Source organism: Cryptomeria japonica, chromosome 2 (genome assembly GCF_030272615.1).
Source record: "Cryptomeria japonica chromosome 2, Sugi_1.0, whole genome shotgun sequence".
In the NCBI taxonomy this organism is placed as follows: Eukaryota; Viridiplantae; Streptophyta; class Pinopsida; order Cupressales; family Cupressaceae; genus Cryptomeria; species Cryptomeria japonica.
In genome coordinates this window covers 155766989-156055346 of record NC_081406.1, presented here as the reverse complement: position 1 = coordinate 156055346, position 288358 = coordinate 155766989, and the positions used below count along the sequence as shown (strand labels likewise).

The following is a 288358-nucleotide window of genomic DNA, read 5'->3' as shown; positions in this document are numbered from 1 at the left end:
TCCCTAGGTTTATTAACAACTCATCTAGCATCCAACCGCATAGATCTAATTTTACATTCTCTCTCATCATTTTGTATGTAGCCAAAATGCATGAACTGGAAACACAATTCAGTCGGTTTGACTGAGGTACCTTATACCTGATAATCATGCTACGAAATTTGATGTCTATGTCAGTGATAGTGCTCACTTTCATGGATATTTTGTCAGATGTTGTGTCGGTGATCTTTTTCATGAAATCATTTGAAACCTTCTTGTCTGGATGTTGCCCAACCGATGGTAAACCAGTGATTGCCTAGATGGCTTCCTTGGTGATTTTGTAAGGTTTGTTTAACCATATAAATTCCCCATGTACTCTACTCAAGACATATCTGATTATCTCATCTTCAAATTCTGGAATATCCAGAATGTCGGTAAACCCTAGGTCTTCAATATGCTTGAATGTCGGTTTGATCTTTCTAGATTCTCCCATCAACTCACTCATATGCATGCCCTTAATTTCAGAAGTTCCCAAGTCCTCAATGTGACGGTGAATATATGCCCTAACGTCTTCTACATAGACAACTTCCTCTGGAATGTGATAAAATGCTCCAACCGAATCTTCCAGGGTAGCCACAAGTGGATACCGCTTGAAAATTGGCATGGGGCAGTCCTTGACCTCTACCACAGTCGGGTTTGCAACAAAAATAGGAATAGATAATGATCCTACTATCGCTCTCGGTGAAAACCTCCAACAAATTCTTCCAGACGTCGGTAAAATCGCTCAAGAAGAAATCTGATTGCTCTAAATTGCCTTTGATCGCACTTAGTCACTCTGAATCACTCTAAAATCACTCTGAATGCAAGGTGATCAACAATGAAGTCAATTCAACCTTTTAACCTTCGAGAAAAACCCTAATCTTCCATTGATATAAATGACTGTCGATGAAAGATACCGGATCTCGCTCAGAACATATCCATGCCGGATAATCATCTCTAATATCTAGAACATCTTCCAGAACCTCTTCCTGGGGCATATGCAACATCTTCATGAATTTTTCCAACCCCCAAGGCATCTGCCTTAGTTACCGGATGAGCTACCTGCCGGTGCAAGAGCAACCTCTTCTACTGGATAAGTAACCAGGACATTCCCATCTGATGATTGTTCTTCAGCCTTTCCTAACCCATCTCTAAGTATGATCTTGTTGGATTTCATTGACTTTCTCTTTTCCTTTCTCATTTGATACTCCATTACCAACCGGTGGATTTATGCTTCCGCAAAATTTAGCAATATGTCCAACCTCATTACATGCATAACATGTAACATTGTTCCTTTGAATTGCTTTGCTAAAACCAGTGAAATTGCTTGACCTGCAATGATTAGCCATATGTCCAAATTTTCCACATGCATAGCATTTAACATTCATTATGCAATCTTATGTTTTATGACCATACTTATTGCATTTAAAACATTTACTGGGAGCAGAATCAGGGTTCTAATTTTCTCTATTTCTATATTGCCTAGCCATGTGACCAAATATATTGCAAACAAAATATCTACCATTGAATTTATAAGCATTAAATTGTCTTACCGGTGCCTTATGATTTTGATCTTCATTAGCAGTACCGAAACTTTGTCCTTGCTCAAATCCAAGTCCACTAGAATCACCAATCTGCCTTTGTCTCTTCAATAACTCATCTAGCTGTGTTGAGCTAATCTTAAATTTTTCTTTATACTCACTTGCAGTAGTTAAATCTTCTCTTGGAACTATCATTTGTCTCTCAAGCTCTTGTTCATTGCTCTGGGATTGTACCAAATCAATTCTCAACATATCATTCTCATGAACCAACCTACCACATTCTTCAAATTTGTTCTTCAGGGATACAACAAGATTTGCTTCCTTCTTCTTTCTATCCTCAATCTCCTTAGACATCCTCATATTTATAACCTACATTTCATTTTTCATAACCATTTTCTCTTCACTCAATTTCTGACATTGTTCCTTAAGTGCATTTTTCTCTTCATCATCCTGACTTTGCAAAAGTTCCTTCCTCCTATCTTGAATAGGTGATAGCCTCTCTTGAAGGACAAGAATGAATTCCTTAGCAGAATTCAATTCATCTTGTAGCTTTAAGTTCTTCAACCTTTCAGCATCATAATCTTCAAGTGTCATCTCAAGTTGCTTCTCTAAAGCCATATCCATGGTTTCTGGTTTCAAGATCTTCCTCAAGTTGTTAAACTTCCTCTGAGGAACAAGGCTTTGATACCAATTGTTGGAATCCAATAACACTCAGAGGGGGGGTGAATCAATGTTATACCGGAATGATTAATTTTAGCCTTATTAAAACATGCATACACCAACCGGTATACCGGTACATACAGAATTGAAAGAAGTAAAGCAACCAATAAGCCAATCACATAAATGAGAACCATAACACACAGATTTATAAGTGGAAAACCTCAAAGAGGAAAAACCATGATGGGATTTGTGACCCACAATATCAATCCACTGGCCATATGAAGAGATATTACAAAATATGAGGGGCCTGCACTTGCAGGAAGGCTTACAGCCTAGAGCACACTACTCAATCACAAAAGGAGCCTCACTAACTACATAAAATTCCAGACTACAATCTGGAGAAGTGTGAACTGCTAAGATAGCATCTTCTATGCCAGAATATAGTTCTGGTTTATGCCCTATCTGTTCTGGTCTGAAACCTTAAACCCTTTACTAGAACAACCCTTACATGAATTTCCTCACATACATGATCTCTTTGATATATTTTGCATCATATTACATTCCCATATCCATAATCCTATCTCATGTCTATATGTCAAAATGATCTATCAAAATGACTTATATACCCTATACAAATTTACATGCCTTATGTTGGCTTACAAATATATATACAATATCAAATTACATATCGGCCAGATTACATAAATGTATAAACATTAAAACTAATTCCCAATGCTAGATCCAAGATATGTCAGCCTCCAATACCAATAACCTTTACTAAACCATGTTGGCCTGCATTGTCGGTGACCAAAGAAATCCTTTTGTCCTACCGATGTTGGTGTCGGTGCTGGTGTAGTATCTGTGAAGTTCTTGTCGGTACACAACTAAACCAAAGTATGAAGCCAAAACACAATACCATGTTCCCATCAATGACAACATAGTGAAACCAACAAATTGAGTGTCAATTGCCAACAAAAATTGCCTTATCTTATAAGCTTTGTGTGCATGATCTCAGGGGAGATTGTTGGTGTTGATTTCTTTCTTTGCATTGATTGTTTTTCACATCCATATGTTGCTATCAATGCCAAAGGGGGAGATTGTTGGATATTGTTGCTACTAGGATATGTTGTTATCATTGATGTCAACATATTCCTTTGTTTTGGTGTTTCAGTGATTGCTGAGAGTTGATCTGGTCGGTTTATCTATTTGATATGCTAAATCAACTAGAGATACTTTATTCAATGTTGATTTCATGATGTTATGTAATGATTTGATCAAATTATGGATTCTGGTATGAGGATTGGTCTTTCAGTGTTCAATGTTGCAGTGTTCTGGTATTTGATTTGTTGTGCTTTGGAACGATTATATCTTGAGTTGTAGATTTGGGATGTTCATGTGTATCTTCTATTCAGATGGTTCATGATTTGGTGCTCCGCAAGTTATCTTTCTAGTCCCAGTTGCTTTTGTTGAGTGTTCTTGAGTATTAGCATGTTGATTGATGAAGATTTGATTAAGTGGTGTTGGTGCAGCTATTACGAATGGTTCTAACGTGCTTTTTGGTGCTTCCTAATCATGTCCTATTTTTTTTTGTTGGTCTGAATTGATCATTGTGCGTGTTATTGAGGATATTATGGGTTCGGTGATGTTCTTCATGTTATGTGACATTTTTGGTGGTGTAGCATGTTACGGATGATCTTGGCGAGATTTATGGTGGTGTTGTGTGTTCGAGGATTTGATTTGGGTCCATGCTATGTCATCTTGGCATTGTATTGGTCCAGTGGTTAATTTATGTAATGTATGATGTAATTTTGTAATTAGGTCTTAAGGGTTGAGTCGACCTTGTAGTCAAGGTTGATGATTTGTATAAATAGGTGTCATCTTCATGTAATTTGGTGATGGGTGTTATGCTTACATTATCAGAGAGTGGTGTATGTGTGGATAAGTGAATTCATCTTTCAGTGAGAAGTGTAGAGCAGAGAGTGTTGTAGAAAAGACAAATATGCTTAACCAGAACTATCATCAGGAATTTGGAGATGTTATTCCTTTAATTTATCTAATTCGTATTGTTGTCCGAATCTTTGTAAGGCAGTGAGCATTCCCTAAGGGTTGTAGCCTTTCAGGGGTTCCTTATTTTGAGCAGTGAGCTCTAGGCAGTGTACCTAAATGCATGTGCATTCCCCATTGTAATATTTACACATACTATTGTAGAGTATCATCTTATTGTGGGTAGGTTCCCACCATGGTTTTTCTCTTACCCAAGTTTACCACGTCAAAAATCTTTGTGCTATGTGTGTTGTTGTTATTGTGTTTATCTTTGTTCTTGTTGCAATTGATCAGATTTGAATTTATGCTTAAATTGTTTAATCTAGTGAAAATTGATTCACCTCCCCTCTTATTTTTCCTTCATTGTTGTTGCCAACAGGCGGAGGGTACAAACAACAAAGAAAAAGCCTAGGCAACTCTATTGGTAGTTAAAATGACAAACAAATTAGCAATTTCAAATATCCATTTGGAAGGTGACTCTGAAATAGTTGTAAATGCTATTATGAAAGGTACTTCAATTGCATGAAAAATTAATAAAATTATTAAAACTATTAGAAATTACTTGGCAAATTTTAAAAATTTCCAAGTCACCCATACTTTGAGAGGGGGGGCGGACAAGTTGTCTAAGGTGGTAGTGGCATTTAATGAGGGACAATCAAGGGAGATGTGGGAAGATATTCAATGTGTAAAGCTCAATTTTTAAGGGTTGTCAACATGGGTGATCTAATTAGTTATGGATATCATATGCCACCAAAAATTGATGACAATTATGGCAAGGTATGTGTAATATTTTTATTTTTTTTAGCAAGGTGGCAATGTCACTTAATATATTTTATTAATAATAAATAATTTTTATGATATATTTAAAAACTGGTTCAAACTAAGCTCCCAGAGAAAAGAACCAGCAAGAAAAACTCTGGTCATTGCTCATCAACATGATTATAGAAGAGAAGTAGTGAACAATCCTCTAGCCAGAGCTAGTTACAAAATAGAGATCAGCAAAGGAGCATGCAGGCTCTTTTACACATAGGAGCATGCAAGCTCATTTTATAGAATAGGAGCATGCAAGCTTATTTACAAAATAAGTTCCTGGGATATCTTGAATGCCCTGCAACAAAGAACTCCTACAATCAAAATTGACATGCGCCTGCACCAAAAAACAACTGCAACCAAAAAATATATATACTACAGAACACAGAGAATTTACAAGAAACGCAAGGTTCCAAAACATGACTGACACCAATGACATGAGATCTCTGGTCTGCCATTATAGACAAATGCCAAAGGAGAAGAGGTGAATGCATAAATGCTAGAGATAAATGAAGCCCAATTTTAATGTCATAAATGAAAAGAAAGAGGAGATATATCATAAAAAACTGACAAACCAAAAGAAGCAGCGTACAGAGATAATCATGAAAACAACGCTACGTCAAACTTTAAATGACATATGAAGGATAGATTCCCAATGTGAAAATAAATATCTCCAAATTTCGCACCAGAAGAGAGTAACAAACACACGAACAACATCAATAACAACCAACTTGTCATTAATGAATGCCAAGTGATGATCAAGTAAAGAAAAGTACCTTAAATCAAAACCAAATGGAATTATGAAAAGAAATACCTCACCAAGAGAAGAGAATATCAACTCGTATAAATGAGAAATCATATAATAAGAAAGATTAAATCCTCAACTCTCTACAGGCTATAATTAATAGGTTTGGGAAGCTCATCAAATCACCCCCCGATCGAGAGGAATCAATAACAGTTTTGTCACAACCCATATTAGTGAGGAAATCAGCCAATGCATTACCTTCACGATAAACATGTGAGATGATGAGGTGCTCAAACGTATCAAGAAGAGTCCATATTTGTTCAAGAATATACCAGAAATGCCAATTATCAGCTTTTCTTGCCTTGCAAGCATTAATGACAATAGCTGAATCACCTTCAATATGAAGGTATTTGAAATTCAAATCCTTAGCCATAACAAGATCTTCTAAAAGAGCACAAGTCTTGGCCATATTATTTGTGCCAGGAGAAATTGGCATAGCTTTTAATGCTAATAAAGAACCCAAATGATCACGAAAAACTATCCCTATTCTTGAATCACCAGGATTTCCACGAGAGGATCCATCAAAATTCAATTTACAAAAAGGGGCATTAGGAGGATGCCATTTTATGGAATTTCTGTCTACAAGTGTTTTCCGAATCCTTGGAAAGGCGGGTGATACAGGAATAATGATACTTTTCCAAGAAGAGATCATAAAATTGTCCCAAGAAGAGAACTCTGAATTCATGTTAAAATATTTATGGACATGAGCATTAACTTGCTCAATAATACTTCTTTCCAAAATCCCAAGAACAACCGATAAATCCGATGAGTCACATCTAAAAATGCGCTTGTTTCTTTCCCACAAAATGGCCCATATGACTGAAGAGGGAATTATAAACCACAAACAAGCAAATAGAGAAGATGAATACAAAACTGGCCAAGACTGAAACATGTCCCATAAAGATAAAGGTAAAGGGAATGAAAGAGATAGCTTTTGTAGGACAAAATGCCAACAACTACTCGCAAACTCACAATGAAGAAAAAGATGATTGACATCTTCAAGAGCTTTACCACATAAGACACAAGAAAAAGAGGCTACAATATTAAATTTGACTAAATGATCACTAGTCAAAATTCTATTTTGTAGCCTGAGCCAAAAAAAAACACCAACTTTAGGTAATACCGAGTTATTCCAACAGAACAAAAAGGCACAATGAGGAGCATTTTGATTGGCCATTTGTTGAACATCAAAATATCCTTCTTTACCAGAATAGTTTCCCGATTTAGAAGGGCACCAAATAAGTTGATCTTTGATGTTAGAAAGGAAAGCCACTCGGTCTTGCAAAATAGATTTAAAATTTTGAATTTCCTGCAAAGACAATGGCAGAGTAGAGGGATCCTTCCATGAGACCTTGTGAGAAAATAGATCAACACTATCTACATAATCTACCAATCTAACTCCCCATGATTGAGAAAGAACAACTGAAACAAAAGCAAGAGAACCATGTTGCGAAAGAGGGGGAAAGCCATTTCAGGAGTCTTTCCAAAAAAGAATATTCTCCCCCGAATGGACCTGCCAAGAGAGAAAATTAGAGACCACTTCCCTACATTAGATTATAAAGTTCCAAATAGCAGACCCCTATGGAGGATTAGAAATTGGGAAGATCCTAGTAGGGTTCTGGGAATCCAAATACTTAGCCTGCATAATTTGGCACGACAAAGATTGGGGCTTAGTATACATAGACCAAACTAGTTTGCCCACAAAAGCCCTATTTCTTTTAGATAAGTCATGAATCCCAGCACCACCAACTTGCTTGGAAAGAGACATCTTGGTCAAAGAAATCAGTGGAATCTTTTTATCTTCTGTCATGTTGTTTTTCCAAAGAAAAGATCGAATAATCTTTTCAATTTGGGAGATGACTTATCTGGGAGCTTGAAGAACTGAGATATAGTAATTGGGAATGGCAGATATGACCATTTTAATGAGAAGTATCCCACCTGAAAGAGACAACCACCTAGCCTTCCAAGCAGAAATACGAGATTTAAGTCTCTCAATAACTGAATTCCAAATAGAAGACTTAGCAGATCCCATAAAGAAAGGAATCTCCAAATAGGTAGAAGCAAGAGAATCTACTGGGAAACCTAAGATATTCACAAGTCTATTAGCCACCAACTGAGGAGTATTAAAAATGAAGATCTTGGATTTATGGGGGCTAATCTGTTGGCCAGATCCAGAAGTATAAGTATCCAGAATAAATTTAATATGAGTAGCCTCTTGAATAGAAGAAGACCCAAATAAAAGTGTATCATCGGCAAAAAGGTTATGAGTGATTGACATATCAGAGTTAGGAATTAATACCCCTTGCCAAAAGCCTAGATCCCTTTGCTTAATAACCAATCGACTAAAAGCTTCTGCCATAATGATAAATAAGAAAGGAGATAAAGGATCTCCTTATCTAACACCCTGGGTTGAAGAAAAGTATCCAGAGGGAGCTCCATTAATGATGATAGAATATGAAGCAGTAGAAATACAACTCTTGATCCATTTACACAAGCTTTCAGAGAAACCAAATTTTCTCAAAACTTTGAGCAAAAAAGGCCAGCAAACTTTATCATAAGCCTTCATCATATCAAGTTTGACCACAAAAGCTGGGATATTGGACAAATTTAAGGAAAGTAAAGTTCCATGAGCAACAATTGCTCCCTCATGAGTTTCCCGACCCAGAACAAAACCTCCTTGTTGAGGAGATATGATATGAGGAAGGAGAATTTTAAATCTTAAATAAATAGCCTTGGTGAAGATTTTGTAAATAGAGTTGCACAAAGAAATGGGTCTAAATTCAGCAAAAGTTTGGGGATTCTTAGATTTTGGGATAAGGGCAATATAAGTGATGTTAAAAATTTTAAGGATATACCCACCCCTCCTAGACTCTTCCAAAGCCATTAATAAGTCAAAACCAATAAAATCCCAACATTTCTGAAAGAACAAGATAGTAAACCCATCGGGACCTGGAGCTTTGTCAGGGGCCATGGAAAAAACAACAGAATGAAGCTCATCTAAAGAAAAAGGCCTCATAAGAAAGTCATTATCCTCATGGGAAACAAGGGAGGGGATAGAGTCTAAAAGAAAATCCACATGAGGATCCATGGAGGAAGAAGAAAAAGGAGATAACAATTCCTTAAAAAAAGACACCCCCTCCTCTCTAATCTGCTGATCTGAATTAAGGACATAACCAGACTTAGAATCCTTAATACTAAAAATTGTAGAAGCAGCTCTTTTAATCTTGGCTTCAGCTTGAAAGAAGGCAGTATTCCTATCACCTTCTTTAAGCAAAACCTCACGAGACTTTTGCTACCAATAGATTTCAACCCGGGAGCAAAGGATCTCCCAGTAAGCTTGCAATTTCTTTTGAGCATCATTAGTGGAGGAATTAGTGCCATGTCTAATAATCTCCTCATTAACAACCTTCAAATCATTGGCAGCTACCTCTTTTTCATGAAAAATATTCTTAAAGACCAATTTATTCCAAGCCAGAATTTGAGATTTCACGAATTTCAATTTGGAATAAAACTGGAACATCTTAGTCCCTTTGCAAAATGGAGCACTTATCCACCATTTATTTAATAAAGAAAGAAAATGAGGATGAGTGAACCACATTTTCTCAAACTTAAAAGAAGGTCTAACAGCGGGAACATGATCCAATTTATCAAAATTGAGCGAAATTGGGAAATGGTTAGAATCTGAGGAGGTAAGAATCTCAGAAGAAAAGGAAAAGTTGCTCAAACATAGGTTTAGGGAAATAAGAAATCTGTCAAGGCGAGAGGCAATCTGGCATTTAGATCTCCTATTTAGTCCAAGTGAAAGAACCATTAGAAGGGAAAATATCTAATAACGCATTATTTTGTACAAAGGAAGAAAAGTCATTAATAACCTTCCAAGCCGTAGGATTACCCCCTCTTTTTTCATTCGAGGAAAGGAGAGCATTAAAATCACCCCCAAGCACAATAAAAAAATCATCATATCGTAAAAACAATTCAGATAAGGAATCCCATAAGTCAGTTTTATTTGAAGGAGAATTCGGACCATAAATATTAAACAGAACAAAAGAGACTTCAAACCAGTCAACCTTTAACAACTGCCAATGAGAAGCAAAAGATAACATCTCAACTTTGACTGATTTAGGATTCCATAAAGTCATAAGACCACTAGAAGCACCCAATGAAGGAACATGAACAACTTTCCAAAGGGACCATTTGGAAATTATATTATCAAAAGAATCCTGAGAAAGTTTAGACTCTTGTAATAAGATGATGTCCACTTTTGAAGAATCAAGAAATTTCTTGATCCTTCCCCTTTTGTCACGAGCATTTAAGCCCCTAACATTCCAAGATAAAATCCTCATTTATCACAAGGAGAGCAACATGCCCTCCTTGTTTTGACATGGGAAGAAAATTTCTCTACAATAGTGGATTGAATACTAGCCGCAACTCCTCCTTGATTTTAGCCAATTTTGGTTTTCGACCCCTCTTCTTAGGAGTTTTAACAATAGGGGGGAAACAGAAGGAGATTGCTTCAAGGCTAGCTTCTGAGAGAAATCAAATCCATACACATTAGAAATAGTTGAAGAAGGACTATCAAAAAGATTTGCATCCACACCTTCAACTGAATTCGGCTGAGAAGAGGAAACATGACAACCATCATGGACAGGCCCCAAAGAGGTAGAAGCAGAAGAAAAAGAAAATTCAGGAAATTCCTTTGCAACAATCTCATCAAATAGATCAGAAAAAAATTGAAAAATAAAATATCTGAAGCAATAAGTTGAATCTTCTCTTCAGAAATGGAAGAGAAGAAGGAGACCTTGGAATGGGCAAAAAGGAATCACTATCAAAAATCAAACTATGAACAATTTTGGTATCATCCGCCAGACCCACAAAAGAAGAACGAGGAGAAGAATTAACAGAACAATGGTTTGTGCAACCATTCAAAGGTAACAACAATTTTGGAAATGGAACCGAAAGATAAGAAATTTGAAAAAAACTCACAGAGGAGAATAGAAAAGGTTCAAAACAAAATTCAGAAGACCAATAATCCTTGAAAGGACTAGGAAAAAACTTAACAGAACAAAACTGATGAATGGCAAACATAATAGAGAAGAACACGGCCAGAGAGCAAAGAAAAGTAAAATCCATCAGAGGCACATCACATACTATATATCCAAAAAAAGGAACAAGAGATGTAACATAAAGAGGTAAAGGAGAAGAATCCTTAACATTATGATCCTTTAAAGACTGATGTTTCTTACTTTTAAAAAGGGAACATTGGCGAAAATCAGATGAAAGATCTGAACAAACTTGTAAAGGTGCATCGGAATCACCACAACATTGAGAGGTGAAATGGCCAAGTAACGGAGCACAAGAATGAATAGCGATCAAATCTTGAATCACCACAAGCTAAATCCATGCACCATATTTGGAGCAAATAGTAATCTCAGAGGGAATGGGTTTAGACAGATTTAATAACAAGCAAACCCTAACCGGAAGATGAGGTCATTCGAAAGGAACTAAATCATGATTAATAAAAATGCCCAATTTGTTTGCCAAGATTTCAACCATATACATATCACGATACTCCAAAGGAAGACCTGGGAAAGTTACCCAGAAGGGCATAAACTGTGGCTTCGCCGATTGAATATCAAAATGAGGAGACCAAGCATAGGTAAAAATTCCTATCCCAAAACAAAACCACCCTTTAAATTTATGCACACAATCCCTATACTTTTTAGAATTGAAAATAATAGTGAAATATAGAGAATCTTTATCAAACAGAAATAAATCCTTCATACCATCCCAATTAGACTTTGCCCATGTTAACAGTTTACCAAAAGAAACTGAAGAAAGAAGCTTACCAATGAGGGTAGTAGAATGCAATAACTTCACAGAGTCCTGAATCATGTAATCGGGGAATATAACCTTATACTACATAGAAGAATGTGGATTACCCCTTATTGAATTGGAAAATGCAAAGGGAGAGTTATGGGGAAGTGGATTTGGATGGAAGGGAGCTTGTTTAGCAACATGAATATCATTTGGGGAAGAAAAGAAGTGAGGGTTTGAAACCAAAGTGTTATTTGGCCAGGTGACATAAGATGGGAGGGAAGGATTACAATCCTGGTAGGGAGATCCAGAAGAAGCTAATGGGGAAAAACCATCAGGACATAGGGAGCCATCACAGATGTTGAATGGCGGTTGAGGCAAAACATATCTATGCTTCCTAGGTTTTTTAGAACCAAAAAAGGAATGAAATGCTTAAAAGTAGTCTTTGGGTGATCAACAGGATGAGGACCCAGAATGCCCTGAAATATTAATGCCTTGGGAACAAAAGATTTATAATAAGAATGTGAAGGTTTTGGAACAGAATTACCTATAAATTTGAGAAAATATGATGAAGCCGACAGGAGTTTGTCATAAGCCAAGTCACGCCAGCGACCATCCTTGACAACCCATTGAGGAGAATGATTAGAAGTTTATAATTGAGCCAAATCATGATCGTCAAATGGAACATCTACCCATCACATCTACCTGTTCGCCATTCCTAGAGGTTTCTTCGAATATCCTTGGATGCCATCACCATCCGCCATCCTCTGTGTGTCCTTGTGATCCAGATCTTTTATTTTGAAAGCAAAGATGCAGCCGACCTCAACTATTGCCTAAAGGTCAAATATTGGCGAAGGAAGTTCCCAAAATCTCTAGATCTCTGTGGTTCTGTTGCTACTTCCTTCCCTTTCCCTATTCAACCTGTGAGACGTAGAATACATGCAGCAACTGCTCAGCTTCCAAACTCACGCTTGAGAGATGCCCCCACATCCGTGCCTTAGGCCGATTTAGAAAATCTCCTGCCAACTAAAAATTGAATTCTTTTTTGTTATGAATGCAGAGAAGATGTTGGAGAAGACAAAGAACAGTGCAGGGAAATGCAAAGAAGCCAAAATCATCCTCTATTCGAAGCTCACATTAGCAAATGGATTGAAAAACAATGATTTACTTTTTCACAAAATACCCTGTAGTAGGTTTCCAGAACAAAATGCAGACATCGGGCTCCTGCTACAAATCATCACCTGCTTAAGATTCTTCTTCTGACCTGCGGTTTCCGCAATTTCAAATCATTTTTTTTGCGTGCATTGTAACGTTTTGTTCAAACTGCAAATTACCAGCACCTTAATCTTTATTCCTCATGCTTTATCTTAGCGCCTCCTGGTTTTAGCCTGCAGCCAAGTATGTGTAATAATTACACATAGCCAGGAGATATTATTTATGGCCAAATACAGAGCATCTTTCATTTCACAAAAAGAGATTGAGTGATTTGTGAGAAGGTGACAGGTGGAAGTGGTGTGTGAAAGATGGAGGCTAATTAATCTCTGATAAACCCTAAAAAATATTCATATTTCATGGGCCAGGTGTCAGAGGAAAAGCAAATGTGAAGTGTTTTTAAGTATGAGGAGCTCATTTCAATGCAGATTATGGACATACTCCTCAGTGAGGAGTTCATGAGTGTCACACATCATTACATAACCAAAATAGACATTGTGTCCATGTTCATGTCATGGGGTATAGAATTGGACAACAAAGAGGATGTCGGTTGGGTGATGCAATAGTGTGTTGGTGAGGAGTGGTTTTATGGGATGAATGTGTTACTTGAAATGGTGCACCTTGGGGTTGGGTTTTTGGCTTGTAACGGTGAGTGGGTACAAATTGGTGACTTGGAACCTCCAATGTGTCATTTTATTAGGTTGATCACTATATCTGACAAGGATGAGTGACAAGCAGAAGCACATATTCGATGGGAGGTGCCAAAAGATTTATTGAGGGAGAAAGAGTTGGATCAAAATGAGGCTACAGAAGGAGTGGTGAGGAAAAAAAGAAACACCTCCAATTTGCACTAGAGGATCATTGGGTGAATGGACCTTTGAAGCTAGCAAGGAAAGAACTGAGTCAACACTCTCTAGGTTTCATTTTTTGTAAAATTTTGTATTAATATTTCAAGGTAGTTTGCAATTTTTCCATTAGTTTTTGTTATTAAGTATACTTGGTAGTAGTTGAATTTTTTATATGGTGTATAGAGTACAGTTTGATACGATAATGTAAATTTTGTATAGATATAGTTATGGAGGGTGTATTTAGGGATTCTTGGGTGTATGGGTTGGTTCTCAAATATGGTTAGAAGTTGGTCTAGTTTCTCTATGAAAATGTACCTTTCTATATTTACTATTAATAAAATTATCATCTATTACCGATCAAAAAAAATAAGGTGACCTTGCCCTATAGGAATGACTAAAAATCTAGATAAAAACCTAGGAAAAACTAAGATCATGACAAGTGTCTTAACTTATGATATGAGAAGCAAAACTGAAATAACCTAAGAAAGATTAAGTAAATAGGTCCTAAAATGAAACTAATTACGTAATATACCATGTTAACACCAACACAAACTAGGGTTGTGACTATATGTATAGAAATCAAGATGGTATGTGCACCATAAGGAGATCACATGCTAATAAGCACTACATGTGTAGGATACATGATATTAAAGTATAATGCAAAGTTAGATATCTATACAATTGTAGCATAAGAATTTGAAGATAATACTTCCATATCACCAAGTCAAAATAAAGAGTTAAATTTTGATTCGTGACTCATTCTCCATGTGGTGAATTCTCATAATAATATTGTGATGATGACTAATAGAATCCCAGTGATTAAATTGCATCAAAATATATAGATACTTCATGTGTTAAAGGCTAAACATGGAGGATACAATAACACTTGGCAATAAAATTATAAACTAGTGACATTGTAGGTATGAGATAGTAAACACTTACCTCCGCTATATTTTAGGTTCTACTAGTATTACAATTGGAGAGTTTTCCTATAAGTCTCTTCTTCTTATACTATTTTTTGAGGTTCCTTTCTTTCTCTTAGTTGATATTGTAGCTTGTCAAAGCTCTTTTAAGCTTAGCATTGTAACTCATTTGATTTAGATTTTTATGTCATTGTTAGAAATCTTTTGATTAATAAAAATCAAGTCGTTTGGCCTTCTAAGAGCTATGTTATTGTGCAAATGTTTTGGAATGATGGATGCAATAATGTGATGATGTATCTTCTCCTTGATTTCTATCTCATTTCTACTGCCTTCATGCATAAATTTGTATACTTTGCATGTTATTGCTTGTGTTTATTAGCTAGGGAATAGAGATTAGGATGTGAAGACTTTTACAACTCCTTCCTAATGTTGTCCTTAGTGTTTAAAACCTAGTTTTAAATCATTTATGCAAAATACATCTGAAATTCTAAGTTGTGTATGTTTTGACTTGATAAGTTTGATCATTTTTGTGTGTCAAGAACAGTGGTATAATTCTGAAAACACATTTGGTGCATCACCTCCTCCTAGGATAGGTTTCAAATTCAAGCAATCCTCTTATCCCTTCTCTCAAGTAAAATTCATTAGTTTTAAGATATCAAAAGGGGATTCAGCCCATAACCTAGAGATTCACCTTCAATTTGACCAACCCACAGGCTTGAAGGTGTTTCCATGTTTCATGGGATTGCTAAAACTTAGTGCCACACTTGTTAAGAGTTCACCCTATTAGAGAAATCTATCCATAGTTAGGTGTTGGGCTAGGAAATGTGCCACATGATCATGATGTAGGATAAAGTGGTGGATAAAAGATAAAAAGTATGGTTGAGAAAAGACAATAAGTAGAGAGTTGATACACATAATAATTTAGAGTTAAGTGAGGATAAAGTGGGAATCATAAGTTTATATAATGGTGGAAAAGCTAGAAATAGTCAAAGACCAAAAGGGAAAGCACATTGAATTCCCAAAAAAGATACACATAAATAAAAGTGTGTTTCACCATACTATGAGGTTCTCTTAGGATATTTTAGATGATATTAAAAGGGCACATAAATGAACACAAAAGTACCACAACATGAATTACCATATGAAAAATATACCATTGACACGAATTATGAGGACAACAAACATAAAGAAGGAAGAGATGAAGATGAATAAAGCCACATAAGAAGCACATGTGAAAGGTGAAGGGACAACATGCATTAACTAAATCAACACCATCTTGGAATTGATAATGAACTTCACTTGAGCATATAGTTTTAGAAAAGGTATACACTAGCCCCTTATATATTTCAACCATGCCACTGCCAAATAATTGTTGAAAACACTCGAAGACTGAGGGGGGATGGTGAATTAATATTGACATTAATTATTTCACTTATAATAATTATTCATTCAACACCTATGATTAAAAAACAAGGAAAGAGAGAATCCAAAGTACATAACCATGACACCATATTTACATGGAAAACCCCATAGGAGAAAAAACACAATGAGAAAAGCTACTTGGACCTAATGTCCAAATTAAACCTCACAAATAGAAACAATATTACAATATTGATTTAGGTCCACAACCCAATGATGCAACAAATCCCTAAAGATTACAATTTGAAAACTAGAAATGACTATAATTGATAGCTTAACTCCATTGATCAATCAACAATAATTCCTTTTTTGCACCATTAATTGCTTCTAGCTTACTGCCTCTAGCATCGACACGTATTCTCTTGCACCATACATTTCCAAATGATTTTATCTTCTATATATATCCTCTACAACATATGAAATCATCAACTAGGTCGACTGTAAGGTGCTCTTTGGATTTAACGTGTGATACCACACAAATCAACATTAAAAAATATGAACCAAAGAAAACAGGTCACAAAAAAACATGTAAAGGGCTTAACTTACCCCAAAACCATCTTATCATGTTGAAACGAGTCACACTTCTTAACGCAAGGTCCATTCATCATCCGCAAACCCAACTATAAAGCTAAGTTGGCCCTTTACACACATATCACTGCAAACAATTGATTTTGATACTGAGGGAGCAAAAATAATACTATATGGATCATGATATGAGTGTTATGGTACTTGCTAAACCCACCTCTAGTCTTCCCTTTTACCATTCTATATTTTTTAAGCTGACATCTATTGTCACTAAGGATTGTGCCCAAATGCAAAAAAAAAATCTAGCAATCTTGTGCAACATGGGAACACTCTTAGGCCTATGAGAAACCTATGAGTTAGAGTGAAACTCCAAATAAAGGGTTGGTTCCCTTTGAAATCTTCTAGAAACTACTGACCTTCAAGAGGATAAAGGATAAAAAAATGATGACAAACTAGAACTATTACTACTATACGGTGATGCACCGAGATTTGATTATATTAACTTGACTCACAATATGGTTTTAACAAAAGCTATTATTTTCACAACTCAATCCATAATGTAAAAGTACATAAACATTTCATATGAAGGCATTGTTTTCAATGTTTTATATGAAGGAGACTGAGTCTCGCCACTTCAAAATTTTGATAAAACAACAATGCACAATATATAACCTATACTATTTAAACAATTTCTTGTCATACATTGCTTGAAATGAAGTTGAAAGTAAAGGATTCAATGAAAATCACAATAACTAACTTAAGATCATTCATTCATAACAAAGAACAAAATGATTGGGAAGGACAATCTATTGCTTTTCATTAAAATCGGAAGGAGAACTAATTACAATTGCTTGAAAAAATGGATTACAAACTTAGAAAGTTAAGTTACAAGTACTCTTATTTTGTTGTGTGTAAAAGAAGTGAACAAGAATTAGTATGGAGAAAAGAAACAAAGCCATCTTTCATTGAGAAAAGGATCTTGATTTCAAATTTAATTTTTTGGATCTAATATCTTAGTTGTCTTTTCTAACTAAATATGACTAGATGAGTGAACTTTGAGAAGAGATGAGGTGGATCCAAGCTCTCCTTCAAATTAGGTTTTTAACTAAAACACTCTCCTTAAAATCAGGGCCAAGTGTTATAGATGCACACTTCTCTTTTGTCATTCAAAAATGACTCTCTTGGGTTGAGCAATCTTGAAAATCCCATAAAAAGGGGTTGGAACTGAAGATATAATGTTGATTATGATCTCTAAACTACCCTTGATATATGTCCAACCCATGTGGGATACTAGACTGAAGGTTGAACTACCGAATAAGCTCTAGAATCCCATTTTTTCAGGTCTCTAATTGGTGACATTTTAAAATTTTGAATTTCAAACTTGAATTCCCAAGATCAATGACTTAATTACCAATCCATTGCCTTCTTCATGAGTGTTGACCCACTGTCATTGCTATGCTGACCTAGTGTTTTCTTGGTGCTAACCTTCTATGACAGTGAAAAGGGGTTGCTTCATATCTATGTTTTTTGTTAAAATGTTTCACTACAACCCTCTTATGAATAAGTGTTCTCTTGAGAACTATATCTTGAGAATCCTATATCATTGTCCTTGTGTTTGCAAAGAGACATCTAATTTATGATGACAACCCCTTCTATATTCATTGTTCTCACTATAATGATTAAGGCCATATTCTAAGAATGCTTCTTTGAATATACTACCTTTTAACATAGTCATCATGCTATTGACTGCCCTTTTTAGTATAAGGGTTTTGATCTATTTTGTTGTTATGATTTGGTTAGAGACACAAAAGGTTACTGCTCTTTTCCTTTCTTATATGAATCTATTTTTTGGCTCAAATTTGTGATTGTGTTTTCTTTTTTCTTACTGTCCAAAGGATTTTTTAGGCTACTCTCTTATGGTTGATCTATCCTATGTCTCTTCATTTTCATGATATGACTTACTCTGTTGCTTTATGATTCACAAGAGCCACTAATATTGTCTTTGCACTTTGTGGCTTTGTTGTGAAGAAAATAAATTTCCTTTGTTGTATCACTAACCCAAAGTGTTTCTTTGTTTTTGTAGAACATTATGATATCACTATTTTATCTTTAAGACGATGACCTTTATTTCTACAATTGTCCCTTTATAGATCCTTTGAAAGTAATGGTTTGTTACTCTTCAATCACATTGTTGTTGTTGTGTTCTCTTTATAATGGGAATCAACATTTTGACCTTATTTCTATTCATTGTGTATGGTCTTGGCTCTTGACCAAAAAATGATAACCCCTTAAGGTTTGTGACTGAGATTTTGGAGCACTATTCATACATTTTTTACTTGAGTCCTTTTGATGGATAGGCTACCTATTGGCAAGAGACATTGTATCGGTGAAGATTCATGCATGGAAATTGCTTAGGTTTGTCATTGATGGAAACTCAGTCAATAAATCCTATCCGATGTATGCAGATTTGAGTTACTGGAAAACTTAAGGAGTCTTGGTTATTCATTAGGCGTAAGTCTGGATGGTGGAACACAATGCAGATTCATTGAGTATAACTCATTTCCAATTGTATAGTGTTGGTTGTAGTATTAGATATAGATGATTGGATGTTTGAGGCAACTTACTTTGTATTCTTGACCTCTGATGTTAATTCATGAACGAGATTAAAGGTCTGGTATCCGGTGATTCTGGAAGAACAGAGTTATCTTTGGGTTTGATGATGTAACGTGGGATCTGAAATACATGGGATGATTTCAATGGTTGTTGTCAAGTTTGAGATGATTGCATCAATGTGTATGAAGCTTGTTTCCATATTTTTTAGTCAGCATAATTATTTGTGGATAGATTGAGCCGACAAGTCACTACACCTTTTATATTTTGCAGTTTTGTGAAGCAAACTTGGTTGAGATCTATTTTGTTGGTGTGGATATATAATGTCGATACAAATGATAATTTTGATGAATATACATGGTGTGGAATATGTGAATGTGGATGTGTGGTATGCGAATGAGCATCAAAATGTAGAATTGGTACTCTGGTAGATGATTGTGTAGTAGAATAGGGAAAAAAGGCATAGTAGCACTTGATAGTCAAATTGTGCTTAACCAAAACTGATTTTTGGCATTTGTATATGCTATATTCCAGTTTAGACATTGCAATTACTCTTGTATCTCATTTGTAGGATAGTGAGTCCTCCATGGTTGTTGCCCTCTTATGTAATTGAGCATTGAGTAGTGAGATCTAGGCAGTGTGTTTGAATAAAGTGCATTCCATTTTGTAATATAATCATACTCCTAATCAAAGTATAATAATATTGTGGGTACTCAATCCCACCATGGTTTTTCCCTTTCTGGGTTTCCATGTAAAAATTCCAGTGTTATGGTTTTGTGGATGATTAGTTTATGTTTTTGTACTTTGCTTTCATTTATTTTTGTTTGGTGGCTGAAGAATCAGTTTAATAAAATTGTTAACTGCAGAACACTAATTCACCCCCTCCCCCCACTCTCAGTGTTCATTGATTCCACTTATTGGTATCAGATCTTAGTTCCTCGGAAGAAGACTAATAGCTTGAGGAAGATCCAAAAGATTGAATCAATGGATTCTGGTTTGCAGAAGCAACTCACTATGGTACTTGAAGATCTTGATGCAGCTATGAAAGAGAAGAGTATCCTAAGGAGAAATCTAGAAGCATTTGAAAATTTCATTGAGTCTCTAAAGGAACAAGTCAACACATCAAGAAAGAAGAGAAAGGAACTGATGGAAAAACTGTAGGAGAAAGAAGAACAAAGCATTGCCAATCAAGTCCTACAAGAAAAGACAGATGAATGTGAGAAGCTTGCTAGAGAGAATGCGGTCCTAAAGAACGAGATGCAATCCATTGTCATGAAGCTGACAACATAAATTGAAGACCAGAAGAAAAATGAAGGAACCCTGACTTAGTCACTGAAGGAGAGATATGATGAATGTTGCAAATTGAACTATGAGAATGATTAGTTGAATATTGAATTGGTGCAAACAAAGAATGATGGACAATAACTTGAAAGGCAGATAATAATTATGAGAGATGAGTTTTCCACTGCTAATGAGTACAAGGAGAAATTCAAAGCTAGCTTAGAAAGGCTTGATGAGATGCTAGAAATTCAAAGAAGTGGAAAAGACATAGGAGGACTTGGATATGAAAAGGGAGAATCCTTCGAATCTAGACAAAGCAATCATCAGAAGAACAAGAAACCTCCTGTAAGACAAACTAATGCTTATAAATTCAATGGTAAATGTTTTGTTTGTGGAAAATTCGGTCATATGGCAAGTCAATACAGAAATAAGATGAATAATGGAATGACGAATAATGTGATGAATAATGGTCCTGTCTTTACTGGACAATGTTTCATATGCAACAATTTTGGTCATAAGTCAAACATGTGAAGAATAGTGATGAATAATTTTCAGAATAAGAGATGCTATGCTTGTGGAATATTTGGACATATCTCTAATCAATTCATGATGAGACCAAATCAGATGAATTTCAGGCCTATGCAAAGAAATATTATTTGTCGTGCATGCAACAAATCTGGTCACATAGCAAAATTCAACAGAAGTAAAAACATGAGAAACAATGGTCCGGTGAACAATAAAAAATAAGATGAAAAGGGCAAAGCTAAGGTGGAAGAGATCAAAGATCAACATAAGAAGATGTGGGTTAAGAAGGAAGATTCGAATGTGCAGAATAGCTCCACACTTGAATTCAGTGTTGGAACCTCATCCGGTAACTAAGGCACTTTGGACTTAGGGGGAAGTTCATCATGAAGATCATTAGAACCCCCTCTCGGAGACCTGTAACTAGTTGTGGAAGGTTGCAGAAGATCAAGATCAATTATACAAATGATATCCGAAAGAATTCATGGCAATTTGAGATTTCGGTGAATGAATTCATGAAAAACAAGGTATCCAGAAAGCTTTTAGGGTTATGCATTTATTGCGATTAAAAGTTAGGTTTTTAGAAGATAAAAAGGCATTCTTATATTAATTCTTCACAATGCGAACAAAGAGAGAGAGTAGAGCAACAAAGCGACTAAGATCTTGCATAGAAATCAAAGCCTAAGAGCAATTCGATAGTGACTTCTTGCATCCAATTGAGATTGAAAAGGTATTTACCTATTCTCGAGCTATTTGTTCATACCCTACTTTCTGAAACGACATCATCTTCTGGTATTGCAACTTCACTTGTTGTTGAAATCACTGAGAGAGCAAGGCTCATTTTTAAGAAACACTCGTTTAAGTCAGTTGAAGACGATCCAAACAGAGCATTTTCCTCTGTACCCTATGATGTATTGTATAATGAAGATGTTAGGGCATACATACGTTACAACATTAAGGAATTGATTAATTAAGATATGTTATCACTGTACATTAAACACATGAAGGATGATTTTGGAAATTTGAAATATGACTTCAAGGCATTGCAAGATAAGGGTTTTATCCAATTTGTTCATTTCCCAGTATTTGATTATCTCATCAATTATCTCATTCAATTATCTCATTGCAAGATAAGGGTTTTATCCAGTTTGTGCCCCTGAAATCATTGAATGAGATAATTGATGATGTTGTAAAGGAAGGAAATCTCAAGAATATCCCTGTATATTATGAAAATTGTGATGATAAAGATAAAAGAGCAATTAAGGAAGTTGTTGTATAGTACATGAATGTATATAGTAAAGCTCTGTTAGAACTATCATCTATGATTCTAAAGGAATTATATGACATTTTGGATGCACAGAGACACACAACCAGTCTAGAGGATGACAGATTAAAAGAATATACCTTAGTAAACCTATGTCATGTTACATCAAAGGATGAAATAAAAACAATTTTGGGGCTTGCAAAGCAAATATTCCAGAGCAAACATAAAGTGAATAAAATAATGTTTGAAAAAGTTGATGAAGTCATTAAGGAAACATAGGGTATACTAAAGAAATTTTTGAAGGAAAATCATTATCAGATCAATCCAGAGAAGGATTATCCCCAACCAGAAGAGAAATCAAGAAAAGATGCTTCTATTCCAACAATTCAAGTTCAGACAAAGGTTCCTCATGAGCAAAAAAATCAGACAACTGAACAGGATGATATGGTAGGAACACATGAGCAAGTAGTTGCAGATGAAACCACTGATAACCAGGTAATTGGAGACTTTGACGTTGTACAATATCCTTCAATATTAGAAGTTCATTCTGAGCATGCAACTGAGGAGTTTGGAGATGCTAGTGTAGAGAAGGAGAAAGGAGAAGAGAAGGTTTATGAGGCTCCAATAACAATGGCAAGAGCCACTATATCCGATAAGGGGAAGCAGATTGCTACAAATGAAGATGACTTCTCTCATGGGCCGATTGATTTAAGCTCTTTATCTCCCATCCAAGGACCAAATTTAGCCTCCCTTGCACAAGCTAAGGCAAGTGAGGATTTTCTCAAGTCCCACTTAGAAGACAAGGAGATGATAACTCTTGCTACTGGTGTTTTAGAGAAGATGTTGCCCACACTCAAGCGGGATACAATAGATACATCCTCTAGTAAGCTTAGGAATATGCTACATGTAGTTGATTCTCATTTTGTGTCTTTGAAGAAAGCATCAGATAAAATAGTTTTGAACAAATTTAATCCAATGAGATTGAAATCCTTTTTTTAAATGGTTGAGGAAGATAGGGATGTTTTGCAAATTGCAGTGAAGATTATTGAGGATGATTTAGATGAAGGTGGTAAGATATATAAGTCATGTCTTATTTTGTCAAAATTTACTTTAGACATTGACAAGAAGATTAAGGAATATGAAGGGAAGTTAGCTGCAATTTCACAATCTTTTGCCCCTCATTCAGTTTTTATCAGTAGTCTTGAAGCTCAAGTTATGGACCTAACTGACAAAATCAAGAGCTTGTATTACGAAAGAGACCGGATTATAAGAAGAGTGGGTTATTTGAGGATACTTATCACTCCCCAATTAGACACTTTACTCAACAACCAACAAGATGCAGTGAGTGCTCTGGATAAGGTTGTACCCTTAGATCTCAAAGGCGTAGAAATACATGCCTACATGTTTAGCATTTTGATAAATGTTTTGGATTGTTTTCTAAGAGGATAGAATGAGTATTTGAAGTCTTCGAAGACAACTTATGCGGACAATTTCAAATCTTTGTAAGTCATTGTACATATCCTTCATAAGTTTTGGCAAATTCCTACCTTTTCCATTGATGTCAAAGGGGGAGAGAGTGTGGTGAAAAATTATGCATACTCTTAGGGGGGAGCTAGTTGTACAGATCCTGCAATTATTTTTGTAGTTTTGTAGTTTTGAGTTCTTGAATTTCTTAAGTTCATTTTTCACAATGTTGCCATCAATGCCAAAGGGGGAGATTGTTGGCAAGAGACATTGTACTGGTGAAGATTCATGCATGGATATTTCTTAGGGGTTGTCATTGATGGAAACTCAGTCAATAAATCCTATCCGATGTATGCAGATTTGAGTTACTGAAAGACTTAAGGAGTTTTGATTATTCATTAGGCATATGTCTGGACAGTGGAACATTGTATGCAGATTCATTGAGTATAACTCATTTTCAGTTGTAAAGTTCTGGTTGTGGTATTAAAGATAGATATGATTGGATGTTTGAGGTATCTTACTTCGTATTCTTGACCTCTGGTGTTGATTCATGAGCGAGATTAAAGGTCCAGTATTTGGTGATTCCAAAAGAACGGAGCTATCTTTGGGTTTGATGGTGTAATGTGTGATCCAGAATACATGGGATGATTTCGATGGTTGTTGTCAAGTTTTAGATGATTGTACCAACATGTATGAAGCTTGTTTCCATATTATTTAGGTCAACATATACATTTGTGGATAGATTGAGTCGACAAGTCACTACACGTTTCATATTTTGCAGTTTTGTGAAGCCGACTTGGTTGAGATCTATTTTCTTGGTGCGGATATATAATATCAATCCACATGATCATTTTGATGGATATACATGGTGTGGAATATGTGAATCTAGATGTGTGGTATGCAAATGAGCATCAAAATGCATAATTGGTGCTTTGGTAGATGACTGTGCAGCAGAATGGGGCAGAAAGGCAAACTAGCATTTGACAATCAAATTGTGCTTAACCGAAACTAATTTTTGGCATTTGTAGATGCTATATTCTAGTTCAGACATTGTAATTACTCTTGTATCTCATTTGTAGGACAATGAGTCCTCTAAGGTTGTTGCCCTGTTATGTAATTGAGCAGTGAGCTCTAGGTAGTGTGCCTAAATGCAAGTGCATTTCATTTTGTAATATTATCATACTCCTGATCAAAGTATAATAATATTGTGGGTACTCAATCCCACCATGGTTTTTCCCTTTCCAGGTTTCTACATAAAAATTTCTATGTTATGGTTTTGTGGTTGATTAGTTTATGTTTCTGCACTTTGCTTTCATTTATTTTTGTCTGGTGGTTGAAGAATTGGTTTAATAAGCTTGTTAACCGCAAAACATTGATTCACCCCCCTCTCAATGTTCATTGATTCCAGCACTACCATGAGTGATTTCTATCGTTACTTTCTTGTCTTGAAAACTATCTCATAAATGTTGCTTAGAGACTTTGTCTAACTGTGAAGGTCACAAAATTTTCAACCTTTTGTATTGTTTGAGCAAGATCTTAAGCCCTCTCGTAAGCATTGTCTTTCTCTTTGCATCAAGTTTTAATAAGGCTATTGTTCTAGTGTGGGCAGTGACTACAAATTGGTCTCCTTACTACTACTGTGAAGAATCATTACTGCTCCATCTTCATGTTTTTTACTAGGACAAGTCTGAACCATTGACTGCTTTAAATATAAAAAAATTGGCTAGAATATTTCATTGTTGTCATTCATTATGTAGAAGGTTTGCATCGTTATAATTTGTTGTTCATCTTTCATTCTTTTAAGAGTCTTCCAATAGTAGCCTACTTGGTCTAGATGCCTTTCACCCTATGACTGTGCAATGAAGATGTCAATGATCCCTTCATTTTTATGGTTGTTGCTTTGTATCTTATTATCAATGTTCATCTTTGACTTTTGACAGTAAACTCATCATTGTATCTGCCCTTTTAGTGCTGCAACAACATAGCTTATGATTGAGACAAAATTTCCCATGTAATGACCCTCATTTTCTAGTGTTAACTTCACTATTAAAACAATAATTGGGAATACATTTAGACTACAACTTCCTGCTAGTCTGATGACTACTCTTTAAAGGATGTTGCTACCTATGCATTGGGATTGGGAATGATCCCATGCCTCCCATGTTGTTCATTGTGCCATCCATATTCTTGATCATGTACACCTTGTGCTTTGATTGCTTATAACTCTTCTGGGCATTTGCCACTATGATTTGGTCTATCATTTATGCTAGATTGACCTTGCATGGATTTTCTTTGCAATCTTATGAGGATTGTCTTTTCATACTTTATTGTTATTATTAGACAGATCTGATATCGGGAGTAAACTGAGAGGGGGGGTGAATCAGTTTACCATCAAATTGTTGGAAAATGCACACTCCAATGAGATATTGTAGGTGATTGAAGGTATTGTCATTGATGGCAACCTTGCAATCATGTGATACCGACAGGTAGACACCGGCACTGACAGACTCTACACCAGCATACAGAACACCGCCATCGAAAAGAACACCAGCACCCTGGCCGACAACAATTTTGTGTTAATGTATTTTGTAATTAATTGTAAAATCTTTTGTAAGCCGACATGGCGGATTGTAATATGACTCATATATGTATAATATCATTGTAGATTATTTTGTAAGAGCTATGATGCAAAATATGATGTAAAGGTACCAGACCTAATATGTGAATTATTGGATAAGGGTTTATGTATGTAGCAGAGCTTAAACCGGTACTGAATCTGGCATAGAAAATGCTAATCTGAAGTAGTACAAGACATTGGATTAATATAATCCATTTTTGTAAGTCAGTGTGACTTCTTTTGTAATTGAGCAGTGAGCTCTAGGCACTTGGCCTTCCTGCATGTGCAGGCCCCTATTGTAGTAGTAATATTCTCTTATTGGCCAGCAAGTGAATATTGTGGGTCACAAATCCCACTGAGGTTTTTCCCACACCAGGTTTCCTCGTTAAAACATCGTGTTATGGTGTGTTTTTCATGTTGTGATTGTTATTCTTATTTGTTGCATTATTTCTGGTTTACCAGTACATAGTTTTAATATGCTTTTCATGTTATAAGTTAAGAAAATATTATTACCAGTCAGATACTGATTCACCCCCCCCCCCTCTTAGTATCTTTGGGAATCCTAACAATTGGTATCAAAGCCTGGTCCTCTATTTTTAGAAGCCTAACAACTTGAGGAAGATCTTGACACTGATAGAGATGGAAAACTTGAGAAAGCAATTGGAAACAACTCTTTTAGACTATGATGTAGAGAAGGTGAAGAATATCAAACTTAAGGATGATTTGAAGGCTGCTCAGGATATCATTCAAGCACTTCAAGAAAATTACACTATAGCAAGGAATAAAAGAAGAGAACTTTGTGAGAAGATGCAGAAAGAGGAAGATAAAAAGGAAACTCTTAATGATCTGATAAACAAGCTAAGACAAGAAATCAGTAAAACAAAGAATAAGATGCAAGATATGACTATGATATTTTGTAAAGAAATTGAAGACAGAAAGAAGAATGAAGAAGACTTGATTAGAAGACTAAATGATGTTGGAAATGAAAACACAAGACTCAGTCATGAAAATGAAATGTTGAAGACAAATCTAATGCACACACAAAATGACAGAACTGAACTCATGAGACAGAAAGGAATCTTGGAAGATGAACTGACTACTGCAAATCAACACAAGGAGAAATTCAAGAAAAGTACAGAACAACTTGTTGACATGCTGAAGAATCAGAAACCTAATGGTGATACAAATGGCCTTGGCTTTGAAACTGGTAAAAGCTCCAGTACTGCAAACAATCATGATCATAGCAAACCGGTAAGACAACCTAATGCTTACAAATTCAATGGGAAATGCTTTAACTGTAACAAGTATGGTCATAGAGAAAATCAATGTAGATCTAGAAATTATTAGAACACTAATACAACCATCGGTCAATGTTCTAAATGCAACAAAGTTGGTCATAACTCTGAATTACAGAATGAATGTAAGATATTATGTTTGTGGAAGATTTGGACACTTATCTAATCAATGCAGAACACATACCGGCATAGGATATGGGAAAGCTATTCAGAAAAACAATGTGACTTGTTATGCTTGTAACAAAATTGGACATATTGCAAAATTTTGTAGAAGTAAGTCATACTTCTGATACTTAATATAAGTACAAATCCAATAGCCAACAAGATGAGAGGGGGGGGTGAATCATACAAACTTAATCATTCATAAAAACATCAGATTCAACCTCGGTAACATATATTTCAATAATATAACCAAAACTATTAACCATGCAAACTCAAAAGCATATGAACAATATAAACCTCATAACACCAGATTTAACGTGGAAACCCAAATAGGGAAAAACCACATGGCATTTCGGACCCACTAAAAAATATACTCTTCTAGAGTATGCTTGGTTAAAAGCAAATCCTGTTAAAGATTACAAACACATTGCTAGATGTGACCCGGTTAAGGGATTTCCCTCAAATCTGTTAGGATCTTCACTTTGTTAGAAGTGACCTTGTTAAAGGATTTCAAACACTCAATCAGAATGTCACCTTGCTAGAGGGTTTACATATAAGACTGTTAAGTCCACTTGGTTAAGAGATTTTCTGTCACTTTCACAAAATAACAGTAATAAAATCTATTTGTAACTTCACATCTAAAATGCTAAAGCAGATTCCTATTTGTTCAATACAATCTAGACATAGAACTAATCTTGTCTATCTGTTGGGCTTCTATACTCTGTTATTCTAATAGGTCTTCAAGCTTTTGTGCTCAGTAATCACTATGTAGCATCCCTATGCATACACTTGCCCGCATACATTGTTTATCAACAGTTTCCTATTTATAAACAATTAGGTAACCGCTTAATCTCCTTGATCACATTTCCCATGATCAATCATAGCCATCAGATCTTCAATCTTGTCCAAGTTCAATGCATCTTTCGATCTGAAAATGTTTTACCCCACCTTGGAACTTGCATAATAGTCTTGGAACTTGTGCCAGGGTATTGCAGTTCAATCTGAGCTATAGATCTTCACGCTGACTTTTCATTGCCTTAGATTTATTAACAAACTTCATTCATGGCCTACCAATCATTTAATCCACTCCAGCTCATCAGCTTCCTTCATTAAATACTGCATGTAAACATTTAATGCATTTTGTTATAGCTCAGTTACAACTCGGTAACAACTCGGTAAATACTAAACTTTCACTCAATAGACATTCCGCCTTCATTAACCGATAGTGATAACCTTAGGGTTTACCGACTAGGTTCTTTGCTTAATAACATAGTATAGTATTAACCTTTACAATTTACAACATATGTATGATGTTAAAACAATATAAACATCATGATCTCATCATTGTCTGACTCGGTAGTAGTTGCCCATTGAATACCTTATTCATCATATTCTTTCCTATGTCTTTTACCGACATCTTTATAATCTTCATATCATACTTCTCAAGATATGGCAACATCATACTGAATTAGAAAATCAATTTCTTGACATCAATGACAAAATAATAATATCAAGACAGTAAAACATCCTTAATCAGTTATATCCATAATCATCAACAACCTTCTCAATATCCTTATGAAATGCCAACAATCTTTCATTGTCTGTTATAATGCAATATTGCCAACAATCTCCCCCTTTGGCATTGATGGCAAAACCAATTGATTTGACCTTAATAGATTCAAATTGTTGTGATTCTGAAATGCTGAAATGCTCTCCCCCATACATTAGGCTTCTCCTCATTTCTTCAGTCTACTTTCCAATCTGTAGTCTGCTCAGTTTGTTCTTAGTCTTCTCCCCTGATAGGTCTTCTCTCAATCATCTCTCCTTTATAGTAGTCTTCTCCCCCTTTGTAGGTCTTCTCCCCCTTTGACAACAATGCCAAAAAGAAAAGAACTAAAACATAATTTCTTTCTGTAAGAAGTGATTTCCTGCTATTGTGTATCAACTGAGTCTCGGTCAGAGCATTTGTCTTCAATTCCTATTCCCTGTAATATTTCATGTATTAATTCCAGTACACTTTTAGAAAACATCCTAAAGTGTATAACTCAGCATCAACTCCCAAATGATATTCATTAGAGTCATCGGATTGATGCTTTCACCGAACTTGGTCAGTGAGTAGAAGATAGGGGTAGGACCCCTAACTTACTTCTGAGATATTCAAAAGTGTCCCTTGGTAGTGGTTTGGTGAAGATATCTGCTATTTGCTCCTCTGTGCTAACATACTCCAACACCACTTTCTTCTCTTGAGCTTCTTCTATAAGATAATGATATTTGATAGATATGTGCTTTGTCTTAGAGTGCATAACAAGATTCTTTGAGATATTAATGGCACTAGTATTGTCACAGAATATAGTTACTAGCTTGGTAACTTTCTCATTTATACCTTCCAACAGTTGTTTGATCCATGCAATGTTGGTACAATTCAATGTTGCAGCAACGTATTCAGCTTCTGTTGTTGACTGTGAAACACATCCTTGTTTCTTGCTAAGCCAACTCACTAGTCTTTCTCCTAAAAAGAAAGCTCCTCCACTTGTGCTTTTCCTGTCATCAATGTTGCCTACCCAATCAGCATCAGTATAAACTTTTAAATCAAAATCATTTCCTTTCTGATATACTAAGCCATAATCCTCTATGCCTTTCAAGTATCTAAAAATTCTTTTGATTGTTGTCATGTGTGTTTCCTTAGGATCTACGGAGAATCTTGCAACTATACCTACTGCATGTGCTATGTCTGGTTTGTTGTGAACAACATATTGTAGTTTTCCAATCATGGATCGGTATAGTGTCTCATCAACAGATGCAGATTCATCATTCTTTGATAATTTGTAGTTGGTAGTCATAGGAGTACTTACTAGTTTTGAATCATCCATTCCAAATTTCTTCAAGATTTCCTTTATGTACTTGGATTAAGTAATGAAAATCTCATTTTTCATTTGCAGTATCTGTAAACCTATAAAATACTTTATCTCACCGATTAATGACATCTCAAATCCTTTGCTCGTTTCATTTCCAAAGTTCTTGCATAAAGAGTCATTTCCACAAAATATAATATCATCAACAAATATGGCTGAGATCAGTATTCCATTTTCATCATTCTTCATGTATATGTTGTTGTTCTCGCTTGTCCTTTTAAAACCAATATTAATCAAATAAGAGTGCAATCTTTCATACCATGCTCTTGGTGCTTGTTTCAAACCATATAAAGCTTTGTTCAATTTACATACCTGATCTTTATTATTGTCTTCAACAAATCCTTCAGGTTGTTCAATGAAAACTTCTTCTTCTACTATTCCATTCAGAAATACAGATTTGACATCCATTTGATATATCTTGAAATTTTTGAAAGCGGCATAGGCCAACAATGTTCTAACTCCTTCAAGTCTAGCAACAGGTGCAAAAGTTTCACCATAATCAATTCCTTCTTCTTGAGCATAACCTTTGCAAACTAGTCTTGCTTTGTTTCGAATGACTTCACCTTTTTCATTTAGCTTGTTTCTGAAAATCCACTTTGTACCGATTACATTTTTGTCCTTCGGTCTTGGGATTAGTGTCCATGTGTCATTCTTCTTGATTTGATCAATCTCTTATGTCATAGCATTTACCCAATCTTCACTGTTAAATGCCTCTTTTACTATTCTCAGTTCAAACTCAGATATCAAGCACGTGTTCTGTCTCAGTTTGTTCCTTGTCATCACTGGATCATCCTTATCTCCTATAATTTGACTTGGTGCATGATGTCTTCTAACATACTTGGCTAATATAGGCTCGGTAAGCTTTGTATGATCTTCTTCATCACTCGGTAACTGGATATTCTCTTCATTTTCTTCAATAGTCTTCTCGGTAGGACTTCTCGATTGAACATAGACAAATTCATCATAGTCTTTTGGTTCCTTGGAATTTCCTTCATCATTTCTTTCTACAAATTCATCAATTTTCACATTTGCACTTTCTATTATTTTTTTAGATGATTTGATCAGACATTTAAATGCTTTGCTTCTAGAAGAGTAACCTAGAAACATTCCTTCTTCACTTTTCTGATCAAACTTGCCATTTCTATCATCTTTATGAACATAGCATCTACTTCCAAAGATTTTAAAATAAATTACATTAGGTTTCTTATCATACCAGATTTCATATGGTGTCTTCAAAGTACCTTTCTTCAATTGAACTCGGTTCAAGGTGTAAACAACTGTGCTTATTGCTTCTCTCTAAAATGTTTGTGGCGCCTTCTTTTCAATCATCAGTGTTCTAGCACAATCCACAATAGATCTGTTTCTTCTTTCAACTATTCCATTCTGTTGTGGAGTTCTCGGTGCAGAGACTTGTCTTTTAATACCAGGATCATTGCAAAATAAGTTGAACTCATCATATGTGAACTCTCCTCCTCTATCTGATCTAAGACATTTCAGTTGTCTTCCTGTTTCATTTTCAAATCTTGCCTTGTACCATTTAAACATTTGAAAAGCTTCTGATTTTTCCTTTAAAAACATTATTGACATCATCCTTGAATAGTCATCCACAAATAATATGAATTATTTGTCACCATAATTCCCTTAGAAGTGTAAGACTTACTTGTAAAGCTTGATCTTGTCATCTTACCCATCTGGCATCCTTGGCACATAGCATTCTCAGGTTTTTCAAGACTCAGTAGACCTCTTACTCTATGCTTCTTACTTATTTTGATCAGATTATCAAAATTGACATGACAAAACCTTTTATGCCATAACCAGGTATCATCAATCTTTGCATGCAAACACTTATTCCGAGTTGAGTCAAGGTGAAATGTATTACCTTTTGTTTGTGTCTCGGTAGCAGCTAACTTTCCATTTTTGTCATGAACTTTGACAATTCCTTTCTGAAATTCTATTCGGTAACCTGTGTTGTTTAGCTATGCTACACTCAACAAATTGTATTTCAGACCTTCAACCCAATAAACATCATTACATCTTGCATTATCAAGAAGTGTTATAGATCCTTTACCTCTTACTGGACATGGTGCATCATTACCAAATCTAACATAGCCTCCATCATAATCATCTAATATAACAAACTTGTGTTTATCTCCTATCATATGATGTGAGCATCCACTATCTATAATCCAAGAATCATTAGTGTTTATGTGAGATATTAGTGCTTTTTCTTCATACCTTTCTTCATCTGAGCCATCCTTGATAGCCACATAAACTACTTCCTCTGTATCAGTCTCATCTGATTTATCATCGTTAGATTCCTCATCAGCTATTAAGCATGTCTTTCTATCTCTTCTTCTGAAGTCTCGATGTCCTTTGTAATGATTATCTTTTTGTCTATTATCCTGGTAATCTCTCTTTTCAGTAAAATCTTTGTCAGGACAGTTAGAAGCCATCTGTCCTATCTGATCACAATTGAAACATTTCAAAGGTAGTTTTCCTTTATACTTACCTTTACCTCTCGGTAACCTTTTGGCTAATAGTGCTTCAAACTCTTCTTGCTTTCTGATTTCTTCATACAGTTTGTGTACTTCTTCCATGTTCTTCCAAAATCTTTCACTTGCTCCACTATGATCTCCTTCAGAGTAATTATACTTTCTTTCATTGAAATTATTAGATTCATCAAGATGAAAAGAACTAAATGCATATTCAACTTTATTTACCGAAGATCCACTGTTATAAAAATTACTTAACTCAAATGCATGTAGCTTACCAATAGTAGCATCTAAAGAGACTATAATATTAGGTACAGATCTCAATTCATTGATTGCAGAGACTCAGATTGCATAAGTTGGTAGAAGGGTTCTCAACAACTTACTTGTTATATCCTTTTCTTCAATAGTTCCACCTACTCCTTTGATTTGATTGACAATCTCCTTTAGTCTTGTACTGTACTGAGTTATGTTCTCACCTTCATTCATCCTCATAGATTCAAGTTGTCCTCTCAGACTATCTACTTTTGCTCTTTGAACATGTTCATCTCCTCCATATACTGATATGAGCTTATCCCACATTGCCTTTGCATCATTGCAGCCTTCTAGATCATTGAACTCTGAATCAGTCAATGTAGATGTTATTTCAATCATTGCTTGAATATGTTCTTGCTTTGCCTTTATCTCTTCCATAGTCAATGGATAGGTGCTCCGTGCAACAAAATCATTCTCTAGATAGTATACAACATATTCTCCAACTCCTGATAGATGTAGCTTCATCCTTTTCTGCCATGTAGAGAAACTTGACTTGTTCAACTTCGGTGCATCGCTCTTATACATCTTTGGATCTTTAACTCAAGTGCCTTTAAACTTTCCTTCCGGAGTCCAAAGCTTTGATACCAATTGATAGTTCTGATACTTAATATAAGTACAGATCCAATAGCCAACAAAATGAGAGGGGGGGGGGGTGAATCATACAAACTTAATCATCCATAAAAACATCAGATTCAACCTCGATAACATATATTTCAGTAATATAACCAAAATTGTTAACCATGCAAACTCAAAAGCATATGAACAATATAAACCTCATAACACCAGATTTAACGTGGAAACCCAAATAGGGAAAAACCACTATGGGATTTCGGACCCACTAATAAATATACTCTTCTAGAGTATGCTCGGTTAAAAGCAAATCCTATTAAAGATTACAAACACATTGCTAGATGTGACCCGGTTAAGGGATTTCCCTCAGATTTGTTAGGATCTTCACTTTGTTAGAAGTGACCTTGTTAAAGGATTTCAAACACTCAATCAGAATGTCACCTTGCTAGAGGGTTTACATATAAGACTGTTAAGTCCACTCGGTTAAGAGATTTTCTATCACTTTCACAAAATAACAGTAATAAAATCTATCTGCAACTTCACATCTAAAATGCTAAAGCAGATTCCTATTTGTTCAATACAATCTAGACATAGAACTAATCTTGTCTATCTGTTGGGCTTCTATACTCTGTTATTCTAATAGGTCTTCAAGCTTTTGTGCTCGGTAATCACTATGTAGCATCCTTGTGCATACACTTGCCCGCATACATTGTTTATCAACAATTTCCTATTTATAAACAATTAGGTAACCGCTTAATCTCCTTGATCACATTTCCCATGATCAATCATAGCCATCAGATCTTCAATCTTGTCCAAGTTCAATGCATCTTTCGATCTGAAAATGTATTACCTCACCTTGGAACTTGCATAATAGTCTTGGAACTTGTGCCGGGGTATTGCGGTTCAATCTGAGCTGTAGATCTTCATGCCGACTTTTCATTGCCTTAGATTTATTAACAAATTTCATTCACGGCTTACCAATCATTTAATCTGCTCCAGCTCATCAACTTCCTTCATTAAATACCGCATGTAAACATTTAATGCATTCTGTTATAGCTCAGTTACAACTCGATAACAACTCGATGAATACTAAACTTTCACTCGGTAGACATTCCGCCTTCATTAACCGATAGCGATAACCTTAGGGTTTACGGACTAGGTTCTTTGCTTGATAAAATAGTATAGTATTAACCTTTACAATTTACAACATATGTATGATGTTAAAACAATCTAAACATCATGATCTCATCATTGTCAGACTCGGTAGTAGTTGCCCATTGAATACCTTATTCATCATATTCTATCCTGTGTCTTTTACCGACATCTTTATAATCTTCATATCATACTTCTCAAGATATGGCAACATCATACTGAATTAGAAAATCAATTTCTTGACATCAATGACAAAATAATAATATCAAGACAGTAAAACATCCTTAATCAGTTATATCCATAATCATCAACAACCTTCTCAATATCCTTATGAAATGCCAACAATCTTTCATTGTCTGTTATAATGCAATATTGCCAACAGTAAGTCCCCATTGGCAAATATCAAAGGTCCTAGTTTGAAAGGTAAAGAAAAGGTTGAAGGGGTAAAGCAATAATTCTCAAAACAATGGATCAGAAAGTCAGATCAGAATGTTGACGGGAATACCCCTCCACCAGTAGAATAGAGTATCACTCCACCAGCAGAATAGAGTATCACTCCACCGGCAGGAGACTCTTCATCTAACTGAAGGAAAATTCTTTGGGGGTTTAGCAACAAAATGAAAATATGCTATTATTCCCTCGGTTGATGGTGAGAAGTTTAAATTACTTCTATATCGACAGATGAGTTAAGTTGTGACTTAACCGGCGAGCATTAAATGTGGTAGTTGGAGAAAATAACATTATAAAGAAAGTGTTTTTGCTCCTTTTTCATTCACCAAGCATTCAAACCTTCGAGAGCGCGAAAATTCCCGAGTGAAGGAATCCTTAGCGAAAAAGTGAAGCAGTTCATCAAAGCATCCTTCCTAAAGGTAGATTGAGGTATTTATAATCATGGCATCTTCATCCACTCCTGAATTTATTGTAAACCCTACTGTTGTTGAAGTAATTAAGCGCCCTAGACCCATTTTCAAACTGGTTCCTGAAATAGCAAAGAAAGATGATAGCATAGGTGCATTTTCTCAAATTCCTAAGGGAGTAGTATATGTTGAAGACCCTAGGATGTATATACATTATCATATAGAGGAATTAGGTGATTATGAGATCAAAAACATGTATAGCACTGTGATTTGTGATGAATCTGAAAATATCAAACTGGAACATAAGATAGTGGAAACCCTAGGTTTTACTGAAATCCTTAGTGTCCTGGATTTTTCCAAGGATATTATAAGGATTGTGTTAAGTGGAGTTCATGGTGAATTCTTCTAGTTGGATACAATTCATAAAATCACAAAGGAAGTCGTTAAGGTAGTAACAATGTTACCCTCCACCAATAGCAGACTAGACAAAATGAAGAGAGTCTCGAATGACACAGTGATGGATTCAACATGTGCAACATTCGACAAAAGGTCTCTAAGGGTAAGCGATGTAAAGGACATAAATGTGAGATTTATCAATATGATCTTAGGTTATAAAGCTACACATGCAAATAGGTTGAACTTAGTTTCTAGCCTATGTATCAAAAGTGCATATGACATGGTCAACGACAATGCTAGATTAGATGTATGTGAATGGCTCAAAGATGAATTGATAGACAATCTAGGGAAGATTAAAGGAGATAAGAAAGCAACATTTAGATTTGGAAATCTACTTGTTTGTCTAATATTGTACATAACTATACAAGTACCAGATATTGGTGCAAGAGATTTTGGTTTTGACATTCCGGTAGGAAAACAACTGTTGGATCTATTGAACAATATGGGAGAAAACCGGGAGAAAAACTTAAATGAATACTTTCAAGCATTAAAGGCTTGAATGAAAACCAGAATAAGACTGTCACAAGCTGTTGTGGACAAGTATTAGAAAGAAATCTGTTTTGTAATAAAAAAGGATGAAATCTGGATGGAGGCAGTTGTCCCTAGAACTATTTGGGTAATTGAAATGGGCTATGAGACAGATGACAATATTATTGAAACTTATGCAAAAGCCCTCCTTGAAGCACCCAAGGAACCTACTAAGAAAGTTTTTGGAAATGCTGAAACAATAGAAAGTGGAATTCAGTCCAGGAAAAGGGTTAAGAAAGTTGAAGCAACAGTAAGAAAAGGAACCCGACAGGCTAAAGCAATTAAAGAAGATGTTTTGAAGCAAACTGGTATAAGTGAAAGTGAGTTGGAAACACTTCAACCAGAAGCTCATCTTTCATCGGTTGGAACCTCCTCTGAGAGTGATATGCCTGCAGTATTTAAAAGGGTAGAAAGGAAAAGAAAACCCTCACCGGTACCCTCACCTACACCCAGGAGAACCAGACAAAAACAACAGGCAGTTAGGCCTCTAGTAAAGAAAATGACTCCTAAGAAAAAGAAGGTAAAACAAGATATTGCTCCATTTGATAAACTCTTGAGTGAAATCACTGAGGATGGTAAATTGAAGAACATTAGCAAATTATACAACACATTATCAACAAATGACAAGGAAAGCATAGAAAACAGTGTAATCTTACACTTGGATATTTATAAGAAATTTTTTATGCAAATTGTTGATGAAATACCAAATGATCTATGTAGGAGATTAGAAGCTAGAAGGTTAGCAATCGTTGAGCTGGACAAGAAAATCAAGATTGAAAAATTACTTGTAGTACATCTAGTCAACTCACCTGATGAAATAGATAAACTTATCAGTGAAGCAAACCGGACATTATTCTCCACTGCTCATCGGCATGTAGCACTGATGGAAGGTAGAGTAAATGAAGTCTCTAAGGAAACAATAGATGCATGTGATATATTCTTTGTGGAAAAATAAAAATAGGAAGAATTACTTAGACCAAAGACTATTAAAGTATATCAAAAGGACAAGGATAAGGGGAAAGTAAGGTAGGTGGTCCTCCAAGCCTAAAAATAACTAATAATGTACCCCCATCTCCTTTAGATACTCCACCAGTAGATACTACTGACAGTCAACCGGCTACAGAGAGTATGGAGACTCCACTAGAGGATACTAATCTCGAGTCTGAAGTTTTGTATACTGTAAATATAGACACTCAAGAAGTAAATGTTGTGGTTGATAGAGAAACCACTGAGGACAAGAGGACAGATGTGACTACTGAGTCACCGACTGCAGAAGTTGAGATAAGCATAGAAAACCTACTCAAACAGAGCAACCGACAGAGGATACCACTGAGAAACCGGTAGATACAACTGAAAAACCATCAGAAGAACCAACTAAGGAAAGTATAGAGGTACAAACTGAGAGTACATCTGAGAAACCGACAATTGAAAGCTCAAAGAAACCTTCTAAGATACAGATAGAGAAACCAAAACAGGTATAGGTTGAAGCACATGTTCGGACATAAATAGTGTCATCAGCCAAAACTGAAAAGCCTAAACCTTTGTTTGTAGAAGTGCAAACACAGACTGACCTACCAGAGGTCGAATCAAGTAAGGTGATTACCACAACCGATAGCATGGCTATTGTAAAGGCAGTTGGACAAACAGCTGGTACTTCTATGGCAAAATTCAGACCTACAAATGTAACAAAGGTCTTATTGGATTCAATAAAGAAGATCACAGAGTGCAATGCACAAGCCTATAAGGCTATTGATGATACAATTCCCATTCTTAAACTGATAGCACCAAAGTGTATTGTAGATAACAAAGATTCTTTAAGTCAACTAGACACATTGTCTAAGTTCATCACCGGCAACATATTAACTATTGATCAAATAAACGAGGATACATTTAAGGAGAGAATGATTAAGGAAAAAGAGAAATTCTTTGAGGAAATTGTGAAGAAAAATAAGGAGAAAATAGAAACATTATTACTGGAACTTGGAGAGATAATTATTGACTTCAAGAAACTGTACAGAGACACTTGTAAAACAAACATTCTAACAGAGGATCTAGACAAGGAAATCAACAAAGCACAATATAAGATTAACAATATTGCTAACAATATGATAGGTACATCGGATTATTTTTGGAGATAGAGAAGAAGATTGCAGAGCAAGAAGAGAAAATCAAACAGTTAGAGAAGGACAAAGAAAGAATAAAGGATAAAGAAAAGGACTTGAAATGTAGACTTGGTCCCAAACTAGATTACCTCATTTCTTTGAAGAAAGAAATATTTGAGGTTCTAGTTCCTATACTTAAGACACCGGAAGAGCAAATGCATATACTCACTGGTATAGTGCAAAGAACTCAAGAGGCAATAAAAGACAGCAAAACATTCAGTAATGGTTTAAATCTAATTTTGACAGATATTTTCAGATTGTAACCCACCGGTTACAAGAATCCAGGCATGACTCCTCTGATAGTGAATGACAACCTTTGTCATTGATGTCAAAGGGGGAGTAGTGTGATGAGAAAAATGGTCAGACGGAGGTAGAGATTATCTGCTCAGGGGGAGCACACATTTTTGGACATACAATTTTTGGCAAGATTTTTTTTGGACTTCAATTTTTGATACATTCTTGAATTTTTCTCATGAGTGTTGTCATCAATGCCAGAGGGGGAGATCGTTGGAAAATGCACACTCCAATGAGATATTGTAGGTGATTAAAGGTATTATCATTGATGACAACCTTGCAATCATGTGATACCGACAGGCAGCCACCGACACTGACAGACTCTACACCGGCATACAAAACACCGGCATCGAAAAGAACACCGACACCCTGGCCGACAACAATTTTGTGTTAATGTGTTTTGTAATTAATTGTAAAATCTTTTGTAAGCTAACATGGCGGATTGTAATATGACGCATATATGTATGAGATCATTGTAGATTATTTTGTAAGAGGTACGATGCGAAATATGATGTAAAGGTAGCAGACCTAATATGCGAATTATTGGATAAGGGTTTATGTATGTAGCAGAGCTTAAACTGGTACTGAATCTGGCATAGCAGATGCTAATCTGAAGCAGTACAAGATATTGGATTAGTATAATCCATTTTTGTAAGTCAGTGTGACTTTTTTTGTAACTGAGCAGTGAGCTCTAGGCACTTGGCCTTCCTGCATGTGCAGGCCCCTATTGTAGCAGTAATATTCTCTTATTGGCCAGTAAGTGAATATTGCGGGTCACAAATCCCATCAAGGTTTTTCTCACACTGGGTTTCCTTGTTAAAACATCGTGTTATGGTGTGTTTTTCATGTTGTGGTTGTTATTCTTATTTGCTACATTATTTTTGGTTTACAGGTACATAGTTTTAATATGTTTTTCATGTTATAAGTTAAGAAAATATTATTACCGGTCAGATACTGATTCACCCCCCCCCCCCCCCACCTCTCAGTATCTTTGGGAATCCTAACACAAATATTAGAAATAATGCATATTAAAACCATTAAATTGGAGCATAAAGAAACCATCACAATGAAGGATAGAACATGAAATCACGGTACACACAACACCAATATTTTGACGTGGAAAACCTGGTAAAGGGAAAAACCATGATGGCAAACCCTACCCACAATCAGATAATACTTCTGCAGCAGTATGTGAAATTACAGTGGGGATTGCACTTGCAATCAGGCCAACCACCTAAAGCTCACTGCTCATCACAAAAAGAAGTCTCGCTGACTTAAAAAAACATCTAAATACAATCTGGAAAGAATGAATTGTGAAAGTAGCATCTCCTAATGCTTGATACAGTTCCGGTTAAGCACAGATGTCTGCCCTATAATACAAAAACCTTCACTGAATGATATATCACTTATTCGCACATAAACCTTCCTCTGATAATGCAGACATAACCATCAATCACATCCATGTATCGATATCTAAATTACATGAATAAGTCGCCTATAAATACAGATCATCAACCTTATTAACAAGGTCGGCTAAAACCTAAACCCATAATAACAAAAATTACATTACACGGTATCATTGGACCAATATTATGATTTACATTACATAGCATGGACCTAAATTAAGTAACCAAATAATTCCATCCGTCAGAAATTCCGCTAAGACCAAAATCCAACACGCTTCACCAACCGATAGAAACCCTTCGTGAAGTAACACATAAAGTCTAACCGGATCCAAATGGGACCACCATAACAGTACGCCAGCCAATGCAATGTCACTAAATACTTAGAATATGATCAAGAAGCACCTTCAATGTGATAGAAATCGATTCCAAAAGCCGGACCAAAATCGTCTGACCAAAACACCAAATATCACTTACCGATAAAGCTAACCAATACTGAGAAATACCAACTGGGAACATAAGTGATAGTTACCAGAGCACCAAAACATGAACCAATAGAATATGGCAAACAAATAACCATCCAGAGTAAGCATCCAAAACTGATTCTAGAGATCTGATCATACTAGATCAGAATCATAGCCAAAACCAAGTTGATCACCAAGGCTAACCGGGATAGGTCCAACTGGGATAGTCTCCAACTGGGATACAACGTTGACATCAATGACAACACTTAACTAAATCCAACATATTGCCAATAGTTATACCTCTTCATCCCATTAATGGATGTCCTTAATAAGCTTGTCTTTTGCCCTTTAGTCTCTTATTTGGTAGTGAATGAATGCTCTTTCTCTCTATTCTCGGTGATCATGAATGGCAATAAAAGTTTATTTCATGTTTTCACCTTCAAGACATGTTTACTAAATTTTCTATCTTTGCTCCCTATCCATTTACAAAGTGGTTGGGTATTTTCTTTCTTTTGAAACATGCCCATGAAATCTAGAACATAGCAATCTTTTGCATAGTCATCCATAAGGATTGTGTAGGTGATAACCTCAGGTTTATGGGTTATTCTTGCTTTTCTCATTATAGATTTGCTAGTGTGACAATTTACAGTGACTCACTGTGGAATCTATATGTTTTCATGGTGTCTTTCTTCTTCCTCCATTTCTATGCCTTTGCTTGGCATCCAACAAGTAAATGATGTAAGATAAAGAGATATCTATAAAAATATCATATAATATACACAATAGGAAATTCCTTCCACAATAAGATGGGATTTTAATGCAAGATCATAGACCTAGCATGCAAGGGACCTGACAATGCATTTGAAGACTCCTTCCATATTTTCTCACGCATGCTCAAGCTCTCAAAAAATCATCTTCCAAAACTCTTTGATAGCTACCTTTGATGAATGAAAAAGTGGCTTTCTCTCGCTGCTTTGTTCCTTGAAATGAATGAAACTACTCTTTAATATTTATCAAAATTACACTTTCTACCTTTAAAATTGCTTGTCAATCTTGAAGATCATGGTGCAAAATTTTTAGAACTTTTATTATTTCATGAATACATACATTTTTCCCTCCTTGAAACAGTTGTTCTCATGAAGCATTCATTATTCTTGGTGGTCACTATTGTGCAAAGAATGAAACTAGGGTTCTTTTTGAAGCTTGAATAGTAATTAACCTTTCCTTTGACCACAAGTTAGGGCTTCAAGCAAAAAGTTCTGAACAAAAGAAAACTTGAAATTCCCTCCTAAAAGAAGGATCACGTGATTTTCACATTCTCTTGCTTTTAAGAAAATCTTTTTTTAAGGAATAAATTACAATGAAGGCCTTTTGACATTTCAAATAGATCTAAAGGCTTTCACATAAAAAATAATCTTTTCAAGACCAACAAAAATAAATCCTAATGAAAACAAAAAATTTGCTTGACCTAGAGACCTAAAAATTAAAACTAAAACTTTTAACACAATTTAGACCAAAAGGTTAAATTGGATAACATTTTGGCAACATTTCAAGGGTTTTTACTTGCTAAACACTTTAAGACCAGTAGCCTTTGTGATATCCATTGGGTACTTGAGACTTGGGAGGTTCAAGAACAACTTAGGACAGATTTGTAACCATGTTGTTAAAAGAAATAACAACTAACCTACAAACTAGACTGAAAGACATGTGCTCAGGCACTTGGACGAACATAAACATGACTGAAAACAACACCTAAACTCTAAAGCAGTGATGCTACAACACCTTATTGAAAAGGAAAATATACTCTAATATGTACAAGAGTTTGATAATCACCTCAATAGCAGAGCTTGAGGTGAATCCCATTGACTAGGATTGGAAGCTCTTCTCCATTGAGCTTAGATGGCTAATAAGCATTGTGCATTTTACAACTTATGATCACATAAGAACCATCCTAAATTGCATCAAATTTAGCATGCTTTCCTGGTTTTCTCTTCAACTCATCCCAATTGAAAACCAAGTCACCTTCTTTGGACAATCTTGGGACTACATTCTTATCAAAATCTCTCTTCATTTAGGCATGGCGATTCTCAAGGTTTATGAGTGTTTTTCTTCTTTTCTCTTCCAACTCCATCAACTCAACATGTTTTATTTGCATTAGCTCTTCTTCCATCATCCCCAACTATTCAATCAAGCTTAATATTGGTAGCTCCACTGAGGTTAGTAATCTTACTTCTTTGCCATAAACAAGAACATATGGAGAATTACCAGTTGAACTCTTAAGAGTGATTCTATCAACCCTTAAGGCTAACTGCATCTTGTTGTGCCAACTCCTTTGATTGTCCTCCACTATCCTCTTGATGATTCTTATCAGATTATTATAATAGATTCAACTTGTCCATTACCCTGGGGGTAGTAATTGGATGAAGTATTCGAATATGTGTCATTTTCAACAGCCCATTAGTCACTTTCAGACCAACAAAAGCTAATGCATTATCATAAATAATTGTGTTTGGAACACCAAACCTTGCAACCAAGTCTTGATATAAGTTTAGGACAACTGTAATAACCCACCATAATTAACTTAACAAAATTGACCATTATGTTTTTTTTGTTTAATTTAATCATTTGTGTTTGATTCAATCGCATACTCTGGGCATCCATCCATTAGGATTAGGCATTCATCCATCTGGGATGAGCATCTAACCATACAGGTTAGGCATCTGTCTATACGAGACATAAGATTTCATCTATCCAATGTGGGATAGGCATCTATCCATACGAGGTAGGCATCTATCCAATCGGGATAGGAGGTGCTCTGGCCAGAGACTTAGACTCATCGGGACCATTCAGGTCCTGAGCCACTCACTAAGTACTACACTCTTCTAACAGAAGTGTACCTAGGTCATCGTCCTTATGAGTAATTGAATAACATAATACAAGCTTGAATTCCGCCTTAGAATTTGGCTTAAAGCCTCGAGAAGTCAAGCGAATCCATACGAGATTCCTTCCGAGTATGCATTGAATTACTTTTTCCAATTTTAATTATCTCACCTTTCAAAATAGGATTCTTACTCAATCTTTCTTTTACCAAGCCTAGACCCCACCCACGAATGCCTGAGTATGAGGGACAACTCCGTCCCAAGACTGCCTACATACCTGCTTTGGCACGGGATCAAGGCGTAAAGTATGTAGTTCTATTTTCTACTCTATGGTTTGATGTAGACTGATTAGTGGGTATGCAACCCTTTCTAGGGTCAATGTCCCAGATAGTTTCTCTACGGTTGCTACCCACGATGGTAGCACTTAAGCAAAGGCTCAAGATGGCCTATTGCTTGTGGCCTAGAACAACTAGATCCTAATTCTTATCATGAGCGTCACCCTTGACCAATTGTCAATCGACAACAATTCTTCGAGATTAAATCAATTTTATAAAAGCATTTCACTCATCATCCCTATAGGGGTTTACTATAGTTTAACTCAGTGGATGAAAGATCATTTTAGAGTTATCTTATTAATTTATCGATCCAAGGGGGATTACCCGCCCCTTGGATTTTAACTTCCAAGTGTCCCTTATTACTCCCCGACAATTTATAGGGATGATGCCACAAACGTCGTTGATGTAGCTTTATTAGGCGTTAAGTGCAGTAGTTCAACACGACGACATTACCCGTAAGCGTGACCCAGAGGCATTGTATATACCGAACGCTACTTGGTTTTGGTTTTCCAACTTCCTTTATTTAATTTTTCTTCTAACTAATGATAACATCATGTTTGGAAAATAATTATGAATTGAACGCGTATATTTAGACATTGCAAAGCTCAATTAATTGAAATAACTACTTGATGAATGAAAAGGAATAAAAACCATAACTAGAATTATTTATTATTCAAAACTTGAATATAACTTGCATAATAATGATAGCTAGGTAACTTGCATACTAACAATTAAACGTATAATTTGCATGAAGAAGGGAACACCAATAATTGAAATCAATGTAAAGACATTTGCATGAAGCGAAGGTAGGGTAAGTTGCATGCAATAATATCGCTTATAAAACCACTAATCCCAACATAGAATTTGGCTTCAAGTCATTTAATTGCTAAGTGGGTCTTAAAAGGATCTAGGTTTCATTTAATATAAATTGGTTAAAACTAGTTATAAATCTAAAAATTACCTAAGTTTAAAAAAAAAATTATTAACTAAAATTTATATATAAATACATAGAAGAAGGAATTTAAATAAACTAAAATTTTAAACATACATAAAAAAAAGAATTTCCTTTTTTTTTTTTAAATAAAAATAAAATAAAATTAACATTGCCATCGAAGTGTGTTTGGTTGGCATTAATTAAAGGTGAATGGGAGTGGGACCCCATGGGTCCCCTCCACTACCCTGCGGCCACTGTCGCAGTAGTGACCGCAGGCTAGTGGGGGGTACCGTTACGGTACCACTCCCTGCGGAGCATTAACTCCTACCCGCAAGCCAGTACGCACATGCACTGTATCGTGCAGACATAAATATTAAACACTTTGTATAATCACCTAAATTTATTAATCACTTCGCATTATATATATATATATATATATATATATATATATATATATATATATATATATAGTTCAATCCAGAATATTAATTTGTAAAAAAAGAGAATACATAAATAGGTATGTATTCATAAGAAAATATTAATGCAAGGGAGAATGTCATATTAATCACAGGGACGAAATATAATAGAGAAATAAAATAACCAGAGAAGGATTTATTTATTCATTCACGGAGAGAGTTATTTCTTTACACAGGGAGATTTATTCACAGAGAAAGATTAATTTATTCATTCATAGAGAGATTTGTTCCTTCACACAGAGAGATTTATTCACAGAGGAAGAAAGATTAATTTATTCATTCACACAGAGAGATTTATTCACAGAGAAAGAAAGATTAATTTATTCATTCACACAGAGAGATTTATTCATAGAGAAAGAAAGATTAATTTATTCATTCACACAGAGAGATTTATTCATAGAGAAGGATTAATTTATTCATTCATAGAGAGATTTATTCCTTAACACAGAGAGATTTATTCATAGAGAAAGAAATATTAATTTATTCATTCACAGGAGAGATTTATTCATAGAGAAAGAAATATTAATTTATTCATTCACAGAGAGGTTTATTTCTTCACATAGAGAGATTAATTTATTTTTATATTCAATATCATCTAAGAGAAAACAAAAAAGCAAAAATCTAATTCTCTACCTTTTAAATAGATTAAATAAGATATGCAAGAGAATTCTGCATTTGTATTTAAAAGAGAAGGGATTATAACACTGTATTTCTTTAAAGGAAACAGAAATAGATTTTTCTTCTTATCTAGCAATTGAGAAAGAATACTATATGCAACCAAAGAATCTAGAAACTATATATTTTGATAAATACAAATTCCTCATAAGATAAAGGGAGAGAACCTGGTTTACTGAAGGTTGATGTTGAATCCTCTAGCTATCCTTTGATCTTTCCTTGCAGCTTGAGAGATATCCTTCAACCAACAACTTAAAAATCCTGCAACAAAAATGAGACTACAAAAAAAAACTTGGGAAATTTCCTTCAAAGCATAATCAACTCCCTTCTTTGAAACTTGCCTAAAATTTTATAAGAAAATTCCCTCCATTCCACTATCTAGAAAATTTAATTAAAAGGGAGATTCTTTCCCAATTTTGGACTTCATGCAATTGATTAAACTTAGTGGGGGAGTTACATGCAAGGTGGCGGAGAATCCTCTAGAAACTTCTTATTCTTCCTACAACATGTGCCATAATTGGATGTGGAAAATAAATAAAATAAAAATAATGTATATTTTCCATGTGTGTGTGTGTGTTATTATTATTTTATCTTTTTATAATATTCATTCAATCATTTAAATAGCTTATCCAAAAATATAATAGAGTTGTATTTTAAATCCAAAAGTGATAAAGGAGGGTTGTGACAACAACACCTCCATTGGCTTCTTTCAAAGCTACACCTTCTGTCCACTTGGTAAAATAATCAGTTGCTGTCAATATCCATTTGTGACCAGCACTTGAAGATGGGTTGATAATATTAATGAAATCAAGACCCCACTTTATAAAGGGTTGTTCGACTTGTATTGGTTGAAATGGGAGGGCTACTAACCTTTTCTTTCCTACAAACAAAGAAAATTTCTTGTACTTTCTCACACATTCATGTGCACCCTTAAACAAATTGGGCCAAAATAACCAACTCTCATGATATTAAGAGCTATTGTTCTAGGTGCAAAATGACCATTGATCGATCCATCATAAAACTCTTAAAGAACTATACTTGTTTGATTAGATTCAACACCTCTTAGTTGTTGGAATCCAACAATGATCTATTAATGGGTATGCAACTTCAACTCGGGGATAAGATATCCTTACTAAGTATATATCATTCTCATCATTAGAGCTCATTTATATGTCAACTTGGGGGCATATAACTTGAAATGGGTCAGCACGGTCTATGCACTAAGAGATATTTAGAGTTGCACTTAATACACATTAATCTAAGGAAGATGCTACACTTAAATATATTGTTGAAAAGGAAATAGATCCTCAAAAACACTAAACATGTTCTAATAGCTGAAACACAAATGAAACAATACATAATGAAAGAGTTTCTAGCAAGTAGAAAATAATTACTATGTTCTGTATTGGCTATAGGAACAATTTCAAATATATTTTTGTGGTTGCAGGAATAGTCAGTGGTCAGAACTGCAACTACTAACCCAATGAAACCTACTTGCTAGCAAAATAGACAAAATCCTCACCAAGTGGCCCCCCTTGGGTGAGTCTCCCGGTACTTAATCGAACATAGAGAATTGATATATCATTTCACTCATCATTCATTCTCACAAAATAATAGTTATGCAGAAGAGTAAATTGTATTCAGGGAAATTGTATAACAGAAAGACAATAGTTACATATATGTTGTTCCAACCTTCTTGTAAGAGGAAGGACTGATGCATTTATAGATAAGAAACTAACTACCCTAACTACTTAGCCAACCCACTCCCAACAACTAGGAGGATGACTTTTATTGAAAGCATACAATAAGGAAAGGAAATTGTGTTTGAACAAGACATTCCATTTTCAGTGAATCTAGAACACCAACCTATCCTATATTTACTCTATCATCGAGCATGATATTTATGAGGCAAGCATATGTCTCCTAACATAATTGGAAGTCTTCCATTTTTTGAACAAATAGTTGACTCCTTCAAGGAACCACTTCATGAATGCTCGATGTACTGGCATGAGCTCCTTCCTTTGGACCCAGACTCCTTCAAGAAACTGCTCCATGAATTCTTGGTGTGTTAGCATGAGCTCCTTCCTTTGGACTTAGACTCCTTCATTATGGTTGCATCCGCAAGGTTAACATGCACAAGACCTTGCATAGTTACAACTACTCCAATATAACCATAATGCAACCATTAATATACATATCACATAGCATTTGTTGGCAGATTAAGGTGTCACAAGCAAGTTCATGATTCATAGGTTTCAAGCAAGCTTAAGATTAAAACATAAAGTGACTGTAGGCATTTAAAAATGGTCAACGCTTGCATCACTGCATGTTAACATGTTTGTGTTACCTTCTTTTAAGATTTTTGTACTTACTAACACTTCCTCTATGTTACACATTTGATCGTTATCATCTGTTAATATTGTGCCACTCTTTTGCAATTCTTTTCCTATTCTATCTCATTTTCTCGAATTTGAATTAGGTCTTCTTGATGTCAATCTCAATTGTTGTTTCATGATCATGATCAACATTTAATATTAATAACATTTTAACCCTAGAATCGATGTCAATTAGGGTTGTTTTCAATCATTTTCAATATTAATATTCTTCTAATCAGTTATCAATCAATTTGGATCAATTTGTACCATTTTCAATCATTATCAATTTCTATCAATCTTGATCGATTTATCATCGATCCCTATCAATCATCAATCATCATTTATCATTATCAATCCTTGTCAATTTCCATCAATCCTCGTCAATTTTGATTGATTTATCATCGGTCCCTGTCATTATAGATTTGGTTCATTTTCAGTCCTTATCAAGCGTTTTGTTGATCATGTTCATCATCGTCGCTGTTAATCATGTCGATCTTATCATGACATTGTTTGACCTAATTCATTTTTCTCTCTTTCTATCTAGGGTTTTAATAATTCTTTATTTATTCATCCTTTATTAACATCTTTTTTCCTCTTATTTCATCTCAATTCATTTCATTTCATTTCCTAATTGACCTTGGTTGTCTCATTTCACATCATTTGGACCCTAATTATCTCATTTTATCTCATTTTGGTTCTATTTTGCATTGTCAATCAGTTTCAATCAATTTCTAGTATTATCAAATCATTGTCAATCAATTTCATTTAATTCATCTCAATCTTGATTATCATCAATTCCAAGTCAAACATTTTTTAAAGGGTCTTAATTGAGATCCATTCATCCTGATTTTGTCTCAATGTCACTCATTGTGTCTCTATTTCAAATTAATTATGACATTGACGACGTTAATTTATTAACATTTCCTCTTAGGATAAATATAATTATATTTATTAACTCCTTTCCAAAGTCACAATTAATATTTTATTAATTTGCTAATTTGCATGAATTAATAAATCTCAATTTATTAATTCATTTCCACTAATTTCATTGTTTCCACTAATTCCCCCTATTTTCTCTCCATTTGTCATAGCTTGTCATCAACTTTTTATGACACTAATTTATTATTCTCCTTCACTTAATTATCTTTCTCCCACTAATTTAGCTTCTTCTTCCTTTTAATTTTGGATAGATATTTGGTCTCCATGATTTGCTCAATCAAGAAGCCTTAATTGTGCTTCATGGCTTTAATCCTCAATCATTGATTTGAATTGATCTCGATCGTTCGATCTTACACATTGAAGTCTCTAAATTACGCTCATTTGTTGGATTTGGGGGGATTTTTAAAAGGTGAAGTTATGCTGCTTAAATCCATGCTCTTCATATCGTTTGTGCAATCATTGTGAATCCTACTTCTAGTATCCTTGTCTATACTTGCTTTCAATCACGCTTATGCACTTTAATTGAGAGCCACACACCATTTGAATTAGAGGAAAAAGAAGGATGATGGAGTGGAGTGAAGGACGCACATGAACATTAGTTTGCAATTTGCATATGTTTGTTTGTGTTTTTTTTTTTTCATATATTATTCATTGCTTGCAATTAGGCTTAGTTTTAATTTATGCTTTTTGTCACTTTTCCTAACCCATAGTGACGTGTCCTTAAACCATAACAAGAGTCTTAATAATGACAAAAGTTTGTATGAAAAGAGATAATAATGGAGCTCAACATTAGTAACATTCCATGATACTCTTTTCTAAACAAAATTCCATCAATGATGGCATAAGGAATGGCTTGAAGTTTGAAATACCTTATTTTTGCATTGCTCAAACCACTAGGACACTCATTAGTCTGAAGATAATGTACCATTTTTTGAATCCAACTTGTAGTAGGTGTTTCTACAACAATCCATTCATCATTATTAAGCACTAAGATAGTCTAATTTTCAACTTCTATCCTATCCTCTACATCTCCAACTAGTTGTTCACATAGTCCCTTACCTCTAACCAACTTTGTAACTTTGATGCCAACATCATATTCCATTACTCTTGTTATCCAACGAACCCTCTTATCATTCAAGTCCTTACTTAACAAAAACTCTTTCACAAAAGGGTGAGAAACCAACAAATGAATCTTATTATTTGATAGCATATATCTGAACTTCTTAAGACTTCTAATCACAACTAACATATGCTTTTCAACAAATGAATACATTAGCTCATAATCTAACAATACTTGGCTAAAAAAAGCTTTTGGCTACTCCAGACCTTCCTGATATTGTTGAACTAGCATTGTTGAGATTGTCTCAACACTCCCAAATGCATACAATATGAAATCTTTAGAGTAATCAAGATTAATGAGTGTTGGGGTTGATGTTATCGCTTCTTTTATTTCCTCAAGTATCCTTTTTCCTTCCTTAGTCCAATTGAAAGTCTTATTTTTCTCGAGCATATAAGTTATGGGTTTTAAAAGCATAGCAGTGTTTGGAATAAACTTCCTTAAAAAAATTATTCTTCTTAGAAAGTTTTGAAGATCTTTCTTACGTGCTGGTAATGGTAAAGCAAAAAAGACACTTACTCTTTCTGGATCTTTTGAAATGCCATGTTCTGAGACAATGTGACCAAGAAGTTTACCTTCATGAACAACAAAGATACACTGTTTTGGATTCAATGAAACACCGTACTCTCTGCATCTTTCAAAAATCTGCCTTAAATACATAAAATTATCTTTAGCATCCTTTGAAAAAATAGTGATGTCATCAAGATAAACAAGCACAAAGTTATTTATAATACCTTCAAAAGCCATGTCCATAGCTCCTTGGAAAGTAGACCCTTCATTAGACAATCCAAAAGGCATCTTCCTATAAGCCATGGTTCCCCATTTTGTAGTAATGGTTTTCTTGATCCGATCTTCCTTCTTCACCAAAATTTGATTGTAGCCTGAAAAACCATTTAATAAAGAGAATCTTTCAAAAACTGATACAACTTGCAAAATTTTCTCCATTGAGGGCAACGTATAATGTTCCTTAAGAGAGGCTTGATTGACATCTCTAAAGTCTACGAAGATTCTAATTTCACCATTCTTTTTTCTCACAGGTACTAGATTTGGCGCCCAAGATGTATGCTTAATGGGAAAAATGATGCTACCCTGGATCAACTTGTTTAACTCAGTCTTCATTAGATGCTCTAACTTAGGATTTAAGGAGCTTTGTCTCTATCTAACAAGCTTGGTATTGGATTCCAACTCTATAGTATGTTGAGCTAAGTTAGGATCAAACCCTTTCAAATCCTTGTACTCCCAAGCAAAAATATCATCAAATTCTTGACAAAGTAAAACAAAAGCTCATTGCTCTTCCTTAGTACATACCTTGCCAAGATTTAAAAGCTTCTAACCTTTGAAGATATCAATGGGCTCAAAGTGTTCTTCCTTCATTGTGATGTTTGTGTTGTCTTTTCTAACTTGATCATTAGTGTTAAAAATGGATTCAAGGGTGACCAAACCCTTTGGTAGCTTATTTGACCTCAACTGAATAATCCGATCATCATATTGTTGTTGCAAAGAAATCTCAAACATGGCAATCTTTTGCACGGTCATCCATAAGGATTGTGCAAGTGACAACCTCACGTTTGTGGGTTTCTCTTTCTTTTCTCATTAGATATTTGCTACTATGACAATTTTCAGTGGGTCATTGCAACATCTATATGTTTTCATGGTGCCTTTCTTCTTCCTCTACTTCTATGCCTTGGCTTGCCATCAAACGAGTAAATGATATAAGATAAAGAGATATCTGAAAAAATATCACATACTATACACAATAAGAGGGGATTTTAATGCAAGATCACAAAATTGTCATGTAAGGGACATGACTATGCATATGAAGACTACTTCCTTATTTTCTCACGTATGCTCAAGCTCTCAAAAAGTACTCTTCCAGAACTCCCTAATATTTGCCTTTGATGACTGAAAATGTGGTTTTCTCTCATTGCTTTGTTCCTTGAAATGAATGAAACTGCTCTTTAATCTTCATCAAAAATGCACTCTATACCTTTGAAACTACTTGTCAATCTTGAAGATCATGGTGCAAAATTTTCAGAATTGTTGTTCTTTCATGAATACCTACATTTTTCCCTCCTCGAAACTATTGTTCTCATGAAGCATTCATTATTCTTGGTGGCCATTATTGTGTAAAGCATGAAACTAGGGTTCCTTTTGAAGCTTATAGAGTCCTTAACATTTCCTTTGACCATGACTTAGGGCTTAGAGCAAAAAGTTTTGAACAAAAGAAAACTTTTAATTCCATCCTAAAAGAAGGATCACGTGATATTCACATTCTCTTACTTTTAAGAAAAGTTTTTTTTAAAGAATAAAGCACAATGAAGGCCTTTTGACATTTGAAATAGACTTACAAGATTTGACATAACAAATAAGCTTGTTAAGACCAACAAAAATAAATCCTAATGAAAACAAAAAAGTGCTTCACTTAGAGACTTGAAAACTGAAATTGAAACTTTTAACACAATTTAGACCAAAGGGTTGAATTGGATAACAAGTTACCAACATCAAGTCACTTGCACAAATGAGAAATAGAGCACATCAATTTATTGTATTAATTTAGCACCTTTGAAACAAAACCTATAGAACTCCAAAACAACTAAAACTCTAGAATAACATCCTTTGGTCATCAAAGAATATATACTCAAAATTGTATGAACAAATATTTTTATATGATGAGATGAAGAGCATCTCGACTTGCCCTGTTAACCAATTTGCACTGTCTACTCATTGTTCAATACTCAATCATTTTTGACTTTTTGTGCAGAGGGAGTTACCACTCAAGACTTCAAATATACCTATTTTCCAACTCAACCAACTTATCTTCAGAACCGCAAGATGATATCATGCAATGCGAAGGAATGTGGATCCAAACATTGTTTCCCAGTCTTAGAATATATGTAGTGTCTACCTTGCTCAACTTTTTAGATTGTATCATAAAATGAAGTACATAAGACTGACGAGATGTTATTGTGAACTACTTCAAATCATACCCGATCATATGTTCCCATCTCCACATCATACTTTTGACACTCACCAAACATGTTGAATCAATCAATGCATCTGCACCAACACATCTCACTATATCTACATCTGCATCAATCCATCTCTTAGTTATATTACAATTTGATAACAATGACAATATACTACAACAATCTCTCCCTTAGACATACAAGTGTGTTAGTATAGCACGGTTGACATCAATAACAACATATTGCATCCTATCTACAACAATCATTTACACAAAGAGTAAATGGGAGGGGTATAACTAAGCATATCAAGGTAGATGGGATAAAAATATATGTTATTATATGAGAAAAAACAAGACTAGGTGATTTTTCATTAATGTGGTTGCATGAAATAATGGTCTCATTAAAGAGTAATTTCTACCTTAGTAACCACATAGGTACAAGGATGAGGTAGATTAGGTAGCATAATTACTACAAAAATAAGAAAATAATGAATATGGTGAAAGTCAAGCAACTTCAAAAGATCTTATATGATGATTAATACGAAAATTTTTGTATAAAAAAATTATTGTCATAATCTTATAGTTTTGATGGGGATGCACTAGAGTTTAGTCTTATTTGGAAGAATAAATTGATTTAGTTGAATTAATACTAATAAGTTCTTAACTTCCAACTTACCTCATGTGCATAGTTAGATAAAACGAATCATATAGAGGCAAATATTGAGAAAATAGAGAAACTAGAAACACGGATGGAAGAAACTACATGAGACATTAGATGGTTCAAAAAAAGAAAGAATCGAGCTAAGAAAGATTAAGTTGTACTAGAATAGTTTGTGGAATCATTTGTATATACATCTTTACTCTTGCACATAAATGGTAAATTATATTTATTAGATATAGTGTAAGTGGGATAATGCGTGATTTGTGCCTCTTTGTGTCAAATTGTAAATATAATAATAATAGTCTATTGGAATTGTTTCTATTACCAAGGAATTTAATGGGTATATTGAAGGGTTGATCTAATGCATCACACACTATCACAATATTGATATTGATATGTTAAAGCCATTTAGCAAAACTGCGTGTCTCAAGGAAAGATAGTTATATGATGATGTTAATGACCTTAAGGATGCAACAATGGAGTATAAGAAAGATTGTTTGAGTTGAACATCAAAGAGATAAACCAACTCGGTAAAGCTACTCCTACCATTGCATAATTGAAAGCAAGTACTTTAGTAGGCATTATACAATGGGATGAGTTTGTGCAACTATGGATTACATTAACAATTAAAATTGAACCAAAAGGATGAAGCACACGATGATTACATGCATGACTTGCAATAACAAGTTGATGTGTTAATTTAGGTTTTTATTTCTAGATGTCATTATTATTTTTAGAGGATGGAATATATCGTGTTAGGAGGATTTTGAGACCTAAATTATGATATTACGATGTTTAATTCTAATTATAATGCATAACATTGCATCTCCAACTTCCTTGGAATGGGCACTTATATGTACATCTAGTTGTGAGATATTATTATTTAATTATTATTCTCTCAATTGAATTAGAATATTAGTTTGTAAATGGCATTCAAGAAGAAAGGTAGAGTATGATGTGACAATTAAAAATCAAATAGATCTCATTTGTGTTATTTTTATATTCCTAAGTGTCAAATGGGGAAGTTGAACATCTTATTCATTATTGGGTGGGTCTCAGATGTGTAGTGTTCTATTAGAGCATTATTTTAGGGGAGTGCACCCATGAATTGGATTGGTCAAAGAGGTTGAAAGTTACATTTACTCTTTATCGATGTATTAATTTATTAGATGGGGTCATTGGGTCTTTCCATGCTACGATTTTGAGTGATCTTGGTTTCAAGAATCAACTCGTGGTTTTCTCCCAACTCTTCTCTATAAATCATATGCACCAAATAGATATTTAATGGACTATAAAAATGTTTCCAAAATACTTTCATACTAGAGGGAAAATGGTGTTGATTATGTACTCTCGATTTAAATATTAATACAAACGTATGCTTTCTTTGGTGGTGGAGTTTTTCAAAGGAATTTTCGATATACGCTCGGTGTCATGTGTTTAAATCTTGTGGTTTGTTGATTTAAAATTACACACATTAATTTTATGGCTAATCAAATTATTGTATAATTGTAATTCTAGATTCACATACTTTGTTAACAAGTTTAGTAGTTTCCCTCGTTTTATGATATTTGGTATCACTACTTTAGTTTTGTTGAGAAGGGCATACCTTTCTTGTAGCATTGTGTTTTTTTATTCTTTATTGGTATCTTTTGAGTTGAGTCTAGTTTTGCATATTTTTAAATGATCAAAATCACAACATCTATGTCTCTTCAAATATTAACAAACTTAATGGTACTATTCAAATGAGTTGTGGAAGCTAAAGATAATAGAGGGTTTAGTGGAAAATTGTTGTCAACGAAGAAAATCTCGAAGGAATGTTTGATGAATATTGGAAAACGTTGGAAAAGAATGCACGAGGAACCATTCAATTGTGCCTTTCAATGTTCATCCGTTCGAATATCTCAAATGGGATCACTGCATTTGCACAATAAAAGATGATAGGTGATATCCACCAAACTAAAATTCTAATAATTAAATTATTAAAAAATATTTATTTTATTTGAAAATAAAATGGGAGATTTGACATTTGTGTAAATACGATAAGTGTCTAAATGAGTTATATACTATAATATTTATTTTTTATTTAAACATATATTAAAAAACAAGTTTTTGAGCATCTATAACATCCCTCTTAAAGATCATCATCATTTTTTTTTTGAGCTATATTATTTCTTTAATTGTTTGACTTTAGGATCTAGAAAAATGATTCTATTTTGTCAAAACTACCTAAAGACCAACTAAGCTCCAATTGTAACCAATAAGAATTAAATTAGTGTAGACTATTTTATTTACAATTTTCTCACTTAAAAACTCAATCAAACCCCATTTGAAACCAATAAAAATTGAATGAAACTAAATTTTTTATTTACACCTAACCAAATCCCAAGTATAACCAATACATATTGATGAAAAACTCTTTTGTTAACAACTTTTATCACCAAGTGATCTTGAATAATGTAGGCAATATCACCCTTCTTAATCACATAACCAATTCCAAACAAATACCACCTATAACTAATAAACATTGAAGAGATACACTTTTGTTTATAAATTTAATCTCCAAGTGATCTTGAATAGTGTAGAAAAGAAAAGTATTCCTCCCATAATTCACACATCAATTAAGCCATTTTCAATGGAAGATATCAAACAAGATATAAAAAATTTAGCTAGTGGTAAATCTCAATACATTGATGTGTTGCATGCAAAAAATTTAAAATGGGAGAGTTGAGTTACTTGCTTTGAACATCAATAGAAATTTTAATAGTGTTTTTAATAGTGTCACACAAAGCAACTTTTTTATTGAGTGGATAACTAGTGACCATTGTCTCACTTTACAAAAGTGGACATTCAATCATCATACTATTATAATCAATCTTCTTCTTAAAAAACTTTTTAGGAGCATGATAGAATGTAGAATCAACATGTGAGTAGAAAAGAGGGAAAAAGAGCAAAAAGACAACTGGCTTTAGGCCAAGGCACTCTACCATTAATCACTACATCACGCTTAGACACTTCATTGAAAAGGTTTGGGACACTCATGATTTAAAAAAATTCTTTGAAATTATTCATAGAGACAAAATTTGGAGCAAAATGGAGGAACTTGGGATTCCTAATGAGTATAAAGCGATAATTTATAAGCTTTATGAGTAGGTTAGAAAAAAAATAGAACTAAAGAGGGTATGTCTAAATGCTTCGGTAGCGACATTGGAGTTGAAAAAGTGTTCCCTCTACCCCCACGCTGTTTGATTTATATACTGGTAAACTTGAAAAATGGTTAAGCAAAACATTTGGAGAGGGGATCCAACTGGTAGGTTAGCATGTAGATGATCTTATTCTTATAGCAAAATTTGCCCATGGTTTGAGAGAGCATTTGAAACCTTTCTAACTCTTTTGTTGAGAGATTGGAATGAAAGTGAGCATCAACAAGACCAAGTCACGAGTTTCTCTTTAAAAAGGAAGAATCAACAATTTAACTTTATCTTTAAGGGAAGCTCATTGGAGATAGTGGAATAATACAAGAACCTAGGAATTGATTTTCACAAGACTCAATTATGAGACTTGTGGAATAAAGAGGATACAAGGAGGATTGGGAGCTCTTACTTACTTCAATATAGGTGTAGGAAAGTGGAGTAATGGGATTAGAAAACCAAGAAAACCCTTTTGATTTGTTGGTTGTGCCGATTGTCCTCTATGGTTGTGAGGTTTGGAGGAGTAACATGTCAAACCAAGTTTGCAAACAATTAGAAAGAATCCAAAAACATTTAATCACATGTAGTATCAAAGTCAAATCAACAATCCCCTTTTGGTTGAGGCGGGAATGTTTTTGATGGAAGCATCAAGGATAATTCATTTGCTAAGCTACTTAAAAAAGGTTGAAAATATGGATAAATATTGTTGACCCAAAATGGTTGTTGAGGAGGAATTAGATTATAGACAAAAGACTTGGATGAAGCAGAAGAACAAGTGGATGAACAAACAAGACATTAATTTGTAGGAATATCCTAACATTGATGAAGAGATAAAAAGGTTTGCGTTAGAAAAATACAAGATTGCAATATGGGCAAAATAGACTAACCCCATGTGGGAGCATGATGTAAAAGCTTATTTGAGGACTGCAATTCAGGGAAAGGCCAACATTTTAGTTGCACATTTAAGGATTGATTTTCATCATCTTAGACATGAGACCGACAGATGGATGGTTCCCAAGGAAGAGTGGGAAGTAAAAGCTCACATTTTCTGCAACAAAGGGGTGGTTGAAACTAAATGACATTTCATTATTGAATGTTCAACATATGAGATATTTGTATTTAGTTCGAAAACAATTTGAAGGTAGGTAGTTTGAATGAGCTATTTAAAATAATTGCTAATCAAAACATCAATTTTTTAATATCAATTTTTTAAAAAAATATATTATATTGTGTATTTGATCCCTTAGACCACTTCGTCACATGGATGTTGTTGAAATTCCTTCATTCAAAATCATTTACCGGGAAAATAACGGGAACAAAAAAAAGCCGATCCCCTTGTTATTAGTTTTCCCTATCATACGACAAAATTCAAAAGCAACGGTGCGCCTAAGCTAGGGTTCAAATACATTTGGCGCGTAAGCGGCCAAAAGCCATAAACCTTTCAAAGCATTCGTTCTCTTAAAAATGGGCTTCGATTTGGATTCAGAGAAAGCTCGACTGTTAAGCTTAGCTTCAGAATTTGGCTTCGACGAACAAACTGCGCACACTTGTTTGGATCAGCTAGTCCGTCTTTATGGTATCTTTTCCCTCTTTTTTCTTCTCTTATTTAAGGCAAATATGTATAAATAACCAGTTGTATTTTATGCAATGAGATAGAAAAGAATGAAACGATTAATCCATCAGAAATTCCAATGGCTAACTACTAATGCTATAGCCGTTTTCCATAAAAATTCTTATTATACAATTCTTTCTCCTCCCTTTTAAAGATAAATTCTTCTCTCCATAAAACCCCTGTTTGATTTTCACATTGTTTGCTTTATTTGATATAAATTGTTACCGTTTTGTCTCATTAACTGCAAGGTGTCTAGCAATTAGGAAGATTTAGTGGACATATAGCAGTAAAACATTAATATTATCATATGATCTCCGGGTGTAAGTGGATTGGCGTGGTACAGTTTACTTCTGAGCTTGGTCACGAGTTTAAAACCCAGGATTATATAGCTTGAGTTGTATATAAGGTAAATGGAGCTGAAATCCCCTTCGTCTTTTAAGCTTTTGCTCATGAAGAAGGTCCTCACGGCAAACTCTTGCTGCTCTTCACATATGTTCAAGTGAAAGTTTAAGTTTAAATGGTGATGTTGTAGATTGTGAAACAATAACACAAGTTCTTGTGAACACATTCATCAATATTGGGAACAAACGACAATGATATTGAATCAAATATGCAGCACCGGATAGTCAAGCTACAGTCCCTTGCATTTAGAAGATAAGCATCGTGCATTCAAAGGAGTAGCACAACACACTAGAAGAAGAAGCCCTCTGGAGTTGCTCTGCATTATAGAAATAGAACAATGGTGCCTCATGCTTAGGAGGGCAGTGGTGCCATTACAAAGCTGGCACCTTACAATAATGGTGCCTTTCAAGAACAAGTGATGCCGAATAAAAAAAAAAATTAACAACACCTTTTTTGAAAAGAGTAGCATTTTGCATTTAGAAAGCTTGTTAGTTCGATTTTTATCATGAGTTTTAAAACTTTTACATTAAACACATGGACTTTAAATTGAATTTTGTTTGCGTTTGGTTTTACTATTTTCATACTTCTTCATTGTGTTATGATCACTTGTGCATTATATAGTTTCCAAAAATCGCCCTTCTTTGGTTTTTTCCCCTTTTTGGAGCTTTCTTTCATTAAAAATTAATGTTCTAAACCTATCAAGACCTTTTCTTTGCATTTCCAATTACAATTGTTGCTCTTTGGGTGTTGTTGGTATCGGGTCCTATTTTGGAAACCAATCCGTGTTCTGCAAATTGGTAAATGATGAAATATTTAAAATGAAGCCTAAACCTTTACGCATGCTCAATAAAGGAGACAATATTGGGATATCAGTTTGTGCTATGTTGATGTAGGGATTTGGTCAAAAGAATTACCTCAAAACAGTCGAGAGATCCCCTTGTCATTTCTAGTCTAGTTGTTTTGTCACACCTTCTTAAGCACAATCACATGCTTGGACTTGGTACATGAATGCGCAAAGCACTATGATTCACAGATTTGCAGTGTTAAGATTGTTAATGGGCATAAAATTGCTAATCTCAATGTGGAGTTTTTCAAAGTAATGCTATCAATTTCTAAATCAATTTTTTTAGCAAGCATCCAAGAAATTTTGAACGCCTTCTATAACAAGTGTGAAGAATGTAGGTAGCTCATTAAAACTTGACTATCGATGGAAATAATGAATTGCACTAAGATTGAGTACGCTAAGTGGGTGGAATTCACAGATGAATACAAACATTTCATTCTCTTGATTAGGATGGATAGAGAACTTGTTGACATGTTTATCATTCGGAGGTTCTTTTTCATGAAATGTCTTATGGAAGCATAGATGTTTTGGATGGGCAAAGACATTTTGTGATTCAATTCATTGTTAATTTGTTTAAGTTCTCAATGTGATTTTTTTGGACATGGTTTCTATCTGTATGCTTTCCTATGTACTATTATAGACTATTTTATCTTGGTATCAAGTTGTTGAAGCTAAATGTGCCTATTTTCAAGTGTTTCAAGATAAGTCCTTATGTTAAAAGTTGTGTTTAGGGGTTGTAGTGATTATACATCTAAAGCCTCCAACCATAGAACATCAAATACAAAACAAAGAGGGTCTTATCATCACAATTGGATTGTTTTGAAGAAACTATCCAACATGATTGGTAAAGGTATTGGTGATGGCGACGATGATGAGCCAAATAAGAGAAGATAGGAGACTTCTTTCTAGTCCATCGAGAGCCTCAAAGAAGGGCAATAAAGACGATAAAAATAAAGGTGTTCTAGTTGTGATCAACACTTTGAAGCCCCTACATGATTGTCTTCAAATCCAAAAGTACTTAGTGCCTTAGTTCCTAGTGATGTATCAGATGCACAATATTATTCTAGCTATAGGTAAGGACTTTCAATCAGCATCCTTGTAAAAGGAGAAAAAGTTTCAAAATTTACTCTTTATCTCTTGAATTCAATGAATATGATGTACAAGCCTTAGAAAGCTAAGACTTGATGTGTCTATGGATAGGATGATGGTTGGCACCGACATCCCAAGGGAGATGTGCCTATGAATGATATTAGACTAGAGGATTTTCATTAGCATATTTTCATGGAGATCAACAAACATGACATTGCCATTGTTGGTGCTTAGAGTTGTATGTCCTAGAATCCCTAAAGGGAAGCTTTTCCTAAGCGCCAGGGGTGTCAAACTCAAGGCAAAAGACTCCACACCTATATTTACAACTGTCCACCAATTTTCTAAGGTACATAGAAAGTCTGTTTGTCTTCTAGAGCATGTTTCATAGGTTTCTATGTTGTTTATTTACAAACATTATATTTCTAACAAATATTATTGCTTTTTTGCAGTTTTGTGAATTAATCCACATTGTGTATTTATGAATATGCATTCGTAAATGATGGTGTATGATAAATGATAAAATGAGGCAAATGATATGGTATTTAAATCTCTTTTGCAGTATTATGTATTTCCTTTAAATATTTTGCTTGTTAGGATGCTCTATTTTTTCATGAATATAAACATGCACTTATGTACAATAGTTAACTAATATCATATTTAAACAGATTGTTGAATACCTTCTGGTGCATATGAGCCTATACCTACTTGTGGGCTCTTTTTTGCATTTTGCCAAATACTTCCACATTTTGTGTATGCACGTATCATTATAAGCATGCTAAATATAACAACATAAAAAAAGAGTAGATCGAAGAGTTCATATAGACTAAGCAAATAATTAAATTGTTGACTCAATAGTTGGCTTTGTGATATATAAGCATCACATATATCCTATGATACAGGTATTCGTGATCTTGTTTTATCATGGCGTTATGATTTATCTGGTTCTTGTATTTTGTTATAAGACTGTTAAGAGGTGTTTTCTCTCAGTATTTTTTTGTTTCTTGGTATTGTGAGCTGTTCTTAATGCGGTGTGGGGATGCTTGAGCCAAATTCTTAGGATATGCAAACACAGATCATGCTTGAATGCACCCCATAATTATTGCACCAGAACCTTGAAACTTGTATGCTAGAGTTAATTATCTCACTCTAATGAACACCTCTCATTGCCATCATATCACAGCTGTTTCGAATGTTCTTTTAATCTTGTTGTCTCTTTCTGTAGTATTTTGATTATTCATGGGCTGACTATATATATATATGAGATAAGAATATGGAATATTTGAAAAATGCTCCATTTGAGATTTTGTTTATGTTAACAACTATTTGTGTATTGCTTTCTTGTATAATTTCCTTTGATATGCTGTTTTGGCATTTATTTATATTGTTTTGAGGACTCTAAATGGCATATTTCTGTTACTATGTCACAAGGCTTTCGCTCAATACCGGTTTTAGTTATTTTGCAAATTTTAAGTTACATAGTGAAAGATAAATTTTATTTATCACATCCTTTCTTTTTCTTTTAGGGGATGATGGACAAGATTTCATTTCGGTGGAACACTGCGGCGATGACTTCCTTGCAATGCTGGCAGACTGTACACAACTTAATGAAGACTGGGATGTTTTGGCAGGTTCTGAGTATGATTCTTGTGCACTTGAAAACAATAATTCTGATAGAGATTTTGAACATCAAGATAATGACCTTCATGATGCCAAACATAATTCAATGGATGAAGAAACTATACCAGACAGTGATGAGGAATATATTCCTAATGATGATAAGACTGTAAGCAGTGGATCAGATCAGGAAAGCACAAAGACAGAGGCTGATTCCAGTGATGATGATATTATGATAATTGAAAACCCAACAAAATGCAACCATTATTCTAATAATGAGGTTCCTATTTCAGCTAATAGCAATGATGTTAACTTTGCTACTAAAAGTTCAAGCTCGGAGTGTGCAAAGGTCATGGTTGGTAAATTTTATCCTTGCAGATTTGTGCGGTACAAATTTTCTTTATTTTTTTCATATTAAATTTCATGGCTATATTCAAATTACTTTACAATACAAAGAACTAAATAATGCACTAAACCAAATGCTTTATTGAATTTTATTCTATGTAATACCCAAAGGTGTGATCAACTACTGTGCGATGGTCTTAAATTAGGAGATAATTGTTGTGCTAAAGCTGCAAACAATGACTATTGCTATGTTTCACAAAGTTCAGGTACAAATTTTGGGGCTGTGGGAATGCAAAAGCAAATATATTTATTTTAGGGATGTCTAGAAAGGGTTTTCTGAATTTCAGCAGATGGAGGAGGGGATGCAGCACTAAAAATATATGTAAAATATATTTATTTTATACAGAATTGTTTCTAAACTCAATCAATGAATATTTTCTCCAACTTTTTGAGACAAGGGACGTAGACACAAATTTTCCAAATTTTTTGGGATGGAGAGGTATGGTGAGGGGACAGCAAAAATAATGTTAAATATTTAACATAATTTACACAAAAATATACAAAATTAAATAAAATTTACAAAATTGAGAATATAATACAACAATTGATTAATGATAATTCAAATTGATATGTGAACCATGCCAATTCTCAAATCATACAGCAAATGACAAATTGTAATAATTTGAATATCAATAATTATATAGTTAAAATTCAAAATCCATTACAAATAATTGATAAGCTGAAAATTCAAATTACCAACTAGAGTCTCAGTCTACACATGACAAGCATCAAAATAACAATTTAATTTCCAAAAAAGATATTCTAGCTGTTTTTGTCTGAGCAATAAGCTTAAAAATCAGAGCCATCATCATTTTCAACTGCATATCTAGGAAACTCGTGATCACCGAAAGTGTTGGAAGGAAATGTATTATGCAATCTCATCTCCTCATTATGGTCATCATCAATTTGTGTGATTCCATGGGCTCTACGTTTCACTATTTTGATGGGATTACCTATGCTTTGGTGTCTTGCCGTCAATTAGATGGAAGGCACCATGCACTACAACAAGCTTTTCTGATCATGTAGAGGTAAGTTTGTTCCTCTTTAAAGAGTGGATAAAGCTAGATGTGGATCTGCTCCTCTTAGTAGTAAAGGAATTAAAAAACTATAAGGCAAGATGAATGGCAAGAGTGCACAATAGACTTGGAGGTCCATAGATTGGCCACCAATTGGCTTGGTTTGTACCAAAGTGTGCTTGTCAATCCTTGCCAAAGTCTTGTACTCATCTAGTTTTGTAAACTTAATCCACTCTAATCAGTGAATCTTCCTTTGGAGTGTACACTTTTTTAAGGACCTTCCTGAGGCCATTTCTCACCTTGTGGTCGTTGATAGGAAAAGTTCTACTAGGTCTTTTTGTGTACCATTCTGGATTCAAAGCATATATAGCTACATGTAAAGGGGTGTTTAACTTTTCTAACTTTTGTTTGGATGATTGGGTGAATCTGCTTATTAAACAATTGTAGGGTAGGGTCTTGTTGATGTGTTTTTTAGGCACATGCAAACACATAATAAAATACCCAAAAGTATATTATCCGCTCTTGAACAAAGCTTCTCAAATGTTGAAGATTAGCTTAAGGATCACTTGAGATAACTCAAAGGTTTTGGTATGTCAGGTCACGACGTGTAGATAAGCACAGTTGGTTGATGTGATTGCTGGTATCACAAGGGGACTTACGTTGAATTGTCGAATGCTTGAGTCGTTGGAACTTGATCATCTGATATTGCAATCTTGTGATGCCTTTTTTATTCTAAACTAGCTTGAGTTGAAAACAAGGACAAAAGGAAAGGGTTTAAGAAGCCTATTCTAATCCTAAGAATGCAAGAAATTGGGTGAATGATTCAATGGAATCCTCCTGGGCGAAGTCTCACTATCAAACTGAACAATTTGACACAAGCTCAGTGCAATCTTCTAAGGACATTTCAAAGATGTTCAAATTATTACCATCAAACATTGATCACCATTCAAGTTAATGCATAAACAATTTGAAGTTAAGCTCATATCATTCCTGTTGACCACGCAAGGCACATTTACAATCAGCAAGAGGCTAGTGGTATGGACTAAACGGATTCCACACAAATGCATTCAACAAATTCTTTCATTCAATCTAATCAACATGAAAACAAATTGAGAAGTAAAGATCATGCAAGTTGTTGAAACAACAAATCAAGTTTACAATAACTTCAATGAAATCAATTGCTCTTAACAACAAGGTTTGGCAACCATCTTTTCCTTCTTCTACTCTAACTTCTATTCTATTACTATTCTCCTAACTATCTATTCTTCAAAAACTACCTATTATTTTTTTACAAATGAAGAGCTTGAGCGTTTTTTAATGCTCTCAATACAATTCAATGGTTCATATCAATTTAAGTTCAATGGCCGATATTTTACAATGAAAACCCTAATTAGGGTTTGTTACAACAAACTCAATTTTGACTAATGAAATAATTACAACATTTCGGCACGACCAATAGATAACAAGGGTAGGTGCCTCAGAGTTTGTGCCATCATGGATGAGTCAAGTTCATTGCATCTAGACGTTCTGAGGTGGAACTTCTTTGATTGGTGGAGGTAGTGATTGGGATGATGACTAGGAAGCTACTTCAACTTGCACTTGTAAACTTGGTTCATCACCATAAAGGGATGTTGAGAAATATCTCTTGATATTCAACCTTTCAAGCTTGCTCAAAATAGTGGTGATGGGAAACATTGAGGTAGCTAAGTCCTTCATCCTCACTCGCTTGCCTTGGGGTGATTGTATAACTTCTCCTTCGCACTCCTTTGATCTCTATATGTCTCCATAGTGTGGTGAGAGTTGAGTTTCTTCCTTGCTTGATACCCTTGTGCTTGCTGATGAAGTTTTCTTCTTGAACTTGCATGATGGTGTAGATCTTGCAATCTCCATTCTCCTATTTCTTCAAGGTGCTGCTTTACAATTTGCATCATCTTCTTTTCATATCTGCAAAACAAAACAAGTATGGCATCAAACATTTATGACATATAGCTTTTATGCACCTTAATACAATTTCTGATTTTTTATGTGTTGCTGGTCTGATAAGAGGATTTAGATAAAATCTGCTCTCATGAAGGAGCACTTGAAGTCTGCTCCTGCCTTGATGCTCATGAAGTTACCCTTAAACTTGTCTTTTATCATCTCAAATTCAAAATCACTCCTTCCAAGCATTAAATTGGTTGAAAGCAATGTTCTCATAAACAATCTTGCAAATTCTTGGTCACATACACATGAAGTTCACTCCCCTCTCTTAGTTCATGAAGTTCGCTCCCTTGGGCTTGGAGATGAAGTTCGCTCCCCTACCTCAGTTCATGAAGTTTGCTCCCTTGGGCTTGAAGATGAAGTTTGCTCTCCTCTCTCAATTCATGAAGTTCGCTCCCCTCTCTCAATTCATGAAGTTCGCTCCCCTCTCTCAATTCATGAAGTTTGCTCTTGGGGGCTTGAAGATGAAGTCCGCTTTCAACTCAAAATCACTATTTCTAGAGATCAAATTGGTTCAAGGAAAATACTCTCATTTAAGAGTACATGAAGTAAAATTCACTCCATAACCTTAGTTCATGAAGTTTACTCCCCCTTGGCCTGAACATGAAATTCGCTCTCCTTGCCTTGAACATGAAGTTCGCTCTCCCTGCCTTGAACATGATTTGAATTTCAAACAAACTAACTTTCCTTCAATCACTTCATTGTTTCATCAATTCAATCCTTAGGTTTTTCAAGTCTTCATCTACAGAAACATGTCAAACTTTTCCCTATGAAGGCCTAAAATGCAAATTTTGCTCCTATCAAAGAGCACATGAAGTAGACTTTGCTCTAAAGGAGTACTTGAGGTGATCTCAAATCAAAATCATGCTCACTATCTTCATTCAAATGCTCTAATTTACACTCAAACAAGGCTTTTAAGGGGAATTCGCTCCAAGAGTTATGGTCATGAAGTTTTTTCACCTTCAACCTTAAGCACTTAGAAGTGAAATTCGCTTTGGGAGAGGGGCACTTGAAGTTTTCCTATCTAGCAGCCTCCCACACTCTTTGGTTGAACTCATGATGGACTTAACTTCTCATGTGATCTGGATGTTACTGAAGGCTAACAAACTCACTCATTCCACACCTCACACAAGGCCATCCACCCGACTCCTGGCTTCCTGACCATCTATACTTCTTCAAAGCAAAGGCTAATAGCTAAGGACTCTACTACCCTAGAAAGCAGGAAAAAAGTGGGGGTCCTCATTTGCAATGGGGCGATGTGTGAATACCTCACAACATGTCTCTCTAACAAATGGCAATCTTCATTTGGCTAGGTGTGCTATCAATGCACTTGTGAATCTCCCCAAGTAGGAATCCCAAAGTCTGATGATGGTAAAAAAACAGTTGTATAAAAGATGTAATGTATTAGCATTTAACCCAAAAATATCATTGATCATAATCTCGTGCATCGTCTTCCCCTGCTTAGTTATTGACTCCTTCCTCTTGTTTTGATCCTATGTCACAATCATAAGTTGAAACATCTCTTGCAAGTAAAACATCTTTTTAGTAGAATGAAATAGGAAACAGATCAAGTCTCAATTGGCTTGAGGAATTCTTTCTTTGCAAAGGTTTGAAACAATGCCAATAAGGTCTGGTGGTTGCAAATCAACAGTTGCACCTCCCTTGCATTGTAATGTCCCCTTTTGGGATTTGCTGTAATTTAGTCCTTGATAGATTATCTGATTTGGGATATATGTTTCTATATTGTAGACCTCATCTTAAATCATCTTATTGATGTCTCACAGTTAGTGGAAAACGGATAAAAACATCAATAAGTTTTCCAAACAAAAAAAATCTTCAATCTTCAACATATTGTTAACCTTTTGGTAATGCTGATTGTCCAAATCACAAACAATAATCTCCAGATTCCTTGTAAAAACTTAAGTGGGACTGAAGAAAAAACACAACTAATAAAGTCTTCCAAATGGTTGCCATTTCATTAAGTGGAGTTGCTGCAAAAACACAATAAAATTGTGGAGTCTCCAAAAACTTTTCCAAAATGCTGCAGTCACTGTTTGAGGCTTCTTTTAACAAGTATTCAGCTGTTGATTGTTTGGGGCCCACAAAGCACTTGTGGCAATCTTATTTAATACTAATAAATCTTAAGTTTTAGTGAAGTCCTCTTACTTCAGTTCTGATATTTATGTCAGATTAAATAGTATTGGTAATTCTTCGAATATTATCCTCCCTTCGGTTTATCTTGCTGGATTATTAACAGTTCATAGTTATTTCATGATTATACGTTCCATCTCAGAAATACCATACGCAGATTTATTACAGATATATGCTGAACTTTAATGTGATTCATGACTTATTATTTTTATGCTTAGTATCTGACTTATCCATGCTAGTGTTTTACCCATGCCAGTATCTGACTTATCCTTACAGAGTCACGTTCCTGTTCCCCTGGTAATTTCCCCCTAGAATGGAATGGATCTTAATACATACCTTACAAGGTGGAACGATGAGTTACTCTTCAAAAAAGTCATGTCCCACGGCTATTCATCATCAACTTCCTTCCTTCACTAATCGCCGCCTCTATACAACTCGATGTTGACCTTTGATAACTTAATTATCTCATAACAACCGCCTTCCATAATATGGGTTATTATTAATTTATTAGTCCTTTCCAATTATTGGTCGGCTAATCATACGATTATTGTTTTAATCTTTCACTTTTAATTGATGCTTGAATGCCATAATCGATAGTATACTTGTAATTGTATTTGATCTGCATAAGACTAATACATTGGTTCCTTTGATCGAGCAATCCAACAACATTATTAACGTAATTACTGCTCAGTCATATGTTGATTGCCATCATCTTAATTACTGTTTCTCGTTTATATTTATCGATGCTTGTCAATATATTAATCGCTTACTGGTCTGCATATCATGCGGTTACATATTAATCGTTGACTATCATATGTTTGATCGATATTCATGACCATCGATTTCCTATAGCTGGGCTTTCGTTCTTCATAGGAACTATCGTTCCTATTGACACTAAGGATATATTCATTACCGATTCTGTTTCCATTATTGTCTCCAATCTGCAATCCGTATCATTCCCCCTTCTTACGATGCTGCAAGGTCCTTATACGAATTATTTGGTCACTTGATGGATCCAATATTTTTCTACGATGATGGTCAATCTGAATATACTGTTGTTGACTCCTGATTTTATTGCCTCCTAGACTAAGTCAAATTTGATTAGTTTGGATTATATTACTGAATATCACTGTCTACTGTGAGGGGACAACCTCTGACACCAGCAGTTTAATTATATTTAATTTAATAATTAACTTTATTTGGGATGGTTTAATAATACAGTATTTATATTATTTTTGCAATAATGTATTATTATAATTTGTTATTTTGTCAGTCATATAATATTATAAATTTTTTATCATTATTTGAAAAATATGAAATTAATATAGTTCATTCTATTCATTTATTTGGATATATATATATATATATATATATATATTTTAATTATATTACTATTTATTATTTTAAATTCTATTTTAGAGCTGGACCGTATTATCATGTTTTGATTGTTGAGATGGGGACATCACATGCATCCACAACCACCTTTTTCATCCACTCTATCTTTCTAGTGTTGCTGAGTGTATTTTTCATAGCATGCACACAAGGGTCCAACAAATGTTTTGTATATTGATTGAATCAATTACCTGTATCCTTGCAAACATCTGCTGCTTTAATAATCACATGCACTACATTTTGAGGACTGATCTCATCAATGGCTTTTCTCAGAAGTTGAAGTTGAAAACCAACATCGTTGTCTTTTCTTGAGAAATCAATTGACCTCAAGAAGTAAGGTCCATCAATGCATTAAACTATGATGAGTTACAATGTCTAATATTTGTCCACTCATCCATGATTAAGCTAGAACTATGTGTTATCCATTTAGCCTTCCTCTCCTTCATCAACAAGTTAACCTTGGAATAAATTTTTTCCAAGAGAGTGGTTCTCAATCTAATCTCGCTGACCAACTTTCCCTCCCTTGTTGAGCATTTCTATGTAAAAAATTAGATTAACATAGAAAGGATTCCCATTACCGAAATAGAATTTGGCAATAACCTCATCAACAACCACCCTCCTTGGTGAAGAAAACAACTTCACCTTCATGGCCTTGTAAATTATAACTTGTTCATAGTTATATCTCTAAGGCCTTCCTCAGGAATCATCCTCTTTATGCATTTGTTGAGGCCATCCATAATCTCCTCATCAACCTTGTAGTAATTAGAATTTTCCTTTTTTTTTGGGTTCAAGTAATAAGCAATATCATGAATTTGTTAGTGAAGTAGTTTGTTCCACCTTTGATCAACAATGCACCAAATGGGTTCATATTTTCTTTTTTTTGACCTATTCAAATGTTGGATGGCCTCCTTGGCTTTGTAAATGGCCTTATATAAACAATTTATCAGTGTTCCACGGATGGTGGGGACGGGGAGACGGGGGGACGCGGGGACGAGCTTCGGGGACGGGGGGACAAAGGGAAAAAGTTTCGGGGACGGGTTTCGGGGACAGGGGGACTTGGGCCTGGGAGGGGGAAACGCGTTTCCGTGGAACACTGCAATTTATGGTGTTTTTTTCTCACGTGCCAAATATAGAACTCTAACTAAAGGTTCTAAGACTTAAAACAAAATCTTATATAAAAAATAATAGAAATTTGATTTTGAATAAAAAAAATTAAGCAGCAAAACTAATCATATAATAACAAGTTGATTATTTCCCAAGTTAGAAAATGTAAAGTTTAACTTTTAAAGTTTTCTTTATGATCTCATCCTTGTTCTTGGCAAACAGATTATCAATAAAGGTTTTCATGACCCTTCCTCTTCAACCTTTAACTTATAAGGAGAGTTTACCCACCCAACACCCACGAATTGTATAACCGCCTCTTAGTTTCCACAATTTTTTTCCCCCAAACAAGTACTAACTTGATCAATCGAACATCTTCCATCTGTTGTTATGTAGCTAGGTTGGATCCCTTCTAGGGCCGACCTAGTTCACCTAAGTGCTAAGTGGCCTTTGGCCTTAGCAATTTGGCATATGTTTAACTGGGCCTATTTGGGCGATTGTGTAATATATTATAATAGGGCAGGCCCTATTTGGGCACACCTAATATGTAACTTGCAAAGTGTTATTGGTCAGGTCCTAACCAATGTAACTTGTGATATTGGTCTGACCCTATAATCTAACTTGTGAATTTGTAATTTGGTGCCAAAGCCGACCTAGGCATAAGGGTTAAGGGCATGTATATAAAAGAAAGGTGACTTGTAGTCACAAGTGCATTAAGTTGTAAGGAAAATTCAGCTCTGATACCATGTTGATTTTAGCAATTAGATTAGCAGTAATTAACAAAAAATAAGAATGCAAGGTAAAGTAAACACATAACACGATGATACCCTGGGAAAACCTCCCTCTTGGAGGAAAAACCCAACAACAAGGAATCTCAGATTTGATTAGAATAAGGTAGAGACAGATTACAACCTTGCCCAACTAGGGCACAAAACATAAGCACTGAAACCCTACTTATCTGAACCTTGATTCTGATCTCAGTCCGATAATGATGCCCAGGATATGATTTGCTGATGGATTGAGCTTGCACTTGGAAGATGTCGCACAACTAACTCAAGGATTCAATGTCCTGCAACAAATTCGGTAGCCTATAGCAGGTTAGGCAGCTTAGAATGACTTCAGTTGACCTAGCAAGATATTCGTTGCGTGGCCTTTGGCCCTCGCCATCACTCAGAATCCATTCTCATCCATAAGCACTTCATAAATACCCTCGCCATCACTTAGAATCCATTCTCATCCGTAAGCACTTCATAAATACCCTCGCCACAGGAGTGTGATCTAAGTGGATGGCTATGTTGGAAACTAACTTATAAGAGAAGTATTTTTTGAATTTTTCATGTTGTTATCAATTCATTGGATAGTGAATCATGTATGATAGTCTTGAACTATTAGTAACCTCTCTTAAATGTTTTTAGGACGGACTGAGGAGCATAAAGATGACGATTGTATTCAAGAGAGGAAGGTTTTGAGACATCCGGTGAGGAAGCATCACAGGTTGAAGACTAAGAGACATAGCTTAGTTGGTGATACTGCGATCAGGTTCAACTTCAGAGGGAGCTTGTTGTTTTCAGCTTCAGAGGGAGCTTGTTTGTTGTTTCAGCTTCAGAGGAAGCCATATCCTTGGTTAAGGCAATCTTCCGGGAGAAGATTGAGGTGAAAGCCCTCGGTTAAGACAATCTTCCGGGAGAAGATTGAGGTGAAAGCCCTCGGTTAAGGCAATCTTTCGGGAGAAGGTTGAGGTGAAAGCCCTCGTTCCACCCTCTGCAAGTAGGCATGGTGGTATTGCATTCTTCTCTGGGAGAAGTCTGAGGTTAGAGCCCTCATTCCGCCCTCTGCGAGTAGGCATGATGGGTATCATTGTGTACTTGTTCACCGTCTGCGAGTAGGCATGGTGAGCCCACCCTCTGCGAGTAGGTATGGTGGGTATCATGGAAGACGTTCCATGATGAGTTTGTTCACCCTCTGGGAGTAGCTATGGTGTGTCTCATCCATGGGAGTAGCCATTGCAGTAGTCACTATGTGACTTCGTCATTTAGAAGGAATCCTCCCTAGCTAAGAGGGAGTGTTGTTATGTAGCTAGGTCGGATCCCTTCTAGGGCCGACCTAGTTCACCTAAGTGCTAAGTGGCTTTTGGCCTTAGCAATTTGGCATATGTTTAACTGGGCCTATTTGAGCGATTGTGTAATATATTATAATAGGGCATGCCCTATTTGGGCACACCTAATATGTCACTTGTAAAGTGTTATTGGTCAGGTCCTAACCGATGTAACTTGTGATATTGGTCTGACCCTATAATGTAACTTGTGAATTTGTTTGGTGCCAAAGCTGACCTAGGCATAAGGGTTAAGGGCATGTATATAAAAGAAAGGTGACTGGTAGTCACAAGTGCATTAAGTTGTAAGGAAAATTCATCTCTGATTTTGCGAGTTCCTCCAACAGCGTTTAACATCTGCAAGTCATCTCTAAGGCAGCGAATTAGATCTTCCAGTCAGCGAACTGTTTCCAGGCTGGGCGGATATCTTGCTAGGTCAGTTGAAGTCATTCTAGGCTGCCTAACCTGCTATAGGCTACTGAATCTGCTCCAGGACATTGAATCCTTGAGTTAGTTGTGCGACATCTTCCAAGTGCAAGCTCAATCCATTAGCAAATCATATTCTGGGCATCATTATCGGACTTGTGATGTTTTCACACATTGCCCCATTGCAAATGGAGACCCCCTACCTTTTAGGCCCTTTTGGTCGTTTGGCTTTGTTTTTTTTTGGTCTTTTTTCGCAGCAGTCTCTCCGCTTTGCAGGTGTTCGGGGGCCATTTTGATTTAATCTGCTTTTCGTTTGAGCGAGTTTGGTGAAGTCTAGGGCCTGTTTTGTCTTTTTTAGGGTTTTTGCCTTTTGTCCTAGATTTTAGGGGTTTTTGTTAGGGTTTTGGAAAAACTGAACATACGACTGGAATTAGGACTCTTCAAGGAAACTCCCAGTAAAATTTGAGCCAAAACGAAACAACTTTCTATTTTGAGAAAGTTCCTATTTTTTAGGGATTTTACTGAGTCTCGGAATGTCGTCATTTTGCCAAAAATCAAACTTACTATTTTTTAGTAATTTCTATTTTTAGTAAGTTTCTATTTATAGTAAGTCATTCATGTGTCCTGTCTAGGGATCTAATGCTGACATATTAAAGGTTTCTATTTTTGGAAAGTTTGTTCTGATAGGACCATTCAGGCAAGGTGACAAAGATCAGGCATTTGCAGCTACTTCTAATTCATGAAAGTCAAAAGCAGACAGGGAGGGCCAGAGAATGGTTAAGTGTTGGAAGCCCATTCCTAAAATGGAAAGCTCGAGAAATTTGTAAGTCTGGAAAAATCATCCCAAATTCTTACAGGCGCCAAAATCAAGAAGGCATGGCGGATTCACAAATTTCATTGAATCCTCTGCCATTGCAAAATTCCGCCCAAGATGAAGGACAGGCACCAAAATCAAGGAGGCATGGAGGATTCACAAATTTCATTGAATCCTCCGCCAGTGCAAAATTCCGCCCAAGATGAAGGATAGGCGTTAAAATCAAGGAGGCATGGAGGATTCACAAATTTCATTGAATCCTCTGCCAGTGCAAAATCCCGCCCAAGATGAAGGACATGCGCCAAAATCAAGGAGGCATGGAGGATTCACAAATTTCATTGAATCCTCCGCCAGTGTGAAATTCCGCCCAAGATGGACAAGCGCCAATTTCAATGAGGCATGGAGGATTCACAAATTTCATTACTCCGGCAGTGCAAAATTCCACCCAAGATGAAGGACATGCGCCAAAATCAAGGAGGCATGGAGGATTCACAAATTTCATTGAATCCTTCGCTAGTGCAAAATTCCGCCCAAGATGAAGGACAAGCGCCAAAACACACAAGGTGTGGAAGATGGAGAAAATTCAAGATTCGAGGGAATGGAGGGATCAACGCCTTGGCCAAGGAAAGGATGTTGAAATGGCTAAGTCAGGAAAAAAAAATCAAGGATGAAATGATGAATTGCACCATGAAGAGTGAATTCCACGCCTAAGTTGGAAAACTGAAAATTTGTCTGAGGCACGTGAAAAATCCAGGTATCAAGGAAGGAAATGGGAAGGATGAATTTCCTCTATCAAAGTCAAAATTCCAGGCCCAGTTAGGAAGTTGAAAATTTTCTAAGGCATGGAAATAATGAAATTCCTTCACGAAGTTGAATTCCACGTTCCACGCCTAAGTTTGAAAGTCCGGGATGGAAATTTCCAAGGCAAAGGAGAATTTCAAGGGTCAAGGAGGAATGGAAATGCAGGAAATCCCCTTGGGAATAATTTTGAAAAATCCTATTTTTAGAAACCAAATCACATCCAAATTTCAAAATTTTCATAGATTTGGATTTGTAGGAGAATTCTCTCCCTCCTGGACTTGAAACCCTAATTTGGAAATTTTCCTAAAAATAGGAGATGGTGAAAATTGATGGAAAACCTTCTTCAAGCAAGGAAAGTTGAGTAGACTTCAAGAAAATTCTTCCTGAATCGAATTTTCCCTCTCCAACAATTCCAAATATGCAGGAGCGGATATACGACGACAGGGTCCACTTGCATGGCGAGGATCTATTGAACACGTGGCAGTAGAGTGGCGCATTCATTACCAAAATATTTGACCAAATGGCGACCCGGTCATTGCATGTTGAATTTATGGCAGATTCCTTCTGCATGCAACCGTCACGTTCAGGAGATGATGGTGCATTTATGGCATCATGGGCGATTTTTGCATGAGGGTACATTCATTGCATAGTGGGCACTTTTTAAGTGTAATGGTTAAATAATGCTTTATGGGTGCCATTTTCGGCAGGATTGTAATTAATTGTATATGGGCTTTATGGGGTATTTATTGGTGATTCCCACCTTGTTGCATCTTGAGTGGGGAATCTTCTAGGGTGAAACCCTAATTAGGGTTTTGCATGTAATCATGGCCCGAGGCCTATTTAAAGGGGTGACCCCCCTCATTTGTAAAGGGAGGGAGACTTGTATGAAATTGTTGCGATAAGTTTTGAGATAATAACAGTGAAACATTGTTCTCTGATGGTGTCCACTTAAGTTATTTTTTCAAGACTTGCATGGTTTCACCTTCCTCGCTTAGAGTAGTAGTATAGTGCTTTGATTTCAATGGAGAATGTAATGGTGTTTGATGAATTTCCATGGTTCATACTTTTTGCATCTTGCTGATTGTAAGTTGCAGTGTAAAGTTAGTCTGAACCCCCTAAATTTATGCTAAGTTCGATTGTGGATGGTCGTTTGGATTACGCCATTTTTGGGTATTCAAATGTACTTTCTCGATTTGAAAATCCTCTAGCATCCTGTTGTGACCATTTCACACATCGCCCCATTTAAAATGGGGACCCCCTCTTTTTGCTCGTTTTTGCTCGCCTTTCGCTTTGCTTTTTAGGGTTTTGGTAGTTTGTCAGTTGTCTGGATTTAGGGTCAAGCCTTAGGGTTTCCTTTTCGATCTTTTCAGACCAGAGTCCAGTCAGTCTTGAGAGCTTTTGAGCTTCCTTTTGTAGGATGCAAATTTTGAATGAAATGAATTCGCCAGAGTGGTCTATTTTCAATTGACATTTTGAGTGCAGAGTCTTAAATTTGTCTAAGTGTTGATGATGAAATGTGAATTTTGTCCAATTGAGTAATTTTGACCAAATTTTGACCTTTTTGATATTTGATCCCGGGCATTGGAAATGATTTGTTTTTGCCTTGTGAAGTGATTAAATTTGTGAAATCTTGATATTTTGGCCTGTAGGAGCAAAATCGCTCCTGTCCCTCAGTGAAGGACCGGAGCTCGTTTTCAAAAATCTCACTGTCTTTGCAAGGTCAAGATGAATTTCGAAATGGAAGTGATAGAGAAAGGCGTGATCTCTCCGTTGAATATAAATTGAAGAATTTCACGAGCACGGAAATGCCTCAGGGAAGAAAATCGCTCCTGTCCCTCAGTGAAGGATCGGAGCTTAAAATCAAATATTGTTTTGTCCTTGCAGGATTTTAACGACTTGATGATTTGAAGAGGTCCAAGGAGAGATGTTTTATCAAATGAATATAACTTTAAGTGCCGTAGTGAAGGAGAATGACCCAAATATGCAAAATCGCTCCTGTCCCTCAGTCAGGGACCAGGGCGAAAACCATTGTAGCTCCCGTCCCTCTCCCAGGGACCAGAGCGAAATCCTTCATAGGGCATGTTCTGGGCGAAAATCAAGCAAGTTTTAAGTTTGAAGGCAAGAAAGGAGGCCAATTGAACCCATTGAAGATAAATTGAAGATTATGAAACATCAACAAGGGACCCAAATGCCCAAGTTCGCTCCTGTCCCTCAGGCAGGGACCAGAGCGATTTTTGTTTTAGACAAATTTCTTGCCAAGTTACAATGGATTCCAAGGCATGGATGAGTCGAAAGGTACATTACGAATCCGTTGAAGATAAATTTTGAAGGTGACAAGGCGAGATGAAGCCTACAAGAGCAAGATTGCTCCTGTCCCTCAGGAAGGGACCAGAGCGAAATTCTCATAAAGGCCTAGATTTTCAAAAGTTAGACAAGTATCAAGTGATTAAGAAGGATCAAGGGACTTCATCTCACATTATGAAAGCGATGGCAAGTTGATGGAAGCAAGGACAAACCTAAAATCTTAAAGTTCGCTCCTGTCCCTCTCCAAGGGACCAGAGCGATGTTCATCATATTGGCCAAATCTCTCAAAAATCACGTTAAGTCCAGATTTTACAAGGTGGTAAAAGGTCCAAGGCATGATTAGGAGATGATATACAAAGGCTTCAAACGTTAAAAGATCATCAAATCGAACAAAGAGGCTATATCGCTCCTGTCCCTCTCCAAGGGACCAGGGCGATTTGCATAGGATCCTTCATTTTCCTTCAAATGCATGTCAAAGCAAGTTCACATAAGATCAAGGACGTCCTTTAAGAGGCAATGAACAAGAAACAAAGATCAAAAGTTTGCCAATTTGAGCCAGGACATAAGGATCGCTCCGGTCCCTCCCCAAGGGACCAGGGCGATATTTGCCGAAACACTTGTTATCCTTTAAAGATCACGTCGAAGCAAAGTTGCACAAGGTTTAAAACATCATTTGGAAGGCGATACAAAGGAGGTGGACGTTAAAATGTTACTAATTTGAGCTTGAAATGGAGAAAACATCTAGATCGCTCTTGTCCCTCTCCAAGGGACCAGGGCGATAATGGTCATAAAGGGCACTAGTTCACACAAGCAAGACACTTTAGCTCGAAATCCCTAGCGAAAATGCCAAGTTCAACGTGGAGATGAAGACTTTGAACGTCAAAAATGCAAGAATCAAGACCAAGATGATGGATCGCTCCTGTCCCTCAGTCAAGGACCAGGGCGATGAGGTTTGTAATTTTCCACTCTCCAAATTTTGGCGCTCAAAACATTTTTGAATTTATTTAAATGCTAGAAAATTCGATAATTTGAAAATTTAATTAAAAAATGGCATTTAAAATTTGCGCTTGATCTTTAATTAATTATTATTTTGCCTTGTCAAAAAAATCGAATTTATTAATTTAAAAATAAAGGCATTTAATAATTAATTATTAATTAATTTAAAAAATTAAAATGGAGCGCTTGGATTTGGCTTATTTTATCAAAGTCAGCCTTCTATTTTATTTAAAAATTGTTTTAAATTGCCTTATTAATTACCAAGTCGGCCTTAAGGTGAATATGAGGTGAGCGCTATAAAGGGAGGTGGGAATTGTCATTTTCACATCATCATTTATCATCTCTTACATGCGATCTTGAAGGAGAAGTGCGAGTTGTATTTGGAAGTGCGAATTTATATTCAAAGGTGGTGCGAATTTCATCAAAGGAAGACGTGAGCATCAATCAAAGGTGGTGCGAACCTAAAGCTTCATTTTGTGCAAGCTTGTCCAAGGCATTGGAGATCACATCAAGGACATATCAAAGGTGGTGAAGTTCCTAATTTGAAGAAGAGATCACGTTGAAGATTGTCTAATATCAATTTTGCCTAGGCGATTTTATTCATTTTGCATTCTAGAGTTAGTTCTCTAGTGAGGTATGGCGATATGGTTTTTTTTTTGTTTTAATTTTAAGTTTTGATCGTCATAGCCTAAATTTTGAAATTTTGAATTTTGAATTCCTAGCTCAATCGTTTTTTTTTTAGGAAATGATAACTCTAAGACTTATCATGAGGTTTCCTAAAATTTATTCTCTAATCTACGTTATTCATTGCAAAATCTAGTTTCTCATTATGAAATGTTGTGTAGGTATGGCGACCCCGAAGGTGGGAGCATCCACCAGTCGTTCAGCTCTTATGAAAGAAGATCAAAAGACTGAAGAAGTGGAGACCAAGATCGTGTCGAAGTGGAGCAACATTGGAGATACCAACTTGGGTAACTTTAGCACGAAGAAATTTCAAGAGGTCCCTTACATTGGCAAGCCATCACCTGTCGCCCGGAGAATAATCGAGAGTGGCATCATTAAGGCGGCCGGCTTTCCTCCAGCTGTTCAGTGCCATGAGTTGATGATCGAGTGTGCTCGTCATTATGATCCTCAGTCCAGAACGATCGTGTCCAATGAGGGAAACACTTTGGCGTACCTTTCAGAGGAAGCCATAAGTGAAGCTTTCCATCTTCCAGAACACAAGGACATGATATACAAGAGCATAGAGGGAGCCAGGTCAATGTACGAAGATGATCCAGATGCTTGCCTAAGCATCATTAACAAGAACTGGTTACTCAAGAGTCGTCCTCGCCTGAGCAAGGTACCAAACACACCACACAGGATTGATTTCCAGGAGGAGTACAGAGATTTGATTACAATGCTCAACCGAGTCACAGGAGCCCCTCAGGCCTTCTACTTTGAGAAGTGGATGTTCTACTTCATCGAGGTGATAGTTCAGGGTAAAGGAACAATTCATTGGGCTAGAATGATTAGCCATTGCTTAGACGTACAGTTGAGGAGACTCAAGGCTACCAAGTCCTTCCACATGAGTTCATACGTCATCTATGCATTGATCAGGAGTTTTGAGTACGCAGGACTACCTCATAGAGGAGTGATTGGAAGAGGACCCGGCGAGGTCAGAGCTTGTGATTCCTATGCCTACTTGCATCATCCGCCAGGGAGCAGCTACAAGCTAGTTAATGATACCTTCACGATGAACATCACAAGGACGTTGCAAGGTGGGATTCACAACAGATTATCTCAGGATGCACAAGAATTGGTGAAGAGGTACGGTGCTTGGTTTGTCCAATTTCCGAAGTTTACTTATATCAGAGTTCATGGATGTCCTTTACCTCCATACATGTTGCCGAGATATCCGACAGACAGAATTGTGTTACTTGAAGTAACAAGACAGTTGGCAGCGTATGCGAAGGCATTCAGACACAGACATGGGAATGGAGTTCCAGTACCTATCATTTTGGGCAATTCAGTTGAGGTATGTCCTAATGCTTTAGCCATGGATGACGCAGAGAAGGAGTTAGCCTTGTATTCTTTTTCAACCTTTGCTTTGAGGGAAAGCTTTGATCCACATGGACATTTAGAGGAGACAGTCGGTAGGAAGTTTAAGCATGAGTACCAAATAGAAGATTTTATGATGAATCTCTTAGATGATCTTGAAGTGAAACGAAAAATGCATTCTAGATTGCCTTTGGATTTCATCAGGAAATGCAGGATTTACAGAGTGGCCGACCAAGCTCAGGACAGTGGCAGACATATCCAGTCATCCTATGATCGAGAAAGTAAAACAATAAGGTTGGATTGGAATGAGCCTGAGGTCATGGATCTAGATACTTTGATGGCTCCAGTTTTGTCTTGTACTCGCAGATGGGTTGACGTACAGCATCAGAAGTTGAGAGAGCAAGGCATAGCTATGACTTTCACTTTGGAAGAGAAACCAGCCGAAGGTGGAGCTAGTGTAAGTGAAGGCAATCCTAATCCTAGAAATTCAGGTGAAGGTAACCTTCGATGTGCCAGTGAGGGTAATCTCCATCCAAGAGGTTCGAAGAGGAAAGAGAGACCTGGAAAGAGAGAATCTTCCAAGAAGAAACAAGAAGCCAACCGAGATCGTTCATCCGGCACATCTTCTCGACAGGAGAAAAGGACACTTCAAGTGGAAGAATCCATGGAGTCGATGGTACAGAATGATAGGCAGGAAGAAGGACAGGCACAACAAGGGTCACCAGATGGATCTCTCCAAGATTATGAGTTGGATGAAGATAAAGAAGACAATGAAATAACATCTCCTCCCAGACAAGAAGAAGTAGTGCATAAAGAAATACAAGTTCAAGAGACAAGATCGGCTATCCCAGATTGGTTGAAGGAAAGATTAACCAAGGTGATCGTAGTAGAGGACGAGGACCATGCAATTGATTTAGAGAGCCTTGTTGGACGCTCACACGAAGTACCAGAGAAGAGGAAGGCTACCATGATGTCCAAGATGATTCGAGATGAGACTGGATCCAGAAAACTGCAGATAGCTACACCGGCAGTAGACAAATATGAAGGTGAGATCCTAGCAGAGGAATATGATTTACAGACTTTTGAGCTAGGACCATCCACAGCAGAGCAGACATTGGATGATGCCACCGATTCATTTGAGGCATTGAAAGACAAGCTTAGAGAAGAAATGGAGAAGAATAGAAAGCTTGAGAGAGAGGTCGGTGCATGGAGGACATACTTCAGTCATCTCAATGAACCTTTGGGACGTCAAGATCCAGCTAGATCACCAGTGCAGACACTTCCACTTCAATCAATCAATGAGGCGGAAAGATTCAGGAATATGGTCCAGCGTACAAGTACTTGGATGGATAAATCTCATATAGTTGCCGTAGAGTTTGTTACAAGGATGATGAAGATTATTCATCAAGCTATCCAGGTTCTTGAGATAATCCACAATTTGATGATAACAGTAGCCGCATTTGCCCATACCAAAGATGTTATCGTTCCTGTCTTGAAAGTAATTAGACACACATCAAGGAAGGTCTTAGCACAAGAGAAGATCATGGATGGAGGACCTCACAGTTTGCTTCAGTGGTCAACCTTACTCCATATGAAAAGTGTTCTCTTCGAGGACATCAGTACTAAATGTAGCCAAGTTGAGGAGGTGATCAATCCGATCCAGGACAGAGTATTTGAGGTACTTCGTACCATTCTTGGCAGGAGGATTGAGGTCGAGACAGATGTGGATATGCAGGAATTAGAGGATAGAATCAAGGTCATCTTTTGCAAGGACGCTAATGTTACGGACGAGCAATATGATCAGATGTTTGCCACTATGCTCTTGATTGAAAGAACAAAGGAACTTGAAACTTCATGGGACGCAGCTCTTCTAGATGCATTCGATCAAGTCATCCACTTGGAAGAAAGTATGAAGAATCTTCCTGAGATTCCAATTGCAGAGATCGAAGGAATCGTATCAAGATTCATTACGTATGCTAAAAAAGAGAATTGGAAAGGGAACAAGATTCTAGATGAGAGGTTGTTATAGATGACATGGCATCTTAATTGTCATTGGTTTATGTCTCCTAGGTTTTTGTGCCAAATTTAATATTTGGCTATGCATTTAATATTGTTCATTAAAAAGGAGGCCATTTGTAACAAACCCTAATTAGGGTTTAGGTGTCATGATCTTGACCGTTGATCTACTTTCAATCTGGACCTTTCATTGTAATTGAGGATGCTATTTATACCCTCATTTTTCATTTCCTTTGTAATAGTTAGATATCAGAGAGTTTGTTGTATTAGAGAGATTAGAGTTAGAAGCAATTTTATTTTTGTAGCAAGATTGAGTTTTGAGGAAAAGGAATTCAAGCAATTGTTGTACATGATGACTTGGAAATCAATGAAATATTGAAGTTATGGTGTTTTGTTGTAATTTCTTGGTTATCTTCATGGTTGTTCAATTTACTTGAATCATACTCAATCAAAGTAGTGTGTTAATTTGAAGGACATAGTGTGAGACTTGATCTTTGGTGGGATTCGTAATCCAAACCACTAGCTTCTTGCTGATTGTAGGAACGCCTTGCGTGGTCAACTGGAGATATTTGAATCATTTAACCTTCAAACATTATTGTATCTTGGATATGTACCTTCGTGGTAGTATCTTTGATCTTTGATGCGTTGAAAATCATTTGTTACCTTAGAAGATCGCATCAATTTCAATTAAGTTGTTATCTTATGGCAAAATTGAAGTTGGTTGAATCTTACCAAGTCTTGTTCACACGAAGTCACTCTTAGGGTTAGACTAGATTAAACTTCTTCCAAAACCCTATCCTTTTGTTATTTTTTGAAAAGCTTCTTAGTTTAGTAAAATTTAGGCTTTCGGAAGCGTAAGACCCCTTGAGGATACAACAAATCACATCATACCACGGCGAGCTTGTCCACACGTAGAGACCTTACTAACCAGAACATTGGAGTCATCCTAACTGATCCTTCATGCGAATCTTCAGCAGTTAGAGACTTTATTCAAGAGAGGATAAGATGCCTTTAGGTATTTTATTCTGTGTATGATGGTGTACAAAATACACGTCAACACATCCCCAGAAGATTGCACCGGTTCTTGCGGAGTTGTAGTTGATCTTGGCGAAGCAGAGCTTGGTTTATTTGGAATTTGTCCACCAAAGCATTAATTGTTGATATCACTGCCCTTAGGAGTAGATTTAGATCCTTCTAACCCTTTCCCCTTTACTTTCAGTTCATTTTATTCTGTTCGAAGCAAAAGCATCACATAATTGCCATATCTTATGATGGAGTTACAGCCACAACAAAGAAGTGAAAGAATGATGTAAACTTAAGGCCCCTTGGATTACTAGCAAACACATCAGCCAACCGAGTCACATCCGTAGCATAATGAACCTTGGAGTCGATTGTTTGAACTTTCTGCAATCTTAGCATGCAATCGTACTTTGATCAAGAGAGAGTGAAGTGACCATTAGGCAACTTAAAAAACACGTCAACAGGACTGAGATCAGAATCAAGGTCCAGATAAGTAGGGTTTTGGTGCTTATGTTTTGTGCCCTAGTTGGGCAAGGTTGTAATCTGTCGATACCTTATTCTAATCAAATCGAGATTCCTTCTTGTTGGGTTTTTCCTCCAAAAGGGAGGTTTTCCCAAGGTATCATCACATTCTTATTTTCTGTTAATTACTGCTAATCTGATTGCTAAAATCAACACCATCTAATTTAGAAGTGCCAATTTCAAACCCTCTCCAACATTGTCATGGCGACAACTCTATGCAATCACTTGAGTACTCACACTAGAATGTGGTAAACTCGCAATGTTGTAATGTCCCCTACTAGTAATAACATGATTTAGACTATAAGTATACTAATTTCTTATGTATTATGAATATATATATGAAATTAAGTATGACTCTCATACATATTGCAGTCCATATTAATATTACTATTAATTCTGCATAGGAACATTATCAGGCTTCATATATTAAGCATACTTTTTAAACACATCCCCATGCATACCACTAAGAACAAGGATCTTACTGCCTGTAACTTAATAACAATTCTGTTCTGATCTGATCTGATCTGATCTGATCGATGGTGATATCATTGGATGCTTTTGATTCCTTTCCTTTATATCTCTCAGTGTGATTGAGAGATGACACCTCTTCATCATGTATGCCCTTTGGCAATAGACACACCCTTTGAAAGAGTGCAACTCTTCATTATTTCTGCCCTTTGAAAGGGACACAACCTTTCACAATCAGATCTGCACTTCTTATTTAAATCAGATCTGCATTTCTTCTTTTCCAAATTCTGCCCCCCTCAAATGAGGTTTTCTTCTCCCTTTTATATCTCTCATTCGAGGGAGTCGCAACTTATTATTTTATGCCTTTTGACCATTCATTAACTTTAATCAAATTTTAATTATATTCTTTTATATTTATATTTATATTTTTATTCTTTTGTACTTTAATTTTATTATCATCATTTATTATTAAATCATATTTCAAAGTGGGGACATTACAAATGTCAAGGTCATCCCTTGACCCAAACCTAATCCTTGAGGGTTTGATCGTGATGACCTTGCCTACATATCACTTTTGGGAATTAAAGGTTTCTTAGTTTGTGCACAAAAAATAGAAAATTGATCTTGTCCTCTTGTATGAAATGTTTGATTTTGCTTCTAATTCACAACTATTCATTAAGCCTTCGATTTCGACTTAATCCATCTACAATAGAATGTTAATGGACACATTCCAATCAATTTTTGGTTCTATGCAATTCATTAGTGTATGAACATAAACACAAAACCACATAGGAACCCTATCATTCAAATGGCTTATGTTCACATAGTGATTGGCTCAAACATACATCATTTATACATATTGTGCCTAGCTCTTGCTTGTAACACACACATAGATGGTTAGCTCATATACACCTCATAAGTACACTTAGGGATTAGCTTAGGCATATGTCACCTCTGCTCAAGGTGACTAGCCCATACATAGTAAGGGTTATCCACACCATTAAATCATAATGGCTGAAGTTGACATCATTATTAAATGTAAGTTAGTAGGTTTATATAACTCATTCGTAGCCAAGTTATGGCCAAGTTTGTAACAACCTACCCTACTTTTTTTTATTTTGAATTTTTGCACTATAAAGATGTAATGCAATGTCTTTAACACTTTTAGATCACCAAGATCCCAGAGTGGGCAAGGTGAGATGAAATGTCCACCCCTTATTTTTTTGTGTTTTGTCATAGAAAGAGATGATATTGAAGAAGCGTTTTGTATTTCATTTTTCTTTCATCATGATGTTGCATATATGGAAACTAACATTGCATAGGAAGAGTTTATACACATACTTTCTTTCAGATCAACTTGGAAAACCAATACAAATCAGAAAGCAACAACAGTAATCAGAAATCAGACTTATTGAAACAATTGCAGACCTGGTATTCATGACAAGAAGTGTATTTTTTCAGTTCTTCATGAAATCAACAACCTCTCCAAACTTCTTCAAATATCATGGAAACAACTAGTGATCATATGCAGATTTTAAAATCAGAAATACCAATTTCAAGAGCAGTTTGAATCTCTAGCAGGCAGATTACAACATTCACCAAAATCCACGTGCTATGCAAGAATAGGCACCCAATACATAGGGGCGATTTTGTCTTATTAAATCAATGCTCCCTCAAATGATGCAAATAACCTATCACAATACCCATAAGCCAAAAAGTCTTCCTCTGTGAGATATGATCAAAACTGTGATATTCAGTAATTCTTAAATAGCACACCAAAACTCAGAAAAGCTCCAAAACTATAATGTCCCCTCTCGAATGATTAGACTTGAAGACAAAATTTTGTAGCCTTTTCATTCCCAAGGGTTAGTGTTGATGTGTTTTTTATGCACAGTCTAACACATAATAAAATACTCAAAAGTATCTTATCCTCTCTTGAACAAAGTCTCTCAAATGCTGAAGATTAGCTTAAGGATCACTTGAGACAACCCCAAGGTTCATAAATGTCGGGTCACGACGTGTGGATAAGCTCAATGGTTTGATGTGATTATCTTGGAATCACAAAGGGGACTTACATTCGAACACTTGAACGCTTGAATTGCTAGAACTTAGATTCTATCTACTCGCTTGGAGAATAAAGAAAGAGCAAAAGGCATGGGGTATAGGGAGTCTATTCTAATTCTAAGAATGCAAGAGAAGAGTGAATGATTCGATGGAATCCTACTGAGCAAGGTCTCACCATCAAACTGAACAATTTGACACAAGCTTAGTGCAATCTTCTAAGGTGCAATTCAAAGATGTTCAAATCATTATCATCAAACTTTGATTACCATTCAAGTTAATGCATAAATAATGGATATATAACAATGTGAAGTTAAGCTCATATCATTCCAGTTGACCATGCAAGGCACACTTACAATCAGCAAGAGGCTAGTGGTATGGACTAAATGGATTCCATGCAAATGCATTCGACAATTTCCTCCATTCAATCCAATCAACATGAAAGCAAATGAATTGAGAAGTAGAGATCATGCAACTTGGTGAAATGACACATTAATTCACCATAACTTCAATGAAATCATATGTTCTTTACAACAAGGTTTTGGCAACAATCTTTGCCTTCTCCTAATCTAACTTCTACTCTAATTGCTATCTGCTATTGAACTATTCTCTATTCTATTCTTCTATTCCATTAACCCTTTACAAATGAAGAGCTTGAGCTTTATATAGAGAGCTCAGTTTACAATGAATATCTTGGATTGATTTGAGATCAATGGCCGAGATTTTACAATGAAAACCCTAATTAGGGTTTGTTACAACAAACTTTATTCTGGCTAATGAAATAATCACAATGCTTAGACACGTGTGATCTCTAGACTATTCAACCAATAGATAGTTTGGGTAGGTACATCGGAGTTTGTGCCCCCATGGGTGAGCTTGGTTCATTGAATCCAGACATGTTGATGTGGAACCTTTTGATTGTTGGAATGGTGACTAGGACGCCACCTCAATCTACTTGTAGACTTGATAGATCATCATGAAGGGATGTTGAGAGATACCTCTTGATACTTAGCATTAGTCACTTGCTCAAAGCTTGATGTGATGATGGTGGGAAGTTTGACCTTCTTCCCTTGCTCGCCTATCTTGCCTTGGTGTATGACTTCTCCTTTGCACTCCTTTGATCTCTTCATATCTCCATGATAGAATGAGAACTTAGATGGCATCATACTCCATTTGTTGTTACACTTGCTTCATGTTGTAGTTGTTGAAATGTTTGAAGTCCTTCATCCTAATAGCATTTCAAGTCTTCTTCCGTGTTTTTGAAGTGTTCTTGATGTTGCTTCCAGTCCACCTCTCTATCCCTTTCATTAGTTATTCCTACAAAATAAACAAAAGATGGTTGTTGTGAGGTATTCACACATCGCCCCATTGCAAATGGGGACCTCCACTCTTTTCTGCTTTCTAGGATAGTGTTAGAATCCTTTGCTATTAGCCTTTACGTTGAAAGGGCATAGTTGGTCGAGAAGCCAGGAGTCAGGTGGATACTCTTGTGTGAGGTGTGGAATGAGTGAGTTTGCTAGCCTTCAGTAACGTCTAGATCACATTAGAAGTTAAGCCCATCATGAGTTCAACTGTAGAATGAATGAGAGACTGCTAGTTAGGGATACTTCAAGTGCCCCTCTTCCAGAGCGAATTTCACTCTTATTGCCTTAGGTTGAAGGTGAAATCATATTCAAGGTGAGTTTTGAGGTCTTATAGTATATAGAGGCATAAACTAAGGCGTAAAGTAATAAGGTTCAACCCAAAGTGTGTTTTCAAGCTGCTTCAAGTGCTCCTCTTGAGGAGCGAAATTCACTTCAAATGCCCTTGGTTGAGAGCACAAATGTTCCTAGAATGCCTTATGAGCCTAGTTTCAACAAGCTTGAATGAATGAAGTGAGGTGAGCGAGCAAACACTAAGTGTTGAATTTCAATCCACTTCATGTGCACAACATTTGGAGCGAACTTTATGTGTACCTCTTGTGGAGCGAACTTCATGTGCCTCTCCCTCAGAGCGAAATTCTTCTTAAGACTTCATGATGAGCATGGCATCACCTATTAGAGTTGAGAGAGTAAGTGAAAGAGAGCGAAGGAGAGTTAGAGTCTTGATTTGAAATTCACTTCATGTGCATAGTCTTAGGAGCGAACTTCATGAGCATCACTTTTGGAGCGAATTTGTCTTAGAAACCTTGTTTGAGTGAAGATAGTGAGCATGATTTTGATTTGAAGATCACTTCAAGTGCTCTTTCTTTGGAGCGAGGTTCACTTCATGTGCTCTTTGATAGGAGCAAATTTTCCTTTTAGGTCTCCATGAGGCAAGTTCGACATGTTTTAGTGAATGAGGGTTTGAAAAACCCAAGGATTGAATTGATGAAACAATGAAGTGATTGAGAGCAAGTTCAATTTGACTTGAAATTCACTTCAAGTGTATCCATCTTGGAGTGAACTTCATGTGCTTGCCTCCAAGAGCGAACTTCATGTGCTTGGGATCAAGAGCGAACTTCAAGTGCAAAGGTAATGGAGCGAACTTCAAGTGCAAAGGTAATGGAGCGCACTTTACTTCATGTGCTCCTAATTGAGAGCGAATTTGCAAGATTGCTTATAAGACCACTACCTTAAGCCGATTTGATGCTTGGAAAGTATGATTTTGAGTCAAAGCGAAGATGAAAGGTGAAATTTAAAAGTAACTTCATGTGCATGAGAAGTGAAGCAAACTTCATGAGCAATGGTTTAGAAGCGAACTTCATGTGCACATCATTAGGAGCAAACTTCATGTGCACCCAAATTGGAGCGAACTTCATGTGCATGGGTTTAGGAGCGAACTTCATGTGCACATCATTAGGAGTGAACTTCATGTGATCCTTGTTGAGAGTGAAATCCCTTATGGTTGAATGCACTTTCAAAGACTAATCAAACACATTTAGTGCCAAAAACAATTCAAATTCAAAAGGGTAAAATATTTTTAATAAGTGGTGAGTCGGCCTCCTTAAGGGAGAAAATTCAATTTTATTTGCTCAAAGGATACATCTCCTCATTAAGACACCTATATAAAGGAACTCCAAGCATTCATTTGAACATCATCTCAAAGCAATTCATTCCTCTTACCAGCGAATTTGATCAGCAGAGCAGCGATTTCAATCAAGCATTGGCAGCAAAATTCATCAAATTCAATTCAGAGGGCAACAAAATTCATCAAGAAGAGGTCGAATTAACTCAGCAAGGAAGCATATTGAGCAAATTTCATCATAAAGATAGCAAATTCAGTCATCAAAAGGAGTGATCTCCCCTAGATACACCTATCAGACCTGCAACACATGAAAAATCAGAGATTATATTAAGGTGTGTAAAAGCTTTATGTCATGAGTGTTTGGTACCATACTTGTTTTGGTTTGAAGATATGAAAGGAAGATGATGCAAATTGCAAAGCAGCACCTTGAAGAAATGAGAGAGGGAAGATTGCAAGACTCCGCCACCATGCAATTTCAAGAAGAAAACTTCGTCAGCAAGCACAAGGGTATCAAGGAAGGAAGAATCTCAAGTACTTTCACCGCATCAAGATGACATGAAAAGGTCAAGACCTTGAAGTATACAGAGATATCACACAACTATCTCAAGGCAGGATAAGCAAGCAAGGATGGATGAATGATGCTTCCTATAATCACATCAAGCATTGAGCAAGCTTGTAATGTTGAGTATCAAGAGATATTTCTCAACATCCCTTCATGACGACGAATCAATTCCACAAGTGCAAAGTCGAGGTGGCATCCCAGTCACCACTCCACCAATCAAAAAAGTCCCACACCAGCATGTCTAGATTCAATGAACCAGGCTCATCATATGAAGGCACAAACTATGAGGCACCTACCCCTATTATCTATTGGTCGCATATTCCAGATATGACGTGTCAAAATGTTGTAATTATTTCATTGGCCAAAATTGATTTTATTGTAACAAACCCTAATTAGGGTTTTTATCGTAAAATCTTGGCCATTGGTCTCAAATTGTTCGAAGCCATTGAATTGTATTGAGAACATTATAAAAGGCTCAGGCTCTTCATTTGTAAAGGTTAATAGATCGTTTTAGAAGAATAGAATAGAGAATAGTTCAATAGCAGATAGCAATTAGAGTAGAAATTAGATTAGGAGAAGGCAAAGATTGTTGCCAAACCTTGTTGTAAAGAGCAATTGATTTCATTGAAGTTATGGTGAATTTGATTTGTTACTTCAACAATTTGCATGGTCTTTACTTCTCATTTTACTTTCATGTTGATTAGATTGAATGGAAGAATTTGTTGAATGCATTTGTGTGGAATCCGTTTAGTCCATACCACTAGCCTCTTGCTGATTGTAAGTATGCCTTGCGTGGTCAACTGGCATTGAATGAGATTAACTTCAATTGTTATACGTCCATTGTTTATGCATTAACTTGAATAGTAATCAATGTTTGATGGTAATGATTTGAACATCTTTGAAATATCCCTTAGAAGATTGCATTGAGCTTGTGTCAAGTTGTTCAAGTTGATGGTGAGACCTTATTCAGTAGGATTCCATCTTATCATTCACCCATCTTCTTACATTCTAGGTCTTAGAATAGACTCTCTCAACCCTTTCCTTTTGCCCTTTTTTTAAAACTCAAGCTAGTTTAGGATAAAAAGCATCACAAGATTGCAATATCAGATGATCAAGTCCCAGCGATTCAAGCATTCAACAATTCAACGTAAGTCCCTTTGTGATCCTAGCATAATCACATCAAACCAATGAGCTTATCCACACGTCGTGACCCAACATACCAGAACCTTGGAGTTATCTCAAGTGATTCTTAAGCTAATCTTCAACATTTGAGTAACTTTGTTCAAGAGAGGATAAGATACTTTTGGGTATTTTATTCTGTGTTCGCATGTGCATGAAAAACACATCAATGGTATTAAGCACACATGATATATAACTTATACAATCTCTTAATTTGACATAATCTCTGATTTTATGTGATTTGCAGGTTTGATAAGTGCATCAGAAGAGATCGCTCCTTGGTTTGAGCAAATTTGTTGTCTCCTTGATGAATTTGCTTCTTCCTTTGTCAATTTTGCTGTCACTATTGATTGGAGTCGCTGCTTGTGGATCGGATTTGATGTTGATGCTGACTGAATTCGCTGTTGATGTAATCAAATTCGCTGATGATATGCTTCTTGGATCAGATTTGCTGTTGATATTGATTGGATTCCTTGCCTTGCTGATCAAATTCACTAGTGAAGTTGATGGGGATTGGTGATCTGCTGATTAAGTTCGCTCTAGGAGAAAGGATTGTTTTGAATTGGTGACTAAATGATTGCTTCAAGTCTCCTTATATAGGTGTCTTAATGAGGAGATGTGTCCTTTTAGGGTGAGGCCAACTTGATCTTGAGCAAATAAAATTGACTTTTCTCCCTAAAGAAGGCTGACTCCCCACTTATTAAAAATATTGTTTTTGGTGCCAAATGTGTTTGGATTGTGCTTGCAAAGGTCAAAAGAGGGAATTTGCTCCCAAAAGGGGGCAAAGGAAGGACTTTTCGCTCGTACAGTTTAGCAAAGGAAGTAACCATTTAGTCAAAATTTCATTCAATATCTCCACCTTATCAACTCAAACTCTAGGTTCTAGTCATCCATGGGTGAAAATACCTCAAAATAACCTCAAGAATTGTCTTGAAATCAACTTCGCTCCTATTCATGAGCAAAGGAAGAGCATTTCGCTCTCAAAAGGAGGCAATGGAACAAGAATTTGCTCCTAATGAGGAGCAATGGAAATTTTTTGATACTTAACCAAATTCTTGTTCTTCATTCATCAACTCATCTCTTGAATTTAAGTCCTCATATGCAAGAGTTGTCAAATTCTCTTCACCAAATGTCTTGAAGATGATTTCACTATGAGATTGGAGCAATAGAAGTGAAATTCGCTCCCAATGAGGAGCAATGGAAGCGGTAAGAAACTCGACTTTCTTAGGTAAATTTCACCAATTTCACATTCTTATGTCTCAAAATCGCCATCTCTCCCATATGAAATGCTCAAAATTGTCATCAAAATGCTTAAAGGAGGTTTTCGCTTTCAAGGAGGAGCAAAGGAAGGTAATTTCGCTCCACTCAAGGAGCAATGGAAGTATAATTCGCTCCTCGAGAGGAGCAAAGGAAATTTTAGCATACAGTCAAATTTTCATCCTCTTTCTTCATTTCATCAATTCATTTCCTTAAGTTCTTTAATCCTCATGTGCTAAATTTATCAAATCACCTTCATTCAATGCTTTGAGGATAATTTCACTCCTAGATTGGGGCAATAGAAGTGAAATTCGCTCCTAATGAGGAGCAATGGAAGGACCTTTTGCTCCTAGAGAGGAGCAATGGAAATTCTCTCACACTTAATCAAATTTCGCCCTTCATCGACTCATGCTTGGGTAATTTGTCATCTATGCAAGTGGAGGCATCAAATCAACTTAGAGGAAGGCTCTATAAGCAATTTCGCTCCTAACCTTAGGCAAAGGAACACAAATTGGCTCCCAACAAGAAGCAATGGAAGGGATTTTTGCTCTTGTCAAAGAGCAAAGGAAGTAGGCCTCAAACTCACCTTTTAGCTAGGTTTTATCAATTCCTTGCCTTTGCATCAACTTAGACCTTGTGATTTTGCCTTCCTAGTGTGTAGGTGTGTCAAATTAGCCTTAAAGAGAATTTCGCTCCTATCTAAGGGCAATGGAAGTGAAATTTGCTCCCACTGAGGAGTAATGGAAATGGCCTCCAATTTGAAGCTTAACACTTTCTCACTGACTTTCCTTTGTTCTATCAACTCAAGTGTGTCAAATTATGCTCAATGTGAGGTCTAGAGGCAAATTCGCTCTCAACTAGGGGCAAAAAAAAAAAAAAAAGGAAGAGGATTTCGCTCCAAAAGAGGAGCAATGGAAATGATTTTCAAATTCACCTTCTAGCTTGGTCTTACTAACTTGCACCCTAGGGTTTAGCTTTCATGCATCAAAAGACCTCAATGAATGCCCTAAATATGATTTTGCTCTACTCCAAAGGCAATGGAAAGGAAATTTGCTCTCAAAGGAGAGCAATGGAAGTAAATTTCGCTCCTGGGGAGGAGCAATGGAAATGACTCAAATCTGCCTTCTTCCCTCCATTAGTCAAAATCCTGATGCATTTGATGAATTTGTATGGTCAAAGCGATTGTGGAGGCAGTAGACTAGGTCAACATCCTCAAATATGCCTAAGAAGTTCAAATTGCTCCAAAGGGGAGGCAATGGAAGAGGATTTCGCTCCTGAGGAGCTAAGGAAGTTATCCCCATACTTGCCCTAATCCAAGACCTTTGATCAAAGATCGAATCCTTTACTCATTTTAAGGCATCTCATGATAGCTAGGGGCAATTTTAGGTGATTTGAAGGGCTAGAGAGGGATTTTACTCCTAAAGAGGAGCAATGGAAGTAAAATTTGCTCCTAGGAGGGAGCAATGGAAATTTTAGCATACTTGGTCAAATTTTGCTCCTAGATCTCACCTCTCACTGAAACACATTTGAGTCACTTGGATGATGAAGGAAACACTGCAATGTTGACTAGGCTTGATATAAAGGGCTCCTCCATCCAACTTCCATGCTCAACTTGACCTATCTTAGTCATTCATTCCAATCATAGCTCTATAAGAAGAAGATGAGTCATCCATTCCAAAAGCCTTTATAATTGACTGTCTTCATTAAAACCTAAGGAGACAAACTTGACTTGATGAACACTCTGGCTACTTAAGAAACTATACCCCTTCAATGCAAAGGCTAGTAGCAAAGGACTCTAACACTATCCTAGAAAGAGGAAAAAAGTGGGGTCCTCATTTGCAATGGGGCGATGTGTGAAAACGTCACAAGAGTTAGGAGAAATTAAAGAAATAAAGGCAATAAGTGCTTAATTGAATATAAGCCCAAAAAGCTATGGTTACACTCATTAAATATAAGGGAGTATTTAATTATTCTCAATAAATCACAAAAGAAAGTGGGGGCCACTTAAGTAATAATTCATTCATTCCTAGGTGGCTTCTTACGGTGGACAATTATTACAGGCACATTTCATTTAAGGCCTAAGTCACCAAAATAATGAATTAAAGGAAAAATTGTGAATTTTTGGCTAAAGAGGAATTATATAAAGGCATCGACTTCAATATGGGGATTATTATTGCCCATTATTATAATTACTTTTCTCTGCAAATTTCAATACCCAAAAAGCATTCTTCCAGGATGTAACCTGTTGTGACGTTTTCACACATCGCCCCATTGCAAATGGGGACCCCTTACTTTTTAGGCCCTCTTGTTTTTTGACTTTTGTTTGTTGGGTCTTTTCGCGGCAGTCTCTCGTCAATCTCCTCAACTTGTAAGTGAGTGGGGTCAATTTGATCAAGTCTGCTTTTCGTTTGAAAAAAATTGGCTAAGTCTAGGGCTCCTTTTGTCAATTTTAGGGTTTCTGCCTTTAGTCCTAGTTTTTAGGGGTTTCTTTTAGCGTTTTGGGAAAACTAAACATAGAACTGGAATTAGGACCCTTCAAGGAACCTCCCAGTAAAATTTGAGTGAAATCGGTAAAAGTTCCTATTTTTTAGGGATTTTACTGCATCCAGGAATGTATTCATTTTGCCAAAAATCAAACTTACTATTTTTAATAATTTCTATTTTTAGTTTCAATTTATAGTAAGTCATCCTGCATCCTGTTTTGGGCTCTAACTTTGACATTTGAAGTGTGTTCTGTTTTTGGAAAGTCAATTTATGGCGGGATCCTTACAAGCAGGCATTGAAGACTGAGCTTTCACTATCATTTCTAAATCCGGAAGAGTCAGGAAAGGTGGGCAGACTAATCAAAATTTGGCCATGTGTGGGAATTAGTCCAAGAATGGAAAGTGTCAAAATCTCCTAAGGCATAGAAGAACTCTTCAAATTCCCTGAAGTGGCAACCTAGATCTAAAATCTCCAATTTGTCTGAGTCTGGCAAGGGAGGATAATGAAGTTCCATCATCCTGTGAAATCCACACCCAAGGATGAAATAGGGCTCCAAATCAAAGTGCTCATCGAAATCAAGAAACTTAATGAATCCTTGACCAAGTGAAAAATCCGCCCTAGGTAGTCAGATGGGCGCTAAAATGAAGCATCCATGGAAAACCAAGAGAACACAAAATTCCATGAAGGGGTGAAAATGGCGCCCAGTCAAAGGGTAAGGCGCTAAATCCATAGAGCCAAGGAGAAATGGAAAATTATGGAATTCCTCCTAAGTGCCAAAACAACGCCCAATATGCAGGAAGGGTGCCAAAGTCAAGAGGTCATGGAGAACTTGGAAAATGAAATTTTCTTGCCTTGATGAAAATGCCGCCCAATAGAGATATAAGGTGCCAAAACCACTTTGTCTTGGAAAATCCAAGAGCAACAAATTTCCTATCTCAGCATGAAAATACGCCCAGGGTGTGAGAGGGGGGTCAAACAAGGGTTGCCATGGAATGAATGAAAGACATGAATTCCTTCGCTGCATACAAATTCTGCCCAAGCTTGACCATGAGTACCAAAGTGAAAGACTTCAAGGAAAACTAGAAGGTGATGGATTCCTCGACGACATCAAAATGATCAAGTTCCTTTATCAAAGAAAATTCCAAGTCCAAGGTCGAGAATGAAGGTTTTTTCCAAGACAAAGATGAAAATCCAAGGGTCAGGAAAGGGAAGGAAAAGCATAAATCCCCTCAGTAAAAATTTTGAAAAATCTATTTTTAGCCACCAAATCTCGTCGAAATTCGATTTTTTTTGCGGATTTGGACTCGTGAGAGATTTTTCCCTCTCGTGGACCCAGGTCCTAAATTTTAGGAAAGTTCTTAAAAAGTAGGAGATAATGGAAAAGTGTTGAAAATGTCCTCCAAGGTGTGGAAAGTTCAAAAGATTCAAGAAAATTCTTCCCGAATCAAATTTTCTCTCCAATTCCAGATGTGCAAGAGCGAATATATGACGACGGGGTCCACTTGCATGGCGAGGATCTATTGAACACATGGCAGTATGGTGGCGCATTCATTATCGGAATATTTGACCAAATGGCGACCCGACCAATGCATGTTGAATTTATGGAACATCCTTTTGCATGTAGGTGTCACATTCAAGGCATTATGACAGATTCTTGCCTCATGTAGCCGTCACATGGAGAATGATGGGCATTTATGTCTACATGAGGAATATTCATGGTATTTCAGGCAAATTTGATGTAATGGAGTGCATTTAATGCACAAATGGATGCCATATTGGGATTGTTTGAATTAATTGTATATAGGTGTGATGGGTCATTAATTGCTGATTCCCACCTTATTGCATCATGTGTGGGGAATCTTTTTGGGATACCCCTAATTAGGGTTTGCATGTGTCCTCAAGATATGAAGCCTATATAAAGGGGTGACCCCCCTCATTTGTGAGGGGGGAGACTTGTATGAAATTGTTGCGATAAGTTTTGAGATAATAACAGTGAAACATTGTTCTTTGATGGTGTCCACTTAAGTTATTTTTTCAAAGCTTGCATGGTTTCATCTTCCTCACTTAGAGTAGAAGTAGTATAGTGCTTTGATTTTAATGGAGAATGTAATGGTGTTCGATAAATTTCCATGGTTCATACTTTTTGCATCTTGCTGATTGTAAGTTGCCGTTTAAAGTTAGTATGAGCCTCTAAATTTGTGCTAAGTTCGATTGTGAATAGTTGTTTGGATTGCGCCGTTTTGGGTATTCAAATGCACTTTCTTGATTTGAAAATCCTCTAACATCCTCAAAAGATTGCATCGGTTCTTGCAGAGTTGTAGTTAATCTTGGCGAAGCAGAGCTTGGTTTATTTGGAATTTGTCCACCAGAGCAATATTCATTGATATCATTGCCCTTAGAGTAGATTTAGATCCTTCTAAACCCTTTCCCTTTTATTTTCAGTTCATTTTAGTTCGTTCGAAGCAACATCACAAAATTGCCATATCCGATGATGAAATTCCAGCCAAAATGAAGAAGTGAAAGAACGATCCAAATGTAAGGCCCCTTGGATTACCAACAATCACATCCACCAACTGAGTCACGTTTGTTGCATGATGGAACCTTGGAGTTAGCCGTTTGAACTTTCCACAATCTTAGCATACAGTTAAACTTTGATCAAGAGAGAGTGAAGTGAGCATTGGTAACTTTATTTTGTATTCGATGCTGTCATAAAAAAACACGTCAACACAACCCCTGTGAAGCTTTTTTTTCTGGACGAAACCCCAGAAGCCTATGGCAAATCCATTACTAGCAATGAAGACATCTAATACATCTAGCGCTGTTACCTGGAGGTGATTTTCCTTGTATTTGGAGACATCTACGTTCAACTTGAAGCAGTCAATTTGGGCTTTCAGCACATTAATATCTCCAACAAATCAATCCGTGGCTTGGACTCATTTAGACTGCAGCCTGTAGCTGATAATCACAGCCAATGGAAGGTTTCTTATTTGCTGACAGAGCTTGATAATATCGGATTGGGACAGCGACATAAGAGGGCAGCAATCATACCTTTCATTGCAATGTTCATAGCTGTATAAGGTGCGAGTTATCTATTGAGTTATTGTAGCATTTTAAAATCTGATATGGATTGAAGTAATATAGAGAAGCACAATAAACATTTTGGGAAAATTCCATGAATTATTTCTCTTTGCAAATTATCTTGTTGCATGTTGTCAATACTCATGTTATAAAACGAAACCCAAGCACACATTCAAGAAAATTGCAAAAATTCCACAAAAATCAGAAGAGAGAATATTTCAGTGGTATAAGACCGCCTTCAGTTGCCATTATGGGCATTTTGAGTTCCTGGTTATGCCATTTGGACTCACAAATGCGCCGACAACATTTCAGTCCTGCATGAATCACGTGTTTCGTGTTCAGTTGAGAAAATATGTTCTGGTTTTCTTCGATGATATCTTGATCTACAATAGGACCTGGAGTGATCATCTACAACATTTGGGTGTGGTCTTGAGTATCATGGAGGCTCAGTCACTCTATGCGAAAGTTTCCAAGTGTAAGTTTGGGATGACAAAGATATTATATCTCGGACATGTTATTGGGGCAGATGGTGTGGAAGTGCATCAAGAGAAAATTCAGGAATCATAGATTGGCCGCCACCCAAAAATATGATAGAGTTACGAGGCTTCTTGGGGTTGTGCTCTTACTACAGGAGGTTTGTGAGAGGTTTTCCATAGTTGGTGTCCCCATGGACAGACTTGACTAAGAAGGGTGCATTTTTGTGGTTTGAGGAGGTGCAGGTAACTTTTGATAAGCTCAAGGAAGCCATGAGTTCGTGTCCAGTGTTAGCATTACCAGACTTCACACAACCATTTGTCTTGGAATGTGATGTGCCGGGTTAGGGGATAGGTGCAGTGTTGATGCAGAATCAACACTCGATTGTATATGAGAGCAAGAAATTGAGAGACTTTGAGAGATTGTATTTTGTATACAATAAGGAGATGCTAGCGATTATGCATGTACTAGTTAAGTTCAGATAGTACCTAGTGGGAACCAAATTTGTGGTTGGGACAGATCACAACAGTCTCAAGTACTTTTTGGAACAAAAGGACTTGAATGAGTGGCAACGGAAGTGGGTAAGCAAAATTCAGGCTTACGACTTTGATGTTGAGTATGTGAAGGGCAAGAAAAATGTTGTCACTGATGCCTTACAAAAGACTTGCACTCTGCTCTTGTACTGAGATTTCAGCCGACTGGAAATCTCAACTGTTGACAGAATATGCGAAGAGTTCATTTGCTGCTAATTTGATTGGTGGTAAGGTACAAGATGATAGGTATTCAGTGATGGACGGTCTTATTTGTTACAAAAACAAGGTTTATCTTGTACCAAATTCCAGGTTGAAGGCCAAGATTTTGAGAGCATTGCATGATGCACCTATGGCAAGACAACCTATTGCTAGATTTGTGAGAGGTTTACCTGGAAGGGATTGAAGGATGATGTCCTCTAGCATGTTAGAGAGTGCCCGACTTGCCAACAACACAAGTCAGAACACACATTCCCTGCAGGCGTTCTACAACCACTATCGATACCTGAACAAAAATGGGAGGGGCTATCTACGGATTTTATTACAGGACTTCCTCATTTTCAGGGGAAAGATTGCATAGTTGTTGTTGTTGATAAACTCACAAAATATGCACACTTTATGCTGTTCCTATAGACTTCTTAGCCTAGCATATTGCAGAGTTGTTCTTCAGAGAGGTCTTCAGATTGCACGAGCTACCCAAAACAATTGTGAGTGACAGAGATAGCCGGTTTTTGAGCATGTTTTGGCAAGAGTTATTTAGATGGGTGGGAACAAAATTGACACCAAGCATGAGCTACCATCTCCAAATGGATGGGTAGACAAAAATAGTGAATAAGTGGATCCAAGGCTACCTGCAAAACTATGTTTTTAGGGCAACAACATGCTTGGGTAAGATGGCTTTATCTAGGTGAGTATTGTTACAATACCACCTATCACATGTCCATTGGCATGTCTCTTTCAGAGCACTCTATGGATATGATGTGTTATCATTCATGGACTTTGCATTTGATGATAGCAAGGTTCCACGAGCTAAGGAGACAATGTAGAGCTACTAGGATGTTCTCTGGGCACTAAAAGACAATCTTTAACACGTGCAAAACCAGCAAAAGTTGTATGAAGACAGACACTGTGTTGAGAGGTCTTTTGAAGTTGGAGACTTAGTTTTCTTGTGTCTACAACCATACAGGCAAACCATAGTGAAGACAAGTGGCGCAGAAAAATTAAAACCACGTTTCTATGGGCCTTACAAGATACTGAGGAGAGTTGGAGAGGTGGCATATGAGATGGAGTTGCCAAAAGGCAGCAAAATACATAATGTGTTTCACGTTTCATGCCTCAAGAAGGCGTTGGGCCATCACATAGTTGCATCACCAGAGCTACCACCATTAGATGAGGAAGGGAAATTGATATTAGTTCCCGAAGGCATTGCTAATTGGAGAGAAAGGAAGCTGAAAAACAAAATGGTTTGGGAATATTTGATAAAATGGAAGGATTTACCAATTGAGGATACCACTTGGGAAGGGTAGGAAATCCTATGGCATCCCAATTTGCAATTGCTGGAGGACTAACAATTCCAGGAAGGTAGGACCTGTAATAACCCCTGCCTATTCTGCCTTAAATTTTCAATTTCAACCCACTAGCATTTTGTCAAACAGTTTGTGTGCAAAGTCTAATTTTGTTTTCTGAGTTCTGATTTGTGGTTTGTGTGCTTATGTTTCGATGCCAAATGTTGATATGAGCATACAAATGAAAGAGCAATAATGCATAAACATGAACAACAACTTATATTAGTGAAAGACCATTTGATTACTTCTAATCAGGCTGGAGTACATTCATTTCCAGGTCTGATATAAACATTTTGGGACTGAAATAACATAGGAAATTACATTACATGCACACAACTGTAACTACATATTTTATCCTTCAATACAATTGCATATAACAATTTACAAGGCACGTAATGAGAATTCTTGACCTCTTAAGGCAGCTAATACACAAGCAATATGTTAACTTGTTAATCATTTCCCATGGTAATTATGTCAAACACTTGGCACACTATCCAATTAGTCTCAATTTGCTAATATATATAAATCATACAACTTGAATATCAAGAGAAGGCAAACACAGATTAGAAGTTATAACAATAATAGCTGCTACCACTAACCAAATTTACTTCTTCCACTAAAGCTCATTGAATACATGCATTCCTCATCATAAACGGTCTATACAGAGATATAAAGTGGCACAAATTAACAATGATTAGAATGATAATATTTGCACTTGGTAAGCTCATCTATCTCCTCTTGGCTGATCAATATTAGTCTTCTCTCTTGTAGAGACCCCTGCTCACAAAATCCTTGAGATGTCTAAATAATGCAAAGCCACATTCCATGTCGTGGTAGCTGAATGATAATGCCACCTTTGCCATTAACTCTTCTCTTGATGTATGCCAGGTTGTGATGACATAACTCATCTTGTAGCTTTTAAAACAACTTAACAATGGTTGTATATGCACACGCACAAATACCAATACTCATCAATGTAACTGTTGTCATTTTATGACACTCTTGGTCCATCAGTGAGAACCGATCAGAGATATGTTCCATGGACCAGCGCGGCCCCAGTTGATCAAGGAGAGAAGAATCATGAAGTATGAGGTGTTGCCTTGATCGGAGGTAGTTCCTCCCTTGGCCTTTTCTTCTTCCTTGGAACTCCGAAACCCTGAGGTTCCAAAGTTCTTTGCCTTAGCCGCTTTCTTCCCTTCTCCGGAACTTCGGAACCTCGAGGTTCCGAAGTTCTTTCCCTAGCTTAGCCCCTCCTCTCCTTAGCCTTTCTCTCTTTTCCCTCGGAACTCCGGAACCTTTCCTTGCCCCTTTTCTCCTTCCCTCTTTGGAACTCCGAAACCCCGAGGTTCCGAAGTTCCTAGCCTTCCTTTCCTTCGCCTCTTCTCTTAGGTTTCTCCTTTGCCCGGAACTCTGGAACCCCGAGGTTCCAAAGTTCCCCTCCTCTTTAGTCTTTCTTCTATCCTTGCTCGGAACTCCGGAACCCCGAGGTTCTGAAGTTCCTTTGTGTAGTTCCCTGGAACTCCGAAACCTCGAGATTCCGAAGTTCCCTTCCCTTGCCTTCCCCGGAACTGAGGAACCCTGAGGTTTCGAAGTTCCCTCCTAGCCCTCCTTCCTTCTTTTCTCCAGAACTTCGGAACCCCGAGGTTCCGAAGTTCTCCCCCTTTTGCCTTCTCTCTCTAGTTCTCGAAACTCCAGAACCCCAAGGTTTCGAAGTTCTTTCCTTAGCTTTTTTAAAGTTCCTTGCCCCTTCCCTTGTCTTCCTCACTTCGGGAGTTCGAGCTTCCGAAGTCTCCGGGATTCCTTCTGACTGGCAACACTTTCGGATGGCGTGATCGACACTCAAGGCTTTTAATGCTCCGACAACTTTGGTGACTTGTGCACTTTCTTTTGTGGAGCCATAAGGGTGCATTAAATGTTTTGGCAGGGTTTCCATCAAGGAGGTACGAGGCCATGCTTAGTGACTTATGTCATGTTTGACTTTGGAGGGTTAGTCAGTCCACCTTCCTCAGAGTTGCCTTTGGTGGTATGGCTAGGTTGCTTGCATGTACAAGCCAAGTGCATGCACTTCCCTGCACTTCCGGATTGACATGTAGGGGTCATGATCACATTGTAACCCTTTTTTCTATATAAAGGTTGTTAAGCGTCATTGTAAAGGGTTCTCTCCCTATTGCTTTGAGCTTTCCTATGCTCTTTCTCTTCTCTTAAAGACTTGTAATCTTTTTTGCATTTTTGCAACTGTAAGATTGGCTTTTGGCCTTATGATTAATTGAAAATCACCATTCTTGCCTCCTTCTAGCCTATGTATGTTGTGTATGCTTTTCTTACCTTCATCATGGGTGTATGTCTTGTGGCTTTTCTCTCCATATATGCTGTGTTAACTTGTTTTCTGAGTGAGACTTGTGGGAATCCTTCTCCCCTCTTGATACTTAGCAAACTCTAACCTCCATACATGCGTTTGGGTCACTTATGCAATTGAAGTTGTGCATCTTGGGTTTTTTAGTTGGTTCCTTGTGCCATTTCGGTAGGGAGAGAAACAATCTCTTCTTGGTGCATCACCTCCTTTTATTTCAAGCATTCTCTCTTCCCTTTACCTCTGCAAGTTGTTTAGGTAGGCTTAGGAATTAGTTTTGAAGTGTTGAGTTGGTTCAACACCTGCACCTATTTGAAGAAGGAAGCCGACCTTCTCCGGAGATTCAACCCCATGCGCAAGTTCCCACACTTCGGGGTTGTTTCCATGTTTCACAAGGTTGCTGAGTTGATAGCTTAGCAAGGGTGCAAGCTTTTGTGATAACAGTAACCTACAATGAGCCTTCTCTCTTGCACGCTTCCTTCATTGTAGATTCTTCAATGCAACACCTAGATACCAATCCACATACATCCCCATTTATTGAATTCCAAACATTTGCAAATAAGCACACTAGCGAACTCTGAGTGAATCCGTCTCCCAAAGAAGTAGTTTGGGTTTCTGTCCAACCTTTGTGTTCCTAAGGGATTTTGCCCTAGGGTTAGAAGAAATACGCAAACAACGCTCTAGGAGTAGTCTCTGTAAAAAAGAAAATAATGTGAATGAATACTCTTTTCTCAACCTCAACTTCATATATATTTTGCCTTTTCTTTCATCGAACCACTTAATGTAATAATAATATTTCATGGGTGATAAAGTTGTTCCATTCATATAATTGGACTTTATAAACAATTCTTGACTCTGCCATGCCACCTTAAACAAAGTCGGGTTTCCAAATGCTTTTCATAAACGCGCGAAAAATATTATATCGTCTTCCTAAGAAAGCCGCTCAAGTCACATTAATACTTTAACTTCGACATTTTTTAAAGTGTCGCTCGATATTAATATTTCCACCGCCATTAATAAATCAACCCAAGGCACCATACATTACCTTAGGTTTATAATGTTTCACGTGTCCAAACACTTGGCCGCCTCCAATATTGATAAATATTTCAACTAAAGTCTTCATATAAATAAATCGCCGAAGACTTTGACGTTCCCCTCAATAATCAAATATGAATAAATTAATAATAGAGCCATTTGGCCTTTCATATATAATTATCACCTCATAGTGTAGCTCCTCTAACAAGCTGGGAAACCTATAATTTAAGTTACTTATTTTATTGAAGTCACTTTTAATTAAATCAATTAAAATAAAGTCATCCTTTTTAATATTTAATTCATTTGGACAACTTTCAAATAATTAATTTAACTAATTTATTTGTCCAAAATTTGGGGACATAGCAAAAATTCTACCAAATTTGAACAACACTTCAAAAATCTCACCACTCACCAAAATCACAATACCCATGTCAAAATACTTATTATATCTTGGATATCTTCAAACCCATCAAACCAAACCAAGCCGAAATCACTTTGAAACCAAAACCAAGAGTAGCAACCAGCTAGGGTGGATGCTTCACCATTGAAACTAGCAAACAAGAAGAGGATTTTTGTCCTCAACCAGAAAAAGTACTCCCTTATAGAAGAAAACCATGGTAATATAGCTTCCTTATATATAAAAAACTTCTTTTACAAATTCATAGGTATCAACCCACTAGAGGCACCAACCCCTCATTTTGTTTGCAAGACACTTTCGCAATAGAGGCGCCAACCCCTCATTCAATTCGTGAGTGCTTTACCCACTAGAGGCACCAACCCCTCATTCAAATTTCCACCTTTTAATGGATGACATGGATGATCCTATTCTTCACAAGTTTGCCATGGCTTATTTCTTCAAACTGTCATTATCTCCTTCTCAAATCTACTATAACTTGGTCATAAATCTGCGACAAAAATGGTCACAATCTTCACTTCAAAATTTGCTATGAAATGACAATAAGATTGCCACAAAACTGATCTCAATCCCTCATGAAACTCATTATAAATTTGCTATAGAGTGTTGAGTGTTCACAAACTTTACTTGAAAACCTGCTACAATCTTCTTATTAAAATAGCAAATGATTTCTCTTCACAAATCTGATGTATTGTCTTTGCAACATACAACTCTTATCACATTCATTGAATCATTATTTTCCTCTTTTCATGTTTTATTCACCAAATCTGCTTATGCACTTCTATTACTCATACATTCTTCTTTGCACCAAATCAATGCTGGTGTATAATAATATTCTTCTTTATTTCACTCATTCACACTACTCAACCTTACCTTTATTTCAATCTTTATTTATATCTTCTCTTTTTAAGAGTCCTACCCTCTTAGAGGAAAGAGACATGTCTTATTGTTTTTATTAATTGCTGCTTTTCACCCTTTACAAATCACACCCATACTAAATTACTCCCTTTTGTTAATGCTTTATTTTATTGATTGAATCACACTGCTTGGTAATGAATCACACCTTATATAAATTTGCATTAATCTGTATTGCACCTCTTTGCAAATAAAACATACCTCTTCTTTTCATTAACTAAATTGCACTATACCTTAATCGCTGCTTCTCCATTTTTTGTCTTATTAGAATGATCTTTAGTAAATCGCACCTTTTTGGAGAGTTTCCTTTGACCGCTGCTTTTGTGCAAATCAGATAAATAGAAATTTTGAGTTTTGGCTCTTCTAGTTTTGTCTTATTCTGTTTTTGTCTTCTAATGCCACCTTTTCATAAAGTGATATGAATCGCCGACTTCAACTTCTGATCTGTCTTTTGCCAACATAAACTAATTATGTAATCGCTGTTAATAAATAACATTTTCCTTTGTAAATTACTGCTCAATGTTGTTCATAATGCCGATTCAAACTAGCGTTGTGCATTCATTTATGATCAGCTTTAAGCATATGTTGCTGTGTATGTCTCTAATTCACTATCACCCTTCGTGGTTTATGAATGATTACTCATATATGTCTTCGCTGTTCTTTGTAAATAAGGTGCTTGCCATTCTTCATAAACAAACAAGTTGTTGTTCTTTCCTTATTAACTAGGTTGCCGGTTCGGGTTCGGGCACGGGTTCGGGTTCGAAGAACCCGGTACGTCGGTACGACAAAATTTTGAAAAGGGGTTTGGGTTCGTTAGTACAAAAACATGTAAATTTTTTATATATATATATATTTTTTGATATTTGTGAAGCCTATAAGCATGAATTAAAATTTGCATGTCACATAGCATCATATAAACAACAAAACAAACATAAACTTGTAATCATAGCATCATGATCATACCATAATAGCATCATATACATCAAGTTTAATATCAAAATGACAAAATATTCAAGTATCATTGTTTCAACTTTCAACAATATAAACTTAAAGTTTAATCATCAAATGGATCATCTAATTCATCCTCCTCCTCCTCCTCCTCCTCCTCCTCCTCCTCCTCATTGACATTGACATTAGATGAGCCAATGCCACTTGCACTTGCACTATAAGTTGGCTCAATTTCCGAGTCATCAAGTGTCAATGCAAGAAGCTGAGAAGCAGGAGCATCCAAATCAGTATGCTCTGGTTCTATATCCCACATCTTTGTTTCCCCTTGTGTGTAGTCATGTTGTTTGTGTGAAAGAAGACGTAGGTTGGAATGCACATATACTAAATTCTCCGCTCTTTTTGATAGCAGCCTATTGCGCTTTACAGAGTGGATGAAAGAGTATGTGCTCCAATTTCTTTCTGAAGCAGATGAACTAGCAACCTATGAAGACAAAGTAAACAATTAAAGTTATACATTAATAAAAATAAAATTACTAGCAACCAATGAAGACAAAGTAAATATAAATAAACTAAAACTTGTAAATTTAAAATTTTAATTAATTAAACTTACTTGTGATAAAACTTTTATAGCGAGGGGTTGTAGGTGTTGGAAGCATGTGCTATGGAAGTACCACCAGCTATGAGCATCCTTCTTGGATCTATGACGAAGTGCATCAACACTTAGACCATTCCCATTTGCGAATTCTATGAACTCATTTGTAACAACGTTTCGCAAATCATCATCGGGATATAGTCTAAGAAATGCTGCCTTGTACCCATCAGATACTTCTAGATCTCTCCATGGTGGAATCCTTCCTGGTTTATCAAGAAACTGATTGCTATAGCACTTAGGTGTCAAGGCATAGGCAAGAAGGTGCAAAGGAGTGGTCATCTTATTCCACCTTTCTACAATAATTACTTCCAGTTCTTTGAAGAATTTCTCCCGAGGATCATTCTCTTTTTCATTTATAGTGACTTTTATTTTTTCAAGCATTGAGTCAATGCCATCATAAATCTCACCTATGCAAGGCCTATCCATGTCTGTATAGCGAATCATGCTCATGATGGGCTCACTGATATTTAGGAGATATGTAACAAGATCCCACCATTTCTCACTCAATATTCTATCCCTAATTTTTTCTGCCCTCTCAGTGCTACTTTGCTTCCATACAGTCCAATTGGTGCTGATCACCATATTGCATAGTGCCACTCTAACTTTCACAAGTCGTTTTAAGACGATTGTGTTTGATGCAAAACGGGTCTCAGCAACCTATAACACAAATTAATGCCAAATGATTAAAAAATAAAGCCAAACTTTAAAGAAGAATACACAATATAACTTACACAATGATATTATGAACATTGAAAATTAAAAAAAATCAGAAAATGTAAAATTAAATTACTATTTCACTTACCTTCAATAGCTCCAAATTCGAATAGGTTCTAAAAATCCTTTGAGATGTGGTGGTTTGTGATGAACATTTGGATGTCCTCAGCCTCTGCATACACATCTCTGATCCATTTTATTTTTTGCCCAATCCTTTGTAGCATAAGATTGAGTGAATGTACCGCACAAGGTGTCCAAAATATGTGATCATAGCGTTGCTCAACCAACAAACCAGCAGCTCTACAATTTTTTGCATTGTCCGTTATGACTTGGACAACATTGCGGGATCCCACAGACTCAATGGCAGAGATGAGAATTTCTGCAATAAATTGGCCATCTTTTATTTGGCCCTCACAATCCACAGCTCTCAAAAACATTGCCCCTTTAGGGGACACTGCTATGACATTGATCAAGGGACGGTTTTTAGCATCTTTCCACCCATCTGAAACAATTGTTACACCTGTCTCAACCCATGAATCCCTTATGGGTTTCAATGCATCTTCAACCCTCTTCACCTCTTTCTCCAATAATGTTCCATGTACCTTCTCATAACCGGGGCCCTTATACCCTTTTGGAGCCTCATTAACACTTTTTATCATTTGCTTCCAATATGGGGAGCGAACAACATTGAATGACAACCCATTTGCATAAATGCACCTTACTATATCTTCGTCAGCATTGTCTCTACTCTCATTTTGGAATGCGGTTTCTAAAGGCCCCTTTGTTCTTTTACGTGTCAAGGGTGGTTCACTTTGAGGTTCATTTGTGGCAAAGAAGGGGTGGTCTTCTACTACAATAGTGGGATTAGAAGGGCCTTGCATTCCCTTTGTTTTCTTTGATGCGGTTTGGTTCAATCTACGAGCTTCCCTCTCTTCTGCCGCCTCATGCTCCCTAATATATTTCATCATTGTCTCATCTGGTATAGGTTTACCATTTTTTCCAGGGCATTTTTTGATGCCTCTTCCTTTTATTCCATACAAATGGCCTACCACCCGATAATATGAACTATTACATTCAATATTACATCCATGGCATTTCCAACGGAATCCCCCACCTCCCGGAAGTTGTTTTATAATGTCCACATATTTCCATAAGGGATAATTTGGATCATTTCTTTGTTTTGCAATTATTTGTTCATTGCCAATGGAGGAAGATGTAGATGCCATTCTAGTTCCTATGGCAAGAAATAATATAAACATATTCAAAAACAAAAACGAAATAATGAAAAAAAATTCAAGTTTCATGTTTGACAATTTGTGAAACAAAAATAGTTGGAAAAAAATGTTTAAAAACCTACCTCTTGCAGCCAATGGAAGTTTGAAAATGTATGGAAATGATGCTGCAACACTTGTTGAAGCTTCAAAAATCAGTCTTCAACTCCTCTTTGATCTTGGAGGCCAAATTTTGTTCACTCTTTCTTCAACTTGCTCTCATAAAACTTTTGTTTGCAACACAAATGAGGTGAAATGAGTCAATAAAATGTTTTAGAAGTCAATTTTAGGTTATAACATTCACTTTTTACAAGGCGGAATTGAAAAAAAATTAAATTTGCATTGTTTTTTGACTTTGCGAGCCACCCAGCCGCTCGGGTTCGACAGGGTCCGCCCAGGTTCAATTGGGTTCGACCAGGGTCGAACCCACTCTGGGTTTTTCGAACCCTAGTCGAACTGGTCGAACCCACTGTGGGTTTTTCGAACCCTGGTCGAACCCAGGTTGAACCGGACCCGTACCACGGACCCGGTCGAACCCAGACCCGTACCAGGGGGGCCCAAAGGCGAACCCCGTAACCTAGCTTATTAACTCTGTCAAATAAGTCGAGACCAATTTCATACATAGTGCCCGATTTCCTTTGACAAGGTCATCCACAGTATTATCGTCCACCCAACATGTATAAGGTATTTGATTACTTATATTCTTATGTACAATATGGTGGCTATGGTTGCATCTTCTATTTCCAGCAACCTTTAAGTCTGTGATAATGTTTGTATTGTCTTCAACCGGCTCTCTCTTGTAGAATATGATGTGTAATTTACTGTGCTCTGTTTCTTGACATGTTGCCATTAAGATCTGTTCAATACTTCTTATGAGCTCAACCATTATGACATTGATGTTTTATTAAACATCAAACAAATGAATCTTCTTTGTCATTCATCGCTGCTCCACTACAATGACTTATAACGTTCATGTATTACTTTTCAATTCTCTATCTTCTCTTTGCACTATCATCTATGTTACTCATGCATAACTGACATCAATCATGCCTTTATACAATAACAAACAAGGAACATGTTCATTCTTCCTCATATGCCCTGTCCCCTTTATTTTGACATCAATGACAACATTTCCAACTCTATTTGGATTGTGTATTAAGCTCTTTGATATAAATCACAGCTATCCAATTCCTTAACAACTAATGACATTCTCACCTTTGATATCAATGACAACATTCTAACAATTATATATATATATATATATATACATATATATATATATATATATAAATATATATATATGTATATATATATATATATATATATATATATATATATATATACCCACACCTGTACCTGAATCAGTAACTTAGGAAACTTGAAACCTTGGCAAAAAGGGAGAAACAAAAAAGTATAAACATTGCACAATGTAAACCCTAGATCCTAGTGAAGGAAATAATATTAAAAAGTCTACAAAGAGTGAAAGAATAGGATCCTATAATGAATGAAAAACAAAAAACTGAAAATAAAATAAAGAGTTAGGTACCTTTCAAATGTTGTCGATATATTTGCTAAATCGGTCCACAATCACTTGAATCAGTAATCACCCTAAAATGAACACAATCTGGTCAAAGTGTTGATTTGGTCAAAAACATGAAGGAGAAAATGCAAAACATGAGGGTTTTTTTTTTGTTTTCTCTGCTGTTGACTATCATTAGGTGCTGTTAGCCAAGTTTTTGGCTTGGAGTAAGTTTTGTGAATTTTCTGACAAGTCACTCATCAAAAACTTGGCTCCAACTTGCTGGTATGTTTTCCAGCAAGTGACTCACTGGCCTGATTTGCCTTGTCAGAGTCAGTGAGTAGCTTGCCGAGTTGTTAAATAATAAATACTCACATAGAGGTTAGAATAAGGTGAGAGGTGAGTGCTTGACGATATGGGTTGTTGTAATGTCCCCATTTTTGGAGAGGAATTAATTAATTAATTAATTTAATTAGTTAAGTTGTCCAAATTATTATTATTTTTCATGGATAGCTTAATTAATTATTTTAATTAATAATATTAAGTTAATAATTTATAAAGTTATCAAATAAATTAAAAATTAAAAGACGACTTTATATTTAATTAATTTAATAAAGTGAATTAAAAATTATATCATAAAGTCACTTAAGTGAAATAATAATATTTTAACAATAATATTATTTCTAGAAGCTTCTAGAGATGAGCTGAAAAAGCATAAAGGGAGATCTAGTTGAGCTTCAAGGAAGCCTGGAATTGATATTTTGAATTGGTTGAGTCTTGTGGAGCCAAGTGGTTTCTGCAGAATATTGTCTTTGGGAACGAAAACTCCCATTGATAAGCATAATTGAGGGAGTGAAAGATCTTCCGAGGGGTTGTAGCTGAGAATGGGAGATAATTCAGTCTTCCATATTGTGCATAATGAGTTTTGTTGCATTTTTTTGGTAATTGGGTTCATGGTGTATTCAGCTTATCATATTGGATGTCCTGAGTGCACCGATTTTTATTGGAGAAGGAAGGCGATTCCATTGAAGGTCAATTGAAGGTGAAAATGGGATATTGTTATAATACAGGTCTGAAGACAAATCGGGTTTCACCCTCTAAACCCACGATCTTGTTCTTATTTCATTATTGGAGCAACACACCATAGTTTGGAGGACAGCGATTGCATTGAGGACTTTAGGCGATTCTTAATGATGCCTTTGGAAGGAGAAAAGGGAAGGATTCGGTGGCTAAATCAGATCTGAAGAACAAGTCATTTCAGACTGCTAAGCCCCCACGATTTTGCTCCTAGACTTTCATCTTGGCATTAAACTTGTCATTGAGTAATGGCGATTTGATTGGGATAAGGCAGCGATCTTTTTAGGAGTGGAAAGGAGGAGTTTGATGCTGGTAATTGACAGTTATCAGACCTTATATCAGCAGCAGGGGCGATTCTGAAAAATACTTCGATTGGGCATATGTGTAGGCACCAAAGCTTGGATATTGATTGCTTCTTCAGTCACAAGGCAAGGCGTTTATATCAGGTTCCTTTTGGCATCATTCTCCTTGTAATTTCTTGTTGTATGCAGACCTCCATGGCTGCCATGTGTATTCAGAATTTCTGAGTATTCAGTGATTGGTTGCTAGGATTTTGGATACATGTTAAGAGCATTGTAATGAATGTATTGCCTCATGAATAAAAGGAGTAATAAGGTGCTTCTCATTTGTACTTTGTCGCAAGGTTTCATGCCAACTGTTTGCTTAAATTACAGTCAGATGTATGTGTGTGATTCTTGCACTTAATCTTTATTATTGCATTGGTAAACACAAATACAACTTGCACCATCACCCTAGAGGCTTATAGTGTTGATTGGTAGTCATCCTTTGTTGTGGTCTATGCTTCCAAACTCAAGTCTGAAAACTTGCAACAGATTAAACAGCATAACACGCAAGCTATATTGCAGTTTAGAAACCGCATAACACGCAGGTTATACAGACTGAGACTTGGAACAGCAGGCTGCCAGCTAAGTGTTTGACGATATACCTTGCATTTTTATGTCCTATAACCGCAGGGGATATTTCAGTTGTATCTTGAGAAATTTGATTACAACAAATCGAAACATTGCATGAATATCTCTTGAAGTTGCAATGTGCATAATATATATGGATTATTATGTGATTGGCAACATGTTGTATTGGATCAATCTCTTATTTTATGCAGCATGAATGGTATAACTTAAGAGTCAGGAAAAATAGTAAAAGTAACCTAAGTTATCATTTTTTTGTTTTAGATAAATTGTCGGAATACTTATCATAGTGAAGTTTTATTTCTGAAGAGTGATACGAAATAGAAGTGACCTGTGGAAATAAAATATATCGGGTTGGTGAATTGTGGAAGGAATATTCAAGGATATCTGGTGAAGGATTGCAGATGAGTGAAGAGGCAGGTTGCTGAAGGCATACGTAGATCACTGAAACAGATATTTTAAAGTATTAACTCATCAAGATTTTAAAGAAACCCATAACATAAGCAGACTAGACAAGAGGGATAGCTTGCAAAATATTATCTCTGGTAATTGCAGTGTATATTATCCATGATGCTTTTGACATCTTATGCATTGTGTATATCTATCTCCTTTGATTTTCATTCTGGTATTATAGCTGCTGTGGTACCTGGGAAGGACAGAAAATTTACAGGGTTAAATGGCATAATGTGAGCAGACTGAATAACCTCACATCTTTTTGCAGAAGACTTGAAAAAAAATCAGTTGTAATTCTCTTTAAATCTTTCATATAAATTAAATAATAGTAATGCATACGGATGAGCAAAATAAGAGATAATAAGTTCAATCTTTTAGTTTCCTTTTTTCTTTGATATTCCATCTTTTTATATGCTTGTGATGGTTTTTCTAACATTTTGTTATATTTGGCAATGTTTTAAAAATCAGTTCTAATCTCAATTAGTATTCTTTTATTCTCTAGTTACAAATTATTGATTTTCTGATAATTAAGTCTAAATGCTGGACTAATGTAGGGTGATGGAAGCAAGAAAAAAGGGGGCCTCATTTCGTCATACTTTCAAATAAATGAAGCTTCTGAAGTACCCAGTGGTAAGGTAGAAACACCAACAATTGCACATAGGGGAAAGAGAAAATGCTTAACCTATGAACAATTACAGCATCTGGATGATTTTGAACTTGCAAATGTTGTAGTCTTTGGTCATGAAGAATTTCGACCAATGCAACGTCGAGCATGTGAGGTAGCTATGGCTGGAAAAGATTGCTTTATTCTTATGCCTACTGGTGGTGGGAAAAGCTTATGCTATCAGGTATTAGATTGCATTTTCCTTTAACATTCTGTTATCATTAATGCAGTGCAGCTTGATATTATATGTTTGCTAAATAGAAGATTGGGAAGTGTCATATATAGTTCATGTTTAGGTAGTGATTCCTAGTACTAAACGGAGATAAACTTGTATCTTATATTAAATAAGTGAATTCACAATCTAGAGGAAGGGTGTCCACTCTAGCTACTATGGTGAGTTTGGATTCATAGCGATGATAATTATTTTGAATGCCTGTTTTAAATGTTCTTGTATACAAATGGAATTCAGAAGTAGGGCAAAGTATCATATATTCTAATGCATGTTTATTTTATGTTTTTGGTGTCTTGATTGTATCTTGTGTAATTTATTCTTTCTTGTGAATAGCTACCTGCAGTGCTCTCTCCAGGCGTGACAATTGTAATATCACCCCTGCTGTCTCTTATTCAGGACCAAATTATTACATTGGTTACTAAGCTTGGCATACCAGCAACATTTTTGAACTCTCAACAAACCAGTTCCCAAACTGTGGCAATAATGAAAGAACTAAGGTAAGGCAGGTTTAAGTGTAATGCTCATCATGTGATACAGCCTTTGTTTTTTCCGAAAATGTAAGTTATGTTTGCATAACCTAATCCAGGGAAGCTGTTTTATAGTTGTTCACAACATTAAAAAAGGATAGTAATTGTCTCATCTCAAAATTAAACTTCTGTTAGCTCTGATTCCACGATAGATTTCTATTTTCAGTTATTCTATGATTTCCTGAGTTGGCTTGGAAGCAGAATGAAATTCATTATTTAACAGATGTAAATATTAATCTACTATGCTCAATACCAATCTCATTTTTTTTTTGTATTATCGGGCAACTGTGTTGCACATAGATCGTAAGTTTTTGTTTTTATGTTGAAAACAAATTCAAAATAATATATTATTTATTCTATTGCAATCGTGTTGCCCATGGATTGCAAATTATTGTTTTTTATTGAAAATAATTATAAAATAATGCATCCTTATTTGCAAAAATTCTTTTATTTTGGAATTATTTTCTTTTATCAAAAAAATACATTATTTACAAAATGTTGTGTCCTTTAATTTCAACATCAAATATCATAATGCAAATCATACCCTTATACTTTTCTTGACACATTCTTGGGTTGAAGTACATGCATTTGAAATACCCATTTTTGACTGTGGTGTAGTTTGCAGTTCTTCAACAAACCATTGAATAACAATATATAAGTGATCTTTTGGTAACATATTACAGAATTTTAGGGACTTTAGTAGTGGTCTTTGATGTGTCAGAGAGGATACTTGCAACTCTCTTTATGGAGGGTTGATTGAACCACTCAAGGATTTGGTTAATGCTTTTGATTTGCGATCTCTATTAGAAGCTATTGAAAGGGCTTTGAATTTGGAAACTTTGATCCCCAAGAACAAAGTTCAAATGAAGGCACCGACTTTTGGACCTTCAAGGAAACCATTTTAAAGGGAAACTCCTCAAAAGAAAATCTAGAGGAATCTACAAGGATGAGGAGCCTAAGAATAAGGAATGACTTATTTCTGTAAGAAGGAGCCATATGAACAAGGGTATTGTTGCCTTAGTTGGGGACAAGTTATAATTCCCAACCTGTTTGCAGCCTCAGGCATCGTTCTCCAACTATGTGCTAGGGGAAGCATAGGTTGTATTTGTGTTTGTTGCCTTGGGTTTTGATCAATGTGTCGGCAATATTGTCATTGATGTCAAAGGAATTTTCTGTTGTCATCACATTGTTGTCATTAATGTCATAGAGAAAGAAGAATACATTGTTGATAAGAAAAGGACTCACTGGGGTTGCAGTGATTAAAGATATAAAAATAAGCAGCTATTATTAAATAATGGCAGCAACTTTTATTATTTGAAAGGATTAGTGATACACATAAAGCAATGATTATTAAGTTTGTGAAAAGGCAGCGATTAATTATGGCTGACCTCATGCTATATATGGAAGCAATAATTATCATGTTTTTATGAACGACAACATTTATATGCTGGCCAACCTGCAATTTATGGCGTCTACATTGGGATTCAAAAAGAAAATTATTACCTTGCTCTATGGGCTGACCTCTCCCAAATGTGGTACCCATTTTCTTGTAGCTTTCAAAAATAAAATAAGTATATTCACAAGAGGGCTGAACCCCTTGACATGAGCAAGCAAATAAAATAAATAAAAATAAATTATTGCTGCCTTGGCCGACCTCCTTGGATGAGTCACCTCATTTGGTGAAGGTGTGTTATTGCAAGGTATATATAGAAGATGTTTTGAGGATTAAAATGAAAGCAACAAATGAGTATCTTTCAGATTCATAGCAATTTAAGAGCAGATAAAAAACAGGCTTCAAGAGCAAATTTCAAGGAAGGTTATGAGCAGAGTTTAAAGAATTTTATAGAAGATCTAAAAGCAAAATCATGGCATTGTTATGAGCAGAAATATTGAAGATTATTTTGCAGATTTGTGAGCAATAAAAAGTGAAAATTTGTGAGCATATATTAAGGCAGATTTGTGAAGAGGTTTATTCAGAGTTAAGAAGGAAAATATATGAATGGGATTGCATCAAATTTGTAAAGAGCAAGAAGGGTTTGTGAAGACAAATCAGATGTCCATCATCTGTTGAAGAAGCAATGTCCCGAGGGTGGAATTTACTCATTTGGAAGTTGGTGCTTCCCAAATGTCGAGATTGGTGTCTCTTGCTGAGTTGGTGCTTAGTGGTGGGGATTGGTGTCTCTAGTGGGTTGGTGCCTATGAATCAACAAGAGGGCATTGTATTATTTGCTGGAGTGATTGAAGAGTGCACTGGATAAGGCGAAGTTGAGGTTACATTATAATATTTGAAAGTGTATTTGCTGGTCGTGGATCTTTGCTAGGAGTGGGTTTGCAGTTTATTGTTAATGTTCATGCTATACTTGATGGACATGGAAGGGATTTTAACCTAGGCGCGAGTCTATTACAAATCAAGAGCAGTCTCACAGGGACCTGAGATGGAAAAAGGGCCTTCATTGCTGGGTGTCAAACTCCCTAAGGGTGGCACATTGTTTCCTAGCTGTTCATGCCTCTTTTTCAGGCCTTCGACCCCCTCAAAAGGTGAATGCAAGTGAATAAGGATGCCTTTTGAGACCAGTTTCATCTGCTGAAAGGGATTCGTAGATATTTGCCAGGATAATGTTTGAACTTGCTATTCATTAATATGCGTAAGTGCGCATACTTAATAGTGGTGTGAGCTTCTTCTTGTGGAGCAGTTGTGCTTTTCTTATTGCTGTTTGGTGCCAAAGTTTACTGTTGTTTTCATTAGGACTCTGTGCTTGTAACTGAAGGTAATAATTCTATGCAATAAAGAGGACAGATCTGAATTTTTTGTCTTCTGTTATTTATCTAATATATCTGCCGTTAATAAGAGGTCAGATTATTTGCTTAAACCTGTTGTCTTTCATTCAATCCGCTACAAATTAATGGTTATTTCAAAAAATGTGAGATTTTTATCATGCATACTTCTCTGAGGTATTGGCAAGAACTTTCATATTAAACTTTCAAGCAAACATCAGTATCTTTACAAACTGAAACCATTCATAAGATCAGCATAAGCAAACTGTTTGACAAAAGTCATTCAGAGGATAAAGGTGAAAATTTGGGCAAAAATTGGTAGGGGATGTATACCTGAAATGAGGGTTAGCCAATAAACAGCATAAACAAGCAAGTATACCAATGAAACATAACAAAACAAAGATCTAAATGACAAAGTAAGCTAAATCATCCATCTCCTAAGATTGTTCCATTGTTCTCTATCTCCAAGGATCCTTCAAATCAAGGTGGCTCTCAGCTTGGATGAGCATTTGATCTCTAGGATGACTACCTAAAGAATGAGGGATATGTGATCAAAGATCTAAATGCTATGCAACTAAGATCTTAGTGAATGATTTTGATATGAAACCAGATAATGATATGGTGCAAGATGATGAGATTGATATGAAGCTAAACTAGCATGAAAATGATATTAAGATGATATTAAGCTAGCATGGAAATGAAGCTAACATGATATATTACTAACATGATATGCAAAACATGACAAATCTAGGCTATGATGCTACTAAATGATCTAATTACTATTATCAAAAAGAGGCTAAAAATGCTTGATGAAATGAGACTATAAATTAGATGCATGAAGACTTGGATATTGATAATGAAGGAACTGAGTCCTATTTATAGAAGAAATAGGGAAATAGATGGGTAAGATTGAGAAATCTTAACAAGGCCTAGGATTGAAAGCTATTCAATCCATATTTAAAATTTCCACCAATGAAATGGTGTCAATTGTCAACAAGAGGTGGTTTGGGAGGGGATGTAAGAGACATTAAATGCCTAAGAAGACATGAGGGTCACCCTAGGAGGGTGTGGTTAGGGTTAGATTAGGGTTAACCAGTGGATAAAGCTTTTACCCAAAGGGTAAACTCTTGTACAAGGGTTAATAGGATAACTAGGGTCAAAGCAATGAGTGCTTGATGAGACCCATGTGTTAGACGAGGGTTAAGTTAGAGAGAAAGTCTCTAACCATGGGTTGAGGTTGGATTAACCATTAATGGTTAGGAAGACTTTGAGGGTTAACTTGTTGAAGACATAAAGCCTTTAATGCATTTCAAAGACTTTGAGGGATTTTTGAGAAGTGACTTCTCTTAATGAATATGCAGATGTTTAAGAGATGGATTAGGTTAATTAGGATGGTTAGAAGAATCTAGAAGGCTCTAGAAGAGGTTTAGTCATGAATTTAGGAGAATGCAAGTGAGACATTTAAGATTTTTAATTAAAGTTAATTGATTTATTTCAATTAATGGGTGCAATTTGCATTTGTAGTGAAACACAAGTGGGGGGGAGATAGATAAATCTTGATTTATTTATATTAGAAGATTAAGTTAAATTAAATGTGGAAATGGGATTTAATCAAATAAATGGATTTATTTAATTAATAGAAGACAGGGGAATTAATCAAATACTAAATTTGATTAATGGCTAGATAGAAGAAAAGGGGATATTAATTAAACCTTAATTTAATTAATAGGTGGATAAATGATATTTAAACAAATAAAATTCATTTAATTGTGTATATTTTAGGTGTCTATAGGGGATATTATAAAATGTATGATTAGATGGCACATGGAATCCCAAATTTCTCACATTGTTTTCAATTATGTAAATCCCGATATTAATTTGATTAGCCTAACTAAATCTAGTTGAACATAACGAAGTGGATGCTTTGTTCAACAATGATGATGATGTTTTTATAGGAGTATATTTATTTCTCACAAGTAATATGGAGGTCTAGTTTGTTCAAGACGTGAAAATTAAATTTTGCGGATGTGTCTGAGGGCCTAAAACCCTCGTCCCTATTTTTGAGATGCCCTTGGAATGTGAGGACGTGTCCCTAGGCCTAAAATCCTCATCCTTGTTTCTGGGATGTCTCGAGGGTGCGGGGACGCCTCGGGGATGTACTCAGGCTGCCCCCTCTTGCCAAAATTTGCAGGAAACGTCCCAAGAACCAAGGGATGTCAAGGCTTGATGTTGGGAACTTTTGGCCTTCTCAGGGATGCTAGAGGACATCTGGGATGTTCCCTAGTTGTCTCGAGGACAGTTGGATGCCCTTGATGTTAGGCCTCCATTTAAAGAAATTGTCCAAACTTAAAAAACATTTTTTATGCTTTATGTAGGCTCCCACATCCTAGCTTGCCCTAAAGGAGGAATAGATGTTTAATTTTTTTCATTTCAACATTTGTGTGTGAAATAAAAAGAAGCAATAGGGTTTGAAGGGAGAATGCCTTCTTTTGAGCAGGGACAAAAGGAGCTAGCTACAAATGAGATTCAATCTAGGGAAGTGGGGCTGGAAATTCTTCAAAGAGGTAAGTCTTTTATCCTTTTATTTTTTTTGTCAATTTATTTTCAAATCTTGAAGCATGAAATACTTTTTAAATTTTTTTTTGCATTTTTTTTAGTTTAAAGTTGCATTAAATCTCAAAAAAACATGAGCAATTGTGAGAATGATAGTGGTAGTGACAATGAAGTGGAAGAAATACAAGTACAAGTGCTAAGGGTGGTAGTGGACAACAACCAAATCCATTTAAATGCCCTTCAAAAACCTTGGAAAAATATGCAAAGGGCCCTTTTAACATAAAAAACCTTTTCTCCAACTTGTTACACCCATAGTTGAACTACTTGCCAAAAGCAAAAACTCGTCAAGGCCTGAAAAATAAACTTGGGAAAAACTCGGCCATTACTTGACAACTTAAAAAAGTCCTTAAATTTAATTAGAAATGCATTTTTTTTTTGCAAAATTTAGTGAGGAGATGCATCCAATGAGTCAATAAATGAGAACACAAAAGAAACAAGGCGAGTCTAGATATATTTGAGTGATTTAAACGCAAATTGGGTACAAAGTGGCATCCTCTTTGGAATGCTGGTGGTTGATAGACTGAAACAAAATGAAATAGCAAATTGTTTTTCTAAAACTAAAAGTAAATACTACATCAAAATATTTTACATCTTCCTCTTCTTAGCTCTAGTGAAAAATAGGGGAGAGATAGAACTACAGGCTCTAGTCCTAGGAGTTCGATGTGCCTCCACCTCGCCAAAATGAGGTTGAGCGTAGTACCCCTTGCAGGGGTTTGAGGGTGAGAGAGGTAGAGAGATAGGTCTATATCTTGGGGGAGAGAGGAGAGAGTGAGATAGAGAGTGGTAGAGATAGGGGATGGAGGAAGAGTGATAGGTCCAGAATTCAGGGTAGATAAAGTCAGTGAGGTAGAGAGAGCGAGAGAATGCTGATAGGAGCCTACTGATTATTGAAATTTGACTGTCTGAAAATTAAAAGATCTTCTAAAACCTAGAATTTGCATTATAACTCCTACAAATCTGAAACCACTCTCAAACATCTTGCCAATATATACATGAAATATAACTTAAAAGTATAAGAAAGGAAAAAGACATTGAAATGTGACTTACGCTGATAGGAGCCTTTTGGTTACTGAAATTTAACTGTCTAAAAATTTAAAAGATCTTTTAAAACTTAGAATTTGCATTATAACTCCTACAGATCTGAAACCACTCTCAAGCATCCTGCCAATATATACATGAAATATAGCTTAAAGTATAATTATACTTAAATGTTATATTTCATGTATATATTCTAATGAAGAGAATGAGAGTGACTTGAAAAAAAAAATTAGACAATTTTTTGACATGTTTGGGTCTTGTTTTTATGCAGCCGAGTTTTTTCCAAAGACTCGCTGAGATTTTGTGAAAAACTCGACGAGTTTTTCCCCAAAACTCTGCAAGTTAAAGTCATAAATACTCGCAGAGCAAAAAAACTCGCAAGTTTTTCAATACTCTGCGAGTATTCCATCTATGGAACTTACACCTATGGATAAAAAGTAAAAAAATTCACGAGGGAGTAGGGTGTGGCTTTGTCACATTTGCAAGAAAGATTTTAGATGCAGCTACAAAAGGGCACGGTCTCATTTTTTGGGTTTTATAGTCCGTGGAGTTAAATTTTGTCCACAACTAAAAGAAAATGTGAAGATAGAGTGCTATGGATTGCACAAGGAGTGACAATGTTGATTCATTCTTTTGCAAGTGCACAATCATCTATGCCTATGCCATCCACGGTTGGTAGTAGTGAAGTTGTCACAAGAGGAAAGAGGAAGATGAGTGGTGGTGAGAAGTCAAAGACAATTAAGCTATGTTTGATGTGCAAGCACGAGATGCTACAGAGTCTTCCCTTTCCAAATTATTTTTTGCTCATGCCATCCCATTTCATGTGGCCCGTTCCTATTACTTCAAACAAATGTTGGAGATGTAGCCTCTATGGGTCCCTCATTCATACCCCCTAGAGATCATAAGCTAATGCCCTAAATTGGAAATGCCTTAAATTTGTCCTAATTGTCAATTCTGAAGTAAGCAAGTGGGTTTAGAGAGCACCTTTACTTGATTGAAATCCTGCAAACAAATTAGGAAACATTTACAACAATAATTCCAATGAGCAGATTATAATAATTAAACATTCATACATACATGGTAGAATTATCAATCCAATCATAAAGTATTTATATCATTTGGAACGCTCAACCATAGGAGAACATGGGGAGAGTGACTTCGATGGGGTGTTTCGTTTCCTCTACCCTAGGTGCAAGAGTCGATATACCATCCATCTTGGCCACATGTGGTGCATGCCGTCCATATGAGGTGGTTTACCCTATGTTACCCCAAGTTTCCGGGACGGGGGGACGGGGGGACGGGGGGACGGGGGGACGAGTTTCTGGGACGGCAATTTTTTTCCCAAATTTGGGGACGGGGGGGACGGCAAAGGGGACGGCTGTATAAAATATAGGGAAAATTTAAAATATATAGGAAAATTCTAAATGTTCATATGAAAACATGGATAAAGCATGCATCTATACATTATATTCATATGAAAACATGGATATAGCATGTGTATGATACTATGAAAACATTTTAGAATGCAAACATCGAACATACAACATTATCAATAGACTCAATACTCAATATGCACTCATAATTCAGAATTTCAATTCATTCACATTGTCAATATGCATATCATAATAGATATTAAAGAAATAAAATACATAATGGAGCCTAATCAGACTCAGAGGTTAAATTTTCACTACTTCCATCAGCACAGTTCCCCCCTATATTTTTTGACGGGGGTTTGGGGGCAGCGCCCCCAACTTGGGGTCAAGGGGCATCGCCCCTTGCGGGGTCAAGGGGCAGCGCCCCTTGCGCGCTCCCTGTCGCGATACAGGGCGGGGTTGAGGGGCAGCGCCCCGCGAGGCCAAAAATACTTTTATTATTTTATATAGGCATCGGGTGTTATTTTTCTATTGGCAAAAAACCCTTCATGAGATATTTCACTCCCTCAATTACGCAAAAAACATCATTAAAAAAAATTGAAAATACGACATTTTTTATTTTAATATTTTTCCCTAGCCCTAGATGTGGGGGACGTCTGGCCGTCCCCGGGACGGCTAGGACGTCCCCAATCCGTCCCCAGCCGTCCCCGGGACATACAGACGTCCCCCACAGCTAGGGAAGCCGTCCCCCCGTTTCGGGGACGTCCCCTCAAAATTTTGACAATTTGGGGACCGGGGGGGGGACGTCCCCTGGCCGTCCCCAAGTCCCCGAAACGTCCCTGGGACTGGGATGGGGGTTTTCAGGTAGGGGATGCGTCCCCGGGTTTCGTAGGGTTTACCCAGTGAGGTTTCCACTTTTGATTATCCCCTCATCTTGCCCCCCCTCCCCCCCCCCTCTCTCTCTCTCTCTCTCTCTCTAGTTGGTCTCCTTGTATTGATGCACCATGGTAGGGAAATGAGGCTACAATAGGGTGCCCCAAAAGCCATCTCCTCTAGGTGCAAAGGCAGTACCCTTTGTACTCCCTTGGCCTCATGGAACCATCTAGTTCCCTCCTAGAGGTGGTGTACCTAGAGAACTGCCCTATCACTGTACCCCTCTTGCAGGCCTACACCCCTTCTACCATGGCTGGACGCATTCAGAAAATACGAAGGAATACAGTAACATACAATTAACTGCAGAATGTTATTAAGTCAGACTGATATCTATTAGGGTATGCATAATCAATTATGGCAGCAATATATTAATAATAATAAATATGTAGAAATATAAATACACAGTCACAGTGCTTATTATGTATGCATAGACAACTCATACCAAACTGTCTTAGTTAATTTGTATGCTGTATATTCAATGCCTTATGTAATATATTAAGTGCCAGTTCAATGGATGATGATTCTCCCTGCTATCCACTTGGTGTGATCTTCTTATATCCAATCATTGGTTGGAGGATTGTGACTTTCTTCTAAAGTTATGACCCGTAGGGTGAGGTGTGTTCCTTCATGAATCCGTGTCTCTTTATGCTTACAGGTCCCTGAAACCATTGTTGTTTATTCCTAACTAATCCTTCATTCCATCTAGAGGGAACCGTTGCTTCTTAGAGGGGGAATGGATAATCAAATATTATTGATTTATCGAGAAAGCCTCATTACCTTCGTTCTGCAGATCGCTGATTACAACCGATTGTAGAATGCCTTGTGACCATGAAATTGTGAAGTCTTATTGGCATAAAACAATTTCATCTTATGGATTGGCTGTGAAGAACTACGAGTCGTTGATCAAGTTGGGGCCATGACATAGAGAAAGAGTATTTTAAGGTTAATTTGCTAATGGAGGATATAAGGCAAATTTGGATCAAGACATGTTTCTCTATTGTAATGGATGGTTGGACTGATATTAGACATCAACCACTCATTAGTATCATAGTCACATTTCCTACTGATTCTTATTTTCTCAAAGCCGTGGATTGTTTAGGGAAGCTTGAGGATGCAAACTTCCAGTTTAGCATTTTGAGAGATGCCATAGAGGTGGTTGGGCCCTCAAAAGTTGTACAGGTGATCACCAATTCAACATGTGTTTTCAAATTGGCTAGTTTGATAGTGGAGGGTGCCTACAAGCACATCTTTTGGACCCAATGTGTCCATGCATTGAACAATACATTAAAAGACATAGGTAAAATAGATTGGGCAAAGCAAGTGATGGTAGAAGCTAGAGACATTCATATGTTCATTTGCAACCACCACACTTTACTTGCTCTCTTTAGGACATTTTCAAAGGAGTTCCTCAAACTTGTTGAGACAAGGTATGCCACTTACTTCATTTTGTTAGAGAGGATGGTTGAGGTGCATGAGCCTCTACAATTGATGATTATGAATTCAAAGTGATCTAGATGGCCTAATTCAAGCTCTAATCAATGAAAATCCATCAAACAAAAGTTCTTTGATGACAATTGGTGGTCCATTGTGAGGTAAGACATTGCTCATTTTATTAAAAATTAAATATTAGATAGTTGATTTTCTTATTAAATTTTGATTTTAATATTTTAATTTTATTGTTTAATGTTCCAACTTTCGAAGTTTCTAACACGTCAATTGATTATTTTGAACTTTTTGTTTGCATTTTGTAGATATGTTTGCCCTTTCATCTCACCTATTGTAGATGCCATTAGTTATGCTCTAAGTCACCAGGTTTGAATTCGAATTCGAAGTTCGATGCGGAAAAAATTCAAAATGTATAAAATTCGCCATATGTAATTTTAAATTTTTTTTTTAATAAATATATGTAATATATCTATAAATTTGCATAAATAGTTTAACATTGATAAATAGATTTGAAATCATTACAAAAAGATGACACATTTATAAAATATAAACCGTAGGAAACATATGCTTTCACTATTGCAAAGATGTTCTTTTGTCAAAAAGGTACAATAACAGTCAAAAACTTTAGAACTTTAAAATAACTCTAAGTCATCAAGAGCACTTGGTTGGGATGCCAAATCATCATCATCTGTATCACTACTCAGTTCATCATCTGCAAAGTCAGGCTCATCTGCATCTAGCATTGCTATGCCTTCAAGAGTTTGTTGTAAAGAAGTGTTCTTTGCTGATTTGTTCATCAGCAATTTCAAATTGCTGCGAACATAGACAAGATCTCCCAACTTTCCAGTCAGCAATTTGTTCCTCTTTTTGGAATGGATGTGGTCAAAGCAACTCCAGTTCCTCTCACAAGTTGATGAACTTGCTCCCTGACTCAAAATTCGAATAGCAAACTCTTGCAGTTCAGGAGTTGATGATCCATAAGAGATCCACCATCTATATCCAGGCATACGTGGCGAGTCATATTTGGCTTCTGCCCCTCCAAACATCCCTTCTCCTCTCTTGTATTGCCAACTTTGATCTCTGATTAGTGCTGCAATTTCTGGATTTGGTACATACCTGCTAATGGCTTGGTAAAGCCCTGCCATGATTTCATTATCACTCCTTCTATCAATAGAAAACAACTTAGGCTCCAAAAAGCAAGCTGCTGCATGTAAAGGTGTGTGCATCATTTTCCATCTGCAATCAACTGTCTCCCATATTTGCATATATTCTGCTTCTTCATTATTTAGTGCTTTTTGAATAGATTCCTTACACCGGTCCATGCTTTCATAAAGCATGCCAAGGCAAGGAGTGTCACCATCAACCATACGAAGCACATCAACAATTGGTTCACATACAAGCAAAACTTTTGCTGCACTTTCCTAGAAATTGCTGTTTAGGATGATTTGCTCTATGTTCTTCCCCTTGGGGCCTTTAGAAAGCATTGAACTTTCCCACTGATTGGAACATATAACAGACCTCAAAGCTGCTTTTTCTTCAACCACTCTTTTCAAAGTGATATAATATGAAGCAAATCTTGTTTCACAAGGCCTCAACAATTCCTTTGATGCATGCTGCCTATAAATATTCAATGTGAGATGATGATTCCGTATGAAATTTGCAATTGCTCTCCCTCTATGAATAGCTTCATTTACCCATGGGAATTTAGCCAAGTCATGAAGCAACAAATCGAGACAATGGGCTGCACATGGGCTCCAATATATCTGTGGGTACTTCTCTACAATCAGCCTCCCAGCTCCCACACAATTTGCTGCACTATCAGTTACCACTTGAACCACATTTTCCATCCCTACTTCAAGAATGGCTTCTTCTAATATTTGAAAAATATACTCTGAAGTTTTCTTGTGGTTCATGGTGTCAATGACTTTCAAAAACACAACACCTTCAGGGCAAGACACCAAAACATTAGTCAATGGCCTTTGACACATATCTGACCATCCATCACTCAATATAGTGCAACCTGTTTCCTTCCAAGTGGCTTTGACATCAGCTAATTTTTCAGTCACTCTATCTTTTGACCTCTGCAAAAGAGTTGTCCTGATAGCCTCTGAACCTGGGGGTGTGTACCCTTTGCCAAACTCTGCAATTTTTTGAACTGCATTATGGAAATGAGGATTTCTCGCAACATTGAATGGAATAGCACTTGTGTAAAACAAATCAGCAATTGCATCATCCACCTGTTGTTTCTCTATTGGTTTCCAAAAGTTGTTCAGTGTTCCACTCAATTTTGGTACACTCGCCGCTTCGGATTGCATAGAAGAGGAAGACATGGCAGATGTGAATCTAGATACATCTCCTTCAATTCTTTGTTTCTTTTGTGCCTTCTTCATTTTGCCTACCGTTGAAGCAGCCAACTCTTTCTCTAGAATAGCTTTAAGTTTTGGAGTCACACCTATGCATGCTTGAACACCTCCACCTAGACCCCCTGTATTAGCAAGGAAGTGGTCCCTAAGCCTTGTTAAAGTTCCAATAATATTTGCCTAACATATGTTACATTTGATGTGAGTTCCATTTCGGGTCACATGCTTCCATGCCTCAGAAGTTGATTTGGGAGGAGCCATTAAATGAAAATCTGCATGTTTGGAAAGAAAAATTAAAAAACACACTACTTTTATTTCAACCTTTTAAAAATATATAATATTAAACAATATAATAAAAAACCATTAATATAAAATTATAAATTATATAATAATAATATTAAACAACATTATAAAAAATAAACATTATAAATTTATAAATAAACATTATAAAGTATAAACTATTAATTAACCTAAAAAAATATTAAATAAACAACATTATTAAATAATAAACCTAAAAAAATATTAAATAAACAACATTATAAATTTATAAACATTTAATAAACAACATTATAAACATTATAAATAAATAATAAACCTAAAAAAATATTAAATAAACAACATTATTAAATAAATAATAATAAAATTTATAATAAACATTATTAAATTGTTTATAAAAATATTAAACCTAAATTTTTTTTAAAAAATATAAAAATATATAATATAATATTACAAACTATTAATATAAAATCATAAATTTTTAAACATTAACATTATAAACATTATAAATTAAAAAAAAATAATAAACTTAAAAAAAATGGCAGCCTACCTGTGCAGGTCGCGGACTGGTGGCGACGCGAGTTGGTGGCGTCGCGGACTGCAGGTGGCGTCGCGGACTGGTGGCGACGCGAGCTGGTGGCGTCGTGGACTGGTGGCAGCCGAGCAACTCCTGCGGCCGGGCAGACTGGGCTACTTTGGCAACTCGCGTGGCGGTCGGGCAAACTGGGCTCCGTTGGCAACTCGCGTGGGTGTGATTGCAACTCCTGCAGCCGCCCTTTTATAAAATCCGCGACGAAACCCTAAAACGCAAACCAAATAAAATAAAAAACACTTTATCACAAACCCTAATTTTTTTTTTATTTAATCGAATTTAATCGATTTTTTGCATAGTTTTTCAAGTTCGCCGAATTTCGAACTTCAAGGTTCAAATTTGGTCGAACCTGGTGACTTAGGTTATGCTGATATAGACTTTCGTAGACTTGGGGAAATATATGAGACATTTGATAGAATGCTTGGGAATATAAAGTAAACAATTTTGGCTAAGGATCCTACTTTGGGATAATATGAACAACATATTAAGCCCATTGTGATGCGGAGGTGGAACGCAATGAACAGTTCACTTGATATGGTAGCCATTTGCTCTAAATCCCCAATGGTATGCACCAAGGGATGGAAGGTTGCCTCCATGTGATGATGAAGAGCTTTTAGATGGGCTAACATGGGCCATTGATAAGATGTATTTAGAGGAGTCTTCAATACTTCACACACAATTGCTTTACATTGCAAATCTTCGCGGTCAAACATTTTTAGTAAACCATAAGCAAGGTTGGATAGAGCTATACTAGCTCAAATTGACCTTATTGGATGGTGGAACATGGCATAAGAAGGATACACCACAATTGAAGATTATTGCCACTCACCTCCTTGTGCAGGTTGCCAGTTCGTCTGTTACAAGTAGGAATTGGTCCACATGACTTTTTTACTTCATCAAGATGAATAGACTTACCTCTAGATGAGTGGAGAAGCTAGTGGATGTGCATATTGCTCTTCGACTTCAGGATTGTCAGACTCTAGAACTTCGACAAACTCCAACATTATTGTGGGATATTGATCCTGAAGACATTGCTTAGGTTGATGAAGAGGAGACACTAGAGGATTGGTTGGGATTTCGTTGGATGAGGAGGGCCATCATAGTGGCAATAACTCAGATTGGGTCTTTGATTTTGATGCAGTGTTGGGAGATGTAGATTAGGGGCAACAGTGTACTTTGTTTTTTTGTATTTTCATATCGTAATTGAAAGTGAAACTATATGGCAGCACTGTAGCTTTTGGGCATTTTGTTATAAGTTTATAACTTGTATGTTATTTTTTAATATCACATGCATATTGACAATGAATTCTGAAAGCACTTTGAATTAAGTATTGATATTTGAAAATTTGAATTAATGTCTCAATTTAACACAAATGTTATATGTTAAGGTTCTATAATGTATATGCCCAAACTTTATCCATGTTTTCATATGAATATAATGTATATATGCATGCTTTATCCATGTTTTCATATGAATATTTGAAATTTGTCTTTTTATTTTAATTTTTCCCTATATTTTATTTAATTGTCCACTTTGTCGTCTCCAAAAATGGCTTGAAAAATTGAGGACACAAAAATGTACCCCCCCTTCTCAGAAACTCGGGGTAACGTAGATTTATAGGCATCATCTTTTTTTTTGTATTGAAAGATAAACATCTTGATAAACTTTTAGTAGCTTGTGGACATTGGGTGCACAAATAATTGACCTTTGGCTAAGAGCCAAGGATTGAGGGGTATCCATTTTACCAAATTCACTTGAGACACTATCCTTGCTGCATCTATTATAGTGTTGGGCCTTGCACTCAGTAAGATTTGATCCCTAGCAAGCTCCTTGTGATCCATTCAACTTAATTAATAGACCAAGGGCCACTTTTTTTTTTGATCGGTAAAATATGTTTGTTTTTATTTAGAAGGAAATTGAAGTACATAGTAAACCATCATACAACCAAACCATCATCTAGAAACAAAACCACCTAGCCAAAACCATTCTGAACTTAAGCAGAGAAGTCAAAAAACCCTACCCCACTGTCAAAAAAGGTTTCAATACATCGTGCCTTAGTGGCATAAACAGTTTATCAGAGAGAATCATTAAACAAAAACTACAACAAAACACAAAATGTACTGAGAGGTACCATTGATCATCAAATTGTTCAACCATCTGCAGCAACTCGAGAGCTTGAAGCATCTGCCATCCCACCAGAGCCACCAACCGCACCACCCTGTGGAACCTATCTTGCCAGCTCCGCCGAGAGCCATCTAGTGATCAGCCTCCTACTTCTCACCTCGTCTACCAACCTAGCCTCCACACTCGCTTGTCGGATAATTTCTTCAAGCTCCATAATTTGGACATAAACAACAAGGCCTTCCCAACCTCGCCTCGCATCGTCCCTGAACCGAGCTTTGACCTCCTCTCGGCGTCGAAGAAACGGAATTCAGGAGTGCCTCGCTCGCAACTCAACATTATTTTGTGGAAAACCTCCAGAAAGGTTGAATCCCCAACTCGGAACGACCCACTCCAACAAAGACCTCAAATTTAACAGGTAAGCTTGCAAAACGATCATCCCCAATACCTTCCTAACTTCCTCGCACGCATATCCCAAGTCCAGTCCCCAAGCCATGATTAGGGAATAAATATCAGCTCTACATCGATACCTATGGTCGATAATCGCCACCTTCTCACCCAAAACCAATTGAACCGCTTTCAAGAACAGTGGGTCATTTGCTAGAAACATTTTCTCAACCATCTTCACCGGGATGGGACCTCGAAAGGCCGGCATCAACTTTGAAGACCTCGGGGTAAAAGTTGCTTCCATTCTGGGCCTCCATAGAAAACGGACTCTGCAAAAAAAAGTCGAACTTTGCCAAAAACTTGTAGCCTTCACCACCAACTCACAGACAAGCTTCATTGAATCCACGAAAATACCAAAAATAGAAATTAAGTAGGCACGCTCCACAACCGCCGCCATTTCAGAGAGCGTTCCGCATTAAATGCTCATTAACTCAAACCAGACTTACAACTTTGGATGAAAAGCCGGCTAAAAGACGCACATTTCGAATTTGCAGGAGTACAATCTTGGCAGGGTGTCTTAACTCCATCGCACGATGCAATCATGACAATCTCGCCACCTCACCTCCCCTTTGGAAAGCTCACACGCCACGTTTGAAAGATCGTTCAGCAATGACATTCCCACCTCTTTTCACATGGGAAATACAAAAATCTTGGAAGTATTTTAACTTTTCACAAATTATATGTATAAATTTATTTAGCTTCCAACACGAGGTATCACCTTTGATCAAGGCATTAATCACAACTTGGGAATCCCCTTCCAAGTGGACCTTCGATGCTTTCATGTTCACTGCCAAGTCAGTCGCTAATAAGGCCGCTTGAGCCTCCGCCTCATTATTGGTTCCATCTCGTAATCTTCTTGCTCCTGTTAAAAGGATCTTCCCCTCATCATCACATGCCACACACCCCGCACCTGAAGTGCCCGCATTCCCTTTTAAGGCCCCATCAAAGTTAATTTTCACCCAACCCCTCTCCGACTTTGACCACGTCACAACATCTGCTTCAAAAGGACCGCACATAGGATTAGCCCTGAGGAACCCATGAACGGGTCTGAGCTTGATGAGGGGCTACCTCGCAAGGATGCAGTTGTCAACCAAACTGTACGAGTGTTTCACAAAATTATGGTTAACTGTTGCTGAGGAGACCACTTCAGAGATGGCCCTCTCCACCTTGCCACACATTCTGTCAAGTCCTTCCATTTTGTCTTGAAAAATTCTCTTGTTCCTTTCTTTCCATAGTTCCCAGATAACAATGGAAGACAAGATCGTCCATACACTCGACAAGACTGATTTGCTCTTCTCCGAAAACCAACTTTTAAGAAGATCAGAAATATTATCTGGGAGAGGAATTGACCACCCTAACTTACCAAGTACAAACCTCCAAACTTCCTTAGCCAAATCACAATTTAACAATAAATGATCCAGTGATTCCTCTTGTTCTTTACACATAACACATTGGAAAGGACCATTGAATCCCAAATGCAGCATTCTATCTCCCGTCAGGTTCCTCCTTTTCAGAACCAACCAAGCAAAAACTCCCGCCTTGGGGAGACACTTAGAGCTCCAGCATAATTAAGAAGGCCAATCCGGTTGGATATCTGCATTCTCAATAATATTGTATCCAATTTTGATTGAATAAGCACCTGATTTTGAGCCACACCATTTTATAACATCATCTTTCGGACCAAGAATTGGGAAACACTCCCCTAAAATATTTTTGAAACACCTTTTTTGCTGGGAAGATAATGGCAGCACATCGACATCTTTCCATTGCCAAACATCAACTCCGTTACATCGCTCTAAATATATGTAGTCCTTGACTTTTGTGCCCCAAGTGGCCAAAGATACCTGTTTAATAAGATCTATATCCTCTCTCAAGGATAAGGCAGGTTTGCCATCCCACGAATCTGTCCAGAAATGGGCTTTCCCCCCATTCCCCAATTGCCAGGTAATGTGCTCTGTGATCACTTTCTTGCAGGACAATAAAAAATTCCACACTGCGGATCCTCTAGGAGGCTCATGAACTGTAAAAATCCTCTCATCATCTAATGAGTCAAGATATTTGTGTTTCAGGATCTGAACCCATTTATGGTTGGGTTTTACATACATCTGCCAAATTAGTTTAGCCCCCATAGCTTCATTTAAAAAGCACCACTTTCTCAACCCAACACCTCCCGCCAAACGAGGTTGACACACATTATCCCTAGCTACCAGTGGAATTCTATCTTGATCACTCTTGCCGCTCCAAAAGAATTTCCTCATGAATTGGTTAATACTTCTAGTTATCTTGTCCAGAACTTTAAAACACATCATGGAATAAATCGATATCGCCGATAAGACTGATTTCAATAGTAACAACCTACCAGCAGAGGTGAGAAATTTGCATTTCCAACCTTCTAACTTGTTAACACAACTATCAAATAATCTTTGCCACAAATGTGTCCTGTTAGGCCCCCCAAACAAAGGTTTTCCCAAAAATCTCCGTGGGAGAGAGCTAGCTTTGACACCCAAGATCTTAACAATTTCTCTTTGCTTTCTAAGATCAGTATTGAAGAAAAAAATGTTTGATTTCTTCTAGTTCACTTGTTGCCCGGATGCTTCACAAAAGGTATTGAGGGTTCTTTTTATAAGATGGGCTTCCTTTAGAGAGGCATCCCCAAAAAGGTTAGTATCATCCGCAATTTGTTGGTGAGTGACTGCATCAACACCATCAGCAACCAAAACACCTTTCCATTTGCCCTCACCTTTCAAAAGCTAAATATATCTTCCCAGGACCTCCGCCAAAATGATGAAGAGAAAAGGGGAGAGAGGATCCCCCTGCCTCAGACTGTGAGAAGCTTGGAAAAAGCCTTGCGGGGTTCCATTGACTAACATAGAGATCCACGACCCATCAATGCACGCTTTTACCCAATTAATCCAGTGGGCCAAAAACCCAAACTTATCAAGGACATGAAACAGGAAGTCCTGGTCCACCATGTCATAAGCTTTCTTGATGTCCAATTTAATTAGCATCCACTCGACCTTTGCTTTCCTGATAGAATGTATGGCTTCATGAGCTATAATGATACCTTCGACAATAGATCTACTCGACACAAAGCCACTTTGCTCTTCCAAGATAATAAATTTTAACAAAGGTTTCAATTTGTTCATAATGACTTTGGCAATCACCTTGTATATCACATTACACAGAGAGATGGGTCTAAAATCCCCAAAGGATGTTGGCTTCTCCACTTTGGGGATTAAGGCAAGAAAGGTACAGTTTGGCTCTTTTTCAACCTCGAGATTGACTCTTGCCTCTTCCACCACCTGCCAGCCCTCATGACCAACCACATCCCATAATTGTTGGTAGAAAAAAGCTAGAAAACCATTTGGTCCCGGAGCCTTATCACCCACCATCGAGAAAATGACCTACTTCACTTCATCAATTGAAATAGGTTTACACAGGACTTGATTATGATTATCCGAAATTAACTTCCGAATATTCTTCAAAAGAGTGTCTTGATGCAGAGAGTCTAAGCTCTGATTCTTAGAAAGTAGCTCTGAGAAAAAATCCACATCTTCTTTGTTAATACCCTCTAACTTATCCAAAACCACATTAGCCCTGCTCTTGATGGCCGTCACCTTGTTCCAAGATCGCCTGACCTTAACATAATTATGAAAAAACGTCATGTTCCTGTCACCTTCCTTAAGCCAGCCTTCTCTAGATTTTTGTTTCCAATATACTTCTTCCCTTTTCAGAATTTCATTAAGTCTGGATTCGAGAGCCTTCTGTTTGTTGAAGGCATCCAATGTCATACCTTGGTCCATGATAGTCAAGTCCAAGTCCTTGAGCTCGACTTCCACCAAACTTCTGTCCACAAAAATATTCCCAAACTTAACCCTGTTCCATTCCTTAAGTTTACCTTTGAGGTACTGCAATTTTTAAAAAACTTAAAAGCCCACGATCCAATTCTCACAGGGGCCTCCCGCCACGTTGAGGAAACCAACTCCTTCAATGTGGGATCGCGAAGCCACATCTTTTCAAATTTTAAAGGACATTTGATCGGAGCACTATCCAAACATATCAATAGCTCAATGGGTAAATGGTCAGAAGCCGCCAACGGTAAGACCCCAGCTTCAAACAAAAGAGGTTTGGAAGCCCAATTACCCCCCAAGAAAAATCTATCTAACTTCTCCGCAATGTGCTCCCTACCAATCCGCCGATTTGACCAAGTGAAGGTCCCTTTGTTAGTCTTGACTTCCCGCAAGCCATTGTCCGAGATAGAGTTTTGGAAACCCAATTGAGATGTAGTAACACCTACCTTACCACCTTTCTTATCTCCAGAATCCAAAATAGCATTGAAATCCCCCCCAAGCACAACCAAATCCTGGGTCAAGTTGCTCAAAATCATCGATAATTGTTTCCATGTTTCTAATTGCAGATTACCTCTTGTTGGTCCATAGACATTGATCAGTCACAATTAATACCAAAGGAATGGACCTTGCACAACTGCCATGATTGCGAATTAATAAGTCCCTCTACCTTGATGAGAGTGGGGTTCTAGATTATCCCCAACCCACCTGAAGACCCCACAACACTCGAAAAAATCCTTGCCCAAAACCTCCAACCTCCCAGCCACTCGACAACTTCCTCTAGACTAAGTTTAGTTTCTTGCAGACAAACCGGGTTTGTCTGATCCAGCCCTCGCTTGATCAGACGACACTTGTCAAGGGCATTACAGTCCCTGACATTCCAACTAAGGAGTTTCATTTTCCTTCAGGAAGGGGACCTCCCTTCCTTACTGAAAGTTTAGATTGACCTTTGGCATTCCCTGCCATCGCAATCCGAATTCTATTGGGCTTTCGACCTCTGAATTTCTTTTCGCCAATAGAAGCTTTGTTAGTTTGAGAGTCAGACTGCTAGATGGCCCGACATTCCAAAATGCCCTCTTCGTCAAAAGCATCCCAATCCTCCTCCTCCTCCTCCCAAGCTATATCATTACCACCATCACCATACCTCGCCCCTGTATCATTGACCAAGTTATTGCACTGCTCTTGAGCGTGTGTCCACTCACCATCTAAAAGTCGAACCTTCTGGGAACCCTCAATGCTCGCATCAATAACATTCATGGTAGCTTCAACCTTGTTAAGCGCTTCCTTGACTAGTTGCGTTGCATCCAACTGATTTGTTAGGATTGTCCCTTTGGATTTATCGTCCAATCTTGAATCCTTTGCAGAAGGTCCATCGTTCGCCATCTTAGGCCCCAAGGAGGGCAAAACCCCACCATCCTGGGAGTGTGACTGGCTAGCTGTCATATGAACCTCAGCAAAATGTTCCACTCTAGCTTCCAGTGAGGCATCGACTAACTTGCCCTTAGGACCAATCAAGCAAACCTCCTTCGAGTGACCATCCTTATTACAAACCGAGCATTTTTCCAGGTGATCCTCAACCTCAATCTGTTGCAGCCAGCGCCCCGCGTTTGTATTGATCTCAATCCATGCTAGAAGTTGGAATTGAGGTTTCCAGCTAATACAAATTCTCGCATATGAGCTAAAATCTTCCTTTTCAATAACTACATCCGATTCGAGATAAAACCCTAATTTGTTACCAATCATTTGGAAAACTTCCTCATTCCAATATTCCCTGGGGAGGTTGTAAAGGCGCAGCCAAACCGGGACCTCTTCCATTGAGGCCTTGATAAGGTTAAAATTTGGTTCCCAGTCTCTGATATACATACCTCTGCCTCCTAAGAAAAAAGGCCCATTATTGAGAACCCAATTCTTATCTTTATTATTTTCTGTTGTGACCAGAAAAAACCCATTTGGCATAGTCTTAATCTCCACGCTGAAAGGCCACATCTCCTCACACCATTTCTTAACCCGACATACAGCCGGCTAGTCCCCAAAGCATTTCAAGAAAAAACCCCTATCTCTAAGAAAAGCTACAGAATCACTCCAGCGTTTGCAATCCAGGTAGAAGGACAACTTTTGAGAGTCAGCAGGTTTGGGTTTAACCTTCTCAGACAGCTCAGATCTCAGAATCTTCTTAGGCCTCCACTCTTTGTCGTGGACCCTCTGCCAGTCTGTCTTAGCACTAGCTGTACTGGTGCTGCGTTTGTTAGGGTTAGAATGATGTTCCCCTTTGGGTCGAGGGAAGTCCATTCTCCATCGACCATGATTTCTGGCAACTGGACCAAACCCGGACATTCTGTTCTAATCCTCCCAAACCCACTTAGGTTTCGTCCAAGCTCTGAAGCCTGGATTCGTGAAGAATCTTGGCCTGTCATTCTGCCTGAAATCCCTGAACTCTCTGGGTTGCAGCCTCAGTCTCCTGCGCGACGCCATTTCTTTAATAGACCAAGGGCCACTTGATTATGTGAGTATAGTATTGTTTTTTCTGTTAAGAAGCTCATGTTTGAAAAGCTTAAGAACTTGCATATGATAATTCTGTATTATTTTATTGTGTTGGAGAAGAGGCTGGATACTTTGATAACCACGAAGTTAAATGCGTTGATATTAGTTGATTCCCTTATAATTATCAAATTGTCAGCCACAACTAAATAGGAAATCTCAAGTGTCCTCTTGAGCTGGGAATCAACAAATATGTGCCATGGAAGCTGATCTGTCGGCATTTTCTCCTCAGTTCAAATAACATAAGCTAGCTGGCTCAACTCAATGAGCATGGAGTCCACAGGAAGCTGTCTTTGTAGCTCTGAATCACAGCTCCTGTGCGTTGTTCTTTTTTGTGTTTGAGGTGGTGGTCTTTTAGATTCTTTGTTGTAGTCCCTGTACGACATGATAGATGACAAGATGCCTCTTGGTAATTCGTTCTAATCTTTGCTTTTGGCCTAGCCTTATAGTGAAAGCAGTTTATCTTTTGACATTTTGGTACTTTCTGGAGTAGTTCTGGTTTGATTGCATCTAGGCATGCCTTTTTGTTATCAGACAATTTGTTGCTGATTTTTTCTTTAATGTATAATGTGGTTTTCTCTGTCGTATAATATTTGGGATAATTTCTTGTAAAACGCTTTGGAACTGTATCAGACATTGCAAAAGAACCAATGGTTAGCCACATGTTTTTATTGTTCTTGAGCATTAGATAGTATTAATCTCAAATTTATGATTAACGACTAATGAGATGGATTGGAGACAATTTTGTTCAACTGTAGTGTAATAGTTTTTTGTTTTAATTTATATATTCATATTTGTGAAATTAATCTAATATAGCTAAATATACGATTCACGGGCATTTTTTTGGCTTTGAAGTTTACTTTCTGCTAGTGAATTCCACATGTTTGACTGAGATTGAAGCCTTGAATCTTAAGCATGTGTCTTTTATTCTGTTTAAAGCACCTTATTAAGTTATTCTTAAAAGTTTAAAACTATTTCTTGAACCTTTCCTACACTTCCTTAAAATGTTTGTGTACTCCAAGTCATCTCTAGCTTGCATACTACCATTTTCATTTCACGAAACTCAGTTTTGTTGCAAATTTTGTCATTGATGTCAATTGTTGAGCCTCAGGAAAATGTTTTGGATTGTAGTCTCAGTTGAGCTACCTGGTTTAGTGCTTGAGCTTCGTACTTGCTTATTTGAACTGCTTGTTTGTGTGGTTGAGCTGTGTTAGTGTTTGCTTGAGCTGCTTGTGTGCTTACTTGTCTACTTGTCAGCTGCTTAGTCAGATTATATGCCACATCATCAGTTGAGTGTTCAAATATGCCAACAATCTTATTTTGGCTTCATTGAATCTACACTCTATAGACTCAGAAATGTTTTGTGTTCTGTTTCTTTGCGATTGAATTGATTAATTTATTTACTATGTTTGGTGTGTGGCTGCAAGTGGAGTATATATTGTAACAAAGAACATTTTACTGCGTTGATAATATTTCTTGTTTCAGTTACGTTAGTGGAGCCAGTTGTTTCAGAAACAATCAACATACCAGAATTAATATTCACGAAGTGGTGGATAATATTTACAAGGAGTTAGGGCAGCTGTTACTTGTTTTAAAATGGAGATGGGAGTGCTTTTTAAAAATTTATAAGGGGCTTCGAATAATATCTCCTGCGTCAGTTTTTAATGATACGTAACAACAAAGAGAACAGTAGTGATCGTGTGGAGAGGAGCCATTATGACTTAAAAAAATCGTGTGTATGCTTGGCACAGGAGGCGTGAAGAAGTCGAGAATAACAAAAAATCGTGTATTGATTGGTACTGGGTTTTGAACTTGATGAATTTTCGGTGAATGAAAACGAAATCATAAAAAAATATTTCAGTTTTCTTTATCGGCAAAATATTGAAAAAGCCATGATTATGTTGCCGTGAGAAGGGTGTTAGGGAGAGGGTGTTGCAATCACTTCTTTTGGTAATTGTTTGTAGAGGTTGTGAAGTGTGGTGTATAGAGCAAATACGATGGGGGTTAGCGTTGAAAGATATGTTATCAGTGGTGTGGTTAAAAAATAATAGCAGTGGCTCCTCATTCTTTTTAAAAAATAATATATTTTGTTGATGCTGTGTGGGTTAGCGGAGTAATCGTTAAAGAATATTTTGTGAGCTGAGTTTTTAAGTGGTTCATTTTTGAATGGGAAGGCGAGGATCAAGCGAAGAGGAAGACAGGCATCCGATGTTTTTCAAATAGAAGGAAGGTTGAAATGTATTAAACTTCTAGTATTGGTTGCATCCCTGATGTATGTATATCTGCAGAAACAAAAGTATTAAAGATTATTAGTTCTAGATTCTGATTATCAAGTTGCATAACAGAGAGTTTGAGGTTGGTGCCTCTGTCGGGTGGAGTGGGTGCTTTATCTTTGCAGATTGTGTTCTTCAGAAAGTTGGGGCTCTCATTAAGTTGTTTGCTCTTATGTAATCTGGGTTGGTGCTCATTTTTGTTAATGAAAGATTTTGATGTACCGTAGATTTGCGTGAAAGGGTTTTCCATGAGAAAATTTGGTGTTTGTCTTTTGGTATTTGATTTCTCAAGTTTTTGTGGTTTCTTGCTCTTTAAAAAGTTTGAAATATTGATTCACCCCCCACCCCCTCTTAGTATTTCCTGTGTGTACTTCAAGATTGATGCTATGCTATAATGTGAAATTAAACTTTGAATGTGTTGTCATTATGTACTTAATATAGCCTTGCTTTATATGAAATTTTTTCAGGTTTCAATTTCTTGAATAAGACTACATGTGCGTTGCAATCTTTTTGTTTATTATGCCGAGAGGCGCAACACTATAGTGACACCCACTCATTTTTTTTCCGTGTAATTTTAATGACTAAATTTTTTAAAATAAGTTAAAACTAAAATCTGTATTAAAAATGACTAGGCAGTAGGTAATTTAAAATAAGTTTAAGAGTAAAATCTAAATTAAAAAGCAATTTTTTATTATTATTATTTACTAGCATACCTATATTTTATAAATAAAATTTATGTAGACGATGTCGAGAGATATCAAATATAAAAAATCTTAATAAAAAAAATCTTTATCTTTATGGTTGATATTTATTATAATTTAGTCTTATTTTAGAATATGAAATGATTTGCATGAAAGAAAGAAATATTTTTTAAATCTAAATTTAAAAATATAAGTTTTAGAGTGTTATCTTAGAATATGAAATGATTTGCATGCAAAAAAAATAGAAGTTTCTTTTAAATCTAAATTTAAAAACATAATTTTTTATATTAGAAGTTTTTTAAAATCTAGATTTAAAAATATATATTTATTACATTTATTAAATAATAATAATTGGAAGTTCCTTTTTAATTACATGGATAAAAAACTTAGTGGTAGATAAAAATTAAATCTAAATTTAAAAAACAAAATATAAATTAAAAAGCAACTTATTGTTATTATTTATTAAATATAAAAAAAAATTATGTTTTTAAATCTACATTTAAAAAAACTTCTATTTATTTATTTTTGTCATACAAATCATTTCATATTCTAAAATAAAACTAAATTCTGGTCTTACAGGAAATTCAAACCATCATGCAAACTATTGTACGTGACTCCTGAAAAGATTGCTGGAAGTACGTCTTTTCAGGATATTTTAACATCCTTGCAGCAAAAGGTATACTCCTTACTTTATATGTGCGTAGAAGTGATAGATTGGATCCAAAAAGTGTTTGGGACAGGTATCCGTGCAACATCACTGTGATACACATCTGGAAAATTTCAAATGAAATATTGAAATTGGGATACTGATTGTTTTTAATTCTATCAAATTGTCATTGTTACAGGGACAGCTTGCTCGATTTGTTATTGATGAGGCACATTGTGTGAGGTAATCCTTCCAAATGAATTTAATACGGCTTGCTTGTATAAAGTGGTATACTCAGCTTTGCAGTAAACTCAAATTACATAGATCACTTTCAGAGATGGCAAGATCAATCAAGTACACTTTCTTTTAAGATCCAGACTCTTAATCTCACATTATGCCATCTGACCTTTTACAAGGACTTTATGAATTTGCAGCCAATGGGGTCACGATTTCCGACCTGATTACAGGGAGTTAGGAAGCTTGAAACAGAGATATCCAAATGTGCCATTGATGGCACTCACAGCCACTGCAACTCAAGCAGTGCGGCAGGTACTGACAATGATGTTATAGGCAATGTTTGGTTTAAAGAAAGTTTTGTTGAATGCCATTGATCTAGATAATAAGTTTCATTGATTCTTGGATAGTAAATTTGTTACACAGGACATATTGAAGGTTCTGAGAATACCTCGTGCTCTGGTTCTTGAAACAAGTTTTGATCGTCCGAATCTCACATATCAGGTAGTTGTGAAAAATAAGGACTCTTTACATCAGCTTGGGAAAACAATCAGGGAGTGTTTCCATCAACAGTGTGGAATTGTCTATTGCCTATCCAAAAATGAGTGCATGGATGTTTGCAAATACTTAAATGATAAGTTCCAGATCAAGACTGTATACTACCACGCGGGGCTTTCAGCCAATGGTAGAATGGAAGTACAGAAAAGTTGGCACAGGGGTGAGGTGCAAGTGGTGTGTGCCACTATTGCCTTTGGAATGGGCATAGACAAAGCTGATGTTGTAAGTTATATGAATTGTTGCATTTTAGTTATTTTTCCTTATGTTTTATGCTTACGTATTCTATTATATGTTTGGAATGTGTCACAACTGCAATTCATGTAGGTGTTTCAAAAGCATGGTATGTCTACTCTAGCTTGCACTACAAGCAATTTTTCAATATTGTATACATATAATTAAAGGTCAAATGCATTAAATAATAATCACACCTCACCATTCTGTACAAGGACAATATATGAGCTTTTGAACAGTAAGTTTAACATATTGCATTATCAGATTAGTAAAGCATTACAACCTGAGCAAACCACTCATACAGTCAAAATGTTTGGATCAGATTTTGTATATGGACTTGTCCCAATATTCTGGTTCAAACAGTGTTAATCCATTATTTTGAATGGCACTTTCTTCTTATTTGTTACAGTGAACCACTCTGGTTGACTACAAGTGTGTAAAACTTGAAACTAAGAAAAATCTTTAGAATTATTGTTATTTGCACCTTTAATAGTCATTCCCAGCTGAGTTTATTTATTTGTTCTCTCTCTCTCTCTCTCTCTCATGCTCACACTCACACTCACACTCACACACTCTCTCTTTCTCTCTCTCTCTCACACACACACATGCACGCACATGCATGTGCACACACCCACACAGTCAAGCACTCACATGAACACACACATCTACTCACTTGTCACATGTTAATGATGATAGCTTCGGTCAGATAAACATAATCATGGATGATAATTACATCAATAGAATGATTTATGATTTTGTTATATGTATGTATGTATATATACCAATATACATAATAATAATAATTGAGTTTATTATTATTACATATATTAATATACATACATACATAATTATAAATGGATATTAAATCATAAATCATTATATTGATTTATTCTATGTGGAATAAATAATTATTTTATGAATAAGCATCAATTTGATTGAATGATCAAATGGCTGATCACACATCGATCATCATTACTATTATTCTTCCAAGTATAAATCTGTGTTTAAATCGATCTACATTGAGTATCGTGCATGATCTAAACCCAGTCGATATTGTGTATCGACTACTTTTATTGATCTTTACTATAATTGATAATTTGTATCGATTTACTACTTGATCTTATTATAATCGATAATGTGTATCGATTTAATGATGCTTGTGTTATCATCATTCTAACATACCGATTAGGAATCGGTTTGTTAAAGGATTATAAACTATCGATTATGAATCGGTATGTATTATGTTTGCAATGATTAATGAATGAACATATAGGTGGAGAGACACGTCTCCACACGTGTGGAGACATGTCTATCCATTGATATGTCTCCTCACTCATATATATATAATCCAAGATAGATCGGTCAAAGGTTAGTACAGCAATCTATTAGTGCAAGCCTTTGAGATCAATCTCATTCTCAATACTCAGCAATATATTGTGATATAATCAGCAACACTTGAAGTATTATCAATACTTGGTGAATCAACATACTTTGTGGACATACTATCTTCTCCTTATACTTGCAGCAACCTACAAGATTCATAGGTTAGTGAGAGCATCATTTGTGAGACAATAAAATTAAAAAGATACCGCTATTTCTATCTACTAAGAAATCTAATCTACTTTAACATCACACACATGGATATATAAAAAATGACAGAGCCTGTTTTGTTAAAATATTGTAAATAATTTTCTACCAGGGTCTTTTGTTTATCGTGTCTTGTTCCATACCCACAACTATCATTAACTCCACTTAATTCCTTGTTTAAAGCAACCTCTTATTCTATAATATTCTATAAGCGGAATTCGTATTTTCCTCCAATGTTTTATTGCTGTTTTACACTTACACAAATAAGTTGATCTCTGTCATAACTCATGTCCTGTTTTGGCTCCACTTATATTGTCTTATGTTTATGTTATGCTCCTGGGCCCTAACCTTGGTCTGTAATATTGTTTGTGTGGGTTGTGTATTGTATGGCATGCGATACACAACCTAAGGTTAGTCTTGCAATAGGGTCATGCATTTTGTTTTTACCTTGGTACTTTTTTATAGTAAACGTATATACTTTTGAGTCCCATTGACTTATCAGATCATTTGTGGGCATCAATTTGTTTCTTCCTTTCTTCATTCTCTGATTTAGGCTGGCCAATTAGGAGATTAGTAGTTGCCCTAAACCAATTTGAGTTATACATAGGAGGATTCCAATTGAGATCATTATTGAAACATTGTGTCTAGAGTTCTGCCTTATGAAGTGGCATTATTATCTGAATCTTATGCTTTCTCATTACTTAATTGTTTGAATTCATTTCTCCTTCACATTCACATCCATTGCTATATTTTGTTCAGTTATTGCATTGCATTACATCAATCAGTTCAGACTCTTTGCGATTTCGCGCTTTAGTATAGAAGTAGTCCTACACATGGTATAAATATGACAAACTGGGCAAGCTATTTTGCAGTGTGAGGAAGAGTTCCAGTTCGATATAGAAATTCTTACCTTACTATATTCACATTATTTACAACTTTGTCTAATATTTTTTAGTTAGTATTCTGTGATTTTTTTGTTATGTTTCAGGTCAGATCCTATACTTTTGACAGCAACTTTTGGCAAAATGTCTTCAAAGCTGTAATGCTTTTTGGCAGTTTTGAGAATAGCCAAGTGAAACAATTCTGATATGAGGTATAGGGTTAGTGAAGGAATCTTCGATAAAAATTGACTTCGGGAGATAGGGCACTGATAAACTCCCTGTCATGGCCACACCTATTATTAAAGGCCTGGTTCTTCTTGTTCATCTTTACATACTAACAACCATGCCTATCATTGGTAACACCCCATTGGCATTTGTTGGATGCTCTCTTGTGCTTGCCTTCATGGCTTTTAATTGCTTGTGTACCTTTTGGCTTTGTTTTCTTATGTGTGGGAGATATTTGGTGTTTTTTGTGGCTTCTTTCCCAAAGGAGCATAGGTTGGTATTATGGATGGCTTCCTTGATGTTTGTGGAGGATTGGTTGTATCTTGATCGAGGTTGTATCTTTCCCTACTGTTGACTATAAAGAATATCATTTTGATTATGGAGATTTAGGAAAGACAACTTGTTTATGGATCAATCATGGTCCAGACGAGTTGCCCCAATCACTAATCTTTCCTGAAGTTTTGCTTGAGTTTCAGATTTGTACTTCAGAAGAATATTTTTCTGAGTTTAAAGATAAGTTTGCAAAGCTTCGCACTGTGACTGCTGCTTTGCTGTTGCTACACATCCTGATAAATCATGCTAGGAGTTGTATATACTTAGGTCTTTTGAGTGTTGTTCGCTCAAAATTTTTGTTTTTGTTTACAGTAGGTTTTCTTTCATGGTTCTAGTCAGTTTGCTTTGTTTACTTTAAGTTAGTTGTTTTGCTTTCTTGGTTTAGTTTGCTTGTCTGCTTTGTTTTGCTTTCAATAAAGGGGATTCCATTTGTGAAGGGCGTTGTATCTTAAGAACTCTAACATCTGTACTAAACTATGTTCAGTTCATTTCTTGGATAAATATTTATGAAGTACTTTTGAATCCGAGGTTGTTCTTTTTCAACTTCATCATTTGGCTAGAACTTGTATTTGACTCGGAAGGGGATCATTTATTGTATCTTGGCACCAATATCTTATGATTACTATATTTTTACACACTTAAATTTCTCTAAATCAGTGTGGTCTCCTAGGTGACGTCATGGCTAAACAAAAGAAAATCATCAAAGGTCTTACTTCAGCACCACTATAATGCTCAAGCCCAAGTGAGCTTCATTGCTTACGAGCCAAAGTGTGGAAATATGTGAAAAAGAAAAGAATATCAAAATGAATGAAAAGAAAAAAATGAAAAATCAGAGCACTTGGCTTTGGGTGTGTGGAAATCTCTATAGGTGTACCCTCAATAACAAAGAAAAATAAATCGCCGAAAGTAGAGCAATCTCTGTGAGATTATAGAGATAACCTTGTCGGGGCTATGAACGCTCGCTGACAGCGAGGCTTTGTCCAAGGATGCTTTTGGAGTTAAGACTAACTACACAACTCGCCATGGTGGAACCAAAGAGTCATATTGTTCTTATGAGACGAAAATGAACACATTTTGCACACTTGTAATTTGAGATGAAGTGTCTTGATCCAATTTGAGATTTTTCTTCCTTTTTGAGTATGTTTTCTAGTCATTTGATGGATTGGAGGGAATTTTCCAAAGTTTCTAGGTGTAGATTGGTTTTATCTTTGAAATGTTTAGAAACATTTATTCGGGTTGGCGCTAGATGTTGTGACCTTTTTCACACATCGCCCCATTGCAAATGGGGACCCCCTGTTTTTGCTTTTTAGGGTTTTGCCTTGGCATCGCAACTGCTAATCACCAGTCTTTTTACAATGAAGAGTTAGTTTTTGAGAAGTCATTAATGTCAAATAGGGAATTCATGCTTGGAACAATGTCTGGATGTCGTCAAAGTGCTCAGAAGGCCTGGAGGACGAAAATCACAATTGCTTAGGGTCAATTCTAACACCTTCCTATTTTTTAGGAATTTTGTTTTTTTGCTTTTTTGCTTATTTATTTTTTGCACTTTGGGACCAATCTGGGAAGCATTTTTTTTTGGCTTTCTTTTTGATTTTTTGCTTTTGTGTTTTTTTTAATTTTTTGAAAGTAGACCTAGGGTTGGTTTCCTCAGGTCATAGCATCAATGCCCATGTCTTCAGAATAAAAAAATTGTATCTCCAAGTCTAAAAAGTAGGGTAAAATCTCCAGGCTAGGGTTTTGTTCCAGATATTTTAGATAGGCAACATGGCAGATCAAACTTGAAGATGGCGATGGGAGCAAGTTTGGAAGATGTCCGATCAATTGCCAAGTCCGCCAAAGGGGAGATGTCCGATCAACTGCCAAGTCCGCCCAAGGGGAGATGTCCGATCAACTGCCAAGTCCGCCTTGGACTGTCCAATCAATTGCCAAGTCCGCCCAAGGGGAGATGTTCGATCAATTGCCAAGCCCGCTCAAGGGGAGATGTTCGATCAACTGCCAAGTCTGCCTTGGACTGTCTGAAGAGCCTGCCAAAATTCCCGCCCAAGGTTTGGATAGAGCTTGCCAATATTCTCGCCCAAGGTTTGGATAGAGCTTGCCAATATTCTCACCCAAGGTTCGGACACATCCGATCAGCTGTGAAGTCTGCCCAGCCATGTTGCACAACGTCCAACACAAGTTGAAGTCCGCCAAGGAAAAAAATCAGAAAATTGGCTAAGTGTTGATACCTTGGAGAATAAAATTCAAAATTTGGTTAAGTGTCAAGGAAATTCCCTAAGCAGGAAGCAAATCCGTCCAAGGAAGATGAAGGAAAATTTGGCTTAAGTGTTGGTAGATTGAAAGAAAAGTTGAAAATGTCCAATCTATGATGAATTGTGCTCAAGAAGTGGCGAGACAAGCCTAAAGTCCGCCTAGCTAAGGAAGGTTTCCAAATATTCATGAGGTTTGCAAATGGTTGGAAGACTATGAAGTTTGGTATAGACACAAAGATGATCAAGTTGGCCAAAGAGAAGGAAAAGATGGCTTGAAGAGGTTAAAGTCCGCCCAGCACCTAGAGAAGTTGGCCAATCAACCTACACATGACTAGACATCTATAAAGTTCGCCTAGGGGAAGTTGAAGGTAGAAAGGTAAAATGGCACAACATTAGTATTTCCAAACATGTGCAAAGTCCGCCATGACTAGAGAATGATGGCAAGATGACCAATTTGGCCTAGCAAGAGACCAAATTCGCCATGAAAGAGGAAAATGGCTAGAGGAACAGACAAATTGGACAAGAAGCATGAGATCCACCATTGAAAGATCAATCAAGATTGAAAGGTTTGGAAAATCAAGCTCGACACCTAAAATATTTTTTATATTTTTTCCAACACTTGGAATTATTTTCAAAGGGAGAATAAATTCAACACTTAGAGAAATTTTCAACACTTAGAGAAATTTTCAACACTTGAAAATTTTTGAACACACAAATTTCTAAAGACTCTTTGCCAACACATTCATCTACCCAAGGAAGGAAAGAAATTTCCAAAGTTTGACCCAAGTGTTGGAATTTGCCAAGAGAAAATAAAATAAAAAAATGGTTAAGTGTGGAATTTTTCCACAACAAAAGAATCAAATTTTGACTAAGTGTTGGAAAGAAAACAGGGAGAAAGAAGAAGAATAAAGAGGAAATGTAAATAGGAAATGAATAAAATCCTTGTTCGAGGGTGGACTTTGTCCTACTTAGCACAAGCCAAATTCAGAATTGAGGGCAAATCCATAGGCAAAGTGCGTCCGAGCATACAAATAGCCAAAATCTCAGCTAGGTGTTGGAAGGTTCACATGAAGGTGTCACAAAATGAAATTGAATAGCCAAAATTTGGCGAAGTATGGGAAATACTTCACAAAGAAAGTTCCAATTTCCTCCATTGTGGCATAGGCACAGGGGAGTTCTTTTGCAAATTCAGGGCACATGAAAGGATTTAAAGGCATCAAGAAAGGAAAGTCTTCAAACTTGGTGAAAATATAGAAAGAAATTCCTTGGAGGATTTCATTTGCAATCCCAGACCTATTGAAGCAATCAGGGCAACTTCTTGAAGGATTTCATCTCCTGAAGAATTAAAGACAAGCTCCCAATTAGAATCAGATGGTGGCAAGAAGAGCATTCCAAACAAATTTCCATACTTAGACAATTTCTCGACACAAATTGGAGAATTCAAGGACCAATCAGATTGTTCCCAGTCAGCATATCTAGGTTCAATGAACTTGACTTATCCAGAGCTTCTAGAAGGCACACTTCACAATGCAACAACCTTCTATTTTATTATTGGTTTATATTTAGCAAGAAGGACAAGTGTCCTCAAATGCAATTTTCTCATTGGTCGAGGGGTAGCTAGTTGTAGCAAACCCTAATTAGGTTTTATTTTGTAATCTCGACCGTTGATTTGAAATCAATCCTGGCCTTTGAATTGTAATTGAGGAGTCTATAAATTGAGCTCACCCCTCATTTGTAAATCATGGGAGCATGTTGAGATAAGTAAATTGTTGTTTATGACTGCCAAAGTAATAAGTAATGCATTGTTCAAATTGATGGTGATTACTTCTCTTATTTTGGAGTTTGCATGGTTCTTATCCCTCATCATAGTTTAGATTTTATTTCATGTTTGTTAGACGAATGCAAGATCTGATTAGTATTGATTTATGGTGAATCTTCCACTCATACTTTTGATGAACAAATGATTTTTGTTCATTGTGTAAAGTATTTCAGCATACATAACCAAGGTAGCTAGCTATCCAACACAAAGTCGCCCGTTCACACATATAAACCTTGGAGTTGCCGTGTGGTCTTTCTCGCAATCTTGGCACACGTAGTGATTTTGTTCAAGAGAGGTTAGAGTATCCTTGGATATTTTATTCTAATGTTCGGTAAATGATAAAACGTGAACCAACAAATACCTAAATCATGACCAATATAGAGGAATGCATACATAATTAATCTTGACTATGTTGCAAAAGTCCATTAAGAGATTTATAAAATGCTTGATGTAGGCATAATATTTAATTTACGAATGAGTCAATGGGTGTTTCCCATAGTGATTAACTTGAAGAAAGAATCAATACAAATATGAACGTATTTATTTTAGAAGTTTTAATATAGTCCACTATTAAGGACCAATTTTGTATCCCATTCATAGATTCTATATTGGAGGAAGTAAAAGAATACGAGATTTATTATTTTATGGATAACTTGTCTAGATATAACCAAATAAATATAGCCAAAGAAGTTAAAATGAAATCCTATGTTATGAAGGTGGGGTGTATGTGTATAAGTGGATTCCATTCAGGTTATGTGATGCCCCTACTACTTTCCACAAGATTATCTTGCACATCTTTGACAAGATGGTGTAATGTCCCCATTTTTGGAGAAGATTTGATTAATTAATTTAAGTAGTTAAGTTGTCCAAATAATAATTATTTTTCATGGATAGCTTAATTAATTATTTTAATTAATAATATTAAGTTAATTATTTATAAAGTTATCAAATAAATTAAAAATTAAAAAGAGGACTTTATATTTAATTAATTTAATAAAGTGACTAATAAAATATTATTTCATAAAGTCACTTCTAGAAGCTTTTGGATGTTGGGGTGAAAAAAAAGTATTAAAGGGGATCAAGATGAAGCTTCAAGGCAGCTTGGATTATTGATATGGTTTTTGATTGGTTTTGTAGAACCGAGAGGTGTCTGCAGACTTTGGTATTTAGGAACGAAAACTCCCATAGATTGCATAACTGAGGGAGTGGAAGACCTTCCGAGGGGTTGCAGCTGAGAGTGGAAGATACTCAGTCTTCCATATTGAGTTGCTACATTTTCATGGTAGATGGGTTAATGCTATCATCAGAAACTTCAGATTGGAAGCCCATAATACATCGATTTGGTTTGCAATAGTGAGGCGAATCTATTGAAGAATATTTTGGGGAAGATTTGTGAGTCGCTGATATGAAATTGCAGGTCTGAGACAGGTTCGAACTTCATCTCATATTCCACGATTTGGATCAAATCTCATCAAGAAGTCACTCAATCTTCATCCTAAGGCCAGCAATATACTTGAAGGGAATTAGGCGATTCATTCCAAGTCAATTTAGAGGTGTTCTTGTGTAAGATTCAGTGATATTTTTCAGTCTGAGTCAAAATCGTGGTAGGCAGGTTACACCTTTGATTTGGCTCATATCTCTTCCATTTGGCTTCGAAACACATCATTAAGGACAGCACTCTAGCTTTGGAGGAGAAAGGCGACATTTTTGGAGGTATTTTGAGAGTGTTTGAAGGTGCATTCAGTGAGGAAACAATTCTGAAGCAAATCGCACCAGGCTGTCTTCCAAAGCAAATTTGTTCATAACACTCTATTTTGGCACCGAATTGCCCAAATGGGAATGGCGCTTCATTCAAGAAGATAAGGCGAATATTATTGGTTAAAGCATATAGTTGGCTGCTGTTCTGCAACTGTTCTTTTGACTACTGATATGGCAGCAGGGGCGATTATTTGATAAGGTTAATTTGGCAGATTGAAGGCATCAAGTTGCTTGATATTGCTTGCTTCTTCACACATCCAAATGGGCGATATTATTCCAGGTTCATTATCAGACAGTCCTTACACTTGTTTTCAATTTAGTTGTAATGGTTATGGCATAACCATTACAACTAAACATAGATGGCACACTCGCCGAAAACTCGGCGAGTGACAAAAACTCGCCGAGTAGTAATGACTTCTACTCGCCAAGAAAACTTGCCGAGTTTTTGGCAAGTTTTTGTGACTTCTACTCGCCAAGAAAACTCGCCGAGTTTTTGTCAAAAACTTGGCGAGTTTTAAAGAAAAACTCGCCTGGGTTAGCATAACAGCAGAAAACGGCCAAAAATACATGCATTTTTTGTTTTTCTATATGGTTTTGGGCTGAGAAGGGGGAAACTCACTTGGAAGGGGCACGCTGAGAGCCCACTATGCCCTCAAGTAATCGCCGAGTTTTTTGGTCTGTCCGTCGGGATTCATATATGGAATATAACATTTAAGTATAAGAAAGAAGACACTTATACTTTAAGTTATATTCCATATATACTGTCAGGATGTTTGAGAGTGGTTTCGGACCTCCAGGAGTTATAATGCAAAATCTAGTTTTTGGAGGATTCTTCAATTTTCCAGACTTAGTCAAATTTCAGGATCCTTCGGCGATGCCCCTTGACCCCAACTTGGGGGCGCTGCCCCCAAACCCCCGTCGAAAAATATAGGGGGAAATTGCGTTGATGGAAGTAGGGAAAATTTAACCTCCGAGTTTGATTAGGCTCCATATAACAACATAATTAGCATTGAAGAAATCCTGGTATTATACATTTTAGAGTTGAAAGTTTGAAACTATGAGTATGAATGATATGAATGATGAAATTTCAAATATGATGAAAGTTTGAAAGTAGTTTTAGCTAGAGCTGGGAAGAGGAAGTTGTATTTACTTTTGGTTTTACAAAAACTATTTACTATTTTGCTTCCAGCCATCAGCATTTCTCATGAGGATGCGATTTTGTAGACACTTTGCATTTAAATATATCGAGAATCAGCTTGTTTCGTTTGTGTTATCATTTATTGACTCATTGGATGCATCTTCTCATTAAATTTTGCAAAAAAAATGCATTTTTTATTAAAATTAAGCGGGTTTTTACGTTGCCGAGTTTTGCCGAGTTTTTCCCGAGTTTTCACCGAGTTTTTTTCTGAGGGGCTTGGCGAGTCGAGCCAAGTCGTGAGTAGTTCAACTATGGGTTATGGCTGTCACTAGACCTCAGAAATTCTGAGTGATAAGGGGATAGGGCTTGGTCTTGAATTTTGCTATTGTAAACACTCATTTGAACATCATTTTGAAATAAGAAGGAAGGAATAATATTGCATCTTGATAGTTGATATTCTGAGGTTACATGACAATTGTTTGATATAATGTCAATTAGCTGGAAGTACATGTTTGTGGGTCTAATTTGACATAGAATACTCTAAATCTGTTGTATATGCACTCTTGGTTATCATTCCTTCATTTGCAGTCATTAGTAATTGTCCACTCATATGTGCTGGTTCACCCCAATATCAATCTGAAAACTTCTGAGACAGCAAACAGCATAACACGCAGTTTGGACAGCAAAATATTCCTTGTTCTCAGTACGGGATATTTCATACGGCAACAAGAAACTTGAAGACTTCTTGGATGATTGGTACATCTATAACATTTAAGAAGAACACCTTCATTCTCTAACAAAATGCATTTGGCACTATCAAGTAACAAGATTGTGCCTAAATAGTAATAAGTATAGATTCATTGTACCTCAAGGGAAGCTCCTAGGACACATTGGGCAAGATTGGACTTATCATAGATCCTAATAATATATGGGTCATTGTTGAGATTGAAGCACCAATTGGTGTGATAGGAATAAAATCCTCCGTTGTCCATGGTAGGTAATGTTGATATCACATTAAATATTTTACATAGTTTTCTTATCGTCTAGATGTCTTCACAAGGAAAGGGTTACCGGTTGTTTGGCTGAATGAACACGATGAAGCTTTCAAATAACTGAAGGAATGCTTGATAAACATGCCTACTCTAGTTTATGCAAACTGGAATAAGAATTTAGTGTACATGTTGATTCTTCCAACTTTGCCATTGGGGCACCTTGGTACCCATGGATTAAGACACCTTGTATTTTTTGCAAGGAGTCTATTATCCAAGGCTGAAAATAGGTACAATACTACTGAATGAAAAGCCCTTGGTATGCTTGTAATGACCGTCGCTGCTTTTTCCCAAATAATCTTAACTGAAAACCAAGCAATAGATAGTCTTCAATACACCTTCTAATCACCTAGATCTTCAGATGGGCAAGGTAAGAGCGTAGGGTGCTTACAATCACATTTCTACTCAACATGGTTCTGTAATAAATGTCATGCAAATGAGTACGTAGACACTAGCCATCCACGATGACCATATGCCATGCTTATTCAGCGGAGTGTGTGATGAACAACACAAGCTGACCACTTCTATGCTTCTTCAGCAGAGTGCATGACAAACAGAATGATTATACATGTTATTGGCATGAGTCAAGCCTTGATTCAAACCAAAATGGTCAATAATACCAAGCTTGGCCAGTGATGGAATTCTATATGTATTGGTGGTAAACCGTCCAATACTATAGTATGAGAAATGCATACATGAAGGCAACTGACATTACAAGCATCTGGGTATTACAAATATATATTGTTGCAACTAAAAATAAGTGATTACAATGATTAACAAGAGCTGCAATATAAGCTTTATTTCTAATTCTTGAATTGAAATACTACTGCAATACATTTCATGAGGTAATATCACTGTGAATCATATGAAATCAAAAGGCAGTGATACCCAAGTGAAGGACAGTTGAAGTAAATAATGGAGAAGACATGAAAACGCTGAAGTAACACTGAAAATCACTATCAAACACTTATACACAGGTCTGATATAAAATAACAACCAATATGAGTCTGAGTCTGAAATGACATTGAATATCATGTAGAATTCACTCAAATAACACAATGAATCATACCCATCACTGCTCAAATATTGTAGTTGATGTGGGAATCTTGAAACACACTGAAAATTCACTGTTCACCACAAAATCGCTGTCATATGCAGGTCTGAATCTGAAACAGCAGGGAAGAGGTTTGAAACACCATCAAACCCTAGCGCCACGAACTCAGAACTCCTTCCAACATAATCTGATCAACAATAAATCATCTCATAATGAAACTCTACAACCAAGTGCCTCCATACAGCCAAGAATCACTCTAGAACAAGCTGCAAACAAACTTAGAAATCAGCACACATGCCATACTCTAGCCTTGTTGCACTCTCCATGAAATGGTACACCCTTATAGCAAGGTAATTCATCATTTCAAACTTCACATATTCTCAACACATTAATTGAATCAGAACTTTAACATATATTAGCAAACCTGAAAGTCTTTGAAGAAAACAAAAAAATCTATTGAAGCTCCAATGTGATTTTTGAAGTGAAACCACCATAAATCAGCCAGGGAGGATCTTTCACCACCAAAAACTAGCAAACTCAAGAGGGTTTTGTCCTCAAGGGTTTTTTAGAAGAACACAAGTTATCTCCAAAATGCAAAGGCAAAACCAAATTAATCAACAACCCAAACAATGAGCCTTCAACCTCCTTTTATCTATGTTACCCTGAGTTTCTGAGATGGGGGGATGGGGAAACAGGTTTCCGAGATGGATTATTTTTTTTCCCAAAGTAGGGGACGGCAGTGGGGACAGCTATATAAAAAATAGGGAAAATTTAAAATATATAGGGAAATTTTAAATATTCGTATAAAAACATGGATAAAGCATGCTTATATACATTATAAAACCTGAACATATAACGTTTGTGGTGAATAATTTAAATTAAGAGTTTGCATGAGAGTGGAAGTCGAACAAATAATCAAAATTCAATCATTAATTTTATGGGACAGCCAGAGTACGGGTTTCCGAGTTTCCGGGACGGGTCAAATTACGCTGGAAATGCGTCCTCGGGTAACACTGACTTTTATAACTTTTTGAAGCAATAAAATATTACATTTTTTTCTTTATTTGTTCCAAAACTCCTTTTATAAAATATATAATTAACTATATGGAACACTTTTCACCTTTTTGAGGAATTACAATGTTTTCTCATGGATAAAGTCCCTTTTCCAAGACATTTATTAGAAATAACTTTTCAACACCTTTAAAATGAGCTATTACACTTGGTTGTCTCTTTTAATATTTCCAATGTTAGAGAACTTAAGTGAAATACCAATTAAATAACTCAATAATATATCCAAGTTGCGAATGGGACCCAAATGATATGATTTTGCTATTTGATCATACCGAAGTGATATTGAAGACGAAGGATGACACGAAGGCAATCAAGTGACTTTCTAAAAGTAGCCTTCTCCTCGAAGTTTGGAGAGCACCCAAAATGTCGAATATCAATTTCGAAAGCATCAAAGGCCCCATCTATCCAATGGAACTCAAACCCAAGAACAATTGCTTTGCAAGATTGATCAAACACTTCTCCAAGAATGTTGGAGTTTTCCCTAACTAACTTGTTAGCCTCCAGAAGACTTGAAAATTGAGTATATGTGCACAAATTGGCTAAGTGCCAAAAGGGTACATTACAAATGTCTATGTAATTCATATGTTTTGGCATTATCTCCTAGCAACATGATCACATTTTTTGTGGATCATTAGGTATTACTATACATTTTGAATAGACCTATTCTCCAAGGTTGGATAACTAGATGATTGCCTTTTTTGCAAGAATTTGGAAGGAAAGATAGGTAAAACTTTCCACCATTAACTGATGAGGAGAGTAGTATAGTAAAGAAAATTATTCAATTTTAAATCAAATATAATACAATCACAACCAGACAATCGATTACATAGTGTTTACCTTGGGAGAATTCTTTTAGAAAAAAATCCAACCTTCAAATCTCAAAGAAATGTATTATTTTTAACTTTATTATAATATAATTAGTTTCAAGCCTTTATATGAGATCACATAGTCATTTAATTTTGGAGATATTCTAGTACCATTATAGTATCTGTAATATGATATGATAATGCCTCCATCTTGACCACTCAATATATAGGAAAGATCAAAGCTACAAATTGGTTACTAAAACCATGGGTTGTAAACCATGGTCTAAATTAGGCACCCAAATCCATGCGAATATCCAATTCACAAATGTAAAATTCCTTAACTGAATTTATTTGCAGGGAAAAGAAATATCACAAATCAAGCAAAAGATTGCTAATAAAACATAAAGATATTGAATCTTTGAATTTTTGGAAATTTCATCACACAGTTCTGTTTTAATTGCATCCTTCCTCTTGCTTAATTCACAGCAAATTTATACTTGTTCGATATAATAGGGGAATAATTATTGACCATTTCAAATAATGTTCCTAATTCTGCAAATGAAAGGAAGTGAATACGCAGTTTGCAACTGGTAAAGATTTTAATATTTGTGCACCTGAAGCATTCACAGCCAAATTGGCAATTCAGTGTTGACTCAAAATAATACATTGAAACGGCTCTTTCCGGAAACACTGAAGCATTCACAACAAGCAATCACAAACGCAAGACAATTTCTCCACAGTTTTCACAGTATATGAATTAAGTCCCGATATCAGGTTTGTAGTTTACCGCGTTGAATAGACAAGCCATGCTTTAGCCCCCCGATGATGTTAGAACAGACCCGCAATCCTTCGTGTTTCGAATTGTCTATGCAATGGCTTGTGATTTTAGCAAACACGACACAAGCAACACGATACCTTTGTGTTTGTATACTAGCAAATAAGCAACACGATACCTCCCAGACAGTTTGTATATTGGCAAATAAGCAACTCGATACCTCCCAGACGGTTTGTATATTGGCAGATAAGCAACTTGATACCTCCGTGCCTGAAGAATGACAGGATTCTATCAATCTGAACCTGTTCGTGCCGTTACTTCCTCTGTTTCGATCCCGCCATGAATATAATAGCAATAGAAAAAAATCCCAATAGGCCAATTATTATTGACGAAAGGAATACTCTGTATTTCTTATCGGAAACTACAAAGATGAATATAAACTCTCTCTTCCAGTTATCAAATCTAATGATATTTCCCGCTATCCTTCATTGCCAACAGTGCCTCCATTTAAAGTGAATTTAGAAAGGAATCCATTCCGTGAGGAACTGTTTGGAAACCAACCCGATAACTTATTCCATTTCAAAATAAACAATAGTTTATTGGCTTATTAATTAGTTTATATTAGTGAAGAAATACTAATATAAAATAATTAACCTGAGAATAATTTATTTAATTATTAATTAATTTATATTAATGAAATGGATAATTAATATAATATTCTAGTTGAACTTAAACTAGAGTTTATTAGGGGATATTACAACAAAAGCATGTCGGGTGAGCTGATGGTAAAATAGAAATCACCATCACCACCTTGGGCGCTCCATTTGGTCTATTTTGGGTTTTGAGAAGATGCTCTGTTTTTAACTGAATTCATAGTTAATTTTCTCTCGTCATGCTCTTCCTATAATGGCAGCCCTTATACACCTTACAAATTGTCATAGTTGTATTTAGCAACTTCTATGACACTAAATGAGACTAATAATTGCCAAATTCAAAAGTAGAAGTGATGTGTAGTGTACTCCAAGTAAGATGCCTCAAATATTTGGGTGCTTAAAGATAAAACAAATTAATTGAAGAACTTTGAACAGTAGGAATGCAATATGTGTTACATCCATCCCAACATTCTTGCACTTGTGATGTACCTTGCAAGAGTAAAACGGAAACTGCATCAAATTGTGAAGTATTTGTTAGGTGTTACAAGGCACATATTTTTCAATTTGTATCAGTAATATCACAGAAATGGCTAAGAATTTAAGAATGATTTAAACTACTGAGTTGTGTCATTGTCTATGCAGCTTCAATTTCTAATTTCAAATATTTTTTTTTTAAAGAATTATTTGTCATTTTTTAATTTTTCAACCTATTTTAATTTTTATTATTTTTATTGAATGTTGTATAGTTTTCAATACAAATATAGATGTTCTTTCCCCATTGTGGTTCATGCTCAGGTGTTATTTGTCTTTGCTTTTATCGATAGAGGTCTTCCTTGTATTCATGTAGTTCAGATGTTATACCTTACTCTTTGATGTAAGAGGAGCATTTATTTCAAAAAAAATAATAATTTAGGTGTTTAAGCAATACCTTTGATCAAATTCTTTGAAAATTTGACTAGTTTATCTTGGTGCTTCTCTGAGCTATATCTACTTTTCCAGACAGCATTATGTACAATTTTTTAGAAGACCTTGTTAGTGGCATATTGTGTTCACGGAATGTCTGCTTGTTACTAGTGCATCTAGTTTGTTAAGAATTTCACTTGCAACATTAATATTTGAATGAGGAAGTTTGATTTTAACTCTGCTCTGAGTTGTAATTCAAATGCACTGTATTCAAACCCATTGTTTTTTGTATTAAGAATATCTATTATATTGCAGAGGTTTGTGATCCACAACACACTGTCCAAATCAATTGAAAGTTATTATCAAGAGTCTGGAAGGGCAGGTAGAGATAACCTTGCAGCAACGTGCATCACATTATATCAAAAGAAGGATTTTAGTAGGATAGTTTGCATGCTACGAGTTGGACAAAGATGCATGAATGAACGGTTTAAGCTTGCAATGAAACAAGCCAAGATGATGCAAGCGTACTGTGAAGAAAAGGTACTTTGTTTTTTCACCTTTTGATCCCTTTTTTAATTTTTTGAAATAAAAGAGAAGAAAACTTATTAATCAAATTCATTACCACTGGTCCCTGTATATTGAAGAGGTTAAAACTTAAAAGCATGTTTGGTAGAAGCTTATTTTTCACAAAGATTACATATTTTTTTTGCTTATGTTAGATGTTCTCCTGAGTCCAAACAAATTTCATTTCATAAACTTGGGAAATCTGCAAAGATATTTCCAAATGCAAAAATAACTCAATGAACTCAGAACTACCATATAGTTAATCAACAAGAAAATCTTGAGTTGCTCACAAAGGTTCTATCATCATTGAGTTGACATATGAATTAGAGGATTTTGTTCTAGTTTAACACTCTATCATCATTCAAGTTTCTATCTTTGAATTTCCTGCTCATTTGTCCTTTTCATATCCTGCCTTTCTACATCTGTAATAATAATCTTCTTGCCTTTGCCAACCTTCTCCGAAAATATACACTTAGTAAATTACTTTTTCCACTTCTGATCTGTCATCGCATCGTGTTTTCCTTCTCTTTGTTTATTTCCTTATCCTTGTTCCTATCTAAAGGTCTGCTACAAGAACTCACATCCTTTGCACTGAGCTTTTCAAATACTAATTTCAGTCTCTTTCTCATTATTTGAAAATTCAATGCCCCTTCCATTTCTTTCCTTGGGGACGAAACACTGGCACCTGTTTCTGTCAAATATTATCAAGATTTTTTGAGAAACTTCTGACACTGGAATATAGAAGACTCTCTTGATATTGAGTTATCAGAAGATGGCTCATCAGTGTTAACTGAAGTTGTACATCTTGAAGATGGGGTTTAGGTACAAGAACTTGTAAAAAAAAAGACTGAATTCCTCTTGCTGAGGTGGATCAAGCAACACTCTTTATTCATTCAATTTATTGTCTTCTGTTCCCTTGCCTTTCAGCATTATTGTTGTCTTGCTGAATTTCATTAGCAGCATCAATATCATTAGCTCAGACTGCAATCACTTTTTTGTTACCTTCAACATGAAATTGAACCTGTCAATCCTCACCACTTGCTACTTTCTCTTCATTTTCCCTGCCCTGCACATCATCATACCTAGCCATCTGCAATCTGGATGCTACCTGTGAGTGGATTCCATCACTTTTTGCTCTCTGGGTCTGATTCTTTTTCAATACATTGCGTACCTGTATCTAACCCCACTCTTTAAATTCTTGAAACTAATGCCTAATATAAATATGTTATTTCTGCACATTTGGACGTGGTATATTCCTTTTTTGCTTTGCTTCGTAAAACTTATTCTATTTCTGATGACACCTGTAACATGAAACCTCCTCAGGTCAGACCCTGGAATTGTTATCTGTTTTGTAGCATAGACCACAACATATAAATAGGTGATTTTACAAATGTAAATCTGTCGCTTTTCCTCTCTTTGAAGTACATCTATTTTTCTTCTCTGATATGAACTAGAAAAGTTTGGCAACCATGGCTTAGCAAATGTTTGATTGAGTATAACACCTGCTAATGTGCAACAGCAAATCTCTTCCCAAGTAATGTTTCTCTTAGCAACTAAGCACCATCCTGGATATGGACGCTTTTCCAGACAAATCTGAAAAATTTACAATAGATAAAATGCTTGAGTTTTGGGGTTCTCTACTAAAGTACAGTTACTAACTATTCATTCCTAATTGTTGAAGCACTTCCCTTATAACTAATCTCTGCTACATGAAAAGCTGGTCCTGGAACAAATTTCTCAGGCTTAAAAAGTAGGACCAAATCTCCTCAAATGTTTGAGACCATAACCTGGGGACTCTGGAACTCCTCATTTATCATTTAGCTTACGGTAAAAGTATCTCATAGAGGACAATTTATTGTATAATTCTTTGGAAAAAATGGCAAAGATATAGGATCTGCTAACCCATTTCGTGTCATCCCAAAATTTATTGTCAAATCCTATCAGCGAACCTTTATTAGGTGGTTATAGGGCTTTAGATAGAAGGGACTAAGTCAATCCTAGCAGCGAACCTTTGTTGGTTGGTTTTAGGGCTTTAGATAGAAGGGAGTAAGTCTCTCTATCCTAATTAGTAAGCCTAAATTTGATTTCATCTAATCTCAATCTAACAATCCTTTCCAGAAGAAGGTTACCAAAGGTTTTAACACCTTTCCTTGTCTAGGCTCTAGCTGAGCAATCTCTTATACATGGAAGTCTTTAGTTATTGAGGGATATATTCCACAAGGACCTGAAAGCTTGATGCCTAGTGATATTTATTGAACACTCCTAGGTTTTTGATAAAAGGGAAAAAAATGGGATTCACTGTTGAAGGAGCCAAATATAAGGTCAATAGGGTTGAGACCCTTCCAATTTGGTTTCTTCTTTGGATAACCATCTGGTATATTTCTTTTTACAAGGCTTTGTCAGATGCATTTCCTTTAAATTCTAATCCATAATTAGTATGGTTATTCTATTACTTAAATTTATCAATACAGTCTTAGGAAACTAGCTACTATAAGTCGCTTGTTTTTTAAGTACAAGTTGCTTAAGAAAAACAGTATACTGTCCTAATTTGAGTTGTTTTGAGTGTTGAAACATACAAGGAACTCAATAGACGTGGACAAGGCTGAAACACATCAGAAAAAACGAATGTAATAGAGAATTTGGCCTAGAAAAAACCCAGATTGGGTGAAACTCTAGGAAGAGTGAGCTTTAAGTCTCCTCTAGCTACTATCTACTCCAATTGGTTACAACTCACTTGTCTCAAGGGCTCTAGCAACACATTACAACAATGACAATATTCCAACACTAGTAAACCAGCTTTGCAGCTTGGTCAACTACACACTCCTTGCACTCAATTCCCTAAGCAATAACGTCACAAGGAAACAATGCAACTACTCAAGTTCAATGGTCTTCACAAGCCCTCAAGGGGTTTTATTATATGACTAGTGCAACGATATTTGAAGAGACACAATAACCTTGAAACCTTGAAACACTTGGATTCCAATCTTGTGAGTTCCACTGTTCTCCAAGTTTTAGGGATGATAGGATGTAATGTTCCCATTTTTAGGCCCTCTTGTAGTGTAGATAGTGCTGGTCTACAAATTGGTGCCAACATGATTAGGGGAGTATTTTGATGTTGCAAGTATGTTTAGATGGGTTAGTGGAGATGAATGACACTTTCTAGGGTGATTTTGGACAACTTGTCCAAGACTTACTATTTATAGTAAGTTACTATTTTTAGTAATTGACACCGATTGGTTAGTTGGAAACTTACAATAATTGGGCCTATGTTTAGCATATTATTATTTATAGTAAATGCTTTTTTGCGGGAATTGGCCTCAGACTCAGCTTCAGTTCTCCAACTGGTTCATGGATCCCCTTTTAGGGATCTTTCAAAGGGTTTGATAGACACTTAAATTTTTTAGTAAGTCATTGGCCCAATGGGGTCCAACCTCACTATTTATAGTAAGGCATCAAGATGATCTGGCACGGCTTGGGTGATCATCCGAGAGTTAGTAGAATTATCAGAAGATTATTATTTTGGCTTATATTAATGATTGGAGGATTAATGTAGTAGTTATTAAAGTTAAATGCTTGAATAATATTAAATTAATTTAAATGAGTATTAAAAGGGGTATTAAATGCTAAGGCATTTAAGCATTTAATAATTTAATAAAGCCAATGTGTTTAGCTAACTTGGGTGCCCATCATGGAGATATCAAGTTGTCAAAAAGCAAATATTTAATGTGCTTGTTAATGATAAAAAAGACACATAGAAAATCATGCCCTTTGAGGAAGATATAAAAAGCTAAAAAAATCAATTCTTCATTCATTATTAAGATTGCTTTTTGAAAAATTGGAGAATTTCGGGATTCTGGGAACAAAAACTCCCCAAGAGTTCGAATACTTGCTGGTGTGGAACATCATCCAAGAGCAATGAATTCAAGAGGCTTCATTCAGGGGCTTCAATTGACCTTAATTTCATAAAATTTGACAAAAGATTCAAGAATATATTCAGGGATTATTGATCTGTAGGTTGAAAGTATTCTAAAGGGCAGATTTGAATATTAATTGCACACATTTCAAGAGGAATATCATTGCAACTTTAAGCTGTACCAATTTGAGGGTTTCAAGTGGAAATGTGTGGCTTTCCTAGGGCACATTTTGGACCAAACAAGGCTGCAAAGGGACATTTCATCTTCTCCAAGCTAGTTGCCCTCATTCTAGCTTCCACATGCTCCAACTTGGACATTTAAATTTATTGTATGCAATTCACCAGTCTAGGCATGAAAACCCAATGTTGATCATCATTTTCCATTATTGTGATTATTGCATGTATCTGGTCAACAAATAATATATTATCTATAGCTAGGCAATTCAGGTATTTTTATATATAATTAATTTAATTCTGGAAAGCAAGGGTTTGACTGCGAAATTTGTTGTTTTAAAATCAAATAGTTAAATTGCAATTCACATTTTATTTCTAGCATTATATTTATATTCTGAAAACATCAAATAAAAAATAAAGAGCAAATAAATCAGAAGTGAAAAAATTGAAGCTTCAGATCAGGAGGGAGGGGGGATATAGCAGTGGTATTAGAGCACAAAGTATCTTGCTAGCCCGTGCAGTCAGTTGTGATATAGGATTTTTTATTTTTTTTAAATGAATATTCCTGGTAAATTGGTTTTAAAATTGATATATGAGCTTGCCAAAATGATCATTAATCCTGACATCAAAGGGTATTGCAAGTCAATATTTAAATCCAAGCATAAGGAGGAGCTTGGAAATACATCATTTGAATCCAAGATAGTGTTAAATTCTAAGCACAAGGGAGAGTCAAAAAATAGAACATTGGAACCCAAGGCAAATGAAAAGGGTTCTAAATTTTTTATTGCAAACAGTGAACCTTCAACCACACATAGTTATAAGTGTTGAAGGAGGGGCAAGGAGTTAACCTGGAAGAAAGGTTAGTGAAGAAACAAGAGTCACACAAGTGATCATGGGGAAATAAAAAAGCTGTCATCATTTGGGAGTTCTAAAGAAGTTGAGATCATTTTCACAAGCTCACTTGATAGCATAGTTTTAAAACTCGTGGACTCGCCATGAACTCGCGAGTCCATGGGAGCCACGAGTCGACTCGCCAAGGACTCGCGAGGCGAGTTCTGGCGAGTCCATCTGAAAGACTCGCGAGTCTTTTGCAAGGACTCGCGCGAGTCTTTTGCATGGACTCGCGAGTCTTTCAGATGGACTCGCGCGACCCAGAAAATATGTCATGCAAGCTTTAAAATTGAGTTTAACATGTGAAAAAATTTGGTCTCTCCGTCAGGATTCATATATGGAATATAACATTTAAGTATAAGTGTTATATTCCATATATACTGTCAGGATGTTTGAGAGTGGTTTCGGACCTCTAGGAGTTATAATGCAAAATCTAGTTTTTGGAGGATTCTTCAATTTTCCAGACTTAGTCAGATTTCAAGATCAGGAAGACATTCCAAACTTAGCCAAATTTCAGGGCATTTGAAGATTAGGATGACATTCCAGACTTTAAGTTATATTCCATATATACTGTCAGGATGTTTGAGAGTGGTTTTGGACCTCCAGGAGTTATAATGCAAAATCTAGTTTTTGGAGGATTCTTCAATTTTCCAGACTTAGTCAAATTTCAGGATCCTTTGGCGATGCCCCTTGACCCCAACTTGGGGGCGTTGCCCCCAAACCCCCGTCGAAAAATATAGGGGGAAATTGCGCCAATGGAAGTAGGGAAAATTTAAACTCTGAGTCTGATTAGGCTCCATATAAAAGCATAATTAGCATTGAAGAAATCTTGGTATTATACATTTTAGAGTTGAAAGTTTGAAACTATGAGTATGTGACATGTGTAATGTTTCAATTATGGCTCTTATGTTCTCTAAATGCATTAATTTCTTTATGTTTTTTTGTAAAACTACGGTATTTTTGTTTGTTGAGTCCTTGCCGAGTCTTTCACGAGTCTTTCACGAGTCCGAGTCCGAGTCCAAATTTTTGGTTTGCCGAGTCCGTGGCGAGTCCGAGTTTTTCAACTATGTTTGATAGTTTAGATCGAGAGGAATCACATATTGCACCCTTGATTCTTCATGTTGATCACAAAGAGGGAGAGAATGCAAACATGGATCGGCCACTTGGAGATGTTGATAACATGACACAAAGGTATGACAACAATTTTGATATTTGCAACAACAATTATATATCCTTCTATCATCATGAGATAGCAGCCTTTTCACATGAGGATGATGGTGTTGTAGAGTCTTCTTTTGATGACACTCAAGATTTGGGTGTTAAAGATGAATCATGTAGGGTGGATTCATGCCACAAACATGGAAAATAGGCACCAGCTGAATGGCATGAGTTTCTTGGTACAAAACTTGGAGTTGGAGCTATCCTACGAGATCAATTACACTAGTGCATATGAAGATGTCTCCTAATCAGTCATTGATGATGACTCCACATCTTCTGTGAGTGCTGATGCTTATGCCAGTCCGAGTGATCTTGGAGAAGATGAAATTCAGTCATCTATTGCAGCTACATTCGTGGGGAAATCTTCATTGGAAGGTGCGAATTTGAGTCATCGGGAAGACATTGCAACAGACAATGAATTCGAATCTTAGTATGGGATTCCTCATGGTTCAATACCTAATGATATATGGGATGGATTTACTTTTGACGAAAGTACTGTCCTAACTTCTATACAATTGGGCATAGAGGGTGACATTAATGGCATTTATGGTGTTGATACTAAAATCAGAAATAAATCTGATTTAGTGTTGCATGATGTTGATTATAAATCAGAAAATTTAGATGGCATTGATAGGTCCCAGGAGTTCCATTATTTGACAGGACAATTGAAGGTAAATGAAGGAATACATATGGACCTTGGTGGAGAACTTTTTCTTTTAGATTCACAGGCACTTAGAGAAGCATCAATGATAATGAAGACTAATTACCTACAATTACTTTTTGATAGAGATCACCTTCTCATGCTTTGTGAGATTTATTTCGATGCACTTAAAGGGAAAGAAGCAAAGGTAGATAAGCTTATTGGTGAGCTTATGATTACTCAAAATTGTTTGAAGCGCACTCAGATGGCCCTTTAAGAATCTGAAATTCAGATTGATGAGCTTTGTGGAGAATTGAGCTTGGTTCATTCATCATCATCCAATGCAGGAAACCAAACTTCTATGGTTGATAAACACTTGGGGATGAGAATGGTACTCATGGTTTGAGGGGAGAACCCCTTGAGATGGTCGAGCAAGAGGAACTTTTAGACTTGCATGGGCATGAGGATAGGAATGATTCTGAAATTTCTAAGTATACACACAATTTGCATCATGGAGATCATGAGTCACATTTATGGCATAGCCAATTGAGGGCTCAAGACATAGGTATAAAAGAGGTCGTTGTGCATACAATTGGAGGACCAGCCAACAATGGAGTATATGCATCCACAAGCGATAGGGGCACAAGTCTCTATATTGGTCATGTAGAGATTGCCATTGGTACTACTTGTGACTAGAAGGTGGATTCTTGTGAGGCTAGCATGCTCAATTGTCACATTGCTCCATCATTTTTACATGAGGATTGTAGGGGGGTGATCCCATAATACTAGGTTACACTTTTTGGTACATCTTGATTGTTGTTGAAATCACATATTTTTTAGATTATATAATTATGCAAGCCTTGAAAGGCCCCATTTGAATGAATATAATGAAGAGGGTTAGATCAAAACCTCTTAGATCAAACTCCCTTTGATAGAACCTCTCTACTCTTATATCATGCCTACAATGGAGTCTCCTTCACACCTATGAAAATGTTGACAAAAAACTAGTTTTACATTAGCTTTTGCAGGATTAAATGAATTTATTTAGAATTTTTGTTTGTTACAAGCATGTAGTCCTTATTATAAGCTTTCCAAAAAGTATAATTTCAAATTTATTTAATTTTATTAATATATATGTATTTTTTATTTCTTATGAATGTAGGTTTTTCATCAAACATTAAGGTCTTTGTTTCACATAGGTGGACTTTTGTGAGGTTAGCATGCTCAATTATCACACCGCTCTATCATATTTACATGAGGATTGTAGGGCTTCCTCTTGTGGGAGCATGTCTCCTACATTTGTTAGCAAATCGGGAAAAGTTTTGGTTGGAGCTGATTGTAATCCAGAGCCAAGTGAGTCATGAGAACTTAAGGAACATTTGAAAGTTACAGAAAATAAGGTTGTCCAAACCTTAACTTGATTTGATGGCACACACAAGTTTGCTGATTACCTCTTGTGATCAACACAATTGGAAGAAACAAAGAAAGGGATAGTAGTTGGGACTTATATATCAAGTCTGCAAACTATCAAACATGCTTAGGAGGAAATGAAATCAGATTTCCTCCATTTGCTCTGAGATCGAGACTTAGCCATCAAGTTTGCAGAGAGCGCTTGCATAGCCAATACCAAACTCGCCCTTCATGATCAGAGGAGTGAGCCACTTCTTGATTCGTGCAATGAGAGTGATTAGACATGGAATCACAATGACTATTTAGGTCTTCCTTTGGTGTGTGTGGGACTCACTTGGTACATCATTTTGTTTTGATCTTGATGAGTTGCTTTACCATTGTTAGCGCAATGATGATGGTTTTATCAGAGTGGTGCAATGGAGGTCAGTGGGTGTTGAGTATGGTGGACTTCTTGTTTGGATGAGGGATCTAAGATTTTCTATACTGGGAAGATTGCTTTATATTTGGAGGGTGACCCATGAGGTAGCTGAGCTTAGTTTCAATCTCATCCAGTTGAGGTAGAGGACTTTTAGTAGAGTTTTATACAAGCTTATTTGGGATCTTGGAATTTATGTAATGATGTTCAGGTGTGGATTGCTTTGGGACAACCAATATTGGAGCGGGTAGATTGTAATGTCCCCATTTTTAGGCCCTCTTGTAGTACAACTAGTGGTGGTCTCCAAGTTGGTGCCAACATGGTTAGGGGAGTATTTTGATGTTGCAAGTATGTTCAAACAGGTTAGTGGAGATGAATGACACTTTTTGGGGTGATTTTGGATAACTTGTTTGAGACCTACTATTTATAGTAAGTTACTATTTTTGGTAAGTGTTAGTTTCGACATTGATTGGTCAATTGGGAGACTCACTATTTTTAGCAAGACACTATGTTTAGTAGTTACTATTTATAGTAACCACCATTTTTGGCAGTTGGCCATGGTTTCAGTCTCCTCTTAGCTTCAACGTGGAGCATCTTTAGTTTTAGGGCATATGTTTAGCATATATGTTATTTTGGGGGAATTGGCCTCAAATTCAGCTTTAGTTTTCCAGCTGGTTCATGGATTGCCTTCTAGGGATCTTTCAGAGGGTTTGATTGACACTATTTTTAGTAAGTCATTGACACGATGGCATCCAACCTTACTATTTATAGTAAGGCAATAGGATGATTTGGCACGACTTGGCGATCTTTCAACAGCTAGGCAAAATTATCAAAATATTATTTTTTTGGCTCATATTAATGATTGGAGGATTAATTTAATTATTATTAAAGTTAAATGCTTTAATAATATTATATTAAATTGAATTAAAAGGTTATTAAAAGGGGTATTGAATGCTAAAGCATTTAATAATTCAATAAAGCCAATGTATTTAGCTAACTTGGGTGTCCAACATGTAGAGATTAAGTTATATCAAAACCAAATATTTAATGTGCTTTTTAATAATTAAAAAAGGCACATGAAAAATGATGCTCTTTGAGGAAGATATAAAAAGAAAAAAAAACAATCAATTCCTCATTCATTATTAAGATTGTTTTTTGAAGAATTGGAGAAATCGCAAGCAAGAGTTTTCTGCAATAAGATAATTTTAGGCTTCTGGGAATGAAAACTCCCAAGAGTTCAAATGCTTGTAGGTGTGGAACATCATCCAAGAGCATTGACTTCAAGAGGCTTCAATTGAGCTTAATTTCACAGAATTTTAATTATGGATTCAAGAATGTATTAAGGGATTATTGATCAGTGGGTTGAAAGAATTCTAAAGGGCAGATTTTAATAGTTATTGCATACATTTCAAGAGGAATATCATTGCAACTTTTAGCCGTACCAATTTGAGGGTTTCAAGAGGAAGTGTGAGGCTTTCCTAGATCACATTTTGGACCAAACAAGGGTGCAAAGGGACGTTTCATCTTCTCCCAGCAAGCTGCCCTCATTCTAGCTTCCACATGCTTGTTGCTCGATGTACCTATGTACAATACATGATGCAACATTCCTTCTTTTGGCGTCTCTCAATATAAATCATGCTTCACAATAGGTCTTTGATTTGCAGCCAATTAAATAGATTATGGAATCAATAAGTATGAAATGTATAGTATGAAATTTCAACTTCATTTAATTTCTCATATTATTTTTAGGCATATTTTAACTATTAGGATTTTAGAAAACCAAATTTGAATTTTAAATGCAATTGTAATAGTTATCATGTATCATCTCCAAAATTTGGATCTGAAAACTCTCCCCATGGTCCTCTATCCTTTGTAATTCTCCCCCCGCCCCCCCCCCCCCGATCTGAAGTTTTAATTTTTTGATTGAGGGATATTTTCTGACTTCTGATTTAATTGATCTTTATTTTTTATTTGATGTTTCCATAATAGAAATATAATGCTAGAAATAAACTATGAACTGTAATTTAACTATTTGCTTTAAAAACAACAAATTTCACATTTAAACCCTTTCTTGATAGAATGAAATTAATTAAATATAAACATACCCAAATTACCTGGCAATAGATATTATACTATTTGTTAACCAACTACATGCAATAATCACAATTCTAGAAAATGATGATCAACCCTAGGTTTTCCCTCAATTTGAGCCTGATGGTTCCTTAGAAACTTGAAATACATCACATATCACCAAGCAATCTTTGTGATTTGGTTCTAATACCTTACTAGTAATACTCATAAACCCGTGTCATCTAAAAAAACTTGGAAAACTTAGTGTTCTTAAAACCTTGGACCTTTTCAAAGATGACTTGTAGCAATGAGTTATTAGCATATCTAATAGAACATGGGATAAAAACACAACTAATCACTACATATGTATCTCAAAATAGCATTGTGAAGAAATGCAATCATAGCATCATGGAAATGATGCAAAATATGTTTAAGGATGCAAATAAATAAAGGAACATTGAGTTGTTTTTTAGCGGCAAGAATGAGAGCCCAGTGTTGTTTGTTGATAGGACAACAAGACAAGAGATCTTAGTTTCTTTTTATTGTGAAGAATTCCTCCCACCATCTCATGTCTCCTCAAAGCAAGAAGATAGCCAATGTTGAGATGATTAAAGAAATTCACAGAGGGGAAGAAATTCACACTTTGTCTGGGAAAATGGGAAAAGAGTGTTTGAGAGAGAAAGAGAGAGGGTAGCGTAGAGGGGATGGATAGGCAAGGTAGGTTGGAAAGGGTGTGGGAAGCAAGCTTGATGCTTGCTAATTATATTTGCTTGAAGATTTATAAATCCTTTTCAAGGAAACCATTTTGTGCACATCCTACAATCATGGTAGCTATAAGACCACATTTGTCTTAGGCATTCTATTATGCAAATCATGTGCTTTATCTATGCTTCCACATTTTGTGTACGTGTCTACCAAGGTTGTTGCAATAGCAACCACCCCAAAGCTCCCAATTTGGCGCAGGTGAGGATGGAGGCTAAAGGTTTTGGAGTTAGACTTTACATCTGCCAACTATGTTTGCTTAAAAGTATCTAGTTCTTTATCAACAAATCTATTTTGTGCATATTATGCAAACCTTGCAGCCTTGCGACCACATTTTTGTGAAGGAAAATGTCGCAAATTTTGATCTCCAAACTTGGAAACAACTCGTTGTAGATACATAGGAGAGGGCGCATAGTAGAAGAAAGTATGAATAGCCATTTAGTCATTCAATGGGGTAGAGAGATTCTAGATGTGAGATGATGGAGGTGATTATGGGAGGGGAAATAATGGTGCAAAAGAGGGATTAAAGAGAATAAAACTGTGAAGAAGATAGTTTAATTGTGGATTTAGGGAAAGGGACTTTGAAATGTCCAAGCAAATGTAGATTCTATATACTTGAAGATTCTAGAGTGGAACTCATTGAGTAGATATTTGTGCCCGCTTCAAAAATGTTTTCTTCTAGAGATGAGTACCCTCGTTCCTCGTTGCTTTCCTAAGATATTATTTAATTTTAAATTATTTACTCTTGCAAACAAGATGAATAGATTTATTGAATTGGGTTTGTCTAAATAATGCATTATGTAATTTTTCCCATTCTTTACATATAAATTGCATTCCTTGTGACATTTTGTCAATTATCTAAATTCCTTGTCTAAGCATAGAAATTGTTTTTAAGAGGTCCTTGAGAATTAAGTATTAGTTGAAATATGTAGCTTATCAAATTATTGATCTTGAAATGTGTGAATTTAAGCATCTTGCTTAGTAAGGCAAATATACATATATTTGCTCATTCCATGTTTATTTGAGATGGGAATAAGAATGCGACTATCATGTCTCATAATACATGTACTACCATATTGTAGAATTTACGACTTTCTAAAACATCTTAGGGTAAAATTTATAGTATAACAAATAGATTGGCATAGGAAGGCCTTGTCTTAAGGGAAGTATGCTAACTTCTACTTTTCTAGAATTGGTATGGTCTTGTGACTATTAACATCATTAAAGTTATTAGGAATATCAAGCATTTGAAGATTTAGCGGATACATTGTTTCCACTACCTTGAGCATGACTTAAGTGTCGGTTGGGCTTAAGCAAGTGAACAATAACAATTGTATGCCTTCTTATAGTTGGATAAAGTACTAGAGTTTAATTATAGTAAAGAAATAGTATTAATGATTGCGATAATGGTATACTATATGAAGTCTTATTTAATACATCCAAGTATAATATTAGTGGACGGGTTTTAAACATGAGCTTCCTATATTTTGTAATTATACGAAGATCATGTTATGACAAAGTGGGTAATTCTAATTACAAGAAGCATTTAGTTATATGTGCTAATTGCAAAATAATCTAGTTTGAGAACCAAGCTACGATGGGAATAGTGGCCCACATAATAAGGAAATGAAACCAAAATATTATTAATATTATTGGTATTGATACTAGGGAGTGTATCTCTCTATATGAATATAGGATGAGCATAATGTTGCTGATTGGTCTCAAGTATACCTTGAACATTAATCATATTTCATGCTAGTTGTAAGTGTTGACATGTCTTTTGAGGTTCAAAAGCATTTTATGTGGCTTTATTAGGATGGTGTCATTATCATACTTGATGTCGTTGAACCATATTGGAGTAGGATCCCACCCAAAGCCTTTTCGAGGCTTTTGCATTAATCTCACATTATATCAATATTATGACTACATGAGGTTTGTTTTGCCTCATAAGTACATCAACCTTGATAGGGGAACTATTGGATGATGGTATGATTGTGTAGGAATCATGGCAAAGGAAAGGATACACCTATGTTTTAAGACCTATGTCATTTTAGATACTTGTGATATTGAAAATATTAGACGTAATTTTATATTGAAAAGAGATCAAGTTGCATGTAATCATGGACTATCATAAATTCTATTGAAGTGGTGATAGGTGTAATAAGTTCCTTTAATGTCATTTTATCTTCTTTGCTTAATGTAATGATAAGACATGCATTACAATTATAGAATGGTATTTGAGCATTGGGTAAAGAATTTTATATGTCTAGAAGATATCTATTGATCCCTTGAGTATATGAACATCCATATTGAATGTATAATGTGAATTATAAATGGAAGTGTTTTCCTATGTGTTTATGTATATTGAGGTAATTTTTATGTTGAGTAATAAGCTTAGCCCTGTGTTGATAAGGAAAACCTTGGGATGTTCAAGTTGGTTTATGAATAATAATGGGAAGATTTTGAGTCAAAATCTTGATATCTTAAAAGGGAAAGTGTTATAGTACCAATTATCAAATTATGAACTATTTACAATTTTCTAACTATTGTTAGGTGTTATTAATGGAAGGGAAATGTTGATGAAAATTTAATTATTGGGAGCTTGTGCATAGGCATCCTTTGAGAGAAACCTTGTGAGGAGAACTATTGTCCTTGGGTGAAGGATGCCCCAGTGACGTCAAGTCCATAGCGGGAGGGTTTAGGTGGGGGGGGATAACTCCAAAGTTATGGGGTTGGTCCTAATTGGTTTGACCTTCTCTCTCTTCACTTGGCTTCAAATGAGGTCGAAGTGAGTATTAGATGGTTATGAAAGAGAGATACAAAAACTTGGTAAGTGGTATTTAATACAAGATGTGTTTTGAATTGCGAGTTGAATGAAGTAAAGGGGTTGACTACCTTATAATTAGTTGGTTAATCTATTATGTAGAGGCCATCTTATGTTGGATCCAATTTTAATCCTAGACCTTTAAAACTTTGTGTATATACTCCTAGATCAGTCATTGTGATCTACTTGTTCAAAATTAGGAACTCCTCTTCTAGTTATAGTACTAAGCTAAGTATAGGCACTGACTTTTACAACAACGGATGGAGTTAGAACCCTATGAGGCCATAGGTAGAGGATTGCATTCCTCTAACACGTAGACTAGTCCTTTCTATTTGAGGTGATCACCAAAGGATAAATCCTATGACCTGCATAAGATAAGCTTTTCTACTTGAGATTGACAGTAGCCAAGGAGTGTACTATACTAAAAGACTGTCAATTGTACCACCTAGTTAGCAGATGGATACCACTAGTTGCATGTAGGTGAGGGATACCGCACATTGAACTAGGGTATTGGACATATTCTGATAGGAGCTTGGGGGCTAGTTGCATGTAGGTGAGGGATACCCCACATTGAACTGAGGTATTGGATATATTTCGACAAGAGCTTGGGGGCTAGTTGCACGTTGATGATGGATGTCCCGGTTGCTTAGTCGTCCGATGGGCTATAGGGAAGAGAATTTCTAATGAGTAATAGGTAGGTAACAATTCAACCAATCTCAGTATAATTTTGCATATATCTTGACGTGGAAATGGTATTCTTGACCATGTAGGTATGAAGATAGACACTCGGTGTAATATGGGATACATCGAATCCTTATCACTTGTTGGTGTAGAAGACCGGGCAAAAGAATGTGACCCACAGTGTAGTGCACAATGCATTGAATTTTCTTTTATTTGGGATGCAATATGGGCAAGTGATAGTTAGCCGTTATGGATATGTTTGTTTCTCACTATGTATATGCTAGTCACTATCTATGTGACATATGCTAGAGCTAGTCATTGAGTATGTGACGTATGCTAGAGCTAGTCATTGTGTATATGTGATGTATGTATGAGCTAGTCACTATGTGTGTGATATGTATGAGCTGGTCACCATGTGTTTATTAGATGTATGATCAAGTCACTCTCTATGGAATTGGGAATTGTGGAAGGATATGACCCCCCAATGTGATTGTGTATGCTTGTACACTACTTGATGGCCAATGGTTATCTTCTCTTGAAATGGACTAAGTTAATTGATTGTGTGATATTAATAACCAAGGTTTAAAGGAAGATCAAGGATCTCATACAAGAGGAGAGAAAGATCTCCCTTAAACACTCTGGGTGAACTATGCAGCCTCTTAATTCCCTCAAAGGGATACATAGGTAGGGTCATTAGGAATGAACTGTCTTGGCATATGTCTAGGTCTAGAGATGACCTTGACTTCAAGAACTTACCACCTTTGACAGTAAGCGTAAGTGGTGAAATGGAGTTGTCACTTGTATGGAGATTGAAGAAACTATGAAGTTGACACTTCTATGCTAGAACAAGAAGCTTGGTCAATTGAGTTGGTACATGTAAAAAAATAATGTAGTGTTTGAGGGGCGGATATTATATAAATATTAATATTTACAAAGTGTATAAGGAAATTGAAGGCAACGACCCAAACCAACATGTAGAATCTTTCAACACTGCAAAACCTTTTGTTATTGTATGTGAATTTAGATTATATATGTGAGAGTGTGAATATAGATTATATATATGAGAATATGAATACAAACATACTCACAAGGATGAAGAAAGAAAATGTATATCATAGGAAAATTCTTGACTCTCAAGGATCTAATAGAATTTGCTGCCATTGTGTATCCTACAAAGCCTACATACAGGAATTAAAAGAACAATAACTAGAATATAATTTGAATATCTTTTGAGTTTTGCATCAAACTGTAAATAGCCAAATTGAAAATACTTGTGGTCTTGTCAGCTCTTGTTTTCCCTTTTGTGGTGTGTTTTGATGCATTTAAGTTTTGATTTTTTTGAGATTCTTGTTTTATTTGTGTGGGAGTTGACACCTTTTGTGTGGGGGACGGTGGTTGAAAGTCTCTTGCAATTGGAAAAGTATCAAGCAAGGTCTTTGCTACTGGGATGTGTCTCCGTCCTTGAGATGGGTCTTGTGCAACTATGGCTTAGACTCAATATGAAAATGAAATCAAATTTAATTTAGCTTTGCATTTGGACACACATGACCATTCTATTACATTTTCTTGATTTGATAAACAATTGGCCCATTATAGCATGTGTAAAAAATTGGCAAGTAATACAAAATGTGACCAAAATCTTTAAATGTAACATAGAATAATTAATGTCTAATTTATTAGATTATTAGAACTTCGACATTCAATAAATTTAAATACATGTTAGTACTTGTCACACAGCCAAAGTTGACAAAAATATTGAAAGTTGATTGAAAACATGATACAACCAAAATATCCTTGTGTTTACACAAAATGACACATCTAAGCTTATGACATGATTTTGATATTGTCACACCCAAAAACATAGAAGCTTATCAAAACATAGATAAAACTAGAGAAAACTACAAATAAAGCAAAATTGAAGCATTGAAATTCAATAGCTTCGATTGTTTAAAAATTGTGATTTTTGAGGCAACAATGCTTTACATTGTAACATTACTTAGGTGTTTGCTATAATTATGAGGTGGTAATTGTTTTTCTATTGATTAGGGTTAAACATAAGCAATAAATAACATATTGTAATGTGAATGGTTGAGTTAAAATGTTGTGCCTTATTTTTGTCGGGTTTGCTCTTGAAAGGATTTTTTATGGTAAATAATTGTCTTTGTTGTGATTGTAAGATTATACTCCTTTTACTTTTACTCCATTAAAGATCAATAATTTTGTTTTCACCTTTTGGTTATTGTATACTACTAATTCAAATAAACCTTAAATCCTCTAATATAGCACACACTTTAACACAAATGAATAGGGTAAAAGTACAAACATGTGTCACTTTTATAAAGGGATCAACCAAAACAAATAAAAAAACTCAATTTCAATTGCAATAAAGTGGCTTTTATGTTTTCAGTTTCAGAATGTGAAATGTAGAACTCTGGATGAAGTTCATCCTTGTAATTTTATTAAAAAATAAAAATTGGTTTGACAATTTTTTTATAGATTTAAAAGTGATATTTGAATTATTAAAAAAAACAAAAGTGAGGGTGAGTTAATGTCACAAGAGAAAGAGAAAATAGTTTTGTTGTTTTGTTGTTTTTTTTCCCAAATAGATAATTTCAATATGTAGTGCATGCAAAAAATATTTAATTTTTGGTTAATATTTTTCTAATAATAGTGTTTTAATGTCAAACTTACTAGAATATCATAGTTTTCATATATGTTAATTTTGTCTAATTTTTTTAAATTATTTTTATCACTTTCAAAAAACAAATTATACCCTTTTCGAGAGGATTCCCTCGTCTAGTGCACCATATATACTTAAAAAAAAATGAATATGTTTATATTTTTTTTTTTCTAATTTCTAATTAGCCTCATGTTTGATTATAAAAACTTGCAATATTTAAAAAAAATCATATTAAAACACTAAAATATAAAAAAAAATTGGATTCTAAACTCCGATCTCTACAAAATAGTGTTTTTAGACTTTCATGAATGTTCCCTTAGTTGGAGAAACTCAAGGTTAAAAGTAAAGCTTTTTTGAGTTTGCTCCGAAAGAGACCATGATGCCAATAGGTAGCGACATAGACAATTTCAATTGAAATGCTTGTGGCCTTTCGCTGAAAATTTTACATGCAAATTTGACAACGTTTCAAAATTTCAAAAGAGAAAATTTTAAATCTACGATTTCAAACAAAAGGGTTTCGCTTGAAACTCTAGTGACGAATATACACCGCATAGTTTTGGGCAAAACTCTTTCGCCTAAAACCTTTTTGAACAAAATATTTTCATTAGATGCTATTTAGCTGGTCAAAAGAGTGACACAACTTTGTGGTTTTACCCAATAATTAAGAATTACAATGACAAAGAAGAGAAAAGTTGCACATTTGCTAAAATGTTGAGTTCTAACTAAAATGCTTCTCTTTGAGTTCGTTGAGAACTTACTCAGAGAAAAAAAGTGTCGCCTCAATGCGTCAATCTCACATAGGTGATGAGGAGATTAAAATCTAAGGAGATTGTTGATATGATAATATTCATGATAGACAAAAGCAAGGTTGTCATGAGTAGTGGCTTAAAAAATGCATAGAAGTAACTCTTATGCAAGAATGATCAATAACCTTGCATGCATTGTCAAAAACATCCTTGAAAAGACCTCAATCATAATGTGAAGTGTACAATGTCTAGGGAAGAAATATATGATAGATCATAAGTGAATGTTTACTTGTGAATTGCACCAAAGGGTTTCTTAAATACCAGTTTTTAAAGTAGAAGTGGATGGTCAATTATGTCTAATTGGATAGTTTGGGTTGTAGTTAATCTTGGTGATATGGGCTAGAGAAAGTAGAATAGGGGACGATAGTGATTTAGGAAGTGTATCACGTTGGAAGAATGTGCAATGTGAGTAATTAGAAAGACTAGAGTGAATTCCAAGCAAGGATCTTGTGGTAGGATCCTAAGTCTAGCTACCATTGAACCCTTTCCCTCAAGGACAAGAGGTCAATACACAAAAAAATACACTAGTAAGTGTTCTCAATAAAATAGTGTATACGTTTCTCCTCTTAAAGATCTTTACTTGCCAGTTGTGATGTAAGCCATAATGTTGTGAAAAATAAACATGAAAATAAAATTTGAAAGTATATGATTGAAAGCAAATTATAGAGGGAAAGTTGAAGTCAAATGTTGAAGATAGACTTGTATACTTGAATGCTTGTTTGTTGATGTAGAAGAGTATGAAAGTTGATTGCATGGTATGTTAAAGAAATGTAATGCGAGACTATGTTATGCCCCAAGCAATTGAGTATAAGAGAAGGTTATGCACATTTGAATGAGTTGCAAAAGGAGTCTATGTTCCATCAAGTGTAAGTGTACGTTGTGAAATGCATGGAATGAATGCAAGTAGTGTCCATGGAGATGCAAAACATGTAAGATTGTATGATTGTTCCCTATAGATGGAAAACCATGCATTATGGAAGAAAAGATAATGGTTGCCTCCCAACCTAAACATAAGATGGTGCTGCAAGAAATGTTGAAAAAAATAATTGTAAATGCAAAATGATGCAAATATGTTTGACTAGAGTATAATTTGTTTAAAATAAGCAATTGTGTTTCAAGAGGTGCCATTGGGTAGAATTTTATTGAAATTTGAAATCTATGACTACATAACAGAAATCTATTAGCAATAATTAGAATAGATGCACATAAGTAAGTGTATAATTGTTCTTCCTTTGATTAGTTGGGTCTGTTGAATCTATCTATGTATGCTAAAATGCTTTATGTTTGTGCTTGAATGTTGTGTTGGGAGGATAATGATCTTCGGTGATTTTGTAGAGTGGTTAAATTAACAAAATATGAAGAAGAATAAAGCATTGAGAGATATAATGCGAGAGAGAAATTTATCCTTTTTCTTGTATTGTTTGAGATTAAATGCACTTGTGTTATACAAAGATTGATTGCAATCACTTTAGCCTTCATTTTGTTGTATGTATTTACTAAAATTTGTGTACATGGTTGAGTGGCTAAGCAATTGAGAGCACGCCAACAATCATTCAATAGCCATAGGTTTTGTAATAGATTGTTTGACATGCTTGGTAACTAGTAATTTATAATTATTTGTATTGTTGGCCATAAGATTTGTAGGAGAGGGAGGAGAACTAAGACAAGGAGAGGAAGGCATGAAAATGGAGGTAATGTGATGGTCATTGCTAGAATCACAAGACATCAATCAAATCAATGATGCAATTATAGACTTATAAATGATTTATATGTGAATCCTATATGGGAGAAGGAAGTTGATCTAGGGAAATGGAGTTTGGTCGGGATTAGGGGAATATCAATAAGAATTACTTTATCTTACACACTATGTGAAGGATGTTAAGGGTTGTGAGGGATATGAAACTTAGGAGCATAACATGTTTTTATATTTTAAGGGTTTTTGTTTCACATGTTGATCAATTTATAGGGAGAATTTTAGTTGATTTGTGGCTTATGTTTACTTTCCTTTCTAAATGAAGTCTTGTAAATTGGAGTTAGGTTCGAAAAAGTTGTTCTAAGTACAATGACTTGAAGGGCTCTGCAATACTCATGAAAATTTCTATAAATATGTTGCCACCAACATCATCTATCTTTGAGTTGGCATATCAAATTGTGTCAAATCCTTAAGGGTGACATTAGAGATTTAATATCACTAAAGGCTTTTGCTTGTGGTTGTCTTGTATTAGATTTGAGGCCTATGTGGTTGGTCATGATTTAATGTTGCTATATTGGGGAATTGACCTAAGAAAACATCTTTCTTGTTAGCTTGGTTTATGGCTTTCTCTAAGGTTTGTTTATTATATCTATGGACATTTTATTATCTAGATTATAGAGTAATGACGAAGTGAGAAAACAACAATTGTTGTTGAAAACATGGAGGCTTTTAAGACCAACAGTTTTTACTTTGTTTAATGAAATCACATTAGTCTCCTTGTTTTCTTGTTTGAATTAGAAAACTATTACAAGTTGTCTTGGGAATTGTTATTAATTTGAAACTATTTTCTTTAGTTTGCAAAGAAATCATCAAAAGTTTGTATTGAATACCAATCCAGGGTTTAACCAATGGTGTGATTAAATCTTGGTGATGTCAATAGAATTGTTCATGTGTAGGCCAAGGTTAGAAATTCTATCAAAAGTGGGTTTAGGATCAAAAGAAAGATTGCCAATGTGTGAAATGTCTAAGATGATGGGTTATTGAAATAATGATGTGACAACAAATCATAAACATGTTTTGGTTGGAAATTCTACGCCTAGCGACATTTTTTGAAATGGATTGCACTCTTGCCCATGTCGCCTCTACAAACTTTGCCCAACTACGTGATCCAATCAATGAGACTATGCCTATGTTTACTGCAAGCTTGTTGGTTTGCCGTTTGAGTTTGAGATTATGTGCGAACTTGGTTTTGGGTTCCTTGTGCCTCTCTGAGGTGATTCCAAGGATGGGTTTTACTACAGATTCTTTTGAGTCTTCCAAGCCTCGACTAGTGGCCTCTTTTGCTTGTGGTGCTCCTTTCGGGTAGGTAGACCCTCCTATTTTGCATATTTTGTTATTGTTGTTGCATTAACTCACACTTAATCTCTCCCTCAATCTCTCATGGAGGTTATGGGACATCTTTCCTCTACTAGCCCTGGTGGGGATGCTTCAACTGTCGATGGTGCTGGGGCTGCTACTCTTGTTGTTTGTTCTTTGATTGGTTGTAGTTTTGCTTGCTCCCAGTGAGTGATTTGTGCTCTCTCTTGTGTCGCTCTCTCTTGTGTCGAACCATCTCTCGTGGTTGTTTGTAGTGCAGAGGTTACTAAAAATGAGGAGTTCTACTAGTGTAGAGGTTTGGTGTGTCAATTGTCCAACTTGTGGCTTGCATAGTTAGGTCTCGGCTACTTGGAAGGCCATTGTGGTTGATACTGTTGAGCTCTACCTTTGCGGAAAAGGTTTCTTCATCGTCGCTTTACCTCTTTTGAGGATAAAGATTTGGTGCCTAGAGATCATTGGGCTTGGGGGGAACATTTCCTCTTTGTCAAGCCTTGGTCTCCTTCCTTTAACCCCCTCCGCGAACCACTTCATGTTTGCTCGGTTTGGATTATGTTGAGACATGGAGCAGCTAGGAATCGAACCTAGGACCTTCCATACGCTACTAGAGTGCTCTACCACTGAGCTACTGGCCCCTCTTGGACCAATCCATCGTCGGTTCGGGTGTGGCTTATTTCCAACGCCAACACCCCCCCTTAAGCCACACCTCTCGTGTGCTTGGGGCTCCTAGCTTGGACTTGGCTCTGATACCATGTTGAGACATGAACCAGCTAGGACTCGAACCTAGGACCTTCCATACGCTGTTGGAGTGCTCTACCACTGAGCTACTGGCCCCTCTTGGATCGTCAGTTCGAGTGTGGCTTATTTCCAACACCAATAGATTAGACTCCCAAATCTCCTCTAGTTTTTGGAGGACACTTGTTTTGAGGCCATAGGCAACTTAGTGGGTCGCTTTCTAAAAGTTGATGATTCTACTTCGCAATTGACATCTCCAAGCCCCTTCATGGTGATGTGGTATTGATGGTTGGGGATAGGCCTTGGACATTATGAGGGCCTCCCCTTCAGATGTCGTTGCTTTGCTACTAGTTAGTCAGCCTCAAATTTTTCTCTTTCACGATAGAAAGGTTCTTCCACTTGGTGTAAGGATGCCAATGAAGGCCACTAGACTATCGAGGTTCTTGCTTCCTTCGAGGATATTCTTGATGTGCATCTCGATGCTGATGATACCTTGGCATTTCTTGCTGCTCCTACTAAGGGCCCTCTTGCTTCAAGTTCGATTGACCCAACTATGGATTCTCCAACTACATGTCTAAATCTTGTTACAAGCTTGACTCCTGTTGTTCTCGTGGCTTCTCTCATTGTCCCTCTTATGGTTGAAGTTGATCCCCAAGTGGGGGTGTCATAGTTTGTTTCCCAGGATATTGGGGTCCTAGATGATGTTATTGCTTGGAATGTGGTCCGTAGGAGGAAAGATCCTTCCCTTGCTCTTGCCCTTTCGTGTGTCGCAAAAGAGAAGCCTCAAATATAGGGTCGAGACCCTTGTTTCTTGTTGGTTATTGGCTCTAGTCAAAAGCTTATAGTTTCTAGCTTGTTTTTTCTTTCCAATCTCACGTCTTAAGAGATAGTCTTATTTGCCTTGTTGGCTGATTTGTAACGGGTCTGGGCCTTTCCATGCTTATCCAATCAAAACATGTTTTGGTTGGAAGGTTGCTAGAGAGAGGAAGGAATGCCAAAAGAATTTTTATATGCTTAAGGGGTAGAATTATTTTCAATTTGTGAAAGGGTAATGGTGAGGATTTGTTTTTGATTGGTCATGATTTGTGCCATAAGGTGGATTGGAATAGAACTAGTGAGGGAAGAAGGGCTGATAGAATTGAGAACTTGGATGGAACTATTTGTAGATGGGGAGGGAAGTTGTTGTGAGTATGGAATGTGTGGGCAATGAGTTTGGTAATGTTTGGAAAATTTTTCCATAAATGGATAGGAGGAACGAGATGCATTAGAAGATGGGAGTGAGGGGGTGAGGAGGAAGTTGAATGTCAATTCATCCTTATGGATCCAATCAAGGATAGTTGTGGTACTTATTGACTTATCTTTGCTAGGGTAATATTTTTTCAAAAGAATCACCATGGTAATAGCAAGAATCTCATAATATGTATAATATTCAATTGCCATTAAAGAGATAGAAGGAAGGAAAAGTGTGGAAATTGAAATGCAAAATGGGGGATTGACTTTGTGTTCACCAAAACATATACTAAAATGTCATAAGTGAAAAGTCATTGTGTCCATCTTGTTGTCACTCCTCTGGACTTGGCTTCTTCCTTTGATGCAGACCTACATGTAATTGGTGATGTCCCTGGTGCTAGTTGTCTAGTGTTGGTGGTTATAGTGGATTCGTGGAGGGTGGTGTTGGTTCTTCATTCCCAACTCTTGCCGTTTTATGTGCTTTTGATGATGATTCTTGTATTGGTGATCATACTGATGCAGAAACTCTCCTAGGCTCCAACTCCAACAAGCTCTAGTGTTAGGTTTTTTGATCGTCGACACTATTGATCTTTGGCCTTTGATACTGTTTGCTCATGTTGTATTTTGATCTCTGCTGCCATGTTCTGGGTACACCATGGCTCTTGTATCTTTTGGGTTTGGTGCATGATGGCTCATATTGGGTTGTGATCCTTTTTTATGGGACTCCAAAAATTGTTGATATTATGCCTCCCTTGATTCAGTTGTGTGTAATCCACTGGGGGTTGGCTTCTTTGTAAAGCTTTTTATCATTAATATATCGGTGACTTGTTCACCTAAAAAAATCATACACACGTTGCATAAAGCTTCTTGTTTTGAAGTTGGATAAGGAGGGTAGCCGTTGAACAATTGCCCCAACTTGCAAGTATTTTTTTAATGTAATGCGGTTCAAGGATGCCAACGCCAATTCAAGCCACCCTGCAACACTTCATCCAGACCACCCAAAAAGCCTTTTTTATTAGTTCCCACGACAATGCCAACACCATCTCCTTCGTCTCCCCCAGTTCTAGTAACGAAGTGACAAATCATGAAGAGATATCCGTTTTAATTCTGCAACGATTGTCCACCACCATGAAATCTTCGTTGAGCTCTAGTTTTATTGCCATCAACGTAACCCATTTGGTGACTTGAACACCACTTTCATCCTTTGCTCTATCTGCCTTCAGGGGCTTAGCAACCTGATCGAAGAATCCATTTGCAACTTTTCAATCGGGATAAAGCTCCTCTCGTCCTATTTGTTTTCGGCTATGGCCATCTTAGCTTTTAAAGACCTCTTCCTCATCGTACATGAGCCAAGCGAATTGAGCATCCTTAATGCAATTAGTTCAAAGAGATGCTTTTTTACCATCTTGCACACTTGAAAGGATTAAGTATCGTGTGGTATCCTTTAAATTTGGCATTTTTCCAGTCTATGGCACCAACCCTTCGTGATCCTTTCAATCTATCTATTTGGACTCGTGGCCAAATTCTGTTGAAATGATGTTCCTTACCGAGGCTGCGTCTATTCTGGTTTCAAAATGAGCCTTTTGTATAACGTGTTAGTGACAAGTTAGTCAATCGCAGTCGTTGATTGCAAAATCGATGGTGTATTACGCGCGACTAACATGTGTGTTAGTCAATCCGTATTGTCGTTTTGGAGCCAGAATAGACGCGTCCCCTTACCGAGGCATAAGTTCATACACGATGCACAAACTTTGGAATAATTAATGCAATCCTTTCAGTCATCCTTCAAATAAAGTTGGCTTCATGCCATTAACCAGTAGGTTGGCTGGAATATTCGTCTCTATGTTGGCCTCACAATACACTGATTGACCATGTGGTCCTTAAGTTTGTTAACCAATTCCATTGTCATTTCAAGTAGTGCTTTCAACGTCCAATTCAACATGGATTTGCATGTGAGGGAGTTTACAATAATGAATGAATCCTCTTCGATTTTTAATTACATCGAAGAGGTGTAAATATCATCGATTTTTAATTACTACAATTTATCGTGTCATATTTATGATTAGATATCGGATAATTTAAAAATAAATTAAAGACTAAAATCTAAATTAAAAAGCTATTTTCTATTATTATTATTTATTAAATGCAAAAAAAATATATTATATTTTTTTTTCTAGATTTAAAATAATTTTTTGTTTATTTTTGCCTTCAAGTCATTTCATATTCTAAAACTAACTTCTAATAAATATTAACCATATGTAATTAATTAATCTATGCTAAATGTAAAGATTTTTAAATTTTATATTTTTCGACGTTTTCTACATAAATTTTATTTATAAAATATAAGTATGTTAGTTATAAACATATTTTCAATTTATAAATGAATATGTGGAACTTTATTGTATTATTCAGCCCATTGAATAATGGTTTTGATGTTTTGCACAACACGCGACCTTGCCAATCTTTGATGATACAATCTACTATGGATACACTCAATTTCTCTTGGATGCACCATCAAAATTTAACTTGAACCATTCATATTGTGGAGGCTTTTATTCAACTAGGATTCTTTTTTAACAAGATTCAACTCCCCCAACCCCATTAATAGGGCTAGTAAAATTTTATTTTGTTAGAAGGTTTATATTTAATTTTATCAAGGATGTGGTAGTAGTATTGATTTTGTGTGTGTGCATGTGCATGTGCATGCACCCACATATACAAATATACATTATAAAGCAAACTCATTTTTGAAATAGTATCAATATTATCAATAGTGCTTGTATTGTAGATGCAAATGATGTAATTTATTAGTAGATTATGGAAAATAAAATTTGGAATAATTGGTAATTATTTATATTTGTATTTTGTGTTATTTATACAATTTAAATTGGAATTGTTGTGCAGGTTAAATGTCGAAGACAAACCCTTTTAGAGTACTTTGGAGAGAATTGTAATAGGTCAAAATGCAAGGATGGGCCCAATCCATGTGACAATTGTTTGAAATAGACAAAATAAATTTTGGTATAAAAAGTTATATCTTATTTTTCATGTGTTCGTGTATATTTCCTTTATCGAAATTTTAGTACAATAATCAATTTCAAATATTTGAACATAGGAAATATATTGATTGATTAAAGAACAATACAGTAGAAACATAAATTAATCTCTATATTTGTATCGTTCTTGGCTTGTTGAGTTAGTTCATTTAATTTGAGCTTGCATTTGAAATAAGCATAGACATTAAAATTATACTATGAAGATGATAATCAATGTGGTTTAGGAATGAGAATATTTTTTATGTTTCTAAGGATAACAAGAACCACATGGTAACTAGTTCTTGTGTGGGGATATGTTAACATATTAAGATTATTGTTTTATTTTTAGTTTTTAAATAATACAAAGTGCTTTTTATAAGTAAATGTGGGTTCTCATCAATAGCCAAAAAGATTGAAAAAATAAATTAAATAATATGCCATAACACAGGTACATAAGGAAAATTCTTTCAAGACAAAAGTCCTACACACCAAAGAAAGTCAATGTATTATTCAGTAAACCATTACATAAGTATCACCAACGAGAGATTTTGAGATGGTTTAATAATATTTACATAGCTTTACACAACTAGAGATTTTTTGGAATTTTGATGCTTTGGAAGTTGGGGACTAAGAACATTATCATTCCCCAACATTTAGAGATACCAATAGTGACTCAAGTGCTCAAGGATTACAAGGCTAGGTTTGTAGCCCAATCAGTGCAAGGAGATGGTGTCAACGTGCACCAGTCAAACATGCCACCTCAACTATGACTTTATTTACTTGATGGTGTTATTTGAAGACATTAATATTTCATCATGTTAAGATTTTAAATGTTTTGAAAGAGACTTGTTTAAAGATTCAATTATACGGTTGCATTTGCAAGTTTTAAATATGTAAACAAAAGACTTTGAAAGGGTTGATCATAATATGTTTTTGCTTGATGAGGACTTTTGATTAGAGCTTTGAACCAGTAAGATCACAAAGGAGGACCCCATCCTTGAGTACATATATTTGATATCAAGATATTAACACCTCCATTTTTTGTTTTTATGCTCCTTGTCACTCCATACATTCTCCTTATCCTTATCACTCTGTCTATCTCTTCTTATCACTTCATACACCCTTATCACTTTGATCCTTCTCCTTATCTCTACATTCATCTTTGCACCACCTCACCCCAGCGCCTAACCTTTGTGCCCATTGCACCTTATCTCTCCACATCGCCAACTCCTTATCGCTCCGTGTCATCTTCGACTAGAATCCCCTTATCACTCCACTAATCTCACCACCTTATCTCTCTGCATCTTGTCCACCGAACAGTCGGGCAACCGTTGGGGGTCAACCTCCCCCTGACGATACACTTGCCTCCTTTTTCCTCCATCTGCCTTCGTCACCTGCTCCACCTCCATGTTTCTCCATCCATCTACTCCTCCATACTTTGTCGTTAGCTCCCTCCTATTTCCTTCCTTCCATCGATCGATGCACTCATACCACCACTCGTAGGACCAGCCCCCCAAACAATCGTATTGCTAGCGCCACATCCTTCTCAACATCGATGGGGATATGAACACACCCCTCGTTGGTCAATGCGCTAAATCGCTTGGTCAAGTAGCAAGATCATCACCTGCACAGGCAAACTGCATCGAAACCATCATTCTCCAACAAACTGATCCGAACATTCGAACCCAAGACCTCCATATTAACACGGAGTTGCAACAATTGTTGCACTACGAGGTCATCCCAAAGGGTTGATCATTATTGTTTTGATTCACGACTAATATGAAAATTTTGCTGGTTTTGAAGGAAACTTGTGAGTGTATATGCTCGCAAATTTGATGTTTGGATTTTGAAGTTTATTGTGGTCTATGTGTTGCAATCTTTTTTTTGCATTATCATATTTCTATGTGGGTGTGATAATGATTGATTTCTTCCTAAGGTGGCAAGTTATTTGATTAACGAAAATTTGATTTTTTAACTAATGTTTCAATTGGTGATTTAGAATGTCACTATGAGATTCATATTTGTATAATTGGATTTTTGAATGCTATACATTTCATTATCTAAATGAGTATTTAAATGCCTTTCTTGCTTTATGGCCAAGAGGAAACCTAGATTTTATCATTCAAAACTAAATTTTGATCTTATGAGGGAGTTGTACCTCTAAATTCAAAGAGAAGTTGATAATCAATACAATTACTCAATATTTGGTGGTGTCTTTATCAACCAAGAAAAATAGAGTTAACATTAATACATATCAAATAATGACAATTAGTGTTAACCAACATTAATAATAAACCTAAATTTACAAGAAAAAATATAATAATCAAATCAAATATATTCAAAATTACACTTTTTGAAAAGCTTATAATAGGTGCCACATACAAAAAATAACTTCTAAATGAATTCATTTGATCTCCCAAAAAATAAAGAACAAGTTTTTTGTTAGCATTTTTATAGGTGTAGAGGAGGCTCCATAACAGGGATTCTATCCAAGGTGGTTTGATCTAACCCTCTTCAATTAATCTCTCAAGGCTCAAATCATTATATTTCTAAGAAATATGTGATTTTAGAGAAAAATTAGGATGTCTCAAAAATGGTACACACTAATGTGGTGACACATTTGAAAAAACACTCATTCATTGAAATTAAATTGGATAAGGGACGATAGAATCTTATGAGAAAATTGTATTTTTTTATTTTGGTTTAACTCCACTATGCCTACCTAAATATATCTTTGAAGAGTATAATTTGTTTCAAGTTATCATCATTGTTTGTGTTTGAATTGTTATCAAATTCTAGATCATTTTGTAATTCATTGCCATGTTTAGTTATAACGATTGTTAAAGAAGCCAAATTTTCTCTTTTTCTAGTCTTAATTAGTTTTACTACCTATATGTGATAATACGTGTTTGTAGATGATTGGATAAGAGGATATAACGATAGTTAAATAATTTTTTGGCATTAGAAATAATCATTCCTCAAAATTTGTAATCCCCATGACTATACCTAGCAGGATCTTCACAATATCAATGGAAAACTATCTTTACAGGTACATGGTTGAATAACCTAAAAGTCTACAATATATTTATAGGTTTCAACCATGACTTAAATATTTTCTAAGATTCCTTTTAGAACAGTAGTAGATCAATCTACCATTTGAATAATAGTACGTGCAGGTTGTAGGTTTAATAATGACAACATTCCCATTACATCTATAGTAATGACAATAGCAACTCCCAAATCCATAAGTGTTTGGAATTTCAATTCCACCAATGGCTACAATAATCATAGGGTGTAATGAAATAACTTGTTGGGAAATAAATAGGTTCAATACCAAAGATTGTGAAGATTAATCTCTATTCATTAAACTAATCAAAGGATGAGATTCAAGGCTTGGATAACAACATGAAAATTTGCAACTCATATGTAAATTTGAAAATTAAGTTGCTTTAGTTGTGGAAAACACATGATTGGATCCTTCTTCCTTATGATGCCAAAAAACAGCTTGTTAAACATGCTTAATCAACCTATCTTATGTGAACTTATAACATCAATAAATAATGATTAACATTAGCATAAGATAGCAGCAATAAGGCATAAATCAACAACATAACATCCACAACACATGATTTACATGGAGAAACCCTTGTGAGAAAAAAAAAACTCCACGAAGTAGAGAGGACGAGGTTGTATTAACAACAATAAAAGTGCTTACAATACAATCACTTCCATTCTCCTCTTTGCCTCCACCACAGTGGCACTTATGCACATGTAAACAACCTCCTTATGCCTCCCATTTGTCCTTCATTCTTGCAAAGAAAACTACTTTCAACTATTACATAGTTTGTTGGACATAAAATCTACACCCAAAGGCTAAATTTATAGAATGGCAAGAGCTCTAAAACCACCAATAAAGATTCCCAAAGAAAAATTTTCATTCCTCACAGCCATAACCTTTGGATTTTCTCCACGAAACTTGAAAAGACATCAGTTTAGCTTCCAATATCTTCCCTCCAACATAGACACCTATACTTGCAAGATAAACATTACTTTAAATGTAATAAATGACCAAAAACCAAGAGACACATGTTGCCTCTTCCAAGCTCCCACTTGGAGAAGCCCATAGCTCACTCTTTTTCCTCTTTCTTAAGTCATTAAATATCTTATTCTAGACATCCATAACTGGGGAAAACAATTTTAAATATTTGTGTACACAACCCACTTTTACTGCTACTAGTGTCATCTATCACCCCTTGTGAATGCATTTCAAACAAGGGTGAGAACTAAATATTACAAATTATTTTCCCAATACATCCTAAGCTCTTTAGGACACTTTTCAAGGATGGTGGAATCATGTCATAGGATTTACAAGGTAGATGGCACCTTAATCCTAACACAACTTGCATAAATGAGGAAGATAATATGAAATATGTTGCAAATGCTTTATAGTAGTTGAAAGTAACAAGACACTTTGAGGGAGTGAACCTCCAAATATCTCCAATGAGAATTCACTTCATAATTTGATGATGAAATAAGACTCACCACCTCCTATATATACCCTAGTTATGCCTAGGATATCACCCAAGCTTGCCTAAATATGACTATATAGGCCCAAAAATGACCTAAATAACTACATAGGAATATAATAATGATAATATGACTTAATTAGGAGTTAAGTTAGCCACAAGCCAACTACTCATAACTGTTTCTACACTCTAGGATTAAGGACTTAGCATGCTCCCCTCTTCGGAGAAGAATTGTCTTCAATGTTAACCAAGTGTGGATTCTTTTGAATGAAAACTTCATCTTCCCATATGGTATCTTAAACTGGTAGATTCTTCCACTAAATGAACTATTTATTGAGTGTTCTGGTCCTCAACTTCTTTGCACATTTTTGGATAATGAAATCTGGTTCTAATATGATTCTTCCTTCTTCATCAAGCTTTGGTAATATTGTCTATATATGGATTTTATTCCCAATTACTTTCTTCAAACATGAAACATAAAAAAAATGGATGTATCTTGGTTGTTGGTGGCAACTCAAACTTGTATGCAACATTACCCATGTTTTGCATGATCTAGTATGGGCCATAATATTTTGGTGACACCTCATTATTATTTGTCTATTGCTTCAATAATATTTTCTTATAAGGTTGCAATATCAAGAACACCCAATCCCCAACTTCAAAACTTCTTTCACTATGATGTTGATCTACTTCTTTCATTCAATTTTGTGGCATGGCCAAATCCTCCTTGAGTCTTGAAAGTAGTTTTTGTTGATGAATCATGTGGTCCTCCACAACCTGGACTCTTGACAACACCCTCAATGATGATGTGATGGAAGGAGGTTGATATGCATATGGTGGCATAAAAGGAGACAAATTTTATGAGTTGTAGAAGGAAATTTTATACCACTATTCTGCTAATGGTAGCCAGTCTACCCATTGAGATTGCTTATTTGAAGTAAAACAAAGTAGATACCCTTCCAAACACTTATTAACAACCTCGGTTTACCCATCGGATTGACGACATGGCATGAAGAACTATGAGTGATTTGAGTTCCCAAACATGAGAATAAATGTTGTACTCAGGCAGTAAATAGGCATAAATTGCATAATTAGATTATCAAAGAGCGAATCACAACTCTAAATCTAATTAGTATTACTCCTAAATAACAATAGAATAATGCAATATCAATTGAATTGAAATGAAACTAATTAAATTCTCCCTCAATTGAAACAACAAGGCTTCCATTGCTCTTCTCCATTGTTGTTGATGTAGGTGGCTCTCAGGTATTGCACTTGATTTCCTGCATAAGATAGACAACAATATTGAAGACTGTGATTCTAAAAAAGCTAGATTGAAATGATGAAAAGAGGTTGAATTTATAGATTTTCAACACAAAGGAGGTGAGGATTTGAACTCAAGTGTTGATTGATAGATAATTGATTTAGATTGATCAGTTAACTCATTAGATTGATCTGTTAACATAATTGATTGGAGAGTGAACTCAATTGATTGACCAATAGACTGAATAGACTAGCTAGTTGACTGGATTGATTGATTAGAAGACTGAATTTATTAGAGAGATAAGTGGATTGATTGATCAGTAGATTGAATTGACTAGCTAGTTGACTAGATTGATGGATTAGTCATAAAAAGTTGATTTTGAGTTAAAAAGGATGATTGATGAGTTAATTGATTAGACAACTGATTTAATCAATCAATTCTGATTTTAGCATGTGTTGTAGGAATTTGAAATTAAATTTAATTTTCATTTTCAGTTTGGATTTGGATTTGGTCATTTGAATGCTGAAATGCACATGAAATTGATTGAAATTCGAATTTGGGAAAAATGTGAATTTGATGATGTGAAATTAATTGAAATGAATTGAAATTTGAATTTGGGGAAATATAAAATAAAATTGGATGGAATTAATTGAAATTATAATTTGGGGAATTGGAGGAATAAGTCTTTAAATAATTTAAATGAAATTATTTAAACTTAGGAAATAGAATTAATTAAATAATAAAGATTATTTAATTAAGGAAAATATCGCAATTAATTAAATAATTGATATTTAATTAATAATTGAGATAGGGTTAACTAGTTAAAATGATTTGAGAATAGAAATAGAATAATTAGAAGTTTTGAAGGGCAATGATTAGAAGAAATAGTTACTTTGATCAAATAATTAAAGAATTACTTAATTAATTAGACGAATAACTAGTGTAGAATTAAGGAGACATTTTTAGGTGTCTACATTTGCCCCTCTTTGAGACAATATCGAAACGACATTGTTTCAAAGAAAATGAAAAGAAAAACTGCCCATGTATGCCCCAGTGATGCTAGAGTATAATGCCTCCTTGAGAGATTGTTTGTGCATTGAAGACATGAATGATCTCTCAAAAGAAGAAGAATGTTAGATGACAGATGGAAGAATGATTAGCTTGATGACAAGAATGAGTTTGATTATAGAAAAGAAATGGTTGAAGTTATTTGTAGATTGATTGATAGGATTGATAAGATAAAGATAAAGAGAAGATGTGGTTTCAAGAAGGACGCATCCTGTATAAGACGAAAAATGATCAAAACGTCTGGTTTCCGGAATGATACATCCTGTATAAGACTGATCTATCTGGTATCAAGAAGGATACATCCTGTATAAGACAAAGATAGATGATCATGTTTGGTTTTAGGAAGGATACATCCTGTATAAGACAAAGATAGATCAAAGTATGATGAAAGTGCAGAATAATTGATTGATAGATAGAATAGTTGATATGAGAAAATGATAGAATTATAGATGAAAAGATTGAAATTAAGTGATGAGAGAGATCATGTTAGAATGATTGGAAGAATTGAAAAGGTTGATTCAAGAAAATATTCTTGATGAGAGAATGACCTGAAGAGACAATCAACATGATGAGATTAGAAAATAAAATGATATGATTGATGATGAATAGTCTTCTTGTCTTTATTCACAGTGCAATACATTTTCATCATTGAGCCTTTTTATGTAACAATGGAGCTTATTACACCAGGGTATGAGGAACCAAGATGTATAGATATCTCATTGCAAAGAAACAAACACGTAACAGACAAGGAATGAACCTTCCATTCTGGAAATTACACTAGGGGTCAAGGTATGTGTGGCATTCACAAGTTGAATGCTCCTATCACAGACACCCACTAGATAAATTGCACCAGAACTTCATTGGTTCAAACCACAAACAACAAACAAAGAAAAGGATCATGCCCATCACGGCTCCTCTAGTCACTTTTTGGACATCCTTGAGTAGCTAAAACCAATGATCTTCGCCAATTGATAAAAGATAAAACCAACTAGAACAAAATGCAGCAGCCATACTAATTTGTGTCTTCGAGTGATTTCTTGATGTGATTTTGGTAATGTCTGGTTTCAGAAGTTTTGGACCCCGTATGAGAACGATCTTTCTAGTTTCGAGTCTACCGATTCTGTTTAAGACAAGATGTTGATCACATTGATAGTTTGATAGTGATTCAATAGATTAGACAATTGATTAGGTTGATTGCAGACATTTTGACAAGATAGTTGTATCCTTTGTTTAACTTCATGCGAAGTGGTTGCTGGATAGCTGTTAGGATATTTGATTCTTGCGAGACATGTTTATTTCAAGTTTTCAAATGATATTTGAATGTGTTGGTATTTCGTGAATTGATATTTTGATTTTTGTGTTTTTGCCCCATTCTAGCAATTGTGGTGGATTTTAGCAATTGCACCAGATTTTGAAATCAATTGCACCGGATTTTGATATCAATTGCACCGGATTTTAACATCAATTGCAGTGTAATATTAGCAATGGCGTGGGATTTTGACATCAATTGCAGTGTAATATTTTCTAGGCTTGATTTTTATATGTTTTTGTATTTGTGGTGTTTTTTGATGTTATTTTAATTTTTCAACCTTATATGTTTTTGGTATTTTGCTTTTTTGATGTTTTTGTTTGATTTTTTTCAGGACTTTTTCTGAATGTTTTTGGTATTTTTATGGTTTTCAAATGTTTTTGATATTGATGAAACTTGACTTGTCATTGATTGATAAAGATAAGACTAACTTGGACAAAATTCAGCAGTCATACTGATCGATGTCATTGTTTTGATTTGTGTGATCATTGATAGGAATGTCTGGTTTCAAAGAGTGAGTACCCCGTATAAGACCAATCTATCTGGTTTCGAGTGCAACCTTCCTTGTATAAGACATGTTGTTTGATAGAGTTTGATTGATTAACAAGACATGTGATCAACTTGATTGTAGACTTTGAGAGTTTGTTTGTTGTTGATTTGATACCACTATTCTTGCTTTGATTTTTTCATGACATTTTGTGAATGTTTTTTATTGATTTTTTCATGACATTTTGTGAATGTTTTTGATTGATTTTTTCAAGACTTTATCTAAATGTTTTTGATTTATTTTTTTAGGACTTTATCTAAATGTTTTTTATTAATGTTTGCAGATAAATTTCAAGACTTTATCTAAATGTTTTTTATTGATTTTTTCAGGACTTTTTGTGAATATTTTTGATTGACTTTTTTCAGGACTTTTTGTGAATGCTTTTTATTGATTATTTCATGACATTTGATGATTTTTAGGATTGATTTTTTCAGTTATGCCCCCAAGTATGCAGACTTGTGATGATAACATGATGATGCATAATGCGGTAGAGACAACAAATTTTTGATATGAGTTATGCTAATGCAGGATGCATGAAAAAAATGCAGTTCCTATTCGAACAAGGATGAGTGTGTGTGTCTTTCATTCTAAAATGCACTAATTGGATTAAAGGTGTGAAACATTTCATAGATAGGAGTTCAATCCATTCTCAAAAGACTTAGACCATCCAACCTAACACACTATGTAACCAAGATTTATGAATGGAGGCGTGGAAAGATTCTCCATCAATTCTTGAAACTTTGATCTTCTTTTGCCCATGTGTGTGCATTTGAGTTCATTCTGACTCTTATAACCATCAAAGACCCTTAGAATCCTATGTGGCAAGCTACGTGAGTTATTCTGACTTCAAAAGCAACCTGGATAGAGCCTCGCTGCCAGCAAGCTTTTAGGGCTCCGACGAGGTTATGCACCGTAATCTCTCAAATATTGCTCCATTGCCAGTAGGCATCCATAGCCCTGATGGAGTTACTTGCATGTTCCCATAGTCAAGCTTTTTGTTGTAGTTGTATGCATGATATTTCAGCTATATCTTTCTGCTCTTTTTGCTTTGAGATGGATATTGTCATAACACTTTTTCCTTTTATTTTCTTGCCTTGACTTGTAAGTAATGAAACCTACTCGGGTATGACAATTATAGCGGCGCTAAAGCAGAATATTGGATTTGTCATTAGCCACATGACCAAATAGGTATCTGTAATGACTTAGAGCCTTTGATTAATGTGTGAGATATAGAAATTGATAGATTTTGGGTAACAAGACTTGATAGTGAAACTATGACCAGGGATAAAGCTTAATCACAAGGTGACATTGAAGATGAATGACTAAAGGCCTCCTAAAAACTTCATGAACAAGTATCTAGGAAATGAGATAACCTTCGTTCCTTTCAGTGCAGACAGGTGAATAACTCAGACAATCATCATGTTTTTATTGATGCAACTATATGAGAAAGTAATAATGATATGCAACTATACATTGTGCAATGGTGATATGCAAGCAACTATGATGCACTATGAAATGGAGATATGCAATGCAGTAAAGAAATATGCAAATGCAGTACTGAAATTTGAAAATGAACCCACCCTTAGATGTAATATCTTTTTAGGTGAATGTTGTTATTGATTTGGTATGAACTTTGTGTAGATAATTCATTGGTCTTTGTTTGAAGAGTTGGATGAACCTGTCTTTTTCAATAGGATAGTGAGATTGAAGTCTTTCATGTATAGTTTCTACTATAGCCTCCTTGTTTTCAAACCAATTCAGCTGTGGTAAATCTTCTTGCCCCCAGTCTTTCAAGTGTGGGTGTATGAGGAAAATAGATTTTGGTTTCGAAGTTGTGATATGAGCGGGGGTGCTATGCATATTTTTATTGATGCACTTGAAGAGTATGATGAAACAATTTGGGTGTTGATTTCATTAGCTGGTGTTATGCTTGTGCTTGTCACGACATTGGTATTTGATGATGGTGCACATACCATTGTTGACAAGTTGTCATGTGTAGTATGATCCAAATTGTTGATTTTATTGATAAGGGGTTCATGAACAACTTGTGCATTGGAATCATGAGAGAGACTAGGAGAAATGATAATGGGATCTTATTTAGAAGGTGGATGTTGGATGGTACTTGAAAGAACATCTTGGTCTTGCGAAACAAGGGTGCTATTATGAGTGGAATAGAAAAGAATGAGGGGATCATCATAAGACTCTTGGTCAATGGGATCTTGATCGAAAATTGGGTATGATGAAAAGGTTTGTTCTTGATCTTGATTTATTTCATGATTGATTTCTTCTGATTTTGGATTGTCCTCTTGATATAGGGAAGGAGTTTGGATATTCATGGGAGATTCTTGGAAGGTTTCAACCTTTTGACTTGATGAGAAAGGATCTTGAACAAGACTCTTTGAATCATGAGTTGGATTAGATTGGATTTGTGCTATGGATAGCCCTTGGGAGATTATGCTATTGGATGAAGATAGCGGGGATTGGTCTTGTGTGACTTCAAGCGATGATGAAATGGTGGATAGATATGATTGATTTGGACTTTGGTTGAAAGAGCTTTGATTTTGGTTGAAAGGAGTATGATTTTGGTTGAAAGAGGTTTGATTTTGGTTGAATGAGTTTTGACTTGTACTTTGGTTGAAAGGGTTTGATTTTGGTTGAAAGAGGTTTGAATGTTGGGTTGGTGTGAATTTTGATTTGGACTTTGATTGAATGGGGTTTGATTTTGGTTGAAAGAGGTACTTTGAGTGTTGGGTTGGTGTGAATTTTGATTTGGACTTTGGTTGAAAGGAGTTTGAATGTTGGGTTGATATGATTGGTATGATAGATATGTTGGGTTGAAAGAAGGTTGACATGACTCTAATGTTGGCTTTTGTTGAAGAATGAAGATTGACATGTTTGAATGGTCTCACAAGAAGAAGGTTGGCCTGATAATGATTCCCTCGTGGTTATCACTTCTCTCATCATATTTTATAACCAACCCCTATGGTTGCTAGGACTAGTCATGTCTCTCAGTTGTTGTTGCAAAGTATTGATTTGTTGAGATAATGTTTCTATGGATGGTGATGGAATAGGAATGGAAGAGATGAATTTTTCACCTTCCCTATGAAATGCATAACGCCAATCCATGATGTTTGCTTGATTGGTTTGAACCTAAGATCACAACATGTAAGATGTTTTCTTCATTTCTAGAATATTGCATAAGTTTGATTTGATGTTGATGTTGACAAGCTTGTTTGCTGCAGGGTTTTGATCTTGTTGATATTGAAACTTGACTTTTGTTGAGGGATTTGATCTTGCTGATGTTTTGACAAAACTTTGATTGAGATTCCACTTTGTTTTTGGTATTTTCTAAGATGTTTTAACTTGGTGAATTGTAGCAAAGGACACAACAGACACATCAAAAAGAATAAAACCATGAAAAGAATACTTGTTTAAGGAACTTTTTTCAAATTTCCATGAATGTTGGAGTCTTTTTCAAGACCCCATTTTCTTTTCGTTGTACTTGGGCAATTCGATATCACATCAAGCAGACTCTCCTAAGGTCAAAAGGTCACAAGTATTATCATAGCCCACATCTTGATACTCCATTAGCTCAAAAAATCGTGTCACACCCTAGGGTGCGCCCATTTTTTGCCTTTTTTCTGAAAATTAGACCAAAGAAGATTGCTCCTTAATTGGCCCATTATCTTGGGAGATATATGGTGAGTGTCTTGGGGGCAGATTCTTCCCCACCCTTGCATTGTGATAAAACAAGTGTTTGGTTACTGACTCGGCTTGGCTTCTAATTTCTATGGTGTTTAGACAGGGTTTCGTTCGAGTGTTCACAATCAGTGGCGTTTTACACTCCGTTGAGGGAGGTCTCCCAGTCTGTAGAGGTTACGCTCTACAGATTTTAATGCACCATATAGGCACTGAGGGAGGCATAATGTCATTGTGACAGCATGTAACACTCGTCGCACATGATTTTCATCACATATGCATTTGATTATAGTGGCTTGGATTACTTGGCTTTAGCCGTTGGCCACTTAGGTCGTTCCCCTCTCACCGGCCTTAATGGCACCCTAAGGGCAACTCAGGAGGGCAAGCCTTCTAAAGGATTTAATTGCAAGAAATAAATGAAAGCATGAAAGAAGAGAGTTTGGTTTTATAATCACCCATTTAAGGGGAGAGCATAATACCTATCTCTTTGAAGACACAAAAAATAAAGTTCTTTTTATCCCTTCATTGCAATGATTTTCTATTCTAAGTGGAGATGTTGCTCCACACAGACATGGTGTTCATTTTAACCAGCATAGCAATGATGAAAGTTGTTTTGTTCTTTTATTAAAGCACCAAAAGGAAATATTTATACCCTAACCCTATAGAAAAGATAATGTTAGTCAACACATGGTGGGCTATCCAGCCTAATTTTCCAGTTACAGAGTTCTATCTTTTCACAAATAGAAAGATATCCTAATAAAAACCAAAACTACAACAAAATAGAAAATAAAAAACTGAATCTATCAAATGCGACTAAACTACTAATTAAATGCGAATTGATATCATGTCAAATGTGAAATGATTAACCATCAATTGTGAATTATTGTGTAAGCAATTGCGACATGATGACTGATCAATTGCGATATGGTATGATAGCAATTGCAACTTCTTCTTTTTTTGAATTTTTGAATTTTTAACAGAAAAACAGAAGAAAAAGACAGAAGATAGAAGGGTTATTCTGCAATGATATTGTCCCACACCACGTGAGCCATCATATCAATTTCATCGAAGAATTTGTACTTGGTTAAAAAATGGTGTATGGTCCTGTGATATTGAGCAATCTCCTCTTTTTATTCGATCTCACGAAGCTCCCTTTCTGCCTTTAAGAGCTTTTTATAAGTCTTTTGTTGTCTCCTATGTTGTTTTGCCTTCCTCACACTTGAAATTCTGAACGTCACCTTTCCTTCCATTGGATTAAATACATCTTATATGCAGAAATTAAATTTTTTCAAAATTTGATGAAATTTCTGGGTTAGGTGTGCAAGATTAAATAATGAAGAACCGACACAAGACTTTTTGAATTTGCAACCCCCTAAGGCAATTGTGAGATATTTTTGCAATTGTGGTGCACTGACTGATCAATTGCGAGGTATTTTGATAGCAATTGCGGTATAATATTAGCAAATGTGAATTTCTGCATAGGCAATTGCAATATGAGTAAAAATAAAAAATAAAAATTAAGATTTAGACAGAAGATAGAAGTTTTCGCTCTTTTTGACATTATTTTTCCTCGTCTTGGCACCTGCAATCTCAAAAGTTAGCATGCTTCACATCAGGTTTACCAAATGTACTCAGGCAGTAAATAGGCATAAATTGCATAATCAGATTATCAAAGAGTGAATCACAACTCTAAATCTAATTAATATTACTCCTAAATAACAATAGAATAATGCAATATCAATTGAATTGAAATGAAACTAATTAAAATCTCCCTCAATTGAAACAACAAGGCTTCCATTTCTCTTCTCCATTGTTGTTGATGTAGGTGGCTCTCATGTATTGCACTTGATTTCCTGCATAAGATAGACAACAATATTGAAGACTGTGATTCTAAAAAAGTTAGATTGAAATGATTAAAAGAGGTTGAATTCATAGATTTTGAACACGAAGGAGGTGAGGATTTGAACTCAAGTGTTGATTGACAGATAACTGATTTAGATTGATCAGTTAACTTATTAGATTGATCTGTTAACATAATTGATTGGAGAGTGAACTCAATTAATTGACCAGTAGACTGAATAGACTAGCTAGTTGACTGGATTGATTGATTAGAAGATTGAATTGATTGGAGAGAAGTGGATTGATTTTTCAGTAGACTGAATTGACTAGCTAGTTGACTGGATTGATAGATTAGTCATAAAAAGTTGATTTTGAGTTAAAAAGGGTGATTGATGAGTTAACTGAGTTAACTGATTTGATCAATCAGTTCTGATTTTAGCATGTGTTGTAGGAATTTGAAATTGAATTTGATTTTCATTTTCAATTTGGATTTGAATTTGGTCATTCGAATGCTGAAATGCACATGAAATTAATTGAAATTCAAATTTGGGGAAAATGTGAATTTGATGATGTGAAATTAATTGAAATGAACTGAAATTCGAATTTGGGGAAATATGAAATGAAATTGGATGGAATTAAGTGAAATTATAATTTGGGGAATTGGAGGAATAAGTATTTAAATAATTTAAATGAAATTATTTAAACTTAGGAAATAGAATTAATTAAATAATAAAGATTATTTAACTAAGGAAAATGTCGCAATTAATTAAATAATTGATATTTAATTAATAATTGAGATAGGGTTAACTGATTAAAATGATTTGAGAATAGAAATAGAATAATTAGAAGTGTTGAAGGGCGATGATTAGAAGAAATAGTTAATTTAATCAAATAATTAAAGAATTACTTAATTAATTAGATGAATAATTAGTGTAGAATTAATGACACATTTTTAGGTGTCTACAAATGTATCTAAAAATTAGTAGTAAAGATAGGGTCATGATCACTAACAATAACCTTAGGTGTACTATGTAGCTTTTGTATATTCTCCAAAAGTGCTTTTGTCATTGTACTTGTTGTAAAAGGAAGTGTCAATGCAATGAAATGGGCATATTTAGTGAGGCATCCCACCACTATCATGGTGACATTCTTACCTTTAGATCTTGGAAGACTTGTGATGAAATCCATGGAGACTTCTTCATAATGTTGGCTAGGAATAACTGCAAGAGACTTGATGCCTTAATTGTCCCCCTTTTATTTCTTTGACAAATTAGACATTCAACCACAGATTTTTGAGTGTACCCTTTTATACCTTCTTGAAATAAATCTTGTTTGACTCGATGATGTCCTCAAAAATCTTGAATGGTCATCCACTAGATATTGATGAAGTTTTGTGAGGATCTTTTGTTTGAGAGTAGAATTCTTGCAAAGGTATAATCGCTCCTTATACCACAAAACATCTCCCTTCCAACAAAAATTATTTCTGCTCAAATCATCCTAATCATTCTTCCACTCGTCTTTAGCTTTTGCCACCCAAACTTCTTATAATATTGAAATGGCACACAATAAAGCTTCATCATTTTTATCATTTCTAGATAATGCATCGGCCACAAATATTTTTGTTTAGTTTTTTGTATACACTCTCAAAGTCATACCCCAGCATCTTAGTGACCCATTTTTGTTTCTCTTCATTGTTGGACTAATAGGTGACTCTACAACACCCCCCAAGGTCCTTGAAAGACTAAATCAACTTCCACAACATATAATGGAAAGAATGGATTGCTTCAACAATGCAAGATTGGTTGAATATTAATAATGGACATACCAAATGTACAAGAGAGTCCTTTCTTATATAGGCAAGGTGATGATGTAGGATGACAACTACCCTTGATACAAACATTATATGCATGATGCTAATATTAAATGCCTAAATAACTAAAATTAAATGAGGTGAACATGGCCCCATTATAAATAACTTCTAGAATGACACCTAGGATATACAAACAACTAACTTAGTGCATAAGTAAACTTAACACATGAATAGGTTACCACTAATAACTAGATAGGTAATAACCTCACTCATACTAACAACCCCCATCCCCCTCTTTGGTGCAACTTAGGGAGAAGATTATTATGCAATATGAGAGGCAATATGGGTCTTGACAACAAAACCATTTTAGGTACCCATGTACAATGCAAATGCAATACAATGCAATCTATCACAAACAAAGAGGAGAAAGCCCATTGGGACAAAACTCTCTAAATGATAGAAAAGAAACAACAAATGATGTTGCATGGATTACTCAATGATACCTCTAAGGACTACATACATAATGTATATGTATTTAATATCCCCCTAAAAAGAGGGAAATAGAGAGACTACATAGCCCCCTCCCCTCCCTCCCCTCCCTCCCCTCCCTCCCCTCCCTCGTCTTCCCCTCATAATGAACAATTTCTTGCAGAAATGGTGAGTGGTTGAAGACAAAATATAGTCCAATGCCCACAAATAACATTTCTCCCCTTGGAAAGAAGATAAACCAAGTACAAACACATAAATGCGTCGCATTCTAGATAGGAATCAATAGGAAGTGGAATCCAAAAGTATGACAATGTCTCTGAAAAAATTGCATGTGTCACCAAGTACTTGGATGATGAAGATATCACAAACCAATCAAGTGCATACCTAATCACAATAGAAGGTGACAAACAATGAGCCAATGGAATTGAACTAGCTCCAAAGACAAACATGAAGTGACAAAAGTTGTGTCATGACTTCCATCAAATAGGAAAGACAAACCCTCAAATGTGCCTCCCAAATCTAAAATGTGAGGTTCCATAAACAATAGAGCAATGTATAGCAAATAGGAATCCCAATTAGGAAGATAATTAGATACTTGCTGAAATAAATCACTATTAGTACTCAATGAATCACCAACAAAAGATGAATGTGTGATCTCAACTGGAGAAGCAATAGTTTCGAGAGGAGTCTCTAGATCATCAAATGCTCTCAAGTGTTGCATCATAGTCATACTCTTCTAAGGTGCCATCATCAAAGGGAATATTGTCAACATCATCAAGTGGAATGAGGCAATTTGGAGTAGGATCATCTGGGAATGGAGGAATGTGAGGATCTTCAAAAATCTCCCAAATCTTGGTCCAAACTGTGAGTGAGCACTAGATACCTCTAAAATTAAGGTAGGTTCCATAAAGGAAGCTTTATTGATACTACAACCAATCAACCATATGATATGAATATTTTTACTACCCCAAATTGATTGTTTTCATTGTGTCCTTGGCTCAAGGATGAGTCTGTAAAGATGAGGCAAGAGATTAAGCCACCTACAATGTGTTGTAATGTTTTTTTTCCATGACTCATAATGGTCCTTAGTCAAAGTGACTACAGAAGGATGAGTGAGTTGCATAACCCGTGATTAATCAATGATACACTTCTCACATAATAAATATATATCATCAACATGAAATATAGTTGAAATGAAGTAACTAGATCAAAGAAGTATTTCCTTAACTATCAAAATATCCAAGTAATCCACCAGAATGCACAAAGGAAAAAATAAATCATACATGTACCTTGAATAGGATCTAGAAAAAGTGTGAGGAATTCTTTGTAGAGCTCCTCAATTCCTTTCCAAGTCCATAAGATTTGCAAAAATAAGAGATTATGGCAAACGGTTACAAGCGCGGGAGCCAAAACAAAGATCTGGCTTAAAACAACAAAAACGATTCTAAAACATCAAAATACCAAGAAATCACCTCCACCACTGGAAAGTGGATGGAGCAAGATTTATGACAATATCTCATTTTTGAAAAATTGACACGCAAGGCAAAACATATGAATTTTTTAAATAAAAACTAAATTTTCACCTATAGGAATGATCTTTTAAGTGAAAAAAAGTTATTCTTCTAATTTGATTTTTGTAAAATCTATTCACTTTATGCAATCTAACAAAAGCCCACAAATATTTTTATGCTACAAACATGAGCTGACTTTTTTTCCAATCCAACAAGTAGAAGATGAGAAAATGAAATAAACTAAACCTTCAACCTATTGGAAAATGGACATGTGATACTTTTTGGATAGTGATTTTTTCTATTAGAGGATAACCAAGAACAAAACCCAAAAACCATTTTTCAATTTCACTACCAAAAGATGCAAATTTCATGCAAAAATGAAAATGCCTCCAAATTGGAAACACTTGTAATTTTTGCAAAATATGTGAAAATTTGACAAAATAAAAGCTAATTTTGACTTTCTTTGATAAACCCCAAAATGCACCCAACAATAGGTTCAAGCCAAAGCACAATTCTCAAATTTGAGGAGTCTTCAAATTTGAAGCTTTGATGCCATGTTGGAGTAATAGGATTCCACAACACCCCCAAGATGCCTAAAAGACCAAAACAACTTCCACAAGAGAGAATGGGAAGAATAAATTGCTTGAAAAATGTAAGAATGATTGAATATTAACAATGGGCATACAAAATGTACAAGAGATCCCTTGCTTATATAGGCAAGGTGATGAGGTAGGATAACAACTACCCTCGATACAAACATTAAATGCATGATACAAATAATAAATGCCTAGATAACTAAAAGCAAATGAGGTGAACATGGCCCCATTATAACTAACTTCTAGAATGACACTTGTGATGTACGAATAAATAACTTAATGCGTAAGTAAACTTAACATGTGATTAGGTTCCCACTAATAACTAGATAGGTAATAATAACACCCCCCCTTAAGTGCAACTTAAGGAGAAGATTATTATGCAGTATGGGTCTTGACAATAAAACCATTTTGGGTACCCATGTATAATGAAATCTCTCACAAACGGAGAGAAGGAGAAAACCCCTTGAGACAAAACTCCTCTGTAGATGAGAGAAAAGAAACAACAAATGATGATGCATAGAGGACTCAATGATACTCCCAAGTACTACATACATCATGTTTATGCAATTGATATTCCCCTCATAAGAGGGAAATAGAGAGAGTACATAGCCCCCCTCCCCACCCCACCTCTCCCATAATAAATAATTTCATAGAGAAATGATGAGTGCTTGAAGACAAAATATAGTCTAATTCCCACAAAAAACATTTCTCCCCTTGGGAAGAAGATAAACTATGTACAAACACATGAATGCTTCCCATTCTAGATAGGAATGGGTAGGAAGTCATTTGTACAAACACATGAATGTCATTTGTTGTCAATTCCTTGGATGATGAAGATGTCACAATCAAGTACATACCTAATCACAACAGAAGGTGACAAACAATGAACCAATGAAAATTGCTTTTGAACTAGCTCCAAAGGCAAACATGAAGTGACAATAGTTGTGCCATCATTGTCATCAAATAGGAGAGATAAACACTCAAATGTGTCTCCCAAATCTAAAATATGAGACTCCACAAACAATAAAGCAATTTCTGGCAAATAGAAATCCTAATCAGGAAGACAATGAGATACCCATTGCAATGAATCACTGGTAGTACTCATTGAATCACCAACAAAAGATAAATGTGTGATCTCAACTAGAGAAGTAGGAGTTGCGAGAGGAGTCTCTAGATCATTAAGACACTTAAATGTTGCATCATATTGAAGCTCCTCTAAGGTACCATCATCAAATGGAATAAGGCAATTTGAAGAAGGATCATTTAGGAATGGAGGAACATGAACATCTCCAAAAATCTTCCAATTCTTGGTCAAAACTGTGCCTGGGCACTAGATACCTCTAAACTTGGGGTAGATTTCATAGAAGAAGCTTTACTGATACTACAACCAATCAACCCTATGATATGATTATTTTTATTACCCAAAATTGATTGTTCCCATTATGTCTTTGGCTCGGGAATGGGTCCATAAAGATGAGGCAAGAGATTAAGCCACCTACAATATGTTATAATGTATTTTTTCCATGACCCATAATTGTTGTTAGTCAAAGTGACTATAGGAGGATGAGTTGCATAATCCTTGATTACATCAATGATACACTTCTCACATGACAAATAGAGATCAACATCATGAAATATAGTTGAAATGAAGTAACTATATCAAAGAAGCACCTCCTCAACTGCCAAAATATCTAAGTAATCCACCAGTATGCAAAAAGGAAAAATTGAATCACACATGTACCTAGGATAGGATCTGGAAAAAGTGTGCGGATGTCTTTGTAGAGATCCTCAATTCCTTTCCAACGTTGTAAGAATCACAAAAAATCAAAGATCGTGGCAAATAGTTATGAGCTCAAGAGTGAAAAATAAAGATTTGATTTCAAAAAACAAAAACATTGCTCAATAATCACAATAATGAGAAATCGCCTCTACTAATGGAAAGTGGACAAAACAAGCTTTCTAGCAAAAAAAGGTTTTGCTTCTAATTTGAGTTTTGTAAAATCCATTCACTGAATGCAAAATCTAATAGAAATCCACAAATATTTTTATGCTATAAACAAAACTTGGAAGTTTTTTTATAATCCAACAAGTAGAAGATGAGAAAATGAAATACCTTCAACTTGTTGAAAAATGGACATGCAATGCTTTTCAGACAATTATTTTTGTTATATTTGCTTCATATCTACACAATATATTAGGATACCTAGGAACAAAACCCAAAAACCATTTTTCTATTTGACTAACAAAAGCTGCAAATCTGATGCAAAAATGAAAATGCCTGCAAACTGGAAACACTTGTAACTTTTGCAAAATATGTCAAAATTTGACAAACAAAAGCGAATCTTGACTTTGTTTGATGTCTTGGATTCAACCTTGAGGTCAATTAAACCTCAAAATGCACCCACTAATGAAAATAGTCCCCTGCATATATTTCTTTTTGCACCTTTCTATCCTCTATGCTTTTGTTTCCTTCTTTTATCACAATACCTTCTCTTTTGATAGAATAGCCAACTATACATTTTCTCCTCCTTTGAAATAAAGGGAAAGGGTCTTCACTTAATCCTATAATGTTTTACTCATCTATGCTATGTTATTTTCTTATCATTCGTCTTTCTCTTGATATGATAGTCATTTGTACTATACTTTCTTTCCCTTACACATGCTCCCCCTGTCAGCAATAATCAACAAACTACCTACTTCCCTTGAGGGATAATCACCAACATACACTCTCCTAACTAACATGACAACCAAACCATTAGCACTTACATCTGCAGTATTACTTGAATCATTTTCCCTTAATGTTTAATTCAAGAACACCTTGTCTTCATCATTTCCTCAAGGTAGATCATCATCTTTTTAAACATAGCTGGACCAATAATCTTCCCAAGAGGAAACCACAAAATTTTTAGGAGGTAAAATATATGCATTGAATAACTCCCCCTTACTTTATGCTTCCTGTAGACGTATAAAAATGACTTCATTTTTAAATGAATATTTTATGTTCATTTCTCTATTTAATTAAATCCAATTTAATTAAATTACCCGCATTCCTCTATTTAATTAAGTAAATTACTCAATTTATTTAAAATTAAATTCACTATACCATTTAATGAATAAATCATTTTATTCAATCAATTCCCTCCTATCCACTTTTCACTAAATTCAAATTTAATTAAATAGTTTATCCTAAATTGAATAAATCTAATTTATTTAATTTCCCCAAATTGCAACCAAATTGAATTAAAATAACTTTATTTCAATTAAATCCTATTATCCCTCCATCCACTTGCATTCTAAAACCTATTCCTAATTTCTTCTAGACCCTTCTAATCACTTCTAAATTAACCTAACCCATCTTCTAAACTTTGTCACATCCCTAAACAAAGGGAAGTCACTTCTCAAACCCCTAAAGTCTTTGATAACCATTAAAGGCTTCAAGTATTCAACCACTTAATTTTCCAAAGTCTCCCAAACCATTAATGGTTAATTCAACCCTCTTACATGGTTAGAGACTTTTTGCCTAACTTAACCTTCATCCAACCCAAGGGTCTCATCAAGCCTTTAATGCTTTGACCGTGATTATCTCTTAATCATTTGCACAAGAGTTTATCCTTGGATTAACTCTTAATCCAATGGGTAAGCCTAACTTAAGCTTGACTCTTACCCTCTAGATAACCATGAGGTCTTCTTAGGTATTTAATGTCTCCAACCCCTTTTCTCAACCAGTCTTATGTTGACAATTGTCACCATTTCATTGGTGCCAATTGCAAACATGGATTCCCAACTTTCAAACTCAACCCTTGATTAAACCTTTCAATCCTGACCATCCATTGCCCTATTTTTGCTATAAATAGAGCTCTCATTCCTCCATTTTGGGAGATCAATCCAAGTTTGTAGTGTCATACTTATGCTCAAATACATTCAAGATTTCATATCATTTTTATGCTCATCATTTTAGCCTCTCTTTTAGATAGAAATTAGTCTAAATATGCATGTTTAGAATACTTTCTTTATCATTTAGCTCAATCATAGATTAATATATCATGTTAGGATAGTATTCATGCTAACCTTGTCATCTTATAATCTAGTTTATTGCATTTCTAGAATCATGCATAGCTTAGGATGCATTTCATTCTAAAATCTACAAAAGCATCCCTCGTTCTTGCATTTGCCATCCCTAAACCATTTTGCTCAGTGATCTGAGAGCAAAAACTTTGGTTTGAGGGACATTGTAAGATAGAGAACCATGGGACCCACCTTGGGAAGCTGAGTGATACTTCATTACTCCATAGCTTGCACCAAGAAGTCCTGTGTGTGTGTGTGGATAAGTCTTTTGGAACATTTTTCACATATTAAGTTCTGTCGACCCGCTTTTCCCGCATACATTTCTGGCGCCCACCGTAGGGCATTACCCCATATATCAAATCGGTTTTTGAATTTAACCACTTTTGCAGGCACACGGGAAAAATGAATTAGTGCATTAAGTTAACTGTTTAGCGCATCCGGATAACAGCCTAGCGCATTCGATTCACTGTTCAGTCCATAATCTAGCGCATGAAGTCCATATATTAGCGCATCGAATCACTATTTTTCCTGTAGGTCTCGACGCGGGAGAAAACCAAAGCAGTGCTTTCAGCGCACAGAGTGGCGCATCACGAAAACAGTGTAGCACGTTGAAACTTTTTTTTAGTGCATCAAGGTTATATTGTAGCGCATACAGTTTGTTCTGTAGCGCATCGCAGACAGAAAATAATTTGTAACCAAAAGTTAAAAATTAGGCTTGTGAAGCCCACCATGATGATTTGATTTTTTTTCTGCTAACTGACTGTGTGCAGGTTCTAACATTTTTATGCAGGAACAAAAGGAATTAGTTTAGTTTTCTTTGCTTTCTTTCAAAGTTAGTAAAAAGAACTCACCTTTCTTTTTTCTTTTTTTTGCAAAGGCTCAAAATAAACCTCATGATTTCATTTGGATGCATAAAATAAACTTAATGCCTTCCTTTTTGGTGTTTTAAAAGAAAATTCATCTTTCTTTATTGCATGGTAAAAAGAACAACAAAGCAAACCTTTTATTCCTGCAAGTTAGGAAAAACACTTCATTTTGGAAGCTCTAAAAAGAACAAGCAAATTTACTTTTCGCAAGGTTAAAACAAAATTCGCCTTCCTTTGGTGCCTAAAAGGATCAATCTCAATTCATTGCAAAAGGAAAAAGAACCTCATCCTCATTTTATGCAAAGCAAAGAGGGAAGACTTTCCCCTATCGACTTTAATTTTGTTGACCAAACATCACGACTTACTTTGTTGACCAGGCTTGTTTTACAAAAGTTTTGGAAATACACACTTTGCTATGAAAGGTACAAAAGAACATCATGCTTGTTGGAGCAACATCTCCAAATAGAAGTTAGCAAATCATTGTCTTGAAGGCTAAAAACAACAACTTGATTGCCTTGTCTCGAAAGTGGAAGGAATATGCTCTCCCCTTAACTGGGTGATCAAAAATCCAGACCACTCTTACAGCTTTCTGTATTTCAAGCATACAACCTTTTAGCAGGCCTGCCTTCCCGAGGAGTTGGAATCAACTCTTAAAGCCGTTTATGGCCGGTGTGAAGGGAATGACCTAAGTGGGGAACGACTTTGATGCCAAGAATTCCAACCCACTATAATCAAACGTGGAAAGTGACGAAAGTTCTTTTCAATGGTTGCGCGCAGCGATTAGCCTTCCCCCAGTATCCTTGAGATACGTAAAGCCTTTGTTTAAAAGGTTGGGAAGCCTCCTAAGGGAGTTTATCATTGACGGCCGAACGGGAAGCCTTATTACGAACCATAGAAATAGAAGCCTTGAACCGAGTCAGTAACCAGACATTTATAACATCATAGTGCAAGGGTGGGGAAGAATCTGCTCCTAAGATTACTCACCATATATCTCCCAAGATAACTACTCAACTGTGAAGCGATTCACTTTGAGTTAATTTCTGGCAAAAGACAGAAAAATGGGCACCCTCTAGGGGGTGACATGGCTGTTTGAGCTGACGGAGTATCGAGACTAGTGGGCTATGATGTTATTTATGACCTTTGACTAAAGAGTCTTTCTAAAGTGTATTATTTGTATCCAAACTTGTTAAAACATTGGGGATTTGAACACATCCTCACAGAACATACACTTTTTGTTAGATTAGGAAAAATGGTTGTACTTTTTGTGCCATGCTTGCATTTACTACTTCAAAAAATCATCCATCAAACTTGAAAAATTCACAACAAAAATTCAAAATTTGCAAAAAGCCAACCAAAGAAAAAATCAGGGCAGTTTAGCGCATAAGAGCAACCTCTTAGCGGGTGAGGTACTTCTGTTAGCGCATCCAACCATCAAGTTAGCGCATCGAGTCCAAACAGTAGCGTTTTATCCCAAGTCAAACCAGTATTGAAACATTTAGTGCATCAGAGAAACAGTCTAGCACGTGGAAGAAAAACATTAGCGCATCAAGTTCAAAAGTTAGCGCGTTATAGGCCCAGGCTAGCGCATGACTTTTTAAACAGCTAGAAAACAAATTTTTGAACAGTAAAACTTTAGCGCGTGTCTGGGGGCAGCCTAGCACGTGTGGTCCTTATTTTTGCGCATGGAGTAACTTTGGTAGCGCATGTAGTCTCTGTTTTAGCGCGTGATCAAAACGTATAAACAGAGGGCAAAACCGTGAGGAATTTTAAAAAATTTTGAAAACATTTTCAAAAACCTTTCATTAACAGCACCATTTTTCATCAAAGCATAGTAGCGAAAACAAACCATTAAAACTATTTCTTGAGCTGAATTTGTGTCAAAACAAGCGTTGTAAAAATCCTAAACGAATCACACGATAAAACATGTCTATCTTATCATAATCCGGAAACATCATCATCAGTATCAACAGAATCCTTTACCATCTTACGGATTTCATCTCAAAAACACTTGTTTAAAATTTTCAAGTTGTCAAATCAAGTTTCCATATCGGGAGGCTTTTATCCATATCATTTGACACGCTTTGTCGTGAAGGGGCATCTAAACCTTCACTTTGATAGAGTAAGATTTGAAATTTTCCAAACAAGATCAACTGAATCCAAACAAATCGAAGGAAACCATTGATCACTCATGCATGACTAATTCCCATATTCTAAGAAGAAAGAACCTTTATCGTAACATCACGTTGAAGAAACAACAACCTAGTTTTTCCAAGTTCATCAAGAGAAATAAGTTTTTATACATCAATCATCAACTCTTCAAATCTCATCGGGTATTCCTTCATCATGTCAAACGTTATATCTAAAACAAATCCAACGAATTTGACAAAGAGCCCTTAAAAACAAGAGCCTACTATCAAAAGTCTGCTTTTAATCAAATCATAAACTACGGAGGAAAGATCAATCCAACATTCTTGCTCGACGAGTGTATCACTTATAACACATCTTGACCAGAATCACCCACCCCCAAGCAACACATCGAAGAGGATTCTGTCCCCTTCATTACTGAAAGTTTCTACCAAAATGCCTGTTACTCGCTCTCAGAGAAATCAACAAAGCGAGACACACGCAGAGTCTAGCATGAATCGAAGGTTGTCAAATCCTTTTGAAATTCCACACTTGGAAGAGACTGAAATTTTTGAAGCACTTCTTCAGGAATGTTAGGAAAACCCTTCATTCCAAAAACTTGTAGAAAGGCTTATGGAAACTGACAAAGAAAAGTATCTGCTCATGGTCACAAGTAAAGGCGTTAAACTTCTCGAAGATTTAGACACAAACATCTTTGGAACCGGATCTCGACAATATGCATATCAAAAACAACAATGAGAAGAAGAAACTCGTAACTTTGAACAACACATACCTGAGCAACATATTCCAGAACAATGTATACCAAAAATGCGTATACCTGAGCTAGAAACTCCAGAACAAAACATACCGTTTACCACACCTTTTCAGCTGAGAACTAATACAAGGGAAGAACTTTTCCCTCGGAAAAATAATGCACCTTTGGCTGATCTTACTCAACAAATGCAAATGTTACAATGACAAATACATGACATGCAACAAGGAACAACAGTGCGGTACTCTTTAAACGAAATCTGTCCTTATCCACTTGACAGAAGATTGAACATGGTGCCTTTTCCTCCAAACTCAGATGTTCCCAAATTTGACAAATATGATGGACAAAGTGATCCCCGAGATCATGTTCGAGAATTTTGCACAATGAGTCTTGAATTTGCTCATGATGACACCTATCTAATGAGGTTATTCCCAAGAAGCCTGGGAGGGAAAACGATGGAATGGTTATCCAAAATTACACCACTTGTCAGATCATTTGATGAATTGGTTAACAAATTCATAACCCAATATTCCTATAACATTCAACATGCCATAACCATGCTAGATGTCTGCAACACCAAACAAAAGAACAACAAAACATTCATGATATTCCTTCAATGCTGGCGGCGTATGGTATCCAGATATCCTCGAGATATTCCCGAAAAGGAGAAAATGGAAATCTTCATCGATAACTTGAATGGTGAAATGAGTTAGAGGCTAAAACTTCAATGCATACCATCTTTCGCTAAATTGATTGAAAATGGCATTCAAGTAGAGGAAGCATGTGTCAAAAAGGGAACACTCAAATTCTACAAGGAAGGAACAAACTCATCAAACTATAATAACCAGAACAACACCAACCTCGACAAATCTCAATTTTGGACTCGAAACAAAAATGAAGGCAACAATGAATCATATGATCCCAAATCTAAGCAACTAGTGCTTGCATTATCCGAAAATCCTCAAAATACGAAAAATCCTAAAAATGCTAATCCAAATGCTAACACATATGTACCAAACACCGATCAAGGACAACTCAACACAAACAACACCAACGACACTCAAAGCAAAAATATGAATCCAGGACCTAACAACAATTCACGCAACAACACGAACAATTTCCAAAAGCATATCTTCACACCACTGGGGCAATCACTAGAATCAACATTCAGAGAACTTTTGGCAAACAAAATTCTTTCTTTGCCTCCAATCAGCAACTATGAACCCCAAATCAAACCACCTTGGTGGAATGATTCACACTATTGTGATTTCCATCGTAACAAGGGTCATCGAACGAACAAATGCATGAGATTGAAACACATGGTGCAAGACATGATTGATCGAGGTGACTTAACGGTGGATGGTCTCAAAACAAATGGTGATCACGGAGCCTTTAAAAATCCTCTCCCAAATTACAACAAAGATGGAACTTCAACCTCAGATGATACACGTGGAGCTCGTATCAACCATATCTATAACAACACCATAAACCACATATCAGCTGAAGATCGTCAAGTAAATGTCATCACCATCCAAGATCGGCGTGATCATGAATCTGTCAATGTAACAACCCGAACTCAGAAATATGTCTTGAAAGGACATACTGCACCTACAACTACTACACCAAAAAACCAATATGACTTGGTTAGCCAACTACGCAAAACTCTAGCTCAGATATCTATACTAGAATTGTTGAAACTATCACCAAAGCACAAAGACATATTGGAACAAGCGCTATTGGAAACCAATGTACCTCAAAATCTGGATACAGACAGACTTCAAGCCATGGTCGCCCATGTGACAGGACCTCATAACCTCACCTTCTCAGAGCATGACAATACTTCCTTGAGTCATCCGCATATTACCCCTCTCCATATCGAAGTCATTGTTTGCAAACACCGAGTAAAAAGAGTCTTAATAGATGGAGGAGTCGGACTTAATATATGTACTTTAAAGCTTATCCGTGCATTAGGCTTCTCAGAAGAATCTATTGATCCTTGCAAGAAGATTACCATTAAGGCATATGATGATGAGGAAAGGTCCTCTAAAGGAACTATGATATTACCTATTCAAGTAGGACCAGTGCAAAAGGATACTATATGTCAGGTCTTAGACATAGATCTCACCTACAATATTTTGTTAGGGTGACCCTGGATACATGAAATGCAAGCAGTACCTTCTACTTATAACCAGTGTGTCAAATTTCCATATGATGGACAAGAAATCTCCATATCTACTGATCACAATCCATTTCAATATTGCAACGCAATGGGGGCAGCCCAAGACAGTCTGGTTCCTCATAATAGAGAAAAGCAGCGATCTTTATCATCAGATCTACAAATAGCAACACCCAACTCCTCATCTAGAGATTTCAAACAGAAAATGCAAATCAAAGACCAAGGTATGGGAGAATACTCTTTGGAGCCTTTATGTTTGGCCAAATTACCAACATCACCTAGATCTCATGGATTGCCTACTACATCAACACATCTAGCCACTCAACCTATCACCAAATTTGATGGTACCTTCATCCAATTGGGCTCTCTAGCACATGAATCAGAAGACAAAGATGTTCTTAGTTGGTTATACAAAGATGAGGAAGAAGATAATAGAGCAGCTGCTCTGGACATTGTTCTACCAACACACCTGTATGGAAAAGGATACTTAATCATGCAACAAATGGGATATGATGGTAAAGGACCTATTAGGAAACACAAAGAAGGAGTCACTGAACCTATAGATCTTCCTTCACAGCCTAGTAGAAACAAAGTAGGATTGGGTTGTGAGCTCACTTTCCTATTAAAACGGCCACCCCGCATAACTACAAAACCTCAATGGAAAATAAAGAAGACGTACAAAGAAGAATCTTGGTAGGAAGCACTCTTTGAATCAGCAGAAACAATCCGCAAGACACGGGAACGTCAAGATCAGAAGTTACATCAGGGAAAGCTTCTAAGTCATAAGAAGGCCATATCTACAACAGTAGCTCATATTCAAACACCAATATCTCAAAAACAAATAAAATCATCTCCGGATACCATTATTCCTTCCCGAGGAAGCACAGTCTATGAACAAATACAGAAAGTAGAAGACGGATCTAACACAGAATCAACAAAAACTATCACAATGGTATCCATCATCAAAGATTTGTTTTCACCATACAACATACCTGTTTACAGCACTGATAGAATCTGGGATGAGGCCTCTGAGACAGATTACAATGAATATGAATGGGGTACCTACTCCAATGCTACTACAAATATCCCTGATGATACTGATTCCATATCCATTTCTCAAGAAGAACATAACGCAGAAGATAGACCTCTTGAAACATTATGAACAAGTCTATATGACCACAAAATATATATGATGCCAAGGAAAGCGAACAGAAACATTATGAACAAGTCTATGCGGAAGATAATACCATCGAAGATCTCGATGAAATCCTGGACTTCTTTAAAACCAAGAACAATCACGATGAAAACTCTGTCCTAACACTTACAGTAGCAGAACTTGATCCACCTAACGATTCCTTACCACTTGTCTTTCCTGACCTCATCGACTGGGATGAACCTGAAATCCATGATATACCAATTTTACCAGATGATGAATCTATTATCCATTACCTATGTACCATAAATCCGGAAACAAGCTCTACCAGTGAACAAAGTAACGATGTTTGCCAATCAGGGAGTGCCAAGTCTCTCAATCGCAAAAATAAACCAAATAAAGGATCTAATGCTGAAAACCAGTCAATGGCAGCTCTAGATCACAAAAAAGTAAAAATAAAGGATGCATCTAAGGGTGAAAACCTTTTTAAGGCACCTAACGATGGAAAACTTGACACTCTTCCTGAGCACTTTCATGAGCGATCACCCATATTAATTGAGCCCACTCAATCAATCAACATTGGTACCACAGAAGCAGCCAGAAACATACACCTTGCAGAATCTCTGACAGAGGAAGAAAGATCAGCATTCATCATTTTCTTTAAAGAATAGCAAATTAACTTTACTTGGTCATATGCTGATATGCCCGGAGTGGATCCACACTTAATCATGCATCACTTGTCCATCTCTTCAGGAGTTAAACCAGTCAAGCAAAAGCTACGAAAGATGAATCCACAGGTGGCACTCATGGTCAAAACTAAACTAAAGAAACTATTAGATGTCAGATTCATCCGACCCATTGACTATGCAGAATGGATTTCCAACATCATTCCAGTATCAAAACTAGATGGTAGTATCAGAATATGCACTGACTTCAGAGACGTCAACAAAGCTTGTCCAAAAGATGACTTTCCTCTGCCCAGTATCGACATAATTGTAGATCTCACAGCAGGCCATGCAATGCTCTCACTAATGGACGGTTTCTCAGGCTATAATCAAATCAAAATAGCTCCAGAAGATCAAGATAAAACCGCATTCACCTATCCTTGGGGAACATATTGTTGGAATGTTATGCCTTTTGGCTTAAAGAATGCAAGGGCCACTTATCAAAGAGCAATGACAACAATATTTCATGACATGATGCACACATTTATGGAAGACTATGTGGATGATTTACTAGCTAAATCCTTCACTAGAGAAGAACATCTCAACATCCTAACAAAGATCTTTGATTGATTGGAGAAATTCCAAGTCAGGCTCAACCCTAAGAAGTGTGTCTTCGGGGTTACATCAGGCAAGTTACTAGGCTACATAGTCTCAGCTAAAGGTATCGAAGTAGATCTAGCAAAGGTACAAGCCATTATGGACATGCCACCACCAAAGAATATCAGTCAACTCAGATCTCTACAAGGATGACTTAAATCAATCAGGCGATTCATGGCTCAACTAGCAGATAAAATTCTACCATTTAACCATTTACTACACAAAAATGTACCATTCAGATGGGAGGCCAAGTGTGCAGAATCCTTTTACCAAATCAAACAGTACTTGATGAATCCACCAGTTCTAGTACCACCAGTCGCAAGAAAACCTCTTATCCTATATATCTCCACAATAGATATATCGTTGGGGGCACTATTGGCACAAGAAGATCAACAAAGAAAAGAACGTGCCATATATTATATCAGTAGGACATTAAATGGCTATGAACTCAACTATACGTTCATTGAAAAGGCTTGCCTAACAGTGGTCTTCGCATCTCAGAAGTTCTGACATTATATGCTAGCACACACCATTAAGCTAGTCGCAAAAATTGATCCTCTCAAATATCTACTCAGCAAGGCAGCTCTTACTGGCCAATTGGCTAAATGGGTCATGATTCTCAGTGAATTCAACATCCAATACATAGAAAGACGAGCCATTAAAGGACAAGCAATTGCAGATCAGCTGGCTGAAGCACCTCTACCAAGAAAACAAACCATGGAGATTGAATTTCCAGACAGGGACGTTCTTGCTCTTTCTACCAAACAATGGACCCTATACTTTGACAGATCCTACACACAACATGGTTCAGGTGCTGGCATTCTATTCATCACTCTTGAAGGACACACTATACCAAGATCATATAGGCTTATGTTTCCATGCACAAATAATGTGGCTGAATATGAGGCATTGGTTATAGGCATCAAAATGGTCATGGAATGGAAAATCACAGAGATAAAGGTCTATGGAGACTCACAACTAGTTGTCAATCAAATCAACAACAACTATCAGACAAAGGATGACAAGCTACTACCCTACAAGCGAATGGTGGATGACTTCAAACAGTATTTTGTGCACATCACCTTCGAACAAATACCGAGGTTGGACAACAAAGTAGCCGATGCAATGGCTACTATCGCTTCATTACTACAAATTCCAGAGCAACAGAGTCGTTACGAGTTCTTGGTAGAGAAACTATTCTCCCCAGCCTATGACCACTCTGAATCCCATGTTATCTATGCTTTGACTGGTTCAGATTCTCTATTATATGGACCAATATACGACTACCTCAAGAACAATATCTTACCAATTGACCAATCCCATAACCAAAAACGTAACTTTATCCGGCAAGCTGCCCGTTACACCCTTACCGCTGATACTTTGTATCGTCGAGGTCTAGATGGTACTCTTCTTCGTTGCCTTGATCGTAATGATTCCGATTCTGCTTTACACGAGCTTCACGAAGGTATTTGTGGCACACATTCGAGTGGTACTACTCTTGCTAAAAAGCTTCTAAGGATGGGATACTACTGGCCTACAATGGAGAAAGACTCATATCACTTCGCCAAGAAATGTCCTAAATGTCAGATCCATGGTAATCTGATACATGCACCAGCACAGGAACTGCAACCATTTACAACATCCTGGCCCTTTTGTCAGTGGGGACTAGACTTAGTGGGCAAAATTCATCCTTCATCTTCAAATGGACACAAGTTCATTATAATAGCAATAGAATACTTTACCAAATGGATAGAAACAGTTCCCATGACCACAGTGACTGGGAAACAAATTGCCTCTTTGATCCTAAATTATCTAATTTGCAGATATGGTATTCCAAGTTCAATCATCACAGATAATGGATGACCTTTCAAAAACCAAGATGTACAAGAACTATGTGAAAAATTCAAAATCCAACATCGGTTTTCTACACCATACTACCCACAGGGAAATGGTCAAGTAGAAGCATCCAACAAGACAATACTAAAAATCCTAAAGAAAACAGTGAATGATGCAGGCAAAGATTGGCACGTACAACTCAATCCAGCACTTTGGGCATACAGAACCAGCATCCGCACACCTACAGGAGCAACACCATACTCATTGGTATATGGATCAGAAGCCATTTTACCCCTCGAAGTAGAAATCCCATCTCTCAGAGTCTCTTTGAAAGGTTTAATCCTAGATGAAGAGTATCAAGTTAACCGACTGCAAGAACTCGAACTATTAGATGAAAGATGCCAACGTGCTTACACTCATCTCAAAGCATATTAGCAACGCATGTGCAGGAGCTATAATCACAAGGTCATTCCCAGAAACTTCAAAGTTGGTGACCTTCCTCAAAGAAAATCCCAGAAATCAGCAAGATCGAGAAAAGAAAGGGAAATTTGAACCTAACTGGTTGGGTCCCTATGTCATCATATCAGTTTATGGATCAGGTGCCTATCAGCTAACAACTTCAGAAGGAGATGTGCTCGACGAACCAACTAACAGCATCCATCTGAAGAAGTACTACACTTAAGTAGCCTAGTGCACAGAAAAAGCCAAAAACAAACAAAAAAAATCAAAAAAAAAAATCCAATAAAAGAAAAAACATAAAGTACAAATAAAAACAAATGGTGAAAACCTAGTAAACAGGCGCTCTTGTGAAAGAACGGCTCCTCTATCTATCTCCATACGATTTTATCCGTAAAAACACTATCGGCCATCGCCCGACACTTAGCACATATCTATTCAGGACATACTTAGCCTAGTCACTATCCTGGTTATCCATATATATCATCTTACCACATTCCACCATGGCTTGAAAATCACTGTACATATTCATATCAAGAGGCACACTCAGCTAGGGGCATTAAAATCGTTCAAAACTTGCAAACAAGTCAAGACATCAAAACTATTTGCAAAACTCAGAAGCATGACATCCAACAACCAAAACTATGCTTCATCGCGAAACAAAACAAAACAATTCACAGAAATACCAAGGATGGATGATTTTATGAAGTATTAAATGTTGCATTATCGCATAAAAATCTTGACTATTTTTGCATTTGTGAACTTTTTAAATTATTGGATTCTCTTCCTTTTCTCACTAAATGCTTCAAAGCTAGAGATCATGGGGAACTTCCGATATTTTCTTAGTCTTCTGTCTGGGAGGCAATCACTTGTACTGTGTGAATACTTGCCTCGAGACGTGATACATCAAATATCACTGAAGGCCTAATTCCACTTCACGCATACAAATGATTTAATCTTGTCTGTTTATGCAATACGCACTTAGGTCGTCCTGGTTCAATTATACCTTGACGCTTGTGCTATCTTGCAAAATCAAACATCATGTAAATTTTTCTCAGGTCATTATGGTTCAATTATACCATTGTGCTTGTATAAATTTTCAACATACCCTAAATAAATCAATGCTCAATGATGATACCTACAAAGAAAGCAAACAACATATGGCTATATTGGATGGCAAATACAGAATGAGGATGCTACCAAAAACATAGTTGCATATCATTTTAAAATAGCTGCATATCATTTTACATTTAAGTTGCATATCAAATCATTCATCTCATTTTCAAGATACATCGCACAGCATATCATTATCATACATCTCATTTTCAAGATACATCTCACAGCATATAAAAACATACATCCTGCATCATACATTATATCATATATTTAAGCATTGCATCATCATCACATAAACGAAAAGAGCACATAAGCACATCCATCCACATAACCCACCACATGATCAAAGGAAATGGTGTCGTATATATATATCTCAAAAATGATCAAAATGTACAAAATATATCATCACTGTGTCCAGTACAAAGAATACAATGATACAAAATACAACAGAGACCACATCTCTCAAGTATGACTATCCCCTGACGGAGATGGTCTAGCTCCAAATGTCCCCGCCCCTGGATCTCCAGGAGGGTCTTGTCTCGGTGGCCCTGTTACACCTCGGCTCTCAGACTGCGACCCAGTATCTCGAGATCGACTAGATCTTGACTGTGTAAAGCTCTGTACTCGACGATCCTTGGGTACCGCAGCCTCATAATGCCGTCAGTAGTACTCTGCCTCCTGAGCTCACAATGCTAGCTCTCTCAGGGTGTCTCTCATCGGACCACCCGCCACTGCTCTTTGCATACTGGCTGCAAGCTCCTCCGCTCGCCCCCTCCGCTCTATCTTTGTATCCCGCTCAGTGGTCAACAGCGCAATTTGTCACTGATATGTCAAAACCTGTGCCTGCAGTTGCTGTACAGTCACCTGCAGGGTCTGAATCTGAGCATCCTCAACATGTGTAGGGACCCGAACTTGTAGCGGTACCTGTACAGGGGCAACCCCTCCCACTCTGCCTGTCCTCGGTGCTGGAGGTGGGAACACATCCATCCTCCTCCTCTGCGTTGGTTGTCTCACCTCATCGGTCCCCCCCACTGCAGCTAGCACCTCCCCCACTCTCCCCTCTCCACCAGCTCCAATAGCTAACCCACCTCTCCCCCTGTCTATTGCCCCCTGTCTCACTGCTCTCTCCACACCTCTATCTCCTATCCTCCCTCTATCTCCTCGTCTCCCTCTGACTCCTCTCCCTCATCCTCCTCCTCCATCATCTCCATCATCATCATCATCTCCCTCTCCCTCCTCATCATCATCATCAAAAGTTGGCCGCATCTCCTCGGGATCAGATATCCTAGCCACCACCTGCACAACAAACAATCTAGCGAACTCATCAGTCATGCCCGCATCCAGAATCTCCAGGGCATAATCCCATATCTGCCCTGCCAACCCAACAAACTCCTCCACCGCCACTGCGCTATCAATGGTCAGGCCCCAATCGGCTACATCCTACCTCCGCTGTGCATATAGGCAAGCTCCCTGAGGTATACCCTGCTGATGACCAAACTGTCTCAAAACTTGGGTCACCACAAACCTCTCTATAACAAATGGGGTCCTTCCGATCAGATATCTCATCATAAATACAAAGGGCATCTCCAGCCCATCCTCCGCCCACACCTCGCATCTTGTATACGGTCGCCATGTGACCATATCAATATCATCCAGTACTCTCCTCCAATGCTCTAGTTTGCCCAGCTTCCGCTGGACAACTAGACCCCTGTATCCATAAGCATATGCTACTCCAACGGGCCTGTCTCTGTCTGCTAATGGCCTCATAGCTGGAATGTGCTCCCAACACCATACCTGTAACAATGTCATGCCAGCTGACAAACTGTCGTAACCAAGGTATACCACCTCATGCAAGCCCCTGTACAGATGGGCCAGCATAGCTGATCCCCATGAAAACCTTTGGCCCCGTGTAACCATCTCCTCTAATACCAATCCCCATCCCACAGAGAATCCCTTTGACTTGCGATCAGGACAAAGGAATCCACCAATAAACCCTGCTAGTACTGATGGAAGGGGTGCGTAATCCAGGTCTAAAAACTCCTACCATGGGATCTCATAATCGCAGACTGTCTCATCATGAAAGATGCGGCCCAGTGCCTCTGTACCACCCTCCTCTAACTGCTCATATGGTAGTAGTGCACCTACTACGGGAATACGCAGGATCCTGTAACAGTCCTCTAGTGTGACTGTCATCTCTCCAGTAGCAAAATGAAAGGTGTTTGTGTCACTGTGCCACCTCTCTGCAAGTGCTGTCAGTAGCCCCCGGTTCACAGTGAACCGAGGCATATCCAAAAGGGACGTCAAACCGCATCTCTCAATAATATCCAGGTCAGCCTGGGACAATCGCGGTATAAATGTCCACGGCCTCAAAAATCGCTCCCACGACTGAACCACACCCAATCGCTCCTGTCAACAAGCAAAACAAATCCAATCTTAGTTTCCACATCAAAACAACGATATCAAAATCAAACTCACATCAACAACATGAAACAATTTGCTCATCTACATCAAGTTCAAAATCCTATCATTTCATATCAACTTGTAACACAACTCAAGTTCTCAAAAACCATATCAAAACTTGTAACACAACTCAAGTCTCCAAGACACATAAACTTGTAAAACAACTCAAGTTTCCCACCCATATCAGCTTGTAAAACAGCTCAAGTTTCCAACCCATATCAGCTTGTAACACAAATCAGGCTTCACACATTGAACTTGAAACAGAGTGCAAAAACAAATCATAATTTTGATCAACACAACACATTGATATCTATACATAACTTGAAATATCGCAAATCAAAACAAGTTATATCGACACTCATATTGGACAAATCCATAAAAATCATGATAGCACGACACAACAAATTCACAAATCACCTCATCTTGCAAAATTTTTCCAGATGCGCTAAAACAGGTTCTTGCTATGCTTAAATCCACCCACACGCTAGGCTATTTTTCCTACACGCTAATCTATTCACCCTATGCGCTAGACTGACTCTACGCGCTAATCTTTTCGCCCCATGCGCCACCTAACCTACCCTATGCGCTAAAACTTACTGACGCGCTAATCTATACCTCTCGGGCACTACCTATTTGACCCTATGCGCTAGGTTTACCCTACGCGTTAAACCCCCTTACCCATGCGAACCCCTGTGACCCCTATGCGCTAGGTCTACCCTATGCGCTACCCTGTTGACCTGACGCACTACCCTCCGCTCGACATGCGCTATTTTAACTCCCTACGCTACCCTGGACTTTCTATGTGCTACCCTATTTTGTTTCGGACACAACCCTAAAAATGAACTTGATGTGCTACCTAAAATTTCGTATGCGCTAATCTATGACTTTGACGTGCTAAACCGCTAAAACCAAATTTTAAAAATAAAAAAATGACCAAAAATGACCAAATCAAAAATCAAAAGAGGGTCAAAAGTGTTGACTTACTGGTGGTCCATACGCGGTAGGCCTCCGATACCTCCGAACACGCTCAAAACGATGCCTGGAATACGGAATAGGCATTTTGACTTCAGACCAAATTCTCTTTCTCCAAAGTCAACAATGCACAAATGAATAAAATCACAACCCTTTTCCCCTTTTATAGGAGGAAAATGAAATTAGGGTTAGCCAAACAGACATGTAATGTGGTCGCGGTCTCCCCTATACCCTAACATCTGTAAAATATCGGGAGATGAATCAATTAAAAACATTTCATATAGACAAAATCCTACACACCACACACAACTCATCAAATTAAATCGAAATTTTCAAAATATTGATTCATCTCCCGAAGGGGCATCACCATCAAATATCGAATCTGGGGCATCATGCATCAAATCAAATCTAGGGCACAACTTGCAAATCATAAGAGCAACACAAAAATTACATTTGATCATAAATCACGATAACGCATCATTTTCTTTGAAATAACATGTGCACACACGTCACTTCAAAGAGGGGCAAAATGTAGACGTATAAAAATGACTTCATTCTTAAATATATATTTTATGTTCATTTCTCTATTTAATTAAATCCAATTTAATTAAATTACCCGCATTCCTCTATTTAATTAAGTAAATTACTCAATTTATTTAAAATTAAATTCATTATACCATTTAATGAATAAATCATTTTATTCAATTAAATCCCTCCTATCCACTTTTAATTAAATTCAAATTTAATTAAATAGTTTATCCTAAATTGAATAAATCTAATTTATTTAATTTCCCCAAATTGCAACCAAATTGAATTAAAATAACTTTATTTCAATTAAATCCTATTATCCCTCCATCCACTTGCATTCTCCTACATCTCCCACTTGCATTCTAAAACATATTCCTAATGTCTTCTAGACCCTTCTAATCACTTCTAAATTAACCTAACCCATCTTCTAAACTTTGTCACATCCCTAAACAAAGGGAAGTCACTTCTCAAACCCTTAAAGTCTTTGATAACCATTAAAGGCTTCAAGTCTTCAACCACTTAATTTTCCAAAGTCTCCCAAACCATTAATGGTTAATTCAACCCTCTTGCATGGTTAGAGACTTTTTGCCTAACTTAACCTTCATCCAACCCAAGGGTCTCATCAAGCCTTTAATGCTTTGACCGTGATTATCTCTTAATCATTTGCACAAGAGTTTATCCTTGGATTAACTCTTAATCCAATGGGTAAGCCTAACTTAAGCTTGACTCTTACCCTCTAGATAACCATGAGGTCTTCTCAGGCATTTAATGTCTCCAACCCCTTTTCTCAACCAGTCTTATGTTGACAATTGTCACCATTTCATTGGTGCCAATTACAAACATGGATTCCCAACTTTCAAACTCAACCCTTGATTAAACCTTTCAATCCTGGCCATCCATTGCCCTATTTTTGCTATAAATAGAGCTCTCATTCCTCCATTTTGGGAGATCAATCCAAGTTTGTAGTGTCATACTTATGCTCAAATGCATTCAAGCTTTCATATCATTTTTATGCTCATCATTTTAGCCTCTCTTTTAGATATAAATTAGTCTAAATATGCATGTTTAGAATACTTTCTTTATCATTTAGCTCAATCATAGATTAATATATCATGTTAGGATAGTATTCATGCTAACCTTGTCATCTTATAATCTAGTTTATTGCATTTCTAGAATCATGCATAGCTTAGGATGCATTTCATTCTAAAATCTACAAAAGCATCCCTCGTTCTTGCATTTGCCATCCCTAAACCATTTTGCTCAGTGATCTGAGAGCAAAAACTTTGGTTTGAGGGACATCGTAAGATAGAGAACCATGGGACCCACCTTGGGAAGCTGAGTGATACTTCATTACTCCATAGCTTGCACCAAGAAGTCCTCTGTGTGTGTGTGGATAAGTCTTTTGGAACATTTTTCACATATTAAGTTCTATCGACCCGCTTTTCCCGCATACACTTCCTTTTAAATTTCTAGAGATTTTTTTTGCTTTGGGTGGAAGCTCAGATCCCTTTACTACCTCATTTGACATTTTTCACATTTCCTTCATCTTCTTCTTTTCCAGATCCAGATCATTTTTTTTTGTGGTGAAGAGGGTCTTACTATCTTTCCCTTGCAGAACTTTGAAATGTGTTCTGTTTTATTGCAGTTATAAAATGTAGTACCATGTTGTAGACCATTCCACCTCTTCTTATATTAGGTCTACAATCAATAGCCTTGTGACCAAATTTTTGCATGTGTGGTAGTGACCATAGTAGGATTGAGCAATTATAACATTGTTCTTATTTTGAAACCATTCATTATCACTTTACTTCTGCATTCATTAGCCTTATGACCAAATATATTGCAAGCATAGCACTAACCAATAAATGGTTGAGATTTTTTTTGCATTGTACCTTTGAATCATATTCATCTATCTTTGGCATTCAATAGCCCTATCCTCAACCTTGTTGCAGGAATAACATTTGCCATTGAAAGATATAGAGTACCTAGTTGGAACAATGTTTTTAGGAGTAGATCTTTTGAAGTTCTTCTTTTGGTCTTGGACTTGTCTAAATTGAGGCTTCTCTTCGTTTGTCTTCTCAAATGCATCGTATTCCTTCTTCTTAGTCTTTACTTAGAGATTTCCCACTTTTCAACATCAAAACCACCTTGAATTTTGATATTCTCTTTTGTATTTTCCAAATCTTTTCTTATCATAATCTCTTCCTTAAGCTTAGAACATTCAACAATTTTATCATGAATCTTGGAATCCTCAATAATCCATTTACCTTCCTCCATTTGAATATTTAGGTTGAACATCTCATCTATTTTGAGTTTGTCTTCACATTTTTTGTTATCTTTTAATTTCGCATTCTTTAAACTACCTTCAACTTGAACTTTTATCTTGATAATTGTCTTCTTTGTCTTACCGAGTTTATTCTTGTATTTTTTGCACTCTTCCCTTGCAGTGTCCAGGTAATCAAGAGTAGATTGAATCTCTCTTTCAAGATATACTTCATAATCATTAGGATTAGTCTCCCAACCTTGTGGCTCCATTGCCTCTAAATCTAATTGATGATATATTGTGTTATTAACCATTGCTTTATTTCCCATTAGTTCAAGTGTAGGATCTTCCTCAATTGTTGCATTTAGAGTTATGAATGCATTGGCCTCCTTTAGGTGATAGGCATTGCTTTTGGTCCTAGATCCTTCAACAACTAGGTTTTCAAAGCCTAATTTTCTAATTTCATAACCCTTGTCATGAAATGTAAGATCCCATCCTTTGTTGCAGATCCGACTAACACTAAGAAGATTATGCTTCAATACCTTGACATAAAGAATGTCTTTTGTCATGTTCTTTCAATAAATTGTAGTAGTATCCTTTCCACAGATTTGTGCTAGCACTTCATCTCCAAACTTGACAGATTCTCCATTCCACTTTTCAAGGATGATGAACTTTCTCCTATCATTAATAGACATGTGATTGGAACAACCACTAACAATCGCCCAAGCATTTGGTTATTGTATTGCATGAAATGTAGTCCATACAACCATAGATATTTCATTGTCTTTATCAACTTGCAAGGTGTCGAAATTATTCTCCTTTTTAATATCATTCCTTTTGTCATCCACTTTCGTAGCCAAAAATAGTATCTCATCATTTGAATCCTCACAATCCTCATCTTTTGATGAGTAGTTGTCCTCTTTAGAATAAATACTTTCCTTGGATCTCTCTCTCTTTTATCTTTATCTTCTCTCTTACTTCCATCTATAAAAGTACATTTAGAAGCAAAATGACCAGCTCTTCCACAATTATAAAATTTGAAAGGTAACTTACCCTTGTATTTGTCAGTGTATTTCTTCAATCTTCTTGCAAAGTTTGCTTGAACTTTATCAAGACCCTCACACCTATCAACATCACATTTAGTCTTCTTACAGACTTTGAATGTAGTTTCTCTTTTAAGAGAAACTTCACCAAACTCTATCATCTCAAAGGCAATCAGAGGTACATATAGTTGATCCATTGTGTACTTATCCAAATCCTTGCATTCTTCAATAGCAGATATCTTAGGGAAATAAGCTTTAGAAAGAGACTTGAGTACCTTTTTCACAACTTCATCTTCTTTAAATTTAGCACCAAGACCTTTGATGTTGGTTACCACATCATCAACTTAGAGCATAAAGATAGCAATGTTATCATCCTCAGACATCTTCAAATTCCCAAACTTGCACTTGAAGTTATACAACTTGATTTTATTTACCTTACCATCTCCTTCATAAATGTTGTTTATTTTCTCCCACATTTATTCAACAATACCATAGTGCATCACTTTCACAAGTTTTGAATCTGCTAATCAACTGATGATTGCATTCCTTGTCTTGCCATTGTTTTCATATAACTTAATATCAATTGCATAAATTTGAGGGGTAGGAGGAAATGCATAACCATATCTGATCGAGTTCCATACTCCAAACATTGAGGAGATCAAGTAACCTTCCATTTTGCATTTTCAAAAGGTGAACTTTTGTGCCATCAAACTTAGTTGCCTTGTGAGCTCCATTTTGTGCCATCCTAGATATTTCCTCAAGTGGTTAAGCTTCCTCAAAGGAACTTGGTTCTAATACAAATTATTGAACACACCCCAAGATTGAGAGGAGGGGGGGTGAATTAAAATCTTGAAAAAATCTTAACACTTTAAAAACTCAATTCAAATTCCTTAAACTTTAATCTGATTAGTAGCAAAGAGAGATAATAAATGAACAAACATGCAGAAGAGAACATCAGATTTATGTTGAAAACCCAAGTACGGAAAAATCACGGTGATAGTTAACTCACACTATATAAACAATCTTGCAATTCGTTGTAGGGCTCATTACCTAGGGAATCTTAATGCTCTTAGAAGAACTTTCAGATTGAGGATCACTTCCTTAGGGAAAGATACAAAGGACTTGCTATGAAAATCACTATCTCCAAGCAAGATACATGAATATTTCAATTATAATGAATAAGCCTTTAGCAATAGTGCATCGAGAAATCTCCTTTATATGTAGTTGCTCTTGACTCACTACCTTAAGCAACCATTAGGCAATTTAGCTCTAATACTTCCACCACACACACTTGCAACTTCATATTTGCATATTCCACATTCCACTCACATCCCTACTCTTGCAAATGAAACAAATCCCTATATATATACCATCCACACTCTTACAAAACAATAGTTATGCCAACCAGAATAGGGGACAAGAAGTGATCCCACAAGGTTGGCCACAAGCACGACTGTGGTGAAAGAAGTCATGTCTAGGAGATGGAAAAGGCCTATAAAAAATATTAATACATCATTCAATGCAGTCCCAAACAACACACACACTAGTGCACATCCTCTAAGGTCAACAATAGGGTAATGTGTAGGCAAAACATTTATCACTTAACCAGTGAGAACAAAAAAAGTTCTTCTAGATTAATTCACACAATGCATATCCCCACACAACATATTAGGACCCAAATGAAAATCAACACAAATTCCAACACTAGTGGAGACCCCCATAGATACATTGCAAGCAAGAGAACAAGCCCTGTTGGCCAGATAACAACAAATTACATTGAAAACCGACATCAAACACAATGCAATACTAAGCAGACCATCGAACGTCATGCATACCACATAGAGGAATTCCACAAACCCTCAACAACATATCAAACACTTAATACATATTATCAAGCCAAAACAAGACAACAAAAGCTAATCTAACATAAAATTCTTCATTACTAGAGTGCCAAGGAACATAGTCATAAGATAAACATTGATAGACACACTTCCAAAAAAAATCATCACCTAAAATTTGAATTAAGACACTACACACATGGTAAGCATGTCCTCCAAGCTACAAAAACAAGAACATCAATGTGGAGCATTCTCTGGACCAATCCTAACCAGTCAACACACTACCAACATGTTGCCATCACTAGAAACATCAACTGCAACACCAATGACCTAGAAAGATTGGAGTGCAATGTCCACGAAGCATATACATTATATCCAAAACCACAAGACCATATTGCAAATGCAGAGGAATGCGGAGCATTCTTCCATACTGTCTTAAACAAACCTTTTCTACGGTTTCACTCTTAATCAAATTTCAAACACCATAACAACATTTTCTTCACTCATGAGTAATAAAGGGGATACTAGAAGAACTTGTAGTATGCACAAGATCATCCAGAAAAGATCACTTCATCATCATGCTTCTTATACTCATCTTAATACCGCTAGTCCTCACCTTAATGCCTCTAATCCTCATTATGATATCATATCTACAATTTAATCATGAACATCATCATCATCATCATCATCATTTTACAGCATATTGACAGTATCTTCACCTCAACACCATTTCTATGATCATCAATGACAATACATGACCATGTCATCTAATACCCTCGGTATGGATATCAAACCAAGAAGGTGGAAAATAGCCATGAATCATCTGTACAACACATGTCTGCATTCAACATTAATAATATCGCACATTTGATAGAACAATCAACCATATAAACATCTCCTTAATATTCATTTTTATTTCATATTACTACGACATATTGAGTGTAGACATCAATACCTAAAAGTTGGACATCCGTAACCATCTACACATACATTTGAGTCTCCACTTGAGATTTATGCTATCAACAATCGGCATCATATGTTAGAGATATCAACATATAAAGAACACGTGCTTCCATCATCAATCATGTATATCACAAAGCTTATCATCAACATATCTTCAATGACAACACTCAATAATCCCCATCACAACTCTGCACACAACTGCACCATGTGACAATAATGGCGACAACTACCAACAATCAACAACATATACTTCCATTGGCAATGGATTGATACAAATGAAGAACATCATAACAATGTCTAGGGTTGACATAAATGAACATCGTCGTAACAATCTCCAATATCTTTCTCAACACTAAGCCATCCACAATCTAATAATCACAACACTGAGTTATCTGACAACATACAAACTGAGGCTTGACATCAATGACAACATTTTCCAACAAATAATTCATGAAAGAAAAACCACTAGTGTCCTACATCTATGATGGTCTTGCATTACCCCTTCAATACATTATGCATTCCTATAATTCAAGAATTTAAATCTATATTTGACCAAATATTTAACTTTAGGCCTCAACAAGTGTCTTTTCATTTAACTATAATATTTAACATTAGAATAGGAATATTGACTAATTAGATTCTCTATTATCTTTATCTTTTCTTCAAGGAATAACTTTCATAACTTGTCACTTTAATAAGGACTATGATATCCCAACTATATTATAAGGTTCACTAATGAGTTTCAACCTAACCACTTCACTACCTTTTACCTATGGATGTTGAATCAATTAACTAGTTTTAGTTTACAATTTAAGATTAATATGATTCATTAATAATCAAAAGATCTAGTGATAAATAAATTTCATATCAATAGTGGAACCTTACAATATTTCAATAAAAATAACTACATAACAACCTACCACTATACATGTATTAGCTCTAATCAACTTGATCGCCTATTAGCTATAGTGAACCAAACTACACAAGGCTTGGCTTATTTCAACAATGAGTCTCTAATATTCATATAAATTCATACTACAATTGAGGTTTTACACAAAATTCATTCCAAACTCTAATGACTATCAATAATACAATATATTTATTTTTTGAGGATAAACTTCCTTGTTAAGTAATTGTTTATATGTATTTCTCATAGATAAGAGCCTAGGAGTTTAATATAGCTTAATCAATGAGAAATATAAATAGAATTTTATCTATTTTTATAGTAAGATAATATGATACCCATTTAATAAATTTCAATATCCTCCAATATTACATTAAAATCAACATATTAAAGAATATAAAATTTGGTTAATACTACTAAGTGTGAAAATAAAATGTGAAACAAAAATAGATATTAAAACTCTAAAATTAAATCCTTCTTTTAGACCTAAATACACCTCCAAAAGAGCAAGAAACCATTAAAAAGAATAAAATTAATAAATCATTTTATTAAAAAAATCATGTTACACCAAGAGGTGGTTGTGCTCCACTATTTTTGCAATAATGATACCAATATGGTTGGGTAGTTTCGAGATGATGGTGGAGGATTAAAGGTAATTTTCTAAAAATTAAAAAAAAATTAATTTTTAGAGATAATTATGAGATGGGTGGTGAAGGATAAAGTAATTTTTAAAACTCTAAATTATTTGGTGGATGAGTGGAAAATGAAAAGTTTATATATTAATATCTATTGAACATCACAATGTGGAATTCAAACTTATTATTTGTCTATTGGAAATTTTGTAGTTATGGACCTAATCATATTTCTTTCACTTTTTTCTCAAAAGGCCACTAGTCCTTGGTAGAACTAGATTTCCCTTAGCTATACTATCAATATTGAGCTTATTATAATAATTCATTTAAAGATCTCCTTGTTCATAGGGCTTTGAAGGGTAATATTTTTTCTAACTTCTATGGAAGATGCTAGGATACACAACCCTTAGATAATATCTAAGATGGTTTCGAAAAATAAAATAAAATATTAACAAAAATATAAAAAAATACAATAGTAGCAAGAGGTGAAGTGTAATAGTGTTTTAACATTATATATTAAAATACAAACATGCAAAAATAATAAAAACTAAAGTACAGCCACATATTATTAAAAAAAAAAAATCATAATTATAAATTTTAAAATAATTTGCATTTAATTTAAAAAAAAATAACCTTTTTTATTTATCATTTTAAAACTTGTTTTTCTAATGATTTAATTGTATTATTATTGAAAAAGCTCTTCACTAAATATAAAATAAATAATGTATAATCAAACATATATTAAATTAAATAATTATTTTCAAAATATTGCTTCTTAGTTTATTTATAAAGTATATTACTTATTATATTTTTACTTAAAGACAAAATATGTAAATGACATTTTTAACATGCAAGAACAAACTAAAACAATATTAATCTATTCTACCCAAAATATAAGAGAGTTAACAAAACATTATGAAAACATAAAAGATCTCATGAAATTAATCTTTGTTGCTCCATGGTGTGGTCGTTGTGCTCAAGGATGTTGATGCATGTGTACTCTTACTAGAGGCATAAGGTTGCATTTGGAGATTTAATTATATGGCTTAGGATGAAGCTATAAAATAGGATGGTTGGGATTACAAGATGAAATCAATGGCTCATTATAGTCAAGAGCCATAATAATATTAGAAGAGGACAAGTGTCCTCATTTGGTTAGAGGAGATGGATTGAGATGGATTAAAGAGAAATTCAGGGGTGGGGAATTCTCCTAGAAAGATAAAAGGAGTACTTTGGAGTACCCAAGGAGAAAAGGTTAAGTTCTTTGATCCATGGTATACCAATATCATGTCACATGTACAAAACATCACATGTTTGAAACTCGTGTATGTACAAAGGACCCATGGTTTTATACACGTTGGAAGATGTGGAGTATACACCTTGGCTGATGATAGTATGCTCTTTATTCAAAATTTTGAATTTGAAATCAACAATGTTTTGGAGCTCCTTAATTTATATTGTGTTTTCTCGGTATCTAAATAGCTCACAATGAGATTGAATTCTTTATGATCAGTTTCAATCCAATCCCTCAATGGATTCCTAAGGAATGGAAACACATTAAAAACATGGACAAATTACACAGTACTTAGGTATTTTGTTTGGTCTGGGAGTCAGTTTCTATGACATGTGGAATTGGTTTTTAACTAAGTTAGAAAAATAAATTGTTTACCTAGGGGAAAAAATATCTTTCCTTTGCGGGAAAAATACAAGTGGTTGACAAAATATTTTTGGCTTCTCATGTTTACTACTCATCTTGTTGGATGACCTCCAAAAGAGGTCATGAGGACTTAAACAAAATCATTCATATGTTCTTATGGACAGATTGGGAAGGTAAACAAAGTTTTAGAATAACATCTTGGTTACATTGTATTCAACCTAAGAACAAAGGTGTGTTGTGTCTTTTAAATCCAAAGACATGGGGAAGTTGTTTCCTTGCTAAATGGATTGTGAGGGTGGTGTTGGGAGAAGAACAATGGAAAATCTTGATTTTTTATAAGATCTTGATGGCTCCTTTCTTTCATGTCAAAGCTTCATTTCCCCTAGACAATCTATTTGGAAAGCTTGGCAACAATACTGCATTTTTTTAAACTAGAAAAAGGATTCTTAACAACATGGTTTTAGTTTTGGCACCTCCTCCATATAGTGGAATAGGCTTTTGCACTATCATGGGCAACTGCTTGGTGTTATCTTTCCTAAACAAGCCCATTGTTTATTCATAAAAGGGTTGCAACACTTTGGTGATATTTGGGATTTCAAATCTCTTGATTGGGAGGACTGGCAAAATACAAACAGTATTTTATGTTTGAACAATAGATATAAGGGATATATGGCCTTTGTTGAAGCCCTTGTCCCTAAACAGCTTCTCATGAAAATTTGTACACCATTGAAGTGTAATTTCTTTAAAGACTGGGTGTGGCTGGATTAATACCAATTTTGTTGTTTCCCTCTTAAGAAAATATATCTAAAACTTCTTCCTAATATGGCTCTTAATCTAACCCTTAACCTAAAATGGAGCTATAAGCTCCATGAAAGAAAGTGGAAAAAACTAAGTGCTCAAATTTGGAATTCTAAAGTAGAGGCTAGTGCTTAAATTTTATTATGGAAACTTCTTCATTTTAAACTCTCGGTTGGTGATGGATTGAAATGTTTAAGGATTATGCCTGTCAAATGCTTGTTTTGTCATCATACAGAAAACTTGAAACATGTATATTGGGATTGTTTTGTGTCCAAGAAAAAATGGAAGGTTATTTGTTCTCAGTTTCCTGCTATATTTGGTCATATGTTGGGCTAGAAAATGACATTATTGGGTAATGGACTATTTAATAATGTTATTGTTGATTATATGAGACATGTTATCTTTCTTAATATTTGGAAGAGTAGGTTCTTTGCTATGTTTTCTAATCATATTTTGCATTAGGAAATTGAAATGTTGAAGTTTTACTTTGACAACTTGCTACAGTTTGTTTCTCTTTGTTCTCAGCTGAAAGATGATGGCAATTACCACAAGCAGTTGAAGGCGATCAAGTATTAGTTTGTGCAACAACATGATAAAGATATTCAGTGTGCCAAACAAGTTCAAATGTTATTTAAGTTTAAGATGTAATGGTTTGTTGAATATAGTGTATTTGTGTCGTTCGTGTTGGTCCTATTTTTGTAAGACTTCATCCACACTTCATCAGCCTTGTTTGGGGTTGGTTATGTCAGTGGCTTCTTGCTAATTGTAGTTATTTAATGTAGTATTTCTTTAGATTAGTTGTTGTTCTATTCTTATTTGCAGCTCCTTATATAAATTGATATTCTTTATGTACTTTTTATTTCAGCTTTCTTCAATAAATAAATAAAGGTTAAGGAATGGGTGAATTTTAACCCACTTATGAAAAGTAAATATAATAGAATATCAAATAAATAGGTTGTCTATTTAATTTTTGGGATGGGAATGGAGAACCTAAGTGAATAAATAATTAGATTTATTTATTTAAGGTGAATATTACAAGAAATATGATTAAATGATTCAAGAATAGTGGATGAATAGTGATTTATTAATTAAATAATAAAATATTATTTAATTAATAAAAAAGATGAAACATGGGACAATAAATCGAATAATTAAATATATCAAATCAATATATTCAATAAGGATGATGGTCAATTTCAGTCTCTACACAAAACTATTTATTATTTTATTAATCAAATTATATAAAAATTTCAATATATTTTAATTGTTTTTAATGTTAATAGCAGCAAAAAATGGGTACTGGCCTAAGGTACATAGCCAAACGACAGAAACCAAAACACTAGAAGCAACACATTAACAACATATTAACCGCAAACTACTAGTAAAGCAAGAGCTACAAGCAAAAAATAGTAAAGACCCGAAAGCTTCAAGAAAATAGTCAAGCAGAACTATAAAGTTGATAGTAGATATAAGAGTTTCTTAAGAAGTCCTAGTCAAAAAAGGTAAAAGCAAGAGTAAAAACAGGTCAATCCCTAACGGTTCTTGTTGATTCTATAGACACCTAAAATTATCCTGTCTAATTAAATAAATATTTTTATTTATTTAATTATTTTAGCCTAAGTCTTCTATTGATTAAATAAATCTTTATTTAATTAATTAATCAATTTATCCTTTTCTAAGCCTTTTCTCATTTAAATAAATACTTTTATTTATTTAAATTATCCTTTTCCTAAATTAAATAAATATCTTATTTATTTAATTGATCCCACTTCATCTATTAATTAAATAAAACTGTATTTATTTAATTAATTCATTAGCCTTTTCTACCCATGACACATGTCATTCATCTCTTAATTCCTACACTACCTACCCTCTCATTATTTTCTTATTTCCTCTACCTACCCTCTAATCCTGGCTGACCATTTATATTTGACACCTCTCAATCTTATCCCTCTATTTCTTACAATGTCTTCTATATAAGGAGATGCTTCCTTCATTATCAACCCTAACTCCTGGATTAGCATTCAAACTTTCATATGCGATCAAATCTACTTGCAACCACACTTTTGTTCTTTGTTGAGCTCTTGTGCACACATAAAATCTGAGAGCAAATATATCAAGAAAGATCAATGAAGATAGGTAGAATGGAGATCCAAACCCTATTGGACATGTGATGGTATCATCTTTGTGATTTTGTTGATTTGCATTGTCTTAGGTAATCTTCATATGTTATGGTGGATCTTTGTTGTTGTTAGGCTAGGGTTTTGTGGTTGAATCTATTCAGTTTTTCAATATTGGTGTTTCTATTTTTACCATAAACATTTTGGCACACCTGATGGGACTCTTGTCCTTTTGCGCTTATCATGTTGGTTGTAGATTTTATGCTTTTGAAGTTGCAGATCTGACATTTCTGACAACATTTTGATATTTTCGCATATGTGACCTCTGTAACCGCGTCTGTGTTCGACATTATTTTATTTTTTTGCAGATTGCAGGGTCGTGCCTGTGTATTTTCCAATCGCGTATGTGTTTTGGATCCGCGTCTGTGTTGCCGAAGCACGTCTGCGAGGGTTTTAGGTTCATTTGTGTCCGTAAACTGCGTCTGCGTTAGGTTTAATCGTGTATGTGTTTCTGATTTTGCAATTTTCGGTTTTTGTTCTAGTTTTAAGGCTTTATTTCGTCATTTGGATTTTAGATCTAGTTTATTCATACTAACATCTTGTGATCTAAGCTAAAAAATTGGTGTAGCTTGTCCTTGAAGCAACACGTCTTGTCAAAGGCCCCCTATTTCACAAAGTCTTTTGGATCTAAAATTTACCTAGCTTGTGTGCTTGCATGAGGGGTATTATTGCAAAACTACTAACAAATCTTTGTTGCAGAATTTTGGCAAGGGTTTTTTATCTTTATTATGTGTCTTGTTTTCATAGATTACCAAACACTTCAATTGGTGCACTAAAATAGAACCAGTGTCTTTTGTGTATTGAGCAATAGGCTCTTTTTGTTTAATCTCTAGAGAGCTTGTCTCCCCATATGGTCATTAGGACTACTAGTGAGGAGAGAACAACCCAAGTGGTAGTGAGGAAAACCCACCTCTTCCGAACCACTATAAATAATTGTATCCATGGTGAAAGCCATGGGTAACGTGTGCTGATTAGTTCATACTGACACTATGTCTCCCCATTAAACCGTTTGATCAAATTTATTTGATCAGTTGTAGGGCGTCACCCCTACCAGCTGGGAGCCTTTTGTATTTACAAAGTTGAAAGTGTCGCATGTATGGACACACGAGCGGATGCCCTTACTAGCACCTTTTTGTTTTAGAAAGCCAAAATCCTTCTATTTGTTGGGGCAGGAGGTCGAACCTCTGGAGCGGTCCACACACATACAATTCTTAGTAGAGATACAAAGTTCGCCATGGGGAGTTTTCATGGGGACTGGTGCTTGGCTGCCCCAGAGAAGTGAGTGTCGAGGGTGGAGCCAGTGGGGTCAAGCATCTAAGTATCTACTCTGAATAGTGTAGCCTTAGGGGAAACCCCATGTGGGATCAACAGCTATTGTCCTGGCCAACCATAGGAATTGTGCTTGTCTTCTTTTAAATATTCAAACATTCAAGACCAAACATCAAAACATTGTGTCTTTTGTGTCTTCAAATGTATGCAAAAACATTTTTACATCAAACAACACACTTTTCTTTGAGTCATTTTGAGTCTAAACACTTGCAAACATTGAGTCCTCATCAACATTGTGTCCTCTTGTCATGAAAAAACAGTCAAAAATTCAGATTTAGTCACAACAAACAACTTTAAACATTGGAAAATTGCACTAAGTTTTGGGAAACACATTTGTGCAGTGTTCAATAGTGTCTGTGTCATTTAACCGTGTCTGTGTAGGACAGAAACGCGTATGTGTCATCTTAAGCAAAATTAAATTCACAAAATCTCATAAACGCATTTGTGCAATGTTTAAGAACATCTGTGTTGGGAAATTGCGTCTATGAAGTATGCATGCATGTCTGTGTTTAGTATTTAAAAAAAAACTTACGGTCCAACAAACAAGAGCGGTCAGTTTCAGACTTATTGAGCTTCCTGGGTTATCTCTTCGAGTTTTCATCTAGTATTCAACCTGTGTTTGGGTCTCACAAAGTCCATCATTGCTTTACATCTTGCATTACATTCACATTTTTCTAAACTTGAGTCAAAAGGTCACTTGCTTGTCCTCATCTTGCTTTGTCAACACACTACATACAACAACATTTTGCTAAGTGGTCTCTCATCAAGGTCTATCACCTTTGTGTCTCATTTGGTCTTAATTAGAGTCAAGGTCAACTTACCTCATCAAGAGAAGCTATCATTTTTTTGGAAGCCACACCTACTCTACTACATACATACTTGGTCTTACACTTTGGACATTGCAAGTAAACCTCAGATTCATTTACATTCCATCCAACTCTTGGTCTTCCATACTTTTCCATTTTCATCTAGTCTCACACATCTTGGTCAAGACCTAGTTAATGGTTGAAACCCGTTCCCAAAAATCTAGGAGAGAAGCTAAAGAGGCTCAAGAGTCTGCAAATATGAGTGCTTATGAGTATGACAATGATATCTTCTTCAATTCTAATCATACCACATTACCTGACATGGACACTTATAGAAACACTCAAAATGTTGAGAACATGGATAACACAAACAACAATGATGCACACAATGACAATGTGGACAACATCTCAATACATTCAGCAAAAGTGGAAGACTCTATTATAGATCCTCATTTTAATAGATTGGTTGAGGAAATCATGAGAAGAGATAGACAATATTTCCTACAAGTGATGGCACAAAGTGGAGCCAAGATACCTCATGATTTTGACATGTCTCAAATAATGGAACATCGACCTATGCAAAAAAGTCAACTCAACATGGATCAAAGGAGGCCTAATAGTGGAGGTACTAGAGGACCACGTTTTGTGCCCGAGTAACCCTCATCTTTGTTTCAAAAACCTGAGGTACCAAATACACATGGTCAAGATTATGATACTCATGAAAGAGCATCTCATGAACAACTTCATCTATGCATACCATTATGGAAGTCTTATGCAGATAAATATACTCAATTGCATACAAATGCTAAGGAACAACCTCCAAAACAATTGGATATCCAGAGGAATGCTCAAAATTTGGACACAAGAAAACCCCACGTCAAATTTGGGAGCAACACACTAGAACAAACTCATGACATGTCTGTGGAATATGATATACATGGACAAAGTAGATATTCCATTCCTCATTATGACTCTATACCAGTTCATTCTCATACACAATATCATTATAGACCCCCTCCATATGAGCATGTTTATGATCAGTACCATCCATATATGCAGTATGCTCCTCCTCCACTTGGTGGCTTAGGCATGGGATATGGTCCAAGAATTCGATCTCCACCTATGAACAATTTGGAACAGCAAATTAAGGACTTACAAAAGAAAATGGAGGACATAAATACACCAAAGCCAACTTATACAATGAGAGACATATGTCCCTATCCATTTGACAAAAGCATTCCAATGCCTCCTTTTCCTACACATTTCGTGACACCAAAGTTTGATAAGTAGAGAGGCAAGGGAGACCCTAAGGCACATATAAGAAAGATTTTCACAGCTTGCATTGAGGTAGCATCAGAAGAAACATACTTGATGAGATTATTCCCACAAAGCTTAGGTGATCAAGCTATGGAATGGTTCTCCCAACTTCCACTTGGAATTAAGTCATGGGGTGATCTAGAAAAAGCTTTTATCCAACATTTCTCATATAACATAGAGACAGATATATCAGTTACCACTTTGTGCAACACCAAGTAAAAGGATGGGGAGTCATTTTCATCATTCTTACAAAGATGGAGGAATTTAGCCAGTAGATGCTCTTGTGAAATTCCACAAAAATAAATGGTAGAGATTTTCACACAGAATGTCCACAGAGAAATTGGTTATGACTTAAGGAAAGCTTGTTTATCCACTTTTAAGGATGTCATTGAGAAAGGCTTAGCAACAGAGAAGATCTTAATGGAACAAGGAGTAATTGAGATATTCAAAGAAAACAAAGAAGACTTTAAAGAAAAAGATAAGCCATGATTTTGGAACAAAAACAAGACCACAGTAAATGACGGTGTTGTCGATGCTAACACAGTAAGACCCAAAATCATTCTTTCTGGATCAAGTTCTACAAACAACTAAGTGAATACTCAAACAAATTCAAAACCATGAAGGAAATACACCCCATTGGGAGAACCACTCGAATCAGCTTTCAAGAAGCTAGTGGCAAACAAGATAATAACAATTCCAGACAATCCTCCATATGAGCCAAAGGTCAAACCAAATTGGTGGAATGATGATGAGTACTATGAATATCATAAGAGCAAGGGACATAAAACAAGAAATTGTCATCGGCTGAAGAACATTATATAGGATCTTATTGATAGAGGAGACATTGAGATCGAAGGACATTCATCCAATCAAGAACATGAGATTTTTAAGGAACCATTCCCTAAACATAACAAGGGAAAAGCCAAAGCCATAGATGAGCATACCAACTATACCAGAGTATCCTATAACTATGATTCAACTATTAATCACATTTTGATGGACAATTATGTCTCTACCATTATCATCGAGGACAAAAAGCCCAAAAATTCTACCCAAAGGCCCAAAGTCATCCTAAAAGGAATTGGACCTTCTTTTGAATCTACCTTCGAATGTAATGTCACAACTCATCGAGGTAAGATCACTTTGCAAGGTGCTCTAGCTAAAACCACCGCTTCCTCAACAACTAAACTTGAGTACGATCTAGTAGAACAGTTAGGGAGAAGGCCCACACTTATCTCCATCCTTGAGATTTTATGCATATCCCCCGCACATAAGGCCATTCTTGACAAAACTTTGAGAGATACTTATGTCCCCACTGATTTAAATGTGGACCAATTTCAAGCCATGGTGGGATACCTTTCTGTTCCACACTCCCTTACATTCACTGAAGCTGGCGATGCCTCCGTAAGCCAACTGCATAATGCACCTTTACACATTGAAGCCTTCCTACACAAACATCAAATAAAATGAGTCTTGATAGATGGAGGAGTTGGTCTCAATATATGTACTTTAAACACAATAATACAATTGGGATATTCAGATAAAGTTGTGAATGCTACAAACAAAATCACCATCAAGGTATATGATGATGAAGAGCGTTCATCTAAAGGCACAATCACCTTACCTCTGAGAGTTGGGCCAGTTACAAAGGATGTGGTTTGTCAAGTCCTAGACCTAGATCTCACATACAACATATTTCTAGGACGTCCATGGATTCATGAGATGAGAGCAATCTCATCTACATACCACCAATGCATTAAATTTCCTCACAGTGGAGTTGAAATAATAGTTAATGGTGATCCTAATCCATTTATATACTGCAATAACTTGAGACCAAAAGCCAAGACAATAATTCCAATTAATAGAGAAGTTATCCCATCTTCTGCATATATTGACCTTGAATCATTAAAACCTTCAACATTAAAACAAGGTGAGCTTAAAGGGAAGTATCAAGACAAAGGCATGGGTGAATACACTCTAAATCAAACCATGTACTTGCGGCAAGTTATGAGTTCACCAAAGGAATGTGGATGACCACATCCTTCCAAAAGGGTATCCATCATTAAAATAATTTTGATCCTACTATATTCTAAATGTGGGGTGAAATGGAAGAAGAAGACTTATACATAATGATTTACAAAGACCCTGAAGATGATACACAAGATCACATCAAGATACCATGTGAAAAATATGGCAAAGGATTCAAGATCCTACAAAAGTTTGGGTACGATGGTAAAAGTCCTCTTGAATTAAGAAAATAAGGTATCACTCAACCTTTGCAACCAGAATTGACATTTAAAAATTAGTGCTCGAAAGGGCTTGGTTTCATCTCTTCTAGGGTAAACACTCACAAATCAAAAGAAGCATTGCAAATCATGATTTCCAATGATCAACAAGAGATCCGCTATTCCACTGACTCTAATGGATGGGAATGGCGTTCAGACAAATCCTCCAGTGACTATGAACTCACCGAGACATTCTAAGAACCAAGTGAACCCACAGAAGAAGAGGAATTTAATATAAAATTCAAAGTTGGTCAAGAAACAACCCCTGAGGATCCCACACAGTCTTTGTCTTTAGGTTCTAGGTCAAATCATGACGGATGAGGACACCAGTTCTGGAATGCGCTTTTAGTGATGACAATTTGGACTCGTTCACAATCAAGACAGATGAGGAGAGTGCCAACGATGACCTTGACAACTACCTTGACATACTTGAATATAATTGTATCTGCACCCTAACACCCGCTGACTTTGAAAACATTGAGGGCCTTCCCCTTGTTCACCACCAACTTATTGACTGGGACCATGAAGGACTTGTACAATTCGACACATTCCAAAATGATGAAGCCTTTATCGACTATTTAGGCATACAAGATGGTCTTCCACTTGGGGACCATAAGGTGGGATACACTATAGAACTCAAAAGTGTGGCATATTTTGGTGAGGGTGTTGGGCCTTCCAGTCGCAAAAATATAAAAATAAAAACAAATCATGGGTTTTACAGTGAAAACCACATTGTGGCACTATCTGACACCAAAAAAATAAAAAGAAGGGACGTTTGTGAGGGTGAAAACCTCTTTGAGGCGCCCAAAGATGGAAGGCTCAACATTCTCCCAACATCATATGAAGAAAAATCATCCATGTTAGTAGAAGAGACCATCAAGACAAACTTTGGTACATAAGAGATTCCACATAACATCTTCCTCGCACAATCTCTGATAGAGAAAGAAAGATCAAAGTTCATAAGTTTCTTCACAAAATGACAAATCAATTTTGCATGGTCATATGCCAATATGCCTGGACTGGATCTGGATTTGTTAATGCATCATTTAACAATTAAACCGGGGGCAAAGCTAGTGAAACAAAAATTAAGAAAGATGCATCCACAAGTGGCATTATTAGTCAAAGAAGAGCTTGAAAAATTGTTGGATGTCAGATTCATACACCCAATTGATTATCCTGAATGTATCTCCAACTTGGTACTAGTCAATAAGCCAGATCGCAACATCAGAATATGCATAGATTTCAAAGACGTTAACAAAGCTTGTCCTAAGGATGACCGTCCATTGCCAAACATCGCCCTGATCGTAGATCTCACAGCAGGTCATGCAATGTTATCTTTGATGGACAGATTCTCTGGCTATAATCAAATAAAAATCGCATCTAAGGATCACCACAAAACAACATTTACTTGTCCCTAGGGAACTTTCTACTGGAATGCCATGCCCTTTGGGCTAAAGAATACAGGCGCTACATACCAACGAGAAATGACTACTATCTTTCATGATCTCATGCACGTAACTGTAGAAGATTATGTTGATGACCTCTTGGGAAAATCAATAGACAAAGACACACATTTGGACATCCTTTCAGTCATTTTTGATCAGATGGAAAAATACAAGGTGGGACTAAATCCCAAGAAATGTGTCTTTGGAGTAACCTCTGGGAAGCTCCTTGGATACATTGTTTCAAAAAGAAGAATTGAATCTGATCCAGCAAAATTCAAAGTGATCCTAGAAATGCCACCACCAAGGAATATTAGTCAACTTCGATCTCTACAAGGAAGACTCCAATCCATACGAAGATTCATAGCACAACTTGCAGATAAATGTCATCCTTTTCAGCACTTGCTACATAAAAACATCAAATTCAAATGGGATGATAATTGTCAATAGGCTTTTCAGATACTCAAAGATTATCTTCTGAATCCACCAGTCTTGATGCCACCGGTCCCAGAACAGTTACTCTACATATTAGCTATATCAACGGCATTGGGGGCACTCTTAGCGCAACAAGATGCTGAGGGAAAAGAAAAGGCAGTATATTACATCAGTCGTACTTTGGTTGGTTATGAGCTAAACTACACACCAATTGAGCATGTGTGTCTTGTTGTGGTCTTTTCTTCACAAAAATTATGACATTACATGCTAACTCATAAAACTAAGCTGGTCGCAAGGATTGATCCATTGAAGTACCTTCTCAATAAGGCGACGCTTACTCGCAGACTAGCCAAATGGGTGATGCTCTTGAGTGAATTTGACATTGAATATGTGGACAGAAAAGCAATAAAGGGACAAGTTATCACAAATCAACTAGAAAATGCACCCATGATAGATGATACTCCTTTAACTTCAGAGTTTCTAGATGAATCCATTCTGACAGTATCACACATGAAGCCTTGGCAACTATACTTTGACGTCTCATACACGCAGCATGGTGCAGGAGTTGGCATTCTCTTTATCACACCTCAAGGGGATTCCAGTCCAAAATCATACCGATTGTCATTTCCTTGCACTAATAACATAGTAGAATACGAGGCATTAACAACTAGATTACGGATTGCAGTTCAGTGGAAGATCCAGGAACTTCATGTTTTTGGGGACTCTCAACTTGTAATTCGTCAAGCAACCGATGACTACCAAACAAAGGATGAAAAATTAATGCCTTACAAGAAAATGGTAGATGAATTCAAGCAATATTTCATAAAGATAACCTTTGGGCAGATACTAAGAGAGCATAATTGAGCCACAGATGTCATGGCTACTATTACCTCACTGATCGATCCACCGCGGAATGAAACTCGCTATGAGTTCTAGGTGGATAACCTTTTGGTTCCCTCGTATGAGATTACTCCTGCCGAGATGATATGTGTCATTGGTCCTGATTCCCAGTTATACAAATCCATTTTCACATACCTTCATAACAACACCCTTCCTCCTAACTTATCCAACAACCAACGTCGCACTTTCATTTGCCAATCTTCCCGATACATCATTTTAGCCAATATCCTATATCGTCGAGGTCTAGATGGCACTCTTCTTAGATGTTTAGAAAGGGATGAAGCTCAGATTGTGTTACGCGAAGTTCATGAAGGAATGTGTGGTCCACATTCTAGTGGTCCCACCTTAGCCAAGAAACTCATCAGGACTGGATATTACTAGCCCAATATGGAAAAAGATTCATATCAGTTTGTCAAGAAATGTAAGCAATGTCAAATTCATGGAAACCTTATTCATGCGCCAGCACAAGAACTTCAACCGATTGCGACTCCTTGGCCCTTTTGTCAGTGGGGACTTGATCTCATAGGCAAGATTCACCCTCCTTCCAATGGCCACAAATTCATTATCACTACCACAGAGTATTTCACAAAATGGATTGAATCCAAACCTCTTACGCAAGTCACTGGAAAACAGATTGCTACATTCATTCTTAACTATATCATTTGCCAGTACGATATTCCTCTTTCCATCATCACTGATAATGGGCGTCCCTTCAAAAATCAGGATGTTCATGAACTTTGTGATCACTTCCATATTACTCATCATTTCTCCACTCCCTATTACCCCCAAGGTAATGGTCAAGTTGAGGCGTCTAATAAAACTATTCTTAAAATCCTCAAAAAGACAGTCGATGACGTTGGCCGAAATTGGCATATCCAACTTAATCTCGCACTTTAGGCTTATCGCACAAGTGCTTGCACACCTACAAGAGCCACACCTTATTCATGTGTCTATGGCATTGAAGCTATCTTGCCTATTGAGATCAAGTTACCATCTTTACGAGTCTCTTTGCACAACATTATCAATGATGAAGACTACAGGGTCTCTCGCTTACAAGAACTAGAACTATTAGATGAATGAAGACAAATTGATTTTAATCATCTCAAGGCTTATCAACAACGAATGAATCGTAGTTACAATCACAAGGTAAAGCCTCACACATTTGAGGTAGGTGACTTATTTCTCAAAGAAAATCCTAAAAATCAGCAAGATAGAGGGAAGAAGGGCAAGTTCGAACTTAATTGGCTTGGTCCTTACATCATTACAGCAGCCTATGGATCCGGTGCATATCATCTCTCAACCCCAAAGGGTGAACCTTTGGAGGATCCTATCAACAGCATGCACCTTCGTAGGTTTTACACATAGCTCTTCAGTGTATCCTAATTCAAAAATACAAAAAAATAAATAAAGAGAAATAAATTCGTCTAATGGTGAAAACCACTTCGGTGGCGCCCTGGGCAAGTACCATGGTGAAAAATGGGTCACCGAGGCCATGTGTAGAGACATTGCTCCTCCCTCCTTCAGGATTCATTTCCATCCTTTCACTTTGAACACACTCACAACCTTTCCATCCATAATAAATTAGCGCTTATCTCTGGCTAAGGCAAATCCTAAGTCTAGTGATGGGTGTGGAACTAAGAGCATCACATGTTCTAAGGAGTATAATTTCTTCTAGTTTTCTTCAATCTATCCGCGCACAATCCACAATAAAGCCACACTTGCATCACAGATCCGCAATAAAGTTTCATCTTCTCTACAATAAAGTATCAGTTTCATGGATTTAGTCAGTTTTGGATGAGACGCAGCAGTAATGGGCTCCCACAAATCAAATCTTTCAACAGACTTAGACAATATTATGGTTTAGTGCTATCTATCCTTTTGTGAACAAAAACATTATGACCACAATCAAATAGACTTACACAAGTGACAAGAGACACTAAACTTGAGGACTACAGTGAATGTTGGTTTCGAGTCTTGGTTTTCTTTTGATCTTTTTGGTGACATGTCTTTTAGCTTTTCCGAGATGTCTCTGCATGGAGATTCTATCTCCAGGATGTCTTTGACTAGAAAGGCAAGGATGGGGTGTCGTCACCTATTTTTCTTTGTTGTCTGTGGATTGTCTCTTAGTAATGATTTGAATTGTCCAAGGATATGAGGATACTGAGAGTCTAGTGTGAACTAGGGCATTCCTTGTTTGCGACTGTCTGATCTCCATGAAAATAGGTACAATGACTTTCGGGGTCGAACATATGCCTCAATTGTCATAGCCTATTTTCCATAATAAAGCTCAATGATGATAATAGCACAAGAAGCTCTTTCACTTCCATATCTTCTATATTTCATCCCCCTTTCTTGATTGACCTTCATCGTCCCCCTTGAGTCCATGTAACCTGCTATCATATGACTGAGTATAATGACACGCCAAAAATATCTACATTTCATGTAGTTTGCACCTGCATTACCATGTTTTAGCATTTCATACATACATATAGATATCACAATTACATCACATCATGCACACAACACATGTTAGCACATTTTATATTATCATCCTATAAAGACTTATTTGTATCATATGCATCTGCATTTCATACATTCACATTTGCATAACATATAAAAACATAAAAGAACAAATTTATTGTATTTCATCATGTATGTATATATATATATATATAGAAACATGGATCACATAGAAGCAACATCACATAGGTACACATGCATATAGCTACCACAAGGATGAATCATCTCATATATATATATATATATATCAAAGTCACAAGTATTATGATACAATGAGGTCAAACTCTCATATGGATAAAAATCACTCGAAGGTGTCTACATCATCATACAAACATGGTACAAAACTGATACATAGGGAGCCCTCTAAGGCTATGATGAACTCCCTCCCTTGGAGTCGACTGGCCTCGACAGAGTCTAAGCCCTAGAAGGACTCACCCCAGGATCATCTCTCATGCCCCCTCTATCTAGTGGTGGAGGAGGACCCATGACCTCACTGCTAGATGTTTGTCTCTTGTCTCTCCCTCCAGTGGTCGTCGTAGTCCGTGATGGTCTCTGGAAGCTTCTAGCCTACTGATCTAGTGGTACCACTCCATAGTACAGGTCTCGCCAGTAAGATATCTCCTCCCCTTCCTGTAGAACATAGGCATATCTGGACCCTGTGTCCTTTGTTGCCTACCTCCCTGCCCTTAGTGTTGTCTCAGCCTCTATATAGCACTGAATAGCTTGATCCCTCTCCTGCTCAATGTCCCTCAGCTATCTCCTGAGCTTAGCCACATCCCTCTCCAGATCCTGGATCTCATCTTCCTGTCCCTGGTAGATCTCCCTCAAGGATAGTAGCTCATCCTCCTCCTCTCTCCCCTCACCTTGTTCTTGTGGCTACTCCTATCCCTGTCTTCGTCCATGTACTTGTCTGGGAACCTTTGTTGCTAGCACCTGTAACAACAATCCACCTCTACCCCTCACTACATGCACCTGTCTCTCCTCTCTGCCCTCTCTCCTCTGAGCCACTCTCCTCTCTACCACTGTGCCCCACCTCCGTCATTGGCCTCTGCCTCCGCCATCCCCACTATCATCTCCATCACCTCCACTATCACCCTCTATCGACTCCCTTGGATCTGTCAGTCATGGAAATAGATGCTCTCTCCAATATGCAGTGTACTCTTCATCCATCCTTGCATCCTCCACATCCTCCCATATGTCCCAAGGCATCGACACCATCTCCAACATATGCGTCACTGCTTGATCATACGATAATAGTGGCCCTAAATGCACTTGATCCCTCACTATCCATGCATACATCCCCAACCCCCGTGGCATCCGTTGTATCTTGTCAAACTACCTACATACCCTGTCTATCAACTACCTCTCAATAATATACGGTGTCCTCCCTATCAGATACCTACTCCTGAACACATATGGAAGCTCCATTGCGTCATCCTCCCACTCCTCATAGTCTAAGTAAGGCCTCCATACCACACTGTCTATATCATCAATCACCCTGTGTCAATACTCTAGCCTCCTAATTTATGGCTCTGAAGTAATCATATAATAAAGGTGTACATAGTTGCGCCCATGTCCCCTGCCTCTGAAGTGTATCAGACGTGTAACCGATAGATTCTCATATGCCCATACCTGCAACAATGTCACTCTGCATCCCAATCCTATTGATCTGTGATACACAAACTGATGGAACTCATAATACAAGTGTGCCAGCAGACATGACCCCCATGAAAACCTAGTGGTCTCAGTCACCAATGTCTCTAGAGTCCTCCCCCATCCCACAGCCAACCCTTGTGTCGCCCTATCCGGACATAGGAACCCGATGATAACTCCTGCCAACACCACCAATAGTGCCAATCCTATCACTGTCATGGTGTCCCATGCCACTTGTCCTACCCTCATCTCCAGTCTTAGATCCTGAAACACTTGTCTCAGTGCATCCCTGTCTCCCTCTCAATCATAAGGAACTAACTCCCCAATGATTAGTATCCTCAGTTTCCTGTATACATCCTCTAAGGTGACTGTCATCTCACCCATTGACAAATGAAATATGTAGGTCTCTGAGTGCCATCTCTCATCTAATGTAGTCAGCCAACCCATGTTCACCCAAAACTCAGGCAAATACATAATATATCGTAGGCCCATAGCCTCCACTGTTGCTCTATCCTCAAATGTCAGCTCTAGTCGTAAAATCTAAGTCGAAGGGAATCTCTCTCGTGACTCCAGCATAGGTAGGTCCTCCTGCAGTCAAGCAGATCAACTGCGTCAATCCTAATAGTACTCCCTGTTCGTCACAAAGTGCTTCTTTTTATCCTAGTGCTTATATCTATCATATGGCACTCTATCTTAGTGGTACTCCATGTTCATCACAAAGTGTTGCTTTTATCCTATCTTTTAGGGCACCTACTTGAGTGAATCCTCTTGAGTAGCTTATCCAATTGACAACGTATGTTCTATCACAGAATTGTCAATTTTAGGCTAATCCAATTGACAACGTATGTTCTATCACAAAATTGTCAATTTCTATGGTGCTCCTTGTTCATCATAAAGTGCATCGATCTATCCTATCCTAGGGCCTCTACTTAAGTGTATCCTCTTGAGTAGTTTCCTAATTGGCATCGTATGTTCTATCACAAAATTGTCAATCTTGGCTCTATCTGCTATCATAGTCTTCCCTAGAGGACCTACTTGAGTGTATCCTCTCAGTAGCTTATCCAATCAACAGTGTATGTTCATCACAGAACTGTCAATTCAACCTTGAAGACATAAACATGCATTCATGACACAAACACGCTTGCATACTTCATAGATGAGCCTAGAACCAATGCAGACATGCCTTGGTGTTTTTTCCCCCGCTTGACATTTTTCTCGACAGACCTAGAGCGCATTTATTGCACTACCTAACATGCATTTATGACAACAATGAATGCAACAAGTACAAGGAGTTTATGTGGCACTCACTGGATCTCCTACATCTGCTGGCCTCTAATATCAGTGAATGTGATCGAATCTATTTACGCCATCGTTGCTAACTACTGACTACTCTTTTCTCTCTTTGCACTCTAATCTCTTAGGTGTGTGGATGACAATGAGGATGCTTTTCCCTCATAGTCTATCTTATAGACTACCCTATCCCTAGTCTCCCATGTCAATCTTCTTTATCCCGTGACTCTGTCACTCTATCCTATCTCGATCATCCTTTCTAGCCTTTCTTTCTTATCGAGAGATTGTCTGCGATCTGTTCAGACATTTTCATCCAATTTCTCGAGGGGGAATATCAGTCCCATCTTGGGACAACATTGTATCAGTTTATCTTATCTTCTTTAAAACAACGCGACAAGTTGCATTGTCTCAAAGAGGGGCAAAATGTAGACACCTAAAATTGTCCTGTCTAATAAAAATATTTTTATTTATTTAATTATTTTAGCCTAAGTCTTCTATTAATTAAATAAATCTCTATTTATTTAATTAATTCATTTATCCTTTTCTAAGCCTTTTCTCATTTAAATAAATACTTTTATTTATTTAAATTATCCTTTTCCTAAATTAAATAAATGTCTTATTTATTTAATTGATCCCACTTCCTCTATTAATTAAATAAATATTTATTTATTTAATTAATTCATTAGCCTTTTCTACCCACGACACATGTCATTCATCTCTTAATTCCTATGCTACCTACCCTCTCATTATTTTCTCATTTCCTCTAGCTACCCTCTAATCCTGGCTGACCATTTATCTCTTACACCTCTCAATCTTATCCCTCCATTTCTTACAATGTCTTCTATATAAGGAGATGCTTCCTTCATTATCAACCCTAACTCCTGGATTAGCATTCGAACTTTCATATGCGATCAAATATACTTACAACCACACTTCCGTTCTTTGTTGAGCTCTTGTGCACACATAAAATCTGAGAGCAAATATATCGAGCAAGATCAATGGAGGTAGGAAGAATGGAGATCCAAACCCTATTGGACATGTGATGGTATCATCTTTGTGATTTTGTTGATTTGCATTGTCTTAGGTAATCTTCATATGTTATGGTGGATCTTTGTTGTTGTTAGGCTAGGGTTTTATGGTTGAATCTGTTCAGTCTTTCAATATTGTTGTTTCCATTTTTATCATAAACGGATTCTACAACCTGCCTGTTGGAAGACATTCGTCCAATCCTCAGTCAAGAACTTGTAGAGTTCCCTGTGTCTTTTCTTATCTTTCTCCAACTGACCTACCATGTTTTGTTGAAGTAGACATAGCGTAGTGGAAGAGATATGCATAACTCTTAGCCCGAATCATGAGACTAAGCCCATTTTTATTTCAATGTCATCCATCCTCTCCTTTGTTTTGGCTAGTTTAGCTTCTAGCTCCACACATTTAGAAAAGGTCCCTCCCCGAACAAGCTAACAAGTCCCTTCCAGTTCTTTGGCCATGTCATCCTCCTCGTCGAGCATCATCCCCTGTGTTAGGTCAATTGGGCCACCTTTCGCTAAATCTGAGACATGACTAGAACTAAAACTGGTGTTAGAATCCTCATCACCTTTAGTTTCCTCCTTACTGGCAAGGACCTTTTGGCATTCTTTAATGATTTCTTTAATAGACTTATCCTCGTCCACTTCAGAGTCTGAATTTTCAATGATCCTTTTCCTTCCCAATGGTCTTTTCTTCAAGGTGATCATGTTGGAGTGCCTTGGGGTGCCAGTATCATCCACCAAATCCTCCTCTGAGTCCACCTCCTACAGAATGACTTTAGCTTTCTTGGTTTTGATCAGTTCCAGATTAGTAGGGGAGGGGTTTCTCTTATACAAAATCATATATTCAAAGGTTTTGTTGGTTAGAGAAGGAGGTTGGCTTTGCTGAGAACGAAGGTAGTGCAGTATTCGATTGGGAGAGACCTCTGAGAGATCCATCCAGACCGGGCAGCAAGAGTAAACACAATGGAAACAAGAGGATATGATGGAGGCAATGCATAACTAAATGAATTAGATCATGAAAACTGATTGAAAATGACCGGTAACATCTGGGCTACAAGATTTGGCTCACGGGCCTGCTACATACATGCTCAATTACAAAATTTGTCAACTCCGACCTCTAAATCCTAAGATATCTCTTCTATATTTTCTGGAATGATTTCTAATCCTCAATTACAATGATTTATATGATTCAGGGAGATTCGGTCGGTCCAAGAGGGATCAAACAATGATGAACATGATGAAACGTGAAAGACCACTAGGTTGGCCTCCACCAAAGAGAATCCTCTAGAAAATCCAATGGATGAAGTATGGATCAGAGGGGAGGTCTACCACATGCCAAGGAACATTGGAATAAACAAACTGAAGCTCCGTAAGATTCACCAATAGAAAATAGGTCCAAGTGGTTTTAGGATTCTAAGCTAGAAAACTATCTCAAAATTCGAAAGCGATAACTTGCTGTAAAATGATCCAAACATCCCATGATTTTGGGAAAAGGAAGATAATCATGTTCACAAGAAAAATCCATCTCCGTAAGATCCCGTGTGCAAATGTAAGAAAATGCAGAAAGAAACGTTGAAACTGCAAAATAGAAAACAAACTGAAAAATAAATGTTTTTGGTTGATGCAAGATTGCCAAGAATCAAAGATGCTCCTGCATCGAGAGGAAGGGTCTCTTAGTTCCTTTCTTCCTTCTTGAGCCTGACATGTCCATAGAATTAATAGTGGGTGCAGGTGAAATGGCAGTACTCTAGACAGTGATAGGGCGGGGTGGGCAGAGAGCAAGGTGAAAGTGATAAAGTCAAAAAATGAGATCTTGGTGAATAGGGATGAGCTTTTTACCCTGAGAATTGGCATTATCAACCACTTCCAAAACCACATTTTCAAGGGAGTGAAGGAGAAAAAAAGGAAATACAATCCTAGTATTATTGTGAAAATGGTTAAGAAGAGGGAAATGGTAGTAGTAGAAAACTTTAAACTTGTTGGACATTGTTGCTACTAGGATATGTTGTTGTCATTGATGTCAACATATTCCTGTGATTTATTGCTCCAGTGGATGTAGATTTATTTATTGGGATCATGGTTTGGTGTATGGAGTATTTCTAGTATTATTATATATTTTTGTATTGGTTTCAGTGATCCAAAAGCCTAATTGATCATATCATATGATCTGGTTTGCAATTTGGTTTCTCTGATCAATGCTTTGCAGAGTTCGGTATTTCCTCTAGTATATTCTGGTGTGATTAGATCTTGATCTGAGATTTTGGGAGACAGTTTGGGATGTTCATGTGTATCTTCATTTCAGATGGTTTATGATTTGGTGCTCCACAAGTTATCTTTCCTCATGACAGTTGTTGTTTGAGTGTTCTTGAGGTTCAAATGTTGATTGATGAAGATTTGATGTTGGTGCAGTTGTTACTATTGATTCTAACATGCTTGCTGGTGTTTCATAATTATTTCCTATTTGTTGCAATGATCCGCATTGATCTTTGTGCGATTTTTTGGTGATTTTGTTGAACCGGTGATATTCTTCGTGTTATGCAGTTTTCTTGGTGGTGTAGCATGTTGCTATTGATCTTGGCATGATTTTGGGTAGTGATGAGTGTTTGATGAATTGTTAAATAGGTGGTATAGGCATGTAACTTAGGTATCAAGGTTGTGTCTACATTATCAGAAAGTGGTATATGTGGTGATTAAGTGAATTCATCTTTTAGTGTGGTGTATTAAGCAGAGATTGGTGTAGAGCAGACAAATGCGCTTAACTAGAATTGTCATCAGGCATTAGCAGATGTTATTATTGTAGTTCATTTCTTCTAGATTATAGTTTGAATCTTGTTGTAAGTCAATGAGACTTCCCTAAGGGTTGTAGCCTTCTGGGTTATTGTATCTTGAGCTATGAGATCTAGGCAGTGTGCCTGAATGTTGGTGCATTCCCCATTGTAATTATTTTGACATACTACTACAGAGTATCATCTTATTGTGGGTAGGTTCCCACTGTGGTTTTTCCACATCAAAATCTTGGTGTGTGTTGTGCTATCAATTTGCTAATCTTTGTTGTTGTAATAGTTTATGAGATTTGAATTTATGGTTAATTTTGATAATCCAGTGAAAATTGATTCACCTTCCCTCTTAGTTTTTCTTCATTGTTGTTGCCAACAATTGGTGTTGTGTCTGTGAAGTGTGATACCTGCAGCTGCAACACAAACACTCAATAGATCATTACAAGCATGGTTAGAAAGTAAGAAGAAAATGAAAGATGAACCATGACAAAGCGACCTATCACCTCCTAAGAGATGCGAGTATGGATTTGCTCTCAGATCTGGATAAGCAATCCCAATGACTTGACTACACCTAGATGGAGGATTTGAAATGATAATTATATGCAAAGATAAAATCGATTAAGCTAGATTGATCCAAGAGACTAATTAAGCTAAAGATATGCATGATTAAGCTATGATGATGACACAATTAAGCTAGAAAAGAGATTGATTAAGCTACATGATTCAACAATTATACTAGAAAGTGTTCAAATTAAGCTAAATCTAAGATGAAATTGTCTATAAGATTAATGCTCAAATGATATGCCTATAGTAGCAATGCCTAAATTGATAATGGGATGGGATCCTTTGTGCTCCAAAATGGGGAATATTTATAGGATTTCCAAGGCCAGGGGTGAGGTGGCAGGAATCAACGGTTGAGATTGAGTCTAAAGATATCAAGGGTGAAATTGGAGGAGGTTGGAGGAAGGGACACTTGTCATCTCTATGGTGACAAGTGTCAAGGAGCCTTGCTCATTAAAGGGCAAGTGTCCAAGGAAGGAGACATGTAGCCAAAGTGCCATGTGTCTCAAGGGAAGAATATCCACACCATAAGAGGTTAGGATAAGGAGGTTAGAATGTGCAAGATAAGATAGGGTAAGGCAAACCCAAGGTTAGGTGGAATGGGTTAGGTTAGAGAGATAGTTAGGTTAGGTGGTTCGAAGTTAGGAGGCATGTGGATAATTTGAATTTAAAAATTAAAATGATAGGAAAAGACTAATTAATTTTCAACAACTCATAAATTGATTTGTTTTAATTAATTGGAGGATTAGAAGAATTGAATTAGAATGGGGGGAAGACTAAATTAATTTGAATTAATTAATCAAAGGGGACTATGGAATGAACTTAATGAATAAATCCTTAGATTTATTAATAAGTAGATGAAAGGGAGAATTTAATCAAATTTCTAATGAATTTAATTAAATTAGGGAGGGGGATTAATTAAATAATTGCTTATTTAATTAATTATCTTTAGACCATTTTTATGTGTATACATTTTGCCCCTCTTTGAAACGAGGTGTGATGGGGCATTGATTCAAAGAATAATCTCATTTTGATGATGATATTGGTTCGATAGGATGCCCCAGCCATTGATTGATATTGTAGTACGATGATGCCCCCTCGGCAAATCCATTGAGATAACTGACCTTTGGAGTGTGTGAATTTTTGTGAAATTGATATCCCGATTAGAAATTATTCGATTTCTGCAACTGTGGTTGATAAAAATATGAGTTCTAAGATCATGGTGATGTTGTTCTTTATTATTGATAAAGCTTGATTGATTAGATTGATAAGATTGAGATTCAGTTTGGTTTCAGGAATGACACCCCCTGTATAAGACAAAGATGATCAAAGCGTCTGGTTTCAAGAACGATATATCCTATATAAGACATGATCAGAACGTCTAGTTTCAAGAAAGATACATCTTGTATAAGACATGATAGAATAGATTTAGATGCGATCGGTTGATAGAATCGATAAGGTTGATTGGATAAAGAACTGGCAGTTTGTTGATATCAAATTGTAGGAAGATTCAGATATGTTGATGTTGGTTCGGTTGAGAGGGTAGCATAAGATTTGGGCTAGGTCGACAATATTTGGAGAGAGATGAGTCATCAGTCTGATGGCGTATACGCTTATGATGATACCTTGATGATTCCTACGATAGATTTAACCTTGGATAAAATGAGCATTCGAGATCCCATGCAAGAATGAGATGCAAGCTAAATGCAAATGAAGATGAAAATGGAATGCAAAGCTACGACCAGACCAGTCACTGGGTTATTGCATTTTGTCATCATTGAGCTTTTTAAAATGTGGGAAGTGAGTGCAAACATCGATGGTATAATTGAACCATGATGACCTGAGCATTGTTTTCCTAGATTTTGATATTGCAAGTTAGCACAAGCATCGAGGTATAATTGAACCAAGATGACCTGAGTGTTCTTTGTGTAAAATAGGCAGCATTAACCATTTCAATATGCAAATTGGAAATGTCTTCGATGATACTTTGATGATCATGTCCTCAAACAAATTTGCACATATTAATGATTAATTTACAGACAACAGACAAGAAAAATGTCATGTTCCTTCCTTGTTCCTCTAGTCAGAGACATCCTGGAGTCATTCAGAAACCATGATAGCAAAAATCAAGATAGAAAAGTTGAACAATCATGCTAAAATCATTATCCAAAAGATATCATCCATTAAAAAGTGTGTGATGTGCTTAGATTGAAATGTGATAGTTTGATGGTTGATAATTCGATCTCGTGTTCAATGTTGGATGTGTCTCAATTTTCGCTTGAAAAGAGTTGCCTGACTATTGTTCTACCTGTTTGATTAAGCTCAAATAGGTCAAAACATTTGCCCCCAACTAGGTGTAGGATTTTGCCCCAAGCCTAGAAACAAATTCATTATGATATGCCCAATGAACCAAACTATGGCGAGAAGCCACCCGGGATGCCTACATGTGTACAAAGGTTTTATTATGGATATGAACAACGCTGATGGAAAATGAATGCAAGTGGAAGAATGCATGAACCAATAGATGGAAGAGATAGAGGACAGATAGCACCTGTTTGCGAGGTTTTCACCATCTATTTTATTGCACTTTTTCTCATATTGGATTTTTTTTTATTTTTTTTGCTTTTTCAATATTTTTGGATTTTCTGCTTTTTTCACTGTTTTTGGATTTTCCGCCTTTTCACTATTTTTGGATTTTTTTGCTTTTTCAAACATAAAACTTCTTCAAATGCGTGTTATTGATGGGTTCCTTGAGCTGATCCCCATCCCGTGTTGATAGTTGATATGCTCCTGACCCAAATATTGTTGTGACCACAAACTGACCTAACCAATTTGGTTCAAACTTCCCTTTCTTTTCTCGATCTAACTAGTTTCATGGATTTTCTTTTAGTACTAGTTCCCCAACTTGAAATGTTCTCGATTTGACCTTATGATTATAACTGCAGCACATTCTTTTCTGATATAACTTTAAATGATCAAAGGCATTTTTTCTTCGTTCATGGATTAATTCTAACTCCTTCAATCGAGACACTCATTGTTCTTCATCTGGGATAAGACCTTTTAATGATACTCATAGAGAAGGTATCTCTACTTCTATTGACAGTATTGCTTATGATCATAGATAAGAGAGAAAGGTGTGGCACCTGTTGGTGTGCAGATATTGGTACGGTAGGCCCATAGAGCAGGGTTCAATTGAATATGCCAAACTCTACCAGTATCATTCGCTATCTTTTTAAGGATTTTCAAAATAATTTTGTTTGATACTTCTACTTGCCCATTCCCTTGTGGATAGTAGGGTGTGGAAAATCTATGTTGGATCTTGAATTTCTCACACAGTTCTTGCACATCCTGATTCTTGAATGGTCGCCCATTATCGGTGATAATGGTCATGGGTATTCCATAGCGACAAATGATGTAGTTCTAAATGCAACAAAAAATTTTCGTGTGATATTGATGAGAGGTACTGCCTCAATCCATTTTGTGAAATATTTTGTAGCGACAAGGATGAATTTGTGACCATTAGATGAAGAAGGATTTATCTTTCCTACTAGATCAAGACCCATTAGCAAAAAGGCCAAGATGTTTCCAAAGCATGAAGTTCTTGTGTTGGAGCATGAATCAAATTCCCACGGATCTGACATTGTTTGCATGTTTTAGCTATCTAAAAAGAATCTTGTTCCATAGTTGGCCAATAATAGCCCAAGTGTATGAGTTTTTTCGAAAGGGTAAGACCACCTGAATGAGTGCCACAAATGTCGTTATGGACTTCAGGTAAGGCCTTCTTAGATTCTTCTTTTTCGAGACATATTAAAAGAGTACCATCTAGACCTCGTTTAAACAAGGTATCTGGGACAAGAGTATAATGAGAGGATTAGCGAATAAAGTTTCTCTTTTGATTCTTTGATAAATTAGAGGGTAGGGTGTTATCTTTCAGGTATGTGTAAGTTTGGCCATAGCGGGAGGAATCATGCCCAACAAGGTGATAGATAGTTTGGGAATCAGGACAATTATGACCAGGGTAAAACAACTCTTCCACCAGGAATTTGTAACGCTCTTGATTTTCCTATGTCTGAAGTAGAGAAGCAAGTGTTGCCATGGTGTCTGCAGCTTTGTTGTCATTCCTTGGAATTTGATGAAAAGTTATTTCTACAAAGTATTTCTTGATATCATCAACCATCTTTTTATAAGGCATTAAATTTTCATCCTTTGTTTGATAATCGTCATTGATTTGATTGATGACGAGCTAAGAGTCTCCAAAGACTTGAAGTTGTGTAATGTTCCATTCTATAGCCATTTTGATACTTGTAACCAAAGCTTCATATTCTGTTGTGTTGTTGGTACATTGAAAGCTTAATTTGTAGGCTTTTGGAATTGTATGACATTGTGTTGTGATGAAAAGAATACCTGCTCCTAATCCATGTTGTGTTCCATTATTGATGCTTGCTCCTGGACTGATATTCGGGTGATGTATTATAAGATTTGGATCGAACCCTGGAATGTCTGCATGTGACCATCTTTTGATTTGCCTCCTTTTGAAGAGTTCCAAATATTTTTGCCTTGCTTTCAATATGTATTTCCATGTCTAGAACGATACTCTCATCAGAATGACCTTGCGCAAGGAGCTCATGATCGTCCTCGATTAAGTCCAAGTTAACCGAATGTGATTTTGATTCAAGTGGGATAGTTCCTAACATTTGTCCTACATACATGTGAACTATATCGACACCTACATCTTCTTCTTCCCTTTCAATTTCAAGTTGCTCTTGTTTGTTTTTCCATGATAGCAAATATTCTTCGTTCCCTCAATCTCTTAGCTGCATTTGTTTTTCCATGCTTGATAAAATTGATGCAAATGATTGTTCCTTGGATTGTGTACTTGAAGATGTTGCCTCTCTGTTATGTGAAACAATGACCTCTTGAGCTGGTTTTAGATTACTATAACATTGCAATGGATTTGAGTATGCTGAGATCGTGATTTCTTGCCCATTGTATGGAAATTTCATACACTGATGACATGTTGATGGAATAACCTGTATGTCATGTATCCATGGTCTTCCCAAGAGTATGTTGTATGGTAAGTCCAAGTTTATAACTTGGCATGTTGTGTCTTTCTGCAAAGGTTCCACTCCAATGGGTAATATCACAATCCCTTTAGAGGAACTCTCTTCTTCATCATAGGCTTTGATGGTGATCTTTTTGTGGGGATCAACTGCATCTTCTGAATAACCTACAACACAGATAAGAATCAAAGAGAAAATGTTTACGCCAACTCCACCATCTATTAGGACACGTTTAACGAGTGTTCTATGAATGAAGACTTAAATTTGCAAGTGAGCATTATGGGATGTTGTAAGGAATCAACGCTTGGATATGAAGGAGATGAGCTTTGAATAGGATCCTCTGAAATAGGTTTGATGGCCATTATGGATATCCCTTGGGGAACTTCATCTTTGGGTATACTATTTGGTGATGATGCTATGGAAGGTTCTTGCAAGTTTTTAAGAGGTGTAGGAATAGATGCATTTGGAGAGTCAATTTTCTTATGGGGGGATAAGTCATTGCTAGACACATGTGCGCGATTTTGATCTTCTTTAGCAAAATCCTTTAGGGATCTCTTTAAGAGTTGCATAAAAGAGCCACCTTTCTTTGGAGATGTATTTGAATCCTTGTGAGGTTTTTACATAGTTGGATTTTGATTTTGGACTTGTTTTATTGCTCTGATATGTTGGCTTGTTATGCCTTCTTCTTGTATTTTGCTTTGGCATGCCATGTTGATATGATTTTCAACTATTTTGAATGTTTCTATTTCCGTCTCTACGATATGTCGTCTTTGTGCTCTAGTTAAAATGGGCATATACATGTGTTAGATATTGTGCTAGGATTCGATTGTCCAAAAGTTGTTTTGATAAGTGATCAATTGTCAATTTAAATGTGATAAAGTGATACAAAATGAAAAGATGATTCAAGTGTTTGAAAGTTTGTAAGTTTTTCGATCTTCGATTTTAGAGTGCAATGATGATGATTTTGATAAATACCAAGTCCAATAGGAACGATATATCCTACGATGTGGGACAAGGTTGTCCTGACCAAACATTGTAGTTTCATGATAGAGGATGATAGATCCTGATGAGAAACTATGTTTTGAGTGATCAGTTTATCAAAGAGAGTGATAATGCACTTTGAGATGTTAGATCTTGAACTTGTTGAAGGTGAATACTTGAAGATCTTGAGGTGTCTATTTCTAGAGCCCTATTTGACAGATGATAACTTGACCAAGCAAACCGAGGAGACAATCTAAGCACAGAATGATAGATAACATGTGTTTATGCTCATTGTAAACTGACCAAACAAATATGACAGATCTGAAAAAGACATGCAAGAAGACAATTCTAGACAAACATAGACATAAATTCGTACGACACCTTATACAGCCCCGAACGACAATTTAGATAGGCTCATATGACAAACCAAAAATCTCGCACAACAGAAGACATAAACTTGTACGAGCTTTCTCAAATAACTAGATGACAAAAGATGACACAAAATTCTCTGCTATGATGACTCGTACGACAATTCCCACTAGGCTAGATGATAAAAGATAACACAAATTTTTCTACTATGATGACTCGCATGACAATTCTCATTGGATCGGACGATAAAATAGATGCCTCATATGACAAACTAACAAACTCCTATGACAAAGGACAGAACAGAGACAAAAAATTTGTTTGGACAGATTTTTTATTAAAGAATTTTGATGTTTTGCTTCTGTTTTCTAGTTTTTTAGATGTCTGATTTTTTTGTTTTAGGAACGAAGACACAACAAACACATGATATGATAAGTGACCTCAAGCATAGTACGCTACCTAAGGAAGTTGGCATAGAGAGAAAACCTTTGCTTTCAAACTTAGGTACACACCCAATAGCTAATCACAATACGGTCGCTGAGTCTCACGCAATGGATTCTTAACGCCGTATTATCCGACTCCAAATGCTAATGGGGGCACGATATGGCAAGTGTCTTGGGAGAGTTACTATCTCTCTTGCATAAAGATTATCCCCCTTTTAGAGGTGAATCGGGTAGCTTCTAATTTTAATTGGAACTAGCAAGGGATCCATTCGGCATGTCGGGGTATAAACTCAATTAAGAGGTCTCCCAGCCTTGAAAACCAAGGTTTGATATACCTGAAGGTACGGAGGAGAGCTATTCCTGAGCACTTTCGTTGACTTGATTTTCATCAAATCATGTTTATTTTATAGTGGGTTGGAGTACTTGGTGTTAGCCATTCCCACTTGGGTCATTCCCCTCTCACCGACCTTAATGGCTTTGGCCTTATAAGCACCTCAGGAGGGCAAGCCCGCTAAAGATATGCACTATTGAAAGCAAAGGATGAGTCTGGCTTTCTGATCACCTAAGAAAGGTGAGAGAATACTCGCCTATCATCAAAACACATAAGACATGTTTGTTCATTTCCATTAGCCAAAACAAGTGTGCCTAGAAAATTTCAAGAAGACATAAAGTTTGGTTGAGTCCTCCTAGGCAACCTGCAAAATAGATACATTAGTAGTCATGATGTTTGGATGAAATGAATCTTTGACAAGCGTAATCTTCGACAATCATCCTACAAAAACCATTCACAAACAGACCAGGGTTAGCATTAGTAATAATCAAATTGAAGCATGAAAACCCTAAAATGCAATTTGTTTTGAAAACATAGAAGCAAAATTTCCTACGATAATTCTCACTTGATCGTATGACAATTCTCACTTGCTCGTATGAGGACACAAAGGAACTCGTACGAGATAGAAAGGGAACTCGTACGAAATTTTGAATCAGACCCGGCTAGGAACCTGCTAGATTGAAAATTTGATGATGTTAAGAGGCCAAAAATAATATTTCTGGCCCCACGGTGGGTGCCAAAATGTCGTGCCTGTGAAGTGTGATACCTACAGCTGCAACACAAACACTCAATAGATCATTACAAGCATGGTTAGCAAATAAGAAGCAAATGAAAGTGATAACTCAATGATGAACGAATAGTACCAAACCGGTACTGAGAGGGGGGGTGAATCAGTACAAACAAAATATAGTCCAAAACCGGTTTGACAGCAAATACTCCAAATGACTGGCAAGCAATGACACTGGTTGAAATAGAGTGCAACAGGTAAGACCCAGAGCAACTAAAACAATCATAAATTGGTTACTCACTTAGCTTTCCTCTTAGCTCAATACTATAGTACCATTACACCCTCATGCATGAACAGGTAAACTATCATCAGATCTTCACAATAGTTAGTTCAATATGTTTTATAGACAGGCATAAAACACAGAACCATCATATGCTTAACAGGTAATAAAAAAGCATCACAAGATAAAAGCATCACACATGACACACATATTTTTCACGTGGAAACCCAATTGGGAAAAACCACGGTGGGGATGAATACCCACAAGCTACTTTTTGAACTCTTTAGAAGTCCACTCTGTTAGGAGCCTTGTCCGGTTAAAGACATTACAATAGGTTCTACTAGGAACCGATCTTGTTAGGGATCACCCGGTTAAGGGATGGCTATAATACCCGGTTAAGGGATGGTTATAATACCCAGTTAAGGGTTAAACCCGGTTAGGGTTACCTTGTTAGAGGATTTCAAGAACTCAATAGCTAAAGGATCTCTAGAGCTCTATAGCTTCCCAAAACTCAATAACTTTGAGTTACCTTATTAAAGGATTTATGTCAAGCCAGTTAAGGCTACCCTGTTAAGGGATTTCACAACTGTTGAAGTGGTTAAAGATCAATAGGAATTGCAATGATCTGGTAACAGCAGTCAATGCTAATGCAGATCCGTTTTGGCTCCTCTTCACCTTCTACACATTCACTTTGTAGGTATCTCTTCTCTCCTTTGGTCTGGCAAGAATCACGTATCACTTCCCTTCGATACACACATACTTTTTCCAGCAACTTTTAGAAAGAAACACAACATCGACCTTATAGGAAACAGACAGGTCGGTAGCAAAAAACCCTAAACCCTAAACCTGTTAGGTTAAGCAATTCAAATGGTTCAATCCTAACCGTTGAATCATACTGCATTAAATGCAACAATCTTGAATCAATCTCAAGACATTCTCCATCGTCCATTATCCACCGATTTCATGGCGGCTAATAACCCATCACACGTTATCACTGTTTGATAAACTTTGCACATTCCCAAGGTGGATAGGGATAGTCTTCTTCATGCAAGATCCTTCACGTGCACATGGCTTACGTGGCAACATGATCTGTTCTCCGTTATACTACTAACTCATCACACAAAGATCACCGATTGAGTCACACAGGCTTAAGGTACTCCAACCGAAAATCCTGAAGTGGAAACTACCTACCAACCAGTAGTCATACAATGCTTCCATGTGTCGATTCCCATAACTACATTCCAGTTCACCTTGACATGCTGGTTCACCTTGAATAGATATACCGCTTCACTTTGGCATATATACGGGTTCACACATATGTCGGTTCTCTCTTCTCACATATCACATATGCCGGTTCACATCATATCACATATTGACATCAATGACAACATACAATATCATTATGTCCTTATACCAGTTCACATAATGCCAACAATCTCCCCCTTTGGCATTGATGGCAATATACAAAGATATCTCTCCGCTTCACATTTTCTCCCCCAATTTCTACAGATATCTTTTTCACTTCACTCCTTCTCCCCATTTGACAACAATGCCAAAGTGGAGGCACAAGCATCCCTATTCCATTATGCTGCTCCCCCTGAGGAGTAGCATCCTTCAACACATCAATCAACAAAAATTTGACTACGCAATACCTGACTGATGTGGAACAAATACTTTTAGTTCACCTCCTAAAGGGGCAGTACCCCCAATTCACCTCTTAAATGCACAAATGTAGTCTTTAGGAGAGGCTTGGTGAATATGTCTACTAACTGTTCCTTATTGGAAACATGTTCCAGTGCAATCTCTTTATTTTGAACCTTTTCCCTCAAGAAATGATACTCAAGCTCAAAATGCTTGGTTCTAGAATGTAAAACTGGATTCTTTGAAATATTGATAGCAATTGTGTTATCACAGAATATACTTATCGGTTCAGACACAGGGATTTTGACGCCATTTAAAACATGCTTCATCCAGATTGTCTGAGTGCAGTTCATGAAAACTGCAACATACTCTGTTTCCACTATAGAGTGAGAGATACAACTCTACTTTTTACTCATCCATGAGACCAGTCTACCACCAAGAAAGAATGCACCACCTGTTGTGCTTTTCCAGTCATCCACATTACCTACCCAATCAACATCTGTGAATACTTTCAGAATGAAATCATTGTTGTATGGGTACCACAATCCATAGTCAACTGTTCCCTTCAGATACCTAAGAATCCGCTTGACTGCAACCAAGTGGGATTCTCTTGGACTTTTCTGGAACCTTGCAGTAATCCCAACTACATGTGCAATATCTGGTCTACTATGCACTACATAATGCAACTTACCGATCATTGATTGGTATTCCTTCTCATCAACCAGTGTGGAATCATCCTCTTTTGACAATTTACAACCGGTCACCATCGGTGTACCAACCGGTTTGCTATCTTCCATTCCAAAGGTCTTCAACACCTCTTTGACATATTTGGATTGAGTGATAAAGACTCCATCTTTCATCTGTTGGATCGATAGTTCAATGAAAAACTTAATCTCCCCTATGAGTGACATCTCAAACTCTTTCTTCATCTCATTAGCAAACTCATGACTCATCTTGTCATCTCCACCAAAGATAATGTCATCAACAAAAACCTCACAGATAAGGATTTGATCTCCTTTAGACTTCAAGTAGATATTGCTATCTTCACTTGTTCTCTCAAATCCAATCTTCACAAGATGGGAATGTAGGCACTCATACCATGCCCTAGGTGCTTGCTTTAGACCATATAAGGCTTTATGTAGCTTACATACCATGTCACTGTCTTCAGAGAGGGCAAACCCATCTGGTTGCTCAATATACACCTCCTCTTCAAGTACACCATTTAGGAATGCAGATTTTACATCCATTTGATATACTTTGAAGCCTTTAAAAGATGCATATGCAAGAAGCATACGAACTCCTTCCAATCTAGCTACAAGAGCAAAGGTTTCTCCATAGTCTTCTCCTTCCAATCTAGCTACAAGAGCAAAGGTTTCTCCATAGTCTTCTCCTTCTTCTTGAGCATATCCTTTGCACACCAATCTGGCTTTATTCCTAATCACTATGCCATCCTCATTCAGCTTGTTTCTGAACACCCATTTGGTGCCAATGACATTTTTATGCTCTGGTCTGGGTACCAAGGACCATGTACCATTTATCTCTATCTCGTCAAGTTCCTCTTTCATTGCCTTGATCCAATCTTCATCTTTATGAGCCTCTTTAAATGATTTAGTCTCAAATTCAAAGATCATACATGATTTTTCTCTGATCTTTCTTCTTGTAAGGATTCCTGCATCCTTATCTCCTATGATCTGCTTAGGATCATGATTCAGCTTAACATACTGAGGAATGGTCTTGACTGGTTCTTCTTGCTTTTACTCTTCATCCTCATCTTCATCAGTATCAGCATTCACTGGTTCAGGAACACTGTTACTAGTACTTGGTTGATTGACAACCGGTTCTTAGAAGGTTGCAACCAGTTCATTTACAGCTTGCTCACTTCCGGTTTCCTCAGTTTTCTCAGAGGATTCATCAACTCTTGCATTGATACTTTCCATAATTCTATACTTGAGAGCTTTACTCTTGGTGGAATATCCTAGGAATATTCCCTCATCACATTTAGCTTCAAATTTGCCCTGATGTTCACTCCTCTTGATGTAACATTTGCTACCAAATACCCTAAAGTAGCTAACCACAGGTGTCTTACCAGTCCAATACTCATAAGGAGTTTTGTCCTTACCTTTCTTGATGAGTACTTGGTTCATTGTGTAGACTGCAGTGCTCACTGCTTCTCTCCAAAAGGTGTGAGCTACCTTTCCTTGAATCAACATGGTTCTAGCTACTTCAACCATAGTCCGGTTATTCCTCTCTGCTAGGCCATTCTATTGTGGAGTCCAGGGGGCAGACAATTGCCTCTTGATGCCAAATTCTTCACAATACTTGTTGAATTCACTGGAAGTGAATTCCCCTCCTTGATCAATTCTGAGACACTTGATCTTTTTACTACTTTCCTTCTCCACTAATGCTCTGAAAACTTTGAACTTCACAAAGGCTTTAGACTTGTCTTTCAAGAATGTGACCCACATCATTCTTGAGCAGTCATCAGTGAGAATCATGAAGTACCTATCACCCTGCACACTTCTAGTTTTCATAGGACCACACAAATCAGTATGCACAAGATCAAGCAAGTTGTTAGCAGTGAAAGATTTACCTTTAAAGGTTGAGAAAGACATTTTCCCCAATTGACACTCTTTGCACAAGGTATTGTCCGGTTTGCTTAGCACAGGCAACCCTCTAACTGCCTTGATCTTACTAGCCTTCATGATGTTATCAAAGTTTACATGGTAGAGTCTCCTATGCCATATCTAACTATCATCAAACTTAGTCATAAGACATGTACTTATATTTGCATTCAGATGAAATAGGTTACCTTTGGTTTGCATGCCAGTGGCCACCAATTCACCATCTTTTCCTTTGATTCTGCAAACTCCATTCTTGAATTCCAGAGTGAGACCACTGTCATTTAGCTGGGCAACACTTAGAAGGTTATGTCTGAGACCATCAACCCAGTACACATTGTCAACACTGCTCTTTCCATTCAAAGAGATGGACCACCATGCATGGTGCATCATTGCCAAAGCGAACCACACCTCCATCATACTCCTCCAAGGATAGAAACTTGCTCCGGTCACCATTCATATGGTGAGAACAACCACTATCAATGATCCACTCATTGGAATTATCAAACTGGGAGACAGGAGCCTTCTTGTCTGACACATCTTCTTTGAAAGCAACAAACACAATATCTTCATTTTCTTCATCCTCTGATTCTTCATCTGTGACACCTTCATCAACTGCCACAAAATAGTTTCTCCGGTTTCCTCCTTTGAATTTCTTGAACCTTTCTGATTTGTCCTTGTTATTGCCATTAGGACAGTTTATAGCAATATGTCCTATCTGGTTACAAGTAAATCATTTCAAATGTAGCTTACCTTTGTATTTACCGGTTCCTTTAGGAAGCTTCCTGGCAAGGAGAGCTTCAAATGCCATCAGAATCTCCTCATCATCCATTTCTCTGCTCTGTCTAGGTTCACCACTGGTGCTAGCTTCTTTTCCTTTTCTGGATGGTATAGCAGAGGCTTTAAAAGTTGATTCAATCTTTTGAACACTGCCATCAAAACTATTTAGCTCATAGGCTATCAACTTGGCTATGATGGAGTCCAAGGATACCTTAGTCTTGTCTGTTGATCTCAGCTCCTGAATAGCAACAACCCTTATTGCATAGACCGGCAATAGGGATCTCAAGACTTTGCTTACCACAATGGAATCTTCTATTTTACCACCTGCACTCTTGATTTCTCCAACAACTATTTTGATTCTTATTCCATACTGTTGGATGGTCTCACCTTCAACCATCCGCATATCTTCAAACTTCCCTCTCAGGCTTTCTTCCTTAGCCTATTTTACATGTTCATCACCACCATAGATATTTTCAAGAGCATCCCATACCTCTTTGGGATTTACCTTGTCCTAAACATCAATAAACTCAATGTCAGATAGACTACTAATAAGGGTTTCCATGACTTGCCCATTTTCTTGTATCTCTCTCTTTTGGTCATTGGTGAGAGCACCAGTAGGGAAAACATAGACATTCTCAACATAACTCTAGTGTTGAGCACCCATGCTTCTAATGAATATCTTCATCCTATCTTTCCATATACCAAAATTCTCCTTGTTAAACTTTGGACCTTCCCTCTTCATCATTTGACTGGGATCTTTACCTCAAGCGGTTAAGCTTACAACATAGAGGACCTAGAGTGCTCTGATACCAATTGATAACTCAATGATGAACGAATAGTACCAAACCAGTACTGAGGGGGGGGGGTGAATCAGTACAGACAAAATACAATCCAAAACCGGTTTGACAGCAAATACTCCAAATGACTGGCAAGCAGTGACACTGGTTGAAACAGAGCGCAACAGGTAAGACCCAGAACAACTAAAACAATCATAAACCAGTTACTCACTTAGCTTTCCTCTTAGCTCAATACTATAGTACCATTACACCCTCATGCAGGAACAGGTAAACTATCATCAGATCTTCACAATAGTTAGTTCAATATGTTTTATAGACAGGCATAAAACACAGAACCATCATATGCTTAACAGGTAATAACAAAGCATCACAAGATAAAAGCATCACACATGACACACATATTTTTCACATGGAAACCCAACTGGGAAAAACCACAGTGGGGATGAATACCCACAAGCTACTTTTTGAAGTCTTTTGAAGTCCGCTCTGTTAGGAGCCTTGTCCGGTTAAAGACATTACAATAGGTTCTGCTAGGAACCAATCCTGTTAGGGATCACTCAGTTAAGGGATGGCTATAATACCCGGTTAAGGGTTAAACCCGGTTAGGGTTACCTTGTTAGGGGATTTCAAGAACTCAATAGCTAAAAGATCTCTAGAGCTCTATAGCTTCCCAAAACTCAATAACTTCGAGTTACCCTGTTAAAGGATTTATGTCAAGCCGGTTAAGGCTACCCTATTAAGGGATTTCACAACTATTGAAGTGGTTAAAGATCAACAGGAATTGCAATGATCTGGTAACAACACTCAATGCTAATGCAGATCCATTTTGTCTCCTCTTCACCTTCTGCACATTCACTTTGCAGGTATCTCTTCTCTCCTTTGGTCTGGCAAGAATTACGTATCACTTCCCTTCAATACACACATACAACTTTTTCCAACAACTTTTAGAAAGAAACACAACATCGACCTTATAGGAAACAGATAGGTCGGTAGCAAAAAACCCTAAACCCTAAACCTGTTAGGTTAAACAATTCAAACAATTCAATCCTGACCGTTGAATCATACTGCATTAAATGCAACAATCTTGAATCAATCTCAAGACATTCTCCATCATCCATTATCCATCAATTTCATGGCGGTTGATAAACCATCATGCATTATCACCATTTGACAAACTTCGCACATTCCCAAAGTGGATAGGGATAGTCTTCTTCATGCAAGATCCTTCATGCGCACAGGGCTTACATGGCAACACAATCTGTTCTCTGTTATACTGCTAACTCATCACACAAAGATCACTGATTGAGTCACACAAGCTTGAGGTACTACAACCAGAAATCCTGAAGTGGAAACTACCTACCAACCGGTAGTCATACAATGCTTCCATGTGTCGGTTCCCATAACTACATGATAGTTCACCTTGACATGCCGGTTCACCTTGAATAAATATACCACTTCACTTTGGCATATATACCGGTTCACACATATGTCGGTTCTCTCTTCTCACATATCACATATGTCAATTCACATCATATCACATATTGACATCAATGACAACATACAATACCATTATGTCCTTATACCGGTTCACATAATGCCAACAGAAAGATGAACCATGACAAAGCGACCTATCGCCTCCTAAAAGATGCGAGTATAGATTTTCTCTCAGATCTAGATAAGTAATCCCAGTGACTTGTCTACACCTAGATGGAGGATTTGAAATGATAATGATATGCAAAGATGAGATTGATTAAGCTAGATTGATCCAAGAGACTAATTAAGCTAAAGATATGCATGATTAAGTTATGATGATGATGCAATTAAGCTATAAAAGAGATTGATTAAGCTACATGATTCAACAATTATACTAGAAAGTGATCAAATTAAGCTAAATCTAAGATGCAATTGTCTATAACAATAATTCTCAAATGATATGCCTATAGTAACAATGCCTAAATTGATAATGAGATGGTATCCTTTGTGCTCCGGAATGGGGAATATTTATAGGATTTCCTAGGCCAGGGGTGGGGTAGCAGGAATCAATGATCAAGACTGAGTCCGAAGATATCAAGGGTGAAATTGGAGGAGGTTGGAGAAGAGGTTGGAGGAAGGGACACTTGTCATCTCTGTGGTCACAAGTGTCAAGGAAACTTGCGCATGAAAGGGAAAGTGTCCAAGGGAGGAGACATGTGGCCAAAGTGCCATGTGTCTCAAGGGAAGAATATCCACACCATAAGAGGTTAGGATAAGGAGGTTAGAATGTGCAAGATAGGATAGGGTTAGGCAAACCCAAGGTTAGGTGGAATGGGTTAGGTTAGAGGGATGGTTAGGTCAGGTGGTTGGAAGTTAGGAGGCATGTGGATAATTTGAATTTAAAAATTCAAATGATATGAAAAGACTAATTAATTTTCAACAACTCATAAATTGATTTATTTTAATTAATTAGAGGATTAGAAGAATTTAATTAGAATGGGGGGAAGATTAATTAATTTGAATTAATTAATCAAAGGGGACTATGGAATGAACTTAATGAATAAATCCTTAGATTTATTAATAAGTAGATGAAAGGGAGATTTTAATCAAATAACTGATGAATTTAATTAAATTAGGGAGGGGGATTAATTAAATAATTGCTTATTTAATTAATTATCTTCAGACCATTTTTAGGTGTATACAATTGATATTAGAGCTAGATCCTCCAGAAGAATCTTAACCGCTTGAGGAGATCCGAGATGGCAACTGGAGGTGTTATCTTTAAGAAGGAGAGTCTAAGATTTGATGGAAGTAATTATGCTATGTGGAAGAACCGGATGGAGGTGCACTTGAGATGTCTTGGAGAGGATTACTGGAAGATTACAAAGGATGCCTATTTTGTTCCTCATAATGGATCGGTTACTATTGTTGAGATCAAGGATGCTGAAAATAATCTTAGAGCTAAGGAAGCATTGTTGAGCACCCTGACTGATTCAAAAATGATTAATGTAATGGGACTTCAGACTACACATGAGATCTGGGAGAAGCTTGAGACCTTGTATGAAGGAGCTAAACAAGTCAAAGTTGCTAAGTTGTAGAGTTTGAATGGGAATTATGAGATGTTGAAGATGGGAGAAGATGATAACATAAAATCCTTTATGGATAAGGTGAATGAACTTGTCCTAGGTATCAGATGTTCTGGTGGAACCCTTGAAGAAGATGAAATTATTGTTAAGGTACTGAGATCATTGCCTCTTGTTTACAAACATAAGGTAGCTTCTATTTATGAAATCTAGAGTGTGACTACTGTGACAAGAGATGTTGGTTGAAAAGATTGTTGCATTTGAACTGGGCGAATTTGGTGAATCACATGGAAAGTTTGAGACAACATTTAGAGCATCTGTATTCGGGAAGCAAAAGTATGATCCTGATGAACGCAAAATATCTAGATATGAAAGAGAAAGAATAGTGAAGGAAGAGAAAGAAAGAGAATTCGATGAGCTTGAAGCATTGATTGCCCAGAGATTGCCTAAGGGAGCTGGTAAGTATGATGGAAATTTGTCTTTGAAATGCTTCTCTTGTAATAAGATAGGACATTTTTCCTCTAGATGCTTGTAGAGAATGTCTAAGTATGATAGGCATGACAAATTTGATAAGAATGACAATTATGATAGATATGAGAAGCATGAAAAGTATGATAAACCTTACAAATCTAACTGGAAGTATAAGCATCAGAAAAACTATTATTATGTTGTTGATGAAGGTGTTACAGATGGAGAATCAGAAGGAGATGAAGTTATGTTTATTGCTATCAAAGAAGATGTACCGGTACTTGTTGATTCCACAAGCTGCACTATTGAGGAGAAAGCTTTGACTGTTAAAGTTGAAGAGAAAGATGAATGGGTGATTGACAACGATTGTTCACATCATATGACCGGTTCAATAAAAGAAAATTTGTGAGTATGGAGAGGTATTATGGTGGAATAGTAAGATTCGAAGATGACAAATCCTGTGTGATCCGTGGTAGAGGTTCTATTTCCTCTTATGGTAAGCATAACACTGGTGATGTCTTCTATGTTGAAGGCTTGAAGCATAATCTTTTAAGTGTTGGATAGATAGTTGATGAAGGTTATTATTTACAATTCAAGAATGGAAAATGCAAGATCCTAAATGCCTCTGGTGTAGAGATTGCATCTAGAACTAAGACTGAAGGTAATATCTTTCATTTAAATGTTGGTGAGAAAAGTTGCTTGATTGCTCAGATTGATGAAAATTGGTTGTGGCATAGGAGAATGTATCATGCTAATTTTGACTCAATGATAGATTAGTTTCACACAAGTTGTTAGAGATCTGCCTAAAATTGTTAAGCCTGCTAATCTGGTATGTAAGGAATGTCAAATGGGTAAGCAAACAATAATTTCTTTCAAGAGCAAGCAGTATACATCTAATGGATTGCTAGATCTTGTGCATACTGACCTATGTGGACCTACAAACATTAGAAGTGTGCAGGGTGATAAATATTTCATGTTACTAATAGATGATTATTCCAGAATGATGTGGGTTATCTTTTTGAAGGAAAAATCAGAAGCATTGGACAAATTCAAGATATTCAAAGCAAAGGTTGAGACTGAGACAGGACTGAAGGTGAAACATGTCAGAGATTTGATAGAGGAGGATAATTTTGTTTTAGTGAGTTTGATTCATTCCGTGAGAAGCATGGGATTAGAAGACAATTATCTGCTCCTATGACCCCATAGCAAAATGGAGTTGTTGAAAGGAAAAATAGAACTATCTTGGATGTTGCAAGGACTATGCTGATTGAAGGGAATGTTTCGAAGATCTATTGGAAAGAAATTGTTAGCACTATTGTTTACACATTCAACTAAGTGCATATAAAAGGTGATATCGGTAAGACTCCTTATGAGCTATTGTTTGGTCAAGTTCCTACTGTGAGATATTTCAGAATTTTTGGAAGCAAGTGTTATATCAAGAGAGACGAGGATATAGGAAAGTTTGATGCAAGAAGTGATGAGGGAATTTTCTTGGGTTATTCAACAAAGAGAAAAACCTATCAGTGCTATAATAAGAGAGTGAGAAAGATAGTGGAAAGTGCAAATGTAAAAGTTGATGAGAACTGTGGAAAAGAAATCAGAGCATGTGGATATGATGATGCTCATCATGTTGTTCTAACACCTATTCAAACTAAATAATTGAAGCATAACGATCTGGTAGAAATAGCTAACCCAAATATTGATGTTGCCGATGGAGAGGTGTAGGAACCTGAAAATCAGAATAATTAGAAGACTCCAAGGTATGTAAGATTGAATCACTCTGAAAATCATATTATTGGTAATAAAAATAAAGGTATGATGACTAAAAGAAGGCTAGTTGTTGAAGAGGTATGTTTGATTTCTAAAATTGAACCTAAAGATGTTGTTGAGACTTGCAAAGATGAAAATTGGATAAGGGATATGGAAGAAGAATTGAATCATATTGAAATAATAACACATGGGAACTTGTGCCTAGACCTAAAGATAAGAATGCGATTGGTACCAAATGGGTATTCATGAACAAATTGAATGAAGTCGGTGAAGTTGTCAGAAATAAAGCAAGACTAGTATGCAAAGGATATTCATAGAAAGAAGGAATTGATTACGAGGAGACTTTTGCTTTGGTAGCTATAACTAAAGCTATTAGACTACTGCTTGCATATGCTGCTTATAAAGATTTCAATGTATATTAGATGGATGTCAAGTCAACCTTTTTGAATGATGATCTTGAGGAAGAAGTCTACATTGAGAAACCTAATGGATTTTCATTATCAGATGATGGAGACATGATATGAAAACTGAAGAAAGCTCTCTATGGATTGAAACAAGCCCCTAGCGCCTGGTATGCTAGATTGGATAAGTATTTACTAAAATTAGGATTTAATAAAGGTATTGCTGATAGTAATTTGTATTTCAAGATTGAGAATAATAACACCTTGATTGTTGAAGTTTTTTGTTGATGACATTATCTTTGGAGGAGATGATAACTTGAGCATGAAGTTTGTCGATGATATGCAGAAAGAATTTGAGATGTCTATGATAGGAGAGATGAATTTTTTCTTGGGTTTGTAGATTTTACAGACTGGAAAATGTATTTTATATATCAAATGAAATATGTGAAGGAATTGCTGAAGAATTTTGGCTTGGAAGACTCTAAACCAATTAGAACTCCTATGATGACTAGCTGCAAATTATCTAAAAATGATGAATCTCCGAAAGCTAATCAGACTTTATACAGATCTATGGTTGGTGGACTGTTATACTTGACTAAAACTAAACTAGACATTATGCATGTTGTGTGCATGGCTGCTAGATATTAGACTGATCCAAAAGAGAGTCATGTCATTATTGTAAAGAGGATATTCAGATACTTGAAAGGAACTATGGATTATGGTTTGTGGTATCCAAGGAATGATGATTTCATGTAATGTGCTTACACTGATGCTAATTGCACTGGTGATGTTGATGACTAGAAGAATACCTCCGGTGGTGCATTCTTTTTGGGTAAGAAATTGGTTTCATAGGCTAGTAAGAAACAAGATTCGGTTTCCTTATCTACTATTGAAGCTGAGTACATTGTTGTTGCTAGTAACTGCACTCAGTTAATTTGGATGAAGCAAATGTTGAAGGATATCAGAGTTATCTATAATGAGCCTACTACCATATATTATGATAATTCCAGTGCTATTAATATGTTAAATAATCTGGTACAACATTCAAAGACGAAACATGTATCAATCAAATATCATTTCTTGAGATAAAAAGTCAATGAAGAGGAAGTGAAGCTAGAGTATGTGTCTACAAAGGAAAAAAATTGTTGATATTTTTACTAAGCCTTTGCCTCAAGATGCATTTGTCTATTTAAGAGACAAGTTAGGGGTATCCACCCCTCCTGATGGGAACTAGATGCATTGAGTTGCATCAATCCAGTGGACTTCACAGTCTTATCTTTTTGTCTGGATTGATGAGTTGGAGTATTTAGTGTGTTTAAGGGGGAGAGAATCATGATTTGTTTATCTTAGGGGAGAGTAAGTTTGGTTTTTTGTTTTGAGGATCTTTGGCATTGTTGTCAAAGGGGGAGAAAAGCATGTGAAAATTTATTTTATCTAATTGATCTTGGGGGAAGTCTGTTGGAGATGTTTTATGTCTTTGCATTGATTGTTTTTCACATCCATATGTTGCCATGAATGCCAAAGGGGGAGATTGTTGGACATTGTTGCTGCTAGGATATGTTGTTGTCATTGATGTCAACATATTCCTATGATTTATTGCTCCGGTGGAAGCAGATTTGTTTATTGGGATCATGGTTCGATGTATGGAGTATTTCTAGTATCATTATATCTTTATGTATTAGTTTTAGTTATCCAAAAGCCTAATTGATCATATCATATGATCCAGTTTGCAGCTTGGTTTCTCTGATTAGTGTTTTGCAGAGTTTAGTATTTCCTCTGGTATATTCCGGTGTGATCAGATATTGAGCTAATATTTTGAGAGACTTCTTGGGATGTTCATGTGTATCTTCATTTCAGATGGTTCATGATTTTGTGCTCCTTAAGTTCTTTCCTTGTGACAGTTGTTGTTGTTTGAGTGTTCTTGAGGTTCAGATGTTGATCGATGAAGATTTGATAAGTGGTGTTGGTGCAGCTATTACTGTTGACTCTAATGTGCTTGTTGGTATTTCCTAATTATATTATATTTGTTGTGATGATCTGCATTGATCGTTGTGTGATTGTTTGGTGATTTTGTTGAACCAGTTATATTCTTTGTGTTATGTGCTTTTCTTGGTGGTGTAGCATGTTGTGGTTGATCTTGGCATGATTTCCAATGGTGATGAGCATTTGAGCATTTGATTTAGGTCCATTTTATATCATGTATATCATTATATTGGTATGGTGGTCTATCTTTGTATCGGGTGACGTAATTTTGTTATTGTGAGTTGAGGGTTTGGTCGACCTTGTTGTCAAGGTTGATGAATTGTATATGTAGTCACATAAATCTGTCCACTTAATTAAATGAATATTTAATATTTATTTGATTATTTAACCATCAATTAATAATTAATTAAATTAATATTTAATTAATTCATCTTAACCCTCTTCTCCTATTAATTAAATAAATTATTCAATTTATTTGATTTAATTCACTTAACCAAATTCAGACCATTAATTAAATAAATAAATCATATTTATTTAATTAAATATTCTCTCACATTTAAATAAATTAATATTTATTTAAATCCCCCAAAATCCCACCTCTCACATTTAAATAAATTAATATTTATTTAAATCCCCCAAAATCCCACCTCTCACATTTAAATAAATTAACATTTATTTAAATCACCTTTATCCTCTACCCACTTGTATTTTCCTATAAAAGCAAGTTGCACAATTATTTTAAATAAATAATTTATTTAAAATCACCTTTATCCTCCACCCACTTGTATTTTCCTACAAAAGCAAGTTGCACAACTATTTTAAATAAATTATTTATTTAAAATCCTATTTATCCTCACCCACTTGAAACCTTTAATGGTTTCCCTTAAAGTATTCAAACTTGATGGCTTTAAAGTCTTCAAACTTGATGGCTTCCTTCTATAGTCTTCTTAAGACTTTAATGGTTTTCCTTAAAGTCTTCAAGCCTTTAATGGTTTCCCTCAAAGTCTTCAAGCATTTTAATGCTTTATCTTCATTTTTCTCATTTAAATAAATTCATATTTATTTGAATATTTATCCAAATGCAAATTACACCATTTAATTGAAATAAATGATTTTATTTTAATTGAAAATACCAAAATTTCTCCCACTTGCATTTTCCTACAAAATCCACTTGCATGCCTAAACCCCTTCTAGAATTTTCTAATCACTTCTAAATAACCTAACCCCTTCTCTAAACTTTGTCACATTCCTAAGCAAAAGGGAAGTCACTTCTCAAACCCTCAAAGTCTTTGATAACCATTAAAGGCTTTCAACCTTCAACCACTAAATGGCTCAAAGTCTTTGATAACCATTGAAGGCTTTCAACCTTCAACCACTTAATCCCCAAAGTCTCCAATAACCATTAATGGTTACCTCAAACCCTCCCACATGGTTAAAACATTTGTTTTGACTCAACCTCTACCCAACCCAAAGGTCTCATCAGGCCATTAATGCTTTGACCATGATTATCTCTTAAACATTTGCACAAAGGTTTATCCTTGGATTAACTCTTAATCCAGTGGGTAATCTTAATTTGGACTTGACCCTTAGCCTCTAGATAACCATGAGGTCTTCTCAGGCCTTTAATGCCTCCAACCTCTTCTCTCAACCCAATCCTATGTTGACACTTGTCACCATTTTATTGGTGCCAATTGTGCACATGGATCCCCAACTTTCAAACTTGGCCCTTGATTAAACCATTCAATCTTAACCCTTCATTTCCCCATTTCTTCTATAAATAGAACCCTTCTCCTCAAGCCAAAAAGAGAAGCATTAGAGTATTGTTGTTATACGGGTATTAGCATAGAGCTTTTTCATAGCATCATTTTCTACACTTGCATAGCATTTGCTTATCATATTCAACCATCTTGAATCTCCATATGGCATCCATGGATAGTGCTAAAAGCTGAGAGCTACACTCATTTGGGACTTGGAGAGGAGAGGAACAAGGGAGGAGCAACTATGAACATCTTGATTAGCTATTTTATTCTATGTTTATATGTTTTCTATTTCATGCTTAATATCTCTCTTGATATGCCTGTTTACGATAATCTTTTGTTGCTAACACTAACGTTTGTTTCTTGTGCTCTTGTGTGTGTTGCCATCAAACAGATTTTCTAATCCTTTTTGCAGAGCATCACTTGGTGAACCCGACGTGATTCCAAACACCAAAAAGATCAACTTTTTTTTTTTTAACCAATAACATGTTTGAATGTTGAAAATGTCACACAGGTTGTGCTTTTGACACTGTTTTGGTGTGTTTGACATTATTTTGGCGCTATTCACCCTGTTTCAGTGCTTTTGTCTTCTCTGTCTTTCCCTTTCTTTTAGTGCGTTTGTGTTAAATAGCGCCTCTGTTCAAACGCAGACTAGCGCTATTGTAACAAAACGTTGTACAAATCACCTTGTAACCAAAAAAAAACCAAAAAACAAATTAGGCTTGTAGAAGCCCACCAAATAGGCGGATTTTACTAACTATTTTTCTCTTTTGTGCAGATTTAAATTAGATTAAAAAGTAGATTTATATTTTTTACTAACTTGTTTTTGAAGTTGGTTTTAAAAATGAATTCACTTTTTATTTTGGTTTAAAATTAACTTCACATTTCAAATTTGGGCTTTTAAAAAAAAAGAATCACACATTTGTTTGGGGCTCTTAAAAAGAATTTCATTGTTCCAAGGTAAAAAGAACCACAAACTTATACAAAAACAACTTTATTTTTTTTGCAAGTTAGGAAACAAACTTCGTTTTGGTGCTTAAAATCAACAAGGCAAATTTTATTTCTTGCATCAAGATAAAACTCACAATCCACACTTCCATTTTTGGTGCAAATAAAATTCACAATCAACTTGTCTCATTTTTAAAGCAATTTTAGTTCATGCAAACGTGTTTTTCATTAAGTTGACCAGGATTTTAAAATTCTAGTTTACTCAAACAATTGCCTTTGAAAATTAAAAAGAACACCATGATTGTTGGAGCAACATCTCCAAATAGTTAGATCACATTGCAATGATAGATTAAAAAGAACAAGTGTTTTTCGTGCTTGGCACACTTGTGCAAAAAGTCAGTCGAGTGGTCCTACCTCTAACACACACTATCCTCTCCCTTGGCTTTCGTGGTCCTAGGTGCAAGAGAAAAGTGTTAGTAACACTCAAAATTTTATCTTTTTAAGAGAGGCCTGCCAAGGGATCGATACTCTTGGGAACGACCTCGAGTGGTAAATCCTTCGAGCCCCTATAGAAATCAGGTGAGAGCGAAAGCTATAGCCTTGGGTATAGCTATTCCTATAGTGTAACTGGCCGAAAGGACAAATGGGCCCCACCACCTGTTACAAGGCTCTTAAGTGAGTCACTGCAGAATGAACTTATGTCCAAAAACATCGAACATGACTAAACGCCTTTAAGTAGTAGCCCACCTGTTCTATTGATTGAGGATATTTGCGATATAATTTAGTGCAAGAGCATAGATGGTTTTGCTCCCAAGATACTCACCATACATATTTCCTTGAGTAGAAACATAGCTTTTTGAAAAGTCACTTGTGGCTTGATAAAAGTGGTGACTCCCCCATCATAGGGATCATCTATTTGTTATGCTCGTGCAAGACTTAGTATATCACATCCTTACCTGCCAAGGCGGGATTCATAAGGTATGTAGTACCAAAGCCGAAGAAATATCAAGATGTGGGCTCAATTTATCACAACTGGCCATTTGACCTTAGGGATAAAAAGTGCTTGAAGTGTGTTCGTTTTAAAGACCAAGTGCAAATTGAGCCGACTTCAGGCTATGGAAATACACCTTAAAATACATCTAAAGGAAGGGTCATATACAAGTCCAAAGATTGGGTTGATCTAGACCCATACTCATTTGTGCCTTTTAGGCAACATTCTTGTGTTTGTGTGCTTGCTTTGTTTTCTTGTCAAAGAAAAATCAGAAAATCACTTCCCAAAAACAAAGTATTCATCCAACCAAACATCTGTCAAAACAACCAAAAACATCAAAAACAAGGTACAAACAACAAAGAGTCAAATTTTATGACCATTCTTCACATCTTGCGAAAGAAGAAGCGTCATCAGAATATCAACTTGAAAAGAAGACCATTAAGCTCAAAGGCTTTGATCAAATGAAGGAAATTCTTCTATATCAATAGACAAATCTTTGTCTCCCATAGAGTTTTCTTGCATCACATGTGTCTCTATCTTCAAGGCAAAACAAACAATTTTGATTCCGAATCATTGAACCGCGGGGCTTTTATGCAATATAGAGCTCTGAGTTATCACAAAAACCAAGGAGGAAAGATTAATCCCAACTTCTTCCCAAACGTCTGTATCACATACAACACAGCTCGAGAAATACCACCAACACCTGAAAGGGAAGACATAGAGTTTGTCCCATTTGTAACACAAATTTTTTATTGAAGTTGAAAACATTTTCATCCATTATCTCACTCATACATCATCACTTCATCATCAATCCATTCCAACTCTCAAAACATTAAGAGGTTCTTGCTCCAAGTTCTCTTTTTAGATATTGCTTGAATCAAACGCATCACATCACTTTTTAGATTGTTTCTACATCTAGGATAAGCTCATCCTAAGAGACACATCTACGCAGGTTAAAACTAGTTCATGAGTGAATCCTCTCATTACTAGGTAGTTAAATTTGTAACACATCTCAGATTTCTCTACACCTTATCACATCCAACCTTATCAAAACAAGAAAGCAATTCAAAGAAGGAATTTCGGTTACATCTACCTTAAAAGTGCTAGAGATCTACATGCAACACAAATCACCAACCATCAATCTTTCATTTCATCAAACAACTCATCATCATCTTCAATCAACTTCAACAAAAGCTTGCAAGCAAAATGGCTCAAACCCGATCACAGTCTAGGCAACGAGAAATAGAAAGGGAAGAAGAAGAAGAGGAAAATCTCAATGAATTTCAAGAAGCACTTGGAGGAAATGCAGATGACGAAAACCCAAGTACTCCCACTCCTGCAACAATAGAAAGGGCTCAGCATAACCCTCTCTTTAACAAACTTTTTGATGAAATACTTAGGAGCAATGCGGATGCTCACTTCTTAAGACTCGCTCAAGAAGGAGCAAAACTCCCCTCTGACTTTGATCTTGCCCAATTAAGACAAGCATCAGAAAGACAAAGTCGCCATGAAGAGGAAAGAGGTAGAGATCCCATCAGATATAACATTCCTCGAAGTAACCCACCACCTCCTCCTCCAAATGAAATGGAGATGTTGTGGCAACAAGTCAAGAATCTCGCCCAACAACTTCATAGTGGTGTCAAGACTAACCAATTCTCACTCAATGACATCTGTCCCTATCCTTTTGATAGGGATCTTTACATGCCACCATTTCCACGAGGATTCGAAACACACAAATTTGAAAAATATAGAGGAAAGGGAGATCCTCGTGATCATGTCAGAGAATTTCATTCCACTTGTCTTGAAGTGGCATATGAAGACACCTACCTAATGCGCCTTTTTCCCCAAAGCTTGGGAGGAACAACCACATCATGGTTTTCCTGACTACCAGGTGGCATTAGAACATTTGAGGAACTCATCCAGAAGTTCCTAGCTCATTACTCTCATAACATTGAACGCGATGTCACCATGGCTGATCTATGCAACACCAAACAAAAACCAGGTGAGCAATTCTAGGTATTCCTGCAACGATGGCGTCAAATGTCTAGCAGACGTTCTCTTCAGTTACCTGAACGAGAACTAGTGGAAATATTCATTTCCAACTTAAACAAAGAAATGGAATTTCACCTGGATGTCAAAGACACAGACTCTTTTAATGATATGATCACCAAGGGTTTGAAGTGTGAAAGGGCACTTATCAAGAAGGGACTCATCAAAATCTTTAATGAACCAAAAGATGGTCCTCGCCCACGCTTCAACAGCGATAAACCAAACTTCTGGAATAAAAACAAGAATATCGTCAATGATGGGGTTGTGGATGCCAGGACTATCCAAAACGCACAACCTGTGGTTTGGTTTGCAGGACAAAATCCTCCACCTCAAAACAACACAAATGTTCCTTCTAATCAAGGTCGCATCACATCTCATGATGAACCTAGACCTCGTCAGCAAAAACAGAAACGCACATACACTCCCTTAGGGGAACCCATTGAAACAGTGTTGCGACAACTCATTTCTCAAAATTTGGTCACTCTACCTAAGCTATCAAACTATGAGCCTCAGGTCAAACCGGCATGGTGGAGAGATACTGAACACTGTGAATTCCATCAAGGAAGAGGACACAAGACAAGTAATTGTCACCGATTGAAAGATCTCATTCAGGATCTTATTGATCGAGGAGAAATTGAAATTGAAGGACATAACCCAAAAACAACCAATAATGATCATCTGATGTTCAAAAATCCACTTCCATCACAAGATCAAAGGGATCCTTCCACTTCCAGACGAGGCACTGATACCACTGATTATACGCAGGCTGCGTATAATTACACTGTAAATCATCTGTATGATGCCAATGAACAAGTTGCAACCATAACCTTCAAAAATCCCAACTCAAATTGCAATGTTGTTACACGTCGTGGCAAAGTTACCATCAAGGCAGCTCCACAAGGCAGCACCTCCATCCCAAAGCAGTACAATCTTGTGGAACAATTAGACAAAACCCCTGCACTTATATCCATTTTAGAGCTATTGCGCCTATCGCCATCTCATAAAACTATCTTGGATCAAGCACTCCAAGAGGCGTCAGTCCCTGCAAATCTGAATACGAACCAATTTCAAGCCATGGTTGGAAGTCTAAAGTCATCACCTTGTCTCACTTTTTCTGAAAGTGACAACTCTTCCTTCCAGCAACCTCATAACGCCTCACTCCACATCGAAGGATTTATTAACCAACATAGGATCAAGCGAGTCTTGATCGATAATGGAGCAGGCCTAAATATTTGCACACTGCAGTTGGTCACAGCATTGGGATATGCGGTCGAATCAGTGGATCCTCGTCAGAAGATCACAATCAAAGCCTATGACGATGCAGAGCGTTCATCCAAAGGAGCTGTGGTACTACCAATCCGAGTGGGCCCTGTGGTAAAGCACATCATTTGTCAGGTTCTGGACCTTCCTCTGCCATACAATCTATTGTTAGGAAGACCTTGGATACATGCCATGCAAGCCGTTCCATCTACCTACCATCAATGTATCAAGTTCCCACATAACGGTGTAGAGATCACAATTCTGGGTGACGCAAATCCCTTTGCATATTGCTATAATATCAACCATCAACTAGAGATTACCGTTCCTAATAATAGAGAAGCCATTTCCTCCACATCATATATAAGTCCCGCCTCTCTTGCCCGTTCAAACACCATTATACCCAAGCAAGAAAAGCTTAAGATGAAGATAACAGAGGAAGGTCCTGGGGAATACAACTTGAGTCAACTATTTTGTGTGGGACAAATGCCCACTTCTCCTAGAACTCATGGTAAACCACAGCAGGTACTCCAGCAACCACTAAACATACCAGCATGTGCTTTGACACCTTTCGTTCTTGGAAAGAGTCAAGAGGAAGAAACACAAGATGAGGACCTGGCGGAATGGATCTATAAAGATCCCATCACCACTGATAAACCACGAGTTACACTTCCTATAGAATAGTGTGGCAAAGGTCTCCTCATTATGCAAAGAATGGGGTATGATGGTCAAAGTGCTTTGGGATATTGCAAACAAGGACAACATGAACCCCTGCTGCCGGAATTCAAGCCCAAAGGTAATACAGGCCTCAGCTTTGAAAAAGAGATCTTTCCTAAACTCAAGTTCAAAGGAAAACCCAGCAAACCATTTTGTCCACCTACTGCAAAGCGGGCACCTTTCATAATCAAAGCACCCTCAAGCACCATCCCAACAGCCCCACTGAGGCTCAAAACCCCAACACAACTATCACCAATGCCACTCATCCCATCAAACGAACTCGTCATCTCATTAGTCGCACCATTAGCAGCAGTAACTGTATCAGCACCCGCAGCAGCATCTATAACACCAGCAGTCCCAGCAGAAGCAACGAAATCAATATTACCAATACTCCCTATAACAGATTCCTTGATCCCCCTCAATCGCCCTGCAGCATCGATCATTACAAAGGTACATCAACCAATCACACCTGCGGTATTTAACTCAAAGGACATCCCAATATGGTATAGTAACCGGATGCTGGAAAGTGATTCAGAGACTGACTCACATGAGTGGGAATTTGATTCTGTACAGCTTAACACTTCAGATGAGGAAGACACATCACCACCTCCACCACGCAAAGATATCCCTGTTTACAGAGAAGCACAGATAAAGACCACTTGGGTTCCTGAGCTGGAAACGTCTTCCATAGACCCTACGTTTCATCCTACGTCTGATTTTGACAGGGAGAGTACCATTAACGACCTTCACCATAATGTCTTAACCCTCACTGATACATCTAACTCACTTAACCTAATCAATGAAGTAATGCCCATTATCCACCCTGAACTCATCGAATGGAACCAACCAAATCCCCCATGTCTTGACTTCTTCCAAAACGATGAGGCTATCATTGACTTTTCAGAATTAAGGGATAACCTACCAAGCGGGGATCACAAAGCTGGATTCGCCATTGAACTTAATAGCGCAGCATACTTCGGGGCGGATGCCAAACCTTTCAGCTGCAAAAATATAACACTAAAACATGGATCTTCCAGTGAAAACCACACTGTGGCACTGTTTGATCTGACAAAAGTAAAAAGAAAGAGCGTATCCAATGGTGAAAACCTCTCTGAGGCGCCTGAGGATGAAGGGTTTGACATTCTCCCTGATAATACACAACAGGAACGATCAACAATTCTCATCGAGGAAACCAAAGAGTACAATGTGGGGACTCCTGAAAATCCTCATATCATACATCTGGCATCTCTTCTCACTCCAGAGGAAGAGCCTAAATTTATAGAGTTCTTCCAGAAGCGTCAGATCAACTTCGCATGGTCATATGCAGACATGCCTGGGCTTGATCCTGATTTAGTCATGCATCACCTCACCGTCGCAGAAGGAGCCAAACCTGTCAAGCAGAAGCTTCGTAAGATGCATCCCCAGATTGCAGTGCTAGTCAAAACAGAACTCAAGAAACTCCTAGATGTTGGTTTTATTAGACCAATTGATTATGCAGAATGGATCTCCAATATTGTGCCAGTTGGCAAACCAAAAGGGGGCATCCGCATTTGTACTGACTTCAGAGATCTGAATAAAGCCTGTCCTAAGGATGACTTCCCCCTTCCAAATATCGACATCATAGTGGATCTGACAGCAGGACATGCCATGCTTTCACTCATGGATGGCTTTTCAGGATACAATCAGATAAAGATCGCACCAAAAGATCAACATAAGACAGCCTTCACATGTCCATGGGGCACATATTGCTGGAATGTAATGCCCTTCGGTCTAAAGAATGCAGGAGCGACCTATCAAAGAGCAATGACCACCATCTTCCATGACATGATGCACACCATGATGGAAGATTATGTGGATGACTTACTAGCAAAATCACTCACCAGAGAAGGGCATCTCCACATCTTAGATAAAATCTTTGATAGACTGGAACAATACCACGTTCGACTCAACCCAAAGAAATGTGTCTTTGGAGTAACCTCTGGGAAGCTTCTAGGATACATTGTCTCAAGCAAAGGTATTGAGGTTGACCCAGCAAAGGTAAAGGCAATCATGGACATGCCACCTCCAAAGAATATCAGTCAGCTAAGGACATTACAAGGACGACTTCAATCCATCCGAAGATTCATTGCACAATTGGCTGATAAATGTCACCCATTCACACACCTGCTACACAAGAACATCCGCTTTCAGTGGGATGCCAGATGCCAACAAGCATTTCAGACGCTTAAAGACTATCTCATGAATCCACCATTGTTGATGCCACCAGATCCAAGTAGACTGTTGTTACTCTATATCTCAGCAACAAGTATAGCATTGGGTGTACTACTGGCACAACATAATGCAGAAGGAAAAGAGTGTGCTATTTACTATATCTCTCGCACACTGGTAGGCTATGAACTCAATTACACCCCTATTGAGCGAGCTTGCCTAGCAGTAATCTTAGTAGCCACTAAATTGAGGCACTATCTGTTAACACACAAAGTACAACTCATTGCAAAGATTGATCCACTCAAGTATTTACTCAACAAAGCAGCATTGGCAGGCCGCTTGGCCAAATGGGTGATGATTCTAAGTGAATTTGACATCGAGTATGTGGACCGTAAAGCTATCAAAGGGCAAGTTATTGCAGATCAGTTGGCCGATGCACCACTCATAGGCGATCATCCCCTCATTTCCAATTTTCCAGATGAAGAGATATTCATGATCACAAAAGTACAACCATGGAAACTATACTTTGATGGTTCATACACTAGGCATGGCTCGGAGGTAGGCATTCTATTTATCACACCTCAGGGTGATAGCATCCCGAAGTCTTACAGGCTCACATTTCCATGCACAAACAACATAGCAGAGTATGAGGCCTTGATCACAGGACTCAGGTTAGCCGTACAATGGAAATTACAAGAACTGCAAGTATATGGCGACTCCCAACTAGTCATTCGACAAGCAACCGATGAATATCAGACCAAAGATGATAAACTCATGCCATATAAGCAAATGGTAGACAGTAAAAAGACATCATTTACTACTATCACTTTTGAGCAGATACCAAGAGATCAGAATCGAGCTGCTGATGCCATGGCTACCATCGCATCTCTACTAGATCTTCCACAGAATTCAACACACTACGAGTTCTTGGTAAAATAGCTTTGGATCCCCGCTTATGATATCCCTGAATCCGAGATGATATGTCGCCTTGTCGGTCCTAAATCCCCATGGTACGGTGAGTTCTACACCTATCTTTGCGATCATACCCTTCCTCCCAACCAATCGAATAACCAACAAAAAACCTTCATTCGCCAAACTGCTCGATATACCATTATTGCCGAAACCCTATACCGATGCGGTCTTGATGGTACTCTCCTTCGATGTCTGGAACAAGGTGAGATAACAAAGGCTTTGGAAGAGGTACATGAAGGAATTTGCGGGACTCATTCAAGTGGTCCATCACTCGCCAAGAAACTCCTGCGAGCTGGATATTATTGGCCATCTATGGAAAAGGATTCCTACTACTTTGTCAGAAAATGCAAGAAATGTCAAGTTAATGGTGACCTAATACATGCACCAGCTCAGGAACTGCAACCAATCACAACACCATGGCCTTTTTGTCAATGGGGCCTTGACCTTGTGGGTAAAATCCATCCATCTTCATCCAATGGCCACAAATTCATTATTACCGCCACCAAATATTTCACAAAGTGGATCGAAACTGTTCCACTTACCCAAGTCACCGGCAAGCAGATCGCCTCATTCATCCTCAACTACATCATCTGCCGGTATGGTGTGCCCATGTCCATCATCACAGATAGTGGTCTCCCTTTCAAAAATCAGGATGTCCGTGAACTTTGTGAGAAATTTCATATCCAACACCGCTTTTCCACCCCCTATTACCCACAAGGCAATGGTCAGGCCGAAGCATCCAATAAAAACATATTAAGAATCCTCAAAAAGACAGTCAATGATGCCGACCGTGATTGGCATGTTCAACTAAATCTAGCACTATGGGCATATCGAACTAGCATTCGAACCCCTACAGGTGCAACTCCTTATTCATTGGTCTATGGTGCAGAAGCTATCTTGCCTATTGAGGTCGAGATACCGTCACTACGGGTTTCCTTGCACAATCTCATTGATGATGAAGCTTACAGAGTCTCACGTCTTCAGGACTTAGAGTTACTTGATGAGAAGCGACAAGCTACATACAACCATCTCAAAGCCTATCAGCAGCGCATGAGCAGAAGCTACAATCACCGAGTTAGACCTCATACATTTGAGGTAGGTGATCTTGTTCTACGAAAGAATCCTCGCAACCAACCAAACCGAGAACATCAGGGCAAGTTTGAATCCAACTGGCTAGGCCCATATGTTGTCACTGCTGTATTCGGATCCGGGGCATATCAGTTGGCTACTTCAGAAGGAGAACCGCTTGCAGATC

The 288358-nt window shown here is 36.5% G+C and overlaps 1 protein-coding gene across 4 annotated transcripts; it reads left to right on the top strand.

Annotated features, from left to right (window-relative positions):
- Positions 1-59308: 59308 nt before the first annotated feature.
- On the top strand, positions 59309-185524 carry LOC131070562 (ATP-dependent DNA helicase Q-like 1). Of its 4 annotated transcripts, none has more exons than XM_058006128.2 (11): positions 59309-59552; positions 63447-63892; positions 114089-114382; positions 114764-114927; positions 140872-140968; positions 141138-141181; positions 141373-141487; positions 141599-141952; positions 158578-158802; positions 178947-179001; positions 185247-185524. In XM_058006128.2, the coding sequence occupies exons 1-11, from the start codon at positions 59441-59443 to the stop codon at positions 185249-185251; spliced, it is 1911 nt and encodes a 636-aa protein (XP_057862111.2). In that variant the 5' UTR covers positions 59309-59440; the 3' UTR covers positions 185252-185524. The 4 variants fall into 4 exon arrangements, with proteins under 4 accessions (XP_057862111.2, XP_057862113.2, XP_057862112.2 ...); XM_058006130.2 differs by lacking the exon at positions 178947-179001 and having other exon boundaries at positions 59310-59552; positions 114089-114164; positions 114267-114382; XM_058006129.2 differs by lacking the exon at positions 178947-179001 and having other exon boundaries at positions 59310-59552; positions 114827-114927.
- The last annotated feature ends 102834 nt before the right edge of the window (positions 185525-288358 follow it).

Excerpts from the sequence above, each read along its gene's own strand:
- LOC131070562 (XM_058006127.2), top strand. The coding sequence starts at position 59,441 with ATGGGCTTCGATTTGGATTCAGAGAAAGCTCGACTGTTAAGCTTAGCT. Across the intron at positions 140,969-141,137 it reads TAACATCCTTGCAGCAAAAG|GGACAGCTTGCTCGATTTGT; the intron begins GTATACTCCTTA and ends TCATTGTTACAG. Across the intron at positions 158,803-185,246 it reads AAGCGTACTGTGAAGAAAAG|GTTAAATGTCGAAGACAAAC; the intron begins GTACTTTGTTTT and ends ATTGTTGTGCAG.